This window comes from Ochotona princeps, chromosome 6 (assembly GCF_030435755.1).
Source record: "Ochotona princeps isolate mOchPri1 chromosome 6, mOchPri1.hap1, whole genome shotgun sequence".
Classification (NCBI taxonomy): domain Eukaryota; kingdom Metazoa; phylum Chordata; class Mammalia; order Lagomorpha; family Ochotonidae; genus Ochotona; species Ochotona princeps.
This window is the reverse complement of record NC_080837.1, coordinates 56,998,002-57,286,359: the sequence shown is the minus strand read 5'-3', so window position 1 is coordinate 57,286,359 and position 288,358 is coordinate 56,998,002. Positions and strand designations below refer to the sequence as shown.

At 41.0% G+C, this 288,358-nt stretch overlaps 3 protein-coding genes and 1 non-coding gene across 11 annotated transcripts; 2 read left to right on the top strand and 2 right to left on the bottom strand.

The window, feature by feature from the left end:
• Positions 1-11,076: 11,076 nt before the first annotated feature.
• Positions 11,077-50,800, bottom strand: BRMS1L (BRMS1 like transcriptional repressor). The gene is made up of 10 exons (XM_058666351.1): positions 50,341-50,800; positions 45,521-45,611; positions 40,664-40,791; positions 38,323-38,402; positions 22,751-22,847; positions 21,434-21,517; positions 20,144-20,208; positions 19,410-19,449; positions 15,285-15,411; positions 11,077-12,629 (listed from the first exon to the last, which is right to left on the bottom strand). Exons 1-10 carry the CDS (start codon positions 50,480-50,482, stop codon positions 12,512-12,514), a joined length of 972 nt encoding a protein of 323 aa, XP_058522334.1. The 5' UTR covers positions 50,483-50,800; the 3' UTR covers positions 11,077-12,511.
• Positions 50,801-69,467: 18,667 nt separating this feature from the next.
• Positions 69,468-283,674, top strand: RALGAPA1 (Ral GTPase activating protein catalytic subunit alpha 1). 8 transcript variants are annotated; one of them, XM_036495469.2, is made up of 42 exons: positions 69,468-70,008; positions 98,210-98,320; positions 99,059-99,108; positions 103,368-103,425; positions 107,754-107,797; positions 108,270-108,447; positions 111,411-111,526; positions 113,487-113,625; positions 115,329-115,537; positions 117,818-118,057; positions 126,771-126,965; positions 131,982-132,119; positions 133,550-133,698; positions 136,903-137,032; positions 139,853-140,090; positions 141,056-141,217; positions 148,040-148,180; positions 157,464-157,631; positions 160,733-160,857; positions 162,106-162,322; positions 163,271-163,447; positions 166,369-166,521; positions 168,980-169,173; positions 169,420-169,518; positions 170,049-170,204; positions 171,443-171,571; positions 181,686-181,811; positions 185,911-185,969; positions 190,214-190,322; positions 191,549-191,659; positions 198,899-198,967; positions 203,257-203,391; positions 204,098-204,281; positions 213,377-214,238; positions 215,732-215,803; positions 223,683-223,806; positions 232,912-233,067; positions 249,794-249,952; positions 251,085-251,212; positions 273,284-273,408; positions 273,972-274,002; positions 282,367-282,504. In XM_036495469.2, the coding sequence occupies exons 1-41, from the start codon at positions 69,903-69,905 to the stop codon at positions 273,977-273,979; spliced, it is 6,249 nt and encodes a 2,082-aa protein (XP_036351362.2). In that variant the 5' UTR covers positions 69,468-69,902; the 3' UTR covers positions 273,980-274,002; positions 282,367-282,504. The 8 variants fall into 8 exon arrangements, with proteins under 8 accessions (XP_036351362.2, XP_058522333.1, XP_004584824.2 ...); XM_036495465.2 differs by having other exon boundaries at positions 69,481-70,008; positions 157,464-158,996; XM_058666350.1 differs by lacking the exon at positions 273,972-274,002 and having other exon boundaries at positions 282,367-283,674.
• On the top strand, positions 111,606-111,735 carry LOC118759355 (small nucleolar RNA SNORA70). The gene has a single exon (XR_004996147.2). It is a non-coding gene; the product is annotated as a small nucleolar RNA SNORA70 (small nucleolar RNA).
• A 1,824-nt stretch (positions 283,675-285,498) lies between the features above and the next one.
• Positions 285,499-287,345, bottom strand: INSM2 (INSM transcriptional repressor 2). The gene has a single exon (XM_004584761.2). The coding sequence runs from the start codon at positions 287,225-287,227 to the stop codon at positions 285,539-285,541; it is 1,689 nt and encodes a 562-aa protein (XP_004584818.2). The 5' UTR covers positions 287,228-287,345; the 3' UTR covers positions 285,499-285,538.
• Between the last annotated feature and the right edge of the window lie 1,013 nt (positions 287,346-288,358).

Below are 288,358 nucleotides of genomic sequence, written 5' to 3'. Positions count from 1 at the left end.
TTTATTCATGATACAGATTTTTCTTTTTTATTCATGATACAGTTCCATAGGCTCAGGGATTTTCCTCATCTCAGGACTCATCTCTCCTGTATTATAACATCAGCCCTTCAACAACAGTCACAAGTCCATCATTCTGCTATTATGTGTATCATGACATTGTAGGTACAGACAATGGTGGAAAGTCCAGCCTCCTAGTGACAAGACAAATTTAACAGTTTTATTGGGAGTCCATCTTTTATTTGGGAGTAGATACGAATACTCAATGTATTTTCACTTCTCAGTATGCTAGTCTCCACTATACAGTTCCTCTAGATGTGTACATGTATATACATGTTTACCTGGATATCTATTAATCTCATATTTTCATGAAGGTTACCTTATATCAGAGAGAACATGATACTGATCTTTTGGGGATTGGTTTATTTCACTAAGCATAATGGTCTCTAGTTGGTATCATTTTGTTGCAAATGATAGAATTTCATTCTTCTTTATGGCTATAAAGTATTCCATAGAGTAGATGTACCACAGTTCCTTTATCTAGTTCTCTTTTGATGGGCATCTGGGTTATTTTCATGTCTTCACTACTGTAAATTATATGGCTATAAATACAGCATTACAGGTCATTTTCTCATATGCAGATTTCATGTCCTTTGGATACATTCCCAGAAGCAGGATAGCTGAGCCATATGGAAGCTCAATTTTCAGTTGTCTTAGTATTCTCCATTTATGACTTCCACAGTGGTTGTACTAGCCTACACTCCCACCAACAGTGAAGTAGGGTACCTTTCTTGCCGCATCTACGCCAGCAAGTGTTAGTAGAGTTCTGGATGGAGGCCAATGTCGCTGGAGTTAGTTGGAATATCAATGTGGTTTTTATTTTTATTTTCCTGACAGCTAAGGAGCTTGAGCATTTTTTCATATGTCTATCAGCCATTTGAATTTGTTCTTTTGAAAAATGTCTGTTCACTTCCTTCGCCCATTTCTTCACAGGATTCTTTGTTTTGCTGTCACCGAGTTTCTGAAATTCTTTGTATATCCTGGATATTAGTCCCCTATCTGTTGTGTAGTGTGCAAAGATCTTCGTTCCATTGGTTGCTTTTTCACTTTGTTGAATGCTTCCTTTGCTGTACAGAAGCTTCTTGGTTTGATGTCCCATTCGTTCATCTTTACCAATGCCTATATCTTGCAGAGTACCTCCTACCACATCCATTCTTTCAAAAATAAAGGATAGTGTTGTAGTGTAGCAAGTAAAGCCAACCATCTTTGACCAGAATCCCATATGGGCAGTGGTTCACATCCCAGCTGTTTCACTTTTGGCCCAGTTCCAAGTTAATGATCTGAGAAACATAGTAGAAGTTGACCCAAGTGTTTGGGCCCTAGTCACCTGTATGGGAGACCCAGATGAGGCACCGAGCTGCCACTTTGCTCAACCATGGCCACTATGCCCACTTGGGAAGTAAGATGAAAGACTTCTCTATTTCTCTTTCCCTACACCCCCTCCCTCTCTGTGTATAACTCTGATTGTAAAATAAATGACTAAATCTTTTTTTAAAAATAAAAAAAAATTTGGCTGAATGGCTATCTCTTGGGAGAGAAGCAGAGGGATAAAATGAAGAATAAGATAAAAGTAGATATAGGTTATTGGTAATTTTCTAGTTCTTGAACTAGATAACAATATCTTAAAATTTATTATGATTAATAAAAGAAAGTGGATCATGCATATACCGATAATATGTTAGCACACCCAGAATCCAAGATTTTAATCAGTCCAATTTAATGCAGCTGAACCCCATCCTTTATAAAGAGGTAAAACATTAACAGGCCCAACAACGTAATATATACGTGTATAGATTATGTTTCTATGTCCCAGTTCTACATAAAACTTGTGATCTAAAAAGCATATGTGAAAACTTCAGTATTTTTTAATCTGTTTTTATAATTTTTATTTTCTGTTTAAGTACTTTAAGACTAGATATGTCTCTTTATATATACTTTATAAAGTGTATACATGTCAAACTCTAGTTTGACACATGTGTGAATGGCAGACGGCTTGTGCACTTACTCTCCTACCAGAAAGTTGGAAGCACTCCCCTCCGTCACCCCAAAGATGGGCCACGTTCAGGCTGTTTCTTCTCTCCATTTCTTCCATTTGAAGGTCACCTCCTCACTGATCAAATTAGGCTGCTTTCAAACAGTCCACATCGGGCCTCGCCCACATTTCCAGGGTACAAGTGCAGACGGTGGTGATGCTGTTGAAAAGGGCTGAGAGAAAACTTGCTCACAGCCCCGCTTACACTGCATCCTATAGAATCAACACCACTCTCCTGGACTGTGGCTCACGGGGGCAGAGGCTGCTGTTGCTGTTTTTTGTAGACGACCGTATCTTTTTCCAGATATGTTGGGTGTTGTAAATTAAGACCGAAAATCTTGAAAAATTGAGAAGTATTCGAAATATCCTTTCTCTTAGGAAAATGGTTTGAAGACCGGCTGCACAGCTGGGCCAACAACGAAGTGGAATTTGAACATATAAGACCCCAAAATGCCCTCTGCTGGCAGCCGATGATAACTACCACTAGTCTGTAATTAAAAAAAATAACATCCCCAATGGTTTTTAAGCTGGTGGTTAGAAATAGAATTACATAATTACTAATATATGTTCTACATGTAAAACAGACCTCAAATCCTTGAAAATGAAAATAACTGTTACAAAGAATCTATAGTCAAAAGGCATTCTTACTATGCAGATTTCAAGTATTACACACAAAATTACATACCATTTAAAAACGAAATGAACTAGTCACTGACACGTTGGAAACTCATTTTCACTGGCAAGTGTATTGCTGGAATACACACAGATCATAGGCCTATGCTTCTAACTTTATGCTTTTTCCTCGTCAAAAGCAGACCTATAACTGTCCTCTATAGCCATTATGCAAAATATGACTGCCCAAGAAAAATAGCCACAGAACAGAATGTATTCTCTGGACTTATTTGAAGTAACTTTGCTTTTGTTGTGGCGAATAAAATAGCTTCTATTCCATGAAACTCTACTTAAACATAACAAAATAAATGGTGCATAAAATAACCTCTTAAAATTCAGCTCACTCTAATCGTTTCTAAACTGCATGTTACTCCTGTGTCAGTCATATGGCAATATTTAAAGTATCAGCGTCATTTGTCATAACAAAATCAACAACTTTGATCTGTTTATTTACACATTGACATGTCCAGCTACTACATATTAATATTTGATTTTTTCTAGAAAGATGATGGAAATTCTGTGTTTCCTCCTTTTCAAAGCTCTAATACAAGTTGAACACCTGTAATTGGTAAAAATCCAAAATGCCAGATCCTCACCAACCCAGCACATTTGGATCACCAGTGGGATATACACCTGGAAAATTTCACGGCATAAACTTCTACTTCATACAAAAACTATTAGGGATGTTGTATAACATTACCTTCAGGCTGTACATATAAGGTGTCTGTCACATAAGTGAATTTTGATTTTGACTTGGGCCTCATCCGCATAGTATCTCATTTTATTGTAAAAATATTTCAGGAAACAAACAAAAACAGCCCAAAATCTGGAACACTTCTTGTGTTTCAACACTGAAACAACACTTGCATTTCAGACAAGGAGCACTCAGCTTGCACTCTTGCGCCCATTGAGTGGGGTCGCGAGAGCCTCCGTGTCACTGTGGAGACCATTCAAAGGGCCAATGAAACAATCCCGTGCTAGGTTTTCATACAAAAGGTCTATACAATAATTATGATTAATTACTATGCTCTCCGTAAATTCTCTACATTTAATGATTAGGGTAAAAGCCTAGACATTTTATTAATTATAAGTAATAAAAACAGAACCCTACAAACCTGGCAAATAATTTTAAGAATCAAAACAGGAAAGTGGCAGGGTGGATGGGAGGCTGGCACGATGGCTCAATTGGCTAATGCCCCTGAAAGCACCAGGATCCCATAGGGGACCAAATTTGTGTCCCAGCCACTCCACTTCCCATTCAGCTCCCTTCCTGTAACCTAGGAAAGCAGTAGAGGATGGCCCAAAGCCATGGGGACCCTGCACCCACATGGGAGACCTGGAGGAGGCCTCTGGCTCCTGGTTTCAGATCAGCTCAGCTCCAGCTGCTGAAGCCATTTGTGGAGTGGACAAGTAGATGGAAGATCTTTCTGTCTCTCCTTTTCTCTGTAAATCTGTCTTTAAATAAAAATAAATAAATATTTTTTAAAAATCAGGAAAATGTGGGGCAAAAGCCCACAATGTGTTTATTGATGGCACCAACACAAATAAACTACATATATTTCTGCCACATCCCCTCAATGCACTTTGATCTGTATTAAAGTCCAATGTTTCCTTTTGTTTAACTACAGTAATTCTAAAACATATAATCAGCTGCAATGTTCCTAAGTCTTTTAAGTCGTTAGTAAACAGTTACAACTTCCCAGTTAGTAAACAGCAATAAAAATATAATCCTTGCTTAACACTTTATTTTGTCGTCACTATCTCTTAATTAGTATACAGTCAGATTAAATAACAACTGCAATCTTACACGATTTTGAGGAATCAAAAGGAAAAGCCTGCATTGGAAGCTTAGTGCCTTAAGTCTTGTAGGAATTTACTGCCACCTGCAGGCTTGAATCAAAATGCGTTAGGATTCCAGTGTGCATTTCCAGGAGTGTCACTGGTTAATGGGGTAGAAATATTAATATTATTTCCTGTTTGGGGAAGTAAAGCATTGTCTCATTTATATTACAGTACAAATGTCCCTCAAAAAATGTCTTTCATCTTTTTGTCTTTATGTATGATTTTTTATTTTTTTTAAGATTCATTGATTTTAATCAAAAAGGCAGATTTCCAGAGAGGAGAAACACAGAGAAAGATGTTCCATCTCTGGTTCACTCTCCAAGTGGCCACAACAGCCAGAGCTGAGCTGATCTGGAGCCAGGAGCCAGAGGCTTCTTCCAGGTCTCCCACATGAGTGCAGGGTCCCAAGGACTTGGGCCGTCCTCCATTGCTTTCCCAGGCCACAAGCAAGCAGCTGGATGGGAAATAGAGAGGCCGGGACACAAACACGTGCCCATATGGGATGCTGGCACTTGGGGGATTTGCCAGTTACACTGTTGCAGCAGCCCTGTCTTTATGATTCTGTCCATAAGGTACAACTGAAAACTAAAATCTAAGTGTGTTTTTTTTTTCAGTCAGTATAACCATACACTGGAAACGTCCCAAACAACATCCAGAATACACTTCTCTTTAGAATAAATCTATTCAGAAAAAATTTATTATTGACTTACTTGTTCTATGTGAAAGAAAGAAAAGGGCAGAGAGATTGCCCACCTTCTGGTTCACTCCCCCAATTGCCAACAACAGCTAGAGAAGAGACAGCCTGAAGCCAGGAAACCGGGAAACCGGGAACTCAGGCAGGACCTCCCACACAGCAGCAGGAAGCCAAGGACCAGGACGATCCCTGCCACCTCCCAGGGTGTGTACCTGCAGGCAGGCAGGCAGGTGAAGTCAAGTGTAGAGCCCGGACTCGAACCCAGATACTCCAATACAGAACAGAGACCTCACGCAGGTCTAAACTACTGAACCCAACACCTCCCCCACCAAACCGTTGGAAATATTACATGTGTCAATATCCTCCAACTAAAGACAGGAGGACCACCCTGCAGATGAAGTAAGCTGGGTGTCTCTGACATCACAGTGAGGGAGCAACACCTGCTGGGTGTGGGAAAGCACCTCCGGGGGGTCAGAGTTTGTATTAGGAGACTTTGGAGTGGGGTTGAAGGAAGGAAGCTTTGTTCTGGAAGGCCAGCAGTTAAGGAATGGAGGCCCAGTCGTGACTGGCTAGCTTAGTCTTATCTATGAAGCAGAAGAGATGAACCGAGGCTAAAGTGCCAAGGGCAAAAAAGCAGGCCTCGGCACCAGCCTGGAGCCAGAGTGCAGAGCACTTCTCCGGTTGGCCCACTGACCTTGCTTTTGTTTGGACAAGATCACAGGGTCCCAGGGCAGGATCTTTCTGTTTGCTCAGAGCATCACAGTCACAGGGTAGCTCTGCTGAGGCTACTGTGGGACAGGACACCGAGGCCTAGTTGGGAGGGCCAGGCTGCTGCTGAGGGGTCAGGAACAGCTTTTTCTTTCTCACAGATGCATTTGCAACTAAATGATAGCCTTATATTTCTTAGAATTGTGGTGAAATTATAAATTTTTGTTATGAATTCCAAGAAAGAAGCTCAGGATTTAGTGTCCTGCCAGCAGGCCCCAAGGCCACCGGGGGTGAGGCAACAGTGCTCTTTGGCCGTGAGAGCCACCGGGGACACGCTGGTGAAGAAAGTCCGTTTAATTCAGCCCAAATTCCAGGTTTATAAACGTCTAGGGTAAGGGGGAGTTTTCAGGTAGTTGACCTTCCAATCACATCAGAGGTGTACAGGGTTGGAAGTTACACCTGAGACCAGGGCAGATAAGCCCTCGGTCACGCCCACCAGGTAGCAGGCAGAGAACCAGGGGCAATTTCCCACAAAGGAAATCAACAAAAACAGGAAGTCTACTGATCACTATAAATGTTACAAGAATCTAAGACCCAGGGCTTGGCACTGCAGCAAAGCTGCCTGGAGCTCAGGCATCCCATAGGCTGTCAGTTCATTTTCTGGCTGCTCCACTTCCAATTCAACTCTGCTAATGGCCTGGAAAAAGCTGAGGAAGATGGCCAAAGCATTTGGACTATTAGGTCCAAAAGACCCCCAAACCACAGACAGACAAGTTCCACATGCAACAATGCAATAGCAAAGAAACTTTATTGCTCGCTCGAGCTAGGGTCTGAGTCTCATCCAACGCAGTGGAATCTTGACAAGGACCCTGCTTGTCTCTTGCGAACCATTTTTATCCCCTCTCAGTCACGTACAACACGTCTCCAGCAAGCTGTGCAGTACTTATCTTGGTCACGTATAACTTGTACTGGTGTAGGCCACATTCCTGTGCAGCCCGTACCAGATCAGACCACATTCCATTTGTGGATGTGTAGATGCCCCCTGATTGGCCCATCTCCATCACTCTGAGGAAAATAAAACTTTGAAGTGAAATTCAGGCCTATTCCCGGACCTTAGGCCTACCATGGCATCAGTCCTGTTCTTTATGCAGCAAAACTAAGCAACGAATACAGAAGCCAAATATAGCGGTTATGCTAACGATTAAGAAACTCCCTTATCACTACTTAGCACCCATGTATTCTTACTATTATTTGCTTGACTTATCTTACATTTAAACACTACTTTACTATTTATCTTTGATAACCTTTCAGCACTACTGTTGCTAAGAATAAGTCCCCAACACTCGGCCCACATCCCAACCCTACACTACAGGGCCCTGCCACCGTATGGTGGAGGACCCAGATGAAGTTCCTGGCTCCTGGCTTTAGCCTGGCCCAGCCCTGGCTACTGCGGCCATCTTGGGGGTGAACCAGCCAGTGGAAGTTGTCTGTCTCTCTGTTGTTCCCTCTTTCAAATGACTCTTAAAAAACAAGGAGGAGGCAGCACCATGGCTCAACAGGCTAATCCTCCACCTGTGCTGCCAGCATCCCATAACTGTGCCATCTGCTATACTTCCCATCCATCTCCCTGCTTGTGACCTGGGAAAGCAGAAGAGTGAAGAACCTAGGTGTTTTCTGCTTTTCTGATTTCTGCCTTACTTGCTTGGCTGGGGGCTGTGGACTCCAGGCCTGGCAGCCTACGTGACAGCCGGCAGGGCACCTAGCAGGTCATGTAAGCAGAGCACTCCTCAGTCCAGGTCCCTCGTGTTAGATAAGACCCACTGCCCTATAGCCTATCAGTTTGTACTTGTTGAAAGTTGCTTGCTTCAGTCAGTCTAGATTATCCTAAAATCTGCCAAGATCAGCAAAATTATACTTCAACACAACAAATGGCTAAATACTAAAATGAAATAGACACGAGACAGCTGAATGGTACCTTATAGCCATTTTAAGGTATATAGCAGCCGGTCCCATATATAAACTAAAATTGAAATGTCAATGAGCTAATCATAGGTTGTGGTTAGGAGTTGCTTTTTTTTTTTTTTTTTTTTTTAACATACTGGTTACTCAAAACCATTTCAATTCCATAATATTGCAAATTGCTGTTGATGTTATATTGGGACTCTTAATTGACTGTGGTGATATTCTACCAGCTCTAACTTTGGACCAGAAATGGTCTCCCCAAGAAACTGTTCAACCCATCTGGACAATAAGTAGCTGGACTCTATGCTTAGTATATGTTTGCAAGGAAAGAATCTTGATTGAATTTGAACTGTAATACTGCACCAAGGTGGAGGAATCCACCAGGGGGGAGGGGAGGGGAAGGGGGGGGACTCCCAGAGCCTATGAAACTGTCACATAATGCAAAATAATTATTAAAAAAATATATATATATAAAATAATAAAAAAAGAAATAATCTGTGAAATGGCCGAACAGCTAGCTTAAAAAGAGAAACCTCAAATCTACCCAAAGTGTAATACTAATGAAACAAAAATATACTTATCATCTTATTACATAGCAGTAAAAATCTCTGTCAAATATGTTTGATTTTAACTTATTTGATCTGTTCAATGTAAGAAGTTTGATTTGACATCTACATATCTAACCCAGAATGATAAATAAGATGGAAAAGCAAAAAAAAAAAAAAAGAAAGTTGCTTGCTTCAAACCCACCAATAGAAGCCTGCCAACTTGCTCTTTTTGAAAGTTAACAAACTGACCAATCATGACTGTGTAATTATATGGAATTGGCCTGAAATGTATAAGAAACCTGTGCTGTTCAACCTTGCTCTTTTTTCTGCCCTGCTGTTCCTGCTGCAGCCTCAGCTGCAGCTGCCCCTCCCCCACCCAGCCCTACTGGGCTGGGAGACCTAGGTTAACCTGAAGAAACCACCCTTTATGCGTTAGCACCTACTTCAGACTTGATTTTCTGGGGAATCTCAAAATCCAGCACAACAAAAGGACGTCCAAAAGCCCTGGGACCCTGTGTCCACGTGGGAGACCCTGAAGAAGCTCCTGGCTCCTGGATTTGAATCGGCTCAGCTCTGGCCATTGTAGTCATTTGAGGAATGAACCAGCACACGGAAACATCTTTCTGTCTCTTCTTTTCTCTGTAAACCCTATCTGCCTTTCCAATAAAAATAAATCAATCTTTAAAAACAAAAAAGAATATAAAAGCAGCTCAAAATAATTTAGAGAAAGGGATAATTATTAGAAGACCTGCGTAGTATAAATAAGACTGGAGTGTAGGTGATATGAAATTAAGTGCCATGAAATTGCAGTCTCTCCATCCCTTCAGCTCGCTCCATGGGCATGATTTATACATGCCTATAATTCCTAAACTTAACAGCCTCGGTTTGAATGCAAAAGGAAGAAGACTATGTCCATAGTTTCAGTTTGAAAGATTCCCCAGAAGTCTGAGTCATATGCCCACCCAGCACAGTCAGCAGGAACCAAAGAATGGCGGAGCATTCAAGAAACAGATGTTTTCATTAGGACCATGCAGTCAGATCAAAACGGTTTTGTGTAAAAAGTAGATTAGAGTGGTCGGTAGGCAACAGAATTGGAGTCCTCCAGGAGGTTAAGGGAGGAAAAAAATCAGTTCTGGTCTTTAGAAATCTAAAAACTGCTATACAGAGAAAAGACAAGCCCAGTCGAGGCAGTCCAATCACCGCAATAGATTACATGAGACTTCAACTAGGGCAGCCCCAGTGGGAGCCCAGAGGGCGATGTCCCGAAATGTTCCCAAGTTAGGGTCTACAGGACTGAATGACAGAGAGGTGAATGTCAAAACAGCACACAGCTTTTCCATAGAACTGATCAGGTATTAAGTATTGCTCTAAGCACCTGACATACATTGATTTGTTCTCCTTTACTTATTAAAGAAAAAAAAAAAGATTTGCTTATATTTTTATTGTAAAGTCAGATTTATAGAGAGAAAAAGAGACAAGAGAGAAAGATCTCCCTGTCCACTGGTTCACTCCCCAAACGGCCACAATGGCTGGAGCTGAGTTGAACCGATCTGAAGCCAGGAGCCAAGAGCTCTTCCAGGTCTCTCATGCAGATGCAGGGTCCTGAGGCTGTGGGCCATCCTCGACTGCTTTCCCAGGCCACAAACAGGGAGCTGGATGGGAAGTGAGACAGCCAGGATTAGAACCAGCACCCATATGGTATTCCAGAGCATGCAAGGTGAGGATTTTAGCCACTAGGCTACCACACTGGATCCCGTTACCTTTTTTAAAGGTAATGGAAAGGCAGATCACAATTACAGACAGAAGAGTCAAAAAGATCATCCATCCAAAAGTAAAAAAAAAAAAAAAGAGCGAACTGAGAACTGTAATAAAAACAATCTCTGGAACTGACTCAGAAGTTGGCCATAAACAGTAGCAGAAGCAGCTGCCACATCCCAATTTTTCTAAATTAAACCTATGACAGGACATCTGAAGCAATATGCCAGTAGCAAAATATGTTTTGTGGTGCTTTAATCCAAGTGAGGCATGCTTTTTGAAACCTTAACAGCATTGTATTATGCTTGTTTATTTGTGAAATAAGAATAACTTGAGTCTGGAGCACCTGAATATACAACAGAAGCTGGATGATGGATGGCTCAGAGAAGCATAAACGCAAGTCAAGCACTTATTAATAGAGGTAGTAGGTTACATCTATTAATGTAACGTGGCTCAAATTCTTTTCAGAAATGCACGGATTACAGAGAATAAAAGAGGGTCCAGCATTGTGGCATTGTGACTCATTGGATTAAGCCCTGTTAGCAATACCAGTAACCCAGCTCCTTTACCTATCCAGCTTCCTGCTAACACCACACAGGCAGCAGCCCAAGTACCTATGGGAGGCCTTGAGGGAGTACCTGGCTCCAGGCTTCAGCCTGGTCCAAATTGGCTGTTGCAGCTATTTGCGCGAATGAATCAGCATATAGAAAATCTCCTTCTGTTTCTGTCTTCCAAACAAAAAGACTCTTTAAAAATTAAAGAATGAAAGAACTGAGCACACATCAGTAATTCAAGACACTACAAAGGACATTTCAACACATCTTTTTATTATATACTAAATTTAAAAATACAAATCTTATTAAAAATGCTTATCAAACATTGTATACATAAGTACTGTCAAAGACTATTGAGTTATGACATTCTGTACATTTGCTAAGGTCGACTAGAAAGAGAACGAAGTAGCATAACTTAGCTGATGTTGCATTTCAGCAGTCAAATGTTTTAAAATTTGGCAACCGGGAAGTAGTGATCTTCACCCGAGGTTTGCAGAGGTAAACGGTAAGAAAACAAACGGAATCGTGCAGCTTTTCCTGCGCTAAGTGTTCACAGGCAGATTTCTCCCTCGACCTCTTGAGTCTCACTGTAATGGGAATTAAAGTGCACAAGGCCACCAGGAATACTTGGCTTGCTTGCACCCTGAACATATGCTACAGCCCACAGCGTTGCTGTAATCAGGGTCTCGATGCTTCGTGCGGTTCCTGAGGCTCTGGAAGTTAATGTTGAATGTGGCTAGGGGACGGGAGGACATTTTCCAAATTGCACCGAAGGGCCTTAATGTATAGAAACACCAGGGATAAAAAAATAATAAAGTTGGAAACAGATTCAAGGAGACTACCTCTGTCTATGTGACCATAGGAATCAAATCAGGTAAGGACCATTCTTCACCTCTGGAAAACACTTCCTAAAAATCTGTTTCCAAAAAATCAGACATGTACAGCAAGCACCACAATACTGTCAGTTAATGTCCACTTACACACTGCATCATAAATACCAGGTATAAAGACCTGCCCTCTACAGGGTCACAGGAAACACAGGTCAAAGTATGTTATCACGTGACACTGACTTTACTAATGAAGTACAACTTGTAAAAAGCAGGTAACAACCACACACTCAAGGAAGAGGAAAAGGAAAGCCTCTATGCTACAAAAGTGCTCCTTTTAGCTCTCAAACCCAAGAGTTCCATTTTGGGTAAAACAAGATTGTAACGTAAGGCCATCAGTTCTAAATAAGCTGATGATCCCATATGTACATACTCACATATATATGTTTCAATCTCAATTGTGATTCAACACTAATCTACTAATACAAAACATTTATAGGAATCATTTTATCACCTATTTACAAAGAATGACAAAGAAATGGAAAAAATCTGAACACAGAATATCATAGTGCACTAAAGATGACATATTTATATAACCTTTAAAAAAAGAATTTAGAAAGAAATCCCTACCTATACTGTTCATGGGACCTAAGAGCAAACAAATGCAATGATCATGATTAACCTTTTTTACTATTTCTTCTAAAAACATCGATATGCGGTCTACTTAAAGTACTGCCTACAAATGCAAATTCTGTCTTGGTACAATGAGAATGTGAAGTTACTGAATAGTTTTTTACTCCCATGGCACATCACACTTTGTAACACTAATAAGGTAGGTTTAGCTAACACTTACATCATGATTATGAATGCTTAATTGAATATTTTCCTTTCTGTAGCTGTGAAATGTAAAGCTTAGATTTGCTTCCATCAGGCCTCTTAAACCAAACTTCATCATGGTTAATTGTTGTAATTATGGCACTAAAAAGAAAAAAAAAAAACGAATGAATTAATTACACTATGATTCATCTCATTTATTTTTGTTTTTTTGTTTATTTTTACTTTTGTTAAAAATCAAAAAGACCCTTGTTTATCAGAAATATAGGAAGGCTATGAACAATAACTTAATGCAAAGATAACCAATTCATCCATACAAATTTTAAAGCAATCACAGACCATTATGACTACAATAGTATAACATTTACAGCATTAGAAATTTGCCACTCTCGGGATACAGACACATATAGGGTTTTTTTTTTCCTTTTTTAATTTTAACTCCCACACATAAAGGAGAACAGGCAGTATTTGTCTTTGTATCTGCTTTATTTCACTCAACTTGCTGTCCTGCAGTTGCATCCATTTTATCACCTCTCTGTAGATTACCAGCTCAAAACGCAAAATCGCTGGTCTGCAACAATAGGTGCTAGTGGAGGGTTGCCATTTACTACTGCCTACTGGTAGTCTGCACTACTGCCATCAAAAACATGATGCTCACCAACACACAGCAGGAAACCTCCTTGCTTAACAGCATTGGTAAAACCTATTCTCTGTGAGAACTCCAGTCACACACAGTGCATAGTGAGTTTTCTGTGAGGGTCAGACTGGGAGCACAGCAGGTGCCCCGCAAGATTGTAATGGGACCTCTGACCTTTCTCTTGCCTGATGACACCCACTGTGCTGCAAAGCACTGCACTGCACACGGGTCTGTGGTGATGGTGTAGGCAAACCCGCGACGCTGCCAGCTGCCGGCAAGCTCAGCACGTACAAGCTTTGGTGTGGCACACGCCCTCAGTAATACACACCATGTTAACAATCTACCCTAACAGCACTTCAAAAGGTTATTGAAACACAGAATTCAAGGGTAAGTTGGACGTCAGAAAGTTTGAAATCTATGCATGGTCTTTTCACAACACACATTTGCCATGAACTTTTTAAAGATCGCTCACACACACAAATTGACAAATTCGGGGGAGCAGGATTTGCAAGGCACCAGCTAAAGCCACTGCTTGGATCACCCTCATTCCACATCAAAGTGTAAGTTCAAATCCTTGCTTCCAACTGATCTTCCTGCTAACGTGCCTGGGAAGGCTACAGAAGATGGTGCAAGTCCTGGGGGTCCTGGGCCCCAACATAAGAGATTTGATGACATTCCTGGTTCCCGGCTTTGACCTGACACAGATCCAGCTACTGTGGACACTTGGGGAGCGAACCAAGAAAGAGATGGAAAACCTCTTCCTCTCTCTCTGCTTCTTTGTCACTGCCTTTCAAATAAATAAGTAAATCTTCAAAAATGTACCAAAATAAGCTTATTTTTTCATTCTATTTCCATAAGCCTTTTGAAATCTCCTTGCTTTTACTAATTTACATCTTTTATTAGTATATTTCAGTGAATCCCTTTTGGTTACTGTGAAACAGGAGGCCATGCTACGCTGATAGCAGCCTCCTTCATCCTACCTTGGATGTGTCTCCTGCGCACAAGAGGCCACATCAAGTGTCTGCCTTAGACCTCACAGATCTGTGTAAGTATACTCTAAGATGCTTGCCCAATGATCATGCCTAAGGACACATTTCTCAGAACACATTGCCACTGTTAAACATGTAATTGGCCGAAACGCACTGTTCCAATTCTATCCCCACCCCACTGCGGCACTTTGAAATCCTTACTTACGTGGTGTTACACCCTCAACCTTGGCCTTAGCTACAGGAAATCTCTGCAACACTCATCCCCAATTCCCAGTGTCACACCACTGACTGTACTTACAGTGGTTCTTTTGGACATGACTAATCTTGACATAGAAATTTTCCTAAAAAATAAATTTATGGGGTTTTGTTGTTCACACTATATCATCTTTCTTAATCACTATGCTAGTAAACATATCCAAAACAATAAAATAAGGAGAATAATTTAGGACTATTATACCTATCTGTGAGTGTCTATGACAACAGTTATTATGCACAATGTTCCTGAATGCAACTATAATTCAATGGAAAGCCTCGTAGTTAGAAAATGAGTGTTCAAGACTAAACTCTGAAAAAGGGTATTTTCTAACTCTAGGAGAGTATTCAGAATTAAATACGCTAGTGAGGAAATGAAAGCAGTGATTAACATAAATACTTTCAAAAGGCCACCTTGGATAAAATTTTCAATGCTATATAAATACATGTGTAAACTTCATGTAAGCCTAGAAGAATTACTGACACTTTTAAAAGGCAATGCTCAATATTCAAGTTTTTCCTTAATTACTATACGGCTTTCATTAATTTTTATATTACTTACCTACCTTAATTGATATAAATTCTTTTTATCCAAAATGTCACCATGAACATTCCAAAGGCCAAGGGTTCATTCATGACAGAATGGTTTTAGGTCACTATTTTGGGATCATTATAATTTCTCTATGGTAAGAATTAATCAAAAGGACTATTTAGCTAGCTATATTTTTCCAACATTCCCAGTGCATTCATGCATTTGATATGAAGTCTGGTGCAATCACATTAGTACCTGAGTACACACATGTTGTAATCAAATCGTGTGTTGACTGGAAAAGGGACTCCCAGGCAATGTGTTGCACCATGGAGGTAATGAGCCCCATGAACTGCATGACGTAAACTCTTAACATGACAGCGGCTTCTTACCTGGTAGGACATTCATCTTTTTTATCAATACATATGGTCTGTCCGCGTATATACCATTCGCCATCATAATACAGTCTTCCGTCTTCAGATCTGGCACTGTGCAGATGCTTCTCAAGCTTCACAGGAGCTAAGGGGTCAGGTCAGACACCGTTACAATACTACCACACCATCAGAGAGCAAAAGGCTCGCAATCGTAAGATTGAATAAAACCCAGGCACATGTGTGAAAGACATGTCTTAGAGAAACTAATACCCAATAAAAACAAAGCAATATGATGTCTCACATTCTTCATATAATTCATTATTCCTAAAAAAAAAACCTACTAAACAACGAGCAAGAAATCACCTATTCACAAAATGACTGCCAGAGCGGGGAAACAGGTGCATTATCAACTACTAGGGCCAATTTTAAGTTTATGCCAAATGCCATTCACCACAGTTCCAATTGAAAACGATGCTTTTCGTGTTCTGTCCTCTGCAATCACTTGACACTTTCAAAGATGCAGAGCTTACTACATATACCGAGAACTCCCCAGGCTTTTAATTCCAAAAGTACACTGTAGAAATTCCATTTTCAATCCCAGCAATGGTTTTATAAGAGTCAAATAAACTCATGCTGGGGAAAGAAAAAATGACCTTAATAGAAACAGACTGTCAAAGGCATATCACAACCCTGAAACCTCTGCATCCCTCAAATGTCACCTGCTCTGGGAAGTCTTCCCCAGCCACTGCAGCTCTGGCTCAGTGGACCATCAGCACCACTTCACGCTTCCTGGAGCAAGCATGAGAACCTGTAACTGCCTCATCAGTAGTGACTGATGGATACATGATCCTGCCTTCGGCACTCCCCAGGAGACCACCTCTTTTCACCATCATATTTAGCACATGTATGTAGAAGGAGACATCATGTCTGAGCACTTCATAAACACACAGAACTATGCTGGGGGCTGGGAACAAACAAACAAAAAAAAGAACTGCAAAAAAGCCTGTGTGTGGGGCTGGTATCGGGCTGTCCCCTGTAATACCTACACATCACATGGGCACCAGTTCAAGTTCCAATTGCTCCGTTTCCAACACAGCTCCTTCTAATGTGCCAGGGAAAAGCAGCAGAAGGTGGTCCAAGTGCTTGGGCTCTGTCACCCACATGGGAGACCTGGAAGAAGCTCCTGGCTCCAAGCTTTAGCCTGGTCTGACCTGGGCCATAGTGGCCATCTGGGGAGTGAATTAGCAGATGGAAGAGCTCTCTGTTTCAACCACTCTGTCTATAAGTCTTTCAAAATAAGTATTTAAAAAAAAAGTTTTCGTGGTACTTACAGTCCAGTCAGGAGACAAGCAAGTAAATAATAAAATTAAAAAAGTACAAAAAGTGCTATGAAGAAAGCAAACAAGTTGCAATTTCTAACAATAACTGTAGTGTGGGGAAGACCTGCTATAACCGAGTAGTGAGACTCTCAAAGGAATTCATAACCTAAAAGTTGTTTCCCTGCAGGGTGAATTCCCAAGGACTATCCTCAGGACAATAGACTTCTATAGTCTTCAAGGAATCCTTGAGTGAAAGGATGGAAATGATCTTATCTTTTCCAGATAAACTATTGGCATGTGACTAGAAATTCCCTCTCTTAATATCTAGAATATGTTATTTAAAAAAATAACTCAACATATTATTAAAAAAAAAAAAACGTAGTTTTGCTAGAATGATGGGAAACCTAGCTTCTTCATCTTTACAGACATTAGCAAAGCCCATTCATGGTCAAAGAAGACTGATACCAGTGTCCGTCACAATTTCAGCAGTGATCAGAGTTTAAAAAAATACAATCAAGACAGCCGTGGTGGGTTTGCTGAAGAACACCACTGGCCTTGTGAAACTGGCTGCACGGCACAGTTTACAGGAGAGGCCAACAATACTCTACACAAAGCTTCTTCATGGTCTTGAACGCCTGCTTAAAAGTGCAACATACAGAGGACACTACAGAGCAGGTTACAGATGAGAAGCTGAGCATGGTCAGAGTGGAATCAGACATTAAAAATAGGAAGCCCAACTTCCGAGCGGCCAAACAGAAAATGAGACTCTTCAGGCCAAACATGAACTAAGTCTGGTGAGAAAAATGACACAGCCAAAGCCTTGGGAGCCGTCAGAGCAAGACCCTCCTTTCAACCCGGAGCACTGGCTGAGATAGCCACCATTACGTTATTTTGCTAGACTGATGGGAAACTGACGTAAACTAAATGTTCCATTATATTCAAGAAACATAGTCTAGAAAACGGAAACAGGACGTATTTGGGAGAATGACTGAAATTAGTCATTATGTTGACAGTCTCGTAAACCACTTTTGAGTTGTAGAGCATTTATTACTCTACAACATAGTATTTCAAAGATGATACTTCCTCCAACAGAGACTTTGTGGGGCAGTGGTTGGATTCAAAAGTTAGTTAGAAAAATTCCCATAAGGCCATGTAGAGGCCATAAACAAATGACGAAGTATCTTTAGTAGAATCGTTAATACATCCTTTACTTTTGTTGCTGCTACTGTTATTCAGAAAAGTTTGGAGGAAAGCTACTTAGCTATTATATAAACAAATCTACAAGTCAATGTTGAAAGTAGTAATAGTAAACACATTTAGTTGTGAGAGAACAGCAAAAATAATGTTGATATGATTTTACAATGCTGTTAATCTGTTTGGCTATGATCTGGTGTTCATAAAGCAAAACAGAATAATTATATTGACTACCACATTCATAAATAATGTTTTACTTTACACTCGAATTATTCCATTTACTGTTTCATAGTCTCTCCTTTTTCTTAAAAGATTTATTTACTTTTATTGCAAAGTCAAATATACAGAGGATGAGAGACAGAGAGGATGATCTTCCATCCAATGATTTCACTTAGCAACTGACCGCAACAGCCAGAGCCGTGCCAATACAAAGCCAGGAGCCAGGAGCTCCTTTCTGGGTCTTCCACGTGGGTGCAGGATCCCAAGACTTTGGGCTGTCCTTGATTGCTTTCCCAGGCCACAAGCAGGGAGCTGGACAGTAAGCAGGGCTACCGGGATTAGAACTGGCACCCATATGAGATCCTGGCACATGCAAGGCGAGGACTTTAGCCACTAGGCTACCGCGCCAGGCCCTCACTCTCTTAATTTTATCATATTGTTGGTACTCTATTGTCTTCCATAGATCTTATCTGCCATCTAATTAGGATTTATTACACTGTTGAAGAAATTAATTTGCTACTTAAATGTTTTTTATTGTACCCAGATAGTTAGGGAAAATTCTCCTATTTTCATTTCACAGTTGGCTTTCTGGCCTATAGCCTTTAATTTTACTGCTCGACTCAACAACATCAGAATAGAGTTACAATTTCTTTTTAAAAAGGGATACTAAGTGAGTTTCTGGAGATTGCCTGGCATACAAACAAGCTTATATTCAAAATATCTTAGTCATATGCTATAATTTCAAAATGAAATCACAAAATAGTTTTCACTACACTTTTTATATGAATGCAGCTAGATCTCAAACAAAAGATAAATGCTACTTAAGCTGGCAAGCTTATTGTTAAAATTATCTTTCATCTGTCCCTACCTCATTCCTCTCCCCCCATCACTTTTTAAATATCTTGTTAATTTAACTTGCCTGTGCATTGTTGTACATTGTGCTGTTTTGTAACAAAACAGCTTTTCAGAATGAGAAAAAAATCAAGAAAGTGTAACTTGCTGTCAAATTTACTAAGATCAACTGGAATATGTAAATCTTGGTAATGGGTGAATTCAGAAAATATGCAGCCTGAAGAAACTGTGCATAATTTCAGCAGGTTCACAACTGCCAGGAGCCCAGCTAGGAATTCCAAATATCACCCCTAAAGAATTACCGGGCCCAAAAAATTCAATGAAGACTGAATATTGAATTTCTGACCTGATACAGCTAATAACAGTATAGCTGAACACCAAAAGAAGAAATATTCTATATCCAGAAGTTTTAAAACTTTCACACAAAAGTCATCAGAGGAATTCCTGCTCATTTCAGGCAGAGTGAATGAGGATGAAAGGGAACCCCTCACAGGGAACTCCTGAGGATGCAGACAACTGATTAGCCCTACATGGCAAGTGCTCCTCAACCCAGACTCACGTTCTGTTTTCACTCTGTGTGGACCCAGCGTAGCCATTGCCTTCAGAGAGAGAGTGGGAGAAAGATAAAAATAAACTGAGTTTTGACTGAAAATATATTTTGGTACTCATTTAAGAAATATAACACTACTAATTAGCACAAATACTAAAACAGTAAAATCTAACGACCAGCTGCTTCAACAAATTTTTACAGTCTAAGGCCAAATGGAATGTAATAAAAAAGAACTATTTCTCCTGGAAGTATTCTCAGCATCTGAAATAACACTCTCTCAACTAGGAAGCTTATAAAAATGGAAAAATCGAATAAGGAAAATGAGTCTCAACTCTCAACCAAGCACAAAAAGCTTGTAATTCTCAAATGTGACAAAATACAAGAAACACTGAGATTAAATGCTCATTTTTGTTCTTGCAACAAATATCCATCCAGTGCTTTCCATGACCTAGCACTAAGCTAAGGATTAGGCACAAAATGGTGGTATTATTTGGGGCAAAATGAACAAACATTTTTCTGTAATCATGCATACATTAAGAAAATACAGACCACTGGCATGTCCCTAGTTCATGAAATTCATTACAGACTGCTGTTATCTGTAATAGTATTAACTGTCTTAGAGAAAATGTAAAAGCAAAGTATATTCAGCAAGTACCAAGTTTTGACATACCAGTGAAAATCTATACTTTTAAAAGTAGAAAACAGACATGTATATACATTTGTGCACTGCTTTCTCCTCATACCTTCCTGATTGTTGTCCAGTCTTCCAGAATGTCAAGATCTTGTAGCATATACACTATATATGGGCGTTGAAAGGTCAAGGTCAATTTAGCTGCAAAGATATCACACTCTGAATCATATTTCCAACATTTATTTTTTCAGAGAAGGAAATCAGGGTTTAGCAAGATAATCCTTTGGTATATTGAATTCTGATTCCAAATGATTATTCATATCAGAATAAATATCATATGTATGTGTGTGTGTGTGTGTGTGTGTACACTTATAAGGTCATAACCACATTCCCTTGAGTCTATGAAATCCTTAACTGTACTTGGTTTCTAAGGTGGAGAGGAAAAGACAAAGACAAGGGGAACATTCCATAAGAAATGCTGAGATTGAATACAATTTCAGAAATACTAAAATGTTTTTAAAAGTACACAGGAGGGCCTGGCATGGTAGTCTAGCAGCTAAAGTTCTTACCATGCACACGCTGGGATCCCACACGGGCGCCAATTCTAATCCCGGCAGCTCCACTTCCCATCCAGCTCCCTGCTTGTGGCCTGGGAAAGCAGTCGAGGACGGTCCAAAGCTTTGGGATCCTGCATCCGTGTAGGAAACCTGGAAGAGGCTCCAGGCTCCAGGATCCTGGCTTCAGATTGGCACGGCTCTGGCCGTTGCACTCACTTGGGGAGTGAATCAATGGACGGAAGATCTTTCTCTCTCTCTCTTCCTCTCTGTATATCTGACTTTCCAATAAAAATAAAATTAAAATCTTTAAAATAAAATAAAAGTTCACATGAGAACTTTTTAAGTCATCATACAGTCATTTAACTTCTAACACCTTATAACTATGAAAATGCATATAGACACAGGTATACTTCGTTTTTTCTTGAGAGAGACAAAAGGAGAGAGCTTCCATCCACTGGTTCTCTTCCCCCAAGCATCTGAGACGGCCAGGGCTGCGACCTGAGCTCAGCCCACGGGTCCAGCACTTGAGCCCTCCCCTGTTGCCTCCCAAGGCTCACACTAGGAGGAAGCTGGAGTCAGGACAGAGCTGGACATCAAACCAAGGTATCTTCACTGCCAGCGGAGAGCCACACCAGTGCTCAAACTTGAGATCAAGAGTAAATTTCCTCTCCTCCCTCATCATTCTTCAAGTAAATGATTTCTTCTGCCCTCAATCCATTTAGTAACTCGTCTTCTACTTTTTGTTTTTTAAGTCAAAATGTACTAATAAAAGCTGCCAAAGTACGCACACTGCGGAAACATATGGCAAGGGAGAAAAACACAGCAGAGCGCCTGGCAAAGGATATCCGAAACAACAACGGGCTTCTTCTTGTCGGGACTAAACGGGTCCTTCCTCTTCTTTCTTGACTGCAGCTCATCATTCCACAGCTCTGGCAGACAAATAAAAATTAAGCATTACATTTATGGTGACAAAAGAGGAAAAGAGACTATAAACTATAATACCATAGTGGCTACCTATTCAAGTATGAAACTACACAATTTCACTGATGGTGTTGCATATATACAGTACATATGTATATATACAAGACTAACACTTTGTGAGCAGCTGTATACAGTACTTACAAATTTTTCTCTGCTTTTTAAATCATAAATCAATGTAGCACATGCTGATAACTGATGGGCACATGTCAGACACTTTGTAAAGTATGTGTTACATGCACTGTCTCCCCTAATTCTCATCTTTATCTTGAAGGTAGACGTTCTGACTACTTCTTCTTGTTGACAAGGAGGCCAGCTCAGAAAAGCTCAGCAACTCTCCCTGGTTACCCAGTAACCAGGACAGGGACCCCGGCATCAAGCCTCAGCTCATCTGATTCCACCACACCCCTCTACGCCAAGGAAATGAAATTATAAAAGATAAAATTAAACAGATGCAAGAACCTCAGGTAACCTAGTAAGCCTTATGGTGGATGCAGAAAACCTCTCCATCATAACCCTGGAAAAAAGCAAATTACACATTGCACTGACCTACTTTATGCATCCCTATCACTTGTGTTCACTGTCCTAGGCCTGAGCCCAAGGGAAAGGCTTTATTCTCTCCCACGCGCGCCTTGCAAGGCTCAGCAGGAACAAAGTACCCCGCTGCTGTCTGCTCACACTATCCATCAGTCCTGCCACACTTCTGTCTCTGCTCATGAGCTCCCGGTGTTTGTCTTCTAAAGCTTGAGCTCAAGCCAAGCAGTCTCACATCAAGTTTTTTGGCAGCCTCTCCTTCTTCCCTGTTCGGACAATACCTAACATCGGCGTCGGAAGACCAGGATATCATGGAGTACTGCGGACTGATCAACCCTCAACCAAAAATCCAAAATCCCAAACTTTTCTTTTGAGTGCTAACAAGACGATGCAAGCAGAAAATTCCATCCTCATCTCATGTGACTTGGTCAAAGTCACAACACAGGCAAACCAGAAATACTGTACGAAGTTACTGCAGGCTACATAGAAGTTGTATATGAAACATAAATGGATTTTATGTTTAGACTCTCAAAGTTATCTCCAAAATATATGTAAATATTCCCAAGCATTCCCAATAAGAGATGCTCATGCTGTGGAGTACATCAAGAGCTTGGTGTCACTCACACGTGCCAAATCCACCACGGCCCTACCTGAGGTGATGTCAATACTGTGCCTGTCCTCTTCCAGCCTTCGTATCTTCTCCTCCAGCTCACTCTGGACTGTATCATATAACAACAGCTTCTCACTCTGCAGGGAAAAAAAAATCATGTCTAGGTAGAAACAAGAGTAAACTAAGAGGACCATGTAACTTACTCTCAAAGCACTGTGACATTAAGTTCAACTTAAAACTCTTAAAGAAACAAAGCTAGAAAACATAGAGCAAAATATACATTTCACTGCACGCAATTACATTTTGCTTAAAAACATTTAAATTTATATGTGACAATGAGATAAATATATACTTAATAGAAACTCACAGAAAATTTCCCTGACTACTTTTTAATATAACCAGGTGCTACCTGTCACTGTAATGAAGAACATGTATTGTTATGTATATAATTTTACCATATTTTACCATTAAAATAACTAGGTCTTTATTCCTAATACAATCTTAGTGTCATATTAACATAACCCAGCATTATCAAAAGAAGACTCAAGCATAAGTTTTAGAATCACTGAAAGCAATTATAGTAAAAATTATATTGCAAACTAGATATATTCAAATTTACCAAAAACCATAAATGACTTACTAAAAAAAAAAAAACAGTTTCATTGGCAGATCAGACTAACAACCCAGATCGACTAATTCTACATTGTTATTCTTAATTATATATTTTTTCAACTTATCAATTTATTTTTATTTGAAAGGCAAAGTTGCATGGAGAGAAAGACAGAAATCTCCCATCACTGGTTCACTCCCCAAATGGCTGCAATGGCCAGAGCTGAGCTGATCTGAAGCCAGGAGCCAGGAGCTGCTTCTGGGTCAGCCACATGAGTCCAGAGTCCTAAGGCTTTGGGTCATCCTCTGTTGCTTTCCCAAACCACAGGCAAGCCATCCAGCAGGGAGCTAGATAGGAAATGGAGCAGCCAGGACTCGAACCGGCACCCATACAGCATGCTAATGCCACTGAGAGAAGCTCAGCTTAAACCAAGGTAACAGATCATTTTTATTTATGTTACACTGCAATCCTTATTTTGAAAGCCATAATGTGTATGTAAAATACAAAGTGCATAGTTTCTTTATATAAAAAGCCTAAGATACACCCCAAACCCACCTAACAACATGCTTAGCTCTAGCAAGGACTTGGGGCTGTTGGGACAGCACTGCATATCACCATTCACTGTGCACACAGCCCACAAAGGCAGCACTCCCAGCATCAACCATGAAGTCCACTCCCTGGGTCGTATACCTGAAGGTTCTTGTCCGCTGCACAGGGAGCAGACAGCTTTGTCACTCTGAGCAAATAAGACCTGAAGCAAAAGCAAAGCTGAAGACAACGACAACTCAAGGTCACACGCAAACTTATCTCACTGTTCAGCTCTCTCTGCTGGCTTCCTTGGATTCAGCCCGGCTCGTGATAAAGTCGTGTATAATGCTCCAATCTTATCAACACTTTGCTACAACAACTGAGAACTATCACACAGCAGAGGAGAGGAGAGCAGAGGTCCCCTCCACAGATACCGTGCTGCGTCAGTTACACACAGAACTAGGTGATAAAGCTTTTGCTTTTAAGAATACAAAAGCTTACCTGGCAGATTCTTTCATTTCTATCCAAAATCTGCCCTCCATCAAACGGAAATTCTACAAAAAATAGGTATTCTAGTTAAGAAAATAAACAAAAGCCATGAGAGTACAAGATGTTTCCAGCACTGAATGTCTGTTTCTAAAGACAGTAAAAGTGCACTTCACAGTACACAGAAGTGGGGCCCAGCACCACAGCCTAGGGGCTAAAGTCCTCGCTTGCATCTGCCAGGATTCCATATGAGCGCTGGTTTATGTCCCAGCTGTTCCACTTCCCATCCAGCTCCCTGCTTGTGGACTGGGAAAGCAGTGGAGGATGACCCAAAGCCTTGGGCCCCTGCACCCGTGAGGGAGACCTGAAAGAAGTTCCTGGTTCCTGGTTTCTGGCTTCAATTGGCTCAGCTCCGACAGTTGCAGTCACTTGGGGAGTGAACCTGCAGGTGGAAGATCTTTCTCTCTACATCCCCTTCTCTCTGTAAATCTGCCTTTCCAACAAAGATAAATCTTAAAAAAAAAAAAAAAGTACACAGAAGCGCTTGAAGCTGTTCCCATTCTTACTTCCCTCCCCATTTTTAGAAGGTTCTCTCCCTGTATGCCAACCTCCAAGATCCATCAGAGGGCTCTCCTGAGCAGAAGGGAAGAACTAAAAGCAGCCGGAGAGGCCGGAGCAGTAGCACAGCAAGCTAATACTCCACCTTCCAACACCAATCCCCCTGTGGGTGCCTGTTCGTGTTCTGACTGCTCCACTTCCGGTCCAGCTCTCTTCTTTTGGCCTGTACTCAGGTGGGAGACCCAAGAAAACCTCCTGGCTCCCAGTATCAGACCAACTCAGCTCTAGCCACTGTGGCCTTTGGGGGAATGAACCAACAGACAGGGGATCCTCTCTCTGTGTCAAATCTGCCCAGAAGAGAGAGAGAGAGAAAGGGAGAGAGAGAGAGAGAACACAGCTAGATGGAAAAGAAAGGGGTACCCAAACTCTCTATCTTGGCGCCTGAGTTTAACAGGTAACTTAGTTACGTACACACAGTACTTGTAAGCAGGCATTTCACTATTGTATAACATCCACACCAATGCTGACTGCGCCTGTTCACTAAGCCCTTTCCCGGGCTGCCACTTAGGCTGTTTCATATCTCAGACGCCCAGGAAAGTGGCTCCAAGGTTCCAGTGCAGATCTCACACTGATCTGTGCTCCCAGGGTAGGCATGGTGGTATAGTGGTTAAGGCGCTGCCTCTGATACCAGCATCTCATCTGGGCAATGTTTCATGTCCCGGCTACTCTAGTTACACTCCAGCTTTCTACTAACGTGTGCCTGGGAAAGCACTGGAACATGACCCAAGTCCTTGGGCCCCTGCACCCATGTGGGAGACCCAGATGAAGCCCTTGGGTGCTGGCCTCGGGCTGGTCTAGTCCTGGCTGTTGCAGTCAACATCTATGGAGTCAATCAGCGGACACAAGATCTCTTTGATTCTTACCTCTCTCTCTGTAACACTGGCCTTTCAAATGAATAAATAAATCTAAAAAAAAAAAAAGTTTTCCTTGATACCTCCCTGAGCTAGGTACCTCACAATTTCCAGCCTGATTCAGGCCTGGAGTCCTGGGAGATTTCGAAACACTAGCATTACCAAAGTGTGACACAGACTAAAAAGCTATGTTTTTTTCTTTTTGGAATGTACTGCACTGGAAAGCATACATAATAGGATTTTAAAACATAGAAACACAACCTAGTTATGTGGAAATGACTAAGACGACTCTTCAAATCATCAGGGAACTTAGATACTAAATAACAGAAAAAGGAGTTTAACTATATCCTGAGGATAAAATAAATCCTAACTACAGGCTTTATACTACACATAAAAATACATGCATCAGAACTGACAGAAAAAAATATGAGGAGTTTTTCAGAACACTCCAGAAGTCCCTGGGACTGTTTATGACTAACTTTAAAATCAGTAGCTGCTTTGACCTTTACTGGACAGAAGTTTAAATCCTCACAGGGATGGAAACTGATCAGCAGTCTCATGCCTACTGTGACTTCCCGTGAGTTCATTACATTTGGTAACATGCTTTTTATTTTGCTGAACAGTCAAACCGTGTGAAAAATCAACAAAGTTATTCACATTTGCCATAGCAAAAAAAAAAAAAAAATAGAATTAGGAGGCATCAGGGGTCTGTTGGAGTCTGAGAAGAACAGATAAACACAGAGAAAAAGTAAGAACAAATGAAGCAATTATCCATTCCAAGGTTAGAAAAAATATACAAGAAGGGAGGCGTAAGCACAATCCAACCCTTGGCTCAGTGAACAGTATTTGTAACCAAGAAAACAAAAATAAAACTTGCAGAGGAAAACTCCTATGGCATTTTTGGGTTTCATCATAGGAACCAATAGATATTATCTAAAACTGATCAATTATTGAGAAATATGAGTTTAAATTCCAGAAGTAGTAGCATAAGATTTAGATAACAGTGCCTGGCATGCAGACTTTAGAAGTGGGATAAGGAAATTTTTTTTTTAAAGATTTATTCATTTTATTACAGCCAGATATACACAGAGGAGGAGAGACAGAGAGGAAGATCTTCCATCCGAGGATTCACTCCCCAAGTGAGCCACAATGGGCCGGTGCGCGCCAATCCGAAGCCGGGAACCTGGAACCTCTTCCAGGTCTCCCACGCGGGTGCAGGGTCCCAATGCATTGGGCCGTCCTCGACTGCTTTCCCAGGCCACAAGCAGGGAGCTGGATGGGAAGTGGAGCTGCCAGGATTAGAACCGGCGCCCATATGGGATCCCGGGTCTTTCAAAGCGAGGACTTTAGCCGCTAGGCCACGCCGCCAGGCCTGGGATAAGGAATTTTTAAGACTAATTTATTTGAAAGGCAGAGTTACAGAGATACAGAGATAAAGAGAAAGAGATCTTCCACTCAGATTCGTTCTCCTAGTAGCCTCAAGAGCTAAAAAGCCAGGAGGGGAGCCAAAGCCGGGAGGGGAGCCCGGGGCCAGGGGCCAGGACCAGGGGCCGGAGGCCGGAGGGGAGCCAGGGGCCGGGGGCCAGGGGCCGGAGGGGAGCCAGGGGCCGGGGGCCAGGGGCCAGGGGCCGGAGGGGAGCCAAGGGCCGGGGGCCAGGGGCCGGAGGGGAGCCCGGGGCCAGGGGCCCGGGGCCAGGGGCCAGGGGCCAGGACCAGGGGCCGGAGGGGAGCCAGGAGCCAGGGGCCAGGGGACCAGGCTAATCCTCTGCCAGATGGATGCAGTTCATGCCCAGGCTGTTCCACTTCCCGTCCAGCTTCCTGTTTACAACCTGGGATAACAGCAGGGGGTGGCCCTGGTGCTAGCGCCCCCTGAACTAAGGGGGACCTAGAAGAAGCTCCTCACTCCTGGCATCGATCAGCTCAGCTCTGGACACTGCAGCCAGTTGGGGAGTGAACCAGTAGATGAAAGATTTCTCTTTCTCTCTCTCTGTCTCTCCTTCTATCTGGAACCATTCCTTTCAAATAAAAATAAAAAAATCCTGAAAAAAAAAATCTCACTTGTATACAAAGAACTCAAATTTCTCATCAAAATATTAGAAAATTGACTGTGGCAATGCAAAAATGAACCATTCCAGGAGTTATATATAAATATATATATAATGTATATAAATATATATATTTATATTATGTACACATATATACATGAATGACACAAGCTACTGTGTTAATATACCAAAAACCAAAAATTGTGACTAATTTAGTAGATAGACAGAAATTTTATAAAACCTAATAACTACTCATGCAAAAATTCTTAGAAAACAAAAAATAAAAGGAAATTTCCTTAACCTGATATATTTTCTAAAATACAAAACATATTTAATGAAAAAGTATCAAAAGCATTCCTTATGATAAAAAACATGAAAATGATATTTTTTCGCTGCTTTGATGTCATGTTGTAATAGAAATCCTATCAGTGCTGTTAAGTAAAAGAATTAAAGGAAGATCAAGAGAACCAAGATGGCCAAATGAGGTAACAACATGTTTAAACAGAGAAACATCAGCCAGAGTGAAGCAGAGAGGACACACTCCAGGAAACAGAGCGGACAGACCGGCGGCAGAGGGGCACTTGGAGGCTGACAGACACAGGAAAGCAGCGGACACAACAGTGTGCTGTTGCAGTAACCAGATACCCAGTGGCATTCAGCCATCAGCAATTTGAACTGTCAGAACTCTGTCAGCCACAGGGTGAGAAGGGGAATTAATTCACCGGGAGCTTAAGAGGTGAACCCAGACAAAGAACTGCCCATCCTGCAGGTTTGTTTGATTTTACCAGGAGCAGAGACACAGCAGCAGATCCTATCTGGCACTGTGGGAACAGAGTAGTTTTCAGGGCCCAGACCACCCCTTAAAGCCGAATCTGGGGCCATTTTGTGTGGGAAGTCAAAGGCTATGGGACAAAACTGCACATGCACTGAGCTAGGAGTGAACTCATTTCTGCCTCAATTAACTGCAATAACGTAGCATCCTACATGTTTCATCCAAAATAGGTCCGGGTAGCCCTCAGACCTGACAGCCAGATCAAGTACTCTAGCAGTGGCATATCAGGTACCACTTTGTATGGTGTGCCAAAGGCTTTGCGACTGCAGAGACAACAGTGAGCTGCGCATGTGCTGAGCTCAGGGAGAATTCACTGAGATCAGTGCACTGCACTTCTCCATAAGGAAAATAATACAGACTTTGGCATCGTAAATAGGTCCGTATGGCCCTCAGACCTAATGACAAACAGATTCTGGCAAGATCAGCACCACCAACAACCTAGCTATTTAGGACACTTGGTGTCTCCCTAATCCTGGGAACTGCTCAAACCTGAAGAGGGGTTGTACAGACAACAGTACAGCCACAAGCACGGTACCACAGGAGGTGGAGAGTGGTAAGCAACAAGCTTGGGCTAGAGACGGAGGAGAAGTCTAACATAAGAGCCCAGACCTGGAACTTGCTGGGCTGAAGACAAAGATTCATATACCAACTGCAATAAATAAAATAAAATTATAGACCTGTGGGTAACACAGCTTAGAAAACTGCCGTAAGGAGTAGGATCCGCTAACCAGAAGTAAAATGACCAAGAGCAAAAAAAGAGACAGAGGCACAATGAATATTACTGAAGACTCCCCTACAAAGGAGTAAAAGCCTTAGGCAACCTCAGAGTTCACTGAGGAAGACACTGAGAAAATGGGGGACACAGAATTCAGAAAACTCATCTTAAAGCTTCTTATCAACAATGAGAAGCACATACACCTGTTTAAGGAACTTAAGGAATATGTCACACATGAAATAGTAACACTGAAACAAAATCAAGCTGGATTACTGGCAATGAAGGACACAACAGAGCAAATTAAAAATTCAATGGAAAGTCTCCATAATAGAAAGAAGGAAACAAAAGAAAGAATCTCAGAATTAGAAGATATTTTTTGTCACAATGGTGAAACAATCAAAAAACTGGAACCACAGCTAGGTCAAGCTAAAAACAGTATTCAAGAATTAAAAAGACACTATTTTTTTTAAAGATTTATTTTATTTTAATTCAAAGTCAAATATACAGAGAGGAGGACAGACAGAAAGGAAGATCTTCCATCCGTTGATGCACTCCCCAAGTGACCACAACAGCCAGTGCTACGCCAATCCAAAGCAAGGAGCCAGAAATTTCTTCCGGGTCTCCCACGTGGGTGCAGAGTCCCAAGGCTTTGGGCCTTCCTCGACTGCTTTCCCAGGCTACAAGCAGGGAGCTTGATGGGAAGTGGGGCTGCTGAGATTAGAACCAATGCCCATATGGGATCCCAGCACATTCATGGCAAGGACTTTAGCCACTATGCCACCTCGCCGGGCCCCAAAAAGATACTATTATTAAAAGGCCAAATATAAGTTATAGGAGTTCCAGAAGGTACAGAAAGAAAAGCTGATTTAAAAATGTATTTAACAAAATAATAAAGCAAAAGTTTCCTGATCTGGAGAAAGAATTGGGAAACAATATCCATGAGGGGCACAGAACTCCCAACAGGCCTGACCAAAAGCAATCTTCACTAAGACACATGATAATCAAGTTCTCTTTAATCAAACATGTGAAAAAGATCCTTAAATGTGCATGTGAAAAAAACTCAATTGACATATAAAGAAATGGCAATTAAATTCACAGAAGGCCTCTCACAGGAAACTCTACAGGTCAGAAGAGAATGGAGCAATATATTCCAGATTTTAAAAGCAAAACAATTGTTGGCCCAGAATAATGTACCCAACAAAGCTTCCCTTACATGAAAATAAAATAAAATTCTTCCACAGTAAAGAAAAGTTAAAAGAATATGCCTCTTCCAAATCAGCCCTACAAAGGATACTTAAAGATGTTCTCTTGACAGAGAAGAGTTATAGCGTCCACAAACCAAAGGCAAATGTGAAGAACATCCCAGTAAAATAACAACGGAACACTAAATTAATTAACAACCCATTGCTGAAATAACAGGACCAAATTATCACCTGTTTATACTAATTCTGAATGTAAATAGCTAAAACTCATCAATCAAGTTTCATAGATTAGTAGACTGGATTAAAAAAACAAAACCGAGGAGTGGCATGGTAGCCTAGCAGCTAAAGTCCTCACTTTGAACACGCCAGGGTGCCATATGGACGCCAGTTCTAATCCCAGCAGCCCCGCTTCCCATCCAGCTCCCTGCTTGTGGCCTGGGAAAGCAGTCAAGGACGGCCCAAAGCCTTGGGACCCTGCACCTGTGTGGGAGACCTGGAGGAAGTTCCCGACTCCTGGCTTCGGGTCGGCGCAGCACTGGTTGTAGCAGTCATTTGGGTAGTGAACCAATGGATGGAAAATCTTCCTCTCTGTCTCTCCTCCTCTCTGTATAGCTGACTTTCCAATAAAAATAAATAAATCTTAAAAAAAAAAGAAAATGATGCTACTGTATGATCTATGATCAGTGAGGAGTTTAACGAGGAAGAAAGTGTTTTGAAGATATGAAACTAAAAGACATCAAAATTAATGAGAAATAGTTTCTGCTGATCATTGTTGGTGATATGTGTCTCCTTTGGGCAACAGGTAGATGTTTTTTGTTTTCTGAAGATTTATTTATTTTTATTGCAGAGTCAGCTATGAAGAGAGGAGGACAGACAAAAAGGAAGATCTTCTGTTTGATGATTCACTCCCCAAGTGACCACAATGGCCAGTGATGTGCCAAACCAAAGCCAGGAGCCAGAAACTTCTTCTGGGTCTCCCACCTGGGTGCAGGGTCCCAAGGCTTTGGGCTGTCCTTGACTGCTTTCCCAGGCCACAAGCAGGGAGCTGAATGGAAGTGGAGCTGTCGGGATTAGAACTGGTGCCCATATGGGATCCTGGTGCATGCAAGGTGAGGACTTTAGCCATTACACCACCACACCAGGCCCAACAGAATCATTTTCTTCAGGAAAGTTCTTGATTTTTTTTACTTCTTCAGCGACACATTTGTCATTCAGTAGCATGTTATTTAACTTCATAGAGTTTTTCATTTCTTTTTTTCTTCCTGTTGTTGAATTTGTTTTGTGGCTTTTTGTTTAAGAGAATGTATAGTAACTGTGTAATGGAGACTAACATATCCAAATGTGAGGATACACTGCAGTACGCATCTCTACTTCCAGACAAAAGATGGACTCCCAATGGAACTGTTAACTATATCTCGACAATAGGATGCTGGACTCTGCCACTGTCCATGCCCACAATGATGTACTTACATCTGTTTAAGAAGAACTATATAGGAGAACTCAACTGGGGTGGGTGAAGGGATTTGGGGAGGGAGTAAGGGAAATGATCATAATATAAATTATAATAATGATAATGATAAAATTATAATATAAAATATAATATGATACTATTATAATAGCAATGATAAAATAATATTTATATGATAATAATAATTTTTAAAATTTTTGCCAACAAAATAAAAAGGAAGATCAAAACAGAGGAAGTAAATTCTTGGGGATGAAACAATGGCTCAATTGGCTAACCCCCTGTCTGCAAGCATCAGCATCCCATAAGGGCACCAGTTCATGTCCCAACTGTTCCACTTCCCATCCAGCTCCCTCTTTGTGGCCTAGGAAAGCAGAAGAGGTCAGCCCAAAGCACTGGGACCTTGCACCTGAGTGGGAGACCCAGAAGAAGCTCCTGGCTTCAAATAGGCTCAGCTCCAACAGTTGTGGTCATTCGGGGAGTGAACCAACGAATGAAATATCTTTCTGTCTCTGCTCCTCTCTATAAACCTGCCTTTCCAATAAAAATAAATAAATCTTCAAAAAAAAAAAAAACCCAACAAATTCTCATTTTTCACAAATGATATGGTTTCTATGTGGAAAATCAAAGACAACCAATCTGTACACAAATTATTAGAATTAAGTAAAGAGTTATATAAGTCTACCAGACATAACATCAACATACGAAGTTACTTTTCTACACAGTAGCACAAAAAGTTTTTATTTTAAGACTGTGGGTAGGCGATGCCAGGCTGGGCGGAAGTACCACTGATACACACAAGCTCTGGGGCTGGGAATGTGCCTTGTAGGAGAATGCTAAGAACTCCCGAGATGGGCTGCAGCTCCCACTGGTGAACTTGAAAGTCATAGATGGGAGCAGTAAGGCTGCAGCATCCGCCAGTATGCCTGTGGGCTGGGTTAGGGAGCAGGCCAGTCTGGGCTAGGCCCCAGCACCTGTGGATGCTCATGAGAGCCAGAATGGGCATGGACAGGCCAAACTAGGCTTCGGCACATGCCAGTTCACATGAGAACCAGGTCAGGTGGTGGGCCAGGCTGGGGCCTAGGCTTTATAAGACACACAAAATTCAATTATAAGTACTTCAGCAGTTTAAAAGTAAACCTTAAACTTTAAAGAAAAACACATATTTTCTTGAAATAAGAAAGACAAAGAAAGCGCAAATCATAAGGACCACAAATCCAGCTACTTTAAAAATAGTAAAACTTGGGTCCAGCACAGTAGTCTAGTGGCTAAATCTTAGCCTTACTTGCATTAGGATTTCATATGGGCATCAGTTCATGTACCAGCTGCCCCTCCATTCAGCTCCCTGCTTGTGGCCTGGGAAAGCAGTCAAGGACAGCCCAAAGCCTTGAGACCCTGCACCCAGGTGGGAGACCCAGAAGAAGCTCCTGGCTCCTGGCTTCAGATTAGCTCAGCTCCAGCTGTTGCAGCCACTTGGGGAGTGAACCAGTGGATGGAAGATTTTTCTCTCTGTCTCTCCACTCTGTAAATCTGACTTCCCAATAAAAATAAACAAATCTTTAAAATAAGATAATAATGGAGTTTGACCTTGGTGGCTGAGGGGTAAGAGCAGCCCTCCTTAGCGGTGGCGACTTGCTTGCAGAGAGTACCCAAGCCAGGTCGGGCCCAAGGCCCAAGACTCGACCCATGGGCACCGTCGCGACACATGGTGAGAGTCCTAGGCTTTAGGCGGCCAGTGCTCACATTTGTCGACAGGTTCTGCCTGCTGGCTGCTCAGCGGCAAGCTCTAGGGTTTTCAGGGTATGTAGTTGCTGCCTAGGGACATCCATGGATAAGGCCAATGTGAGTGCAGGTGAGGGATTAACCCTGTGTGACTTCCAGTGACAGGGTCACAGAACTTGCTGGCAAGCGTGGGGACTGAGACCTGATTGCTAGGAGCAGAGAGTCCATAAGATCTATTTGGGCCAGACTGATTTACCAGTCCAATGGGAGTCCTGAGATGGGCTGTTAGCATAGAGCATCACTGACTGGTACACACTAGTCTACATGAAAGCTATGGCTGGGGGTCTGTCTGGCAGGGCTATGTACCAGTACCTGACTGAGTGGTGGTACAGGAAACGGGTCACACTTGGCAGGGTCAAAACACTAACCAGCACATGAGAGAATCAGGTCCGGGTGTATATACTGTGGGGGATGTGTGGACCCAACCCTGTGGAAATACAAGTCCTGCTGGTTAGCTCAGAATTGAGGTGATGACGGGCTGAACTAGGTGTGACCAAGGAACCAGCCATCACTCACAGGTAAAGGAAGCAACAACAATCTGGGCAGGTCAAGGCAGCACCACCCAAATGTGCATCCAAAAATAGGATGTGGGGTGGGTTGAGCTGCAACTGGAAGGGAGCAGACTGGGCAGGGCCGAGCAAACCTTAACTCACACGGAAGAAGAAAAGTCAGGATGGAGCACAGGTCATGCTGAGCTAGGCTCTTACACTGACTGGTATGCATGAGCCAGGGATACTAGGACACAGCATCGAAGGCAAAGGCTGAGACAGGTGAGGTGCTAAGCCAACTGGGTCACAGCAACCACTGGCATGTGTGTAATCTAGGGCTGAGAATAGACCTATTTGGGGAACTATGAGAGTACACCCTTGCTGGGTTGGGGTTCCCACTGGTGAGTGCAGGGGCCGGAGTGGAGGCTACGTTCTGGTCTAGATATGGCTGCAGTATCCCTGGCACAAGTGTGAACTGGGACTGTCCACACCTAGCCAGGCTAGACTCCAGCACCATCTGGTGCTCTAGAGAACCAGGGTAGATGTAAGAAGGACTAGGCTAGACCTCTGCCCCTACTGTGTGAGCAGTGTCTGAGTATGGACAAGCCTTGGCTGGGCTGAAACATCCAATAGTAAGAACCGGAATGGGTTGAAGGCCAGTCAGGAAAGGCCACTGTTACTGCCAGAACAGGAGGTGGACTAACTAGGGCTGGCTCATGGACCCACCAGTATGCACAAGATCTGGCATTGGGAGAGATTCTGATGGAGGAGCTTGGGAAACTCCTCTGTCAGGACACAGTCCCTGCAGGTGACCATAAGAACCACGATAGGGAGCAACCCAGATCAGACCAGACCAGAGAACAATACCCACCGGCATATATTTGGCATAGGTTGGGGGCAGACCAGGCTGAACCAGTTCATATCACCCCCTGGTGAATCTGAGCACCAGAACAGAATGTGGGTCAGGCCAGGTTCAGTCGCAGCACATACCACTGCACATTCTGGCTGGGATTGGGTGCCTGCTGGGCTGGACTAGGCTGTAACCCTAACCAGCATCAGCTGGAACTGGGGGTGGGCCAGGCCAGGCTACAACACCCACTGGCAAATGCCAAGGTGAGGTGGGCCATACCAGACTTGGCCGCAACGCCCAACCAGTACAAGTGAGAACCAGGGAGGGAGGGGGCAAAGCCGGCAGGGGGAATGTGGAGGGGTCCCCTTTGCACAGCCACCCCCACTGGACAGCCTGAGTTGGGATGGGGGCAGACCAGACTAGGCAGGGCTACAACACCTGTGGGCCTCATGTGAGCTAGATCAGAGAAAAGCCAGGCTGGGCTGACTGTCCTGACTGGTGTAAGCAAAAATTAGAGTGGGTGAGGATTGGTTGGGCTTTGCTGCAGCATCAGCTGGCAGAAGCTGGCACTGGGTACTAATTCTGTCAAGTTAAACCCCAGAACCACCTGGAGAGTGCATAATCCAGGAGTGGGAGTGGCCTAGTAGGGAAAGAGAGGGCACCTCCCCTGTTGGGTTACCACTCCCACTGGAGCACATGAAAACCAGGACCGGGCAGGGGTGGTTAGACAGAAAGGTACCCACCAGCATTGTGTGTGAGCTGGATAGGACAGGTTGGGTTAAACTAGGCTTCAATGCCCATTGACATGTATCAGAGCTAAATGGGATGTGGGGCAGACTGAACAAGTCAGCTGAACATACTGACAAGCATGGGAACCAGGGAAGGGGCAGACCTGGTGGGGGTTATGGGGAGTCGCCCCAACCAGGCTGCAGCTCCCACTGGTTTGCCCGAGGGCCAAGTATGAACAGGGCAGAATCGAGCTGGACTGAAACACCCACTGGTTCATGCAGAAGACAGGGCTGGAAACAGAACCAACCGAGCAACTGCAACCACCAGCATTTGTATAAGCTGACTGGGGCAACGGACTGTGCTGGACCCTGTACTAGCAAGCACACACAAGAATCAGGTCTGGGATAACCTCAGACGAAGTTTCTTCGGGGATCCCTCCAACTGAACTGCTGATCTCAGAACCCCAACCATAAAGAGACTATGTCAGCCAGTGGATTCTGAAGAGATTTCATTGTACTTGGAACAGCAAGATTGGCAGCATTCCAGAACTGTTGAACTATCAAAACTGCATGAGCAGGACCTCAGAACATGCCCCACATCAGGGACCTGGGATGGGTAGGAGGCTGAGTGGGGCTTTTCCCTTTATCTCTCCCCTTTCCCTGGAAACAGAAAAATAATAATAATAATAAGAAGAAGAAGAAGAAGAATGTGGAAACAATGGTCTTACCCACTTTCCTGTAGTCCTTGACCCTTTGTGCCCTAATCAACTATGTAAAAATTATTAAAATAAAAGTATTTTTTAAAAAGAGAATAATAATAATAATAATAAAAGTTGGGGCTGGCATTTGGCCAAGGAGTTAAGACAGTGCTTGGAATACTCACAGCCCACGGTACCTGGGTTCAAGTCCCAGCTCTGCTCTCAATTCCAACTTCACATCACAACACTCTCTCAGAGGCAGCACAGGCGACGGCAGCTCAAGTGGTTGGATCCCTGTCACCCACCTGAGGGGCCTGGCTCAGGTTCCCAGCTCCCGCCTGTGGCAGGCTCAGCTCTAGACCCTGGGCTTCTGGGAGGTAAACCAGCAGACAGGGGCATGCATTTGTTCTCCACGGCCCACTTTCAAAATTTAGCAAAAAGTAAAAGTTGTGTGCATTAAGTAATCAAAAATTGTGAAAACATCCATACCTAGGTAAAAAATAGCTGAAAAGCATATAACCAGTGAAACGTCTGTACTCAGAACACATACAAAGAATCTCTGCAGCCAATGAGGAAAAGATAAAGAGCCTAACATGAAAGCAAAAGATGAAAACAAGCACTTCTTTGGAAAGAATATCCAAGTGGCTAGTAAACACTAGCTATAGCCAAGCACCATCACTTTTACACTACCCCTTTTTAGTATTTGTGTAATAAATGAAATGGGCAAGAGCCGGGGCTGGCTGTGGGCGTGGCAGCTTGCCTGGAAGGTCTCTCCATCCGGGCCAATGCACCTGCCTAACCGTTTGAGAACCGAGACTGGGAACAATCTGAATCAGGTGGCTGCACGAGAACGGGGCTCAAGGCAAACCAGGAAGCGGGGTCTGGCCAGGAGGAGGCCTCCTGAGTCCCATAAGCGCCTTAGACCGACAGGATCCTCCATCTCAGAGAACATGCCACAGAGGAGTGGTCTGGCCTTGGAGCACGTGTTGCCTGACTGAGCCACTGCTGACTGCCATGCAAGGATGAAGAACATACCCACTCGCACAAGACAAGGCAGCCTGCTCCTCTAATCCAAAGCAACACCTCAAGTACCTCTTCAAAGGATGGAAAGAGAAGTCCAACGACATTTCTGGCTAAGCTCTAGAGCAAGCACCAAAGTCCTCAAATTCAAAAAATAATCAATGGAAATCATACAGAGTGTTCCCTCTTAGTCGCACCAGCCTATTTACAACGTTGTCTTGGTTTTCTGAAAAGCAGCTCATTTTTAAATGACACTCAAACAGAACATATAGAAAATGATACCCATCTATTTCTATAAGTCAAGAATTCTAACTCAACATATGCAGAGACAGGGATCATTTTCATCTCCTAACAGTCTAACTGCACCACTGCATATTCCATTTTTTAAGTCTAAACTTCCAAGCGATTCTAACTACACTAATATATTCAGAGGTGCCAGATGGCGTAATCATTCCAAACTCTTTCAAAGCAACAACTACAACATTCCTAAAGTTATATCAGCTCTTTTCCATGGTCTTTTTTTGTGTGTCCTATCTGCAAACAGTTTCCAGTACCATTGTATTATTATTTGTTTGTGCTTTGGTTAAAACACAAACATAAGCAATGAGCTAAAGTTATCACTTTATTTTGCTTTACCTATTTTAGCAAGAGCTTGGGGATCAAACAGCTTGAAGTTTAAGTGAAAAAACAGTACCTCACAATGCTGGCGAGAAGCTTGAATTTCACATTCATATTTGTTCTTTACTGATTCTAAGCAGAGCTCTCTATAGATTCCTGCAACCAAACACAGTGATTCCAATTAGGGGAGCAATAAGTTGCTTCCAAACCATTTCCCTGAAGGAACTGTGTCCTCACCATGTGAGAAATGCTAATTCCATCTTCACAAATTAACAACAACAAAGGTGCATTTAAAATACATTTCAAAGAAAAACAGAAGTTTAAGAACTACTAAGAAACATTACTAATTTTTGTTTGCTCTTCATTCCTGTTACCAAAAACAATTCCAAATGTTTGAAAGGCAACGATGCAATGAAAGCAAAATTCTTTTCCTATGAAAAACAATCTCGGGCCTGGCGGCGTGGCCTAGCGGCTAAAGTCCTCGCCTTGAAAGCCCCGGGATCCCATATGGGTGCCGGTTCTAATCCCGGCAGCTCCACTTCTCATCCAGCTCCCTGCTTGTGGCCTGGGAAAGCAGTTGAGGACGGCCCAATGCATTGGGACCCTGCACCCGCGTGGGAGACCCGGAAGAGGTTCCTGGTTCCCAGCATCGGATCGGCGCGCACCGGCCCGTTGCGGCTCACTTGGGGAGTGAATCATCGAATGGAAGATCTTCCTCTCTGTCTCTCCTCCTCTCTGTATATCCGACTTTGTAATAAAAATAAATCTTTAGGGCCCGGCGGCGTAGCCTAGCGGCTAAAGTCCTCGCCTTGAACGCCCCGGGATCCCATATGGGCGCTGGTTCTAATCCCGGAAGCTCCACTTCCCATCTAGCTCCCTGCTTGTGGCCTGGGAAAGCAGTTGAGGACGGCCCAATGCATTGGGACTCTGCACCCGCGCGGGAGACCTGGAAGAGGTTCCAGGTTCCCGGCATCGGATCGGCGCGCACCGGCTCGTTGTGGCTCACTTGGGGAGTGAAACATCGGATGGAAGATCTTCCTCTCTGTCTCTCCTCCTCTATGTATATCCGGCTTTCCAATAATAATAAAATCTTTAAAAAAAAAAATCTTTAAAAAAGAAAAACAATCTCTCAGCTTTCCCATCATAAAAATAGACAATAAACTTGGGTTTCATCAACCATCTATACCCAGGTGACAGTAAGATACTACATTTCACCAAAACCACTCTTTTCAAATGACTTTTTATTTTCAGAGTCCAAAGCTGCCAACAGAAGTAAATGTACCAAGGTATCTAGGATAATCTGCACAGAGCTTTACCTTCAACAACAGCATTGAACTTCAACATAACAAGGTAATAGTATAAAACCGGCAGCATGGCAAGGCAACATGCCACCACAAAATGGCAAGAAGAGTTCTAGAGGTGTATGCTAAACTCTATGCCATAATCGGCCTAGAAATTTAATTATCTCTTTGCACAGAAAAAGTGGTGGAGATATCCAGAACTATGCCTTAGCAATGCATTCATACACTATTCTTTGCAAAATCAAAAAGTGAGAGGTCAAATTTTGAAGAAAAAAAAAAGTCATTGATTTGGGTGATAGTTCCTACCATTCATTTAATCTAAAAGAACATTAAAGTAAATCAGGGACACTCTTAAGAGTGTAAGTCAGCATGCAAAGAGAGCAGGTTAGGTACCAGAAAGAACTTGTCAGCAGTGCTTAGGTGTTACTTACCTAAACCATAAGAATCAAAAAAGAAAAGCAATCAGCATTTCCACCAATTAAAGTTCAGATTTTAGCTTAATCACAGAAAATCTTCAGTCATCTTCACATATATATATGATTAAGAATGTTTGGACACAACAGGGAGGCTAGATCCCAGTTAATAAACAGAAAATTGAAGTTTATCCATACAAATAGTACTTCTTCATTTATGCACAGTCATAAATGAATAATCAAATATAAAAACAAATAAGTACCAAATTAATTTTCTAGCTTGAGGGTTAATACTGTGTGCTGTAATTTCCTGACCAAACATTTTAAGGTTTCCATTGCTTTTTCGAAAACATCTTACTATTCTTACAAAGAAAAATGCCAATTAAACCATAACTTACTAATAGGGAATTAAACCTGGATGGAACATTATCGTAGTAGAAGTAACATGGTTTCCAATTGTTTCACCATGAGTGGAAGTACCTAAAAACACTGTGAGTAACTTTAGAGTTGTTATTCTGTTAATCCTGCAGAGAAGCAAAGAAAAGCAAAAGGCAATAAATGGGAACTGATGGTGAAATTGCAGAATCTATGTGAATAGACTCCTGTAATTCCATCCATTACAAGCACTGACTTGACAAACACCTTTTAAAGCTACTCAAGAGTTTACATTCTACTGTATGGAAAAGATGTTTCACTTTCCTACCTGCTACCTTTGTACGAATTTGCATATTTTCTTGTAGAGTTGCCAGTGGTTCCAAATACTCTGGTGCTTTCCCAGCTATGACTTCTTGTAGTTTTGCATCCACCTGACTTAATCGCTCTTTATAAAGTCTTAACAAAGCAAAAATGAATGTTAATTTAAAAATTCCAACAAAGGCCAACAATATGCCATTTTCATGTTATTTATTCCTCATATCATAATAGTCTAGTAAACTATCAAATGTATTTTTGCTTTGATCTTACATAAAATCACAAAATAGATATCTACCCTTTTTATCAGTATCTCATAAATGGTTTATTTGTAATACTAAATACACAGCTGAAATAACTACTTTATGGCACTCTCAATTTTTGTTTTTTAACTGTAGAACAACGAATCAACTTTAGAAGAAAAGGTCATTTAAACATTGAGATTAAAAGGAAACCATTTGTAATTGTTTAGATATGGACTTGTTGGTTGTCAAAACAACTGATTCTGTGACTTTTTTCTATTCTTCTTATAAAGGAATTCATATGACAAAATTCAGCCTACTGAATGTTTTGAAGAACAAAGAGGAAGCTGAGCGCTTACAGTAAAGCCAACGGCTCCAGAACCTGCAGCCCGGCTAAGCCAGTTCATTCTGACTGCAAATGAAGAGGCAGTGACCAAATGAGCTCATCAACCGAGAAGGAAACGAGAAACTGAGAGTTACTCTATCACTCCTACTTACTTACAAGTCCACTGATAAGTCCTTTCTGTCAATAGAGTACCATGGTTTGACTACAAAAGACAGAATTAATCAGAAAACCCTGTGTTTATTTTTGACCATCATCTTGCAGAGCTATCTCTTTCTAGTACAACAATTATATTGTATATTTATGAAAAGATATTTCTAATCCTGGTTTTTCTGGCATTTTAAGGGTGTCCCAAGAAGTTCAAACCAAATTAACAATTTTAAACGCTCCTATAAATTGTCAGAAGTGTGATTCGGAGTAGCTTCCAAAAGCAACCACTGCTTATGCTTGCAGAGGTTAGTATAACTAGCATCAGGCTTCCAAAAACATTACGGCAACTACCTTTCATACTAAATGTTGCTCTTCTCTCTTGCAAATACCCACTAACGCAATTAAGAAAGTCAATACAAATAAATGATTACTGTAATTAGCATACAAGATTTGATGATTTAGGGAGCAAAGCAGGTTTAAGCATTAATGCAATAAATATTTTTATTGTAGGAAAAAGGGGTAAAATTATCTGAATTAACTGCCAAAGGAATACAATATCTAGGCTGAGTTAGATATTTTTTAATTCAAGATAAAATTTATAAACAAATACATGAAGTCAGAAAAGCACATTACTTGCTCACTTTATTATAACTTTAAGAAAAAATACTAGACTACATACAGGAGAACAATGTCTGAAAAACATCAAATATTTACAAAGATACTGAAAAGGTATCCTGAATTTACAAATTAGTATCTTGAATGAAAACGAGGTATGAATTAAGTTTTCAATAATTAACCTTTTAAAAGAATAGATTCTTCAAATTCAATTTAATTTTTGTAATCCTGCAATTCAAGTACAAATTCAAAGGCAAGGATCATGAGTGCCCCACAGCAATCACCATGCTATTTATAGTGTAGCTGCTCAATTAACGAGTGGTGCATGCTGAATATTCAAATGAATGGAAATCTGAACAGTAGAATCCCTCCACCTTTGGAAGGGGGTGGAAGAACTCACCTTCCACCACTAGAAACTGCAGCTGGTGGCTTTTCTGTCTTAGGAAGGGAGTGCTACTGGGCCCTGTGGTGCTAAACAAGGAGAACCAGGACAACCGTTACCACTACTTTAGTCTCACCTCTTCTAAAGAGGGTTTGAGACAGTTTCCCAGAGATGCAGAGTACAACAGAAAATGACAACACGGCGACTGGAAGAGAGGGAAATTTTAAACCCCTGGTACAAAGATGAATATTTTAAACCTATATCTAGAAATCAGTTCCTTGAGAAAGCACCTTACTGAATAACAGTCACGAATCCACCTTGTGTTTTTGTGAGTTGGAAGAAGCCGGGCAGAGCTGGCTGACCATGGCAGCGAGCCAGGACAACAAACAACACAGGCAGTGGGGCAGCCCGACACAGCCTGAGGCCCAAGGACCAGCCAGCCAGTCACAGCGCCCCCACACCATAGAGTCAAGTAGGTAAATCTTAATTAACTATCTACATATTTATTAAGTGTATTTATTCACACCTGACGTGCTAAAATACAAAACTTGCTATATGCCACCTCTCTTTCAAAATGATCCTAAATGAACTGTGCATACTGTGCAAACAGTGGGTCCTGTGAGGGGACCACACTAATTTTAATTTGAAATTCTAAATCTTTAGAATAAGAAAACTACACCACGTTTTCCAAAGGTAAAATTTAAACTTTGGATTATTTTTCATTGCTTATATGTAGGTACTTCAAAGAGTTCATGGAAACATGGACCTAAAAGTCCATTTCTGGGCCCAGCACAATGGCCTAGCAGCTAAAGACCTAGCCTTGCATGTGCCAGGATCCCATAGGGACGCCAGTTCTACTCCCAGCGGCCCTGCTTTCCATCCAGCTCCCTGCTTGTGGCCTGGGAAAACTGTCGAGGAAGGCCCAAAAGCCTTGGGACCCTGCACCTGCATGGGAGACTTGGCGGTGGCCCCAGGCTTCTGGCTTCAGACTGGTACAGTTCCAGCCGTTGTGGTCACTTGAGGAGTGAATCATCAGACAGAATATCTCCCTCTCTGTCTCTCCTCCTGTCTGAATATCTGACTTTGTAATAAAAATTAAACCTGTAAAAAAAAGTTCATTTCTGAGAAAAATAATTGATATTCACGCAGTTTTCTCATATTACAAATTCATATAATTCATATTATGAAATCCCATAAACTCTGCCCAACCCATAAATTTAAAAAAATGTTTTCACTGAAAGAAATTTATCTTTTTAATTCCATTTTCTTTTATTTACTTCTCTCTCTTTTTTTTTTTTTTTTTTTTTTTTGAGAGGCAGAGAGAGAAATAGGCAGGCAGGCAAACTGATGGACGGAGAACTCCCATCTCCCACATGCCTGCAATGGCCCAAACCAGGCCGCAGCTGAGAACTCCACCCATGCCTCCCCCGTAGAGCAGCAGGGACCCATGGGCACAAGCCGTCACCTCTGCCTCCCAGGGCAAGCACTAGCAGGAAGCTGGCACCCAGAACGCAGCCAGTTCTCAATCCGAGACAGTCCAAACCAACTGTGAAACTCCCACTCCTCCATGGAGTTCTGAAGTGCCCTTGCTAATCTGTTGAGCTAGCATGAAACATATTGGGACGTTAACATGTAATATCAATAAAAGTTAAGACAAGTAATGGCATAAATAGCCAGAGTCATGTGGTGGGAATTCAAAATACAGCAAATCAAGCTTCAGGCATTATCTTGGTCTGCCTAGGATTATAGAACAATAAACAGCAAAATGATGAGCCATGTATAGAGTTTTTACAAGCCTGCCTTGAGTAAGATGTCTATAGCTCCAGAAGCTTCTCTTTGGTCTACAATCCCTAATACCCACCTATGCTTCATGATCATGCCACTAAGTCCCAAAGTGAAAATGCTCCTGTAAGAGGTTGTTTCTTACGTGGCAGTTAAATTTATCTACATTTTCTCACGTCATTGGAATTCATTCTCGCATTACCATCTCCCATTAAATTGCCGGCATTTTAGGAGGAGACAAAACCAGGATCCAATAGGCACTTAGCTGACGCCAGGAGAATAGGTAAGTATTATGTAGACTGTCCATTAGGCCTCATGTTAAATGCTAAGGACGCTATTATTATTATTCTAATACTCAGTCAAGAAAGCCTGGCCTCTTTCTATTCCTCCAGAGTAATGAGCCTTCGTGGAAGCAACACAATAGCTTTAGGAGGCAAGAAGTTTGGCTTACAGGTCACTTCTGATCAACTATGGGCAAATCCATTAACCTCCCCAGGGATCAATTTGCTCACAGGTAAAATGGAGATAAAATTGTCTTCCAACCTGGCAGAACTGCTGCAATAATCAAAATAAATAATATACAAGAAAATATGTAGGGCCTGGGTGGTAGTCTACTGGCTAGAGTATTCGTCTTGCACATGCCAGGATATCATTTGGACGCAGGTTCGTATCCTGGCAGCTCTACTTCCCATCCAGCTCCCTGCTTGTGGCCTGGGAAAGCAGTCAAGGATGACCCAAAGCCTTGGGACCCTGCACCCGTGTGGGAGACCCAGAAGAAACTCCTGGCTCCTGGCTTCACATCACCTCAGCTCCAGCCATTGCAGTCACTTGGGGTGTGAACCAGCAGATGGAAGATGTGTCTCCTTCTCTCTGTGAATCTGCCCTTCCAATAAAAATAAATAATTCTAAAAAAAGTTAAAATCCTGGAACTATTTTTTAAAAAAACACACACATGTCATGCCGTAATATTAGGTACGTAACAAACAAACAAAATTACTCTGCCAGAAAGAATCTCTGGGAAATAGTCTCTTACTTGCAAATTTCAAAAATATATCTTCGTCCAATTATTTAAGAAAAGAATAAATAAAGTATATAAAAAGGAAGGGTGCAGTAATCTGAGGAAAGCACCTTAGTTTATGAAGTCTTTTTCTGTCTTGCCCTCCCAGCAGGCCCATCTCCCAATCGTGCGTTTAGGGATGGAGTCTTCAGCACACAGGAAGAGCTGAGGCCTCCTGTGTCGGGCAGCCCCGCACCACGCACAGGGAACATGGGAGCCTGCGTGTGACCGCTCTCACGCCACTGCTCACGGGACGCACCGACAGTCCGTGACCACAACCTCGTGGAGTCACTACTTACTGATCTTTGAGATCGGTAAACTGTTTTTCAAGGTTGGACATTTCATCTAAACACTCCATTCTTCTTCTTTCACAGTCTTCATCATCCATTTCTATGAATAAAAAGAGAAATATCCAGGATAAAATTAATTGTAAGTTTCAAAAACATCTGAGTGTGAATTCAAATGGAGAAAAACCTAGCCTCAGTCTGCCAAGGAAATAAATATTTCACCAAAACAATTCCACTATAGAATTAACCTGATATGCAGATAAAACTATAGCTATCTTTTGGACTTTCTAAGCTTGGGTTGATTAATGAAGTTCTAGCTTATTATTTTATAGATACAGCTTATCAATGGCCTTCTGAAATGTTGTAAATTTGTATAATCAACCCGCTTTAGGTTTGCTTTCCATCAATTCACCAGACGTTAACATCAAAATGTGCCCTTTAACAGTGAATAAAGGACTTGGGCCCAGCACAGTAGCCTAGTAGCCAAAGTCCTCACTTTGAACACGCCAGGATCCCATATGGGCGCCGGTTCTAATCCCAGCAGCTCCACTTCCCATCCAGCTCCCTGCCTGCACCCTTGAAAAGCAGTGGAGCACGGGCCAAAGCCTTGGGACCCTGCACCCATGTAGGAGACCTGGAAGAGGCTCCTGGCTCCAGGTTTCAGATCAGCTCAGCTCCGGCCATTATGGCCACTTGGGGAGTGAATCATCAGATGAAAGATCTTCCTCTCTGTCTCCTTATCTCTGTACATTGAAATAAAAAAATAAATAATTCCAATTGAAATAAATAAATCTTTAAAAAAAAAAAAAAAGTGAATACAACCCCAAACCATTTCTGGAACTGCTGCAGGGCTGCCTACACGCCCAGCCTACCAGACACTCCCGTCACTCCATGCCCCGCGCCCCAGCGGCTCCCTCTCCCCAGCTCACTGCTGGGCTCAGAGAACCAGGCAGACAAGGGGCAAACTTCCTGAGCAAAGCGCCATGAACGACTGGCTCTCCTCCATTCCACAGCCTCTGTTTTTGCATCACAAATATTCAACACATCGATTAAACTGAAGGACAAAATGATCCACATCGTGGTCTCCATCCAAAAGGCCAAATAAGAGAAACACTTAAGGTGCATGTACCTATTTTCATATAGCAAAGAAGTACATGATTCATCTTTGAAATGCTTCCAGAAGACAGTAAAATAAAAATTGTAGTTCTTACTAGCTTATTCCTTGGCTATTTAAAACTTGCTTTACTGACATGACTCACTCTCTAAGTTCTCTGGATAGCAGAGGTTTTTCTGTAGCCTCAGGAGCTGTTCATTATCAAGGTTTCAGAAGAATAACACTTTGGAAGGTTAACATGCGTTACATATGGCAAGACACGACTGGGCCAACATGGTGGCTTAGTATGCCAAGCCTCTTCCTGCTGCACGAGCCTGGTGCCCCAGGTGGAACACCAGTTCGAGTTTTGGCTGCTCCACTTCTGATCAGGCTAATAGCTTGGGAAAGCAGTAAAAGACTGCCCAAGGTCCTGGGCCCCTGCATCTATGTGGGAGACCTGAAACTCCTGGCATTACATCAGTGCGGCTCCAGCCACTGTGGCTCCTTGGAGAGCCAACCAGCAGACAGACCTCTCCTTCTGTCTTTCCTTCTCGCTCCGTTACTCTAGCTTTCCAATTTAAGGGAAAAAAAATATTGCATAATACAACTGAAAAATGTAGCAATAACCAATCTATTTGCACTTAAAATTCCAACTAGTGGTTCAAATTATTAGTTTAGGACTTTTTAAAAATTATTATTGGAAAGGAAGATGTGTAGAGAAAAGGAAAGAGAGAAAGATCTTCCATCGGCTGGTTCAGTTCCCAAATGGCTGCAAGAGCCGGAACTGAGCTAATCCGAGCCCAGGAGCGTCTTACACGTTTCCCATGTGGGCACCGGGTCATCTTTGAGTCATCTTCCACTGCTTTCTCAGGCTCTGAGTAAGGAGATAGATGAGAAATTCAGCAATCAAGATACAAACCGGCACCCAGATACGATGCTGGCACTTAATCGGGGAGGATTAGCCAAATAAGCCATTGTGCAGAGCACAATTAACCGTTTTCACATGTATTATTCCCTGAGCCGAGATAAAAAATAACAAATCACAAGTCAACATAAAATTACATGGTGGGAGGGGGTGGCGGCATGTTGCCCTCCACCTCCAAGCACCAGCATCCCATATGGGCACCAATTCATGTCCCGGCTGTCCCACTTACCATCCAGCCCCTGAATGTGGCCTGGGAAAGCAGCAGAGGAGAGCCCAAAGCCTTGAGACCCTGCACCCAGGTGGGAGACCCAGAAGAAGCTCCTGGCTCCTGGCTTTGGATCAGCTCAATCCCAGCGTTGCAGTCATTTGGGAAGTGAACCAGCAGATGGAGGATCTTTGCCTCTCTGTAAATCTGCCTTCCCAACGAAAATAGGAAAGAAAATAGAGAAACAAAAGAAAGAAAAGAAAAAGCTATGGGGAGAGAGTATTAACAAACAGAGGCAATTTTTTTTTTTTTTTTTGAGATCTCAGCTCCCACTAAAACATCCTGGTTGAGGATGAAATGCTTGGCAGATCTAGGAAGCAGATGAGCACACAGTCCAGATCTCCTAGCTCTCTGTTCCCACTTCCAGGGGCCCACCTACTCCCAAGGCACAGGACCTTCAAATGATCCCTCCCACCCCTGGGGCGTCCCAGGACCACATTCCGGTTAGCTCAGAAGGCCTGGGGGCAGGACGAAAGTCCCTAGGTGGCGCCAAAAGTTCCCGCCCAGAATAACTGCAGCGGACTCATTCAAACGGAGCCAACCAATCAGAAGACAACACATACCTCTCCCTCAGGCCCCATCAGCCCCTCTACTTAAGCAGTACGCCTCAGTCCCGGAGACTTTCACGGCCCACCCCGTTGTGGACCTGTGACCCCCGCCCCAGAGCAGACCCCAAAAAAACCTGGTTTTATCATCATTCTGGTCTCGGTGGTCTCGGTTGTCCCGCTGTTTGGTGCGGTTTTGTTCTAACAATTCCCAGCTGCCAGCCGGGCGTTCCTGCTTCAATACACAGGTTTTACTCAAAAAGCAACATGTCGAAGATTCCCTACCTTTTATCTTCATCTCGAAATGCTTACCGATGCCATCACCCTTCTCTGGGTTTCCTCTCAGCTTCCAGCTGAACCTGCGTTCCCCAACCCTGTTTCGTGTCTCCTAGCAAACCGGCCCAGCCTCGCCTGCCTTTCCAGCTCATCCACCTCCCAAAGTGGCTCTCTCCTTCCCGTGTAAGCATGCGTGTCAACCTTTGCCCTTTTTCCGCCATTGCTTCCTCAGCCTGGAGCTCTTCTGAACACTCCAAATTCTACTCATTCTTCAGGAGCATTAGGGTAATTCCTACCTCCCCCCACTAACCTTACTGGCCAGTCAGTTCCTAAGATTTCGTCTCCTTTTGAACCCCTGTTGCAGTTCAGTTAAGCATTTACTTAGCGACTTCATCAAGTAGTAATAACTCGGTTCTTGGGTCAAGTTTTTTTTTTTTTAAGATTTACTTTTTTATTATTATTATGGGAAAGGAAGCTTTACAGAAAGAAGAGATAAGATACTCCATCCACTGGTTCACTCCCTAAGAGGTCGCAACTGCAGGAGCTGCGCTGATCCAAAGCCAGGAGCCAGGAGCCTCTTCCGGGTCTCCAATGGAGGTGTAGGGCCCCAAGCTTTGGGCTGTCCTTGACTGCTTTCCCAGGCCACAGCAGGGAGCTGGATGGGAAGTGGGGCAGCCAGGATACGAACCAGCGCCCTTATGGAGTTCGCAGGGCCCAAGACAGACACGATTATTTATTTGTACCTCATAATGAACATAAAGCCGCTAAGTACGTATTTGGGGGTGGGCGATTTAGTGATTGGAACTTCCACCCTTCCAGAGATTCGCTTTGAAAAGGGAAGCCTGAAACCTATCTGAAGAGCAATGACAGACAGCTGTCGAACTGTCATCCCCTCTCCTTTATGCACCAAAAATCAGGCCCAGACAAAGAAGGCAGGGTCGTCCCCATAACACGGAGTGAAGGAAAAGAACTCAGGTGACCTTTTGAACAGCGGTTCCGGAAAGTTCGCAGAATTTACTTGCGATGTTTATCTGCCCTCTCCCCTCTCCTCCCAGTCTTAAGCGGTACCACTAACCACCACGACCACCATCCCAAATTCTGAAATAGCCCACCAAAGTTAGGAAAAGTGGGAGGGGAAAAAAGATGAGCCGAATTGCCATGCTGCCTCCTCCCTGGAAACCCAGCGAATGGATAAGCATATGCAGACCCCAAATCATCCTGACGCCGTCCCTTTCCAGGGAAATCCAAAGGGATTCTGCAAACGGGACAGCCCCGCCCCCAAGTCAGTCCCCCGAAAGGACACTTTGCTAAGAAGGGCTGACGGACAGGCCGACTCGTTCTACGCGGCCAAGAAAGACTGAGCGGCGTCCTGGGCCGCCGCGACCCTCCCACGCAGAGCAGCGGGACTTGCAAAGGCGAGAGGGAGGAGAGGGTCTCCCAGACGGGCTGCAGCCGCGGGGCACCGGCGGGAGGTGTCGGGGCGGCTCCCCCCGGCCGAGGCACCGGGCCCGAGCGTCGGAGCCCGCCGGGACCCGCGCCGGGCAGGCAGCGCCAGGCGGCCGGGCGCTCGGGGCGGCAGCCCGGGGCTCGCGGCCAGTCTCCGCCCTCTTTCTCGCGTCCCCGCCCCGCTCGCCCAGCACGACGCGGCTGCCCGGCTTGCGGAGCTCCGCGGCCTGCGGCGCGCCGGGCCGGCGGACTCGGGCTCCCGGAGTCTCCCGGGTCGCGCACCTGAGCTGTCGCCATCCTCCGAGACTGACGAGCTCTCGGTGTCCTCGTCCTCGGAGCTACTCCCTTCGTTCTCGGCGTAGTCCACCTCCATCTCATCGTGATGGTTCGTCTCCTTCTTATCCCCCCGGGAATGCACCGGCATTTTCAAGCCGCGCCGTCGCTTCCCACTCCCGGCGCCCACCCCGGCCACCGCCGCCTCGATGAAGGGAGCGCCGAACGCCCGGAGCCACCCGGCGGCCGAGCTAGCTCCGAACCCCCTCGGCTCCTCCCCGCCCCCGGCCCGGGCCTCACAGCCTAACCCGCAGGCTCCGCGCTGGGAGCCCTCCCATTGGCGGAGGCCGGCTTCAGCAAGGGGGCGGGGCTTGCCCCGCTGGGGCGCGGTTGGCTACCGCTAATGACGGCGCGGCCTCCCAGTGCTTGTCGGGGGTTGTAGTCCCGGAGGCTCAGACCTGCGAGGTGGGGAAGCTACCAGCTTCCCAGCCCCGATAGTCCGGATCCTTCCTGCTTTCTGGACTTCAAATCCCACAAGGCACGGACGCTGGCACCTTGGGCCGCGATTGATCAAACTAACCCGAAACAGTGCGGATTTGAGCTACATGGGTGCTTTTCCCGCCAAGTGTTTGTCTGACCACCCTGGCCGGCTAGCATGTAACCTTCAGACGTGAAAAGGTTTTTTGCCTGGAAAAGTCTTTGCCTTGTTCTTGAAACGTTTGCCATCAAAAAGTGACAAGTTGTACCTTGGCATTTGCAATTTGGTCTTTTTCCAAATTTATTTATTTATTACCAAATGTGTTGGAAAATGCCACAAATTTTGATATCGCTCTCCAATGAAAAGTATATTTGTGACCTAATGTGATATTATTTATCCCAAGCATAGAGTATAAACGCAAGGAAGACTGAGTATCCAGTCATAACTCAAATTAACTGATTGTGCTTTTTCTGCACTAGACGTCCTTAGTAAACTCGCTCTACGGCTTACATGGAATTTAGTTCCCAGTTCAGTAGCGCTAAGGCAGGTGCCAATAGCATCTTCCATTTACAGAGAAGGAAATTTCATTTACAGGCAAAACTTAAAACTATATTTTATCAATCATAAAGAAAGGGCTTCTTGGGCCCAGCGTTGGCCTAGCAGTTAAAGTCCTCGCCTTGAACATGCCAGGATGCCATATGGGCACCGACTGCTAATCCCGGCTGCTCCACTTCCCATCCAGCTCCCTGCCTGTGGCCTGGGAAAGCAGTTGAGGACAGCCCAAAACCTTGGGACCCTGCACCTATGTAGGAGACTCAAGAAGAGCTCCTGGCTCCTGGCTTCGGATCAGTGCAGCACTGGCGGTTGGGGAATGAATCATCGGACGGAAGCTATTTCTCTCTGTCTCTCCTCCTCTCTATATATACATCTGACTTTGCAATAAAAATAAATAAATCGGGCCCGGCGGTGTGGCCTAGCAGCTAAAGTCCTCGCCCTGAACGTGCCAGGATCCTGTATGGGCACCAGTTCTAATCCCAGCAGCTCCACTTCCCATCCAGCTCCCTGCTTGTGGCCTGGGAAAGCAGTCAAGGATGACCCAAAACTTTGGGACCCTACATCCACGTGGGAGACCCGGAAGAGGTTCCAGGTTCCCAGCCTTGGATTGCCGCAGTACTGGCCGTTGTGCTCACTTGGGGAGTGAATCATCGGACGGAAGATCTTCCTCTCTGTCTCTCCTCTCTGACTTTGTAATAAAAATAAATAAATATTTAAATAAATAAATAAATAAATCTTAAACAAAAGGGGGGCTTCTTGCTAAAGTGGCAATTTCCTATGGAAAGATATTTCATGCACCATTTTTTTTTTAGTTGTATTTATTTTATTTGAGAAGGAAAGGGTTGGGTAGAGAGGAATTTCCCATTAGCTGGATCACTCTGCAAATGCGTGTGACAGTGTGATAACCGAGGCAGGGCTAGGCTAAATCAGGAACCAAGAACTCAGCCGAGCAGGATCCCCGCTGCCTCCCAAGGTACACACCGGCAGAAAGCTGGGTTGGGAAGCAGCTGGGACAAGAACCCAGGGCCTGCAAGGCAGCAGGCAGGCATGCAGCACAGCCGCTCAGGCACTAGTCCAAATGCCGGCCACCAAAGCAAGGTATAGAGACGTCAGAAGGAAGACAGGAAGGGTGTCCCAACAGAGCAGCATTCAACTCACATTTTTTTATTTTACTTATTTTTATCAGAAAGGCAGATATACAGAGAAAAGGAGAGACAGAGAGGAAGATCTTCCGTCTGACGGTTCACCCCCCAAGCTTCCGCAATGGCTGGAGCTGAGCCAATCTGAAACCAGGAGCCAGGAGATTCTTCCAGGTCTCCCACGCGGGTGCAGGGTTCCAAGGCTTTGGGTCATCCTCGACTGCCTTCCCAGGCCACAAGCAGGGAGCTGGAAGGGAAGTGGGGTCGCTGGGATTAGAACTGGTGCCCAAATGGGATTCCAATATGTTCAAGACGAGGACTTTAGCCCCTAGGCTATCGCACCTCAACTCGCAATTTAGTGACAGAGCAAACCAAATGAGGGACTCTGTGTAGGATTCCTTATATTCAGTTGTTCAGCACCCAAGCTGCTTCCCACTTATATCCATTTTATCTCTTCTGCCTCCCTCTCCCTCCATTCCTTTTGTTGTTTAAAGTCAACTTTCTTTGCAACACCCGTCATCACCACCATTCATTAGTGGGTTCCTTTAAGATACTGTTGTGCGTGGTTTTTTGTTTTTACAGCGTTGTTCTTGTTCATATCCCAGGTTTGGAAGGTGGCTTAGTAAAGCCCCTCACCTATTGGATGATGAGGGCCTGTGTGTAAATTCAAAGGGAAACAGGGCTCAAGCAAGCCGAGATAGAAAGCTTGAGTCAGTGGACTCCGGGGGCAGCTGCCTTTTAGCTGCCTTTTTCTGTACTCAAGATCTTAAATCTTGGCCGCTCACAGGATCTTATACCTTCCTATTTTCAAGCAACATGTGGGAAATAGCATGGTTTTAAAACATTATCTCAAGTGAACAGTTTGTTTCATTTTGGTTTTTGTTACTTAGACTGCAGATTAAACAAAAACAGCTGCGGGTAAAATTCCTGGCCTCTGGTCATCTTTGATGTGTTCCATGGCTTGCCGAGTGCGTTCTAAAAGTAACAATGGCTTCGATGGCTGGTTGTTCTTTCTGTAAGCACAATTATGTGCTTTAAAAAAATAACAATAAAGATTTAATTCCACTGCCCATTAACTTTGGAATGTTTGCTTATTTTAGCTGAGTGAGAAGGAGCTCCTATTCACTAGGTCACTCCAGGGAGAGAGAGAGAGACATGGGGAGGCGGGGAGAGACATTTCGCTCGGAAAGTCCAGGAGCCAGGGTGCCAATCCAGGTCGCAGTGAAGGATGCCAGGGACCTAGTGGCTTGAACCCAGGTTCTGCGTTCGCGGGGAATCCGAAGCAAAAGCAGAACTCCCACCCGGACACTCCAACCAAACCTCCAATACATAGATTTTCTCTATACATAGATTTTTTTTTCCTACTCTCTGTTATTCTGCCTTTCAAATTAATCAATAAATCTTTCTTTAAATGTGTAGGGAAAGTAAAGAGACCCATTGGGGAGAAGTTAATAAAGCTAGGAAAAAACCCTTTTAAAATTTTATTTTATTTTAACTTCTTTTTAAATTATTCTCATCATTCTATGACAGAGTGCCATAGGCCTTGGGATTTCCCTTGCCCCCACCCCAAGTCCCCTCCCCCCCACCAAATTCCCCTATATTATTACTATAGCATAGCTATGCATAAACAGTCACATGTTCATCATTGCAGGCATGTACTTTGATGGAGAAAAGAAAAATATGCAGAAAATGATGAGGTTTCCTCAGTCAAGACCATTAAAGGTATAATAAGATGCCTTCCATTTATGGGGAATTAAAAAAAGATTTTTTTTTTTTTGAGGCAGAAAGAATTTCCATCTGCTGGTTCCCACCCCTGATGCTTGATACGGCCTGTGTTAGTGTCAGGCCAAAGCTGGGAGCCTGGAGCTCAGTCCACATCTTCCACCTGGGGGACAGAGATCCAGGGCTTGAGCATCCCCGCTGCCCACCCCCCCCCCCCCCGGGCCACAGCAGCAGGAGACGACAGTCACACCTGTTCAGGGTACGGATGCTACATACTCCAGCGTGGGATGCAGACACCTTAGCTACACGGCCAAGCACCTGTCCCATATGTCGCGTTTTACATTTTACCTAGCTGGGATCTAAGTCTCCCTGTTTTCCAGATCCATTCACGTTTGCAATTTAATGGAGAGTGCACTAGAATTCATTTGTCATCAGCAAAATGTGTATTGTCTCTGTTTCTGACCCTTCCATTTCTTTTTTTTTTTTTAGATTTATTTTTTATTGCAAAGTCAGATATACAGAGAGGAGGAGAGGCAAAAAGGAAGATCTTCCATCTGATGTTTCACTCCCCAAGTGAGCTCAGTGGCCAGAGCTGAGTCAGTACGAAGCCAGGAGCCTGGAGCCTCTTCCAGGTCTTCTACGTGGGTGCAGGGTCCCAAGGATCTGGGCCGTACTCGACTGCATTCCCAGATCACAGGTAGGGAGCTGGATGGGAAGTGGAGCTGCCAGGATTAGAACTGGTGCCCATATGGGATCCCAGTGCATTCAAGGCGAGGACTTTAGCTACTAGGCCACCATGCCGGGCCTGACCCTTCAGTTTCCTTCATATTCTGAAGGAAATATGCTTTTCTCTTAGCACCCTGATTCTTTTGTGCTCAGGAGTCAGGTCACGTAGTAAGGCTGCTCCTTGTTTGCTTTGTTCCTTGTAGGCCATCCTTCCTTGCCTCCTCCCCCGAGTCCCCCAGGGGATCCCACTACTGTGGCTGTGATCTCTGTCCCCCAGGGACACATAGCCATCCACTGCACAAAGATTTTAACTCCGAGCTTAGTGTCTATTGTAATTCTTAACTTTTTTTTTTTAAGATTTTGTTTATTTGTATTGCAAAGTCATATTTACAGAGAGAAAGATCTTCCATACACTGGTTCACTCCCCAAGTTGGGTGCACAGCCAGAGCTGAGCCAATCCAAAGCCAGGAGCCAGGTGCCAGGAACTTCCCCCAGGTCTCCCACGTGGGTGCAGGGTCCCAAGGCTTTGGGCCGTCCTCAACTGCTTTCCCAGGCCACAAGCAGGGAGCTGGAAGGGCTATGGAGCAGCTGGGGTACAAACTGGCACCCGTATGGGATTCTGGTGCATGCAAGGCAAGGACTTTAGTCATTCGGCTACCGTGCCAGGTTTTGTTGTTGTTGTTGTTGCTGCTGCTATTTAAGGTTTATTTGTTTATTTGAAAATCAGAATTACAGAGTTACAGGAAGGATGGAGAGCAATTGGCCTTAAATCTACTGGTTTTCTCCCTAGATGGACATAAAGACCGGAATTGGGCCAGGTAGGAGCCAGAAGCTAAGAGCTTCACTCAAGTTCCCCACATGGCTGGCTGGGGCCCCAACTCTTGGGCCATCTTCCACGGCTTTCCCAGACTCATTAGCATCGAGCTGAACAAAAAAATGGAGTAGACAGGATGTGAACAGGTGCCCATATGGGATGCTGGCATTGAAGGCAGCAACTCTACAAGCTATGCCACAGGGCCAGCTCCAATTCTTTGTCATTTTAATACAGGATCCCATACCACTCCATGTCCCACTGGGTTTGCTCTGGGAAAAAGCAAGCATAAAATAATTTTGGCATCCCCCTTCTAGTGTGCCTCCCACATCTCTCCTAAGGTATGCTCTTTTCTGTTTACTGAACATTTTGTGGGTTTCTGAAAAATATTTATACATTCAGTTAAAGAGCATAGTTACAGAGAGAGAAAGACACAGAGAGATCATTAATCCACTGGTTCACTCCTCAGATGACTGCAACACTTGCACCTGTGCCAGTCCAAAGACAGGAGTCAGGCGCTTCTCCCATGTCGTCCACATGGGTGCAGGGGCCTGAGCATTTGAGCCATCTTGGCTTGTTTCCCTGGCACATTAGTAGGGAAATGGATTGGAAGTGGAGCAATTGGGACATGACCAGGTGTGCAGACACTACAGGCAGTGGCTTAGTCTCCTGTGTCACAGCATCAGTGACAGCAATAGTGAAACAATAGAAAAGTGTCCAGAATGTTACACAATTCACATGGCACTTCTAATACCGAGTCTTAGGATTTTACCACATTTGCTCTAGACCGTTTCCATCCCCATTCTCTCCTTTCTTTCCAAAGTGACCATTGTCCTGACTGATGCGTTTGATTCCCATACGTGACATATACTCCTTTGTATAGGAAGGGGTCCACAAATATAGCATCATTTCTTGTGTTTGAAGATTCCGTGTTGAAAATGGTCTCAAATACCACAATCAGGATTTAATGTAAGTTTTCCTTTTGGTGTTCTGATATTTAGTCATGTTGATGCAGGTACCTCTGCTCTAGTTACTTTGATCTTTTCTAACTTTTCCATGACTAAATAAATGTCAAGGAATCGATATCACAGCTGTACATTCCATTGTTAGTGGTTATGTCAATTGCGTCCAATTATTTTGCTATTAAATGATGATTGTACTTGTTATTATTTCTACTTTCCATGTGTTGATATCTTTAGCTAATGGAATGTTAAATCTTTGAAAATAAATGACACAGAAAAATAGTTGTTCCAATAAACACCATTGTATATATTTTTAGGCAGATGTCTGGTCAGTGGTCTCCAAAGTGAGAAATGGGTAAGGAAAGAAATATCAAAACTTTCATTTATAAAATTTCCAGTATCTGGGAGAGTATTGAGGCATAGAGTGTTAATTGTTGCTTCAGATGTCCACAGCTTGTATTAGGATGCCTGGTCAGCTACTCTACTTCCAACCCAGCTTCTCGCCAGAACACACCCTGAGAAGCAGCTCAAGTGTGGGGGTCTCTGCCAGCCCTAGGGGAGATCTAGACGGGGTTCCTGGCTTCAGCCCAGCCCAGCCTTGGCTGTTGTCAGCTTTTGGAGAACAAACCAGCAGGTGCACGACACACTCATTCTCATTCTCTCTCTCCACTTCTCCCTTCTCCTCCTTTCAATAAGTAAACCTTGTAAAAAACGTTTCCTTTGTTTCCTGTTTATTTGAATAAACTCCCTACCTAGAAGCAGTCTCGTTCCTATTCCCTCACTTCTACGCCTGTGTTTGTTGGTTGGTTTTTTGGTTTTTGGATTTTTTTTCCCTGTGTTTGTTTTTGACCAGCAGATCCTCTCAGAAGCCAGCGAACAATTCCGAGCTCCACCACAAGGAGGAGCTGAGACATCAGCTGCACCAGCCACAACCTAGTCACTGTGGATCCATCCAGCAGGGATGCCCGCAGTTTGGAAAATGCAGAAAATGGAAGAGGCGCTTTGGAAAACGCAGAAAATGGAAGAGGCGCCGATCAACAGTTTAGGGCAAACATCGAAGTCAACTAAAAGAATTTCAAGAATTAACATTGACAATTAAATGAGACTATGATTTGAGTGAACAACAAAATGACTAAAGGTGCTGGAAAGAGCCTGCTTGCTAGCTCAGGACATGTCCCATTAATTCTCTACTCAGCTTAGCAGAAATCAATCAACATGTTCATATTTCCATTACCATGCTTATGTTATTATGACTCCAATTATCACATGCTTTTTTCTGTAATCAACATCTCGGTTTTTTAACGGGAAATTCCTCTTCTCTGCTCCCCCCTCCCCACTAAAGGTAAATATGATCTATAAAGCTTTTCTTAACATCTGTTTTGTCCGTCTTCAGAGAATGTCTGGTTTCTGGGATGGGCAGTCTCTGGCGTGGCCTCCCTAGGATATCCCCTCTTTTTGACATAATAGCCCTGTGTCCTCTGTCCAAGAACCACCTGTGCTCTCTTGAGCCATCATGGTTCAGATGGGCCAAGCAGAATGTTGTGCTTCAGGATGGATGTGTGAGCCAGTCTATGTCAGACCCTATGCTATTTGCAACAGATTAGTTGGTCAATGAAGGAGACGAGGCTAGGGCTTTATGGTACAGCAGGTGAGCCGGTGCCTTGAGACAGCAGCAGCCTGTATCAGAGGATCACGCCCACTGACTTTTTGCCCAGTGTCCAGGTTATCCGGAGAAAACTCCTAAAATACGCCCCCTTTCCAGTATCTATGTAAACATTTTAAACTGGTCTTCTACAAGCCAAGAGAATCTACTGATTCCTAAAAATCAGGCTGTCTTCTGTTAAACCAGATACTAAGGAAATTTTCAAAAACACTGGAGCAACACTCTTCTCACTAAATGCTTTTTTCTTTAGAAAGATTTATTTTTTATTACGAAGTCAGATATATGGAGAGGAGGAGAGACAGAGGGGAAGATCTTCCATCCACTGGTTCACTCCCCAAGTGAGCTCAATGCCCAGTGCTGTGCCAATCCGAAGCCAGGAGCCAGGAACCTCCTCCAGGTCTCCCACGCAGGTGCAGGGTCCCAAGGCTTTGGGCCTTTATCAACTGCTTTCCCAAGCCACAAGCAGGGAGCTGGATGGGAAGTGGAGCAGCCGGGATTCAAACCGGCACCCATATGGGATCCAAGTTCAAGGCGAGAACTTTGACCACTAGACCACGGCACTGGGCCCTAAATATTTATGTTTTAAAAAATTGGATACTTTTTGGGAAAGATTTACTTTCTTTTATTGGAAACGCAGATTTACGGAGAAAAGGAGAGACCAAGATCCTTCATCCACTAGTTCACTTCCCAAATGAGCACAATGGCTACAGCCAAGCCAATCTAAAGCCAGGAACCAGGAGTTTCTTCCAGGTCTCCCACTTCTGTGCAGGGTCCCAAGGCACTGGGCCATCCTCCACTGCTTTCCCAGGCCACAAATAAGGAGCTGGATGGGAATTGGAGCAGCTGGAACATGAATAGCGCCCTTATAGGATCCTGCACGTGCAAGGTGGTTTGCCCAATTGAGCTATTGTGCCGGGCCCAGATACTTTTATTTTTGACAAATATGTCCATAACTACATTTTCCAAAAAGCGCGAATATAATGGTTTATCACTGTTGTTTTATTTATTTAATTAAGTATTTATTTCTTTTTATTGGAAAGGCAGATTTTTTAAGATTTATTTTATTTTTTGTTGCAAAGTCAGATATATGGTGAGGAGGAAAGGCAGAGAGGAAGATCTTCTGTCCAATGGTTCACTCCCCAAGTGGCCACAATGCCCAGAGCTGAGCCAATCTGAAACCAGGAACCAGGAGCTTCTTCTGGGTCTCCCACCCTGGTGCAGGATCCCAGGGCTTTGGGCCGTCCTTGACTGCTTTCCCAGGCCACAAGCAGGGAGCTGGATGGAAAGTGGAGCTGCCGGGATTAGAACCAATACCCATATGGAATCCTGGCACGTGTAAAGCGAGGACTTCAGCCACAAGGGTTCTCTGCAATGCCCTGGAACAGAATTTCTATGTGTGCCACCTACACTGAGTTTTCCTTGTTTATAAATAGTTTGAAGTATTTGTTCTTCATTAGCAGAATCTACAACAATATGTTGTTATTAATTAAACAGCATAATTTATGGAATTTCCTTAGTTTTTACCTATTCAATAGGTGTTAATTTTGAAGTTTAAATGATGTAACAGATACACAAATAGGAAAAGCATTCATGGATCAAAGTTTATTAGAAATCCAGGAAAGCCTCATTTCACACCAACTTTCAAAAATGCAGTACTATCAAAGTCCATTTGTTTAGCTTTAACAATATGTAACATCGTGCCACACCCACTGCATTCGCCTTTTGCTACTCCGGGATCCCATCTCAAAAGCCATGCTGCGTTTAACCATCATCTCTCTGCACGCTTCTCTTGTCTTTAGTGGGTTTTGACTTCTATTGGTTTTACTGACCTTGAAATTAAACAAACAAGTAAACAAAAAATAGTCCGGAGCTGCTGTCAGCCTTCCATCTGGCTTTGCTCTACGCCGGATCCACCTCACTGCTGATGTCTCCGAGAAAGCAGCAGAGGGTGGCTCAAGTCCCTGGGACCCTGTCACCAGTGTAGGAGATCCACAAGAAGCTCCCGACTCCTTACTTTGGGCTATTCCAGCTCTGGTGTTTATGGCCATTTGAGGCGTAAAGCAGCCGATGGAAGCTTGCTCTCTCTCTCACTCTCACTCAATTTCTCTTCCTCTCTAACCCTGCCTTTCAAGTAAATAAATACATCCTTAGCCTTTTTATTTTTAAGTTATTGCCATTTTATATGAGAGAGAGTATGAGAAAAGTGCTGTGATTTGTCTAACACGTGTTTCTCCGTATTGGTCTGGGATCATAACTCGAGGGCAGGAAAACCACAGAGGTGAAATGCCCTTTTCATGACATTGTAATAAGGGTACACAGAGTCCCATGACTTATCACTGCTGATGTTAACCTTGGTCACCTGACTGATTCCTTGGAAAAACACCTCTAAGAAGTCAGAGCATTTTCTCCATCTCCTTGAAAATAAGGAATCATTGTATGTTGTTTGAAATTTTATTTTCACACAGGAGATTTATTTTTTTCTCTACTTATTTATGTATTCAATTAGTCCTTGACCAGCTTGTTCTCATGAATACTCAGTTTGGGTTATAATCTAATTCTACTTCAGTTCTTTGCAGTTCACGCTGTGTTGGCAAAGTTCACTGGGAACCCTTTTGGTTGACACACGATTCTGATGACATGTGTGTGTGTGTGCACTTAACACTGCCTTCTGTAAGCAACAAACGCTCTAAGCACATCTTGCTTGTCTCCTAGCCCCATCCCAGAATCAACTATTGTTCCAAAGATCCTCTATTTCTCTTATTGGAAAAATGATACATTCAAAATCCAAGGTCCAGGGACCAATGCCATGGTGTAGTAGGTTAAATATCCATCTGCTGTCCCAGCATTCCACATGGGTATCTGTTGGAGTCCTGACACCAGTTTGAGCTCCACTTCCAGTCCAACTTCCTGCTAATGTGCCTGGGAGAGCAGTGCAAGGTAGTCCAAATTGTTGGGTCCCCGCACCCATGCTGAAAACCCGGAAGAAGCTCCAGGCTCCCAGCTTCGTACTGGCCCAGTTCTGGCCTTTGCAGCTAATTGGTAAGTGAGCCAAGTAGATGGAAGATCTCTCTCTCTCTGTAAATCTGCCTTTTGAATAAAAATAAATATTTTAAAAAAAGAAAAAAATTAAGCCCAAAACCCAAGTGCCAATTGTGCTTGCTGTTACTTAAGCAGGCTATCATTACTCTCTGAGCAGTCAGTTGACAGAACTAAGGAAATACCTGGGTGTTTACTAATCATCTGCACTCACCAACCTACAGACACCTCTGTGAGCAACCATCCACATCTATTTTGGGGGAAATATGAGTTCGTGCCAATGCGACATCTCTAACACTAACCCATTATCAGATGGACCATTCTCCCTTCCTCCTCTTGCTTTTCTGTAATTGCCCATGCCAACAATAAAAAGCGTGGCTCCACCACAGGCTGGCCACCGAGTTAATCATTCAATTCCCATGTAAATGTATAACAGCATCAGAATCATTAACCCACACTGCTGAGAAAAGTCCTTTATCAACTAGAGTACCGTGTGCATGAATATTTTCCTGTGATTTACAGATTCCGCTCATCTCCAGTTGAATACATTCCCCCCAACCTTTTTCAGCGAGGTCATTCCACACATTATAATAAAACCAGATTGTTTCATCACATTCTGTGTAGAAACCCAGGATCCTTCAACCTCCTAAATGACTTCGGTGAATTTGCACACATTAGGAGTCACCGTTGATGCTACCAAGTTCTTTGACTATTGACAAAGGCATAGGGTCATGTGTCTACAATCACAACATCTGATGGAGCAGTTTCATCATCCTAAAGAACCTGTACCTAATCAACCATCTCTTCTTCTCCTAAGCACCTAGAAACTAGTGATCTTTTCACTGTCATTGTTACAATGGCCTTTCCCACAATGTCATATAATTAGAATTCTGCTGCATTACTTTTCTGGACTTCTTCCTTACACTTAGCAATGTGAATATAAGATTCAACCATACTTTTCTGTTGACTGAATTGCTCATCTATTTTTTTTTAAGATTTTATTTATTTTTATTACAAAGTCAGATATACAGAGAGAGACAGAGAAGATCTTCCGTCCGATGATTCACTCCCCAAGTGAGCGCAACAGACAGTGCTGTGCCAATCCGAAGCCGGGAATCTGGAACCTCCTCCGGGTCTCCCACATGGGTGCAGGGTCCCAAAGTTTTGGTCCATCCTATCCTGCTTTTCCAGGCCACAAGCAGGGAGCTGGACGGGAAGTGGAGCTGCCGGGATTAGAACCGGCGTCCATATGGGATCCCAGCGCGTTCAGGGCGAGGACTTTAGCCTCTAGGCCATGGTACCGGGCCCGCTCATTTATTTTTATTGCTGTATAATATTCCATTGTATGGGTGTACCATAGTTTGTATATATTCACCTATTTGAAAAAATAGCTTGGTTGTTTCCAGTTTGTGGAGTTAGCCACTAAAAGCTACCATAACTTTATGTTCAGATTTTTGTAAGGACATGTTTTCAGATTATTTGGGTAATTGCCTTGGAGCACGGTTGCTGGATCATATACTAACACTGTGTTTAGGTTTACAATGAATTGCTAGATTGTCTTCATAAGCGAGTTGTCCCACTAACATTCCAGTAGTCAAGAATAATCATTTTGAAAGAATAACAGTACACACAGAACTCAATAAATTTTGTTGTGCCTCTCAAAAAAAAAAAAAGAAAGAAAGAAAGAAAGAAAGAAAAATGGTCCCATGGCCCTGCATTTGTGTCAGCATTTAATATTGTCAGTATTTTGGATTTCAGCCATTCTAATAAATGTGTGATACTAGTTTCACTGTTTCTTTTTTTAAGCTGATTTATTTCTTTAATTTGAAAGGCTAAGAGAGACAGAGGCTCCTCCAACCCCCCACCCCGGAATTGGGCCAGACCAAAACCAGCAGAGTTCAGAGCTCCATCCAGGACTCTCATTTGAGCTCCCCGCTGAGCTGTCAGCTGCAGACTGCCAGGGTGTGTATGTGTCAGCAGCAGGTGAACTTGGGAGTAGAGGCTGGGCTCTCACACAGACCGTCTGAAGTGGGAGGTGGACTTCCCCACCACGCCCAGGGCCTCCTCTACCTCATGGTCCAGAACACAAACTGGGGGCACTCATTTAGGTGGCAGCAAGTTAAGCTCTGAAACAGAAAGTCTGATTTAAAACTCTCAAAAGATCATAAATGAGAACACTGAATTTCTACCCTAATATCACAAAAACCATGGAACCGAACTTTTTTTGATTTTGATCAATGAGAGAACTGATAATGAGAAGAATGAGAGCTTAAATCTCCTAATTCATGTATTTTCTACTACATCATAAAACTTCCTCCAAATAGTTAAAACCTTTGAGGATACCAACCTGCACATCATCCATGTGGAAACTGAAAACCCTTTCTGTAAACATTTACAAGTAAATTACAGCATTATTGTTGGAACTCACTACACTAAAGAATTATATTTTAACGTAATGTTGGCAACTGTATTGTATCTCCCTCCTTTGCTGATCTTGCTATGTCCTTGCTAATCCGTATTGCACTTTGTCTTGGAGAAGACTATTGTGAGAACACTGGAGAAAACAAGCTTTGCAAACAAGCATGAAAATGTCAATTTAGAGCATTTAGAACGTCACTGATTTTTGCCAGCGACTGCAGATGACTATCAATGCAATAGATTATCTTGGATTTTTCTTACCACACGAAAAAGTGACAACGTATCTGTTTATGTGGGGGTGCAGCTAGGGGAAAAGGAATTTTTTTTTTTTAAAGAACATAGGAATTCTCACAGAAAAGGAACACATGGATGACTTTGCAGAAAACCCCACAGGGAAGGTGCTAGGACACAGCAGACGAAGTGTCTGCCTGGGATACGTTCTTGCTACATTATGGTGCTTGGGTGCAGGTCCAGTTCTGCTCCAGTTCTGATCCAGCTTCCTGCTGATGTGCCTGGGTGGCAGCAGAGGACGACCCAGGTAGTTGGGGTCCTGGCGTCCGTGAGGTAGACCTGGATGGAACTTCCTGCTCTCCTGATGTTGGTCTAGCACCATCCTAGCTGTTGCAGACATTTGGGAAGTAAACCAGAAGATGGAAAAATCTGTCCTTCTGTGTGTTTCACTCTCCTGGCCTTTCACATAATTACAAATGTATGCTGCTCTGCTCAAATGTATTTTTTTTTTAAAAGATTTATTCATTTTGTTACAGCCAGATATACACAGAGGAGGAGAGACAGAGAGGAAGATCTTCCATCCGATGATTCACTCCCCAAGTGAGCCGCAACGGGCCGATGCGCGCTGATCCGAAGCCGGGAACCTGGAACCTCTTCCAGGTCTCCCACGCGGGTGCAGTGTCCCAATGCATTGGGCCGTCCTCAACTGCTTTCCCAGGCCACAAGCAGGGAGCTGGATGGGAAGTGGAGCTGCCGGGATTAGAACCCGGCGACCATATGGGATCCCAGGGCTTTCAAGGCGAGGACTTTAGACGCTAGGCCACGCCGCCGGGTCAAATGTATTTTTTATGCCAATTTGCCTGCGGCAAAGCAAACAAACAAACCAGCACTAGAATATAGCAAATAGAATAAAAATATGGAAAATGTGGGAAATGTTTCGTCATAAATTTAGGGCAGAATGAATTGCTTCAAATTTATCTGTCTGCTAGAGTCCCTGGTGACTACAGCTTATGCATATATTCATGATCAAACTATGGAAATGTTTAATAAAGATCACTTCCCTTTTTCTTGTCCTTTTTTCCCAGTTTTTAGCATTTTCACTCTTGCCTCAACTGTCCATAACATCCTGACATTTTAGAACCTAAAAAGCAATTGAACCTTCGCAGTTGAAATAGTTAACATAAAAGAGAAAAAATTACTACACCTGAAAACCTAAGGTAGTCAATAGAACATATTTCTTAAGGAGTCAGAGTTCAGAATGTAAGAAACTTGCTTTTCTGAGATTCTCAGTAACTATTTACTGAGTGCCTAGGGTTGGTTCACTTGTTCTTTCCAATACATATGTATGGCATGCCTACTGCATGCCCCGTACTCCTAGGAGAGGGGCAAGACTCACAGACAGATGGCAGACCAAAACAGGGAGGCAAAGGGGAGAAGGGAGAACACATGCTTAGAGCCTTGGAGGGGAGATGGGCATCTAGTCTGAGGAAGACGGAGCTCGGAATGACTGCAGCGTAGAGTGTGGGGTGCTGGGGAGGAAAAGGGAACTGCAGGCCCTTAGAAGAGGACTGTGTTTCAGGAAGTACTTTTTTTCCTTTTAAAATTCCAATCCCAACTCAACTTAGTGTCGTATTTTAAATGTGGAAGTCAGGGCTTTCTATTGTAAGTAATTGAAACCCAGCTCAAACTGCCTTAAGCAAAGTAAAGGTTTGATCGGTTTATGGAATAGAAAAGATAATGGGACTTCAGGGAGACTGAAATCCCAATACTCTAACAATGTGAGCAAGGCCTACTTCATATCTAACTCATCCCATCAGGGATGGATTTCAAAGGAAACGGGGTGTGGAAAAGGCAGGTGCACCGTTGTTAAGGTCACCGTGCTGGAGGAGCTCATTACCTTCTACTTTTCCATCTGTACCTCAGTGAGTTCAGAATGGTCAAAAAGCCAAGTTGGCTCTTCCTTTGTCTTCTTAACAGACTTAAAGAAGCCAATCATAATTACACTGAAATACCTGTAAGACACAGTCAATTTTGGACACAAGTCTAGTTCCTTGACAGTGTGCCAGTGTGGGATTTATTCCTTGACTAGGAAGTGCTGGTCAAACTCTTATTGAAACACACATCCTTGACAGAGTGTGCATCCATGAATCACATCAAAATACAACAACAATAAAGATGTATTGACTTATTTGTGCTATTTTCTTCATTAACATATATTCAATACCAATTCCCAGATTTGGCCATTTATATATCCTGGGCATTCAAGGCAAGGACTCTAGCAGCTAGGCCACTGCGCTGGGCCCATTTTTATATTTTTCAATTCTTAAAATGTATCTAAACATAAATGGATGATGGTCAAATCATATTATTGTGGGAGATGACTACCATTTTTTGCATGCGTGGTTAGAAAATGGCATGACCTTGAACCTGAGCAAAGATTGTGACCATGGGGCCCAGCACAGTGGCCTAATGGCTAAAGTCCTCACCTTGAACGCACCAGGATCCCATATGGGCACGGGTTCTAATTCCGGTGGTCTTGCATCCCATCCAGCTCCCTGCTTGTGGCCTGGGAAAGCAGTTCAGGATGGCCCAAAGATTGACACTCCTGGCTCCTGGCTTCAGATTGGCTCAGCTCCAGCCATTATGGCCGCTTGGGGAGTGAATCAACGGACAGAAGATCTTCTCTATCTCTCCTCTCTGTATATCTGCCTTTCCAATAAAAATAAATACATCTTAAAAAAGAAATATTTATAAATTAGAATCATCAGGAATTGTAACTCACTGAATATTAGATAAGAAGCAACCCTAAAATAATTTTAGATTGAAAAACAGCTGATTTTGATAATATCAACTAAGATGTTTGATAAAGGAGGAAAACGAGGGAGTAGAAGGACAAAGTTAACAAGTTCTGTTTTGTAAGACCAAATTTGAGTAACTTCTAGAATCCCAGAAGAGAGTCCAATTAGAGAAGACACCTAGGTTACAGGCAGCACCCAGTAGTCTCAAATCAGCAAATAAATCATAGAATCATGGAATCAAATGACTGTTCTACTATAAAAGTAAGATGTAATGTAAAAACAATAATTTTAAGTCAGCAGAAATTTATTCTGTTATGGTAGGTTATAATCACAATTTCTTTAGAAAAATCATTTTCATGGAGTTTTTGTCTATGGTCATACCTCATTTATTTTGTGCCTTTATAACTGGTGTATAAGATTTAAATTTTTTTTGTGGGCCAGGCGGCGTGGCCTAGCGTCTAAAGTCCTCGCCTTGAAAGCCCTGGGATCCCATATGGCCGCCGGTTCTAATCCTGGCAGCTCCACTTCCCATCCAGCTCCCTGCTTGTGGCCTGGGAAAGCAGGAGAGGACGGCCCAATGCATTGGGACCCTGCACCCGCGTGGGAGACCTGGAAGAGGTTCCTGGTTCCCGGCTTCGGATCAGCGCGCATTGGCCCGTTGCGGCTCACTTGGGGAGTGAATCATCGGACGGAAGATCTTCCTCTCTGTCTCTCCTCCTCTGTGTATATCTGGCTGTAATAAAATGAATAAATCTTTAAAAAATTTTTTTTTCTTTTTGTAAAAGCAATGTATGATTTGTAGGGAAAAATAAATAAAATATGAAGAAAATAAAAATCACCAGTAATTACACGTGTAATAACAATTTTGGAATATCCCCCTCCCGTTTTTTCTATCTTATACATGTAAATTCTTATAATTTCGATTGTTTTCAGTTTTGTGTCACGTCAATATTTTTACATATTTTCTCATATCTGAATTTTTTTAGAATAGGATTCTAGAGGGCCCTGCATGATAGCCTAGTGGTTAAATCCTCACCTTGCATGCCGGGATCACATTTGGGCACTGGATCTTGTCCTGGCTGCTCATCTTCTCACCCAGCTTTCTGCTTATGGCCTGGGAAAGCATTGGAAGATGGCCCAAAGTCTTGGGACTCTGCACCCATGCGGAAGACCAGAAGCTCCTGGCTTCAAATTGGCTCAACTCTGGCCAGTGCGGCCACTCGGGGGAGTCAACCAGTGGATGGAAGATCTTTCTGTGTGTCTCTCCTCTCTGCAAATCTGCCTTTCCAACAAAAATAAATAAATAAATCTTAAAAAAAAATAGAATACTAAAAATGTAAATAGTGAGTCAAAGTATATAAACTTTTTAAGAATTCATTTGTTTTCACTTTATATGAAAGGTAAAGAGAGATCTTCCATTTATCTACTGGTTCAGTCTCCAAATGCATTGAAGAGCTAGGCTGGGCCAGCTGGAACCTGGAAGCTGGAGGTGGATCGCCTCCACCGATGGGTGGCAGGGCACTTAGCCAGGTGCTCCTGAGGATGCTGCTGGAATTGCGAGTGGAATGACTTCAAAGCCAGGGACGCTCCTACAGGATATGGCTGTCCAGAGCTGTATCTAACAGTGCCACATACTTGCCCACAAAATGTGTCTTGCTCTATAATGCCAAATTGTATTTTTTTGAAGGCTTGTACTAATTAATGCTTTTTGCCAGCAGGCTACAGGGAGATCTTTTGTTATACTCACCTGAGTAAATTACTAACTGAAAGTCACACATGACAAATTTAACCGATAAAACATTATATTGTTGCAAAACAAGTTGAATGAAAGAAGACACATTATCAGAGTGTGCAAAGCATTTTATATAAAACACTGGAAATGCAAATTCAAGTGTGATCAACAACAGATCAGTAGTCCCATGGGGAGCAGAAGGGGGCCAGTGGGTGGGAGGGCTTTATAAGGAGAACAGAGAAATACAACTCTGACACACACCCCCAATAATATTTATTTCCTGTTTTGAAAAATTGGCAATTTTCTCTTGGATTTCTCTTTATGTCTTAAAAAATCATCACTTGAGCTCTCTAGATTTCTTTTTCCTAAAATTTCTTGCTCCGTTACAACGCTTCGGGAAGGGCTGGGTTTGGGGGGACAAGAGGATGAATACAACTCTAAACGACAGTAAATTGGCCATCATCGCTTTTCAAACGAAAATCTTCTAAGCAAAATTTACAATAAGAAATGAGTGGATGTTACAATAACCCAGGCCTTTGGAATTAACATCAGATATAACCAGCACACCTGCTTGGTTTTCGAGCTTTTGAAGTTACTACACCCTATTCAACACTGGAGTGAAAGCACCCTTTCAACCACACTCCAGGCAGTGTGGCAAAGAAGCACTTGGCTCACGATGGAGCGCGCAGTCGCCACCGTCCCTGGCTCTCTCCGGCTCCTCCTCTGGCTGCTGACACAGGAAACCAAACTGCAAAGTGCCACGGATGAGCTCACGCTGGCGTGACGTCAAGAGCCTTGACGTCAGAAGGCGGTTGCCACGGGGACCGATCGCCACCGACGGCAGAGTCGTGAAACCCCATCACCCGCACTCCTCTCCTGGGTTTCGGCCTCTGCAGGGTCTAAGCTGCTACAGAAGCTTTAACCTTAAGGGGGCCTCAGGGAGAGCGCGGAGCCGTGTGTGCTGCCGCCGCCGAGAGCTCCACCTCCGAGGCTCTGGGTCCGGGGGCTCCGGCCTGTGGCGGCGGGCGGCGGCGGCGGCGGAGGAGGGCGGCCGGCCCGGGTCTCCCTCGTTCCGTGCAGGGCCCGGAGAGGGGATCCGCCATATTGGAGCCGGAGCCGAAGGTGCCTTGGACCGCGGCGGCGCGAGGCGGCTGGAGGAGGCGGCCCCGGCCTCCTCCGAGGAGGAGTCGGCTCTGCCGGGGCCCGCGAGGCTGGGGAGTGAATGAGCCGCTCGGGCTAGCCGCTTCCCCGCCCACTCTCTGCACTCGGTGCCGCGGGAGTCGGCCGTGGCGGCGGCAGGATGTTCTCCAAGAAGCCGCACGGGGACGTGAAGAAGTCCACCCAGAAGGTGCTGGACACCAAGAAGGACGCGCTGACCCGCCTCAAGCACCTGCGCATCGTCATCGGTGAGGGGCGCGGGTGGCGGCGCCGAGGCCTGGCTTGCCCGGCCTTCCCTCCCCGGGCACCCGTGGGGACTCTGCCGCGGGAACCTGGCGCGGAGCGGGCGTGGTGGGCGAAGCTTCGCCTCGCGTCCTGGGCGCGGGAGGGCCGAGTATTCGGGGAAGGGAAAGCTTGGCCGCTTCCCACTACCCCAGGATATCCGATTTTGACTTGAGAGGCTCAACTCATGTTTGATTAAAACTACCCTAAAAACTTGGGTGTTAAAGAACTTTGGCTAGACTTCGTGTTGTGGTTTCATGCTGTTGTTGATAGGTTGTGTTTGCCAGGTGACTTTACTGCAGTCTCCACCCAAGTGGAAAGAAAGAAAAAAAAAACCCCAAATTGTCTCTCACACCACGTAAACCTTAATTTCTGAAGTTTCTTGGCAGGTGAGGGCGAGGAGGAAGCAGTTACACCTCTTTGGGAAGTGGGTGGTTCCCCAAAGCTTGTGGGGAAGAGCCCCGCCCTCCGAGGCGTCTTGTTCATCCTGGCTGTCATTTAGAGAACTATTATTAGTTGTGGAAAACAAGGTAGTTTATGACTTCCTTTGCTCCTGGGGAGTAGTGTGCTATTCTTTGTGTGTTGGATGAAATCTCTTCTCTCCTGCCCTCAGCGCTGCGGCCACAAGGTGCTGTGAGTTGTAGCGATCCTGTACATGAATCTTCGAGATTCATGATCCTTTCGTGGGCGGGTGAAGGTGGTTGTATTCCTTAAGGCCCAGCACCTGTGTGTTTTCAGTAGCAACGTTTGAGACGTAAAGGAAAATGGGTTTGCTTGTGCTGATTGGGTTAGAACCTACCTGCCTGAACCTGGCTCAGGGTTCGTCTTTTGCAGCTGTCTGATTCTTAATGAAAATTTGTTTTGGAAAGTGATATTCGTGCAGTTTTCCAAGTCCCTTGTGTACATTGCTCCTCTGTTGTTTACCGTGACGACCAAAAATACCAAGCATTGGTGTGAAGCTTCACTCCTTGCAAGTTGCTTTCGCATAAATGGTCATACAGAACCGTTGCAATGACTTGAGCGATATAGGACTCCGTGGGTGTTGCTGTGTGTTTCTTTGTTTTTCTAACAAATGAGAAAGCTGAAGTTTGGGAATGTTAGGGGGTCACGCAACTAGTAGCCCTGTAGCAAGCTGAGTCAGAACTGGAGTCCGGATTTTGTGTTTTCAATTTACTTATTTTCTACTCTTTCTGCATTTGTGACACCTGAGTTTCATCACAAATAACCTTTGCCTGTGGGATGCTAATAAGTAAATCCAGCTCTCAGGGAATAAAAAGAAGCCTAGTTTTCAAGAAAATATGAATTTCTAATTATAGTAGAGATTGTGGTCTTTTTCTTTTTATTCTGCTTAAGAGTTAAGTCATTGAAGGAGGGATTTGGCTGACAGTGGGACCTAGAAAGTGTGACTGAAGGAGATATATCACAGATAAAGGCGCTCCGAAATGGAACACTAAGTGGAACTTGATCTGTAATTTGAGGCAAAATGTAGGTTGGGGAATGGCAGAGCTATAAAGTTGAGTTCAAACAGAGGATTGAGATTTCCTAAATTAACTGCCATAATTCTTAGGGAATTCATCTATAGTTATAGAATGTTTAAAGGAATGCTTTGTATATATCTCTTTGGCATAGAACTTTTGGTATGTAGGAGTCATGGTTATACTAAGAGGTAACAGGTGTCAGGTATTTTGTTAGTCCTAATTTCCTCAGTTGGAAAGCAACAGTTAAAAAGAAAAAAAAAATACTGTCTTTTTAGTCATGTGCGGACTGTTTTTTAATTTAGCATTGTGTGTGTGTGTGTGTGTGTGCGTGTGTGTTAAACGTTTGATTAAGCCTTGAGAACTTCAGGTGCTGAGAGCACCGCGCTGAGCGTGGAGGAGCTCGATACTGACAAAAGCCTTTTAGTGTTAGGACACCTGTTCGGTAGGAACGCTGTGCCCTGCCCAACAGGCGACAGTTGGTGAAGTCTGGAGATAGAACCAGGGAGAAAGGCTGCTGGCATCTAGTGGCAGCAAGGATGTTGCTGGTTAGTTGGCAGTGTCTTTCCCAATGATGTTCCAGCTGTAAATGTTAATGACTCTGAGGTTCAGGAGCAGGCGTGTGGCACAACAGTTGAGTTGCCACTTGGGGTGCCTGCATCCGGTACTCCAGTGCCTGCTTCAGTCCTGGCGCCTCTGTTTCCCTTCCAGCTGCTTGCTCACGTACACCCTGGCAAAGAAGGCCAATGGCTCAAGGGCGTGGGTCCTGGGGGACTTGGTTTGGATGTTAGTCTCTTAGTTCAGCTTGGCCCAACTCTGCAGGATGGGGACATTGTGGGATTGAGCTAGCGGATGCAATATCTCTCTCCTCTCTCCATTGTTTCCCTCTGTGTCTCCTTGAAAAGAAATACATTAAAAAAACAAAACAAAACAAAAACAAACCCTGAGACTTAGAAGTCTTTTCAAAACATAAAACGTGAAGCTTTAATTGTTACGTTAAATTGAATGAAATATATTTTTAAGTATTAAATTTGAGAGGGAGAAACAGAAATGGACAGAGTGCGCCCGTGTCCTCAGTAGTTTGTGTGGTCTTCCATGTGGTTGACTTGAACCCTCACTGCTGCCTCCCAGGGACCACCTCAGCAGGAAGCTGGAACCCCGTGTTGCAAGTATCACACTGCTAGGCCAAGTGTTCTCTATTTTTAAAAGATTACGGTTATTTTGCTTTTAACTTCTAAGAAAATGAATGGGAGAGGGCAGAATGCAAAAAAGAAAAAAGTGTCTTAGAAGTTTCTCCATCAGGTGTTTTAAGAGCCACTTGAAATCTATTTTGGAAGTAGGTATGGTTTAAACTAAGTCAGACTCAGTAAGGAAACTACTTTGTTTTCAAAGTAATTGGATATGGCTAGTTACATGGGAGTTTGGTTTTTGTTTGTTCACACTTGAACTATATGGGACCAAACCAACTGTCATTGAGTTGGTATTTACAGGAGAAGTCACTGTATTAAATTTTATGAGAACCTGATCATAATTTAAATATCTATTATAAACATTTCTCTAGTTTGTATTTCTACTGAAGAACAATTCCTATTAAGTTTATAGAGTCTCATTCTGAAGTATGATGGCTTAAATCTGTTGATTTAAACATTACTGCATTACAGATTACAGTAATACAGATTGCTGTTTTTTTTTTTTTTTTTTTATTTTTGGGAGCTAGAAGTCAGTTCTTTTTTTAAAGAAAAAAAGGCCTTTACTAATTTCTAAACTTTTATACCCCACAACATTTTCCAACAAGTAATGACAGTAAATTAGCATATGTAAAATAGCTAACATCAGGCTTACATATAGTGAATATTGACTGAATGTTAGTTTGCTTCTTCCTCTTTAAAATGGCAAGCTGACTTTGTTTAAAATTAAAATGATAGGGTTTGACACTGTGGCTGAGCTGGTTAATCCTCCACCTGCAAGTGCCAGACCCCCATGTGGGAGCTGGTATGTCCTGGCTGCTTCACTTCCCACCTAGCTCCCTGTTGTGGTCCAAGAAATAAATGGAGGATGGCCCAAGTCCTTGGCTTCCCTGCAACTCTCCATTGGAGGCTGGGAAAAAGCTCCTGGCTTCTGGCTTCAGATTGGGTCAGCTCTAGCTGTTGGGGCCATTTGGAGAGTGAACTAGCAGATGGAAGATCTTTATCTGACTCTTCTTTCTATGTATCTGCCTTTTAAATAAAAATAAACTTTAAAAAATAAAGATAAATGCTGATAAAGCTAAGAGTGTTATTTTCTGACAGCTTTACTGGGATCCAGCCGACAGGCAGTAATGGCACATACTTGCAGTCTCTAGCAGCTTTTCACCTGTGCCTCAGGAGACCACCAGAGCGATCAAACGCAGTACGGCGTGCCAGATCACAAAGCTAGCCGCTCAGGAGTGGCTGAGCCACACCCGGGTCCTCGAGTCCTTGTGCAACCCCTTCCTCCTTCCTGCCTTGCTCAGTAACCACTGCTGTGCTGACTCTACTTCTCTTTGCATTTTTCAGGTTTTACATAAATTGATTTATATGCTATGTAAATAGAATTATTTAGTAACATATATATTAATATTATTGGCTTCTTTTATCAAGTCTAATTTTGAAATTAATCCATCTTGTGGTACAATGTGTCAGTAGCTCAGTGCTGAATAGTACTTACCTATGGTTAAACACTACCATAGTTGGTTCATCCATTCACCTGATCTGGATAGAGCAGTTACAAATAAAGCTGTCATGAACTGTACTTGTTCTATAGACAACACATTTCTTTTTTTCTAGGATCAATATCTGCTAGTGGGATGTCTGGATCATATAATCATATAGCAGTTGTATGTTTAACTTTTTAGGAAACTTGTGAACTTATTTTTTTATAGTCCCGCCAGTCCTCCACTTAGGCACCCTTCTGTGTGGTCAGTCCGCTTCATATTGGCAACTAGGATGAGTGTGGACTTCAATTAGCAGTTCCCTGGTGTATAGTAACATTGAATATGTATTCACGGACCTGCATGCCATTGTATAACTTTATGACTATTTCTGTTCAAATCTTTTATTTAGTTTTTAATAAGGTTAACTTATATAATTCAAATATGAAGTTTGTTTTTTAAAGTTATTTTTTATTGGAAAGTCAAATGTATAGAGTAGGAGTGACAGAAAGATCCTCTATCCACTGGCTAACTCTCTAAATGGGCTACAGTGGCTGGAACTGAGCCCATCCAAAGCCAGGAGCCCGGAGCTTCTTCCCAGTCTCCCAAATGAGTGCAGGATCCCAAGGCTTTGGGCCACCCTCAGGCCATAAGCAGGGAGCTGGATGGGAAGTGGAGCAGCTAGGGCACAAACTGGAACCTGTATGGGATCCTGGCACCAGTTGGCTGAGGATTAGTTAGTTGAGCCATTGTGTCCGCCCTTGAAGGTTCTTTATATACTCTGTGAGCGGCAGGAGCCCAGTATGACGTTCTTAAATGGTTGCAGTTCCCGGGGTTGGGTCAAGCTGAAACCTGGAGCTTCCTCCAGGTCTTCCACGTGGGTTGCAGGGGTGCAAGCATTGGTCCATCTTCTGCTGCTTTTCTTAGGTTATTAACAGGGAGCTGGATTGGAAGTGGAGGAGCTGGGACTTGAATTGGCAGCCATATGGTGTGTCAGGGCTTGATGTGGTGGCTTTACTCACTGTGCACATGCTGGTCCCAAGATTTTTTAAGTAGATACTTTCCTATGTGGTTCCATTTCAAGTATGTCTTCATTACTTTTCACAGGTTTGTTTCTATCCAGTGTAAGTGATTTTACTTGAAAAACTTTTTTTCTAAAGGGTGTGTTTTTTTAAAAGATTTATTTTATTATTTTTATTGGAAAGATTCACAGAGAGAAAGAGAAAGATCTTCCATTCACTCGTTTAATCCCCAAGTGGCCACAGTGGTTGGAGCTAAGCAGATCCGAAGCCAGGAGCTTCTTTCGGGTCTCCCACGTTGGGGCATCTCCCACTGCTTTGCCCAGCCACGTCCGAAGGGAGCTGAGTCAGTAGCAGAGGAATCAGGACAGAAACCAGTGCTCATGTGGGATGCTGGTGTCACAAAGAGCGGCTTTGGCCTCTGATGATGGTTTCTTTTTGTTTGTTTGTTTGAAAGGCAGAGAGGGAGAAAGAGGGGAGAGAGAAAGAATTGGGGAAGCGAGAGAGGGAGGAATGGGTCTTCCATCCGCTGGTTAACACCCCCAAATGCCTGCAGTAACCAGAAGTGGGTCAGACAAGAGCCAGGAGTCTGAAACTTCATCCAGACTTCCCGTGCAGGTGGCAGGGACTCATGTCCTCGAATGGTCATTTGCCCCCTCCCAGGGTACATGTTAAAAGCAGCTGTTTGGGCCTGGTGCTGTGGCCTAGTGGCTTAGGTCCTTGTCTTGAACATGCTGGTATCCCATGTGGGCGCAGGTTCTAATCCCAGCGGCCCTGCTTTCCATCCAGCTCCCTGCTTGTGGCCTGGGAAATCAGTCAAGGTCGGCTCAGGACCTTGGGACCCTGTATCCACATGGGAGACCGGAGGAAGTTCCTGGCTTGTGGCTTCGGATCAGCCCAGGTCCAGCCATTGCGGTGACTTGGGGAGTCAATCATTGGACGAAGATCTTCCTCTCTGTCTCTCCTCCTTTCTTTATATCTGACTTTGCAATAAAAATGAATCTTTAAAAAAAAAAGCAGCAGCTTTTTTTAGAAATAGATAGGACTCAAACTGGGTGCTCTGATACGGGATGGAGGCATCCCAAGCAGCAGGTTTACGTGTTGCACCACAGATGGATGATTGATTCTACATGCTTTTGTCTGGGAAAAAAAAAAACAAAACCTTGTTTTTGCCCCCCCCCTTTTTAAAAAAAATTGTTCATTTGAAAAGCAGAATTAGGGAGAGGGAAAAACAGAGCTATCTTCCATTCACTGGTTTACTCCCCAAATGGTGGCAGTGGCTAGGGTTGGGCCAGGCCAAAATCAGGACCCAGAAGCTTTATCTGAGTCTCTCATGTGAGTGCAGGGGCGCAAGGACTTGGGCCATCTTCTCTTGCTTTTCTAGGTACATTTTCAGGGAATTAGAGTGTAAGCGGAGCATCTGGTACATGAACCAGGGTCCATTTGGGATGCTGGCATCCCAAGTGATGGTTTAACTGCTGTGCCACAGTGCTGGTCCCTGTTTTGTCTTTGAAAAACTAAAGGTAAATTACTGAACAATTTTTTTGTTCTTTTTTTTCTGAGATTTATTTATTTTTATTAGAAAGGCAGGTATACAGAGAGGAGGAGAGACAGAGAGGAAGATCTTCTGTTTGCTGGTTTACTCCCCAAGCAGCCGCAATGGCTAGAGCTGAGCCAATCCGAAGCCAGGAGCCTCTTACAGGTCTCCCACATGGGTGAAGGGTCCCAAAACTTTGGGCAATTCTTGACTTCTTTCCCAGGCCACAGGCAATGACCTGGATGGGAATGGGACCACCGGGATTAGAACCCACGCCCACATGGGATCCCTGCGTGTTCAAGGTGAGGACTTTAACTACTACAGTATTGTGCCAGGCCCTTTTTTGTTCTTTAAAAAAATTTTTTTCCGTTGACTTTTTAAAAAATATGTATGTATTTATTTTTTATTGGAAAGGCAGATCAGATTTACAGAGAAAAATCTTTCATCTGTTGGTTCACTTTCCAAGTAGTCGCAACTGCTAGAGCTGAACCAATCTAAAGCAAGGAGCCAGGAGCTGCTTCTGGGTCTCCCACATGGCTGCAGGGTCCCAAGGCTTTGGGCCATCCTCTACTGCTTTCCTGTGCCATAAACAGGGTCCTGGATGAGAAGAGGAGCAGCTGGGACATGAGCCAGCACCTAAATGGGATCTCTGCAATGCAATTGGAGGCTTAGCCATTTATAGCACGGAGCAGGCACACTAGCAGGAAGCTTGACTGAAAAAAGAGTAGCCCGCACTCAAACCAAGTGTTTGGGTGTGTGATACAGATATCCCAAGCACCAGCTTAACGCACCGTGCTACTGTGCCTGTCCCTACAGAATGAATTTGTTATTTTAAATTGTTTAGCAGAAAAAGTATGATTGTTTATCCCCAATGTGAATACTCATGTTTTCACAAAGATCAACTTGAACTGTCTTTAATCAGAAAGAGAAGAAAACCTAGTTGTTTAGTAGGTATTAAGTGGTAACATAGGAGACCAGAAAAATAGATGCTGGTTAAATAGGTAAGTTAAAAGTATATGGATTAATTTGTAGCAGATTTGGATGAAAAAATGAGGAATGTGTGACTATAATTTACTTTTGGAAAGAAACTAATAATACATTTTAAAAAAATTCTGGTTTTCCACTCTGAATTTGTGTAGGTGTATAGATTTATCCCCCCCCCCCCGCTTTTTCCCCTCCTGCTGTTTTTTCCTATATTATTACAGTAGTACAGGTTACAAGGTTAACTTTCTGACATTTGAATGTGTCATGACATGATAAGTTCAGGTAAAGGTAGAAATCCTAGTATTATATTTTAGAGGTATATTTGAAGGTCTCATTGGGAATCTCTCGTTCAGAAGCACAGACACATACATACTGCCTAGTATCTTTGCTTCCCAGCTGCTAGTCTCCCTTGTGCAGTTCATGTATATTAATATGTATGTATTTGTTTGCGTGTACATACATATTATACTTTACATATTTGTTCTTACATCAGAGGGAACATAAATATTTGTGTTTTTGATTCTGGTTTACTTCACTAAGCATAATGGCTTCCAGTGGGGGCCATTTTGTTGCAAATGGCAAGATTTCCTTCCTCTGTATGTCTGGGTATTCTATCGAGGATATGTACCACATTTTCCTTTATCTACTGTTGATGTTGTTTGGGTTGGTTCCATGTCTTCAGTATTGCGAATTGTGCTGCTATAAATAAATATGGGGTTGTAGGTCACTCCCCCAAATGAAGAGTTCATTTCCTGTGGATCTATTTTCAGGCGTGGGAGGGCTGGGCTGCATGATAGATTGGTCACTCTCCATACTGACTTCCAAAGTGGTCGTACTGGTTTACATTCCCATCAACAGTGGATCAGGGCACCTTTCCCCCTACATTTTCACCAATAACTGCTGTAAAGAGTTGGCTTTGGAATAAGTATTCTTATATATGACATTAGATCCTCTTAATATGTATATATTCCCTTATAGTTTCTAATTTGACTTTTTTGTTTGAAAAATTAATTTAGTTCTATAAACCACTTTGTATTTATGCAGCTTCTTGCCATAAACAGTGTTACTGGTTAATCTATCCAGTAGAACAAGAAGCTGTTACCTGTCTTTGCATCAGAACTCCATTGTTTAAAGGACTTCATTGAACCTAAAGGATTTTGTTCCTTAGAGGACTGAATAAAATGTAGAATAACACAGTGATCAACAACAACTGACGAGGCATTCTTTCAAGAAAAGAAACTATCCGATTCCAGAGATGAGCCGATTATAGCCATAAGGCATCAAATTTGCTTCTTAGTTTTCCTAGCATCTCAAGTGAGAAAAGAAACAAGTATTTGGCAATTTGGAAAAAGTGTTTCTATTTTGGTTAAGACATTTTTATTTGTGATTCTAAATTCGGGAACAGTTTGTGGTTTAAAATTTCAAAATTGTGTTAAATTTATGTAATGTCTCTTTAAAAAGAGACATTTGTTTGTTGATTTATTTGTTGAAAGGTGGCGTTCTGAAAAGAGGCATAGACAGGCACACAGAGACGGACAAATAGCAGAATCACACACTGATTCAGTCTCCAAATGGCACAATAGCCAGAGCTGGGTCAAACAAGCCAGGAGCTTCATCCTGGTCTCCTACTTGAGCCATCTGCTTTCTTTCCCAGGCACATTAGCAGGGAGCTGCATCTAACACGGAGCAGAGGGGACTCGAACCTGCGCCCCTATGGGATGCCAGCAGACCCATGGCCATCAGCTTTATCCTCTATGCCACAACTCTGGTTCCTACTGTCTCTTGCTGAAGGATCCAAGTTATAGAAAAAGAACTTGGAGAAAATTGGAAACAAACAAAAAATGATACATTTTTCTTTTTCTGTAAATGGCATCACTATCTTCCAGGTTACTAATCTGAATCTTTCATCTTTGATAGTGTAGTTCGGTATTTGAAATGATTATGGGCACTTTGTATCTCCTCCCCAGCCATGTTTCTTTTCTAACTTTCTGATATTAGATTTTACTCATTTTTCCTCTGTTCTTATCATTGTTTCCTTAGTTACAGCTTTGTTTCTTGCTTGTTCTTTTGCAGTAGCTTCCCAGTTTCTCTCCATGTCAGGGTTGTTTCTCCTCTTGGATCTAACTGGTTCTATCCCAGTCTTTCCATAGCACCTTGTAGGTTTCCCGGAACTACTCTGATGCCTTCATGGTTTCCCATTGGCTATAGGATGAAGTTAGAAATCCATAGCTGGCATGCAAGCTAATGTCTTATCTGACCCCAGCCTCTTCCCAATAAGTGGTGGTGTTGGAGCCCATAGAAAACAAAGTATTATCATAGTATTTAACTGTAATAAAGCCTCTGAAGATATTTATCATGAAGCTTTATTTATAGATGACACTGTTGTAAATGTATACCTTTTTAAAACGATAATATGTAAGACATTATTTTCTGTAAAAGTGAAGGATTTATGTTTTATATTCCTACCTTCTGAAAACAGATTGCCTTGTTTCATGTTATATTCCAAGGTGCCTGAAGAAATTAGCATTTCTATTATAATATTGCTACTGTTATGCTTCAGTGTTACTGTTGTACAGGTTGCTCCATCACCGTGTTCTGAGTTCATCACTGTTTTTCAACCTGCTGATTTCTCCATTAAGCCTGACGGACTTGGATACATGCCTTGTCTTCCTCTTTGTTTCCTGCCATCATCTTAAGAAACTTTAATAGATAATGAAATAGCTCTTCTAACTTCTTATGTTCATTCTGCTTGATATTCCTAACTTCAGTAGTTGCACTGCTGTACTGTCATTCCAATTAAGGAACTAGCCTTTAAAAATGAATTTGTGTGGCAGAGAGGGAGGGAGGGAGGGAGGACAGAGAAGTGCTCCTGTCTGCTGGTTCACTCTCAAACGTTCATGTGGCCTGCAATCTGGGAATGCGATCCAAGCTTCCCACAGCTGGAGCTGGAACCTAATTACTTGAGCTCTCAGTGCCGTAATCATAGCAAGCTGGGCTGGAGTCCGGAGCGCCTTAACCGGCAGCCTGGCAGTTGCTCTTATGTAGACTTTTGTTACGTAATCAAATCCTTGCTTCAGTGTTAGTGTTTTCCATTGTGGTTTTTTTTTTTTTTTTTGAATTTTAATTTTTTGATGCTTACATAGTTGATTAAGGTAGAAAGGGTTGAGGATTAGGGGAAAGTGGGTGAGACCATTGTTTCCATGTTTTCTTTTTCTTCCTGTATCTAGAGGATGGCATGGGGGAGGTAAAGGGAGAAGCTGCACTCAGCCTCCCAACCACTTCACTTCAGTACCCTGGGATGGGGAATGGCCACCCGAGGTCATCCTGGGCTCCCCAGTGTGGAGCATGCGCCAAGGGTTCTGTGGTTTCAGTTCTTCTGATATGCTGTTGATCTCACTGATCCAAGGATGAGGAAATCTTTCCAAGGTCTGTTGGCTGACACCGCCTTAGAGTTTCCATTCCCGCAGATATTTGCTGTCAGTGCTTGGCTGGGGTAGTTGACCAATTTGTTCTGTTTTCCTTCCTCTGCTATGCTCCCAGATGCCTTCTGCAGGCTCCAGTGGACTGCCATATCCTCCATGTGCATCTGGTCATGCCATCCACTGCTCCATCTAAGCTACTGAGGAGGCCCAGTTCTGACACATGTACTCATGGTCAAACACAGATCCTATCACTCTCTCCATTGTTGAAGTTAGGGTTAGGGTTCTGAGTTCAGTGGTTCAGTTGGCGGGGGGGGTGTTCCCCAAAGAAGCCTCCTCTGAAGTGATCCCAGGCCTGACTCTTGTTTGTGCTTGCTAGAATGGGGTCTAGTTCTACCCATCACCCACATCAGTCTATTCACACACTGGTAGTTGCAATTTCTGGATCAGTTCTGTCTCCAGCCTGGCCTCTTATGTAAATCAGTAGATGCTGTGGCCCAGCTCAACCCTGCCCACTGCTCACTGGATCCTCATCATGTATATCATTTGGAACTGTAGCCTGGTAGGAACGACCCACAATAACCCCCACCAGGCCCACCCCCAGCCCTGGTTCCTGTGCTTGCCAGCATGTGCAGCCGGCTGGTCCTGTTTGTCCTACATCCCATTCAGCTCTTGTACACATCAGTTGGCACTGAATCCTAGCTCGACCCAACTGACCCCACTGTCTAGCTCACACTCGTGTCATCACGTGCCACCGCCTCTTTCCCCAGGCCTGCCCCCAGCTGTGACTCTCATGCTCACCAGAGGGAGTTGCAGCCCATCAGAGAGGTGTCCACAGTCTCCCTACTGTTCCCACTACAGCCTTGCTTGACAGGACTTGCCCCTAGTCCCAACATTTGTTGGCTGATGCTGCAACAAAGCACAACCATCCTGCATTTACTCTGGCTCATGCCTACACCAGTGGATATAGTCAGTTAGCCCAACATGCGTCTACCCCTTACCCGGTTCACATGCTGGCCAACAGGTATGTTAGCCCTGCTTGGCCCTGTTTGCTCCCAGTTCCAGTACTAGTACTCACCAATGGGAGCAGTGCCCCAGCAGGAGAGCCTTCAGCCTTTGTACCAGGCTCGTACCACCACCTGGGTCTCACATGTGCTAGTAGGTCTTTTGTCCAGACTGACTTCGTCCACCTCCTGTCCTGGCAGGAACAATGGCCTTGCCCTTCTGGCCCGCACCCCTTCTGGTTCTTACTGTTGAGTGCTACAGCCCAACCATACCTGGTCCACATGAGACACGGCTCTTGCTGCAGTTCAGCAGGTACCGATACCTAGCCCAGCTGTCCTGCACTCACTCTGGCTCTTACAAGCACTAGTGGGTGCTGAAGTCTAGCCAGTCTGGCACACACCAGACCCAGTCCACACCCATGCTGAGGGACACTGCAGCCATGTCCAGCCCAGATCATCGCCCCCATTCCGGCTCTCGTGCTCACCAGAGGGAACCACAACCCAGCTGGGGCTTCCCCTTAGTGTCCCAACCAGGCCTGTTCCCAGCAACAGATCTTGCGCCTGCCAGTGGTTGCTCTGACCCAGCATGGCGTAGCCCATCCTCCATCTTAGCCTTTGCCATTGAATGCTGCAGCCTGTTCTATTCTGTTCCTTGCTCCTCCCTCCCCGCCCTGTCCTAGCTCTGGCTGGCAGGTGCTACAGCTTATCTTTGTCCAGTCTGCTCCCATCCCTGGCACATGCAGACCAATGGGTGTGATAGCCTGGTCTTGTATGACCCACACTCCAGCCTGGCTTCTGCACATGCCAGTGGGAGCCCTGCCAGGTAGATCCCCAGCCCTAGCTTTAATGTGCGCTGGCAAGTGGTGGTTGGTGGTGATCCATGCGTAAATAACTCAGTTTAGGTCTCCAGTGTGGGTTGGTGCATCAGTTTGACCCATGAAGATCCTCCAGCATCCCCCCTCCAAAGCCCTCGATCTCAGTACCCCCACTTACCTGCAAGTACAGTGGCCATCTTCCCTCCCACACATCTCCTTTTTTTTTTATTGATTACATTGCATTACATGACACAGTTTTATAGCACTGGGATTCCCCACCACCCCTCCCCAACCCCCCCATGGTGGATTCCTCCACTTTATTGCATTACCACCGTTCAAATTCAGTTGAGATTCTTTCATTGCAAGCATCTACCGAGTGTGAAGTCCAGTATCTTATTGTCCAGATAAGCTCAACGGTTTCTTGGGGAGACCATCTCTGGTCTGAAGGTAGAGCCGGTAGAGTATCATCCCGTTCAATTAAAAGCCCTGACATTACATCAGTAACAATTTATAATGTTATGGAATTAATTGACATGGTATTGAGTAACCAATATGTTAAAAGAGAAAAAAAAAAGAATGCAAGTTCTGAACCACATGCTGTGATTTCTACATTGACATTTCAATTATTAGTTTATATACAACTGGGTTCTGTACACCTTAAAATGGCTACAGATTGCTATTCAGCTGTCTCATGTCTATTTTAATTTTAGTATTTAGCAGTTTATAGCGTTGAAGCATGATTTTGCTGCACCTGGCTGTTTTTCGGGTAGTCTAACTCTATAACTCTAACAAGACATATGTCAACAGTTTAGGTGAGCATGTTTAGGAGGGGTGTGCAGAGAAATCTTCAATACCCCAGTGAGGAATAACTAATCTTTGTGTCCCACCCGGTGAGTTATAAGTGCATCCCTGCTGACCGTTTCCTGTCTGTTTCTAAGCTTTCCTTGTTGTTCTCTATCTATTCTGGTTTTTTTGTTTGTTTGTTTGTTTTGAGGGGTTTCTGGAGCGATCCTGATGGTCATTATGAGAGAGGGTGGGGACCCAAAGTCGGAACCAGGCAAGGACCAGAGAAAGCTCCTCTTCCTAGTCCTGAAGGAAGTTTACTGTTCTTCTGTTTCTGCGGACCGCTCAGTGCTCCTGGTTGTCATTCTGATGACCTTGGATCCTGCAAGGCAGGATTTGGGCTTCTTCCATCCCATGTGGTAGATCCAAATGGGGGTGGGTGACCTCAGAGTTCTTGGCTTCTGAAGGCACTCCATTTCCCCGCCCACACATCTCCTTATCCCCATTCCCTGATCAATCCACGGACCACTTACATTTGGAAATCCCCAGGCTCTCTCTCTCGTCTGGATATGAGCCCCCCGGTCTCCTTACGCCCCACCAGGACCATCCTGAAACCAGGGTTTCAGGAGTGTGCTGCCAGGCCGTGTCCGCAGCAGCAGCCAGGTGGTTGCTCTCTAGGGTCACCCAGGACTTCCAGTGTTCTAAAGCTGTGTTTTCTGTGGATAACATGCCCTTGATTCTAAGTACTTCAGCAGCATTTGCTTATGATTTCCGCTCACAGTTTTAGCCTGTCCGTCCTACTACACTCTAGAGTAGCATGACCCTACTTGTCCCACTGACTCTGCAGACTCTCTCAGTGTCCTAGCAACATGTCCCCTCCCCTGCATCACCGTCTTTAGCTCTTCCTTTATCCCTGATGTTTTATACTCAGCAGTATGTTGGTGTTACAAAATATTATTTTCTATTATATAGTTTTATAGATACACAGATCCCTCCCTCCTCTTCTGCTTCCTCCTTCCCTGTTCTCCCCTCCCACCATTTTCCCCTATAGTATCACAATAGTACAGTCAAATGTTTAATGTTCTGCTATTTAAGTGCTTCGTGGCATTGTAGGTATAGGCAGAGGTAGAACCTCTAGTATTGCACTGCCAGTTGGGTATATTTAGCTGTTTCATCGAGAGTCTTCCTCTTATTTGGGAGTAGAGATGGGTACTGCAGTGCATCTTCACTTCCCGGTGTGCTAGTCTCCCTCGTACAGTTCATCTATGAAAGTGTGTGTGTGTGTGTGTGTGTGTGTGTGTATGGTTGCAGGTTGCTTTCTCATTTGTGGGTTTCATTTCTTTTCAATATATTCCCACGAATGGGATGACTGCAATAGCCCCGGACTGAAGCAAGGAGCTTAATGCTCCTTTTAGGTCTCCCACCTGGATGGAAGGGGCACAGGCACTTGGGCCATCTTCCACTGCCGTCTCTGATATAAAGGCAGGAAGCTAGATCTAAGTGGAACAGCTAGAACCTGTTCAAATATGGGATGCTGCCATTGCAAAGCGGTGGCTTAACACACTATGCCAGCTCCAGTGTCATTGTTCTTGGCTGTGTAACTAAGGGGTACAGTCTTTATTGAAGAAAAGTATAAAAAGTTTATTCACAACATTAGAGTACATAAATGAGTGGCTAGCAAGATTATCAGTTCTACTGATGTCAGTCATCTATAAATTTAATCTGTGGATACTGATCACTGCAATTGAATTTTAAAAATCCCAATATTACTCATGAAATTTGAGGTTATTTTCAAATTCATATGGAAAAGCTAAAGGCCAAAACAGCCATGAGATTTATGTTAGTTTCCTGTGGTTTCTGTCAACAAATTGCAGCCACATATTTGAGGGTTTGAAATACCTAATATTTATGTGTGCACAAATCTGAAGAGCAGGATCTTAAGTCGGGCTCACTGGGCCAGAGCCTTGGAGGTGGCAAAGTGCTCCTTCCCCGGAGGCGGTGGGGAGAAGCCAGGCCTGCCAGGCACTGACCGTCACCTGCGCCTCGCTGTGGACCTCAAGGGCTACGTCCTCCAGTCTCTTACCTCTGCCTACTTCTGAGTCAGTTTGTGGAGCTAAATGGTGGGGGTGAGGCCAGGGTCACTGAAAGCTCCTGTGTTTCTGGGTTTGTTAGTTAGAATGTAAGTTTTTTTTTTTTTTTTTTTTTTTTACCTTCCAACAATGGGATTCTCTGATCTTTTTTTTTTTTTTTCTTAAAAAGAAAAATTGAATAGGAAATCCTGAATGATCCTGATGATGGCTTAGTTTCTGTACTGGAGTCTTAATCTCTAATCTTTTTTTAAAAAAAATTATTTATGTTATTTTTTAGAAGCAGAGCAACAGAGAGAGAAGTCTCCCATCTGATGTTCACTTCCCAGTTCCAGGTCTGGGTCAGTTTGAAGAGCCAGGAACTCCTCCAGGGTCTCCCACAGGGGTGGCAGGAACCTGACTACTTAGTCCATTTCCTCTTGCATTCCCAGATACATTAGCAGGGAGCTGGACCAAAAAGTTAAGTAGCTGGAACTCGAATTGGCACTCCTGTTTTGCTAGCACCACAATCCTGGCCCCTGATGTCTTAAATTATTATTTTAATAAATTATAAAGATAAACATTAGAAAAGAAAAGAATTGATTAAATGAAATAAAATTACTGTTGGTATTTTTTTTAAGCTAAATGCCGGGAAATTTCTAAGCAACTAATTTTCTTTCCCACCCCACCCAAACCTAAAATAGAATATCTAGGTTAAGAGTATGTCTGTCTTACCAAAAATTTGTTGTCATTGTCTGAATTCTTTTAATCAGTAGTTTCAAGGTTCCCAGTCACTTTCCCCTTTCCATCAATTGTTCTTTGGGCTTTCCAAAGGCAGTGGGTTGTTAGCGTGAGTCATATGTAAATGCGCCATTTTTTAAAGTAAATTTTAAGAAAATAGTTATTGATCTGAGTTTGTATTCTTTCTTTTCTTCTTTTTAAATTGGAAAATGATGGATCTTAGGAACCGTTTGAACCTACCTCTCGTTCTTTGCGATGTTTTGGTTAACTACAAAGGAATAAAGGAGTTGGTGACACAGAAAAAAGCATCAAATTGGAAACCTGTCATGAATATAGAAGAGTCCTTGCTAAATCATTCACATTAAAAAATGCAAATGTACAGCAGTAGTTCTGGAACTGAGATTCTTTCCATACTCCCAGTTTTTGTCATTTCAAGTTGTTTGTTTAATGACTACCAAGGTGATTTCTCCCAGTCTTTTTCTTTGTTCTGTGTAACTACTGAACTGTATAAGTGGTCAGCTAGTGATTGGATGGGGAATTCCAAGCCCTGGGTCAGCAAGCATGACAGCCAAAGCGAGAGTGTTGTGTGATTTGTGGGATACCTTCAGCACCGAACCGGTTTACAGTTCTTCCTTCTGCCTGTGTGGAGTCTCAGCATCAGGTAGGGGTGAGCGCTGACAGCTGCTTCCAGTTTCTCTTGGCTTGCTCACAGCCATTGGTCTGTGTGTGACTTTTTTTTTTTTTTTTTGAAGATTTATTTTTTTAATTGCAAAGTCAGATATACAGAGAGGAGGAGAAACAGAGAAGATCTTCCATCCAGTGATTCACTCCCCAAGTGACCACAACGGTTGGTGCTGTGCCGATCCGAAGCCAGGAGCCAGGAGCCTGTTCTCCTACACAGGTGCAGGGTCCCAAGGCTTTGGACCTACCTTGACTGCTTTCCCAGGCCACAGGCAGGGAGCTGGATGGGAAGTGGAGCTGCCAGGGTTAGAACCAGCGCTCATATGGGATCCTGGCGCATTCAGAGTGAGGATTTTAGCCTCTAGGCCACCGCTGGACCTGTGTATGACTTTCTGCATTAGCAGAAATATATCAGGAGATTTCAAGTCCACAACTGATACCTCACTCTCCAGCTTCTTTTAAGCAGTTTTGTTTGTTTTATTTTGGATTAGCTTGTCTTTTGTTTTTGTCTCCTCAGTAGGCAACTTTGATTTTAAACTATTTCCACCCATTGTTTTAGACCAGTGGTCCCTGGGGTAAAGGCTGTTGTACTAGATGATCTTTGCAAGTGCAGGTCTTCCTGGATGCAGTTAGGTAAGTCAGTAGCAGTCCTCAGAATAGGGCACTGGAGCTTGTTTCTGCGTTAGCAGATAGGTTTGTGAGATTTTTTTTTTTTTACCTGTATTCATTTACTTAAAGGTGACTTGATGGGGAGCTGGGCAGAGGGAGAAGGGGCGGGAGAAAGATCTTCCATGTGCTGGTGCATTCCCCAGATGGCCACAGCAGTTAGGGCCAGGCCTAGCTGAATCTAGGGGTATGGGCCTTTATGTACTGCCTCTAACGTATGTCACAGGGAGCTGGATGGAAGGAAGTAGTACCTGGCCTGAGCCAGCTGCTCTCTGTGGGTTGTGATGTCACAGTTGGTAGCTTAGTCTGCTGTATAGCAATCCCCTCTCTCGCTGTTGCTTTTTGCGGCTACTATAGACCTAGGCAGAGGAAAATGGAAATAGGTTTAGTTAAAATGCTATAAAGCTGACCTCTTTCTGAGGTTGATCCATTTTTCTTAAGCAAATGTCCCTGATTGTTACAAGCTTTTAGTTAATTTCCATATTTGTGAGAAAGTTAGCGTTGACTGTGTCTTTGTTTAGTTGCTTTTATAGAGATATTCTGAGGTCAGTATTATACCAACGCACTAATGTTAACTGCTATTATCTGTTGTTGCACTATCAACATTCAGATGTCCTTTTCTTTTTCTTTTTTTTTTTTTTAAAGATTTATTCATTTTATTACAGCCAGATATACACAGAGGAGGAGAGACAGGAAGATCTTCCGTCCGATGATTCACTCCCCAAGTGAGCCGCAACGGGCCGGTGCCAGGAACCTGGAACCTCTTCCGGGTCTCTCACGCGGGTGCAGGGTCCCAATGCATTGGGCTGTCCTCGACTGCTTTCCCAGGCCACAAGCAGGGAGCTGAATGGGAAGTGGTGCAGTTGCTGGGATTAGAACTGGCACCCATATGGGATCCCGGGGTGTTCAAGGCGAGGATTTTAGCCACTACACTATCGTGCCGAGCCCAACTGGGTTCATTTCTATAGAAAATTCAGGTTGAAATACTTGTGAAAAATCTAATTGGATAGGTGGTTGCCTGCATCTCAATGAACAGCATGGACTGATGGCAGTAGGCTTGAGGTATTAATATAGACATAAAGTTATATTGGATGAAGGAGGGAGGACGTACTTCTGCCAAGCACCATTGCTTAGTGGTTGGTCTAAAGAAAGAGGAGCTTGTGATAGGGATGGAAAAAAAAAAAAAGGAGAAAGAAGTGTTTACCACTCATCCTCTTGATTTGAGCATGATGATTTTTTAATAGGACATTGTTTTACTAGCATTATAGTCTTGATTTTTTTTTCTTCAGCATTCAGTGTTCCAGTTCAGTCCTAAACTCTTGTTACCGTAGTCATATCATTGTCCTAAGAAGTAGCATATAATAAAATTTAGAGTATTTTATACTTAAGACCTACCTGATTGTATTCATTGCTGCTTGATTAATTTTTTAAAAATAAGCTACGAAGTAAATCTGGGCATGTTTTAAAATTTTTTAAATTTTATTTTAATATTACAAAAGGGAGAGGATTGCAGACCTATTGTGGGCCTCCTGTTGGGATGGAGTGGGTGATGGGGAGAGGGGTGACATCCGTGATTGAGTTTTCTCCCTGATGGTATTACCTGGATGGTCTTGGTTGTTGACCTTTGTTACACCAATGCTGGCAATGCCCTCGTCGCCACGTACCCCGAGCCGAGCGGAGGGACTAGGGTTACAAAAAAGACAACGCAGTGAGACAACACAAGACAACACGCAGTACACAGAGTGCCGATTGCGAAGAAATGATTGATCGATTGATTTTTATTGAAACTCCAGGCTTTCTTTTATACTCTGCCTAGCTCCTCCCAGTGTTTATCCAATCCTCTAGTGGCCATCCTAAATCCCTTGAGTTCCTCCCAGTGTCTATCCAGTCCTCAAGTGGCCACCCTAAATCCCTTGAGTTCCTCCCAGTGTCTATCCAGTCCTCAAGTGGCCACCCTAAATCCCTTGAGTTCCTCCCAGTGTTCATCCAATCCCTTGGCAGATAATTTGACAAATAGGAAGCAGGAACTTGCGGTTAAGCCAGTGGCTAGATGTATCAGGCCAAACTTGCTCATCCTGTTACCCTCTGAGAAACAAGCTAAGCTGTGGAGTTAATCCTTGGGAGACCGGGGCCTGCACACCAAAGGTGAACAACTCTTCCTAAGGCCTGTTGGCTGTCCTTGTTTTCAATGTGCTCACCGACCTGGGTGCTTGTTGTCGAGCTTGGCCTGAAGTGTCATTCAAACTGTCCTTTCCGGGCTCGGCAGCGTGGCCTAGTGGCTAAGGTCCTCGCCTTGATCCCATATGGCCGCTGGTTCTAATCCTGGCAGCTCCACTTCCTCTCTATCTCTCCTCCTCTCAGTATATCTGACTTTGAAATAAAAATAAAATAAATCTTTAAAAAAAAAAAAACAAACAAAAAAAAACCTGTCCTTTCCATTTTTTGAAAAGATATTCAGTCTTCTTTGCCTTAAATGAACTGGCTGTCTTGAATTTCGAGGTCACCTGAATATGCTCTCCATTCTTGCCTGAGGGCCAGCCACTGAGGTGACCCAGTCCTGCAAGTTTTGCTCTGCTGTTGGACAACATAGCTAGATGATTTTCCCTGAGATCAGGGATTAAATGCAGTGGTCTAGTTGGGCAGCCTCTTAAAGAACCTCACTTGGGAGATCCTCACACTTACTTTCCTGTGTGCCAGTGGGTGCAGCTGCCTGGTCAGTCACGCCCCCAGCCCTGGCTTTCACATGAACTGGCGGGTGCTGCAGCCTAGCTCAGCCTCACCCAGCACAGCCAACTAGCTGACCTAGCTTTCATGTGCCCTGGTTGGTGTTGCAGCCTCGTTGTGATCCTGAAGAATCCCTTCCTGGCCTGACTCAGCCCCAGTTTTTGCACATGCTGGCAGGTGCTGTGGCCTCGCCTGACCCAACCCAGTCCCAGCCCTAGTTCTTCTGTGCATGGGCAGATGCTGTGGCTTAGTTGGGGGTGACCCTTTGGAACCCCTACTATGCTCACTCCCAGCCTCGGTTCTCATATGTGCTGGCTGGTGCTGTAGCCTAGTTGGAGCGCCCCTGAAAAACTCCTTCCAGACCTGCACCCAAACATAGCTTTCATGAGCACCAATGGGTACTGTGAGTTAGCCTGGCCCGGTCCACCCCAAACCTGGCTCTCTTGCACATGGGCAATTGTTTTGGCTTGACTCAGTGAGACCCTCCAGATTTCTTCTGATTGGCCCCATCTCAGCTTTCTGAATTACCTGTGGGAGCAGTGGTTTCATCAGTGGAAGGAACCCCCAAGAAATCATTTTATATATGTCAAACAAGCCTTTAGTGGCCCCCATTCCAGTCTGTCCCCAGTCCCCTGTTACCTTCCCCACAGCTCTTAAAAAAAAAAAAAGAAGACGACAATGATGCTGGCACACTAGTATAGTTAACATGGAGTTGGCATTAACTAGGTCCAGAATGGCAGCCAGCTGTTGGCTGCTTTTCTCTGAGCAGTTTAACACTTGTCTAGGTACAGGGCAACCTGAACAATTACCAGTAGCTGGTGGTAAGTTTTTGTCTTTTTTTTCTGGTGAAATTTTTTTAAATCCATTTGAAAGAGTTAGAGAAGGACTCCCCCCCCCCCCCCCCCGCATTCTTCATCTGCCTGTTCATACCCCAGATATGTGCAGTGGCCATGGCAGGGCCAAGCCAGAACCAGAAGCTTCATTCAGGTGTCTCATATGAGGGGCAGGGGAAGGAGAGGTGAGTGAGTAGAGGGTAGGAGTCGAAACACTTGCCTTTCCTAAACTGTTACCAGGGAGTTGGATCAGGATTTGGCCATCTTCTGCTGTGCTTCAGGTGCTTTGGCAGGAAGCTGGATCAGGAGCAGAGCAGCCTAGACTGAACCAGTGCTCATACAGGACACAAGTGTGACAGGAGGTCCCAACCCGCTATGTCCCACAGCCTGACCTGAGTCATTGTTTAGATCTCAGAAACTTCAGACTGAAACTGTAATAAAATGTTTCCTTGGTTCCTTTAAAGAAATGATAGTTTAAAATAGTTTTTTAAAGGAGCCCCTCCTTCACCATGTACTGGCATGGAGAGCTAATTCTCTGTATGTTGTGCCAGCATCCCATGTGGGTACTCATTCCTATTCTGGTTACTCTACTTTTGATTGAGCTCCCTGCTGATGTCCTTGACAGGGAAGGAGGGAAGGCTGACTCAAGTCCTTGGGCCCTGCACTCATGTGGGAAAGCTGGAAAACGCCCGTGGCAGCCATTTAGGGAGTGAACCAGCATATGGAAGATCTTTCTTTCAAATAAAATAAATTAAAAAAAATCTGTTTCTGAAAAGGAAAGTTAGCTTGCAGATATTTTACATAAAATATCTTTAAAAAGATTAATGTTTTTATTGGAAAGGCAGATCAGATTTACAGAGAGGAGGAGAGGCGCAGAGAGAAAAATCTTCTCTTCACTGGTTTATTCCCCAAATGGCTAACAAAGGCTTGGAGCTGAGATGGATAGGAGCCAGGAGCCAGGCGCTTCCAGGTCTCCCATGCGGGTGCAGGATCCCAGGACTTTGGACCATCCTCCTCTGCTTTCCCAGACGATAGGCAGGGAGCTGGATGGGAAGTGGAGCAAGTGGGACACGATCTGGTATCCATATAGAATTCCGGGACTTGCAATGTGAGGATTTAGCCATTGAGGCATCATGCCAGGCCCAAATATTTTTCCTCAAGATTGAGTTACTCATTTGAAAAAATTAGATTTATAGAGAGGTAGAGAGAAACAGAGAGAGCGAGACGGAGAGAGACCTCATTTGGGATACTAGCACTGCAGGCTGTGATGGTTTATCTGCTATACCACAGCACTGGCCCGCAGCAGAAATATTTAAGAGAACAGGGAGAATTTTAGAATACTTAAAACTTTTTATTGGACCTGGCATGGTAGCTTAGTGGCTAAAGTCCTTGCTTTGCGTGTGCCAGGATCCCGTAAGGGCGCTGGTTCGTGTCCTGGCTGTTTCACTTCCCATCCAGCTCCCTGCTTGTGGCCTGGAAAAGCAGGATAGGACGGCCCAAAGCCTTGGGACCCTGCACCCAGGTAGAAGACCTGGAAGAAGCTCCAGGCTCCTGGCATCAGATCTACTCAGCTCCAGACATTGCGGCCACTTGGGGAGTGAACTAGAGGACAGAAGAAATTAGATCAAGATTCCACGTCTCTCTCCTTCTCTCTGTAAATCTGACTTTCCAATAAAAATAAATAAATCTTTTAAAAAACAAAATAAAACACTAAAGCACCATCAGTTCAGCCTCATTAAAGGTTATGAGTGAAGTTAGGCACACTTGCTGCTCTTAATGCACATGCATTATTTGTAGGATATAATACTAGTTCATATGACAAAATTTGGACTTGTTGACCAGAAGTCTCAAAGGCATCCCCAGAGGAACAGGATGGATTAGAGGGAACTTTTTACAAAGGATGGGACATAGTGTTGAAATTAATAGATTGGGCCCGGCGGCGTGGCCTAGCGGCTAAAGTCCTCGCCTTGAAAGCCCCGGGATCCCATATGGGCGCCGGTTCTAATCCCGGCAGCTCCACTTCCCATCCAGCTCCCTGCTTGTGGCCTGGGAAAGCAGGAGAGGACGGCCCAAAGCTTTGCACCCGCGTGGGAGACCCGGAAGAGGTTCCTGGTTCCCGGCTTCGGATCGGCGCGTACCGGCCCGTTGCAGCTCACTTGTGGAGTGAAACATCGGATGGAAGATCTTCCTCTCTGTCTCTCCTCCTCTCTGTATATCCGGCTTTCCAATAATAATAAAATCTTAAAAAAAAAAAAAAGAAATTACTTTCTGGACTTTCTTTTTTTTTTTTTTTTTTTTTTTTAAAAGATTTATTCATTTTACCACAGTCAGATATACACAGAGGAGAGACAGAGAGGAAGATCTTCCGTCCGATGACTCACTCCCCAAGTGAGCCGCAACGGGCTGGTGCGCGCCGATCCGAAGCCAGGAACCTGGAACCTAGAACCTCTTCCAAGTTTCCCACGTGGGTGCAGTGTCCCAAAGCCTTGGGCCGTCCTCGACTGCTCTCCCAGGCCACAAGCAGGGAGCTGGATGGGAAGTGGAGCTGCCGGGATTAGAACCGGCGCCCATATGGGATCCCAGGGCGTTCAAGGCGAGGACTTTAGCCGCTAGGCCACGCCGCTGGGCCCACTTTCTGGACTTTCTTGCTTTTGCTTTGCAATTTTCTTTGTTGATTTGGAGAAAGAGATTTAAAAAAAATGATTGATTTTATTTATCAAAGACAGTTACAGGGAGAGAGGGGAAGAGGTCTTCGTCTATCCACTGGTTCACTTCCCAAATGACCACAAGAGCTGAGCTAGACCAGGCCTAAGTCAGTAGCCGGCAGCTTCGTGTGGGTGTCACCCATGGGTGCAGGGGTCTAAGTACTAGGGCCATTTTCCACAGCCTTCCCAGGCTCATTAGGAGGGAGTTGGATTGGAAATGGAGCAGCGCAAAGGAGTTGTTGGCAATGCAGGTAGTGGCCTAAGGTGTTACATCACAGTGGGAGCTCAGAGAATTGTTTTTAAACGAGTCTCCTTGCATTTTATCCATTATCTATGTTTCTTCCTTAACCATATGAAATCTCTGAATTGGTAATCCAAAATATTTTAAGATTTTATATTTGCTAACAAGCTAATTGTGAATAAAGAGTGAAAAACAAATTAGCTTTTTTGATCCAGTATTTATTTTTCGAATTCACTTCACTAGGTGTGTTGTTTCCAGGCCTTGCTACTTTGCCATGTGGGAAGGAAATGACCAGAATAGCTTGGCTCCTGTGCCACAAAGCCTTGATTCATGTTTGCTTTTGTATTTTAGTTTTTGTTTTGCCTTGTTATATTTTCTTTTTTTTTTCTCCTGTGACTTTAGTTCTAGTTGAAACATTAATTTCAGGAAATTCAGATAGTTACTGCAGTGTGTTATCCTGATTTCCTAGTTCTTTGAGTTACTCTGTTGAAAAAATATAACACATTTCCTTTTACCTCATGTTCATATTTGATAGTCTAAAGAAAATGCTAACATACAATTTATTAAAAAATTTTTTTAATTTTATTGTAATATTTATTACAAATGTGAGAGGTCACAGGTCCATGCGGGCCTCCTGTTAGATTGGAGAGGGTCTGGTGGTGGGGGAAAGTGGGTGAGGCAAATGTTTTCATCTTCTGTCCTGTGCCTACGGCAGGGGTGGGTAAGGTGGGATGGGGAGGAAGTACGGGGAGAAAGAAGGTGCACTGCTCCTTGCTGTCAGACCACAGAGGCGGTCGTTTGATGTTGCCTTAGATAAATGAATAATGTTTCCCTAAACCCTCTGGAAGCTGAGTGTCACACGTTGAGAGCGTGGATCCTGGATGCGGATGCCTGGTGCTTAAATCCTCACTCTTGCTGCTTAGCAGCTAGGCTACTTAGACTTGCTATGCCTACGTTACTTCCTCAGTAAAATAGGGATATTATATTGCTGTGAGAATTATAGGAATTTTTTTTTTAAAATAAAGTACAGATCCATCTACTTTGTTGCCCGATTACAATTTTGTCTTCTCTGTGGAAAGTACACAGATAGTTACAGTCAGGTGTGGAATCTTGATCTAATCTCACAGTTCCAGTAGCAGTGTTAGTGTGCTTTGTAGTCATTCCCAAGGTAAACACATGCAAGGTATAAAATGAGCAAAATTAAAACACTTTATATGAAGTCATTTCAGTACATACTGCATACTCTGCCCTGTGCTAGGTCTGGGGGGTGCTGAGGGACACACCTTTTCTCTTCTGAAGAATTGCACATGTTCAGGAAAAAAGCATTTGAAAAATTGTTATTTCCATAAAGGAGAAGCAAACTGTTGTGGTGACTTCTTTTTTTAAATTATTTTATTTTGATAATCTTTTCGTAGTTGATTAGGGCACCAATGGTCAAGTGCTACAGGAAAGTTGGTATGACCATTGTCTCCACATTATTATTTTTTGTGGTGACTTCTTCATGGCTGCAGAACTTCCTGAGGCAGGCTGCCTTGTAAAGCAGAGGTGCGGGCCCGGCACAGTGGCCTAGTGGCTAAAGTCCTCGCCTTGAACGCGCCGGGATCCCATATGGGCACCGGTTCTAATCCCAGCAGCTCCACTTCCCATCCAGCTCCCTGCTTGTGGTCTGGGAAAGCAGTTGAGGACGGCCCAATGCATTGGGGCACTGCACCCGCGTGGGAGACCTGGAAGAGGTTCCTGGTTCCCGGCTTCGGATCGGTGCGCACTGGCCCGTTGCGGCTCACTTGTGGAGTGAATCATCGGACGGAAGATCTTCCTCTCTGTCTCTCCTCCTCTCGGTATATCTGACTTTGTAATAAAAATAAATCTTTAAAAAAAAAGATAAAGCAGAGGGGCTTGTTTTAGATCATGGAGCTAGCGATTCACTGGCCCAGATTCAGCAGGCCCCCATTCATGGTGAGGATGAGTTTTTAAACATATTTTTCATTTGTTTAATTTGAAATGACATTTGTAAGAGACAAAAATGAGAGCTTAGAGAGAAAGCAAGCAAGCTCTTCTTAGCTGGCTCACTTTTCCAGTGCCCAGGACAGCTCTGGCTGGCCAGCTAGTCTGTGTCTCCTGAGTGGTGGCAGGAGCCCAACTACTGGAATTATCTGCTGCCTCCCAGGGTGTGGACTGCCATGGGAGACTGGGACTGGGACCAGGACCGGAGCCTGCACTAAAAGCCAGGCATTTAGGTGTGGGATGTAGACATTTCAAGCAGTGTGTTGCTTTCCCAAACATCTGCCTTTGATAGTGGCACAGAACAAGAAATGGCAAGAGACCAGAACTATACATAACTGTCTGTCATCTTTGTGGTCTCTTATGGGGCTCAGTCACCGGTGCTGTAGCCTTCCAACCTAACCCAATCTGATTGCTTTGTGAAGATCCCACCTATAAACGCCAGGATTACATTTAAGTTTCTAACAAACTGGGGCCATTAATATAAGACTTTGGGTACCAAATGCCTGAGTTTGGAAGAATATGTATTCAAACCATAACATTGACAATTCTAGGAAATTATGAGGCGAAACACTCATCTTTTCCTTTTGGGAAGATTCAGCAAGAGAAATAGTCTAGGAAAATACCGTTGGTGAGATGTCACTTAATAGTTACAAGTGGCCATGGGGAAATACATGAAGTTGAAAGGGCTATCTATACTATTAGTATTTTTCTTTATTTTGAAATCTTCCATTGAGCTTTGGAGCATTGTAATATGTTTAACTTTATTTTTCTAACATTTAGATTAAAAAATATTTGTTTTCAGTTGCTTTATGCATTTATTATTAGTGTAAGTGATGTGCTTTTTGTAGACAAAGTGGAATAGTAGAAAGCATGTAAGTGCAGGTGTTCTAACTTTTCTGGCAAACAAGCCAGCTAACAATAGAACCAGTCATGTTTACTAAGGGCATCCACTAATATTTACATATATATTTGCATAGGCTTCTTGCTTTAAAACAATCGCTTAATTTTCTTTCATGATGTTTTATAATGTGTCTCAAACTTCTTGAAATTTTGTTATTCTTAGAATGTTCTCAGTGATTTCTGCAAATTCTTGTGCCTTATGATTTCCTCATTCCACCTTTGTTTATGCCTAGAATGCCCTTCTCATTCAACCCTCAGCTTCAGGTCCTGTGTCCTTCCTGCACAGTGGTCTTTGCAAATATTATGTCCTCTGAAGGTTTGCTTTTTTCCTTGCCTTTGAGACTTGAAGCTTATTTTGTGTTACCAATCTACCATGTGCTTGTCTCTTAGCACCTACAACTTGGTTCTACTTACTGTACATGTGGTCAGATGTTTAGTTTGCATGCCCTGTACTGTACTGATAATTTCTTTAGAGCAGGACTGTCAGTGTTACAGCTTTGTAATTCTTACATACCTACTTAAAATTGTTGTCTCATAGCTGTAACAGAATGAATGTGTGTCAGGCATCATACATTTTTATTTTTAGAAACACTGATTTTAAACTGTTTTGGGAATATGTTAGGAAAATAGGTTTTAATGCTGTTACTGGTATGGCTATTGATTGAATAATCTCTGAGACTTTGTTCTGTTTCTAGAAACAAGACTATCTTGACTAGTTTTTTCAAAGCTGAAATCTGTAAAGAAATACAGATACATGAATGCATATTTGAAATATTTAATAGAATTGAAAGAACAGTTTTTTTTTAACTTTTACTTGAATGAAACTTTGTACTATGAATGTTTGCTAAACAGAAGTTAACGTTTACGTGAATAATCTAAAAACTGTTTTTGTTATTTTACAGAGAATGCAGAATCTATTGATCTTAAGCAGTTTTTTGACCAACATTTTTCACATATATACTATGTGTTCTTTGAAAATTTTGTGACCATTGAAGCTAGTCTTAAACAGAAAGGTAAGATGTTCCCAGTTGTTATCTTTAACTTAAAGAGACTCAGGGACATTACATTTTAATATGAATGCATTTTTGTCAGCCTTTTAAAGTTTTTTACTTACTGATTTTCATGTTTGAAAGGGAAGGGCTAGGCCAGACATATGTCAGAAACCTGGGACGCAGTCCAGGTCTTTGACATGTGTGCTAGGGGCAGGAAGCTGGAGTGGAAGTGAAGACCTGGGATTCAAACCAGACACTCTGATGATGTAGGATATCCTGAAAAATGATAGTTACTTAACCACTGTGCGAAGTACCTGTCGTTGTCAAATAACTTTTTGATATCCATGTCTGTTTCAAGTGTGGAGACATGTATTTGAAAGACAATTGTTGGGTTAGCATTACTGTTCTTTTTTCTTTGTGCCAAGGATCGAAAGGTTTCCTTTCTTGGGGATCAGTTTTGTATTCTCAGCCTGCTTTCTTCTAACTTAAGGGCGTGGGTCAGATTTGAGCACTCACTCTGATGTTTCCATTTGTAGAACTCATTTGTAGTTCACAGTGTATTATGATTTAATTTCAGACACAAATGTGTGAAACCTGATTGTACTTACTCGGAAAGGGAAAGGGAAAGAACTCTTGTGTAGTGACTAGAACATGGTTTTAAACATTTTTAAAAGATTGCTAGAAAATTTCAGTGTTTAAGATATTTCAAGCTTATTAAATGATCATTAACAGTGATGAAACATGTTTGAAATATTTTAGGTCACAAGTCTCAAAGGGAAGAATTGGATGCTATACTTTTCATTTTTGAGGCAAGTACTGTGAATCTCGTTTTTCTTTGTTCTTTGAGTATACAGAGAAATATAATGAATTTTAAAGTATATAATGATCAGTGAATTTGCTGACCTTTAAACCAACTAAATCATCTTTGAACCTGTATTCTATATTTTTTGAAATGAATTGTACATATATTTAGATACAGATAGAATTGTGTTTCATACATTTGGCTCTATAAAAGTAGCATATTAATATGCTTGCAAGTATGAGCAGTTTAAGTTGTAGGCAGTTAGCATAAATAACAGCTGTGTATGCTGAGGATTTATCAATTCCGCTTTAATCACTTTTCTGCTATGCAATAGTTTTAAATGTTTTAATCATTGTTATTTTACTTTGGGTTGGGATGAGGAAAACTAAAAAGAGAAGGAAGCGTAGCTTGAGGGTTTAGGAACCAAATTTGATTCTATGCTAAAATTTGTGTTTTATTTTTAGCAAAATTATAAAAGTTAATACCCTCTCATCTTCCTAATTGTTCTAAGTTTTTAAATTTATTTTCATTTTTATTTGAAAGACAAATAAATTTTGCATCCTCTGATAAACTCCCCATAAGTCCTCAACAGCCAGGGCTGGATCAGGTGGAGACAACCCCAGAACTCAGTCTGGTCTCCCCCAATAGTGTCGGGTGCCTAAGGATGTGAGCCATCTGCTGCCCAACAGGATGCATGTCAGCTGGAAGCAGATGCGCTGCTGTGTGGTGTGGGCATCCCCAGCCTTGACTTAAAGTACTGTCCTAAATCCCCCTTTACAAATAACTCCTTGTTCCTATTCTTTCTAAATAAATGGTCATAGATGTATTCTGGTATTTACAGAGCATTTAGAGACCTTCAGAAAGTCTAGACTAGACCTTGTGAAAGAGTGAGAATCAGTTTTTAAAGAATGAGTATTCTAACTGCTACTTATTGAAGATAATTTCTAGTTTCAGGTTTTAAGTATTTTGACATCGTCCAGAAATGTTTGATCGATCCAGTTGATATCTCAACTGTCAATTTAGTCATTAAAAATTAAAAATGATTAAAAATACTGTTTTTACGTTTATTGACTCTAGTTGCTGGGGTTATTCTGCAGTTCATTTTTATTAGGATTTCTGAAGAATTTGCTTTTATTTACTCATCCCTCCTGAGTGCTTGAATGACCTGTTGATAAAGGCAGTATTGAAATACTGGTATTTTGAGAAAGCATGAAGGCATTTATGGAGAAGGCAGGTGATGACTCCTGGAAAGTGCTTCACCCAGGTGATCAGCCATGCCTACGTTACATTCAGGAAACAAATGACGGATCTGTCCCAAGAAGCTCTTCAGTGTCCTCCTATTAAAAATAGTGCCTATATCGTTAAATGTGATATGTCTGTATTAATTGTTTTTTATTCATTTAACTCAAATCTGTTTTGAATGGATTACTAGATTTTCTTGGAAAAATTGTGAGGTTATGCTTGTATCTTTTGAAAAATTTAAGTAGAACACAAAAATTATGTAATCTTTGTATCAATATATTTAGATTTATGTATCATTTCTGTCTTTATAAACTGAAGAAGAATTCATAGTGATTTCCTCTTTCTGAAATAAAAAAACATGATTAATGTTAATATGGGGCAAGATTAATTTTTGTATAAAAGGCAGATAATTTCTTGTTCGTTTTTTAACCACATAAGGAAGATATAATGGGATAAAGTTGATATATAATGTAATAGTCGTAAGTTGGGAATGCCTTGAGTAGTTTACAGGCTTGCCTTTTCTATTTCTCTATAATTTCATCTCTTTCCACACTTAAATATAAGTATATGGTTGTTGGCTGGCTGTGGGGGATGTGGAGGGAGAGATGAGGAAGGCTAGGCATCTTCTGTGAGACCTGTGTTTATCTGTAAGAACGTTATCATTTCTTCATCATTTCCCTCTGTGGAGTAGACTGAAGATCATATCAAAGGGAAGATGTATAAAACATGCATATTACTCTTGAGTCATAATAGCACGAAGGTACAGATTTGGAAAGTGGGCATGTTGAGATCGGAATCTCTACTTTTCTAATGTCTAAGCTTTACATTTTTTATTTTTAAGATTTATTTATTTGTAAGAGTGACAGGGAGGAGTGGAGGGAGAGAAAGAAAAAGAAATTTTGAATCTCTTCGCTGATTCTCTAAAAGACCACGATGGAGAAGATTGGGCCAGGCCTGAGCCAAGAGCCTAGATCTCCATCTAGGACTCCAACATGGCTGACAGGGGCCAAAACATGTGGGTCATCCTCCCAGGCACGTTACCAGAGGGCTGGATTGGAAGCTGAGCCAGCCAAGCCTTGAATCAGTCCACTTGTATGGGATCCTGGCCTCACAGACAGCAGCTTAACTCGCTGCACTACAACACCGGCCCCAGGTTGTGGCTTCCTAATGGGAGCACACCAGTGGATCCATTCCTCGTTTACGGAATGCCATTAGTAAACTTCTGTTTGGAATGATTGCAAGAATTACCGAGATGGAACTGTATGAAGTGTGTTTAATGTTTGGCTCCTTTGAGCATTCAGTCAATAGCTAAACAACTGTGATAAGACCAGATGTAGTAATAAACACAGCTGTCTTTCCTCAAGTGAATGAGAACTGGGGGAGTAGCTGAGTGGTAAAGTAGCTGTTAACATACTAGGGCTCCTAAATTTTCGAAGTTTGGTTTCACAGGTGTATCTGTAATAACGTCTGGGATCTCTTGGATTTATGTGATCTTAACTATGTGGAAATATTTGATGAAATTTTCATGAAATCAAAATGTTTGTCCTAGTTTTAGCAAAACAATAGAATCTCTCAGAAAAAAAAATCACCAATATCTGAAGGAATTGAAAACTGATGAGTGATATTTAAAATTGATATTTAAAGTGATATTTAAAAACTTTTGAGTGATATTTAAAATGAAGAAATTCTAGGATCATTAAATAAGTGTTTTGAGGGACTAATCAGAAATGTTTAAATTCTGTTATTATAAATGATAAATTTTATTAATTTACTGCTCCCAAATTTTGTCAGAATTGGTGCTTTGGGGACAAGATTTTCAAATTTCATTTTTAAGTTTTATTTCATTTTTTATTGGAAAGGCAGATAGATGTACAAGGAGAAGGAGAGACAGAAAGAAAGATCTTCTGTTCACTGGTTCACTCCTTAAGTGGCTGCAACAGCTAGAGCTGTGCTGATCTGAAGCCAGGAGCCAGGAACTTCCTCCAGGTCTCCCATGTGGGTGCAGGGTCCCAATCCCTTGGGCCATCCTCTCCTGTTTTCCCAGGCCGTAAGCAGGGAGCTGGATGGGAAGTGGAGCAGCAGGAATATGAACCGGCACTCAAATGGGATCCCAGTGCATGTAAAGGCAAGGATTTAGCCACTAGGTTATCGCGCCTGGTCCCAGATTTTCAAATATATATTTTTAAAAGATTTATTTGGGCCCGGCGGCGTGGCCTAGTGGCTAAAGTCCTTGCCTTGAAAGCCCCGGGATCCCATATGGGCGCCGGTTCTAATCCCAGCAGCTCCACTTCCCATCCAGCTCCCTGCTTGTGGCCTGGGAAAGCAGTTGAGGACGGCCCAAAGCCTTGGGACCCTGCACCTGTGTGGGAGACCTGGAAGAGGTTCCAGGTTCCCGGCTTCGGATCGGCGCGTACCGGCCTGTTGCGGCTCACTTGGGGAGTGAAACATCGGATGGAAGATCTTCCTCTCTGTCTCTCCTCCTCTCTGTATATCCGGCTTTCCAATAATAATAAAATCTTTAAAAAAAAAAAGATTTATTTATTTTTATTGCAAAGGCAGGTATACAAAGAGGAGGAAAGACAGAGAGGAAGATCTTCTGTCTGTTGATTTACTCCCCAAGTGGCCGCAATGGCTGGTGCTGCACTAGTATGAAACCAGGAGCCAGAAGCCTTTCTGGGTCTCCCATGTGGATGCACGATCCCAAGGCTTTGGTCTGTTCTTAACTGATTCCCAGGCCACAAGCAGGGAGCTGAATAGGAAGCAGGGCTGCCTGGAGTAGAACCGGCGTCCATATGGGGTCCTGGTGCATGCAAGGTGAGGACTTTAGCCGCTAACCTACCAGATTTTCAAATATTGATCAGTGTGCCAGTACTATCAGATAAGCTCACAGGCTATTTTGTATTGGTAAACTATCTTTTACAAAACTATTAAGGACTTACGAGCTTTCTTAAGCTGTTCATATTTCTTAAGATATGGACTCATTACTTTTCATTCATGTCTTGTTTTATTCGTGTTGATTTTTAGAAAATATTACAACTTCTTCCAGAAAGAATTCATCAACGATGGCAGTTTCATAGTATTGGTAAGTAATTTAAATATTTATTTGACATTTGAAATAAGCAATAATGCATTAAAATGTTCTTTAATGGATTGGCAGTTAGTTGAGGTTTATGCATAGATTATGCTTTAGTACAAGTCAAAAATTTAGGAACAGATTTTCTGGAAATATATGATAAAAATATAGATGAAGTGATTCTGGTCAAGATGGTATTGTAAGTTGTTTAGCTCTCTTTCCTTTCTTATTCTGAATCTGTTAGCAGTGATGATTATAAAACTATGAAAAAAAAATCAAGACCAGCATCAGAAACGGAAAAGAAATAGTGAAATAGTGTGTGCGAGTAACAGCAGCAAAGGCCTTCTCATTGGATAGCAAGCAGCATGCACTGGCAGTTTAATCCATTTTAAAAAAAAAAGGGTTGGAGAGACGGGGGTACCGTTAAGCTTCCTGCTGGAAGAACCCAAACGAGGCCTACTGGCTGATGAAATGAGGTTGAAAAGAAGAAAAACACACACAAAACAAGAACCAAAAGCCTGCTGCAGATTACTGTTTGGAGGGCAAGTAGATAGGAGGCCACTGACTTTGTGTTATCAGGAACTAAGCCACAGTGCGAGCTGGCTTGGGGTCTAGTTCTGCAACAGTCACAGCATCCTGCGGGCTGGTGAGCTCTCATTGTCACAGCTGTTTATCCCCGTTCACATTCAGTCCGCAGGTGAGTGCTTCCTGGCTTCGGTTCAGTGTTCCTTGATGTCAGTGTTGATTGAGAGTGATTCGCATGCTCCTTTATCACAGACCTTACGCTCATTCCTAAAAGTGATTTTGTTTCTCTTAGACAATCATATTTATTTACTCCTCGCATTTCTAATCAGTTTTAGCAAATGAAATCTCTGAGCGTTTGAAACCATATAGGCTACTACAGTTAGCAGTTCTATTAATGAAAGGAATTCTGTACAGATAGGAATGATACTGATTTGATGGCTGTAAAAGACAAAATCCTGAATAATAAAGTTTTTTAGAATGCCAGACAAAGGGAAAGAGATTTTTCCATCTGCTGGATCATTCCCCAATGGCTGTAATGATTGGGGCTGGTCCAGGTCAGAGGCAGGAGCCCAGTGCCTCCTTGGGGTCTCCCACGTGGGTGGCAGAGGCTCACATCCTTGTGTCTGAGTCTGCCCTCGGAGGTGTTAGTGCAGATCTGATCAGCAGAGCAGGTGGGATTCAGACTGGCCCTCTGAAGCGGCATGCTGATTAAACATGCTGTGCCACAACACAAGCCCCCCCCCTCCCCGAATTACTTTTTTATTCAAGGGTAGACAAAAAGCAATGTTCCCCTTAATATTCAAAGCATTCTTAGAACATCATGTAGTTGGAAACTAAGTCAGTTTTTAAAATAGGCAAAATATTTGAATTAGTGTTACACCGGAGTGTTTATAAATTGCTAATGAGCACGTAAATCAGGTGCTGAACGGAGGAGTGAAATTCTGTTTTGTATTTCATAACGATACATTGTCCTTGGGACTGGAATTGTGTGGCCAGCAGTACCACTGCCTGTGACACTGGCCTCCTGTATGTCTACTGAGTCAGGTCACGGCTGCTCCACTGCCAATCCAGCTCCCTGCTGATGGCATGAGAAAGCAGCGGAAGATGGCACTTGAGCTTAGGCTGCTGCCACCTATGTCAGAGCCAGATGAAGCTCCTGGCTCCTGCTTGTGGCTTGGCCCAGCCCTGACCATTGTGGCCACTTGAGTAGTGAACCAGCAGATAGAAGATCTTTTGAAGAAATTCTGAGATATCTAAATTTCAGATATTTATTGTGTTTCCCAAGGAATGTGGCCTTTTATTTCCAGAGGACTTGAGGCTGCCCAATTGTCATGCGTAATAATTTTTAAGGAAATTATTTACTTGAAAGAGTTACAGAGAGAAAGAGGGAGAGACAGAGAGAGGTCTTCCATCCTCTCTGATTCACTCCCTTAGTGGTTACAATGGTCAGAGCTAGACTGCAGTAAAAATAAATAAATCTTAAAATATATATATATTTTGTTTTTATTAGAAAGCCAGATATACAGAGAGGAGGAAAGACAGAGAGGAAGATCTTCTGTCTGCTGCTTTACTCCTCAAGTGACCACAGCAGCCAGAGTTGAGTTGAGCCCATCTGAAGCCAGGAGCCAAGAGTTCTTCCAGGTCTCCTACATGGGTGCAGGGTCCCAAAGCTTTGGGCCGTCCTCAACTGCTTTTCCAGGCCACAAGCAGGGAGCTGGATGGGAAGCGGGGCTGCTGGGATTAGAACCGGCGCCTGTATGGGATCCCAGACTTACAAGGTGAGGACTTTAGCCACTAGGCTATTGTACTGGGCCCATTTTAAAAAAGATTTTATTTTATTTTTTTGGAAGAGATGATACTGTTTTTAAAATAACTAGTTTGAGAAAAGGAATATGTGGTAATTTTTGTTAAAGAGAACACTCTTTAGGATCTTTTTATCTTTGTTCTGTGTATTAAGGAAAATGAATCACTCTAGTGGGTTTTTAAAATCTTTTTATAGTTACTGTATTTACCTTAAAAAATTGTTTGAAAGAATGAGAGACAGAGAGATTGTTCATCTATCCAGTATTCACTCCCCAGATGGTTCTAACAGCCAGGACTGGATCAGTGTGAAGCCGGGATCTTCTTCTGGAACATTCACATGGATACAGGGACCCAAGGACTTGTGCTATCCTCTGCTGCTTTTACAGACCATAAGCAGAGAGCTGGATTCGAAGTGGAGCAGCTGGGACTCAAACCAATGCTCATATGAGACACTGGCACTCCTAAGGGAGGGTTAATGTGCTATACCACTGTGCTGGCTCTCTAATTGCTTTTTAAAAATAGCTTTATTAGTGTCTGAAGTTGTAGCACACTAGATCCTTTCATACCTGTGATGCTGTTCTCCCATGTGAGCATTGGCTCAATCCTGCTGCTTTATTCCAACCAAGGTCCCTGATAGTGTGTCTGAGAAAGCAGCTGATGAAGACCTCAGTACTCGGGGGCCCTTCCACCCATGTGGGAGACCTGGATGGAATCCGAGGCTCCTAGCTTCAGTCTTGTTCAGCTGTAGTTCTTGCAGCTATCTGGGGAGTGAGTTAGTTGATGGAAGGTCTCTGTTTCCGTCTTTTTCCGTAACTTTTTGAAATAATTGAGTAAATTTAAAAAAGGAAAAAGTTCAATGTAAGGAAGAGACATAAATTGTTACATATTCATACTATGGAATAACATAGAGCCATTTTAATGAATCAGCTAGAGTTAAATAAATCAGTATAAATTTCAGACACTAAAGTTAAATATGAAAAGCAGTTTGTAAATTATTTATGTGACATCATGTATGTAAGGCGTACTTAATTTGACAAACAGAAAGACAGAGCGAGCGCCCATCCTCATGTTCCCTCTCCAGATGCCTGTGGGGGCTGTGGGCAGGGCTGACACTGGAAACCAGGCACTCTGTCCAGGGTTCCCATGTTGGGGACAGAGACCCAGTTCCTTGACCAATCACCTGTCACTTTCCAGGATGCACATTAGCGCAGAACTGGAGCGAGGAAAAAGTAGTATGTGATGTAGGACTCCCAAGTGATGTCTCAACTGCTGGGCCAAATAACTGCCTCTGTGTCAAGTTTTAACAATGTAAACCAGTTCTGTATCTTAAGATAGATTTGCAAACATATAGAATACTCAAATAAAATGCTTTTGAAATGATTAATACCAAAATAAAAGGAAGAGCACAGTTAGAAATAATGTAAATAAAGGAAAATTCTAAATTGTACAACATGGAACAGTTTAGATTTGTTCGGACTGGCACCTCTGAATGTTTGGATTTTATTTTCAGTGTTTTGCTGTGTGTTCCAAATGTTCCATAAGTTAGAAAAATATAATGAATTTGAAAAGGAACCAGTGTACAGTACCCTGGAAATATTTCTTAGGAGATAATAGATTGGTGGATAGTAAATAAAAATATAAATAAGTTACCCAAGTGAAGATTTTCTGTAGTGGATTTTATTTGTGTTAGTGGATAAGTATTAATTTCAGTTGTATTCTTCATATAAAATAAGAGCTGCACAATAAATTGTCCTGTTAAATGCCACTTGGGGCCTATGTTTTGTCAGTAAAGTGAATTATGTTTAATTATTTTGAACCATGTCTTGAAGGTGACTTTTTTATATGCCTCTCTAGTCTCAAGAATGGCCAGAGAGATATCAGGGTCACCAAGAGTAATTTAGAGGTTGCCAAGGACTTGTTCAAAAGTGTTTTCAAGTCTGACCGAGAACTCTGACACTTAGAAATAAAAAAAAAAAAAGTGAATATTTCTAATCATGTCTTCTTTTCAGGACTGATCTTGAAGAAACTTCTTCACACAGGAAACTCCTTAAAGGTATACTATATTTACTTCCTGTAACTTCAGAAACAGCAAGATATACATCAACTTTTTCCTATATATTGTCAAATTGTCTTCAGTATTAATTGGCAATATGGCAACATTTTCACTACATGTGAAAATTTCTCTTACATTGACCGTGGCCATTGAAAAATTATTGTATTATGTGAGTGCTTTCATTTGTTTACCGAAAATCCTTGTTCTGTAAAGTCTTTGGAACAAGAAAATAGTCATTCAACAGACTACTGCTCATCTTATTGGAACCGCTCACGGATGTATAAAACAGGAGGGGATAGGTACTTAAATGTTGGCCTTATTTCATTTTATGTGTCTTAATCATACTCCAGTAAATGAGATGCTCAACCTGAAAACTTCCTGCTGCATGTAGGTTAGATGAGGTCACAGATTACTGGTTCTTTTGGTGTATAGAAGTGTAAAGCGGTAAGTCTGTTTTTCATTTTTATTTCAGATTAGGCGGGAAGGTGTTCGTCTGTTCTTGTTATGGTTGCAAGCTCTTCAGAATAACTGCAGCAAGGAACAGCTCTGGATGTTCTCGTGCTTAATTCCCGGGTTTTTAGCACCACAGTCTGAACACGGACCTCGAACTTTAGATAATCTCATTAATCCTCCACTCAATCTTCAAGAAAGTAAGAGTCATGGGATGCTACTCACCACTGTGTGTTTGCTCTGTGAAAGTTCTTTTTAGAGTGTCTATATTGTCTATATTGAATAATTAAAAGCAATATTTAAAAATGTTGGTTTTATTATTCTTCATATAGGGCAAGGACAACCAATCAAGAGAACTATGGAAAAGATAGTTTGTCACAGTTCCCAAGAGGAAGGAGCATGTCATGACATGGGAGACAGGTGTGATGTAGGCACGTACCGGTGTTAGTCAAAAGGCACAGGGCACAGAGAAAAATGTGGCCCCAAAATTTAAAATGGCTCACACAGGAAGGAACAGGCAAGCCAGGATAAGCAAGTTGAGGATTACTCCGTTTGAACCGCTGCAGGGCACTCTGTGGCATGCAGGTTGTCCCCGGTGCTGTAGGTGCTGGCCCTGGGTGATAGGACGGGTGCTCGTGACTCCCAGCGTGGAGGTGGAGGGTTGAGTGCTGTTTCCCAGGCTGCTCCCAGGCTGTCTCCAGCCCTGTGCAGAACAGTGTCTGCAGAGTCTGTGCGGGCCTGGATGTGTCAACACTGGGAGCCTGTACCTAACATAGACCAGTTTTATACTTTGTTTTCTATTTGTTATGCTTCACCATGGATCTTGGAATTAATTTGGATGCACGTTGAGGTTTAAGTGTGTCTTATTGTATACAGTAGATGATTGTAAAGAAATATATAAATTTAACTATAAAGTGCCCCAATATTTTGATTTGTAAATTTAATTTAGACATTTAGAAATACTGTTTAATATCTGTTTTGATTCTTTAGTGAATCTTTGTGCTAGTTACTTTAAATACTTCTGTTTATTTCTTTTACTTTTTAAGTTCTGTGTTAGTGCTGATATTTGTGGAATTTAATTTTTCTTTTTGTTTTACACACACATACACACACATGTTTTCCTTTTCTTTCACTAGTGAACATTTGTCATGAACAGTGCTGTGTGGGGATCTTCCGAAAGCTCATGGGAACTGTGTAATATGAGAAAACTATGCATTGATTTCAGTGGTTTTTGCAACAGGATAAACTTTATCTTTGAATTGCATTTTCCCACATTTTGAAATACTTTTTTTAGGCAACTAGAGCAACCAAATCAAAATAATACCAACTGTGTGACTTAAACAATGAAAGCTTATTTTCTTACGTTTCTAGAGAAATAAAGATGCATGTTGCAACGGGTTTGATATTTGATGATGCCCTCTCTTTCACATGTAGATGTACCTTTCAAATAGATAAAAATATAAGTAAATTTTTTAAGAGATGCAAATATCTTTCCTGCATGGGTTCACTCCCAGAGTTCCTGCAACAGCAAAGACGGGAGCCTGGAGCTCAGTCCAGGCTCCACGTGGAGGGCAGAGACACAGGAGCGTGAAGCGTCACCAGCGCTTCCTGGGGTTGTGCATCGGCAGGACACTGATGCTAGAAGTGGAGCCAGGGCTTGCACCCAGGCACTGATCAAGGATGTAGGCATCTCGGGCAGCATCTGAACTGCTGTTCTTAACTCTTGCCCAAGATGGGGTCATTTTGCTACGTTTTCACCTGCCCTTTTCTCTGTGCATTTGGGTGCATGTGTGTGTGCCCAGAAAGCAGGCAAGCCCTTTGGTATCTCTTCCTCTTCTTGTATAAGGACACCAGGCAAGCCAGGATAAGCAAGTTGAGGATTACTCTGTTTGAATCGCTGCAGGGCACTCTGTGGCATGCAGGTTGTCCCCGGTGCTGTAGGTGCTGGCCCTGGGTGATAGGACGGGTGCTCGTGACTCCCAGCGTGGAGGTGGAGGGATGAGAATAAAAGATTTGTATTTTATTTTCTACAAAGCATATAAGTGTGGATTACCTGTGTATTCTTTAGTGCATGATGAAAGTTCTTAGGGAAGGATGCCATGAGTTTTAATGGGATTTTAATAGCTTCATTTATTAAGTATATTGTTCTTTGGGGATTGAGTATTCCAGGAAATCTCGAGTACATGTGGTAAAGGTTGTGTGTTTCAAGTATAACTTTTCATGAAGTGTTAGGAATAATATACTATGCATCTTGTCACTGCTCAAATCTGCCACTGTTATGAAATTTCTTAGTTGGTTCATGCTTATTGAGAAATATATTTAAATATTTATATTTGTTAAACCAATGTTTTTCCTAAAAACATGTATTTCCTAAAAACATGTTTTAGGAAATAGTCAAAAGAATTCAACTAGCTTTAGATTAATTTTCTTGGATTTATTATAATGAATGTTCCTGAATTTCTGAAAATTAAAAAAATACAGATTTGTTTTCATAACCATAATCAAATTAACTTTTGAGACTATGGATTCTCATTAGTGTTTCTCATCATTTGATTAATTGTGCAATGAATTTTTAAAAAAGATGTATTTGTTTGAATAGCAGAGTTACAGAGAAAGAGGGAGAGACAGATTTTTGTTCTGTTGGCTTGTGCTCTAAATGGCTACGGTAGTTAGGGCTGGGCCAGGCTAAAGCCAGGGCTTAGCAGCTTCACCCTGGTCTCTCACATGAGTGACAGGAACCTATGGCACTTGGGCCATTTTCTCCCGCTTTCCCAGGCACATTAGCAGGGAACTGGATTTAAGTGGAGCAACTGGGACATGAACCAGCACCCATCTGGTATGCCAGTGTCAAAGGCAGCTGCCCCACTTAATGTGAACCTGAGATTAACACTAAAACTGCTCTAGTGAGCTATTATGTACCCTTAATTACTGCATGTATGTTCATCCCTATTTCAAAATCTCTGAATCAGGTGTTCCCAAAACATCTGATTATTCATGTTTCTGGTTGTGGTGGACTGTCAAGAATGATCTCAGATTCAGATTTCCAATATTAGAAAGTTTCAAGCAGCTTTTGTTGCCTCTATGTTTTGTAATTAGCTGTTTGTTATGTAATTGTGTTATTAACTTTATTTTGTAATTATATTATTCTTTTGTCTTTGAATAGCCCAAGTCACAATAGAGGAAATCACTCCTCTTGTCCCACCACAGTCTGGGGATAAAGGACAAGAAGATCTCACTAGCTATTTTCTTGAAGCACTTTTAAAGTATATAGTAATTCAGGTATGTGTTGCTTTCTTTGATGTCTTCTCCCTTATCCTTTTCCTAATCCTTGGATTTGTAATCAGCAGCTGTAGTATTTCAGTATTGTTTTATACCAGCTGCTTGCTTCCTGGGGGCCTAGTGTGCAATGGCTGCCAACAGCAGCCTTCTTGATGGTGTATGCAACCTGTTGCTTGTACAGGTTGCCCTAAGGGACCTTGGAGACAGCCCTTTACAGTGGACATTCCTGCCTCTGACTTCATGGTGTTCCTAATCTAGGCTGTAGACAGGTATGCGGGGTGCTTTTGGAAAGCCTCAGACACAGTAGCCAGGGTTCACATCAGCCAAATCATCATGTTCTACCTCACCAACTGCAAAGCAAGGAGCATGTGGTTGAGGCCCTGTGCAGGGCCAAATTTAAGTTCATGTTTGCCAGAAAATCCACATCCCTAAGAAGTGGGACTTTATCAAGTTCAATATGATTGGATTTGAAGGTGTGATGGCTGAGAAGCCGCTCATCCTGGGCAGCTGTGGGGTCAGACACATCCCCACCAGTGGTCCCTTGGATGAGTGGCAAGCTCTATACCCATGTGCGCCTCTGTTGTTCTGTGCTCGTTAACCTCATCAATAATAAATTCCAATTGCTACTGAAAAAAATTATTGATGTAAAGGGATTTTATGTATTTCATAGCTAGTAGAGACAACCATGTTTCCCTCCTTCCCTCTTAAGAATTGGTCTGCCAAGATGTAAGTGGGCTGCAGCATAAGGAAAGGGAGGGAAATATAATTTATGCTCCAATTTGTTCGTTTTGAATTTGCAAGTGCATGCGTTTTGTATAAGTTAGATATGAAATACGCATTCTGTAAAAGGCATCTAGTTTGAGTCCTGATTTCTTATCAAATATCATTGGTGAATTACTTAGCCATCCTGAGTTTCTGTTTGCTCATTTGTAAAGTAAGGATAAAAGTAATACCTATCCCAGTTTGGTGGATAAAGGTTAAGCACTGCTTGGTGCACATAGTACCAGTTCTGTAGTGGATAGTCATTGCTGTTTCGTTATTGTCACTACTTCTTTTCTTAAAACATGCTTTTGTACTTCATGCAGATTTTTTGAGTTACATTGCTCTGGGTTATTGGGTACAGTTACTAACAGTTTTGATACATGCATACACCCGTGACAGCCTTACCACAGCCAAGATAATGAACGTGTCCATCACCTTGAACGTTTCCTTGGCTCTTTCTGTATTCCATCTTTTTCTGTCTCATTTATGTGAGTGCCCCAAATTTCCTTCTAGTATCACTGCTTTCTTTCCATACTTATACCCTTCTTGTCTGTCACTGAGAGAACTGGCCGAAATGATTCTCAGACTATTATTTAATCAGTCCTTCAGGTGGATGAGCAGTGTCTCATTACCACCTTTACCCTGCAGAAATAGATTTGCCTTCACTGGGTTGAACGCACCACCCAGTCCAGGACTTTGCCAGCCTCCTGCTTAGATATCTGCATTACACTGCTGGGGTTCTGTTACTAACCCTGCTCTCTCACTTCCGGTCTGTTAGCCCCCTCGCTTCATGACCACCCCTTTCATGCCTTTCAGGCTTTGAGTCGTTGGCCTATGTCCTCCCCTTGTCACTTCCTTCGTGGACACCCTGCTTCCTGTGCTCAGCCTCTGCTTACCTGCACCTGTCTGCTACTGTTGCTCACACATGCACATATTCTGTATGCCTTTAGTTATTCAGAAAGAGAAAGAGATGCTAATCTTTGTTGTTAGAGCTGAGTGTTTACTTGATTTTCATTTTTTTCCAGAGGATCTTTGATTTTTTAAATATTTTAATGTGTTTGTATAGTAAATAAAATTTTTTTGCTGTTGTCACATATGATCTTCTTAGTGTAACATTTGAGTGTATTTAGAAGCTTGTTTATAGTATCATGGTATTAAAAAGGTTTTCTAATGATTCTGCTTATTTTTAAATTTTTAGGTGAAAAGTTTAGAATGGAAGAACAAAGAAAACCAAGAAAGAGGATTTTCGTTTTTGTTTTCACATTTTAAAAAATATTACTTACCTTATATTTTCCCAAACATCTGTAAGGAAAACAGTTTATATCATCCTGTACTTGGTAGGTAGTGTTTGGCATTTTCTAATAGACCACACTTAATAGTAAAATAGCTGTGATTGTGAAGTTAGCATTTATTTCTTGCAGAAAACTTGTCACATTTAATATGTGTATTCACTGGTAAAGATACTATACTTAAATTAATTTTGAGAGTGAATTAATAGACAAGATTCACTGAAAATTAGGTACTTTTAAAGCACCTACTGTCAGGATCTCCTCTTTTGGGAATTACTACCAGAAATGGCTGTGATTGTAAATTAAACTGAATTCCATGCTTGATTTAATGCTTACTCTATTTTAAGATTTTGTTTTTAATGATTAAAAACTTTTTTTTAAAAGATTTATTTATGTTTATTACAAAGTCAGATGTACAGAGAGGAGGAGAGACAGAGAGGAAGATCTCCCGTCCGATGATTCACTCCCCAAGTGACCGCAATGGTCAGTCTGTGCCGATCCAGTGCCGGGAACCAGGATCTTCATCCGGGTCTCCCACGCAGGTGCAGGGTCCCAAAGGCTTGGGCTGTCCTCAACTGCTTTTCCCAGGCCACAAGTAGGGAGCTGGATGGGAAGCAAGGCCGCCGGGATTAGAACCGGCGCCCATATGGAATCCCGGGGCTTTCAAGGCAAGGACTTTAGCCGCTGGGCCCTAAAACTTTTTTAAAGTAGTTGAGAGAGACACAAAGAGTCAGCTCCGCTCTGCTGATGGCTCCACAGATGTCCTCATCCCAGGCTGGTCAGGTTGAAGCTCAAAGGCAGGAACTCACTACAGATGTGCATAGAAGGCCTGAACCAAGTTACCTAGTCATTGCAGCTGCCTTTCGGGTTCCATGTTAGCAAAAACCTGGAATTGAGAACTAGGAATTTAACCCAAGGGTTTTGATATGTTACGTGGGCATATATCAAGAGTATATGCCAAAGATACATCACTCACAAGGCAGACTTTTTTTTTCTTTTAGATTAAAGGCATTAGTAATGTGTGAACAGGAATTTATATTTCATGAGAGGTTGCTAATGCCAGGTTTGAACTACCAGCAAGTTCAGACGAAACTTCAAACTTTGTTTGACCTCAGGATACTTGTTTCGGGTGAATTGAAACTTCTAGGAGTTTCTTTGTACTTAGATAGAATTCGTTGAACCTTTTAATATTTTGTGAAGAAGACATGTTACCATATATTAATCTAGTATGTATGATTCATTCTTCTGGGCTCTGTACGAACAGCTAGCACAATGTAAAATGTAATTTTTGTACTAAAGCTACTTCTAAAATCATAGTAGCATCATATTTTTTTCAGGTGTTTAAAAATGTAGATTTGTGGGCCCGGCACAGTGGCCTAGTGGCTAAAGTCCTCGCCTTGAATGCCCCGGGATCCCATATGGGCGCTGGTTCTAATCCCGGCAGCTCCACTTCCCATCCAGCTCCCTGCTTGTGGCCTGGGAAAGCAGTTGAGGACGGCCCAGTGCATTGGGACATTGCACCCGCGTGGGAGACCTGGAAGAGGTTCCAGGTTCCTGGCATCGGATTGGCACGCACCAGCCCGTTGCGGCTCACTTGGGGAGTGAATCATCGGACGGAAGATCTTCCTCTCTCTCTCCTCCTCTCTGTATATCTGACTTTGTAATAAAAAAATAAATCTTTAAATATAAAAAAATGTAGATTTGTTTAAGCATAATTCTTATTTTCGATTGTTTTCCTTTTATTTTAATAGATATCCCACAAATGAGACCAAAGCCACATTATGTCATGATAAAGAAGGATGCTGAAACCAATGAAGCCATCTATTGTACAAAGGAACCTTTTATCAAGGCTCGTGTTATTGTCATTCGTTGGCTGGTTTCTTTCTGGCTAGAGCCAAAGCCACATTCAGGACCTCATATTCCTGGGATGGAAGGTGAAGTCTTGCCAAAGAATATTCAGGTAATACACAATTAGGCTTGTGAAAGTTAAAACTTACTTCATAAATCCAGTCTACTAGTTTTAAGAGTCTCATATTCTACCAACTGAGCTAGCCGGGCACCCAGTCTGTTAAAACTAGTCTAAAACTAGTCTACTAGTTTCAATTATTTTATGTATAAAGCATATTTGAAACAAATATTAGTACTATTTTATTTGTGTTCAGGCATTGTATAAATCTAAAATTTAGCCATTACTATAAATTTAATTGCTCAATAAAAAATAAAATGGGATTAAAAAAGTAAGAAAGTAGTTTAGTTACATATCGGTTTCAGCTTCCAACTTGTTTCTTTTTATCGTACGCTAGTGCCCATGTCCACAGGAGATATATTCCAAAAACCCCACTGGATGGATACTGAAAAGCTCAGACAGCGTTGAACACTTTGTAAATACTATATTTTTTCTTATATGTGTGCAGCCAGTAGAAAAGTTTAATTTATAATCTTGGCATAATAAGAGCTAAATAACAATACATAAAATCAAACATGTAGTAACACTGTTTATTGCTATGATCTTCCATTTGTTATTTTTAAACTGCATTTGGTAACTCAAGTTGAGGAAAGTCAGACCACATGTAAGGAGACGCTATTGGACACTCTTGGACGCTATTTGCAGAAAGAAGGAGAGATAGAAAGATGTTCCATTCACTGGTTTATTCCCCAACTAGCCATAACAGCCGGGACTGAGCCAATCTGAAGACAGGAGCCAGGAGCTTCTTCCAGGTCTCCCACGCAGGTGCAAGGCCCAAGGCTTTGGGCTGTCCTCGGTTGCTTTCCCAGGCCACAAGCAGAGAACTGCATGGGAAGCAGGGATGCCAGAATTAAAACTAGCGCCTATATGGGATCCCTGGTGCATGCAAGGCAAGAACTTAAACCACTAGACTATCGTGCTCGGCCTAAAAACTACTATTTATTATTACTGTATTATTATTATTATTATTATTATTATTATTATTATTATTATTATTATTGTTTTAATTTGAGAAGTAATGAGAGTGATAGATCCTTTATGTGCTGGTTCACTCACCACATGCCTGCAGCATCTGGGCTGGGCCAGGGTGAATCTAGGAACCAGGACCTCAGTGTGAGTCTCCCACATGGCTGCAGGGACCTACCTCCTTGAGCTGCTTGAAGATGTGCACTACCAGGAAATAGCAGTGCGCCGGATAAGGGAAGTACATGTCCCAGCCAGCCACTAAACTGTAAGACAGATTGTCTGCCCCCTATGTATAAATTTTCAGAAAAACTACAATAATTAAGGAGGAGCCCTTTTTAATTTCTCAGCATTCAGAGTGCAGATTTAAACTCCTGTGACCCTGTTCCTGCCCTATTCTCCACAAAGGCACCAAGTCTAGACGTGATAGAAAAAACATCTATACAGGGGCTGGTACTGGGGAGTAGCAAGTTAATTCTCCACCTGTGGTGCTGGTGTTCCATATGGATGCCTGACCCATAGAGATGTCAGTTCATATTTGCTCCATTCTGATACAGCTCCCTGGTTTATGACTTAGGAAAGCAGTGGAGGATGGCTCAAGTTCTTGGGCCCCTTCAGCCACCTGAAAATAAAATAAATACTTAAAAAAAAGGATTAGATACAAAGTCTACTATTCGTTCATAGTTATAGTCACCCCTCAGTAGCCATTCGGGATTGATTCCAGAACCCTCAGGAGGTAACAGATCCACAAATGCTCAAGTCCCTTATCTAAAATGGTGTAGTATTTGTATGTAACCTATACACGTGGTCTTGGAGACTTTAAACATCTCTATATTATTATAATACTTACTGCAGTATAAATATTTGTTGGGTTGTTTAGGAAAGTATGAAAGCCCGTGTATATTCAGTACACTTGGAGATTGTGTTCAAATTTTTTATCTGTTGATAATACATGGATGTAGAACCCAGGAATGTGGAAGGCCAGCTGTGTAAGGTATTATTCCTCAAGATCTGAACTGCCACTGCTTACTAAGTTCGTTTTTCACCCAACTTTTTTTAATCTGCAAATATACTAAGAAACAAATCTGTAAGGGAGTAGACTATTAGGTATTGCACATTTTAGGGTATCAGATGCTGAGTTACTTACATTGTCTCTTAATTATTTGGAATGCATCCTGAGTGAAATTCTAGGCCTGAATTTTAAACAGAAGTTATGTGTAGAAGGCTTTGTTTCTGCCAAACTTTTCTGTTAAAATACGAAATATCGAGTTAAACAATTACAGGATTCTTTTCACTTTGTTTTGATTTCAGAGAGCAGCTGCTAGTTTGGTATCCAGAGAAGAAAATAAAAATGATAATGCCGACAGAGCAGACAGAAGCGCGGAACCAGAGCAGTCTCACTCCAATACCAGCACACTCACCGAGCGGGAGCCGAGCTCATCCAGCCTGTGTAGCATCGATGAAGAGCATCTCACGGATATTGAAATCGTTCGCAGAGTTTTTTCTTCTAAAAGAAGTAATGTGAACTTTGTCACAGAGATATTTCGTCAGGTAAAAATATCTCTTGGTATTTTTAGTTTGTAATGAAGACTATAGCTCTTCATATACCAATTTTTAGATACTTAAAACGTATGGGGGTGTTTTTTAAAGTTCCTATTTAGTTTTAAAAACTTATATCTGATTGTTTAGTATTTTCTGTTCATATATTTTAGCTATTTTCTTATTCTTCCTCCTAGTCCTTTTGTTATCAAATTTTTTTTAAAGTTACTCACTTTTTTTTTAATTGGAAAATCAGATATACAGAGAGGAGGAGAGACAGAGAGGAAGATCTTCCATCCGATGATTCACTCCTCAAGTGAGTGCAATGGCTGGTGCTATGCTAATCCAAAACCAGGATCCAGGAACCTCTTCCAGGTCTCCCATGCGGGTGCAGAGAACCAGGGCTTTGGGCCATCCTTGACTGCTTTCCCAGCCACAAGCAGAGAGCTGGATGGGAAGTGGGGTGCTGGGATTAGAACCGGTGCTCATATGGGAACCCGGCACGTTCAAGACTAGGGCTTTGCCTCTAGACCACGCTGCCGGGCCCTGGAAAGTTGCTCACTTTTTAGATTGCAACTCTTATTAATTATGGTAGAATTACTTTTGTCTTCTCTATTGTTAGTAAAGTGCCACTTGTGAATATGCAAGTGATACTTCCATTGCTTTTAAATTACCTTTCTAGGCTCAGTTTTTTCCTCTAGGGAAGTTTAAGATTAAAGTTGCTTATGACAAATACTACTCTGGGTAAAAGTTAAAAAGAGAAAAAGAAAATAAGCTATTTCACATATAGCCAGTAATTACTAAGTGTGCATTTCAAATGCAGATGTGCTGTAAAAATAGATGTAATAAAAGTTAGCCCTTTGAGTTGAGTAGCAGAGGTGCTTAGCAGGGAAACATTGAATTTGTTAAGATGAAGGCAAATCATCCAAATGTCGGGCAAGTAAATGCGTAGCAGAGAAATATTTTTTGAACAAAGTGAAGGAAATTGATTGAACACAAGATAAACCTGCTAGCAGGCAGTGAGATTTTTGTGGATTCTTATTGAGAAAGTTGGTCTGGTTGGCCTGTATATGTGTAAATAAGTGAACACCTGTGAACTAATCATGGGAATGGCATTGAGGTAGGTACTTTGCAGAGAGGAAGTTCATGGAGCGCTCGGTGGTCAGCAGTGGAGACATTTCAGCAACACCTGTGTCACCCGTTCCTCCAGCTCCTGCAGGGTTAACACCACGTGTGGTTTTTCCTCTCCTTTCAAGGCACCCGTCTGAAGTGGTAATCCTTACTGCCATTAGAAGAATGGCAGTGACCAATCTGATGGTGTAAAGTTTAGATGGGAGGTCCTTGAAGTGTGACAGTCAAGGCCCTCCCAGAATTTATTTGTATTGTTATTTTCTTAGTTTTCATTTAATTTTTACCTTTTGTTATTTAAAAAAAATTTTTTAGTTACTTGAAAGTGTTAGAGCTGGAGATGGACATGAAAAAACAGAGGGATGGCCCGGCGCGATAGCAAAGTGATTTAAGTGCTTGCCTTGCACGTGCCGGGATCCCATATGGCTGCTGGTTCTAATCCCAGCATCCCCACTTCCCATCCAGCTCCCTGCTTGTGGCCTGGGAAAGCAGACAAGGACGGCCCAACACCTTGGGACCCTGCAACCATGTAGGAGACCCGGAAGAACTCCTGGTTCCTGGCTTTAGATTGGCTCAGCTCTGGCCGTTGCGGAGTGATCACTTGCGGAGTGATCACTTGGGGAGTGATCCACTGGACACTCTCTCCTCCTCTCTGTATATCTGGCTTTCCACTAAAAATAAATAAATTTAAAAAAAGAGAAAAGAGAGAGGATACAGAAAGAGAATGTGAGAAATATCTTCCGCCTTCTGTTTGTTTCCCCAAATAGTCATAACCTCCAGGTCTAGGTTCTGCCCAAGCCAAAGAGGTAGGAACTCGTGCTGCTCTCCCGTTTGGGTGCAGGGGCCCAGACATTTTGCAGCTTTCCAGGTTCATTAGCAGATATACTGAATGTGAAGCAGAATAGCCTAGAACTGTAACCAGCACTGTGGTGTATAACGCTAGTGTCTCAAACAGCAGCTGAACACATTTGGCACTCCACTTCTCTATCCCCTTTCCCCTTCCTTGGTGGTTGTTACAGGCATTTTGCCGTGCATACTTTACTTTCCAACATCCAAAGTAATTTTTATTCTCTTTCTAACCAATACAGGGACCAAAGAACTCTCTTCTACTAATGTTGTTCCCCAACTTACGTATTAATAGTAAAAATTTAGGTTTTTAAAAAATGTTTTTGTTTTAACTCCAGTGTTACTGTACTCTTTATTCATTATTGATCATTAAACAATTTTCATTTTCAGGCCTGGCATTGATGGCCCAGTGGCTAAATTCTTGCCTTGCATGTGCCGGGATTTCATAGGGGTGCCAGTTGGTGTACCAGCTGCTCCATTTCCCATCCAGCTTTCTGCTTGTGGCCTGGGAAAGCATTAGAGAATGGCCCGGAGCCTTGGGACCCTGCTTCTGTGTGGGAGTCCCAGAAGAAGCTCCTGGCTGCTGGCTTCAGATCAGCTCAGCTCTGACTAGTGCAACCATCTTGGCAATGAGCCAACAGACGGAATATCGTTCTGTCTTTTTCCTTCTCTCTATTTAACTTTATAACTTTATTTAACTTTTATTTTTTTCAAATTTTATTATATGTATATAACTTTATTTAAATATATAATTATATTTAACTTCTCTCTATTTTACTATTATAACTTTCCAATAAAAATTTTTAAGTAAAATTTTTAAGTGTAGAATACAGTATTATTTCCATGCTGTTCATTATGTTTTTACTCATGTGTCAGATACTAGATAATTGGACCTTTGGCCTTTTCATCATCAGTTTTCCATTTTTCCTTACTGCCCAGCCCCTTTTAACTTGCAGTCTGTTTCTGCTTATGTGAGCTGACTCTTGAGAATACAGCAGTTATATCCTGCGGTAGTCTTTCTGTGCCTAGCTGTTTCACCAGTGTGTTGTCTGCCAGATTCATCCTATTGTCACACATGGGAGGATATTTTCTTTACGCTTTCTTTTTCAGCTGACACTTAGTCTTTCTAAATTTTGGCAACTGTAAATATTGAGGCAGCATAGATACCTCTTTGAGAAGCTGAATTCATTTCCTTTAGATATTTCCTTTGGGTATTAGCAACAAACAAGAGTTCATGTTTCAATACCTTGCCATCACTTGAGATTTTTGTCTTTTTTATAACAACCATACTACCAGATGTGAGGTGATATCTCATTGTAGTTTGTTTTGCATTTCTTTGATGCTTAATGACTGAGCTTTTTTTCTTTTTCATAAGCTTGTTAGCTGGTTGTGACATTTGCCAAATATTAAATTCGGTTATTTGTAGTGTTTTGTGTTGTTTTTGCTGTTGAGTTTTTTTTTAAATTATTTTTTAATAATCTTACTTAGTTGATTAGGGTACAAAGGATCAAGGGCTACAGGGTGAAAGTGGGTAATACCATTGTTTCCACACTAATACTATCATTTTTTTCCCTGTATCTGGGGTCAGGGGAGAAACAAAGGAAAAAGCCCCACCCACCCTCCCACCCATTCCAGATGCCCAATGTGAGGCGCACTCTGCTCAAGCAGTTTTGATAGTTCAACAGTTCTGGAATGCTGCCAATCTCGCCGTTCCGATCACAATGAAACCTATTCAGAGTCCACTGGCTGACATAGTCTCTTTATGGTTGGGGTTCTGAGATCAGCAGTTCAGTTGGAGGGATCTCCAAAGAAACTTCATTTGAGATGATCCCAGGCCTGATTCTTGTGTGAGTTTGCCTGTACAGGGTCTTAAACCGTCCGTTGCCCCAGTCAGCTTATGCACATGCTGGTTGTTGCTATTGCTGGGTCCGTTCTGTTTCCAGCCCTGTCTTCCTCATGAACCAACGGGTGTTGTAGTCCAGCTCGATCCTACCCACTTCATACTTGGTCCTCATGCAAACCAGTGGGAGCTACAGCCTGGTTGGGACGACTCCCCATAACCCCCACCAGGTCTGCCCCCTACCCTGGTTCCCTTGCTTGCCAATATGTACCGCAGACTTGTTCAGTCTGTCCTACATCCCATTTAGCTCTCGTACATGTCAATGGGCATTGAGGCCTAGTTCAACCCAACCAACCTACTATTCAGCCCACACACTTACTGGCAGGTGCCTTTCTTTTTTTATTATTATTATTATTATTATTATTGGAAAGCTGGATATACAGAGAGGAGGAGAGACAGGAAGATCTTCCATCCGATGTTTCACTCCCCAAGTGAGCCGCAACGGTCGGTGCTGCGCCGATCCGAAGCCAGGAACCTGGAACCTCTTCCGGGTCTCCCACGCGGGTGCAGTGTCCCAATGCATTGGGCCGTCCTCGACTGCTTTCCCAGGCTACAAGCAGGGAGCTGGATGGGAAGTGGAGCTGCCGGGATTAGAACCAGCGCCCATATGGGATCCCGGGGCTTTCAAGGCGAGGCCTTTTGCCGCTAGGCCATGCCGTCGAGGTGCCTTTCTGTGTAGACACCCCTGCCCAGTCCTGGTTTTCGTGCTGTCCAGTGAAAGTGGTAACCCCAAGGGAGATGCCCACTATCTCCCTACTAGGCCACTCCCTGATTATGCACTCTCCAGGTGGTTCTGGCTTGACAGAATTAGTTCCCAGTGCCAGCCTCTGCCAGCTGATGCTGCGGCTAAGCCCAACCAACCCTCACCCACTCTAATTTTTGCTTGCATCAGTCAGGACAGTCAGTCAGCCCACCATGGCCCTTCCCTTATCTAGCTCACATGAGGCCCACAGTTGTTATAGCCCTGCCTAGTCTGATTTGCCCCCATCCTGACTCACGCTTTCCAATGGGAGTAGTTGTCCAGCGGGGAGCCAACATTCCCCTGTTGGCTCTGCTTCCTCTCCCCGGTTTTCACATGTGCTGTTTGGGCGCTGCAACCACATCTGGTACGGCTCATCTCACCTTGGCGTTCCTTAATGTGCGCTGGTATTTGTCACAACCGAACCTGGCCCGACCCACACTCTGTTCTGGTGGTTGGATTCGCCAGCGGGTGATGTGAACGGGTTCAGCCTGGTCTGCCCTCAACCCATGCCAAATGTATGCCAGTGGGATAATTTTCATAGCCTGTTCTGGGCTGTTTCCTATTGTACTTCTTGCGCTTACCTGCAGAGACTGTGTCCTGATAGAGAATATCTCATTGTAGTTTGGTTTGCATTTATCTGATGCTTAATGACTGAGCCTTTATTTTTATAAGCTTGTTAGCTGTTTGTAACATTTACCAAATATTGAATTAGGTTATTTGTAGTGTTTTGTGTTGTTTTTGCTGTTGAGTTTTTTGCAAAGTCTATATATTTGGGGATGTTAACCTCCTAAAAAATACGCGCTTTTTTTGATATATTCTATTTTTCAAGTTTCTCTTTTGCTCTGTAAATTGTTTCCTTTCCTAACCAGAAGCCTTTTAGTTTGATGTAATTCCACATCTGTTTTTGCTTTTGTTGCCTGTGTTTTGGTGTCACATCCCAAAAAGAGTCATTGCCCAGACATTAAAAAGCTTTTCCCACATGTTCCCTCCTGCGTCCCTCACCCCTCCAGTAGTAGTTTTGTAGTTTCAGTGCTCATGTTGAAGCCTTTGGTCAGTTTTGATTTGATTTTTGCATGTGACGTGAAATAAGGGTCAGTTTCATTCTTCTGCATCTGATTATGCAGCTTTCCTTTTGTATTCTTGACCACTGTTGAATATCAATTGATAGTGGGGTTACAAATGAAATCCAGAGTATTTTGAGGCTGGTGATACGGTAGGTAGAAATTGTAAGATGTGTAAACTGCTACCTGCCATGCAGGCATCCCATATGGATGCTGGTTCAAGTCCAAGTGCCTTCTCATATGATCAGGTACCCCATTAATGTGCCTGGAAAGCAATGACAGATGGCCTAAGTCCTTGGGCCCGAACCTGTGTGGGAGACCTGGAAGTATATCCTGGCTCTGGACCAGCGCAGCCTTGGCTGCAGTGAGCATGTGGGGAGTGAACCAATGGATGGACAATCTCTCTCTGTCTCTCTAGCTTTGCCTTTCAAATAAATAAATGAGTATTTTTACAAAAATAAAAAATCTTTTGTTTTAGTTTTTGGATGTCTAGATTGGATAATTTTTGCTGTGAAAATTAATATTTCTGTGAGGAAAATATTTGTTGAAAAGTTGACAATCCAGAAAATGCGTAAGAAGAGACTACGTTGAGATATTTGTTCTGATTCCTCATTTCGATAATATGTAAAATAAAGTAGGAAACATTTAAATTTTTTCTTTATATGCCTAGAATAACTAACCTGCCCTGTTATATTTGATTGTTTTTACTCTGTAGAGTTAAATTTGATTTATATTTTCATTTGACATCTTTATCAAAATGTACATTAACAGTAAATCTTATTTTTAATTTCTTTATGAATTTATTTTGATGTTTACATGGTTGTGAAGGTTATATATCCATATGAATTGCTGATTAGTGTGGGAAGGGTTAAGGTATGGGAAAGTACGTGAGACAATTGTTTCCAATTGGAGAGGGCTCATCCTAGCAGCCTAACTTCATCAGTATATGCAGATGGGGGAATGCCCTCTTGATATCATCTTAGGGTCCCTGATTGGAGTCTGTTCCCATGGTATTGCTTAAGTGGTTTTGATAGTTCTGAGATGTTATTGATTTTGTTACACCAAGGATGAGGAAATCCTTCAAAGGTCCATTGGCTGACATAGTCTGCTGTATAGTCTCTATTGACCCAGATAACTTGGCTGTCAAACCTTGGGCAAAAGAGTTGTCCAATTTGTTCTGCCATGGTACTAAGTGTCCTCTTTAGGCTGCAGTGAGCTGTCATGTCTCCCATGTGTGTCTGAGCTTGCCATCTTCTGCATAACTTTGGGAACCAGTAACACCCAGTTCTGATTATGTGCACTCCACGGATGGACCGCAGTCCCTGTGGTTTACCTTGTGGTAGAAATTTTGAATCTAATGGTCTAGTTCAGGGTGTCCCCAAAGAAACCTCATCATAAGTAACCCAGGCCTGACTCCCATGTATGCCAGCTAGTATGGAGTCTAACTCAGTCCATCCCTTACATCAGCCTACACATAACACTGGTGGTTGTTGTCACCTGGTCAGTTCTGTCCCTGGTCCCATCTCTTAAGCAAACCAACAGATGCTGTGGCTCAGCCCAGCCCTGCCCATCACACACTCAGTCCTCACACACACCACCAAGAACTGCAACCTATTTGGAGTGACCCCTGCTCCCAGCCCTGGTCCCTGCGTATGCCAGTATGTGCAACAGACTGATCCAGTCAGTTCATCGTCCTATTTGGTGCTTCACACATAAATGGATGATGCAGCCTAGCTCAATCCAACTAGCCCCACTATCCATCCCACACTTACGCCAGTGGGTACTTCTGCTTGTTCAGCCAGGCCCACCGCCAGCCATGGTTCACCAGAGGAAGCTGCAACCTAGCAGAGAAATGTCCATAGGCTTGCTGCAAGTCCTGCTCCCAGGCCTGAATCTTGTACTTTGCAGGTGGTTCTGCAGTCTAGCCTGACAGGACTTACCTCCATTCCCAGCACTTGCCAGTTTATGCAATGACAAAGCCTAAACATCCTGTACTTACTCTGGCTCATGCATGCACAGTGGATGTGGATGCTTATCCTAGCCCGGCTCTTCTGTCTAATGCAGCTCACGTGTAGTGCAATAGATTTTGTAAACCTACCCAGTCTGGTCTGCCCCAAGTCCCAGCTCTCACACTCACCAGTGGGAGCAGTGGCCCAGCAGGGAAGCCCCTGCAGCTTCCGTCCTGGCTCACCCCCCTGGGGTGTTACATGAGCTGGTTACATATGCTGGTGGGTGTTGTGGCCCAGTCTTGCGTATCTCACTTCACTTCAGCATTCGCTGGCAGGTGCTGCATCCTGGCTCAACCTCGCCTGTCCCTGGTTCCAGCTAATGCTGGCATGTGCTGCAACCTAGCTCACTCAATCCAGCCCAGCCCAGCCACAACTGTAAATCTTTAGAATCAGTATGATACAATGTTACTTTTTAATTTAAGGTTACATTTGCACTGAGCTTTGTGAGAAAATAATTATGTCATGAAAAAAGGATCCTGTTCTGAGATTTTGTGTTGTGGCTTTTCATTTAAGGGGATGTATAGTTATTGTGTAATGGAGATCATCATATCCAGATGTGAGGATACAATGTAGTATGCATCTCTACTTCAAGACAAAGATGGACTCCCAACGAAACTGTTTACTATATCTTGACAATAGGATGCTGGACTCTCTGCCCTTGTCCATGCCCACAATGATGGACATGTGACTGTGCATGAAGAACTATACTATAGTAATGATATAGGGGAACTCAGCGAAGAGGGGGCGGGAGAGATTTGGGGAGAGGGTAAGGGAACTCCCAGGGCCTATGGAACTGTATCATAAAATGATAATAATAAAAAGTAAAATTTTTAAAAAGATATCACAAATAAAACATTTTTGTTCTTTCCGTTAGCTGTTCATCATAGGATTTTTGTGTGTTTACAAGAGATTTGTAGTCAAAAGGCTTTTTGCAATAATGAATTGATTAAAATAGTGTTTGTATCTCAGTAATAATAAGTGTATTGTGGTTTTCAGCAAAGGAAAACAATGTCATTATTTTTCTTCCCTTTTTTGTTAGGCATTTTTATTACCCATCTGTGAAGCAGCTGCTATGAGGAAGGTGGTTAAGGTATATCAAGAATGGATTCAGCAGGAGGAAAAGCCTTTGTTCATGCAGGAGCCTGAAGAAATTGTAATGACTTCTTCAGATTTACCTTGTATTAACAGTGTTACTGACCATGAGATTCCAGTGGAAGGAGAAAAACGAGAAGAGGTAAAAGTGTACGACTGACACATTTTAGTGTACGTTGAACAGGTTAAAGTTTGCAATACTGTAATGATATGTTAGCATAACTATACTTAGTCAATAGGTAGAAAGATCTTTTAGTATATACTACAATTTTGGCAATATAGTAGTAGTTACTTAAGTACCCTGAAAGTTTTGTGATGTCAGTTTTTAAATATTAATATTGTGATGTTACACTAGCTGTTTAAGTCATTGTCTATATCAAATAGATGCTGTTACAAAGATGTGCTATTTCAAATTGTGCTACATAAAAAGATGGATGTTATTATACAAAGTTCATAGGATAATTACCAAGCTACAACTCTCCGTTTTCTGGAAGTGCAGTGCTGTCTCAATCTAGAAGCGCTTGCTCAGCACAGACCAGAGTTTGCTGTCATTTTCCCTGGGATGCTTTGCAGCTATAGATGTGAAACATCCTGACCTGGTAATATTAAGTGGTCTGTGATAAGAAAGATGAGAAATGAAAGAGATAACATTTGTGTCCCCAATTTCATTTCATTCTTAAGTCTATGTGAAGTTTGGTTTTTTTTTGGTTAATGAAACTTTTTCATAGGTCTAATTCTGTAAGATGCAGAAATATAGGTGGAGTGCAAAAAGTAATGTTTGTCTAGTTTGCCTTTTCATGAAAACTTTTTTTAAAGATTTATTTTTTATTTTCATTACAAAGTCAGATATACAGAAAGGAGGAGAGACAGAGAAGAAGATCCTCCATCCAATGATTCACTCCCCAAGTGAGTGCAATGGCCAGTGCTGCACCGAACCGAAGCCAGGAGTAGGAACTTCTTTCCGGGTCTCCCACACAGGTGGAGGGTCCCAAGGCATTGGGCCGTCCTTGACTGCTTTCCCAGGCCACAAGCAGGGAGCTGGATGGAAAGTGGAGTTGCCGGGATTAGAACCGGCGCCCATATGGGATCCCGGTGTGTTCAAGGCGAGGACTTAAGCCACTGGGCCACTGCGCCGGGCCCTTCATGAAAACTTTGATAAAAATATTTATCTTACTCTGGGTAGAAATGATTGTAAAATCCATTTACCCTGGCTTCCTGTATTTAATCAAGTTATTAAGGTCTGAGTGTATAGGTAGAGTCTACAGGAATTATACTCAGAGCATTCCTGCTTCTAAGAAAAGGATAAATGCAACTAGAAGAGATATTTTAAGTTGATACAACCAACTATTTTAAGAATCTTTATTTTCAATCAAATATCAATTTTTTATTATCTTAGGAAAAACCCTATCAAAAGATATGTTTTCTTTAGTGCTTATAGTCATGTTATTCCTGTGTGTATTGAGCCTAAGTTGCATATTTACTATTCTTATCGAATAAAGAGAGGGAGAAATAACGGTTGGGTTAGTGATAAAAATGTGTTGTAAAGGTGTCTTCTGTTGATTCTTAGATATTGCTCCAAGTTTTGCATTAGAAATGGGATTTCTGAAACGGTCAATCTCTTTCTGTGATAGTGTAAACCAGAAAACAAAAGGTGGAATTACTCATTGGTTTATATTTGTAATAAATTCAGTATAAAATTCATTTAAGTTTAAGTATTGGCATTAGGAATGTTGTAAAGGGCCAGTGCAGTGTCTCAGTGGCTAAATCCTGACCTTGCATATGGGTGCTAGTTTGTGTCCTGGCTGCTCCACTTCCCTTCCAGCTCCCTGTTTATGACCTGGGAAAGCAGTCAGGACGACCCAGGACCTTGGGATCCTGCACCTGGAAGGGAGATCTGGAAGAATGTTCTGGTCCTGGGTTTGGATCGGCTCAGCTCTGGTCTTTGGAACCATTTGGGGAGTGAACCTGTGGATGGAAGATATTTGTCTCCCTTCCCTTCTCTCCTGAAATCTGATCTACCTTTCCAATAAAAATAAATATTTTTTAAAAGGAATGTTGTAAAATATAATTAGGTTATAAATTCAAATATGTATAAGTAGGTCTTTTAATGCATACATTATCTGTATATTTTAAAAGCTTGAAAATGCAAGATGGGGGCATCAGCGCATGCTTGTCTGTGTCGTTATAGGAGGCTTAGTGATCCCTGGTCGATCCCACGAAATCACAGTGGTTTCTTGATGTGTGTGACAACAAAACACTCTGAGAAATTTCAGAGTACTTTCTTTCTTTTTCTTTTTTTTAAGATTTATTTTATTTTTATTGGAAAGTCAGATATACAGAGAGGAGGAGGGACAGAAAGATCTTTTATCTGCTGATTCACTCCCCAAGTGGCCACAATGGCTGGGGCTGATCCAATCTGAAGCCAGGAGCCAGGAGCCTCTTCCAGGTCTCCTACATGGTTGCAGGGTCCCAAGGCTTTGGGCCATCCTCGACTGCTCTCCCAGATCACAGGCAAGGAGCTGAATGGAAAGTGGGGCAGCCGGGATTAGAACCGGCGACCATATGGGATCTCTGCGTGTTCAAGGCGATGAGGACTTTAGCTGCTAGGCTGCCAGGCCCAGAGTTGCTTTCTAAAGCATTGTATTCCCCACATCTGGAACCAGTGTTGGAGGGATAATCATTAAAAAAACACTTTTTTTTTCCAGTTTAAGGTTTAGCATGAAGACAAACATGCAGAATTTTTAAAAGCACTGTTCCTGGTAGGATCCTAGAGAATGAAGGATATGGGGGAAAATACCTAACTCTCCCGGTAGAAATAAGGACATGTTTCACCAAGTGGGTAAAATAATACAAAGAAAGAGTCTACAAGTCGAGAAAGAGCATCTACAAAGGATGAGAAACCTTTATGTTATTTTCTTTTCATTGGCTCAGAATAAGTGGGAGAGAGTATATTTTATTTATTTTATATTACAGAGATGCCATTATGTATCTTTTTTTTTCCAATGTGTTTATGTATTTGAAAGGCAGACTTAGAGAGGGAGACAACTTCCATTCACTGGTTCACTCCCTAAATGACCGAACAGTCACAGCTACACTGGCCAAATCCAGGAGCTGCTGCCAGATGTCCCACATGGGGTCAGGGGCCCAAGGCCTTGGGGTATCTTTCACTGCTTTCCCAGACACATTAACAGGAAGCTGGATCAGATGTGAAGTAATTGGCGCTTTAACTGGTGTCCATATAGGATGTTAGCACTGCAGGCTGTGATTTAAGTCAATATAACACAGTGTTTCCCAAGGAGGAAAATTTTCTTTTTATAAATTTTATTTTTTTTAATGATTACATGGTTGATCAGGGTGGGAAGGATCAAGGTTTAGAGAAAATTGGGTGAATTCATTGCTTCCAAATTTGCTATTTTTTCTTGTTCCTGGGGGAAGGAAATAAAGGGGGAAACCACTCGTGACTTTCCACACATCCCAGTACCCAGGGATGAGGAACGGCCACCTCATATCAACCCAGAGTCTCAATGTGTACATACTACAAGGGTTCTGTCCAAGTGGTTTGGATAGTTCAGAAATGCTGCCGATTTCACCAATCCAAGGATGATGTCACCCTCCCAATGTTCATTGGCTCCATTCACCAAGATTTTTTGCTGTCATCGTTTGTTTGGCGTAGTTGTCCAGTTAGTTCTGTTTTTCTGCTATGGTACCAAATGTGCTGCCTTATTCTCCTTTTACAACAGGGCCTGTGTTGACTGCTCTATCATTAAGTAGGACATGTTATTACATGTGTGTCCAAGTACCTGGGCCAGGTGTCCCAAGCATCACCAGATCCCCTACCCCTGGGGCTCACGAACCTAACATCCACCTAGTAGGTGGGCCACAGGGCTGGGACAGGAGACCCAAGCCCTGATGGATCCCCCACCCCCGGTGTTCACAAAACCAACACCCACCTAGAATGTGGGCCCTAGGATCTAGGCCAAGTGACCCAAACCCTACTGGTTTCCTTGTCTCTGGGGCTCAGGAACCCATCCCGTACCACACAGGTGGGCCCCATGATCTGAGCCAAGCTATCTGAACACTGTCAGATCCCCCTCCCTGGGACTCACGTACCCGTCACCCATTTGGCCCAGACTGACATGACTCACCTCACCTTAGCATCCACAGTTTTGTTGCACAGCCTGGCCTAGTCTAGTCCAGTTCCTGCTGGTGGGTGCTGCAGCCTGTCCCATTCCAGCCTGATTGCTGTCCCAGTCCTAAAGTGAACTGGCTGATGTTACGGCCTAATCTGGCTCCTCCTGCCTCCTGCCCTGGTTCTGAGATCTGCCAGTGGGTGTGATGTGCTGGCCCAGACTGGTCTGTCCCCAGACCTGCCTCACATGTATGCCTGCAGGTACTGTAACTTGGCATGGTCTGGGCTGCTCCTTGCCTTGCTTGTTGCACTCACCTGCAGGGGCTGAGTCCCAGTGAAGGAATTAAGGAGGGAAAAATTTAAAAAAGAAATGTACCAAATGAAATATTTGTTTGAATGGTTTTAACTTCTGAGAGCTTCCAAGTTTGTAAGACCTTGTAACAGCTAATATTTAAGCAAAAAGCTATAGTCCTACTGGTTTAATGTATTCATATTAGAATGAGGGAGATTTTGCTATTTTTTTAATTGATTTATTTTTATTGGAAAGGCAGATATACAGAGAGAAGGAGAGACAGAGAGAAACATCTTGAATCTGCTGGTTCACTTCCCAAGTGGGAGTTGGGTGGGAAGTGAAGCAGCTGGGATACGAACTAGCGCCCATATGCGATCCTAGCACATGCAAGGCGAGGACTTTAGCCACTAGGCTACTGTGCTATGTACAAGATTTTGTTGTTATGTAGGATAACTACAAACACATAGTTAGAAGATCTCTCTCCCTCTGGTTCTCAATTTGTCTTTTAATTAAATTAAAAAATTTTTAAATCTCTGGTTGATAGTCATGAGTGTTTTTTTAAATCTTTGTATTTTTGTCAGAACAGTTTTTCCAGTATTTGTTGCTTCTGTAATGAAGCAGGATATCATCTATTTGGAAAGAAACCTATATAGCAGTAGGACCTAACAGTTGCGTTCATCTTTCCAGTTTACTGACCTGTTGTACCATTCTTACTAATGAAAGATATTTCTCTTCAGGAAAATGGGACCAGTATTGCTGATCATGTTCGAAATTCCAACTGGGCAAACAATGGCTCCTACCCGGATGCCCTTCCTAATGCCCCGGAGGAAGCCACGGAAGAAAACATACGAGCTGGTACCCAGGCAGTTTTGCAGGTGGCTCACTTTGTTTTTTAAAAGTAGTAACATTTCTGATATATAGTTATTTAGATGTACCCAGTTCACTATCCACATTGTCATTATCCATATTCATTTCTTCCTTAAAGTCCCCACCAAAAATATGTTAATGAACTTTTTATATTACTGTTCTAGAATATTTCTCAGTGTATATAAATTGTGTCCTGATGCGGAATTTCCAGTTTCTCACTTCCAGATAGTACTACAGTGAGGTTTTTATTTATACTTGTATTTTTGTGCTTGGCTTAAGTTTCCCTAGGGTATATACCAAAAATAGAATTGCTTAGTTGTAGGATTTGTACATTATTAGATTTGCTTTACTGTTGTTGCCAAATTGTTCTCTAACATGTCTATTGTGATTTTAAAGTCCCTGGCCTAGAATTTGTTAGTCTCATTTCCTCATCTCCTCCCCATTTGCTAGTAATACCAAAGTTTAATTTTTTGCTACTCTTAAATGTGAAGTATTTTCATTTGTAAAAAAAAATGTGCTTTCTTGTTTGCATTTGCTTTACCTGCTTTACAATGGAGTATTTGAACATCCTTGCTCATCTGTGGTTTGCCTATTCATGGGCTTTTTCCATTGGTCTATTGTTGCATGTTTGTCTTGTTCTTAGTTATCTTTGAGATTTGATTATATTCACTCTTTCTAAAAGGAAATTATTGTGATTAAAACTATGTGTGAACCTTGTGTTATTAAAGCAGTTGTATGCTTTCCAGTCCTAAACCTGTGTGGTTTGTCAGGAGTACTATACAAAATCCATCATTCTTTCTACTGACTGCTTCTCAGATTGGGTTCTTGAACTGTTTTTCCCATATTTCATTGGCCTACTAAAGGTCCCTGGGAATAATTTCTTAAAAGTTTTTTTGGTTTATTCTTGTACTTGGCTTATTTTCTTTGGATGCCCTCTATAGTAATTGTATATTATCTAGACAAGCATACAAATAATTCAATTGAAAGAGTACATTAGAGGGTCAGATGTTGGGCCTTTGGGTAAGCTGCTCTTTGGAATGGAATGTCTGGATTCCAGCTGGAACTGTGTTCTGGATTGCAGCTCCCTGCTAATTCCTACCAGACAGGGAGTTGGGTCCCTGCCATTCATGCCAAGATGCACATTGAGTTCTCTCAGCTGAATGCCTTTGGCCTGGCTCAGCCCTGACTGTTGCAGGAGTTTGGGGAGTGAACCAGGAGATGGTTCACTGTCTGACTCTCCTATAAGGTTGAGAAAGAATTTTTTCAAAAGAAAGTTTAAATTGCAGATATCATTGCTAGGGGCAGAACATTAGAGTTAGCTCATAATGCTCTTAGGTTTGTTTCTGGTCCCCACGTGCTCAGTACATAAGTGTGTTTTGAATGAGAAATTTGTCACTGAAATTCTGTTTTGAATAGTTCATGATTTTTCCCCCCATAGGTTTTCATTATAAATTCATCAAACATATTTCTCCTTGAACCTGCAAATGATATAAAAAATCTTTTGGATGAACACACAGATATGTGTAAACGTATTCTTAACATTTACCGGCACATGGTTGTACAGGTGTCAATGGACAAAAAAACCTGGTAAAAAAAATTTTTTTTATTCTTTATATGTGTGGGTTTTAAAAAATTGTGTATGCATTATGGTAATTTTTGGAGAAACAATGTCTATATGAACAGAAATTGTTAACAATTATATAGTGGTGCCCATTAATGAATGAATATTTTATATAGTAATTATTGTGACAGTTGATTTCACTTTATCTCCTACATCTTTGTTCAGATTTCCACAAAATTCTTTGGATTATCTTTCTAAAGTGAGCATAAACTCTCACCACCTCCAAGGGATATATACGTGCAAATGATTTTATGCATATATGAATGAATGGATGGATGAATGAATGAATGAATATATGGCCAACTGAATGTGAGAGTGAATGCCTGATTCCTTATACTAGAGATCAAAGCTATGTTAGCTAGACTACCTGTCAAATCTGTGCTTTGCTTTTTCTTTCTTCAGATTTTCCTCTCCCTTGCAGGATCCTGCTTTCTGGAATGATCCGATTGCTCTTTCCTTTCTGAACTTGTCTGTAGTTCCTGCCTTCTTTTCCCGTGGTTACCAGAACTATCCTTTAGACTCAGTCTTGCTTCTAATTGTTCCTATAGTTTTGCCTCACTTGCTTTCATTCTGTATTTATACCTTTGTCTTGTTGAAATTGTATTCATCCCTTAACTATTTATGAGTGTAAATGTCTGTTTTACCCACTCAGAAGCACTGTAAGGTATATGTGTGTTCACATTTTCATTTCCTAATATATTGGATCATATATTGCAGATACTCCATAAGTATTTACTTAATTAAATGGTAAAATAGTCCATTTGGAAAGATGGAAGAGAAGTTCTGCAATTAAAAAAAAAATGATACAAAGGTGTTATAAAATTCGAGCAAAGAAAAGCTTAAAAAGAAAAAGGTTATCCAAAAGGTCACTCTAGACACATTGGTGGTTGTTTGAACATCTGGCTCACCACACATCAACTCAGTTATGCAGTATTACATATCTTACGTCCCTAATCCAAAAAACTCCAGAACTGAACACTTTGAATACTGACATGATGCCATAAGTAGAAAATTCCACACCTGATCTCATGTGACAGATTGCAGTCAAAATGCAAGTACTTGAAAAAATTATGTAAAATTACCTTCAGACCATGTGTATAAGGTGTAGGGTGTCTATGAAACATAAATGGATTTCAAGTTTTGTCTTGAGTCTCATCCATAGTACAGATCATTATGTATATGCAGGTATTTCAAATTCTGGGCAAAGATCCAAAATCTGAAACATTTCTTGTCTCTAGCAGTTTAGATAAAGGATACCAAGTTTCTGTATTCTGTATGTACTGTAATGTTTAACTAGTCCCTATTAATGAACATGCCTTGCATATATATTAATTCTCTTCCTTGGAATTGTTTTTAATGCTTGAAGTACTTGGTCAAAGCATATGCTTAATCTATATTTTGCTGTATATAAAAATGGCTTTATTTTGAAAGAATAATAGTATTAGAATTATGTGTGTGAGTAGTTACCATTATCATTTGAATACCTTTGTTTCATAACTTTCTAAGCATTTTATATAAATTTTCATGAATCTTGCAGTATCCCTTGAGATTGATAACATTCCCATTTTATATGTGGTAGTTCCTGGGACAAAAAAAACAGCCTGTTCAAATACCTCGTAATTATCAGAGATTTGAACAGTGGTCTTTCTGCCTTTGCTAACTGTCCTCACTGTACACTTCTTTTGCTAATTTTTTGGGGGGTTTTTCCTTATATGCTTTGACAATGATGAGCAAGATTATAATGACAGACTTCTATATGTGGTACACAGTTTTGAAGTTTTTTCTTAATTGTTTATGTTCCCTCAAAATAACAGTATTTTGGAAGATTATTTGCATAGTTAAATTGGATTTCCAAGATTTTATTGGAGCCCCTACTATGGTATTACAAAGCAAATTAATTGGTATTTAAGTGAATTATGGTTTAGTCACAGAGCAGATAGAATTTATATGGGGAATCTAAGTCTTTTTGAAAATATGGTTGACTTCAAATAGGTTTTCATTTCATTTAGGTGAGCTAGAAGCCCATGTTTATAAAGGTAACCTTTAATTTGTATTCAGTGAGTTAACAGATGCACTTATTTTCCAAAAATTGGAGAATCTTTAGTTGAATGATAGTTTTATATTCGATTTTGTCATCATTTCACAGAAAAGCCATGATGTGTGGATGTGAGATCTGTTGCTGTCTGTGCCACATGTCTTGTGGTGACTCTGGTGTAATCCTGCATACTTAACGGGCTTTTTAAACTGGCCAAAAGAGAGTTGGCTATGGTAGATCCTTGGGCTGCTGCCAGCTAGTTGGATACTCAGCTGAAATTCTCTTGTCAGCCTTTTGTTTTTCCTGTGTGGTTCAGTCAATTTCTGGATATCAGGCACAAATAAAATAGTTTTGTGGTTTTAATTGTAAGCCCTTGGGAGAAAGAGGTAAGGTAAGGATATTAGAATTTACTTGACTTCACTTTTTTTTTTTTCATTTTTAAAATTTATTTTTGACAATCTTTACATAGTTAATTAGGGCAAAAAGGTTCAAGGGCTACAGGAAAGTGGGTGAGACCATTATTTCCACATTGTTTTTTTTCCTGTATTGACTTCACTTATAAAACACAGAAGAAAAAAATTTAAATGGCAAAAATAAAAAAGATATAAAGGAGCAATAGAATTATGCCCTTGGTTAGTTATCAGGCTCTTTGTGATCTGTTGATATTAAAATATCTGGCAGCTTTTGAAATTGAGCCTGATATGTGTCGATTTTTTATCTCTGTTTTGTGAGGATGGGCTAGGTGGGTGAGTATCCAGACAGAGCTCTGCTGTAGAGGAGTGTTCTTCCAACGACTCTGGGTCACTGCTTGGTTGGTGAGTGGGAGGGAGGTTGGCAGCCATCTCCAGACTGGCTCCCTCATTAGCTGTTGTGTAGATTTTTATGCAGAAATGTAGTTTGGCTGAAAATGTTTTTAAAATAGCTGATCTAGATGTTTGCAGTGACATTTTTAAAAAGTTGTAATAATGAAAGGATTCTATAAGTTTGAAGTTGTCTTTCAAAGATGTTTAAGGAATGAGGTATTTCAAAGGTAACAAGGTAACACATTTATAATAATTATGAATTTGAAAGTTAACCATTAACCAAAAGGAAATACATCCAAAAAGAAAACATTAATCAATCTTTTTACTTTAAGGGAACAGATGCTGCTTGTATTGCTCAGAGTCACGGAGTCTGTACTGAAGATGCCATCACAAGCTTTTCTGCAGTTCCAGGGGAAAAAAAATATGAACTTGGCAGGTCGACTTGCAGGACCACTTTTCCAGGCAATAAAAATAAATAGATGGATAGATATGTTTGGTTTTATTTATTTATTTTTTCACAATTCATTGAACCTTGAAATTCTTACCTGGGGAAAAAAGCTTTAACAAATCATTTTGTATGGAAGAATCTTTTGTAAAAAGATTTAATTTAAAATTTAATCATGTAAGTAGGTTACTTACCATACATACAAATGCCCAGCCCTGGTATAAGAATGGATAAATTATTATGAAAAAGGTGTTTTAATAGACTGATATTTCTTGTACATCATGGGACATATTTATGGCTTCATAAACTGGCAAAAGTGCATCAGGAGTACTAGCCTTGTTGTTATCTTTGAATTCCCAAATCTCTTATATTGTTAGGAAAGAAAACTTTTTCATAGTAATGAATAAGTAATAAATAATCAAGGTTTATTTTTATTATGTCTTCCTATAATCCTTGCATCTTAATTTAAACTATCAGTGGTAATTAATTATACAGGAATTCTATGTTATTGTTTTCCAACCTGGGGATAAAGTGCTAACTTTAAATATTTGAGGTATCTACAAATTTATGACATATACATATTATAAAAAACTCACACATGAACTTTTTTGCATAAAAATATATCATTTCATTTTCTGCAGACGTTTTGAATAATATATTATTTGAAAGGCAGAGTTACAGAGAGAGGAGGAATAGACAGAAAAATCTTTAATCTGCTGGCTCACTCCCCAAATGACCACAGTGGTCAGAGCTGAGCTGATCTAAACCCAGGATCCAGAAGCTTCATCTGGGTTTCCCACGTGGGTGCAGTGGCAGATGGACTTAAGCCAAACTTTACTGCTTTCATAGGTCATAAACAGGGAGCTGGATTGGAAGTGGAGCAGCTGGGGCCCAAATCAGGACCCGTGTGGGATGCATAGCATACTATGTTATGGTGCTGACCCCAACCTACAGACTTTTTGAAGTAATCATGTATTATAGATTCCTTGAAAAGTTGAAAGCAAAAATAATAGTTTAATGTGTCACATTCAATGCAAGTAAATGGATAAGATGATTTTTCTTTTTTCAAGATTTATTTAATTTTTATTGAAAAGTCAGATATACAGAGAGAAGAGACAGAAGATAATCGGTGTGATTCACTCCCATAGCAGCTGCAGTGGCCAGAGCTGCACTGATCCAAAGCCAGGAGCCCAGATCCTCCTCCAGGTTTCCCATGTGGACAGAGGGTCCCAAGGCTTTGGGCTGTCTTTGACTACTTTCCCAGGCCACAGTCAGGGAGCTGGATGGGAAGCGGAGCTGCCGGGATTAAACCCGCGCCCATATGGGATCCCAGTGCATATGAGGAGAGGACTTTAACTGCTAGGATACTGTGCCGGGCCCGGGATAAGATTTTTTTTGTTTGTTTGTTAATTTGAAAGACAAAGAGATGCATGTTCCAATTGCTCAGCCATTCCTCAGATGTCCCAGACAGCCAGGATTGGGTCTGGCAACAGCCAGAAATTGGCAACCTCATCTGTGTATTTTCCACATAGGTGGACGAGACTCCACTACTTGAGCCATCACTCACTGCTTCCCAGGTTACATATTAGCAAGAGGCAGGATGGAGAACCACCAAGTCCACACTGGAACCCAGCACTGCATCATGGGGTATATGCAAAGTGCCTGTCCCCCCCTGCATCTCCATTGTGGTACCCAGTGGTGGGAAGCTCATAAGAAAATAAACTTTTAGTTTGTTACATGAAATAATAATGTTCTTTTGTGTTCTGAACATTTAAAGATAGAGTGAGAATTTAGTTACTGTTGATACAGTCTGCTGATTTTTTAATCTTTGCATTTCATATCTAAATTTATCTGAAACAGTTTATAGAGTCAAGGTTTTGAAAAATCTTCTATTTTGTTTGTTGTTTCATCAACAGACTAGGACATTATTAGTATAAATCCACCAAATCTCAGGGAGTATTGGCTGGTCAGTAGTCTGACCTTTCACGAGTTGTTTTTCCAATTCTACAGTTGATTTTTACCAAATGCTTTTTAACTTTTGGTGCCTTTAATCTTCAATTTAGATATGATCTTTATGGTTTTTCAAGTTTTTGGGAGGCAGGTGGTTGGTGGACCTGGGTAAAGACTGTTCTCATATGTTGGTTCACTCCCCAGATGGCCTCAGCCGTTGGGGCTGGACTGGGGCTGGAGCTGAGAGCTGCAACCCAGCCCAGGTCTCACACAGGAGAGGCAGGAGCCCAGCCACTTGAGCTGTGCCTGCCAGGGTCTGTGTTGACTGAAAATTGGAATTAGGAGTTCGAACTGAGGATCCCACCTGGGGCACTCTCATGTGGGACACTGCTTCTTCATTGCTAGGGCAAACACCTGCTCTCTCCTTTACATACAATTTTTTTTAAACACATTAAATATATCCCTATCTCTTTTTTTTAGTAAAAATTCCAAATTATTTAGTAAATAATTTCTATCTTTGGAAATGTAAGGTTTTGGTTTTTTTCATTACTTTGATTACTAAACAGTTTCAACACTAAGTATGAAGGGTCTTGTTTCTTTTTAGACTATTTAACATGAATGCAGTATGAAGGATAAGCTAACTTCAGGGAGATTTTTCAGTTTGCCTTGTTGGAATGTTGGGGGCTGATAGTTGTTGAGATGAAACGTGTAGTTGACATTCCTGATTATATGAATTACTTGTAGAAGTATTACCCAAATAGAAAGAGTTGATGTTATTTAATTGAAAATTCTTGTTTTTAGGTAATGTTGTTTTTAAAATGGATTCTCTGATTTTGAAGTTAGACACTAAGCACATATCACTGCTGTTTCTGATTGTTTCTTTATAGACTCTCATAGTTGCCTGGATCAAAGCCAATCTAAATGTGTATATCTCCAGAGAGCTTTGGGATGACTTACTGTCGGTTCTGTCGTCGTTGACCTACTGGGAAGAGCTGGCCACCGAGTGGTCACTGACTATGGAGACATTAACCAAAGTTTTAGCTAGGAATTTATATAGTTTGGATCTCAGTGATTTACCATTGGATAAACTCAGTGAACAAAAACAAAAAAAGCACAAAGGGAAAGGTAAGAGTGGTTCACGGAGGTGCTCCATGTAAACTTGTTTGAGTAATTGAGTTGGAGAAAACCCAGCCAGTGCGCAGGCTGAGACTGTTGATGATGTCCGTTGGCATGATTCCATCCTGTACTTACCCTGGATGTTTAGCATTTTCAGCAGTGAAACAGCCAAGTGCCTTGTCATTTTTCTTTAAATCAATAGTATTTTGATAAGAGACAGGTGAATTCTGAACATGCCTAGTTAAGGTTAAGTACCTATTTGAGAATATAGAATATTGAATATTTCATTTTAGAATAATAAACCCAATGGAATTTTGTAAAATGCTGTTCTTTTTTTTCTACACCAGTTTTTGTGATTTCATGTAATTTTCTTAAAAAGTCTGTAGTAAAGATTGAAAAATTCTTTTGAAAGCATTTCTTACTTTGAACTGAAAGCATACATTCCGTATATGTGAATTATCTACATGCTGTTCCAAGAGAATGAAGCAATTGCATGGTTGTTATTTATATGTATGTTTATAATCTTTTGTTTGTTAGCATTTTATATTCTTAGTTGATTATGTTTAAATCACATTGCATGCTTAGTCTTTTCTCCATGATAATGTGTGTTCAGACCACTTTTTGCTGGATGAATTGTTTCCTAAGTGGGTGTTTTGTTAGGTAGAAAGTTTGCAATCATCACTGGATTGTTTTTAGTTAACTTGTTTACTGGTTCTTGTCCATATGTTCATTCCTGTTACAAGCAAGGGAGTGGCATTGAATTTATAATAGTTTATTATTGATATATAATTTAAGATTTTTGCATGAGGCTTATCTAATGAAACTCAGAAATGCAGTATGTAACATAGTATTTTGTCTTGTTACTTTATATTTAATTATAATTAAACTTTAAGACTTCTGCATAGTAGTATCCATCATTTGAAAATGTTGCTGATCAGGTGATAGTAATTGAAATTGAAAATCTGCCTTTCTAGGAGTTGGACATGAATTTCAGAAAGTTTCCGTTGACAAGTCATTTTCTAGAGGATGGAGTCGTGATCAGCCCGGCCAAGCCCCGATGAGACAGAGGAGTGCGACCACCACTGGCTCCCCAGGAACCGAGAAGGCAAGAAGTGTAGTGCGGCAGAAGACCGTAGGTATGTACTCCGGGGAGGGCAGTGCGCTCAGGCCTGCTAACAGTGCAACTGAAGGCGTAGTTTGTCTGGCAGTTGATTTTTCTTATAAAAGTTTTTTTCAGTAGTACTCAGAACCCAATGACATACTGTGTTACCCTTTTTTGCTGTTAAAATATATTTTACATTATTGTTTTTACATAGTTCTACTATATATACCCCGTAGTTTAAAATGTTAATTCTGTAGAACTTACTTTCTAGATTTACAGATTTATTTCTCTAGATGTTACAGCTTTACTTTCTAGAACTCAAGGTTTGTCAGGTATGGTTTCTACTAAATGCTTTTACTTAGATACAGAGAGCAGCTGACTTTCAGTGCTCCAATTATGTGGTTGGATAAACTTCCTAACGGAGAGGTCCTGCTGGACTAGTACGCAATTGAGGCCAACGTGGAGCTTCTTGCTTGATTCCCTGTTGTTTTTAACGAATATGGATAAAATTTTTTGTGAGTTTGGAAATGGCAATTCTGGGAAGAATTTCTGAGTGTAGCATACACAGCATACTTTGGGTCTAGCTACCATCCTACTGTGTGCCCGCTCAGGTTATGGCTTGGACTGACTTACAGAAGGAGCACTGCCATGGGAAGCGAACATGGCTTAGTCCTTGTCTCCTCCCGTTTTCTCTTTCATCTCTGGTTAGCTGGATAATCTTAGACAAGCAAACAATGCTAGACTTGAAGCACTTTATCTTATAGTCATGTCTTTAGAATTGTCTTAAAATCACATGAGCATAGAACTCCATTAGTCGTATATGCCAGAGTAGAAGAATAAGAAAAGCTAAAAGGCAAAATCACATGATGGATTAGAATTAATATACTTAGGAATCTTGGTGAAGATTTAATTTGGAGAATCCTATAGAAAATATTGACCATATTTTTTCTTTTAATGTCACATTTGCAAAGGATGTTTATTTATTTAGAAGGAATTTTTCCTTTTAATGTGTTTTACTTTATTTGAATCAGCAATTTTTAGTACCTTAATTTTTTGTCTCAATACAGAAGTCATCAGTGCTTAATGTGGAAAATAAGATCTAAGGAAACTACAGACCTATTAGAGGTAGTCATTGCTAACGTGTCCTTTCTCTTTCTAGTCTTTTAAATAGCATGAATGAGTAAAATATTAATCTCAGCCAGATTACTTCCCAAAACAATATTATTTGCTTACTAAATGAGAGGTAAAGCAGTAAGTATTTTGTTAAGAAAGATACCTGCATAAAATGGAAAAATCTTAAAAGAAGCAAAAAAATAATTCTACTTTGAACATACATTTTGTTAAATTAAAAAAAATTTTATATTTGATCTTAGCCAAAAGGCTGAGAAGCAATTTTGTTTTTTTTAAAGATTTATTTATTTTTATTGGACAGTCAGATATACAGAGAGAAGAGACAGAGAGGAAGATCTACCATCCGATGATTCACTCCCCAAGTGACTGCAACAGCCAGAGCTGAGCTGATTTGAAGCCAAGAGCCAGGAGCCTCTTCCCAGTCTCCCACACAGGTGCAGGGTCCCAAGACTTTGGGTTTTCCTTGACTGCTTTCCCAGGACTCAAGCAGCGACCTGGATGGGATTAGAACTGGTGCCCATATGGGATCCTGGTGGTGCAAGGCGAAGACTTTAGCTGCTAGATTATCACGCCGGGCCCTTGTTAAATGTTAAAAATTAGTCTTTTTGTGTCCATAATGAATGTTCTTGGTTAAAAATTCAGACTATGGGAATATACTCATTGTAGTAAATCTTAGTTTGGCCAATCCTGCCCCTCCTAGTCTACCTCACTGTAGACAGCCACTATTAGATTATATTAACACTATATTAAGTGTTAATTTATGCAATATATATGTTGGCACATAGCATAGTATACACACTGCTGTGAAGCCTGGCTTTTTCACATTCACATGAGAGAAATTTAAGTGCTTACGTGGAGGCATGTAATAGGAGACATAATAAACAGAACAACCAGTAAATATTCCAACAAGAAGTATTTAATTTAGGAAGAAGAGTAAAGCAGGATAAAGGATTAAAGAATGATAGGGGTTGAGAAAATAAGACTGTTTGGGTTAGGCTAGTAATGAAAGGCCTCTTGTGTGATCTAACAGAGATCTGAATACAGTGAGAGACTGGCCAAGGCAGTAGTTACACAGAGTGCCTTAGAGGCGGAAGGAGAAGGGTAACAGGCATGGAGCCAGAGTGTGTGCAGATGTTGAAGGACATGTGGGAAGGCAGTGTGACTCAAGTACAATAAGGAAGGAAGGAGTGTTAAGAGGTGAAACCAAAGCATAAAATTATGCAAAAGATTTTAAATGTTAAAAATGTTCAACTTCCTAGATCATATTTTATGTGTGAGAATGCCAAAATTTAAATTCTGTCCTGAAATTGTGCATATATCTTAAAATTTTGTTCTATTAAAAATAGTATAACATATATTTTGTGCATATATGCAAGTATATCAGTAGATTAAATCTGCAGGCTATTCAATTGTAAAGATGTCAAATTTATTTGTCCTTACATTCAAAATCAAGAACTCTGTTTCTTCTAGATTCTGGTAAGAAGTATTGAAACATTTTGCTCTACAGTAGCATGATTTGAAAAAAAAATTTTAATATTTTATTTTTTATTGGAAAGGCAGATATACAGAGAGAAGAGACAAAGATCTTCCGTCCACTGGTTGTTCATTCCCCGAGTGGCTACAATGGCCAGAGCTGAACCGATCCAAAGCCAAAAACCAGGAGCTTCCTGCAGGTCTCCCACATGGTGGAAGGTCTCGGCCCATCCTTGCTGCTTTCCCAAGCCACAAGCAGGGAGCTGGAGGGGAAGTGGAGCAGCTAAGACAGGAACCAGTGCACAAATGGGATTCCAGTGTTTACAAGGGGATGATTAACCAGTTCAGCCATTGCACCAGGCCCATGATTTGAAAAATCATATTTTTTTCCCTTAATATGAAACTGAGTAACTTAAAGGCCACTTGGGGCCTTTTAATTGGTTGAACCATCAAAAACTCATCATCCATAATGTGATAGTCAAAAACATGTGTGCAGAAGGTTGGAGCTGTGGCTTTTGTTTGCTGGGCCTGGCACTGCAGTACTGCAGATTAAACTGCTGCTTATAAAGCTGGCATCCCGTGTCAGAGCTTGAGCTTGAGTCCTAGATGCTCTGCTTCAAATCCAGCTTCTTACTGATGCTCCTGGGAAGGCAGTGGAAAGTGACCCGAATGCTGGAACCCTTTCCACCAATGTGGAAGACCAGGATGGAGTTCCTGACTCCTGGCTTTGAGCTGGCACAACCCTCAAATTGGGATTGCGTAAGGAGTTGACAAGCAGATTTCTTTCTGTCACTCTGCCTCTCAAACAAATCGTTTTAAAAATGAAGCTTTAGGGCCCGGCACAGTGGCCTAGTGGCTAAAGTCCTGGCCTTGAACACACCGGGATCCCATATGGGCACCGGTTCTGATCCCAGCAGCTCCACTTCCCATCCAGCTCCCTGCTTGTGGCCTGGGAAAGCAGACGAGGACGGCCCAAAGATTTGGGACCCTGAACCCATGTGGGAGACCTGGAAGAAGTTCCTGCTCCTGGCTTCGGATCGGCACAGCACCGGCCGTTGCGGCTCACTTGGGGAGTGAATCATCGGACGGAAGATCTTCCTCTCTGTCTCTCCTCCTCTCTGTTTATCTGACTTTGTAATAAAATGAATAAATCTTTTAAAAAAAGAATGAAGCTTTAGGCCCTGACTAAATGACTAAATCTTTACCTTGCAAGTGTCACAACCCTGTATGGATGCTGGTGTAGCTCCACTTTCCCTCCAGCTGCCTGCTTGTGACCCAAAGCTTTGGGACCCTGCATCGGTGTGGAAGACCCGGAAGAAGCTCCAGGCACCTGTCTCAGGATTGGCTCAGCTCCAGCCATTGTGGCAATTTGGGGAGTCAATCATCGGATGGAAAATTTTTTTCTGTCCCTGCTTCTCTCCCTTAATTGATCTGCCATCCCAATTAAAATAAATTTTTTAAACGAAGCTTTATTTACTTAAAAATTGCAAGCCAATAATTATGGAAAGAATGAAGGGATTAGAAAAATCTTTTACAAGGATTATCAGTAAATGCTAAAATGAAGTCAAATACTGATTGGGAGCAGGATATTAGCTTATTGTCACACAACATCTGACAAAATATTTGTAATTGCAAGGGTAAAAATATCTTTATAGTGGAGGAATAGGTCATAACTAAATCAGGCCCATGCCTCCTTCATTTTACAGTATAGATGTGAGATAGAAGAACAGGTTAGTGAGTTGGTGAGGAAAACATTGAGGATGGAGACTCAGCTGGCGCTCCTAGTTTGGCATGGATGAACCTTGGCTCATGCAGACTTGCGGGGCTTGAGTCAGTGGTGCGAAGGATCTCACTCCGCCCCTCACTCTTGCCCCCGCTCCCTGCTCTGCGAGTCTGTCACTCTGTTTTTCAAATAAATAAGACTTTAAAAGTCATCTCTAATTATATCTAAATTTTACTTTCTGTGTAAGCAGCCTATTTTCTTGTCTATGCATTTGTATCTTTGCTCTAAATGAGATATTTTAAAATCTATTTTGAAAAGATTTTTGATTTTTTTATTAGAAAGGCAGGTATACAGAGAGGAGGGGAGAAAAAATGATCGTTTGTCCGCTGATTCACTCCCCAAGTGGCCACAAGGCTGGAGCTGAGCCGATCCAAAGCCAGGAGCCATGTGCTTCATCTGGGTGTCCTACACTGGTGAACGGTCCCAACACCCCAGGCCGTCCTCATCTGCTTTTGCAGGCCACAAGCAGGGAGATGGAGGGGAAGTAGAGCAGCTGGGAGCTGAACTGGCACCCACATGGGATCCTGCTACATGCAAGATGAGGACTTTAGCTACTAGGCAACCGCACCAGGCCCTCTAACCAAGTTTTAATGAGTGATTATCTCATAGTCAGCATAATTTTTGTTATTTCAAATTGAATTATGTGATTGTCACTCATTTTCTCAAACAGGACAAGAATCCAGCATTAACACTCTAATAGGGCCAGATTTTTTTATTTTGACTGTGAGTTCACTTGGAAATGCATTTGAATATGTTATATGATATGCTATACCTTGAAGGCCAAATGTTGCCATCATTTTTAAGGTGTTGTGAGTTTTAAAGAGTCCTTTATTTTGCAACATTCATACGTTTTTGAAAAATCTGAGGTTTTTCCAGTTATAAGAAATAAAGCGCAATATTTTTTGACTGCTGTTTTTGTTTTTCTCCTACATATCTTCGCAACCTAAAACTTCTGTTTTTCAGTTTATTATGCTGAACTACCATGCAAGTATAGATATTCATTAAAAGTTGAATGAGTTCATATAGTGGCAGAAAGTAGGAAAGATAATAGGATGTACTTGCGCATTTAGAAAGTAACCCAAGGCTGACATAAGACACAATCCACTAAAAAGAGCTATTTTTTAGGAAAAGCAGGGATTTCTTATTTTGGTATATTTCTTACAAGGTCAGAAAAGCTCAGGTGAGATGAATTTTCATGTGTGATGCTATCTGTTATGAAGAGAGGAAGTCAAGATATTAGCAATACACCAAACCATGTGTTGATGAAAGGACATTTAATTTTGGTGAGTATTGTAAAATTCTGTGTGGGAGCTAAATGAGAGGACGTTAGACGTATATTGCCACCAGGTCTTTTCTAGGCTGAGGAAGTCCAGCATCAGGGGTGTGAAACTGATGTCAACATTGAAAGTGGTTTTGGTATTGTTTTTTTTATCATCATCTCTGTGATATTATGCAGCATTGTTTCAGTCCACTATTGTTGTAATACATTGAACTTTAATTAATAGTGCTTAAAGTTAAATCTCTCTCAATGGCTTGATTGCTAATTTATTTTTAAGTAATTTATTTTTAAATCTCTCTCAGTGGCTTGATTGCTAATTTATTTTTAAGTAAACTAAAATTAGTCTTCAGTTTTATGAACCGGTGATAACTTTTTAGGGAATTACAAAATGTGGCTACAAGTTAAATTTTTAGAAAGTAACCCAGCTAGAAGTGTTTTTTTAATCTTTAAAAGTAGTCCTTTAAGTTTCTATATGTTTATGATTTGAATAAACCTACAGTTGCCTATTTTTCTCAAGAATTTGGCTCTTTAATGCTGATTACAAAATTCCTTCTATTTTCTGCTTAAAGTTTTAAATTACATCATTTCACTTTAATAGACTGGTTTGACTGAGCATTTCTCTCTTGCCAGGAACAAATATTAATCAAGATGCTAAATCCTTTTGATTATGAATTATGTAAGATTAAAAAAAAACCTGTGAGTGACTTGGAATCTTTATTTGGGGATGAGTACAAAAGTAGGAATGGTTTGTTCAGCTTCTTTGAGAAGAATGGCTAAGAATTACCTAGAAAAATGCTCACCTATGGTACCAGATTTCTTGGAACTAATAATATTGAGTTCTTTTTAGTATTTCTATTGAATGAATTTCTCAATTCTTGATTTTGAGAAGATAGTGCTAATTAAAGTGTCTAGAATTTTTTTTAATGCTCTTCCATTGTGGTTGCTCATAATAAAAGCATTTTCCTGCTTTACACCAAAATGTTGCATTCAAAATGTTCTGCGTGTTCTCTGATTTCTTTTTTTGTTTTTACAGCTTGCCAGTATTTGCCGTGCTGAAATGTTTTAATTTAAAATTTCCTTCCTTTGTATCTTTTAGTTTTCTCTGTTGCTGCTTTTTCTGTGACACAAGCCTTTCATTATAGTCACTCTTCTTTTTTCCTTCCCCACTTCTTTCTTGTCCTTTTTTGAAGCCATGAGAAGCCGATCCATTGGTGAATGTGCTCTGCCATCGGCCTATATACGCAGTGCTAAAAGTGCGCCTGTTCTGATCCATACTTCCAAACCCTTCTTGCCTGATATTGTTCTCACTCCCCTTTCTGATGAGCTTTCAGGTAGTGCCACCTCTGCTAATTTCTGCACCCCCTTTTTCACTTTTTAATCCTCTGCTTTCAAATGTTGCTTAATCAAATAAACTCTTCAAAGTTAATTTCTTTGGGGGAGGTGTGGGGAACTTGGGACGTGATTGAGAAATCAACCTTTTGAGTTATTTGAACTTTAATGCTATCCTTGCAATTCATTATGGAAGTGCTAAGTTTAGTGCTGTGCCAATGTCCGATATTTATAGTTGTAAATGGCCAATTTTCTTACTATGTTTGAATTTTTATTCCAGGTGGTTAATCAAAGTAATGTGTTTTCACGTATTTATGTCATAGATGTCTTAGAAGAGATGAATTGGAAAAGAATTAGAGCCTATGTTTAATTTCCCATGGTTTGGCTAATAACACTTGGTAAATCTTGAACTATTTGCTTATTCTTGATCATCTGTAATAATAGAACTAAGTAACGGCAGTGGGTCATTGTAATCTGAAAGGTACCTATGAATGAATGTTCGTGTTTATATTTGTTATGACAGTATGTGGGAATGTGTTTTTTTATGCATAATGATCAAAGAAGGAGTTAGCTTTTCCATTTTCTTAATTTTTAAAAAAATTTTTGATTACACCATTACAGTTGCAATTACTTAAATGGTATACTTTAATACATGGGCAATTATACAATGTGTACTTAAAAAAAAAAAGGAATCAGTTCAGTCAGCCTCTTCAGCTCCCCCTTCATCATAACGTGTGGAGCCTTCCAAGTTGCTATCTCCTGACCAGTAGTAAATGGGAGTATATTGTGAGCTGCACTTCTCACGCCCCTGCATTGTGTATCGAATACTCAGATTTGTTCTTTCTATATAACTGTATTTTGATATCCATTACACAGCCTTCCTCTACCTCCCCTCCACCATACCCTTCCAAGTCTGAGATAATCACTCTTCTACATTTTGACTTTTTTTCCTTTTTAACTTAATATTTGTATTTATTTTTTTTCTCTAGTTTATATTTAGTTTTATGATCAAATTCCATAGGCTCTGCGATTTTCTTACACTCTGCCCAAATTCCCTCCCCCAACTGATTTCCCCCATATTATTACGATAGTACAGTCTTTCATAAGCAGTTGTAAGTTCATCTTTCTGCTATTTAAGTGTATCCTGACATTGCGGGTACAAAAATATAAAAACCTGTGAGTTGCAACAAAAAAAAAATTGAAAGACCTATTGATCTTAGAATTTGGGTGAAGGTTACCTTATATCAGAGAGAATAGATGATATTTGTCCTTTTGGGATTGACTTTTTCTCTAAGCATAATGGTCTCTAGTTGGGCCATTTGGTTGCAAATTGTAGAATTTCATTCTTTTTAGTGGCTGAGTAGTGTTCCGTGGAATAGATGTACCACAGTTTCTTTATACACTTTTCTACTGACGCTGTGAAGAAATGGGTCAAGGAAATGAACATTTTTCAAAAGAAAAAATTCAAATGTCTAACAGATGAAAAGATGCACAGGCTCCGTAGCTGTCAGGGAGATACAAATGAAAACCACATTGAGGTACCACCTAACTCCATGAGGTTGGCCTACAGCTGGAACTCTACTGACAACACCTGCTGGTGTGGATGTGGGGAGAGCGGTCCCCTCCTTCATTGCTGATGGGAGTGTAAGCTAGTGCAACCACTATGGAAGTCAGAATGGAGAGTGCTTAGAGAACTGCAAATAAACCTGCTGTATGACCCAGCTACCCAAAGGAAGTGAAAACTGCATATGAGAAGGGGATCTGTAATCTTACATTTACAGCAGGACCCATGTATTTTTAAACCATTCTGTGAAGCTTCAAATTCCAAATATCCTCAGAAACACTTCAGCTTTCACTTCTTCCTCAGGTCCTTGATCCCCCGTATTGGAAAGCTTTTTTTTTTTTTTTTTTTAAAGATTTATTTTACTTTTTTTATTGGAAAGGCAGATATACAGAGAGGAGGAGAGACAGAGAGGAAGATCTTTCGTCTGTTGATTCACTCCCCAAGTGAGCGCAATGGCTGGAACTGTGCTGAGCTGGAGCCAGGAGCCAGGAGCTTCTTCTGGGTCTCCCACATTGGTGCAGGATTCCAAGACTTTGGGCTGTCCTTGCCTACTTTCCCAGGCCACAAGCAGGGAGTTGGATGAGAAGTGGTGCCTCTGGGATTACATCCAGCATCCACATGGGTTCCCAGCGTGTACAAGGCGAGGACTTTAGCCTCTAGGCCACTGTGTTGGGCCCGGAAGTTTTCTTTTTATTCTGGGTTTGATTAAAACAATAAAATGCACAGATCCTGATTCAGGCCAGTGCATCTTAAGACTCACACATCCCTAACCATCACCCCAAATGAAATGTAGAGCATTTTCATTATCTCGAAAGTTCCCTAATGATTCTTTCAGTTGGTCACTACCAACTCCATCACTACCCCAAACACTTTTTAATTGCCTTCACCATAGGTTAATTTTGTTTCCATTTCCCCACAAACATTTTACACTTAAAATTATATTGCTTTTCAGTCAGAGGCAAACTGTTCAGTACAGTTAGTCATGCATAATGTGCTGGTTCAGAATTTGTATGTTCTTAGCTATTTTCCTGGCATTCTTTGTAGAGGTGTTTCCCTGACATTTTCCCAATGATTGGCGGGTGGCTTGTTGCTGTTTTGTTTCTTTAAATCTATTTCCATGCTCACCTGTTCCCAGTAGGCTGAAGGAACTATGAGGGAAGGCGCTTGCTTTGTCTTTCTCACCATACCTAATTCCTTGAGAAACAAAACAATGAACAAAGGAATATGCCAGAGTTATATTTATGTGGATGCAGAAACATCTGTGTACATTTTGTGTAGATGTTATTTGGATTTAAACATGACAAATATTTAAAAGAAATACAGTTTTATGTATTACTCTCTTCATTTTCCACACTTGGGTAAGATACCTTCAAAGGGAATTAAAAAGGAATGTGACTGTATAAAACGAAAAATATTTATTATTTTATGCATCTGCCTTCTGTGAGCATGCTTAAATGAACTAAAAATATTTCCTGTATTTGTAAGATCAGGAGCTGCAAGTTTCGAATAACTTATTTGCCGAAAATAAATCAGAAGTAAAAACAGTAGAACCATTCATGGACAGTCACTCCATTTTTTTTTAAAGATTTATTCATTTTATTACAGCCAGATATACACAGAGGAGGAGAGACAGAGAGGAAGATCTTCCATCCGATGATTCACTCCCCAAGTGAGCCGCACGGGCCAGTGTGCGCCGATCCGAAGCCGGGAACCAGGAACCTCTTCCAGGTCTCCCATGCGGGTGCAGAGTCCCAATGCATTGGGCCGTCCTTGACTGCTTTCCCAGGCCACAGGCAGGGAGCTGGATGGGAAGTGGAGCTGCCGGGATTAGAACCGGCGCCCATATGGGATCCCGGGGCTCTCAAGGCGAGGACTAGCTGCTAGGCCACTGTGCTGGGCCCAGTCACTCCATTTTTTATTTAAAAGTAGAATTTGTCAGAATAATATTTGCCTGGAACTCCTGAATAATGTAGTGGTGAATTAAACTCCTTTTAATTTCTTTTAAAAAAAAAAGTCCTACTAAAATCTCCAACAGTGGATTATCAGTTTTGTAATTCTCTCTCCAGCCTCCTTTTTCTCCTTGATCCTTCTCGAATGCCCGTTCTGCCTGTGTTAATTCTGAGTGTGAGGATGTGTGGTATAACTTGATGTACAGATAACAGACTAAACTGGTTGAGTAGCTGAATGTCCTTAAATGTTTTCTAACCTCTGAGGACCAATTCAAGAACATTGATAATGCCCCCCCCCCCTTTTTAAGCCTAGGTCGTGCCTGAGCTTTTGATACAGCATGCTGGGATTTACACAAATATCTAACCACTTTTAACAGCTCTGCTTGTGTTTGTCTGTGGGTAAATACATTTTTCCCAGCCCCTCTCGAGTCAGCCTTTGGGAGTTACTGTGTTAGATTGTACTTTGCAGAAAGGTTGGTAACTCAGTCTTTGTGTTCTTTGCAGATGGGTTAAAGAGACGCTAGGAAGTTTAAGCCCTGTTCTTAGGCACTTTAGCTTTAGTGTCAGAAGAGCCTAAGTGTGATGGGCGCCTGACTTTCCCAACATGTCTACAGCAGTATCTTGTTTATTGTTTTCTAATCAAGTACTTGGATTTCTCTAAAATTAATCTTACAGACCCACTTTTAAGTACTTTACAAAACTGACAGTTAACTTGGTGTTTCTGTGCTGTTACAGTCTAGTCCATCCAGGCCCCAGTACATAGGCTACTAATGCTTGGAGGATGAGCAGTCCCGTTTTCTTACTAACAGTGCTGTATTAGTTGAATTGCACTCCATAGAAACCAAAATGTTTTGGTCTTTGTACTTGTGAGAAAGATGATAGTGTCCCTCTAGCCTTCTTCATAAATTCTGCCTCATTAGGAGAATTTTCTATCTCTACTCCAGCAGGTCTGTCCTTCTGTGTAGACAGTTTTTTTTCCTTGGCATCATAATATGCAATTGAACAGTCATCTGTTGCAGCTTTTCTATCCTTCATCTGACTATAGCATAATTCCAAATCAGTTATTTTTAGACTGATAATGTGTGTAAAACTTTTATAAGTATATCAAGAAAACTTGAACCTGAAATAATAGTATTATATAACATGTTCATAAACAAACATGGTGATTTTTCTTACGTTAAAACTATGTTGGCCATTTGTGTCCAGAGTTTAAACATGGGGAAACAATGTTGGAAGCATAGAGGAGTGGGAATCAAGTGTGGTTTTAGGGGCTAAACTTACGGGTTCCGAATCACTTACCGAAGTTAGTTTGTTGTTTTTCACTCATTTCATATGATACCAGATGACATAAATAATGCTTGAGAAGATGTAGAATTTGTACTAGCCTCTCTTAATAATGAAATTTCAAACACAAATGTTCTTGTCTTTACATTGTTATTCCCTTTACGTAATTAGAAAATATTTGAGTTTCAAAACATCATCAGTTTCTGTGTAAAATAATGTAAATGTGCTTTAGAATCAGTAGCCATAAAAGCACTGTAGTTCATATTTGTATGTGATCAAGAAAAATATCTAATTTTGGTAAAAATTAGTTTCAGAGAGCATTAAAATTTTGTAGTGAAATAGTATTCTAAATTCAGTAGGTTTTCTCTTGAGAAATTAGCTTAATTTTTACCAAGTAGCAGGATTCAACTTCACGTAACAAGCATGCTTTCTATCTGCCCTTATTTATTTATATTTTAGAAAATATTATAATGTTTTAATGTATTGGTTGTTTATTAAGCGCATACTGTGTTACAAATACCCCTCAAAACCCTGAGGATATTTGATGAATAAGACAAAAATGATCAAGAAACTTAAATTCTAAGCAAGAGAACTTATTCCTTAGATGTTACAAATTAATATACTTAAATGCACAGCTTTTGAAACTTTTAAAGAAATCTTTGATTTGAAATAGAATGTTAAGAGGAAAAAAAACCTGTGTTTAAAATCTAGAAATACTGTCAATGCTAAGCATTATTAAATAAACCTGGAAGTAAAATGTGACATTATTATAACCTGTAGACGCTACAGGGAGGTTTTCCTCTGTGTGCAGAAGCCTTCCTTTTTGTTGCTGGTGGAAAGATTTTTGTGTGTGTGAAATCTTTTTTTATATATATATATACAGAATACAGGAAAGTTTCTGTAAAGTCTAAAACATTACAATTACAATGTGCATTGGTACTAGTTGTGGGGGTGGGAAGAGAGGAGGGAGCCAGGGGTTGGAGGAAGAGGAGAGAACATGAAAAGGAGACAAAACAGATTTACGACAAAACATTTTTGCTACAATAGACAATTTGAAAATGCTCTACCACATGTAGTACTGTACAGTTTTTAAAATCATTGAAAAATGTCATCACTAGATGTATTTACACAAAATCCAAATACACTTTGGTGGAAAAATTTTTTTTACTTTTCTTCATTAGTGAATTTTAACACTTAAGATGAAAATAATCGAAAGCCTTTTATTCTAAAAAATTGAGACATAAAAACAACATAATTTTAAAGGGAATTCTTTTCCTCTGTATAATTTGCTCATATTTTATTTTGCTGTATTTTTATTTGTAAGATAAATCCACATGCTGCTTTACTGTTTTTCAAATTTATTTCCATTTTATTTGGAAGGCAGCAAGAGACCGAAAGGTTGCTTACACTGGTTCATGCCTCCAGCTCCTGCAACAGCCTAAATGTCTGCAACAGTATTTCTTTATAATCCAATTAATTTTGCCAACTCCTAAATTTTATGATATTAACAAGTTGTTGCAAAATATAAAGATGTGTGAGATATATAACACATTCAAGAGATTATGATTATTGTTAAAATTAGCATCGACATTTTGATAAAGCAAGTTAAACAGCTACTTGGATTGTTGGCATGCCATATCAGAGCTCCCAGCTCTTCTGCTTCAGTCTTCCTACCAGTTAAAGGGACCTGGGGAGGCACTGTGAGTTTTCCCCAGTGCTTGGTTCCTTCATACCCCCGGGGAGACCCAGATGGAGTTCCTGCTCTTGCTGGCCTAGGCTGGCCCAGCCTCAGCCATTTCTGCAGTTCTTAGAGTGAACCAGCAGATGGAATAGTTCTTCTTTTTCTTTGTCACTCTGCCTTTCAAATAAAATTAGCTTGAGTGGGAAAGAAAAAACATTAAGAGTACAGAGTAATGTGCTTTCAAATCACTGTTCTGGAGCAAGTTATTTAAACAGTTGATACCATAGAGATAGTAACATCTACCTAATGAAGCTTTGGGAGAGTTAAAAGAGTTAAAATATATAATATGTTCAGAATAATACTAAGGATGTTGAAGATACCAAATGTAGTTTAGCCCTTATTTAGCTTTTTTGTCCTCTGTGAAACTCGGGTATATTTTCTTTGCCAAAGTCAAGTGTTATCATTGTTAAACAATCAGCAATTACTTATTTCTTTGATTTTCTGGAATTAGTTTGCTCATGTACCCTTGTAAGATTTATGTTTAAATTCAAACTATGTAAGTACTTGTTTGAATTCAGCAACACTGTATTATTGTTCCCATAAAATATCTAATTACGCTTTCAAAAGCTCTTGACCTTTTAACATTTCGTTAAAGTTTTAGATACTCATATATATAAATAACAAAATTTTAGGGAAGAAACAAAAGGGCTGTAGTAGTGCTTGCCTTTTCTCATAAGAAAAGTTAGGACTAGGTTTAGGAAAAAATTCCTAAAAGTAACTGCACTGTAATTTTTCCGGATTTCTTTATTATGAAAGCATTGCAAAATATTGAAAAAAGGAGACAAATGTTAAAACTAACCGCCTTTTTTTTCTGAAGTTCATATATTTGCTAGTCTTGTGGAATTTTAATGTTTTGATTTCTTCATTTGAGCATTCATGAAATGATATCCCAATTATAAATATTTAAGATTTTTGATAAAACAGTTTCATAGTCTTTATCTTTTTTTGCTGAACCTTTTGGAATATTGTATGGTATGAAACTCAGGAGTTTGAATGAGTGTTGAATGTTTGAAAACCCTTCAAACAGATATTATCAGGGAGATAGAACAAGCCAAAATGTATCCATCAAGAGTCAAGCATGATCAGTTCAGTACTGCAATAACATATTTTGGGAGTGCACATTTATGAAGTTTGTTAGGAAATATTTTGCTTTTCCTTTAGAAAAACACCTAAGCAGAATGCTCCCTGAAGAATGCCAGTATTAATTTTTAAAGTACTCTGTTCCCCTCAGCTAATGACAACAATCTTTATTTGGATTCCATCTGACACTATGGACTTGACCTTTACTGAGAGCCTATACGTAGGTCTTCAGGATTCTTTCAGAATTTTGGCATAATGCAATCCTTTGTTGAAAGTTAGATCAATTTGGAGCAAATAAAAAGGAGATAATAATGTAATAGGCAAACGATTTCCTGCTCTCGCCATAGTGGGATGCTTTGACCGTCCCCATTTTAGAAATGGGGAGCTTGCTCTCCAAAGTCTACAGTAAGAAAACGTAGGTTTTACACCTTGTATCAAGGTTCCTCGGTGTTCCTGGGATAGCCACTGCTTTAGTCTGGATCTAAATTATCTTATTTTGTTCAGACACAGTTTTGTTACTTTCACCTTTTGCATTAATCACATGCCTAATAAGTAGCCATAGCTCCTCTTTTGACTATGTCCCCTTTTTTCAATATATTTTGTTGGCATCTGAAAACAAATGAATTCCTATGTAATTAAAAGCCACGAAGGACTCAGACATCGTATTTTTCTTCAAAAATTCCTCTGAGAATTTGTATAAATTTGAACAGCCAAATGGTATTTAATCTTGCGATTTTTAGTTTCATGCATGTGTTTCAGGATTCCCCATGGCCTTAGTGTTTAAGGCAATGAGGACTGTGCAGGGACTTGGAACACTAGGCTGAGTTCTCATGATTGTGAGTGTAACCTTGAGGAAGTCACCTGACCTGTGGGGCGGCAGTTTCCTCATCTGTAAGAGGGCTCAGATAGATAACCTCGGATCCACGTGGACTCCCAAAGCTCAGATTCTTAAAGAGGGGAAAGAACTTGTAGGTTAGGTTTTTAGAGTGTGATGGTTGCTTAATGAAAAAGGGCCACTGATAGATAGGTAAGATTTCTTTTTAGCAATTTAAATGGTGTTTCGTCAAAAATGGAAAAGTATAATTAGTATTTTTATAATGTACTGAATTTGATGCAATGATAAAAGTTAAAACAGCTTAGTAGAACAGTTTCCTGACAGATGTTTAGGAAGAGAGCGAAGATGTTCATTAGTGAAGTGTGATTGAGAGGGATGATTGGGAGAGAAGCTCGGGATGAAAGCAGGGGGATTTATGAGACTCTAGAAATCTACAGTTAATGTTTGGATGAAGTTTATTAAGATCTATTTTGTCTGCTTAGGGTTTAGGAAAAATGGAAAGGTTGAATTGCTTGATTTAATTGGCACAGCTCTATCTTTAACCGCACTTCCAAATGTTTCATTATCTCATTGTTTTCTCTGCATGTTAACATTAAAAATGTGTTTTGGTAGTTTTCTAATTCATTGACACTACACGCTCTATTGGCTTGTACCCATCATTCTATTTAAAAGAACAGATTTATATTTTTAATTGGTTTTCCTTCATTGAGCTTATAAAAATTCTGTTTTTTTTTTGTTTTTAAATGTAAGACATATGCTTAGGCTGTGCTTGGAATGAGTGCCTCTGGGTCTTCGTGTGGTTCCTACTCGGTGTCATTGTTCTCTCTTACAGACATCGATGATGCTCAGATACTTCCCCGCCCCACCAGAGTCAGGCATTTTTCACAAAGCGAAGAAACTGGCAGTGAAGTTTTTGGGGCCTTGAGTGAGGAGCCGCCATTGCCTCGAAGCAGCAGCACTTCCGACATCTTGGAACCATTCACTGTTGAGCGAGCCAAAGGTGCAGTTCCTGTCGTAGACAGTTCATCCCGTCACGCACCAAGCTTGCAGAGTTCCACAGAGGCTTCTTCAATAACTAGATCCACTGAAAGCCACCTCACTGACACCCACAGTAGAGAGTCTTCTCTGGAAGTTGGTGATAGCATATATGATCATCTTTGTCATTTGATAGGGCCGGTAGAACTTGCAGATTCAGCCCTTGAACAAATCCAGTACATTGACCTTGAAGGAGATGACGATCTTCTTTCCTCTCTGAAAGAATATTTTAAGGAAAATCATGATAAACATGAGCTAGGTAGCGACGCACCTTCTCAGGAAGTGGTTATTGCAGCAAGTCGGGATGAACGCTCATCCTTAGATAAGCTGGAATATGTAGATCAGGAAATTAAATCAGAAAATGTCACCTCTTTCGCTGGGACTCCAGAAAACATGCAGTTTCAAAAAGAACCAAGCTCAGCTGTCTTCATGAGTAATATTGCACCTAATCAGTCAGACAGTTTTGGGAAAACACAAACTTCGGAAACATCTAAGCAAGTGAGCATTGATAAGCAGTCATCGGAGTCTAGCTCTGAGAGCCCCTGTGACAAAGAGAAAAGGAAATACCTGCTTAGACAGGCAGCCACAGAATTAGATGCCTGCGTAGACATAACAGTAGTTGAGAAGCTTAAGGGTGTGCAAATTAATGAAAAAATCACTGTCCCCCATGTTATGCATGCCAAGAAAACTACACTAAAAGCACCTGTTAACCGCAGAATGCCTCATGTGTCCAGCACTAGCAAGCTTTCTCCAACTAAAAGGAGCTTGTCTGAAACAGTAACCCACAGGGCCAAAATCATGAAAATTGCTACTAAAAAGCGAAATAGCGTCCATGTTACTTTTAGGCCATCTACTGAGTCAGTTCAGTTTTACAATCCGCTGGAGAACAAAGAGGCTCCATGGAAGATGAGACTCCGGAAGCTCGGTGGCTTCAGCAGTAGTAGCAGTAGCAGTACCAGCAACATCCCTGCCAGTTCGAATGTTGGCTCAGATCTAGTAAGACCTGGCGTGTACCGGCCTCTAGATACACCTAGCACGGCATCAGTGAGTAGTAAGGCCATGAGGGAATCCCCAGAGGTTCTCACCACTGTATTGCAAAGAGAAGACGTTGCCAGCGGTCAGCCAGGTAGTCGCAGCACCCTTAGGCCATCAAGTCATGAGGCAGGACTACCGCAGGGCTCCCTGGGTGGCGTTTATAAAACTGTTGTCCATGCTCTTTCGAAGCCGAAGGCAAATGTTTCCCCACAGAGGCAGAACAGAATGCCACCAGAGGCGCCACTGAGGGATCTGTACAGTCATGTAATGGGCTATTTTGGAAGGAAGGCTGCAGGTGAGCACTAACAGTGTGCAGAGCGCAAAAGGAGAAAGGCAGCACCAGTCTGGCTTGATGCAGCTGAAGCAAGCTATGAGCAATCAAAAAGCTTTGGGATGGTCACTGCTTTCTCTCTGTTTGGTTATGCATGCGCCTTTCCCCAGCTGTATTTTTCCCCAGCATAAAATGTTTATTTAAGTTACTAATTTCCCTTCCAAGGCCTATCGTTAAACCTCTTTGCTGCTGAACAGTAGAATAGGAAAGAGGAAGGACTAAGAACATCTTAATGACCTTCCCAAGGCTACCAAAGTCAGATATTTTTCTGAATCTCTAGCACGTGATTCCTGCGACTGAGTCGGCTGAGGAGTGGTTACGCTTTGTCCCTCACCCCAGTGTTTGTTATGTCTAGAAGGACATCAGATTTAAAAATACGTAATTAAGTTTATCTTTAGTGCCAATAAATCTAGTCTTATGTTTTTTTCTCATAGAAAATTACTTTGACATCAAGCACAAAAGAAAGTCACATTCTAGAACCAGCGCAAACACTGTAACTGCTGTTGAAGCAGAAATCACATTTTAAATTTTGAAATAGATTCAGTCACTTTTAAACCATTTCCAAGCATGACGTAGGCTCTTTTGGTTTTGCATTCAAGTCTGTAGAATGCCGGTTATGTCCTTGAACACTTAACTATTTCCTCTTATCTGAGATTTCAGATATGCGTAAAGGTTTCATGATAGTCAATCATAGTTTAAATATGGAACCTCTGTGAACAGAGTGCAGAAACAAAGAGTATGGTGACCATTTTATCTTAATTCAAAGTTAAAATAACTTTATGGACTTAGAAAATTAACTTTCAGCAGTAAGGTAGGTTTTTATTTTATTTTAACGTGGTTTTGTTAGCATGATTAACAATGCTATATAATGCATCTTGCATTGAGCCATTAATGCCACTTGAGGGCAGTATTTGACAGCGCAGCAAAGCCTGGCGGGTGATATAAAGATAATGGTATTTCACAGTGAACCTCTGACCAGTATATTTTTCTTAGCCTGAAATGCTTTGTAGTTTATTAGAAATATAAGCAGTCCTGATTTTCTTACTACAGAGAAATCAACTTTTGAACAGCATAGTCCTGACATAGACAGCATCTTTTTTCCTGTTAATTCTTCAAGTTTAAAATTTTTGTGTTAATGTAAATTCTGATGTCATAAAAAAATTGAAATGATTATTTTGGATTTTTTAAAATTAAAGACTGTGAAGATTTTCTTCAAGCTCTAAAATTAGATTTTATGGTATAAATCATGTATTAATATAAAAATTCTTATCCAAATTTTGAGGTACTTATGGCCTACTGAGTTTTGCATAGATTCAAGGGATATAGTCCTTGATTGCATTCTTTGAGTAAAAATTGGAATTGTAAATTCTTCAGGCTCTCAATTTTAGCATAGAGGCAGGAAGAAAGATAAATATACCAGTTTCTTTATAGGCAATATTAACCTAACTTCCAACTCATGCTTATCTGTAAGCTTTCTTGCTGTATAAGGTTATACTGAAGATTGACTAACATCTGCTTAGTTATATAAAGTAAATATCAATGTACTAATTCTTAAATCTAAAAAGGGAAATTATAAAGTGCATGTTTGGCAAATAATTAATATGGCATAAGGTATTTTGTTGGGGGTGTTTTGTTTATTCAAGTGTAGAAAATGCAGTTAAGTTTTTCCTCACTATATATAGTTATTTATTTACTTTTAGTCAATAAAGAGGACGTGAGCCCCAAACTGCCTCCTCTTAATAGTGATATTGGCAGCAGCAGTGCTAATGTTCCTGATCTGATGGATGAGTTTATAGCAGAACGACTCCGAAGTGGTAATGCCTCGGTAAGTTTTACTGTTTCATTCATTTAGTTTGAATAGAAAGAGGGAGAGAAACTAAAAGATACATATATGTATGTGTGCCATGGATAGTGGAACATTTTTATTCAAAGCGGTCTTTCCCCCAAATTTAACAGTTTGTGTGAGTAAATCAAGATGTAAATGGAAAAGGCTACACCCGGGTGAGATTGGAATGCCCGTATGCTCCCATGCAGGCGTGTGAGACACTGCTTTGCTAGCCAAACTCTTCTCTCGTGCGTTGCCCTGGCACCGTCACCAGCTCTCGGCAGGAGAAACACCAGCAGAAGTCTTACTACTCATGCCTCGTAGTTCTAACAGCACAAGTTACCTTCCAGAGATCTTTAAAGGGCTTGAAAGTTACTTTGATCTTGAATGTTAGGATCATGGCAAAATGAGACTAGACTTTTTTTTATCACTAGAAATGTTTAGTTGTTAGAAACGGATTCCTAAAATTGGATTTGAAAAAAAAAAAGATTTATGTGAAAGGCAGAGTTGGAGGGAAGGAGAAAGGGCTGGGTGGAGATAGGGGAGGGAGAGAGAGAGACAGAGATAAGAGAGGGAGGAAGGGGGAGAGGGAGAGGGAGGATGGAGCGTGTGCAGGTTCCTCCATCTCCTGGCTCATTGCCCAAATGGCTGCAGTCGCTGGCGGGTTTGGCCAAGCCAAATCAGAAAAGACACTTCATCCAAGTCTGCGGTGCGGCTGCTTGAGCCCTTTTCTGTTTTCCCAGGCCCTTTAGCAGCGAGCTGGATTAAAGTGGAGCAGCCAGGACTTGAACCGGCGCTCCTGTGGAATGCCAATGTTACCAGCTGAAGCTTAACTCATTATGGCACAATGCCAAACCCAAAAGTGCAATTTTTAAATTAAGCTTGTTTCTTGAGTGGGTGAAAGTTGTTTTAGAGTCATTATAGAGGCGTGTCGTTGCCATGGTTCCTGCCTCTCTCCCTGTCTCTGTTTGCTGCTGCTGTCCTGATGTTTTGACCTGCATTTACTGCCTGGTTCTCAGGCCCAGCACCATCTGATATTTGGGTCTTTGCTTTTAGTTCAGGTTCCAGTCACGTTTAGTGACCTAGGGTGTTCAATGAGTGAATTTTATCCTTTCTACTTCAGGCCCCAAATCTCAGCATTTCTCTCCATGGTTATCTTAGAAATTAAATGTCTCACATGTCTAAGGAGAATGAAAAACAAGTGAGGTTTTTTTTTTTTTAATGGTAAAGTGTTTCTTGAATTTTTAGATCATGACGAGAAGAGGAAGTAGTCCTGGTAGCCTTGAAATTCCCAAAGACCTCCCGGATATTCTCAACAAGCAGAACCAGCCGCGCCCGGTGGACGACCCCGGCGTGCCCTCCGAGTGGACCTCACCCGCCAGCGCAGGGAGCAGCGACCTGATCAGCTCCGACAGTCACTCGGATTCCTTCAGCGCCTTCCAGTATGATGGCCGGAAGTTTGACAGCAAGTATCTTTCTGTCTGAGTCCTGTGTTCTGTTCATTGCTTCCCTTTGGAGCATCTTCACCAATGTCACTCTAACTATGATTCCCCATATTCTTATTTTACCTCTCGGTGAAATTCCTAAGGTGATTTTAAACAGTCATCTTAGGCTATTGGCAAAACTAAAAGCATCTGAAAAACAGAGAAACAGTGGACTCTCAGACAGTGTAAAAAGAAAAATAATTTAGGATGAATTTGTTATTCAGATGCAGCCTAGCTGTGGTGATGGGGTGCCACTGTTGCACAGGCTCACATTTGGGGTACCGACCAGATCTGTGGAATGCGATAGAGCCAGGGCCTTTCTGAGTAGCGGCCTTGTGATGTGGCTTTGTGCTGTGTTGCCATCACATAGCTGTTCCACTGTGATTCTGTTTCATCCTTGGCAGTCAGTAGAGAACACCAAAATTAAAAAAAAAAAAAGCCAAGATGTTGGGAACCAAGTTTGTAAGAAGCTGGGGGAGATGTTTTGTGGAACTACGTGTTTCTTCCCATTATGAATTGTACAGTACTGTAATCTCAGACTGGCATGTGATTTAAAATAAAGATGTTTTTTACCATAAATATGTCATCTTACCATATATTCCTCTACTGGAGATTATATAATATTTGAAAAGAGGTAAGTATGTTTGTCATCAGCAAGCAGAAAATGGATAAGAGTTACGATGACAAATCATACGTGTCTTAATTGATGTTAATAATAAGTTAATGCTAATAATAAGTTATAGGAATCTATGTTTTTATTTGTAATCTTCATTGTGTTAGCCTGATACTTGGCTTGAGTGATACTTAGATATAATCCATTTAGGGAAGATATTGGCATTTGATGATTTTGCTGATTTAGTTGTGCCTGTATTGCACGTATGTCTGTTTTGTGATTGAGAGTCAAATGCTAGCATTTCTTCTCCCTCCAGATTTTGGCTTCGGAGCCGACGCTGGGATTGCATCCTCCACTGATGTGGATTCAGGTTCTGGCCATCCTCAGAGTGCTGAGGAGCAGGAAGTGGCCAGTCTAACCACGCTTCACATAGATTCTGAAACAAACAGCCTTAACCAGCAAGCGTTCTCGGCTGAAGTGGCAACTGTTACTGGTAAAGTTATCTAATGGAATGTATTCCTTCAGTGTCTTTTTAACATGTTCCAGAGAACCTAAGTATAATTTTAAGTATTATCGCTATGTTTTTTGCTTCCCATTTTTATCATATAGCTGAAGGGAAAATAAAATTGAACAGTTTTTTGAGTCTACGTCCATGGGCATAAGCCTCAGTGGAGTCTGTAAACTCAATAGTATGTGCAGAATTCTGCATGTAGGTGCAGTAAAGTATTTTCCACAGTCACCTTTTTTAATAACCAGAAAAACCATTTTAAGTACTAAAAAATTATAGCTGTAGCATTTTAAATTTATTGTTTGTTACTGTATTTGAAAGGCAAGGAGACAGAGGGAGGTCTTTGATGAGCTGATTTGCTCCCCGATTGACCCAACATGGCAGGTTGGGCCAGGCCAAAGCCAGGTGCCCAGAAGTGACTACACGTCTCCCGTCACTTGCACCAGCACCTGTTGCCTTCCAGGGTGTGCATTAGCACGAAGGTAGAATGAGGAGCTGAGCCAGGGCTCAGTCCCAGCTGCTTCCACCGTGGGATGTGGCCATCCCAGGGGCCCCGTAATTGCTGCCCCAAACAAGCTCCCACACTGTATCTTCATCGTCATTTAGATATCCTGGGTTTTTGTAGTCCTTAATAAAGCATATTATTTTTTTATTAATTGTTTTAATAAAGCGTATTATTTTACAAAATAAAAGCCCTACTGTTTATAAAAGGCCTATTAGGCAATATGCTAATATTCTGCATTCTACAATCAGTTAAGCCCAACCATGAATACAACAGATGGAGTTCGGGAAGCTGTCAGTTATGTTTGTTTATTGCAAGGTTAGTGCAGTGACTAGAATGAGCCTGAGAAGTTAGTGGATCCTAGATCTGGATGATCTGCTACATGAGCTAGGCTGTGGTTTCAGCTGTAGTTTCTGCCTACCTGAGACTTTGAGAGGTTGTTATCCATTCCTACTTCAATATCAGTTGGGTAATTCTGGTGTCCTGTGTTTGACTGGAACATACACGACCAGAGCAGTGATCTCGGCCTCTTGGAATTAAGCATGTTTTGTCAGCCAGTCCAGATGAATGAAATTAAATTGGGGAAATACTAGATAGCAAGAGCCCATTGTTGTATTTTCATTTCCTGCCTTCTACTTCCCAAGCAGTAGGAGTTTTAGCCTGACCCTCAGGGAACAGGGTCTGAATGAAGGGCAGAGGCCAGTTGGGTTAGGTCAGCAGACCATCATCACAGGGCTTAAATTGCTTAGAGGCAGGCATTGTGGTATGGCAGTCCAGATGCTGCCCGGGCACCTGCAGTGCGACCTCCTGCCACCCATAGGGGACGCACAGGAAGAATCCTGGTCTCCTGGCTTCAGCCGGGACAGCCGCTGGTCTTGCAGCCATGTGAGGGAGTAAGGCAGCTGATGGAAGGTGTGTCTGCCTGCCTCTGGTCCCCACCTGCTCTCCCCTCCTCTCTCTTTTTTTACTGCTGTTCTACCTTTCAATAAAAATAAGTAAAACCTTATCAAAAGCCAAATTACTCAGATAAGGATTAAAGAAGATTCTTATTTTATAATGAACAATGTTTACTGCAGTTCTTTGAGAAAGTGTAAATGAAAAAGTGCTCAACATTGCTAGTGATCAAAGAATGCAAATGAAAACATAATGAGATACCACTACACATATCAAACACCTGGAGTTAAAAACACCGAGTGTAAAAAGTGTTGAGAGTGGTATGGAACCATTGGAAATTTCATGCTGTGTGTTGTTGCTAGAAGTGGAAAAGACTGCAACCGCTATGGAGACACAGTATTTTTTCAAGTTAGACACACACTTACCATATGACTGTTTCTAGATGTTTCCCTTCGATAGTTACCTGTACAAGTTCATGGCGATAACTAAAACTGGAGAATAACCTAAATGTCCATGAACTGATGAGTAAACATTGTCGAACGTATGATTAATTGAAAATATAAGAGGCTTATATTCTATAGTGGAATGAAAAAAATGTCTTGATGGAAGGGAGAGAAGTAAGGAAGTTGCAAGATATGAAAACTATGTTAAGAAGTTTGGCCTTATGCTAAAGCCAAGGAGGAACCATTGAAGGATTTTAACGGATTGGTGGGATTAATTTAGATTAAAACAAAAATAGGTGTAAAAACAACTGTTTTATTTGAAAGGCGGAGTTACAGAGAAGGAAGGAGATACAGAGAGATCTTCCATCCACTGATTTTGTTTCCCAAATGGATGCAATGGCCAGGGCTGTGGTGTGCCAAAACCAGGAACCTGGAGTGTCTGTGTGGGTGCAGAGGCCCAAGCACCCAGTATCTTCTGCTGTTTTCCTGGGTAGATTAGCAGGGAGCTGAAACAGAAGTGGAACAGCTGGGACTCAAACCAGTAATCATTTGGGGATTTCAACATCGCAGGAGGCATCTTAACCTATTACACCACATGCTGACCCCAGTTAGATTTTTAGATCTCTTTGCTGCCTTATGTAGCGTGAATTGGGAAGAATGACCAAGGAGAGGGATCCACTGTCAGCTGAAGGCTTGGGTCCACTTGAAGCCAAGCTAGCAGTCACAGTGGCACCGGAGCAACCAGGAGAGAATTCCCTGAGGTCTGTAGTAAGAAAGATAGCATAGCAGAGCTTGTGTTGTTGGACCAGGAATTGGGAGTGAGACTCCTGTCCCCGACTTCTGCTGTGCCACAGTGTGTCAAGTTCTAACTCCAGGCTAGTGCTGTGATACGCCTGCGTTGAGGCTAGGTACACAGTTTATCCAATACTTCAGTGACCTCATTTGCCAATTAGGAATCTGTGTCTTTGGTTGTTTCTTTTACTCTCTGGTTTGTGAGGATTTAGCATTACACCCTAGGTAAGGTCTAAAGAGGCTGCAATGTTAACTTTCTGGAATTGTGTTCGCAGGTTCAGAGAGTGCCTCGCCAGTGCCCTCGGCCCTGGGGTCCCGGTCGCAGACGCCTTCTCCCTCGGCCCTGCACGTGGATCCCCTGGAGCAGAAGGACTTGCAGCTTGACGAGAAGCTCCACCACTCGGTCTTGCAGACGCCGGATGACCTAGGCAATGTTTGGAAATCGGCTCTGGGCTATGATTCGAGGCATTAGTATCAGGAAATCTTAAATAAGGCATCTTAAGTTTGATTATATATATATGATGCCCATGAATCTAGACTTTCATAGATCTTTTGGAAATGTGTTGCTCTAACATTTTTTTTCTTGCTCAAAGAAATTTATACCCTAATTTTGACTTGTTTTGTAATAGTTGGTCACAGTCTTTGAGTTAGTACTTGTTTTATTTTTGTGTTATAATGTTACGGATACGCTGCTTGTTCCTAAAACAAGAGCTAACCAGTACATGCGATGATTAGTTCTAATCTTTATGCATTTGGGAGAGTGCACCTGCTAGGCAGTTGACTCCCAAATGCCCAGCATTGAGTAGAGCTGGGCATAGCCAAAGCTCTAAGGCAGGAATTCAGTTCTGTTCCGCCCTGCAGGTTTCAGGAGCTCAGTCGTGTGAGGCAGGATGTCTGCCTCCTAGGGGCTGCACTGGCAGGAAGCTGCAGTCTGGAGTGAGAACCAGAGCCAGGCAGCAGGCCCCCAGCTCATAGCTACAGCATGTAGGCGCCTTGACTGCTAGACAGTGCGTGCTTGGCACTGGCATTCTTTATTTTTTTTCGTTTTAATAGAGTTATTTCAAAGTTAGAGGTACAGAGAGAGGAAAAGCTTGAGATTTTCCCATGTGCTGTTCACTCCCCAAATGGCCACAGTGGCTGGGATTAAAGCACACCTGAGCCAGGAGCTTCTTCTGGACTCTCATGTGGGTGGCAAAGACCCAAACACTGGGGCCACTTCCACTGCTTTTGCTAGCCCATTATCAGGGAGCTGGAGTGGAACAGCCAGAATGGGAACTGGAGCCCATGTAGTATGCCAGTATTACAGATTGCAGATTAACATGCTATGCCACAGCGCTGATCCTGCTAGCCCTGGCATCGTTTTTTGTTTGGTTGGTTTTTCTTTTTGTTTTTTTCAGGATTCATTTATTTTTATTTGAAATGCAACTTTACAGAGAAAGAAGCAGAGACAGAGAAAGCCTTATCCCTGTGGGAAGCCAGCACTACAGGCGGAGGTGTAACACCCTATGCCACAGCACTGGTCCCAGCATTATCATTTTTGATAATTCTTCAGCTGTTATCCCTGAAGAACCTGCTGACTCGGGACAAAAATAGTAGCATTATTACTGGTTAAGCAACTTTCAGTTTTTCTAATGATTTTGATTCTGCAAGGGTATTAGCAAATATAAGTAAAATGTAAATGATTTAAATGAAGTTTTTCTATTTTTACGTAAATATTAAAAAGTGAATTACAAAATTTAGAAGCTACATTTTAAGAAAAATTATTTACTCTGAATCCTGTATGCTGTAACAAGCACCAGAAAGACGTTTTGTAGATATGCCAGCGACTTCAGTCAGATATAGTTGATGAGATAACTACAGTGAATAATACGAAAAGCTTGTTTTATTTAGTACTGCAGCGCCTTTACTCTCCGACCAAAGGAAAAACTCTCCAACTCTAATGGCAGGGCTTTTAAAGTGGGGCTATTCTTTGACGTGGAATTACCTTGCAATCACGTATCCCTAATATTCTGTTATCCCTAATATTTTTGGGTTATTTCTGACCTTTTTTTTCCCCCTGCATTTGGCCCATGGTTTAAAAAAAGAGAAGTTAAGATTTATTGTATTTTGCTTTAAGGAGTTAAGAGGAAAAGGAAAAGACAGAGTCTTCCATCTGCTGATTCACTCTAGAAATGTCCACCATGACCATAACTGGGGCCTTTTTTGAGCCTGGGAATCGGAAGTGCTTCTGGGGCTCCCATACGGGTACAGGAACCTAAGAACTTGGGCCATTCTCTACCGCTTCCCAGGCCGTTGGCAGGGAGCTGCAACAGAAGCAGAGCAGCTTAGTCTAGAACTGGCACCAATAAGGGTTGATGGCTCCTTAGGCAGAGAGTTAGCCTGTTATGTCACCACATTGGCTCCTTTGCCATAATTTTTTAATTACAATTTTCCCCTAACATTTGGATGCAATTTCAAAGAAAAAAGCTACAAAGGTAGAAAAATGAACAACCATAAATTCTTGACAAATTCACCAGTTCATCTTTTGCCACTTTACTTGAGTCTGGAAATATACAAGTATCCATAAGTGCACAAAAATTCTTTCTTGTATCCTTTTTGTTTTTGAGAATTTAAGAGTGAATTTTAAGTACCAGACCTTCCATACCTAAATACTTCAGACTGTGTGTCCTACGATAAGGTGAATGTAAGTAATTATTGCCCTAGTGAAGAATTAGGTAGTCAGAGACCTTGACCTTATCGGAGGGTATTGACACTAATGTACACTGGCATTTCTTCTGTTGACTCTTGTAGATATTTTAAATTATTTAAGTTGGTTCTTGGATTTTTTGCTGTGTGTTAATTTTCTGAAAAATTACTTGACACTGTCATATTTTTTTTTCCCTATAGAAATCAGTGAATTTCCATCTGAATGTTGCAGTGTGATGGCTGGGGGGACACTCACCGGATGGCATGCTGATGTTGCTACTGTAATGTGGAGAAGAATGCTAGGCATTTTGGGCGATGTCAATTCTATCATGGATCCTGAAATACACGCTCAAGTGTTTGATTACCTCTGTGAACTGTGGCAAAATCTGGCCAAGGTAAAGAAAAAACAAAAAAAGATATTAACGAATAAGGACAGAAAAAAAAAACCAGTAGTAAGAGATAGAAGAGTCTATGTGTTTGACACATGTACTCCGATGGACTGGTGGAAAGCACAGTGAAGTCATCTGAATGTAGTTCATTCTCTAGTTAATGGTAGAAACTGGGTTTCAACTTTAGGTTGAAGCAAACAGGGAGAGCAAACAGTTTTCACAGGTTTGTTACCTTTCATTTGCCGATCACAGATCAGAGATAACCTCGGCATCTCCACCGATAACCTCACCTCCCCTTCTCCACCGGTTCTGATTCCTCCACTGAGGATTCTTACACCTTGGCTCTTCAAGGTAAGCTTCCAATGTAAGGTGTTTCTAGTTAGCATTTTTTAATTTAGCAAACAAGTCTAAAACATTTGATAGAAATTTCAGGAGTTATATAGGCTCTCAGAGCACTTACAATTTTTCGCTAGTATTCTTAAGTTACTAGGCATTTCGTAGAGACGAAAGAGAGAACATGGCAAAATTGTTAACACAAGACGCATCATGTTTGCTTATGAAATGAAACAATAGGTATAAAATTTCTTTATATGTAAGTGAAATATAGGCTTAAATTTATATCACAAAATAATGCACTGTGCCTTTAGAGATTTAATACCTTTGCAACAGTTGGAGCATTTTCTTAAGTGAAACAATTTGTGCTTATTCAGATCTACATTCTGTTGGTTGGTAAAAAGTTTCAGTAGTCCTGAGTTTTGGTTTCTTACAGAAAGTGGATCAGGGTAGAAATGCATGAAAACAAACATAATGCTTGCTGTATTGTTTAAGTGTTTACTGAACAGTGCTTGGTTTTTGAGTATTAAAACTGATCTCAATTTTAGGCAACCATGTTGACTGATAAATACAAGCAAGGTAAGCTACATGCTTACAAACTTATTTGTAATACAATGAAAAGAAGACAAGATGTGTCTCCAAATAGAGATTTTCTAACACATTTCTACAATATAATGCACTGTGGGTTACTTCATATTGATCAGGTAAGTGGATATACTTCGAAAAGCTTGTTTTATCGGTTTATCTTTACTTCTTGATATACTTAACCCTTCATTATGAAGGTGTAGTGATAAAACTGTCCCCTTTATTTGGCTTTGTTTTCATGTCCTTTTTTGTTATGCAACATAGTTGAAAAGCAAGCTCCTGAAATCATAAGTTGATTTGACTGTTCCTCTCACTTTAAACCAATGATTGTGTTTTTGGAAGTAATTAAATCCATTGCTTCAGCTGACACCATCTTTCTTTTAGTGTCCCACTGTGCTCCTTCTGAGGCATTTTGTAAGTGTTGCTTGATGATACGTTAGGCCTGTGGATTTGCGTCTCGTCCTGGTGTGTCCAGAGGTTCATTTCAGTGTGAAACTCCACACGTCACCTTTTCTTACTACCATTGATTGGGTTGACATAGTGACACTGGCTTGGCATGTTTGATCATTTACAGTCATTGAAAAAATCATAGCACTTAATTAGAACATTACTTTATGTGTTCTTGACCTTGGCTATAAAATTTAAAATGTAGCAAATAAATGAATATATATATATGTCCTAAATGTTATAGATTTCACTTGCAGGTCATTTTAGAGTATATTAAATTGATATTAAAAATGATAAGTATATCTAAAAATGAAAAAATATTGTTGCACTTGTTTGAAGCTAATTTAGTGTTCTGGCTTATGAACACATCAAATAAGCCGACAGCCCTCATTACTAGAAAAAGAAAGCCTCTGTTTCAGATAAGCCAGATTGAGAAATGTAACCAAAGAGAAAGTGAGTGAAAAACCAAGCCATGAATAATCTCTCCAAGGAACCTGTGTTCAGACTTCTGAGGCTAAATACAATTTAGTTTATCTGATAGAATCTTTCCATTATCATGCAGCAGATCACATGGATTCAGAGATGTTATCACTGGAAACAGACACGTGGGAAGAGAAACTACTAGGCAGTCCACTTTTAAAATTGGTGGCCTTAAATTTTTAGCCCTCTGAAGTGTGAAAAACACGCTTGTTACTTACGGAAAACAGATGAGTTTTAAGATTACTTCCTTTGACAAAGTATAATACTAAGCATGGATTATTTGGGAAAATGAAAATTAGTGTTGCCAATCAGTCAATGTATAGTAATTACCTTTGTTATTTCATATATTGCCTACTTTAAGAATATTGATTAGCTGATGGCCAAGATTACATGTCTGATATTCTGTCTTACCCCCTCTCTCATTTCCAAGGATATTGTCAATACAATCATCAAGCATTGCTCACCTCAGTTTTTTTCACTTGGCTTGCCTGGTGCCACAATGCTTATTATGGATTTTATTGTAGCGGCTGGTAGAGTGGCTTCGTCAGCTTTCCTCAATGTAAGTGTTAGTTTCTTTTTCTGCATAATAAAAAAAAAGCTTCTTTTAAGCAGGTATCCACAAAGCGACAGAGGAAGAGCTATTGCTAATAAAATATAACAAATTGATGGTCAAGGAAATTTAGTTTAATTAAAATTGATTCTCTCACATTAAAAGGCATGAAGAAAAAAAAGCATTAGAAATGTCTAAAATTAGTTGACATATGGATTCAGGAGCTATGAAAGTGGATTACATCTGAGAAGCAAACAATTTGTTGTGTTTTGTTTTTACCTGCTTAAAGGGCACCAGTGACAGAGACAGATCCTTCACCTGCTGGTTCACTCCATAGATGCCCGCAGTAGCCAGAGCTGGACCAGGACAGAGCTCAGGACCCCATCCGGGTCTCCCACATGAATAACAGGGGTCCAAGCCCTTGAAGCTGTCGTCTGCTCCAGGCGCCTTCCTGCCACCCACCCCCGCAAGATGAGTCAGCAGGAAGCTGGATTGGAAGTAGAGTAGCCAGGATTTGAACTGGCACTCTAATATTTAATGTAGATAATGTCATAACATGCTGTGCCACATCACCTACCCCAAAGCAGATCTTCTAAGAGAGGAAATCTTACACAGAGGAAGGAAGGCAGGCAAGGAAAAAGCAATGAACTTGGTAGCAAAAGGGAATATAGAGTAATCATTACATAATGTGAAAATATTTCAAATCCTCATTTTGTATTCTTTGAGCATATTTAGTTGTTTTTTAATTTTTAAAAAGGAAGAAAAAAAGTAATGAGGTAATCCAGAAATGTGTCCTGGGAGTAAAGTCAAAGCTAAAACCATGTGTGGAGATTTTTTTTCTGTAGTCTGTAGAACTGTAGGACAACGCCAAGGAAATCCTTATAGATGGAATAGGTTCCAATGTAGTTGGCAGAGGTGAGCTGCAGACGCAGTAGCTGTGTTCACAATGTTACCACATTTTATCTTGACAACGGAAAGGGCATAACCATTGCAGAATTCAGAGCAAAGAGTGACATAATCAAGTCTCTGTTTTGGAAAGACCACTCTGGAGCAAAGTTTGAAAGAGAAATAACTAACGTCTACTGGAAAAAACTAAGGGCATTTGAGAGAGAATATTTCTTGTGTAGCATATAACTTATGAATCAAGTTAGCATAGAATATTTCTCTTATAAACTGTAAATAGCCAACAATGAGTGAGAAGTTCTGTTTGAAGCATTGTAAGGTGCATGTTAGACACTGTCCAAACAATTGCCTTTATCAGTCAAGGGGTATGTGGGGCCGGAAATTACAAAGCTGAGAAGCATTGCCTTACAGAAGTTCTTTAAAACTACGTAACTGGCTTAGATGTTGCTACTAAGAAGAAATATGCGAATAAAGAAAAGAAAAGAAAAGCCTGTGTTTACAGATAGTTTTCTAACTCCATTTCTCTGAGAACAGTGAATGTGTCTTATTCATCTTATCTTCAAGGAGTAGCATAGTCCCACACTTAGTAGGTGTTTTATTTGTTTGAATTTTTGTTCTTTACAAGGCAGACAGAAAGACCTAGAAAAGACAAATCTTGTATCTGCTGGTTTACTCTTCAAATGCCTGCAGCAGCCTGGGATGGGGCCAACCAAAAACAGGGGCCAAAAGCTCAGTCATGGTCGGCCGCAAGGACACCAGGGACCCAGGACAGCATTAACATTAGTATATTATCAGGAAGCCAGAATCAGGACATGGAGCCAGACTCAAACACAGGCACTCTAGTGTGGGCTGCTTGGCCACATGCCCCTCTCAGATGCTTATTGCTTGAATGTAAGGCATCCAAAGCCTAGTCTGTCTTCAGCTTTGTGCTGAGTTCTTCATGATTATTAAATGTCATTCCTTTTATGTGCAGTGTTCCCTTTAGTGTAATACAAAGAAAGATGGAATAAATTAGGTATATTTTATCCTCAAGGAGCATATCATTTACAGGCTAGCAGGTGGGGACTAGGGATAGAAAAGTTGCACAACTATAGAATGTAGAGCATTAACTAGGCGCCACTGAAAGAGGAAGTATATTATCATAGTGATTGAAAGTGTGGAAGCTCAGAGCCAACCTGAGTTCAGATCTCCGACCTGCCGCTAACCAAGTGTGAGCTTTTTTTTTTTTCTCATCCACTCTTTTTTTTTAGATTTTGTTCTTATTATTATCATTTTATGATACAGTTCCATAGGCTCTTGTTATTTCCCTTATCCCCTCCCCAATTCCCTCCCCCTACCTAGTTCCTGTATATCATTACTAAAATATAGCTCTTCATACACAGTAATATGTCCATCATTGTGGGCATGGACAATGGCAGAGAGTCCAGCATCGTATTGTCAAGATATAGTGAACAGTTTCATTGTAAGTCCATCTTTGTCTGGAAGTAGAAATGCATACTACATTGTAACCTCACATCTGGATGTTAGTCTCCATTTCACAGCTACTGTACATCCCCTTAAATAAAAAGTCACAATATAAAATCAACAATAGAAAGAAAAATAGAAATTTACAATGCCATGAAGTTAAATGACATGTTACTAGATATGACAGTCTCCATTACACAGCTACTATATATCCCCTTAAATAAAAAGCCACAAACCAAAAGCAACATCAGGGAGAAAAAAGAAATTAACATAATTAAATAAATTAAATAACATAATTAAATAAAATAACATGCTACTAAATGAGTAACGTGTAGCAGAAGAAATGAAAATCAAGAACCTTCGTGCAGAAAATGATGCCACTGTATGATCTATGAGTCATTGAATGATTTAATCAGAAGAAAGTGTTTTAAAGAGATGAAACTAACAGAAGACAACAAAACAGTTTCCACTGATTTTTGTTGTTGAAGTGTGTCTCCTCCAGACAATAAGCAGATGGGTTTTGGTTTTTTTTTTTTTAATTATTTATTATTTTTACTTCATTAATTACATTGTATTATGTGACACAGTTACATAGGTACTTGAGTTCTCCCCACCCCTCCCCAAACCCTCCCACCATGGTGGATTCCTCCACCTTGTTGCATAACCACAGCTCAAGTTCAGTTGAGATTCCCCCATTGCAAGCGTATACCAAACATAGAGTCCAGCATCTTATTGTCCCGTCAAGTTCAACGGCTTCTTAGGTATACCCTCTCTGGTCTGAAGACAGAGCCAGCAGAGTATCATCCCAGTCAATTGAAAGCTCCAACATACCATCAGCAAAAATTTACATCATTATGGAATTAATTGACATAGTAATGAGTAACCAATATGTTAAAAGTAAATGCGAGTTCCCAGCCACCTTCTGTGACCACCTCACCTACACTTCAATTTTAGTTTATACACAACATATAACATTCAAAACATAACATGTTATACATAACATCATATCTTAAATTAAGGCAAACATGTGGTATTTAACCTTTTGGGATTGGCTCATTTCCCTTAGCATTATGGTTTCCAGTTTGGCCCATTTGGCCACAAAGAACTGCATTTTGTTTTTTTTAATAGCTGAGTAGTATTCCATGGAGTAGATGAACCATAGCTTTCTTATCCAATCCTCTGTTGATGGGCATTTTGGCTGCTTCCATGTTTTTGCAATTACTGATTGTGCTGCTATGAGCATAGGAGTGCATGTTGGTTTCTCATAAAACAAGTGTTCTGGATATATTCCTAGGAGTGCTATTGCTGGATCATACGGTATGTTGATTTTGAATTGTTTGAATGTTCTCCATACTGATTTCCATAGAGGCTGTACCAGCCTGCAGCCCCACCAGCAGTGGAGTAGGGTTCCCTTTTCCCCGCAACCTCGCGAACAAGTGTTGTTGGTCCTTTTATTCATGTGGGCCAGTCTTACTGGCGTTAGGTGGTACCTCATTGATGTTTTAATTTGGATTTCCCTTATTGCCAGGGAACTTGAGCATTTTTTCATGTTTATTTGCCATTTGGGTTTGTTCCTTTGTGAAGTGTTTGCCCATTTCCCGTGCCCATTTCTTGAGTGGCTTGTTTGTTTTGACATTTTGGTTGTGTTTTTTAATCCAGTCTTTTAATCTATGACGTTTGATTGAGCTTAAGTCATTTACATTCAGAGTTTAATATGTATGGATGGTTCTTTAGTCCTGTCATTTTAGGAATGGGTTGTTCATTAGATTAGTCTTCTGTTGTCATTTTACTGGGATGTTCTTCCCATTTGCCTTTGGTTTTGGTAGGTGCTATTCCTCTTCTCTGTCAAGAGAACATCTTGAAGCATCATTTGTAGGGCAGGTTTGGAAGAGGCAAATTCTTTCAACTTTTCTTTGCTGTGAAAGAATTTTATTTCATTTTCAAAGGCAAAGAAAGCTTTGCTGGATATGTTACCTAGGCCAACAATTTTTTTCTTTTAGAATTTGGAATATGTCACTCCATTCTCTTCTTGCCTGTAGAATTTCCTGTGAGAGATCTCCTGTGAGTTTAACTGGCATTCCTTTATATGTCAGTTGATTTTTTTCACATGCACATTTAAGGATCTTTTCCTTATGTTCAATTGAAGAGAGCTTGATGATCATGTGTCGTGGTGAAGATCGCTTTTGATCAAGCCTGTTGGGAGTTCTGTGACCCTCCTGGATCTTGTTTCGCAGTTCTTCCTCTAGATAAGGGAAATTTTCCTTTATGATTTCATTAAATGCAGTTGCAAACTCAGCTTCTCTTTCTGCACCTTCTGGGACTCCCATAACTCTTAGACTTGGCCTCTTAATAGTGTCTTTCAATTGTTGAATACTTTTTTTGGCCTTATCCAGCTCTGCTTCCAGCTTTTTGTTTGCTTCCCCTTGATGACAGGAAATATCTTCCAATTTTGAGATTCTTTCTTCTGCTTGCTTCATTCTATTTTGGAGACTCTCCATTGTACTTTTTTTTTTATTTTGTTATAAAGATTTATTTATTTTATTACAAAGTCAGATATACAGAGAGGAGGAGAGACAGAGAGGAAGATCTTCTGTCCGATGATTCACTCCCCAAGTGAGCCACAACGGCTGGTGCGCGCCGATCTGAAGCCAGGAACGTGGAACCTCTTCTGGGTCTCCCACGCGGGTGCAGGGTCCCAAAGCATTGGGCCGTCCTCGACTGCTTTCCCAGGCCACAAGCAGGGAGCTGGATGGGAAGTGGAGCTGCCAGGACTAGAACTGGCCCCCATATGGGATCCTGTGGCGTTGAAGGCGAGGACTTTAGCCGCTAGGCCACGCTGCTGGGCCCTCCATTGTACTTTTAATTTGCGCTACTGTGTTCTTAATTTTTGATATATCAGTCTTGATTTGCTTTATTGCTTCCTTAAATTCTTTGAACTCTTGTATGTGCTTCTCATTGTTGATCAGAAGCTGTTAAAATGAGTCTTATGAATTCTGTATGCCCCATTTTTTCGATGTCTTCCTGAGTTAACTCTTAGGTTGGCATAGGGTTTTGCTTCTTTGCAGGGGAGTTTTCGGTAATATTCATTGTGCCTTTGTCTCTTCTTTTGCTCTTGATCATTGTACTTCTGGTTAGCAGAGTCTTCTCCTTGGGGTAGGTTTCTAAGCTGTGTAACCCACAGGTCTACAATGCGATTTTACTTGTTGCAGTTGGTACACAACTTTTTGCTTACAGCCACTTGTGGCACAACCTCCAGTGAGTTCCAGGTCTGGGTTCTTATGTTAGATTTCCACTGTGGTCTCCACAGCCCCATCTCCTGGCTCACCACTCCTCCTCCTCCTGTGATACCATGCTGAAGCTGCACTGTTATCTCTACAACCTTTCTCCCACTTCCGTTTAGAGCAGGTCCCTGGATTAGAGAGATACCAGGTGTCCTATATAGTTAGGTTGTTGGTGGTGCTGATCTTGTCGGAACCCTTGGGATGTTAGGTTTGGGTGCCACAAGGACCTATTTTGACCGGTATGATGCCACAGCTGATATTATTTTCCTGCAGGACCAGTGTAATCCACGGAACTCAGTTCTCGCGAGCTCAGCACATGCGCAGTTCACTGTTGTCCCTGCAGTCCTAAAACTATTGCCACAGTGTACAAAATGGCACCTGATGTATCACTACTAGAGTTCTTGATCTGCTGGCCATCAGATCTGAGGTCTACCCAGACCTGTCTTGGGTGGAACCTGTAGAATGCCGCATTGCTGCAGTTCACTGAGTCAAAAGTGAGTTCACTCCCAGCTCAGCGCATGCTCAGTCCTTTCCCTTGCCTTTGTCTCCTTACGCAAAATGGTGCCCAGTTCAGCTCTGGGGGGCTGACTGGGCTGTGAAATTCACCCTGTTCTCGCACTGTCCATCTGGGATCTGCTGCTCTGTCTCTGCTCCTGGTCAAATCAAATGGACCAGCAGGATGCACAGTTGTTTGTCTGGGTTTACCTCCCAAGCTCCCAGTGAAAGTCCCTTCCCACCTGGTTGCTGGTGGAATTTCAGCTGCTGTGGAGTTCAGACTGCTGTTAGCTGAATGCTGCTGGAGTATCAGTCACTGCAACACCACACCGTTGTGTCCGCTGCTTTCCTGTGTCTGTCAGTCTCCAGGTACCCCTCTGCTGTTGTTCTGGCCTTTCCTATTTCCTGAAATATGTCCTCTCTGCTTCATCCTGATTAAATGTTTTTCCGTCCATTTAAACATGTCCTTACCCTATTCCGCCATCTTGATTCTGATCCCTAGTGTGATCTTGGGCAAGTTACCTTTTTCTCAGTTTCTCAATTTCTGTATCTATGGTAACATTAGGACTTTATACACTATAATAAATATATAGTATAAGAACTTCTTCAAGAATTTGATGATTCATAGAAAACAGAAAGCTTATTTGTTTTAGGAAATCATGTCAGATTCATTAGAAAAATATTTAGACTAAAAGATTATGTGTAGGTCTGAAAGATTAGTAGTAAGATTGGAGATCATGGGGGCTTAATGAAAGTGAGTAAAATATGTAGAGAGAATGATATATAATTTGTTTAGAGACTAGTTAATCCACAAGAACATCTTGTTTAGAAAGAACAGGAAAACACTGAAAAAAAAAAAGATGTATTTGTTTATTTGGAAGATGGAGAGGGAGAAAGATCTTACATCTGCTGGTTTACTCCCCAGTTAACTACAGTGACTGGGGCTGTACCATGCTGAATCCAGGAGCCTTGAACTCCAGCCAATGCTTCTCACATGGGTGGTAAGGCCCAAACACTAAGACCATCTGCGGCAGCCTTCCCAGGAGCAGTAGCAGGGAGCTAGAGCTGAAGTGGAACAGCCACGACTTCAACGTGTGCTCATGTGGAATGCCGACACTGCAGCAGCAACTTAATGTGAGGCACCACAAGTCTTAGTTCCCAAAAAGTATCTTAAAGGTCCTTGAAACCCAAAATGTGGTTTGCACACCAGAAAGATTTGCCACCAGTTGGTCTTTAACTAGCAATGCAGAATCCCAGACCTACTGAGTCAGTACCTGAGTTCTTAACTACGTTCCAAATAGTTGATAATGTCAGTAAAGATTGAGAAGCACTGCTTTAGGTTATATTTTGAAGTGTCTAGAATAGATGAAAATATTATTTAAACCATCACAGTTTTTTAGAGATGATGCAATATGTTTTGATAATACTAGGTATATTAGTATAGGAGTAAATTAAATGGAGGACAAATAAAAAATGGTGAACAAATTACAAGGTTATTATATTATTACATGTACATAGTATCAGTCTCATGGACATGGCAAAATTTGATAGAACTCAGAGGACATCATTAGATCAACTAAAGTCACTTTCTATTAATATGCTGAGTAAACTGCCCTGTTCAGTGGGCCAAGTTCTTCAGGATGACTAGTCATCTCATTTTCTGCAGGTGCGCTCAAAGTTTTGCTCTACTATCCTAAGGCATCCTTTTGTCTGACTAATTGACTTCACTTCCATGTATCGAGAAAGATATTAGCTGGGTAACATCTTGGAAATTTCAGAAAATAGTTACTTTTTGTGTTGTCTGATCCATCTATAAGAACAGAACATTTAACTGAAAGGGGCTGTAGAGAAAACCATATCATTTCAGAAGTTAAGCCTGATACATCACCGTAAGGTTACAGTAATCCCTTCATCTGATGATGTTGCTGAAATAAAGTCCAAATCTTGTTCTTCATGTTCCCATTTTAGATCTAGTGCATAAAGTTCCTTCTGTTAATATTTTCCTTCCTTAGGCAGATTATACAGTAATAGACTTGCTTTTGCCTTTAATTACAGTCACATTCCAGATCTTGTCCCTATGGGTTTCTTATACATCATTGATCTTGACAGAAAAAATTGCCAGTGTTTTAAAATAATGTATATTTTTATTTGAAAGGCAGAGAAACAAGAGGCATGGGTAGTTAGAGAGCCCTTATGTGCTAATGCACTCCCCAAGTGCGCAGGTTGAGGGGTTCCAGGAACTCAGTTGATCTACTATAAGGATGGTGGGGACGCAACTACTGGGCAGTCACCTGCTGCCTCCCAGGTGAACAAGCAGGAGCTTGGAATTGGGGTAGAACTGGGGACTCAAGTCTAGACACAGGGATGTGAGATCGTGGAAATCCAAGCAATACCTGAACGACCACCCCAAATGCCCATGCCTATCAGTTAAATTTTTATGGAGAGCCTGGTGTGGTAGCCTAGTGGCTAAAGTCCTTGCCTTGAATGCTGGGATCCCATATGGGCGCCAGTTCTAATCCTGGCAGCTCCACTTTCCTTCTAGCTCCCTGCTTGTGGTCTGGGAAAGCCATTGAGGACAGCCCAAAACCTTGGGACCCTGCACCCATGTTGGAAACCCGGAAGAGGCTCCAGGCTCCTGGCTTCGGAATGGTTCAGCTCCAGCCATTGTGGCTGCTTGGGGAATGAATCATTGGATGGAAGATTTTCCTCTCCATTTCTCCTCCTCTTTGTATATCTGACTCTCAAAAAAGAATCTTTTAAAAAAATTTTTTATGCAATATCTTTTTATTAAAAACTACTCTAAACTGTTACTTTATGTTATTTGAAAGACAGAGTGTGAAAGCTCCCATCAGCTGGTTCCTCTCCGAAGAATGGGAGAGATGAGGCAGCAAGGCAATTTGGGTGTCCCCATGTAGGATGGGCACACCGTCAGTGCTGCCTCCCAAGAGCATGCATGATGAGGAAACTAGAGAAGGAGCTTGGCTGGATACCCGAGAGATAGATGCCTGGGCCATCCTAGGATGGGCTGTGGAGGAGGTCTTAACCACTAGACCAAACACCTGCTCCTTATAGGGTAGTTTCTTAATTGAGGTGATGTTTGCAAGCTTGTTCTGCTTCTTTATACTGCTATTTTGTATCTGTACATCTATTGTTTTTCACTCTAGAAATGAGTTGTTGAAATTGACATAATAGACTATTACTACATTTCCTCTAGGAATAACACTTAGTAAGATGAAATGTGGAGACTGGTTCCTGATTTATGTAACTAGAAGTACTAAATTTCTCCTGGGTTGAGTTTTGCATTCTGTTAAGTATTATGAGACATTTGTAGGTATTTCAGTAAACAAAGCAGTATTAGGTAGATGTTGATTTTTAGGGGGAATACAAGGAGACAGACTAGAAGAAACATTCAGTGCTGCTGTGTTATAAGTGATTTAATAAAGACAGAGAAAAACAATGAAAAGCTCCTTTCGTCTGCAGCCTAGACATAGATTATGCTGTTGAGTATACTGAATATATTGAACTAGACTGCTGCCCAGTTTGAAGATACAGTTAATATTTTCATCCTTACTTTATTCATCCTTAGGTACTAAGGACTATAACCCATGACATTCAGTCATCAACTTATTAGAACAGTATGTCACAGTATGTGAGTTACCTTTAAAGCTACTGTGTGTTTCCTTATATTTAGGGTAACTTTGTGCTGGCTGCTCAGCTGTATTCCCGTTTCCAGTGTAATGACTGTGGCTCAGTTCTGCTCATTAGCCATTTTTGAGGAAAGGTATACAGTTTGACCGTTGTCTGTTGAATAGTAATACTTCACATGGAAAAGCGTAGATGGAAACTTACGTCTTCCTGTGCCCCTTTTTCTTTTTGGATTTTGTTTTATACTCTCCCTGTGTTATGGCATTGGGTAATAACGTAAAATGTATTTCATATAGTTAAACGTATTTTAAAGACTTTTCAAATCTGATGCCTAGGCACCAAGAGTGGAAGCACAAGTTCTTCTGGGATCTTTGGTTTGCTTTCCCAACTTATATTGTGAACTGCCTGCCCTGCATCCCAACATTCCTGATATTGCTGTGTCTCAGTTCACAGATGTTAAGGTAAGACATCAGATGTTGAAGTTCTAACTTCTAGCATTGAAGTGATTTGATAACGATAAAATACATGTTAGAAATTTTTTTTTTTTTTTTTTTTCCGAAATACACTTAGCAGCTAAAGAAAATCCCAGCCAGGCTTCTGGATACCAAAGCTGGAACGTCTGTGGGAGGATAGCCTGTTCTGTGCTGAGACCCACTTTGTTACCTTTGTCTTGTTGTTACACCAACTGATGTGTCACTACTTGGGATTTATTCATCTGCTTGCTGACGCCTTTTAAGCCCCACATACTATGACTTCCGGAATTGAAAGGCCGTGCTGACTGTGCAGATTGGACTGTCTTTCTCTGCCAGTTCTCAGGGAGGAGGATGAAACAAGGCAATAGAAAATCCTGTTCTGTGGGAAGCTAGGGAGCGGGCTGAGGGAGCTGGAAAAGGCTTGAACGGTACACGCTACAAAATCAACAGCAGCCTGCAGTTACCGTGGAGCTTAGATATACTTTTCAATTTGCCAGTCTGTGCCCCAAATGCCCACAGTGTTGCGGCGGTGAAATGCAGATGTCGCTCATGGGTGGCAGGAGCTGAAGGGCTTGCAGCGTCACTGGGGCAGTTAGCCGGAGTCAGGAAGCTGCTTCTGCAGAATGGGACTTGTGCTCCAGATGACATCTTGTCTGCCACCTCTGCTCAGATATTAAACACCCTCCAAAAAAGGAAAACGTCATGTCCAGTTAGGAGCAGATATGCTAAATCACCCTTGTTTGTAAGCCTTTTCAACATTTTCAGTCAAAGTGGTGGTGCAAACTGTCTCTGTTCTTAGCAAGGTCAGTCTGCTGCTTGAAGTCATGGTCAGCCATTTTAGTCCTCGGGACCCAGTACTACTTAGACCATTGTAGACAGGAGTGATGTGAAAAGTGCTCCTCATTAGGATCAATGCAATAAGTGCCTTGGGCCCAGAAGTTTGCCTGGTCTTGAGTAACTGCATGGGTCAGTCGAGGCATATGGCTGAAAGAATGCCTGTGTTCCCAAAGTCCAACAGTTTAGTAGTCTGAGAAGTTGTGCCTGTAACAGTAATTAACCCAAATCAACCCCTGGAATTAGAAGAGCTGAGAAAGTGAAAAATATATATATATATATCATATATACATATGATTTATTGATTTTTGTTAGAAAGGCAGATATACAGAGAGGAGGAGAAATGGAGAGGAAGATCTTCATCCATTGATTCACTCCCCAAGCAACCACAATAGCTGGAGCTGAGCCATTCTGAAGCCAAGAGCCAGGAGCCTCTTCTGGGTCTCCCACATGGGTGCAGGGTCCCAAGGCTCTGGGCTGTCATCAACTGCTTTCCCAGACCACAAGCAGGGGGGAAGTAGGGCTGCCAGGATTAGAACCGGCGCCCATATGGGATCCCAGCATGTGCAAAGCGATGGTTGAACCACTAGGTTGTCGCGGTGGGCCCAAAAGTGAAATTATAACTCCTCAGGAGTCACGCTGATGGGTTTTTTTAATGTGTTTTCTCTGAAAGACTTTGAAGGCCAGTTTATGACTGAGATGTTGCCTCCCTTCATGGCATTCAGATTTTTTTTTTGTAGTATTAATCATGCTGGTAATTACTTGTTTAATGACTTACTTTGTTTTAGACAAATAAACACAAAAGATCCTATTTTGCTGCTGTATCTTTTTTTTTTTTTTTAAGATTTTTTTTTTTTTTCGAGAGGCAGAGTAACAGAAGGAGATACAGAAAGATCTTCCTTTGCTGGTTCACTGCTCAAAAGGCCGCAATGGCCGGAGCTGAGCTGATCCAAAGCCAGAAGCCTCTCTGAGTCTCCCACCAGGAGCAGGGCCATCCTTTACTGCTTTCCCAGGCCACAAGCAGGAAACAGCTGGGACCTGAAGCAGTGCCCGAATGTGGTGCTGGCACTGGCAGGTAGAAGATGAGCCAATTCAGCCCCACGCTGACCCCAAGATATAGCTGGTTACATATGAAATCCTTGAGGCTAACATTTCCATGTACTTGTTAGTTGCCGGCCATTGGACTGGGAGCTGAGATTTCAAAGACAGTAACTCGTAAGGAGCTTAACTTTTTTCATCACCAATTGCTTTTGTTTTTGTAAAGATTTATTTTGTTATTGTTTGTTTAAAAGGCAGAGTTACAGAGGGAGAGACAAATATCTTCCATACAGTTTAATAGACACCATGGCTTGGGCTGGCCAGGTTGAAGCCAGGAGCCTGGAGCTCCACCCCAGTTTCCTGCCTAAGTGGCAGAGACCCCAACGCTCTGCCAGGATCATTAACAGAGAGGTGAATTGGAAATGGAAGCAGCAGGCAGCTTTATCTACTGTGCTACATATCAGACCCAGCCAGTTGCATTTCAGTTGCTTATTAATGAATGTAAATTGAAATTCATGCATAGTTTTTTTTTTTTTTTAATTATTTATTATTTAACTTCAGTAATTACATTGTATTATGTGACACAGTTACATAGATACTTGGGTTCTCCCCACCCCTCCCCAAACCCTCCCACCATGGTGGATTCCTCCACCTTATTGCATAACCACAGCTCAAGTTCAGTTGAGATTTCCCCATTGCAAACGTATACCAAACATAGAGTCCAGCATCTTATTGTCCCGTCAAGTTCAACGGTTTCTTAGGTATACCCTCTCTGGTCTGAAGACAGAGCCAGCAGAGCATCATCCCAGTCAATTGAAAGCTCCAACATACCATCAGCAAAAATTTACATCATTATGGAATTAATTGACATAGTAATGAGTAACCAATATGTTAAAAGTAAATGCGGGTTCCCAGCCACCTTCTGTGACCACCTCACCTATACTTCAATTTTAGTTTATACACAACATATAACATTCAAAACATAACATGTTATACATAACATCATATCATATCATGCATAGTTTTTTTATAATAAAAATTTTTAAGACTTGTGTGTGCCATGTTTTCTTTATCCATTATTCACATACTGATTTCCTTTTACACTTGATCTTGGCCAAAAGGCCAAGATGCATGCTGATTTCCTTTTGCTATGCCCCTGGAGATGGGATTACTTTGGGTGACACACACATTTCAACAGTATTGCTTCTTCCAATCCAGACGTCGTTACCTGCTTGTTGAAATGTATTCCTAAGAACTTGTTTTTGATGCTATTGCTAAGTAGGGCTGCCTTTTTTTTTTTTTTTTTTTTTTGAGACAATTCAGTCCTTCCCTTCTAATCATGATATACCCCTCTTTAAAAAAAAAGGTCTTTCTAATTGTGCTTTCTGTGACTTCCAGTACTGTGGTGCAGTGCATAGAATTGACAAGGGTGTCTAGCTTTTTTACCGTGCAGTGCAGTGATGTCAGCTGTGACTCGTTGTGGACTCTCCTTTGAGATACTGGTTTCCTTTCCTGCTTGATTTGTTGAGAATTTCTGTAAGAAAGAATGCTGTGATTTGCCCAGTGTTTTTTCTTCATCTGTGAATATGAATATAAGATTTTTATCCTTCATGCAGTCCATGGAGACATATTTAACCATGCTTTGTATCGTAGGAATAAATCTTACTTGATCCTGGTTAATTATCCCTTTATATGCTCTTGAAATTGATTTCCGGATATTTTATTGAAGATTTTTGCACTTGTGTTCATCAGATACATTGACTCATATTTTTTCCCTCATATTGCCTCAGTTTGGTATCAGAGTGATGTAGACCTCATCAAATGATTAGAGTTCTTTCTCCCCTGTTATTTGGAAGAACTGGGGAAGGATTTTGTTGAAACTTAATTTGGTAGAATTTACCAACAAATTCATCTGGTTCTTTCCAAGATGCTTATAACTTTGAATTACTTATCCTGTGCTGCTCATCTGTCTTACAGCGGCAGAAGAGTGACTTATCACTTCCAATCATGAAAGAGTCTTTTCTAAACATGTGCTTTTGATTATAAATTTCATTGATTTTTTTTTTCTATGAACTATTTCTATCAGTAATAGAAAAAGTATATACATTAGGACAAAGTGTTCTACTTAATTTCTGTATCTGGCACCATTGAATGTTTTTTGAATGAACAAGTGATGTGTTAGCTGACGCTATCAACTATTCTTCCTTTATTTTAGGAACTTACAGTCAAAACTGTATTAAGCTCAGCAAGAGATGAGCCATCTGGTCCTGCACGGTAAGTAGCTACTCCTAGAAATACCATAAGTATTCTGTTACTGAGAATGTTAATTTAGGAATTGACTGAATCATTATAGCAGTCTAGATTGTTTCAGACATGTAAAAGCCACTCTGAACCATAAACTTAAATTGTTTGAGTGATTAAGTACTAACCTATTTTTTTCTTTTTTTTTTTTTAAAGATTTATTCAGTTTATTACAAAGTCAGATATACAGAGAGGAGGAGAGACAGAGAGGAAGATCTTCCGTCCGATGATTCACTCCCCAAGTGAGCCACAACGGGCCGGTGCGTGCTGATCCGAAGCCGGGAACCAGGAACCTCTTCCGGGTCTCCCACGCGGGTGCAGGGTCCCAAAGCATTGGGCCGTCCTCGACTGCTTTCCCAGGCCAGAAACAGGGAGCTGGATGGGAAGTGGAGCTGCCTGGATTAGAACCAGCGCCCATATGGGATTCCGGGCGTTGAAGGCGAGGACTTTAGCCGCTAGGCCACGCTGCTGGGCCCATAACCTTATATTTTTTTCATTGTTTAAATAGTAACCTACATTCATTAAAGAAAAAAAAAATCCTGGTTGCTCTTTTAACTATCTGGAGTTATTTTAATTTTATTGAAGCACATTTTGCTTTTACTTCAGATTATGTTCATTTTAAAAACTTCTTTTATAAGATTTATTTTTATTGGAAAGGCAGATTGGCAGAGATGAAGGAGAGACTGAACGATCTGTCGTCTGGTTCACTCCCCAAGTGGCCTTGGCGGTTAGAGCTGAGCTGATCCGAAGCCAGGAGCCAAGACTTTCTTCTAGCTCTTCGACTTGGGTGCAGGGTTCCAAGGCTTTGGGCCGTCCTCTGCAGCTTTCCCAGGCTACTGGCAGAGAGCTGGACGGAAGGATGAGCAGCCAGGACGTGAACAGGTGCCCACATGGAATCCCAGCACAGGCAAGGCGAGGATTTAGTTACTAGGCTACCATGCCAAGCCTAGGTTATGTTTGTTATCGTCTCTGTGACATACCTGGGAGTAGTAGATAGCCAGTGAATGTTTATTAATTTGAATTAAAATATTTTTACTATACATAGTGATCCATCTCTAAGGAAGTATATTGTAGTATTGATAAATATATAATAAGGCTTTTAGTAGAATGTAAGTTATGAGATCTTTAGATTTTGTCTCTAATAATTTCTGAAGGGTTTGAAAGTGATAATTTCTCTGTTTTACCAGACAGTTCCAAAAAAGAAAAAAAATTGAGATTTAAGAGTTTGCAGAAGTACTCTGTATCTTTCTCTTCCAAGAACTCATCGGGTTGTATTTCATGTTGGTAATGCTTAGTCTGTCACAGTCCTCAATCTGCGACTTCCATCTCTGCACAGCTTCCTGTTTTCCGGTCTGTCATGCATTTTTTTGGCTCAAGGTTTAAAAAACACATAGATCATGCATTTGACCATTTGGATTCTAACTTAAACATTCCTGTTTTTGGCAAGTAAAAATCGTGTACATGAACTCCTTTGTTAAATGGGATCTCCAGTTTTTAATTGTGTGTTTACCTCACTTAATAGTCAAAACATATTCTGAGATTTTTTTCCTTTAAATCTTAATTAAGTTTTAAAGTATTTTCTTTGGATGTAGTTTCTTTTCATCCTCAAAACAATTCTGAAAGATGGATTGGATCACCCTGTTCTTCCAATTTTGTGAGCCAAAGATTGTTGCCCAGAACAGTAACATTTGTGAAGACCAAGGTTATATTTTACATACTAACATTCTGCTAAGTGCTGTATGTTTTTATCCCAAGTTTTGCAATAACTATGAGGTAGGTTTTTTGTTAGTTTTACAGATACGAAAATGGGTCCCCCAAAATGTAAACAACCTGTCCTACCACCGATTTTTGATAGTCATGATATATATTCTAGCATTCTGATACACAGCTGTGCAGAGGTAGACCTGGGAATCGTCAACACAGAAAATTACATTCACTGGAGAAACCCCAGATATAAACATTACCTGATTTTCCTATACCATTTATTAAGATTTATTTTATTTATGTGAAAGGCACAGTTAACAGAGAGAGATGCATAGACACACAGAAAGAGAACTCCTATCCATTGGATCATTTGCCATGTGACCGGATGGCCAGAGCTAGATTAGGCTAAAGCCAAAAGCCAGGAACTCTGTCCCAATTTCTCATTGGGTCATTTTTTGTTCTCTCCACAGTCACATTAGCAGGAAACTGGTTAGGAGCTGGAGCAGCTAGGACTTGAACCAGTGCTCCAAGTGGAATGCTGGCATCACACACAAAAGCTAAACTTGCTGTGCGACAATGCTGACAACTTTACTATACTTTTAAGAAATCTTTTTTTTAAATATTTTTATTTTGATTTATGTGGTACAATTTTATATAGGCTGGGATTCTCGCACAAACTCCCACCCCCATCAGATTTTTCCCATTTTGTTACAATAGTGTAGTCCTTCCTAAGGAATCATAATTCTATCAGTCTCTTATTTAAGTGTACCCCGACATTGTTGGTACAGACAATGTCAGACAGTCCAGCATCCCATTGTCTATACATGATCAACAGTTTCATTGGGAATCCATCTTTTGTCTGGATGCAGGGATGCATGTTCCATTGTACCCCCACATCTGTATATGATAGACCCCAATACTACATCACTATACATTACCATAAGTGAAAAGTCATGAAACAAGGTCAACAAATGGGATGAGTTAGAGCAGCCACAGCCACAACAATAACAACATCAACAGCAAATTAGAGCACCATGAAAAAAAAAAAAAACGAAAACGTGTCACTGAGTAACCAACACATGAGTGACAAAAAGGAAAAAAATTTATTTTGGGCTGAATGTAGCAGACAAAATTAACACTTCTGATGCCGTTATCCCATAGGGATGCTAGTTGCTTTTTTTTTTTTTGTCCCAACTACTCCAGTTGGAACCCTTTTCCCTGTTAATGGTCTGGAAAATGAAGCAGAAGATGACCCAAGAACTTGGTTCCTGCAACCATGAGAGAGATCTGGATGAGACTCCTGGATCCAGTAACTCCCTGGTTATTTAGGTCTATTTATGTAACCTATGATTTATGGGCAACTGTGAAGAAGAAATAAAGCATTAAACTTCATTTACAAGACCTTCTGGTAGTTTTGATAGTAACAATTTAGTATCATTAACACTCTGAATCAAAAGAACGAATTTATTGTTTTTGGCCTGTTCAAAAAGAAAGATATTTCTGGTTTCATTTGTTCTGAAATTTAGTGTACTATGAATTCAAGTTAAGAATATATCATTGCCAGGAAAATGGTTTAACTGGCTAATCCTCTACCTTCAAGTGCCAGCATTCCACATGGCCAGTTTGTGTTCCGGTTGCTGCACTTCCCAGGCAGTTCCCTATTGTGGCCTGGGAAAGCATTAGAGGATGGCTCAAAGCCTTGGGACACTGCACCCACGTGACCCAGAGGAAGCTTCTAGCTTCTGTCTTCAGGTCAGCGCAGCTCTGGCCTCTGCAGCCACTTAAGGAGTGAACCAGAGGACAGAAGACCTGATTATCCATGTCTCTGTAGTTCTGCTTTTCTAGTGAAAATAGATTGATCTTTGAAAAAAAAATTAAAAAGAATTTCATATTAGGACTTGCCATATATACCAGGATATTAGGAGTTGACTGTTTTTATACTTAGAACTGTTGAATATTTGATTGGAATTTTGTGAAGTCAGTGGTACAAGGGAAATGAATCTTCACAAGGCAACAGAGGACAGAACAGAAAATCTGCAGGTTCTACTGTATCAGGATTATACAAATTGTATTAATTTGGCATTTACAACTTGCTTTTGAAAGAATTTATAGCTATATTAAATTTAAAAAGTACAACAATTTTTCACTAATTCTATTAGCTTCTTGTCTTTTACTTAAATTCTTTTGCTGTTGCCAGCCAATAAAATTACACTCTGCTTTATTGAATTGCCGATGTATTTACTTGTATTTGCTAGAAAGATGCTGTGTATCATCCCAGTCTGTGGTCTTGGTAGATTATAATGAAATTTGGCTTAGTGTTTGGGGAATGTACTTTCCACTTTTCTTCCTTAGTCAGCAAGTAAATATGTATAGTAATAACTTTGTAATTCACTTAATACATACCATGTTTATCCTGTGTCATTTGATCATGGATCTTTGTTGTGGTAGTGGTTGGATTTCATCTAACAGTTCATCCACTTTTATTTTATTTGTGTCGTTGGTGTTTTTTGCAGATGTGTAGCCCTTTGCAGTTTAGGTATTTGGATTTGTGAAGAACTAGTCCATGAGTCTCATCATCCTCAAATTAAGGAAGCTCTGAATGTAATTTGTGTTTCCCTAAAGGTAAAGAAAATTTAGTGAAATACACTAAAATAGTCTTGAATACACAACGTTTTTCTCTAAATATTAGTTTTATCTTGTCCTTAGGGAATGAAAGAGTTAATAAATGTTTGATTACTTATTTTATTATTACTTTGATTATAATTCTTAAGTCTGGTACCATTCTTAAATTTGGGGTATTTTTTCCATGACCTCTATTATCTAAAATTTTATTTATTTGACTTTGTCCCTAGGATACATGTGGATAATTTTTAAAAAGGAAATGATGTACATTTTTTTTGCATGCTTGGTTTTTTTAACTAGTATTTTTGTCATGTTTCTATTTCATGGATTCTTCAGATGTTCAGCTTTTAGGTTTATCATTCAAGTTAAATATGTGTCTCTTTTGTGTCCAAAAAAGCATTTGCTCAGAAATAGTAGTCTTAATTATTTTGAGAATTTGAATAAATGGATATTTTTATTCATGATAAAATGATCTTTTATCTTAAGATTTGTTTGCTCAGAGCAATAATACATCATAAAATATTTTTGAATATTTACTTTAAAATATATCTAATCATATACTGTTTTAGGCACGTTGCTTGGCAAAGTTTGTCAAAAGTTTAAAAGTGTAACTACTAAAGAGATTAAAATGGAATTGCTGAAAGAGAATAGTGATAGAATGTAAAAGGCAGGAGTAGTGATGGAGTTCAGGAAAGCAGCGTTTACTTTGACCTTGTTCTCAGGGAAGACTTGGGAAAGGTGACAGGTTTTCTTATGACTTGGAAAGGAGGTAAAGTCGAGACATGGAACGGAAAACAACAAGTGTGACTTTATGCCTTTGGGGACCCATCTGAGAGTTGCAGAGCATGTCACGGTCAGAGCAGTACATTAGAAGGTTGACTCGGGTATTATGAATAGTGCACTGCAGGGGGGGAAAACTGGTAAATTTATTGGAATAAAGGCTGTTGGAGATAACATATGAGACTTTAATAAGGGACAGTCAGACATTATTAAAAAATGTGTTTGTGTCTTGGAAAAGTGTGATTTTTTTTTTTAATTTGGAAACTTGTAGATTTATTTTCCTTACACTTTAATAAACACTCATAAATGTAGGATGCCAAAAAGAAACATGTGAATTTCAAATGTTTTAGAAGACAGTACCTTAAAGAATAAGGTACTGGCTACTATACTGTACCTTTTTTTTTCTCTTTGATTTTTGTAATAATGTTTTCTTGTTATCATTGCAGTTTACTAATAAAACAGTAGCCCATGTTGCTTGTAATATGCTTCATATGCTGGTTCACTATGTACCTAGACTTCAGATTTACCAGCCTGATTCTCCCTTGAAGATTATTCAAGTAAGCAATTTTTTATTCTATATTATGACTTTATGAATGATTCTTAATTTTATATTTCAAATCTGGTGGTTTGATGGCCTGCGTAGTCCCATTTCTTGTCAAATCAAAGTTCATGACATTTGTGTTTATGTTGCAAGATTGCATTCTCTGGGGCAAAGTGAAGATAGTATATTTTTGAAGGAAAAAAATGTTACATGCACATTTGATGCATATATACACACAATATATATGTATATTTACACACATAACACTATATATATGTGTGTGTATATGTATATATGTGTGTGTGTGTGTATTTCCCAAAATTAGGACAGTACTCCTTTCTGTTTAGGCAAAGATTTATGATTTTTTTTCCATTCTTATTCAATATCCTTTACTTCCTTTAATGCCTAACGTGTTTTAGCTCCTCAGTTTTCCTCACTTGAGATATTGCAAGATCCCTGTAACAGTTATTCCCATCTATGTGGTCTTTTTCTTCAAGGATCATTCACATGACTCTTAACCATGTCGTTTACCTCCCCCCTCAAACAAAACAAAAACAAAACCATGATTTTCCTCCGACTTTGGAATGTAGGCAGCCTGTTGAGCCGAGACATCGAGGCTGCACATGCGGCCCCAGCTTTCTTTGTAGAATCACATACACACACACACATTCCTCTGCAGCGCTAACTTTTCTTTTCTTTTTTTTTTTTTAAAGATTTTTTTTTTTTAAATTTTTATTACAAAGTCAGATATACAGAGAGGAGGAGAGACAGAGAGGAAGATCTTCCATCCGATGATTCACTCCCCAAGTGAGCCACAACGGGTCGGTGCGCGCCGATCCGCCGATCCGAAGCCGGGAACCCGGAACCTCTTCCAGGTCTCCCACGCGGGTGCAGTGTCCCAATGCATTGGGCCGTCCTCGACTGCTTTCCCAGGCCACAAGGAGGGAGCTGGATGGAAAGTGGAGCTGCCGGGATTAGAACCGGCGCCCATATGGGATCCCGGGGCTTTCAAGGAGAGGACTTTAGCCGCTAGGCCACGCCGGCGGGCCCTGCAGCGCTAACTTTTCAAGGCAACTGAGTCTGTTTCGGTCACTGAAACATATCCTTTGCTCTCTGCATCCTATTTAAAAAGCTTGACTTCTCTCTAACCCCTTCATCTTTCATTAATTGTTTTAAACACTGTCTCTCCCAAAAGTAAAAATCTCCGTGCTTTCCCCCATCAGAATTTGTCTTTATATCCTTATGACATTTTTAAGAAAAAAATTGAACGTTTTTCAAGTACCTACCATGTGCCACTCTCTGTAACAGTCACCTTATCATAGAATCTCTCACTTGATTCTTAAAAAGTTTTTGAAGGTAAGTTATGCCCTTCCCCACCCAACTGAGAATCAAAAGTCTGGGCTACTCGCACTTCATCATGTTTTCTGTCTCTATTGTAGCATTAAATATGGTACATATAGTGCTGGTGAATAAAGCTCTTTTCTCTATAAAGTATATTATACAGAGTAGATTTTTTTTAAAGAGTTATTTCTTTTTATTACAAAGTCAGATATACAGAGAGGAACATCTTCCATCTGCTGATTCACTCCCCTAAGCGGCTTCAACAGCTGGAGCTGAGCCAATCCGAAGCCAGGAGCCTGGAGTTTGTTCTGGGTCTCTTACATGTGTGCAGAGTCCCAAAGCTCTGGGCCATCGTAACCTGCTTTCCCAGGCCACAGGCAGGGAACTGGATGAGAAGGGTTCTGCCGGGATTAGAACTGGTGCCCATATGGGATCCTGGCATGTGCAAGGCAATGACTTTAACTGCTAGGCTACTGCATCAGGCCCAAATTTTTCTACTTAATAAACCAAAGCAATCATTTATAAAAAGACAGTAGCAAAAAAATAGAAGTACAATAAATTTATACCTATGGGCCTAGCACCATAATCTAGTGACTAGTGACTTGCCTTGCACATGCCGGAATCCTTCCTATATGGACACCAGTTCATATCTCAGCATCCCTGCTTCCCATCCAGCTCCCTGCTTGTGGCCTGGAAAGTCGGGAGGATGGCCCAAAGCTTTACACATGGGAGACCTGGAAGAGGCTCCTGACTCCTGTCTTCAGATCAGGTCAGCTCTGGTCATTGCGTCCACATGGGGAGTGAATCACTGGACAGGAGATCGTCCTCTCCGTCTCTTTTCCTCTGTGTATATCTGACTTTCCAATAAAAATAAAATTTTTAAAAATTTATGCATGCAGATAACTTAGCATGCAGATAAAAAACTGAATGAAGCCAAGTGATTGTATGTATTTTAATGAATATAATATTTTTTCTTCTTGAACAAAAGAGCATATTTATTTAAAATGTTTATTCTACTTTACTGGAAGGGCAGAGTATCAGAGAGCAGGAGAAACACACACACACCCCCTTGATCTTCCCTCTGCTGGTTCACTCCCTAAATGGCCACCACAGCAGGGGGCAGGACCAGGCTTAAAGCAGGAGCCTGGAATTTCTTCAGGTACTGAACTGTCTTCTGCTGCTTTTCCCAGGCACATCAGCAGGGAGCTGGGTGGGAAGCATAGCAGAAGGACTCAAACTGAGGTTCTGATATAGGATGCTGGAATGGCAGAGCATTCTTCCCCCCCTCCCCCCTCCCCCGAGCATTTTTTAAGTTATTTTTCCTTAAGCCTGGGCAACTTTCATGAAGGAAATACTCTGCAAGTATCTGTTGAGTTGCATAGAGTAATATGGCTAAGACGGTTTGGAGGTTAGTCATACATGAGTTTAACTGGCCCTGGCTGTGTGGTTTAACAATTTTTCAGCTGTGAGGAAGTTGCTTGACCCACCCACTTTACTCTTTTGTTTTACATGTATTTTTGGAATAAAAATATCCTTCGCAGGGCCAGTATCGTGATGCAGTGGGCTAAGCCACCACCTGCGGTGTCAGCATCCCTCATTAGCTCCAGTTGGAGTCCTGGGTGCTTAAGTTCTGATCCAGCTCCCTGCTCATGTGCCTGGCAAAGCACTGGAGGATGGACCAAAGCCTTTGGACCCTGCACCTATGTGGTAGACCCAGAGGAAGCTCCTGGCTCTTGGCTTCAGATTGGCTTAGCTCTGGTCATAGTGGCCACTTGGAGAGTGAATCAATGGAAGGAAGATCTTCCTGTCTCTCCTTGTCTCTGTATATCTGACTTTCCTAAATAAATATATAAATCTTTTTTAAAAATTACTGTGAAGATCAAATAAGAAATATAGGCATTTAGTGCTTTCTGGGATATAAATATTTAAAATTGGCCACAGCTAATAGCATTTTTTTTTTAGATTTATTTATTTTTATTACAAAATCAGATATACAGAGAGGAGGAGAGGCAGAGAGGAAGATCTTCCGTCTGATGATTCACTCCCCAAGTGAGCCGCAACAGCTGGTGTGTGCCGATCCGAAGCCGGAAACCTGGAACCTCTTCCAGGTCTCCCACACGGGTGCAGGGTCCCAGTGCATTGGGCCATCCTCGACTTCTTTCGCAGGCCACAAGCAGGGAGCTGGATGGGAAGTGGAGCTGCTGGGATTAGAACCGGTGCCCATATGGGATCCTGGGGCGTTCAAGGCGAGGACTTTAGCCGCTAGGCCACGGTGTAGGGGCCCAGCTAATAGCAATTTTATGTGGGACCTAAAAACTGGATGTCAGTGTGAACATGCATATGTATTTAGTATTAAAAGTGGAAATTTTAAAACTTTTGAAAATGTTTACACTTTAAGATTGGATTGTTTTTTTCTGAAAAGTGACGTTCTTTTTAAGTAAGCAAAATGTTTTCATCTGAAAGCCTACAAATTCTTACCCTTTTTTCTTTATAAATGTCTCTATATATACACCTATATATAAATGTAATTAGGAAGCATTCAGAGTTTATTTCCCACCTACTGCTTATTGAACAAGTATAATCCCCACATGGTGGAACATTTCACTAATAATTACCTACTTAAAATATTCGGCATGAAAGCCCTATTACCAATATTAGCAGGTGCAGCTAATATACTAGATTATGTTAGCTATTAAAGTCTTTTCTTCTGTATTAAAAAGTGTATTTTTGAGGGCCCGGCGGCATGGCCTAGCGGCTAAAGACCTTGCCTTGAACGCCCCGGGATCCCATATGGGCGCCAGTTGTAATCCCGGCAGCTCCACTTCCCATCCAGCTCCCTGCCTGTGGCCTGGGAAAAGCAGTCAAGGACGGCCCAAAGCCTTGGGACCCTGCACCCACGTGGGAGACCTGGAAGAGGTTCCTGGTCCCTGGCCTTCGGATCGGCACACACCGGCCGTTGCGGCTCACTTGGGGAGTGAATCATCAGACGGAAGATCTTCCTCTCTGTCTCTCCTCCTCTCTGTATATCTGACTTTGTAATAAAATAAAAAATAAATCTTAAAAAAAAGTGTATTTTTGAAATTTTCTTTTTCTCTCCAAGATATGCACAATCTTTGTTATCTTTTAATCCCATTTTTCACAAGTACTTTCATACCTAGACATATGTAATCATCATTTAACCACCAACTCAAGGTAATTAGCATATTCATCTCCTTAAATATTTATGATTCTTATGTGGTAACAACATTGAGATTCCTCTTCTTTTTAAGTGTACATTTTGTTTAACTAGGTGTAGTTGCCAGACTGCAGTGGAACACGGGGATCAGTGTTGCTGTGTCAATTGAACACCCTCCCTGTGCCTTGCCTTCTTCCTATCCCTCCAATGTATTGTGAACCACAATTTTACTTTCAGCACATGATATTAGACTTTTAAATTTCACGTATGAATGAGATTTTTTTAATTTATTTGTTTATGAGATTTTATTTTTGTTTTTCTAATTTCACTTAATATAATTCCTACAGGCTCATTCATATTACAAATGACAGAATTGCATCTTTTTATGGATGTATAATTTTGCACCCTGTATGTGTATATATGTCATTTACATATTTTTTCCATTTATGCACGGAGGGACATTTATGTTGTTTTTATAAGTTTGGGATAAAAATAGTCATTTTATTAAAAGTACTGCTGTAAACATGGAAGTGATGATGTCTTTTTAACACGGTGCTTTTATTTCTATTGGCTACATACCCAAAAGTAGGATTGCGGAAATATACAGTAGTTCTATTTTTAATTTTTTTGTAGAACCCGCAAACTGTTTTCCATAATGATTGTACTAATTTATATTCCTATTCATAATTTATAGAAATTTTACTTTTTTAAGCTTGTTTCAATATAGTTTATACGTATTATTCTTTTTTATGGTTTTCTTCCTTTTATCTTATTTACAGTTTTTTTTTTTTACAGAGAGAAGGAGAGAGAGAAAGAGAAATCTTCCATCTGCTGTTAGCTCTCCAAATGGCTGCAGCAGCTCGAGCCGAGCTGATCCAAAGCCAGGAGCCATGAACTTCTTCAGGTCTCCCACATGGGTGGAAGGGTCCAAGGAATTGCACTGTCCTTGGCTGCCATAAGCAGAGAGCTGGATCCAAAGTGGAACAGCCAGGAGTAGAACTGGTTCCCATTTGGATGCCAGGGCTACAGGATGGAGGATTAACCTTATGCACCAACACACCAGCCCTTCTTTTATTTTTATTAGCTAAGGAAATTTCATGCATATCACAATATAGATACTCTTCCTGCTTATGATCCCACCCCATTCCTCCTTCCTTACTATTATTTTAAATTTTTTTTACAATGACATGCTTTTATGTCCCCTTAATCACAGGCTGTTCAATGTTCCATTAGGTAAAGAATTCACTAATTAGGGGCTGGCACCATGGCATAGTAGGCTGCACCTCAGCCTGCAGCACCAGCAACCCATATGGGTCCTGATTCTGTCCCAGCTACTCCACTTCCAGCTAGCTCCCTCTTTAAGGCCTGGGAAAGCAGTGGAGAATGGGTGAAATCCTTAGGCCCTTGCACGCGTGTGGGAGACCTAGAGGAAGCCCCTGGCTCTTGACTTCTGGTCAGCCCAGCTGCGCCTATTGCAGCTATTAGGAGGGTGAACTAGTGGATGGAAGATCTCCTCCTCTCTCTCACCTTCTCTATACATCTGCTTTTCAATTCAAATAAGAGTGCAATAAATCTTAAACAAGAAAGGAATTTAGCCAATAAGAAGTAGAAAAAGGTCTGAAAATGTAATATTTCTTTTTCCCTCCCCTTTTCATTTAAACCTTTCTTCTTCTCCATTGTCCTCTGCCTCTGCACTACTCTCCCTTTCTCCTTCACTTTTGAGATAACATATGTTTAGTTTGCATTCAGAGGACTGTCCACTAAACAAAGAATTCAGCAAGTACAAAGTGAAAAGACCATAATATTTAGTGGACAAATATACTTCCCCAAATTTCTCACATTTGTTTTTTTTATAGTTACCATCTGATTGAACCAAAGTCTTCCTTAATTGTAGTTTGGATTTGGTGACTAGTGATACTGAGCTTTTTCCCATATTTCTGTTAACCATTTTTACATCTTTTCAGAGATGTATGTTTAAGCCCGGCTTTTCATAGCCTTTAGTAAAAATTTACAAGGTAGTAGAGGAAATTGGAAATAAAATGACAAAAAGTTAAAATTTATGCCAAGTGCATTTTTAAGAAGCACATATATAATTGAATGAAGTTAGTAATTTCCCAAGTAGATAGCGGTTTCTATAAATATTTTGCCCTTTTTATGTCTTCTAAATTTAATATTCCTTATATCACATTTATTCATATAATCTTCAGTATATAATAGGTATTTTAAATTTAAAAGCAGCATAGCTTTTTCTGTTTTAATGGTACATATTTACATATACAATTTAAGTATCCAGTATGCTGCATATCAGCATTGTTTCAGATATTGGGGTCTGGTTTTGGAATACTCACACAGACTTGATGGACTGAACACTTGTAATACAAAATGCAGAAATCCAAATTGCTCTGAAATCTGAAACTTGATGGAATGTGTATTCTAATTTTTCTATAATGAACGTAATTATCTTCATATTTCTGTATACTGCTCCCCCCCCTATGAAGTGGATTAGGGAAATATCCATTTTTAGTTGACAGAATTATGTGTGCAAGTAGTTGTGGCTCTGTATGATGAAGATGACGCAAACTTAAAAAGTTTATGCGTTAAAAATTACTGTGAATGTAGTTGAAATAAATTTTCACCAAGGGTTTTATTACTGTAGCATAGCAATTACATTTTAAGGTGCATCATCAATTTTGCATATTTTGAGCTCTTACCTTTATTTACTTACTTTTTCACTTACAGATCCTAATAGCCACCATCACCCATCTATTGCCAAGTACTGAAGCCTCATCTTATGAAATGGACAAGAGGGTAATTTTGATTATGTTTGATGTTTAATATGTGATTATCCAGTTGATTCTGGGAGCATATTTACATGGTGAAAGTCCATGAACCTTGTAATCAAAATCTGTGCTAGTATGAAATTACACCCTTCCATTAAATATAATTAAATTTTATTTCAGTTCAGATTTAAGGTCATTTGATAATCTTTGAATGTCAAAGTTGCCAGAAATCATGAAGAACATTCTGTCCATCTATAATTATCTGACATTCTGCTGAATTATGGTATTATCTATTCCTGGTAATTAACTCTGAGGAATCCTCTCCCTTGAAGGCAAAGATGATATGAAAGTACAGATGTTTCCAGTAAGCAAAGGATATATAATATAGACATATACCTCTTTGGAGAGAAAATTGCCTTTGCCATCCAAAAAGTTCTTTGAGGTGGCATTTATCTCAGTACATTTGTTATGAGGTTCCTTTAATTATTTCATATAGTGTATATTTTAGTTCTAGGGTTTCTTCTTGAGATCTTTTTACAGTTTTTATCTTTTTCCTAAAATTTTGCATTTCCTCACCAGTGCTAAAATTCTGTTAAAGATTAACACATTGTAATTAGTCTTCATTTGCTAAATGTAATATCTAGCTATCACTACGTCTTTTTTTGTTGAATTATTTAATTTAGTTTCATATCAAACATTATATGTGATGTGTTGAAGATACCATAGATTTGGGCTGCTCAACATGGTAGCTAAAATTGCCTATGGCTCTAATTTTAAATTCAACTAAGGGCCTGGTGTGGTAGGCTAGTGCATTAAGTCCTCACTTTGCATGTGCCAGGATCCCATATGGGCACTGGTTTTTAATCCCAGCAGCCCTGCTTCACATTCAGCTCCCTGCTTGTGGCTTGGGAAAGCAGGAGAGGATGGCTCAAAGCTTTGGGCCCCTGCTTCACGTGTAGGAGACCTGGAGGAAGCTCCAGGCTCCTGGCTTTGGATTGGCACAGCTCTGGCCGTTGTGGCCACTTGTGGAGGGAATCAACAGATGGAAGATAATCCTCTCCCTCTCTTCTGTGAATATCTGACTTTGCAATAAAAATAACTATATCTTAAATAAATTCAACCAAATGTTTACATTAAAAATTAAGTCTCACATTTGCACATTTCATGTACTCAGTACCACAACTAGCATAGCATGAATAGGGTTGGAGAGGGGGCAATGTGCAGCTCAGAAAAGAAGAAAATAGATACAGATAAAGACAATGAAAGTGGGCAACCAGAGAGAAGCCCCCTTCTCTCCGAAGAAGGTCGACTTAGAAGGCTCACTGCCCAAATCTTTTCTTGAACTCTTGGGGGGGCGGGTGTCAAATTGCTGGAGTTGATGCTGTACAACTGTTGATCACTACATCCCATATAGATATAACTAGCTAGGGCTTGATGATTTTGAAGCAACAATGTGATTCATATACACAAGTCAGTGGGTGACTATGTCGAGGATATCCTAAAGCACACAGTTCTGTAACCTTGAACCAGTGCCTCACTGTAGACCCTCGCCCACAGACCTCGACTTGAGTCTTGGGCCTTTGCCCACTTACAGACCATTGCCTGGAACATTTGACCTCTGTCTCTGGCACCAACAATCTCTGAACCTCAGATTCCAGACACAGTCTGTCCTGGTCTTCTGTATCAAGTCAGGCTGTGACTTTTTACCAGCTGCCTGTGACACTCAGTAACTACATGAGCAGATGTAAACCATCCCCAACACTGTATAGAAAGTACTGTCAGACAAGGTTGCTATAAGTTCTGTTAATTTCCTCTGAAGATTACACTGTTACTTTGCCTTGTCACATTTCAATCTTAACTTCTATTCCCTAGGACTTGATCCTGATACCTCTTATTCATATTGTGTTAAAATTTCACATGCATTTTATTTAGTGCTTATGTTCTGTCCGTTAACTTCCAGAAGTCTGATGTCACCATTACATATATGAACCTGGTCCCAGTATTCTCTGGGTGATGTACATAGCTTTTACATTTTCCTTTCCGAATTAATCCTGCTGTTTTCTATATCATTGAGTCCATGAGTTCACCTCAGAATGATTTTTTTCTTTGTATTTTTTGTAAATCTCATCTGGACAGATGATGTAACTCTTGCTAAATGCTTCATCTTTAAGGAATGAATCTAAATCTAAGCAAGAAATTAATGTATGTTTCACGTGTGCATTTTACATGTAACTTAAAAATAATCTGGTATGAGGATATTTCAAATATTCTTGGAAGAAATAAAATCAAAGCATAAATGTATTTTGGTGCAAGAAAAGATTTGAAATCTGTAGGACCAAAGACAACTAAGTCACTCAAATTCACAAAGTTTACCATCAGCAGGACCTTGAACAAAAATCGACAGTTACTGAAGTTCAGTTTCTTTTTATGTAGAAGTATCAAATAAGAACTTTGATTTGACTTTTAAACTGGATTTTTTTTTCTAACCCAATTTTACACTTATAGAAAAATAGGAAATTTGTAAGAAAGGGACAAAAATTCATTATTTGCTACATTTGTTTTGTCTCTGAATGTGTGAATACTCAGAAAACACTTTAATGTGTTTGCCTACAGTCAGGCAATTCTGTTAAATAGCCACACTACAGTTAACTAACATTAGGAAATTAAGATTAGCATTATATAATCTAAGTGTCTTATTCATATTTTACTCAAAAATGCTTTTTATGGCAAAAGGAAATCCTTACACATTGCATTCTGTCATAATATCTGTTCTTGTCAGTTTATATTCTGAAAAGGATCCTTAATGTTTCCATATTTCTTTGTTTTTGACATTTTTACAAAATACAGTCTAAAAAAGTCACAATGTTCCATTGTGATTATAGTACTACATTTCTTCATTATTGTACTTAAATATTCTTTCTATTAAAGATTTATTTATTTGAAAGGTTGAGTTACAGATAGAGACAGGGAGAAATCAATAGATCTTCCATCTGCTGGTTCACTTTGCAAATGTGAGCCAAGTGGGATTGCCAGAACTCGAACCAGCATTCATGGAGATGTTGATGTTGCATATGGCCCCAGTTTAAATATTCTTGACAGGAATACCTTAGAAGAATTTTTTTTGTTTGTTTGTTTGTTTTTGTTTTATTTTTTTTTTCTGTTTTTTTTTTCTTTAATATTCATTTATTCATTAATTACATTGCATTACATGACTGGGATTCCCCCCCCTTCACCCCAAACCCTTCCCCCATCATGAATTCCTTCACCTTGATGCATAACCACAGCTCAAGTTCCGTTGAGATTCCCTAATTAAAAGTTTACACCATACAGAGTCCAGCATCCCACTTGTCCAGTTCAAGTTCAACGGCCTCCATAGAAGAATTTTGTATACCTGTGCATACATTATGTCGGGTAGCACAGATGCCAACCTGTCCTTGTGCATTCATTAGATAGCTTTCTCGTGTGAAGGAAAGGCTTTTCTCTTCTGTCATCTCCATTATATTTCATATGGGTTCAGGATTCTCAGTTTATGCAATGTGATGTCCTCTTCAATGTCTTCTCATGATTTATCCTGATGTTCAGAGTGTTTTAAATTTATCCAGTACAGACCTGTTCAGAGGGGCTTCCTTTCGCCAAATCTCTTTTATTCTGTGGGTCTTTTCTTGGCTTTTGTTACCACCAGTTTGTTCTGATTCGTATTTTCTCTGCCTGAAGATTTGAATTAGCCCTTTCCCAAATGAACCCTGGTCCCACTGAGTGGGAAATGGTGTTCAGAAATCAGCATCCACATCTGAAAACTGGGTGTGTGTGTTACTGCTTTCAGTTTTAAGGCTACTTCGTATTTTAGATCAAAATATTCTTCTTATAGCATTTAATAGTTTAAAAGTGTTCAGTGAGATGATTTGCATTGTAAAATGAGGAATAGTTTTTAAAAATGAGTAAGATGTTAAATTAGAAAAGCAATGTAGAAGATAATCTATTTTTGTGCAATTAATAAGTTAAATTAATACGTGGGTTTTTTTAAGCTCCGTGTTTGAGAATAATTTTAACATTCATGATTTTACTATGCTTAAAATTTCATTATACTTTCCTGGAGGTGTGAAGGAGAAACCTGCAAAATGTTCCTATGTCATTATCTTAGGATCTTTTAGGTCTAGGGGAATAGTAATAATGGAACTCAGGGATGATTGTTCCTAAAGCAAATTTTGGAAACCTCAGAATAAGAAGGTGAGTTATTTAGTATTAAGAATCTCTTACAAAGCTGCCTTTAAACGATTTTCTTTTTTTTTCTTTTTTTTTTTTTTTTTGCTGTTGCAGTTGGTGGTGTCCTTACTTCTGTGCCTTCTGGACTGGATCATGGCCTTACCCCTAAAGGCGCTGCTCCAGCCAGTCCATGTAGCAGGAACAGAAAATGACAAAACGGAGAAATCGGTCCTCAACTGCATTTATAAGGTATGTTTCTTTGCTTCAGTGTTTTTTTTTTTTAAGCATTGGTTTTTAAAACCTTAAGAAATAGCATTTCTTGGTATAACATTTTCATTGTTTTAGAACTAGATGTTTTTTCTAAGAGTCTGGATTCAGTTGACAGTACATAAAGGTAATTTAAAAGTACTTCCTACAAGACACTGTTGTTTAATTGCAAAATGTTGGAAGTGTTAATCTTTGCTGACTAAATTATTCATTTAATTTTACACTTTTGTTTTTGAAGATTTACTTTACAGAATTACAGAAAAAAGAGAGAGAGAGACAGAAAGAACTTCCAGTCTGTTGGTTCACTCCCTGACTATCCACCTTGGTCACAGGGACTGGAAGTTAATTCTCAGTGCTCCAGATGGGTACAGGGCCCAAGCAGGGCATCCCCCCCACTGCTTGCCCAGGCCATTAGCAGGTAGCTGGGTCAGAGGCAGAGCAGCCAGAACATGAACCAACACCTACATGGGATGGAGAATCAGCTTGCCCTGCCACCCTGCTGGCCCCAGGTTTATATGTTTTTAAAGAGAGATTAACTTTTTACTTTACTCTGAGATAAGAGTTTTCAAATATCCAAAAATTTTGCCAAGTTCTCTTCTTACCTGTGGACTCTGTTTTCCTCCTTTCACTTTTGCTTATTTTCATGTAAATGTGAAGTTTGGTATTTCCTTTTCTGCTTGGATTCCAGGTCTTACATGGGTGTGTCTATGGAGCTCAGTGTTTCAGCAATCCCAGGTATTTTCCCATAAGCCTGTCTGACTTGGCCTCTGTGGACTATGATCCTTTCATGCATTTGGAGAGTCTGAAAGAGCCTGAACCGCTACACTCTCCTGACTCAGAGCGGTCTTCTAAACTCCAGCCAGTCACAGAAGGTAAGAGGAATTCTGTTCTGGACAATAATACTGCTTGCGTTCTTGGTAGGGATGAATTACTGGAGCTGAAGGATTTTTGTTGTTGTTGTTGATTTGGTTGCCATATATATTCTAGCAGAAGTTCATTTTCAGTGTAAGAAATATCTTTTAGGTGCAATTATTAATACTGTATAGTATTCCTTTGTACTCTGGCAAGATTATTCTTAGAAGTTGTTTTTGATATTATACACATCATAGGATTTATATAGAATGAAAGAACTTGGGAATTTGACAGACTTGATATTGAATTTTGGCTCTTACTTGTTGAATAACTGCTTTCTTATTTGCTGGATGAGAATAATAAGGTGAGTTCCTTTGTAGGATTGTTTGAATACTAACATGTGAAGCTGTTTGCACAGTTCTTTTAGGAAAGTGAACTCAGTAACATTTATTTTTAAACCACACTATCTCTACATCAGGGAATTCATTCCCTGATATATGAGAATAATATAAACACATAACCTGTGAGTATAAAAAGAGAAGTACATAGCTTACAGAATATGGCTCAAAGGAACATTGTAATTATTGAAGAGTTTTCAGAATTGGAATACATGATACAATTAGTAGCAAAAGCCTTTGTGCTGGTATTTTGTAGGAGTCAGCAAAATTATGTCTCATGCTGGAAGCCTGTTTCTGCATATTGGACTATGTGTGTATTCAATTATGCATCATTATGGCTACACTGTAAGTGTTGAATTGCAACAAATATCACATGGCCCACAGTAAAGGAAATATTTCCTAGTTGACCGTTTATCGAATAAGTTCTCTGACCGTTGCTATTTTAAATTGATTTGGGCAGTTTAGCCAAAAGCAATGATCTTGAGACTGTTGCAGTATGCCCAGGAATAGTTGCTGAGGCTCTTAACTAAACTTTTCATTTTGGTTTTTTTTTTTCAAATTTAATTTTACTTAAAGAATATTGCTAAAGAAAAGTAGTAGGAATATGAAAGAAACATGATTTTGAAAACTATTTAAACAGTGAAATGTAGACTTTTGTGAAGAGTAAGAAAAAGGGGGGATCCAGGGCTTGGCGGCGTGGCCTAGTGGCTAAGGTCCTCGCCTTGATCCCATATGGCCGCTGGTTCTAATCCCGGCAGCTCCACTTCCTCTCTGTCTCTCCTCCTCTCAGTATATCTGACTTTGTAATGAAAATAAAATAAATCTTTAAAAAAAAAAAAAAGAATTCAAATGATCACCTTTCATTCCGGTTGGAAACATGTGTTCAAAAGTCATTTTAAAAAAAAGTGGGGGGGGGGGATCCAGATTTCTGATAGGCTACCTTCAGACTTGGAGATGGGCTTGATTTTCCCTCACCTAGAACAAGAATATGAGAGGGAAAAAAACTGATTTGGACAGAAGAATGAGGAAAGCTGTGTGGAAGGCAGCCATGCTGGAGACCTAGAGCTTACACTTTCTAGCTTCTGTCTGGCCCAGACCAGGCTGATGTTTGCATTTGGAAGCAGCTGGGAACATACTCTTCTCCCACTGCACAACCCCAGGCGTGTCCGTTTCCGTCTCTTTGCCTTCCAAATAAACAACAACAAAATCCAAAGTTTTTTTTTTCTTGATAAGCATTTTCCATGGACTTTAAGAAGTTCTGTCTTGGACAAGTGAGAGCAGTTACTCATACAAAAAGAAAGATCCTGCAGCACAATAAGGCACAATCATGTGTATGGTAATTGATGCAGCAACTTAAAATTGTTTCGATGTGACAAGATAAAATTACTAAGTGTTATTTCACTAAAAATAAAGGTATGTGAAACAGTTTTGTGCTCTGCATTTCTTTTTTTTAAAGATTTAATTATTTTTATTGCAAAGTCAGATATACAGAGAGGAGGAGAGACAGAGAGGAAAATCTTCCATCCAGTGGTTCACTCCCCAAGTGACCGCAACAGCCGGTGCTGCGCTGATCTGAAGCCAGGAGCCAGGAGCTCTTCCGGGTCTCCCACACGGGTGCAGGGTCCCAATGCATTGGGCCGTCCTCGACTTCTTTCCCAGGCCACAAGCAGGGAGCTGGGTGGGAAGTGGAGCTGCTGGGATTAGAACCGGCACCCATATGGGATCCCGGGGCGTTTCAAGGCGAGGACTTTAGCCGCTAGGCCACACCGCCGGGCCCATTCTTTGCATTTCTAAAGCGATAAAATGAAAATTCCAAATCAATACTGTATAAAGTATTTCTTTACAATAAATAGTTTGCTCACATAAAAAGGAAATTTTAATATATGACATACAAAACATTCTATACACTATCAATCTCTTTAAAAAATAAGGATATAAACAAATGAGCTTAATGTTGATGCCTAATGCTGTCTGTAATGTTCTCTAAATGTAGTAAGTTGTTCCCTTTGGACTTCCTTAAAGATATTAAGAACCAGATAAATGCAGTATCTTTCATAAATAGCCATAAGATAACAGCAGGTGATTCTCTGGTTTGTAGTGATTACGTGCTGTGGGCTTTTTTTTTTGTTGTTTAATGTGGCAAAATGACTGATCATTGTGCTCTTGTCTAAGACATGCTTCATCACCTTCAAGTACTTTTTTGGGCAAAGAATTCTAAACATAGAGTGTCCCTAATAAGCTCAGTATTAGATTGAACGAAGCTGATTTGAGAACTATTGGCAGGAGTAGCTATAATTATTAAATTTACTAAAGAATAAGGCAAGGTAGGAAGTTGGCTCTTTGTCAAATGGCAGTAGTCTTATTAGCAAAAACTGATCATTTGCAGGGTCAGAGTGAAAGGCTCTAAAAGATTCATTCTGTCTTAATTATAGCTTTACCTATGCATATTATGCAAAGCTAATATTTAAAGCATTTGCCAAAATTAACTTCCTCTGCATGTTCTATTACAGTGCAGAGAATTGCAGCAGCTTTTTATGTCCTGCTGCTTTTGTATGCGATAATAATCTGTAATTATGGATTTGCTCCAAATGCTGTAGGGTTTGTTTAATCTGACAATTTGAAAAGACAACCTTGAATAGACTTATTTAAATGAATACTAGTTACACAAAGACATAGAAGCATCAATATCTTCATTTTGTGTTTTCTTACAAGGCTGGTTATCTTAGAATTTTATTTTGAATGTCTAAATTAGAGAATATCATGTCTTTATGTCTTAGTAGGTAAGTATACGAGCGAGAGACATGTTCTGTATTTTATAGCTCAAAAGTAAATCTGATTGCCCAGTTAATGCATATGCGTATAGCCTGGATTTAGGGAAGACAAGTTACTTTTTTACATATGAAATCTAAATTTTACTCGTTAAGTAATTTTAATAAGTACTTAAAATTTTTTAATAATTAGGATAAATTATTAAAAGTTTTTTTTTAAGTTTGTTATTTTATTTGAGAGGCTGAGAGAAACATCAAGCCAGAGTTTTCAACTGCCAGTTCATTGCCAGATACTCAGACCAGCCTGAGTTGCATTGGGCTGGGCTGCAGTTAGGAGGCAGGAACTCGGTTCAGATTTTCTGTATTCATGACAGGAGCTAAGCTACTGGGGCCATCCTCACAGTCTGTCCCAGGGTGCTCAGGGTACTAGACTCAGGAGTCCAAGCTGGGAGTCAAACCCAGGCATTCTCATGTGGGATGCGCTTGTTCCAGCTGGTGTCTCACCTGCTCTAACACCCAGGAACAAACTCTTTGAAACTACATTCCCACTGTCTCTTCCTTTGGGGAAGGAATATATAGGATGAACTAGTACCTGGGCTTGAGTACCTGTTTTTCAGGAAAAACAAGGAATTTATTCATAGCTGAGCTTGAAAAAAAAAAACATGTTGTTTGTGATATTTTCAAAACTGAATGATTTTGGGCCCGGCGGCGTGGCCTAGCGGCTAAACTCCTCGCCGTGAAAGCCCCGGGATCCCATATGGGCGCCAGTTCTAATCCCGGCAGCTCCACTTCCCATCCAGCTCCCTGCTTGTGGCCTGGGAAAGCAGTCGAGGACGGCCCAATGCATTGGGACACTGCACCCGTGTGGGAGACCCGGAAGAGGTTCCAGGTTCCCGGCTTCGGATCAGCATGCATCGGCCCGTTGCAGCTCACTTGGGGAGTGAATCATTGGACGGAAGATCTTCCTCTCTGTCTCTCCTCCTCTGTGTATATCTGGCTGTAATAAAATGAATAAATCTTTTAAAAAAAAACTGAATGATTTAGATTGTGTGCAGCACTTTTAAATTCACATTTACAAGTAAGTCTTTTTTTTTTTTTTTTAAGATTTATTTATTTTTATCAGAAAGGCAGATTTACATAGAGGAGGAAAGAGAGGAAGATCTTCCACCCGCTGGTTCACTCCCCAAGTGGCCACAGTGGTCAGGGCTGAGTTGCTTTTGGCTCTTGGTTTCAGATCATCTTCTAGGTCTCCCACATAGGTGCAGGATCCCAAGGCTTTGTCCATCCTCAACTGCTTTTCCAGACCACAAGCTGGGAGCTGGATGGGAAATGAAGATTGATGGGAAGTAGAGCAGCTGAGACACGAACTAGAGCCCATATGGGATGCCGGTGCTGTAAGGCAGAGCATTAGCCCATTGAGCGCTACCTGTTATTTTTTAAAGAAAAAAAAATGGTATTTAAGTTTTATGTGATTTATCCATGATCACAGAGTATGGAAAAACAGGGATTCTTCTCTTTTCGCTGATTATGTCTATTGAATTTACAGTTTCCTTTATTCAGAGTTAAACTTTCCATTTTCTTCAAATATTTACTCCTTAGAATGCATCACCTCTTTATCACACAAAGGGAAGAAAAGAAGAATAAAAAATAGAAAAAATGTTTCCTATCAAAACTTTCTTGCACTGCCAGCATCCCATATCAGAGCATCAGCTTTGAGTTCTGACTGTTGTTCTTCCAATCCAGCCTCCCTCCTGGGAAGGTGGCAGGAGATGGCCTAAGTGCTTGGGCCTCTGCCAACCCCGTGGGAGTCCCAGATGGAGTTCTGGTCTCCTGGCTTGGGCTAGAGAGGCTATTGTGGCTGTGACCCAGTAGATGGAAGATCTCTGTCTCTGTGTCTCACTCTATATAATTCTACATTTTAAGTAGATAAATGAAAATCTTTTTTAAAAATTGAAAAAACTCGGGCCCGGCGGCATGGCCTAGCGGCTAAAGTCCTCGCCTTGGAAGCCCCAGGATCCCATATGGGCGCTGGTTCTAGTCCCGACAGCTCCACTTCCCATCCAGCTCCCTGCTTGTGGCCTGGGAAAGCAGTCGAGGACAGCCCAATGCATTGGGACACTGCACCCGTGTGGGAGACCCGGAGGAGGTTCCAGGTTCCCAGCCTTGGATCGGCGCACACCAGCCCGTTGCGGCTCACTTGGGGAGTGAAACATCGGATGGAGGATGTTCCTCTCTCTCTCCTCCTCTGTGTATATCTGGCTGTAATAAAATGAATAAATCTTTAAAAAAAATTGAAAAAACTCTTATACTTGGTGTATGTTTGCAAAGAAAGAATCCTGACTGAATTTGACCTGTAATACTGCAACAAAGTGGAGGAATCCACCATGGGGGAAGGGCACAGGGAGGGGTTGGGGAATCCCAGAGCCTATGAAGCTGTGTCACATAGTGCAACGTAATTAATAAAAAAAAAAATTGAAAAGCTCAATGTAATTTCAACTGTCTAAATAAACAGATACACATATTTATATGTATGTGGACGTACAGTTGAAGTGAATGATAATGGAAGATTAAGATTTTGATGCTACTGGTAATTTGAAACCAACTAAAAACCCAAAGAAAGTTGCTCCTTTTTGGAGCTGGAGAAGATGTTTTTGGTGTTAGGAGCATGGAGCTGGTCGGCTGCTCACTGGCTGTGTATGCTCAGTGGTGTTCTGAATCCTGAGAACTATAGCCCCAAAAAGACAACACTGTTCTAGCTTACTTTTTTTTATGATCATAACAGGCACTGTACAAGCTACTCTACTTTTTCTGTCAAAACTTAGGTTTATTGATGCAGAATTTTTTCTCTCAAATATTGTTATTACTTTTATTATTATTTTATGATACAGTTCCATAGGCCTTAGGATTTTCCTTACCCTCACTCCAAGTCTTCTTCCCCCCACTGATTTCCACTTTAGTATTATTATAGTGTAGTTCTTCATAAACGGTCATATGTCCATCATTGTGGGCATGGAGGATGGCAGAGAGTCCAGCATCCTATTGTCAAGATATAGTTAACAGTATCATTGCGAGTCCAGCTTTGATCGGGAAGTAGAGATAGCCACCATATTGTATCCTCACATTTGGATATGATAGTCTCCATTACACAGTTACCATAGATTCCCTTAAGTGAAAAGCACAATACAAAATCAACAGTAGGAAGGAAAATAGAAATCTGTAGAACCATGAAGTTGTCAAGAAGTTTTGATAGTTCAACAGTCCTGAATTGCTGGCTATCCCGCCACTCCAATCACGATGAAATCTTTCCAGAATCCACTGGCTGCTGTGGTCCACCTTAGAGTTTCCATCTGTGATAGAGAATTTTTAAAAAGATATGCCCAGCGCAGTGGCATGGCTGACCAATATTCTGCCTGCAGCACTGGCAACTCATATTGGTGCCAGTTCATGTCTCAGCTGCTCCACTTCTGATCCAGCGCCCTACTTCTGGTGTGGTAAAGTGGTCAAGTGTGGTGCAAGTGCTAAGACCCCTGTACCCACTTGGGAGACACAGAAGAGGCTCCTGGCTTCTGGCTTCAGATTGACTCAGCTCCAGCTGTTGTGGCGCTTTGGGGAATTAGCCAGCGGGTAATAGAAGACCTCCCTCGATCTCCCCTCTCTCTGTGGAGGTCTGCCTTTCAAATAAAAACAACTTTTTAATAAGATTTATTTTATTGATTTGAAAAGCAGAGTTACTGAGAGAGGGAGAAACAGAACAAGAAAACATCTTCTATCCCAGGTTTACTCCCCAAATGGCCACAGTGGCTAGGGTTGACCCTGGCTGAAGCCAGTTGCCCAAGGGTTTGGTCCATCTGTTGCTGCTTTCTCTGGTGCATCCGCAGGAAGCTGGATTGGAAGTAGGGCAGCCAGGACTCTAAATGGTGCTCACATGGGATGCTGGTGCTACAGCTATACCACAATGCTGGCCCCAAGGTCATTCTTAAATTGAGAGCCAGGCTCCAGTGTTTCCTACTGATTGTCTTTTCAGAGAAAATAAACAATACTTGTGCAAGGTCACTTTGTGACTGGTGGAATAATACAGAAACATGGCTACTTCAAAATTATGTCTGAAACTAAATGAACACGAGAGTACCGTAACCCCTTGTGAGCAAAGGCAAGTCGTTGTATGTGCACACCCACATATAAACATAACTAAGCACCCTCTTCTGACATGATTTCTTTGCCAATAACAAGTCCTGTTTTACTACTTTGGGAAAAGGGAAGAAGATAACCCCCAATCAGCAGTTCATATTTCTGGTGTCCACATCGTGGTTGCTGAGAATCAAACTGGCAGTCTCTAACTCCTAGCTTTAACAAGTTGTTGTCTCTCTCATCTGTTCTCTACTTTATTTTTCTGCCCTCTGCTTTTTATTTGTTCATATCCTGATAGCTTGCCTTTCTAGACCTAGAACAATGAATTCTTTGCGATTTTCGCTTTTTACTGACTTTGTAAATTTTCTTGTTCTTTAAATTTTCTCTGAGAAGTAGGGGCTGGGGGTCGGGGGGAAGAAGGTGGCGGGAGAGGGAGAGAGAAATCTTGCATGCACTCGTGCACTCTCCTGATGGGCACACTGTCAAGACTGAGCCAAGTCGGAGCTGAGAACTCAATCTAGTTCTCCCACCTGGGAGACTGCTGCCTCTGGGCATGCGTGTTGGCAGGAAGCTGGATCAGCAGCAGAGCTGGGGCCAGAACTCAGGAGTACTTACGGGTGGCTTCACTACCATGTCAGTTCAGTGGTTCATACCAATATGCTTTCTTGACTGTTTACTCTCCTAATGTGCTGAAGGGTGGAAAATGTTTCTTGCTGCTACAGTAGACCATCTTGACCTGGAAAATACAAGGAGACCCATCCTTTAAAGTAACTTTTACTTGGCGAATACTACTTATACTGCCTTGCTATTGAAATTGGTTCTGACTCTTTAAGATTCACTAGAATACCACTTTTCTTGTTAACATTTTCATATCCTCTAGTAAAAGCCAGAATCAAATGACATTTAAAGTGTACTGCAAAGTATGTTTCTGAATCAAGCATCTTTCTTGACATCAAAGACTTTCTTAGTTGGATCAGTTACACTGAGTTTTTAACCTGTGTGATTTCAAGTGATTTATTAGACTTTTTAAAATGTTTTTAATTTGAGAGGCATAGGAGCAGAGATTGACAGAAGCCAGCTTCTGTTTGCTGGTTCACTTCCAAGATGCCAGCAATGGCAGGTCTAGGTGAGGCTGCAGCCAGGAGCCAGGGACTCAATCCAGTTCTCCTGTGTGGCTGTTAGGAACTTGGTTACTTAGCCATCTCGTGCTGCCTCCCAAAGAGGAAGCTGGAATTGGGAGTAGAGTCAACAGTTGAATCCACTCACTCTGTCCTGGAATGCAGGCAACCCAATTAATGTCTTCATGGCTAGTCCTGGCACTGTCTCTGATTCAATATGACTTTGACCCTTAAGAAGTGATTTTTATAAATTATGAATTGATTAGTAAAATATTCCCTATAAAGACTTCCTTAATAAAACAACAAGTTTTCTTCCCTCTGTGCCTTAATTTTTTTTATTAATTATTTTGCATTGTGTGACAGTTTCATAGGCTCTGGGAATCCCCCACCCCACCTCCTCTCCTCCCCCCTGGTGGATTCCTCCACCTTGATGCAGTATTACAGTTCAAATTCAATCAAGATTCTTTCCTTGCAAACATATACCAAGCATAGAGTCCAGCTACTTATTGTCCAGATGGGTTGAACAGTTTCTTGGGGAGACCATTATGCCTTAATTTTTGAGCTATACATTGGAAATGTTAATATTTCCTCAAATATTTGTAATTTTCATAGTATTATGAAGACTCTGTGTTGTCTGATGCTTCAGTGTTGTAAGACTTCTTAGTGGTATTTTCACTCATTTGTATGTTTTTTTATTTTTCAGTGAAAACCCAGATGCAGCAAGGGTTAATCTCCATAGCTGCCCGCACTGTTATTACGCATCTTGTGAATCACTTGGGCCATTATCCAATGAGTGGTGGTCCTGCTATGTTAACAAGTCAGGTGTGTGAAAATCATGACAATCATTACAGTGAAAGTACTGAACTTTCCCCGGAACTTTTTGAAAGTCCAAATATCCAATTCTTTGTGTTAAACAATACGACTTTGGTGTCCTGTATCCAAATCAGATCGGAGGAGAGTATGCCTGGAGGGGGTTTGTCTGCTGGCCTTGCATCAGCCAACTCTAATGTCAGAATCATAGTACGTGATCTCTCTGGAAAGTATTCATGGGATTCTGCCATACTGTATGGTCCCCCTCCTGTGAGTGGCTTCTCAGAACCAGTCTCTTTTATACTTTCATTGTCTCACCAAGAGAAGCCTGAAGAGCCTGCTGCAGCCAACGAATGCTTGGAAGATACAGCAGTAAAAGATGACCTGTCCCTCCAGTATAAACGGCTTAGAGAGACTGTCCCAACCTGGGACACCATCAGAGATGAAGAAGACGTTCTGGATGAGCTGCTGCAGTATTTGGGTGTTACCAGTCCTGAATGCTTACAGAGAACTGGAATCTCACTTAATATCCCTGCTCCACAACCCGTGTGCATTTCTGAAAAACAGGAAAATGATGTAATTAATGCTATTCTTAAGCAATATACAGAGGAAAAAGAATTTGTTGAGAAGCACTTCAATGACTTAAACATGAAAGCTGTTGAACAAGATGAACCAACACCTCAGAAACCTCAGTCAGCGTTTTATTACTGCCGATTGCTTCTTAGTATATTGGGCATGAATTCCTGGGACAAACGGTAAGAACAAGGGAGAAGTTTTTCCTTTTTTTTTTTTTTTTTTAATATTTGTCTTACCCAATTAATTTTCTATTTTTATCTCTGGTAAATTTTAATGTACCAATTAGTTCTTTAACCAGTAGGCAAAAAATTTTTTGAGGCTAATTTATCCATTAGATTATTAGCATTTTTCAGGATGAATATTAGAAGTGTCTAAAATACTAATTGTACTCATGATCGGGAAAAAATTTTATTTCTCCCACTTTCATATCAGCCCAACTACTTTTAGACTAATCACATTATACGTATTTATGACTTGAATCAGAGAAGTTTGATCAGGATCAGATCAAGAAAGAAATCTATTGTTCACTATTTTTTTCTGATGTATATCATAATACCTTGTAAAAACTAAGAGAAATACATGAAGTATTCAAATAGGTAAGAGTTAAATGCAAACAGCATTGGAGCTAGAGGGCATACAAATCACTTAGAGGATTTTCTCCTATGAACTTCGTTCTGTAGTCTAAATTAAGAATAGTTGCCACCTCACATAGTTGTGAGAATTAAGTAATGTGCATAGAACACATAATACTGGACTCCAGTGTACCTTATACATGAAAAAAATTGAGTCTTTAACTTCTGTGTAGGAGAGGAGAAGCGGAAGTATTATTTTATGGTGGGCAGGGAAGCTCTGGCACCATTAAACCAATCCTAAAATAGTTCAAATGCATGGGGAGCATTGAAATGGAGTTCTGCTGACTTGCTTAGTGTTTATGTTCTTAGTTGATTTAAACTTTTCCCTTTATTAGAAGGGAAAACTTTTCCCTTTATTAGAAGGGAATATCTTCTGCTTATGGGAAAGCCATGTTACATCAGGAATATAATTTCCCTTCTCGTATGTTCAAACACAAGGTAATTGCTAATCAATTACGAGTTAAGTGCCTTCTACTGTTTCTCTGTACTGTTGTTCTGATATGTTGTCTTTGAGAAAAAGTCAAAACATTCATATCAGCAACAAAATTTATGCATTCCTAGCACCCACAGAAGATAGTTGATACATTTACGTACTGTTTCTCAGTGGAAATTAGCATACCTATGATATGGAACAAGGAAGAAAGCCAATTCCATCTGAATTGCCCATTCAGTAATAATTTCAGTTTTGTAGATAGTTCGTTTCTCAAGTGGTGCAACTTTACCACCTATTTTTGTGAAACTCTTGAGAAGGAACCTTCAAGGCTTTTATCCGTTCCTCCGCGTGGAAGCTTGGGAAGCTCACATCTGCAAGGCAGGATCAAAGAATCCAACAGAATCTACCAGCACAAGGCTGAGAGTGCCCAGTAGAAACAATGACATATATTCTTTACATTTTTTTAGGGTCTGTTCTGCTTTGTGTTAAAAGTGTGAAAAGGCAAGAAAAGTTTTAAAGTTGCATGAGTAGAATGGAAAGTATTTCCGGGACTGTCATATCATTCACTGCAAAGGTGATGAAAATGTTTATGAATCTCTCTGTTTAGGAGGAGCTTTCATCTCCTGAAGAAAAATGAAAAACTGCTTAGAGAACTTAGGAACTTGGATTCAAGGCAGTGGTAAGTTGTTGGCAAACCCTCCCATCTGTAACCTAGCAACTCTCAGTTGTTTCTTTCCGTTGAATGATACTATGAATAATGCTGTGTTCCTGATTTATAACGTTCTGAGAAGAAACTCAGCAACTTTTAGAATAAGAACTTAAAGAAAAAGTTTGGATTGCCTTAAGGTGTGTGATATCTTTGAATTGCTTACACCATTTTCATACAGTTCATAATTACCTTTCAACCACAGGAAACTAACTGAACTCAGAAAATCCTTTAGTTTTTCTCACACAAGTTGCAAGCAGTAACTGCAGCTCTGATTAAATCCAGTGGTTCTGATGGATTGGAAAGCTGCTTGGAAGCGAACCTCCAGTTGTTGCATCATAATTGTCCAGCATGCATAGCAAAGGAGATGAGATAGGCCTGTCTTTCCTCTAACACCTGTACGCCTGTACTTCCCCTCACCTTTAGAATGCCTGTCCTTGTTTCTCACTGTCACACTACCTTTCAAAATAAGTGAATGCATCTTTTAAAAAATTCAGTTTCTGTGTTGAGCCACCTTCTCTTGCTCATCTTAAGTTGCAGAGAAGTGGGGTTTTTCCCTAGATCTTCTTGTGTTTTCACCTCCACTGCCTGCTTTAAGATCTTCAAAAAATTATTCTTTATCTTGTTTTCCTGCTTAGTCATCTGACCGTACATCTTTGTTGTTTACATTAAAACACAGCAGAAACATGAATTTGCCTGTTATTATCCTTTAAAATTTTCCCCTCTCATGCCTCTTAGTATCAAATTTATGGATAAATATAATATTCTCCGCTTGGTTAGAGTTCCTAACTGGTTGGTTCGTGGTATTTTTTTTTTACTGTAGGAATTTTTTTTAATTTTTGAATTTTGTGGTACAATTATGTAGGGTTTGGGATTTCCCCCACCCCACTGCCAAGTTCCTAACCCCCAACTGATTTTCCCTGTATCGTTACAATAGTATAGTCCTTCGTAACAAGTTATAACTCCATCAGTCTGTTGTTTAAGTGTGTTCTGACATGACTGGTACAGACCATGTCAGACAGTCCAGCATCCCACTGTCTAGATATGTCCAACAGTTTCATTAGGAGTCCATCTTTGATTTGAAAGTAGAATAACTTTTTTATAATTTTTTGCTTATTACGAAAAATACAAAACAGAAAAATAATCCATAATTTACAACATCATTGCTGATGTGTTTATTTTGAGTCTCTGTTGATGGATATGATCTTTTTAGACCTAGAATCATAGGAGTATATGTTTTGTTTTTGCTTGGAGCTTCTTTATTCTATTTGTTCATACCAAATATGCTAGCTTATCATGAACTCTGATCTCCTCACCGTGCTGTGTGACAATAGAGACGTATTCCTTCCCTCCAACTCTGATTTGGTATTCATTATCCAAACTACTTCTAACCCTCTGGATCTCCAGCAGTCACCATTGTGTGTTCAAACTGAGTGTTGTTGTTGTTTTAAGCTTTCACATAGGAGGGGTTTATGTCATATTTATCTTTCCAAAAGGATTTCATTCTGTTAATGGCTGAATAATATTCCACTGCGTGTATTTACCACATTTTCTTTATCCATCGGTCTGATGATAATCACCTTGGCTAACTCTGTGTCTTAGTTGGTTTGAACAGAACCACAGTAAACGTGGAGTAGATATATCTTTGATACAATGACTTGGGGCCTTTTGGATTTATACCTAGCAGTGGTATTGCTGGGTCATATGGTCATCCTATTTATTTTTTTTTTTTTACAAAATTTTTATTCTGGTTTCCATAGCAGTTGCACTAATTCATGTTCCCACCAGCAGGGATCCCAGTTCACTTTCTCAGGTCCTCACCAGCATTAGTTACTCTTTAGAGAATGGATAACTCTTTTCTTAGGCAATACCTCTTTAATTTATATGTATTTATTACTACTGAAGTTAACATTTTTATACAATTATATGGAATTTTAATCTGTATTTGCATCTTTTTACTATTTTCTATGTAGAATTTTTTTTTCTTAATTACATGAAAGCTTTGTGTAAGGATTAACTATAAGAGTATTTCAAAACATTCCTGGAGAACTCAAAAGATGAGGGAGTGTTGGTGTAAGAGATTTTGTAATCAATGCTTTGTGTTTTGTTTTTTTGTGACTTTTGTTTTTTTGTGACTTATTCATTTGAGAAGTAGAATTGGAGCGAAAGATCTTCTACTCATTGGTTCACTCCCCAAATGTCCTCATTGGCTGGAGCTGGGCCGATTCAAAGTCAGGAGCCTGGAGCATCTTCCCATTCTCTCACACGGATTCCGAGGCTCAAGCACTTGGGCCCTTCTCTGCTGCCTTGCCAGCTGGGAGCTGGAGCAGAAGTGGAGCAAACCAGCACGCTTGTGGAATGACAGCACAGTAGGCAGCTGCTTAATGTGCTGTGCATCGATGCCAGCTCCTTTGTGTGTTCGTAATATGCCTTTTCTTGGAATGATTTGAAGTATTTTCATACATATGCGAGTTTTCCTGCTTAGTTACTTACCTTTCAGTTTTCAAAAGTGTCAGCTTATATAAAATGTAAAATCCTATTTCCCAATTTTGTTTTAATTTCCATAATTGTTGTACTTAATTCTGTCTTGAAATCAGTTAAACACTGTGTTGTATTTCTTTTAGATCTTTATTTAGTTGAGGAGATAATTTATTCTTTATTCCTTACCAAATATGGTTTGATTTATGGAATGAATACCAGAAATAGCTTGAATGTTGGGAAATAGTCTTTATTTTTTGATATGTTGAGTAATCCATACCTCTCCCAGTGATTTGGTTTTTCCTTTATTGCTTTATCAGATGTTAAGCTGTTTGCTTCAAAACTGTCTCTGTTGTTGATCCTATCACTTATGAAAATACTACCTTGCTTAACTTATTATACCTTTATATTTTAGTATCTGCTAGGTCCAGTCTTCTTCCTGTCCCCTATTCATTCATACGTTCATGCTTTTTTTCCTTTCAACAGTCTCACTTGGTTATTCTTTCAGATACACATTACAGTTACCCCATTTCCCCCTCTGGCCAGGGATAGGAGTGGTGGAGGGATCCTATTAGTTTATAATTGAATTTTCAATAAAAATCTCATATTGCTTGACAGGTGTGGTGTCGCAGGTTAAGCCCCTGCCTGTGAAGCTGACATTTGGTGTGGGCACTGGTTCAAGTTCCAGCTGCTGTAGTTCGTTGCAGCTCCCTGCTAATGGCCTGGGGGAAAGACGCAGCAGATGGCCCGAGCGCCTGAGCTTCTGCCTGGCGCAGCCCTGGCCACTGTAGCCATTTGGAGAATGAACCAGCAGATGGAAGCTCTTTCTCTGTCTCCCTCTCTAATTCTTGACTTTCAAATAAATAAATAAATCTTTTTGAAAGGCTTATCTTATATTTGTTTAAAAGGCAGAGTTACAGAGAGAGAAAGAGAGAGAGAGATGGTCCCTATCTGCTGGGTCACTTCCCGGCTGGCTGCAGCTACCAGAGCTGGCTCGATCAGAAGCCAGGATCTTCCCCCAGGGTCTCCGCACATGAGTGCAGGTAACAAGGGCCTGAGTCATATTCTGCTGCCTTCCCAGGCCATAAGCAGGGAGGTAGACTGAAATGGAGCAGCCAAGAAATGAACTGACACTCATATGGAATGCTGGTGCTGCCAATTGGGGCATAGTCTACTATGCCACAGCACCAGACCCCAAATAAATCTTTAAAAACCTGAAGTTCTTTCAGTCCTTACAGCTTCTTTTTTTTTTTTTTTTTAAAGATTTTATTATTATTGGAAAGCCGGATATACAGAGAGGAGGAGAGACAGAGAGGAAGATCTTCCATCCAATGTTTCACTCCCCAAGTGAGCCGCAACGGGCCGGTGCGCGCTGATCCAATGCCGGGAACCAGGAACCTCTTCCAGGTCTCCCACGCGGGTGCAGGGTCCCAATGCATTGGGCGTCCTCAACTGCTTTCCCAGGCCACAAGCAGGGAGCTGGATGGGAAGTGGAGCTGCTGGGATAGGAACCGGCGCCCATATGGGATCCCGGGGCTTTCAAGGCGAGGACTTTAGCCGCTAGGCCATGCCGCCGGGCCCTCTTACAGCTTCTTTATCTAATTTATTACACCTAAATTTAATGTAATAGACATTTTAAAATTAAAGTAGCTTTAGGTTTACCAAAACAAAAACTGACTTACGTTAATATATCCTAAGCACACCTGTCATCATCTAAAAATTAAATTCAGTTTAGTAGGTATAGAGTGATATCTTTGTGTGACTTTAGAAAGAGTTATTTGTTGAAGAGGCAGAAGGAGAGAAGGTGGAGTTTGATTCCTCAAATGGCTGCAACAGCTGTGGTGGGGCCAGGCCTAAGTCAGGAGCCTGGGCCCTGCGACTCAAGTAGGAGAACTGACTTAATTTTAAGAGTGTATGTTACTAGTATGTAGAAATGCAATCGGTTATTGTATACTAATGTTACATCCAGCAATTGTGATGAACACATTTCCTAGTTGTGATAGCTGTTCACTGGATTCCTTAGGGGTTTCTAAGATAAAAAAAACTATCTCAGGGCCTGGTGCAGTAGCCTGGTGACTACTAGCCCTCACCTTGCATGCACCAGGATCCCATATGGGCACCAATTCATGTTCCAGCTGTTTCACTTCCCATCCAGCTCCCTGCTTGTGGCCTGGGAAAGCAGTGGAGGACGGCCCAAAGCCTTGGGGCCCTGCACCAGCATGGGAGACCTGGACGAAGTTCATGGGTCCTGGCTTCGGATCAGCCTCTGACCATTGTGGCCACTTGGGGAGTGAACTAGCAGATGGAAGATTTTTCTTTGTTTCTGCTTCTCTCCATAAATCTGACTTTGTAATAAAAATGAATAAATCTTAAAAAAATTATCTTTTTGCCCGCCTGCGTAGTGGCATAATGGGCTAATCCTCTGCCTTCACATTTCATGTTGGCACCAGTTTTTGTCCCTGCTGTTCCACTTCCTGATCCAGCCCTGCTTATGACCTGGGACAGCAACAGAGAATGGCTCAAGTCTTTGGGCCTCTGCATCCACGAGGGAGACCTGGAATAACCTCCTGGCTCTAGGCTTCAGATTGGCTCAGCTTCAGGCCTAGCAGCCATTTGGGGAGTGACCCCGTGAATAGAAGGTCTCTTCCCTCGCTGTATCTCCTTCTCTCTGTACATCTATCTTTCCAATAAAAATAAAAATAAATCTTTTTTTTAAGGTATCACGTCCATAAATGACATGTAAATAGGGAAAGTTTTAATTACTTTGTTTTGTCTTTTTAAGTTAAAAAAAAATAGAAGTATATTGGTGAGTTATTGGTTGCTTGGCAATTTATTTTGTAGTGGCTTAGCGCCCCCATAGTGTGTAGCCCTCCAGTCTGTTGCTCTGGTTTTTTGTTTATTTTTTATGTTTCCGTTTTTTTTTTTTCGTAGCTTACCACCCAGGCAGCTTTCCTGGGTTGGCATTAGCTGCTTACTGATCAGAGTTGGAGCTTTGGCCCTTAGCCAGCTAGCTTTTCCATGTGCACGGTTGCTGCAGGTACAGGTCTTGCAGGCTGCTGTCCCGGCTCAGCGCAGTTACAGTCTTTTGTATCGTGTTCACCCAGACACTGAAGGTTTCATGGTTTACTCTGTTCCCAAAAGAACTCAGCCTCTGGCATACATGCGGGCTGCCAGGCTACCAGAATGCCAGGATGTGATCTTCCTAGGATTGACCCTGTGTTCAAGTCGAGAAGTGTTTGTCAGTGGGGCCTGACCTTCCGTTCCTGGCTCTGGCTTTGCTTTCACTTCTGCCGCCTGTTTGTCTCCTGGCTCCCGCTTGGGTGTGGCCCACTGCATGCGCACAGGCCCCTTGACCTCCGGACAACTGGGATCCCAGAAGAGCTTTTCTCGGCTGTCTCTTTTGCTGGCGACATTAAGCTTCTGCTGTGTGGTTGTTTGGCCTGTGGCACATACTGCCAACTCCTGATGGCTTCCTGGCAGGCTCTGTTCCAGATCACCCACCAGCAGAACTATGGCTGAGTTCTCTGTCCTCATGCCCTGCCCTTGGCACCTGAGCTGAGTCGGGACCAACTATCCTTTTTTTTTTTTTTTTTTTTTATAAAAATTGTTTTCTCTCTTTTTGGAGATTTATTTTTATTTGCAAGACAAAGTTACAGAGAGGAGAGACTTCCATCCACTGGTTCACTCCCCAAGTGACTGAAATGCTAAACTGGGCTAGACCAAAGTGAGGAGCCCAGAGCTTCCGCTGGGTCCCCCCACGTGGGTATGGGGCCCCAACAATCTGAGCATTCCTCTTCTGCTTTTCCAAGTCACGAATAGGGAGCTGAATCAAGTGGAGCAGCCAGGACTGGAACTGGTGTCCCTGTGGGATGCTGGCACTGCCAGTGGAGGCTTAGCCTACTTTACCACTGTGCCAACCTCAGGAGAAGCTTTTCCTAGGGGTAACAGCCTCACTTTACAAGTGGGTTTGGCAGAGTGGGGATGGGGGATTGTTGACATTCCCTAGGTTTCTCTGCTTGCTGCTCCTGACAGAATCTCCACCTCTGGTGAGTCCCTCCAGCCTCTGGAGCTTCTGTCTCTAGAATGTGGGGGGCTGGATGAAGGAGAGAATACCTGGCCCTCTCCGCCACAGCATTCTAGAGTGGACCCGCTGGGACATGGGGCTGAGGCAGGATGAAGTACCCCAGTGACCTGCTTCCAGGGGGCAACCCTTCCCCCAGACTGAGAGCCAGAAAGGGCAGGAAAGCCTCCATCACACAGGCCTACAAAGCTTGTATTGCACAGAGTTAAGAGAACAGTGGAAGGGACCCGGTCTGACTCACATAGCAGAAACTCTGTTCTTACTGGAATTCAGTAGGTTCTCTTGAAGGCATGTCTGCCATTTGCTGTAGTCCTTAAGGACAGTAAGAGGCTTTATGTTCAGAATGGGCAAGGCACCATTTTCAGTAGGGAGAGGGGAACACCTGGATCCTTGGTGTGTGATTCTCAAAATCTTCTACCCACATTGTATTTTATTGCTTGCACTAGATTATCCTAATGATAAATCGGTTACTCTGAAATTTACCTGTGTGTTCACCACCTAAAGTAAAACACGGGCATTCTTGAAAACCCCTAAAAGATTGCTGACATTGCAATGCACAGACATGACTTGAAAAGTATGGTGAGGTTCAACTTTTAAAATTATTTTAATGCTTCTTTCTTACTCTTGCTTGTGGTTGGCTGCTTTGTTGTAATTCCTACATGCTAAAGTACTGAAAACCTCACTTTTAATGGTAAAGTTTGTCAAGCTGTGTTTCCTTAAGTGACCCCAGACCAAATGTAGCATGTTCTTGTAAGTTTTGAGACCACACGTCTAAGAAGAATTTGCTTTAATGAACACTTGTCAGTTCCAAGAGCAATGAAAGTCAGTGCTAAGGACTTGGCCATTGCTCCCTGCACTTGTGTGTTGGTGGGTGTGTTTCATCCTCAGTATTTGAAGCACTTGAAAGATGGGCTTTGTTTCTCCCTCAGCTCCATTCTCCTGTTTAGTTCTTAAAACACGGTCCGTCCCTCTCTAGGACTGGGCCACAATGCGCCCTAGCAACCCGTCAGCTGCTTCATGCATTCACACCCATGTGTCCTTCCCGATAATCCTGTGGCCATCGAGCACATCTTTCTTACTGTCACATAACTTAGTGTTTACTCTCTCCTCCAACTTCTCTTCTAGTCAGGAATAGCCTTGCCTTTTTTTCATAATAACTATTTTGTAACTTTCATTATTTTTAAATTGTACTTTTGTCTCCTTTAGACTTAAGATCTTTTTATCTGTTTCTGGCCACATGCTTTGTACACAGAATCTGCTAATGAAGGAATGTTGTTAATCTTTGTTTTGCAGCAGAGAGACACACAAGATTGCAGTATTTTATGTTGCTGAAGGACAGGAAGACAAACACTCCATCCTCACCAACACAGGAGGAAGTCAAGCATATGAAGATTTTGTAGCTGGTCTTGGTTGGGAGGTACTGTTCTTAAATTATACCACACATTTTATCTGTATTTGGAATCAGAGTTATCTTTTGAGTTTATTTTAAAAGCATTATTTTAGAAGAAATAGCAACTTAACAATGAGTTTATTACTATTTGTGCTTTTTATCTCCGTAAACACATCGACAACAGGGGATTTGAAAGGTAAGATGTTGACTGTTTTATGAGACAGTTTATGGTCAGAGCGTCCAGCTGGCATGTTCAGCAGTGGCAGACTGTCCTCTTGGCAGTGACCACTTGTGATCTTGAAGCTAACACCGCAACCTGCAGGAAGGCTTCCCAGAGCACGTAGACAGGTGCAGTCTTGAGGAAATGAGTTCCCAGATCCACAAGTTTACTAAAACAAATGCTAGAAAAACCAGCTACAGTTCTCCTGCCTCTACTTCTTGCTCTATTTTGTAGATAAAGAGCATGCTAATGTACCACAAATCATATATTGAACCAGATGGATTTGGAAGCAGCAAAAAAAACAGTTCAAGTATGCATGTCCCCTAATAGAGTCTCTAACAGCAGAATAAGAAATACTAAAAGGTGTTTATTTTATGTCATCCTGGCAACCAGCATATGTTAGGCTTCCTGTATCATAACTGTCTTAGAATTTTAATTCAGAAGTTAAATGTTTGTCATCGGAGTTTATAGCAATATATTTATTTGAACTGAAAAATGAAATGTCAGATATGTTCTACCAAGACAATTTGATATGGCTGATGATTTGTCATTAGTAGTAAAAATTATATATATATATAAAGTTATTCTAACTTACAGCTCCAAGTATTTGACAAATCTTTATTTACTTACTTAGACTTTATTATTTGAAGGAAAGTGTTACTGAGAGAGGTGTCCATCTGCTGGTTCACTCCCCAAATGGCAGCGATGGCTTTGCTGTGCCAGGCCTAAGCCAGGAGGCTGGAGCGTCTGAATGCTTGCCACATCTGCCGCTGCTTTCCCAGCCACATAAGCGGGGAACTAGATGAGAAGCAAAGCAGCTGGGGCCTAAGCCAGTGCCCATATGGTGTGCCAGTGTCACAGCTGATGGCTTATCAGGCTGGTCCTGATGAAAATACATTTCAAGCACGTATATAATATACAACACTATCCTTTGCAGCTGTTTAAACTTAGGGTTTTACAAATTTATTAGTTATCAGTTTAACACATAATTTCTCTAAATTCTTGTAGAAATTATGAAAATTATTTAAGATAACTGTTCTAGGCTGTGAGCTGTAGAAATCAGATAACGTTATCACATCTTTTTTCACATGATTTTTTTAGTGCTGGTACCTTTTATATACAGTGTCTGTATGCAGACCTTTAGTGTACCACACAGCCAACAGTTAATTCAATCAATTAAACTCTCTAGGCTTCTATGCTTATTGTGTAGAAAGTAGCATGCTTTTTGAGCCAATCAAAATATAAAAAGTACAATTGTCTAAATGAAAATATTTAAAAACATCATGAATAGATTTTGTTTCTTTTTTTGTTTTGTTTTTGATGATTTTTACACATTTGATTAGGGTGCAAAGGGTCAAGGGCTGGAGGAAAGTGGGTGAGATCCTTATTTCCACATTCTCTTTTTTTCCTTTTTGTATCTGGGATAAGAGGGGAGATTAGGAGAGAAGCCGCACTCAGCCTCCCAGCCACCTCCATATCCCAGGATGGGGGACAGCCAACTCGATGCCATCCCAGTGTCCCCAGTGTGGGGCATGCTCCAAGGGTCCTGCTGAAGAGGTTTTGATAGTTCAGCAGTTCTGAATTGCTGCCCATCTTGCCACTGCAAACACAATGAAATGTCTCCAAGATTTTGTTTCTATAGCTCACTTACTTGCTAGATAGCGAGCTAACGAGCTCTGCCATAAAAATATTAGTAGAAGTGAGACAGAAAAAATACTTAGGATGACTCATAGTTCTTCATTTCAAAATGTACTACTACAAAGCAGTGCTGATCAGTAATGTGCTAGCACATAGACATGTGGTGTCAGTGAGGTAGAATCAAGAATCCAGACATGAACCTGCACATCTCTGTTCTGTTGGTTTTTGATGAGGGTATCAAGTGAAAAAAGAATAATCTCAGCAAATGATGCTGAGTCAACTGAAGGGTAAAAAAAAGAAAAAATTACTTTCCTCATTCCATATATAAAAATTAACTCAAACTGGATCATAAGACCTAAAATTACTACAAAAGTTTTTCATGAAAGAAAATATAGGGGTTGAATTTAATGACCTACAATTTGGGAAATGTTTCTTGGCTATAACACCAAAAGCGTGAACAACAGAAGTAAAACTAAAATAATTAGACTATCAGAATTAAAACTTGTGCTTCAAAGAATACCATCAACTACCTGAAAAGACAACCCACAGCATTAGGTAAGATAATTTCGAATCATATATCTGCTAAAGAACTTAAATCTGGAATATACAAAGTTCATGCATACCAGCAGATAGAGGAGCAATCAATTTAAAAATTACCAGAAGACCTGAATACACATCCCTCTCCCCGCCAAAAAAAAACAGAAATATACAGCTGACTAATAATAATGAAGGCTTTTCATCGTCAGCTATTGGGGAAGTACAAACTCACCATTATTCATATAGTTAGAAAGCCAGATAATGACAATTTTAGGATAAAATCTGGAGCCGTCTGAACCCTCCTATGCTGCCTGCACCACGCGAAGGCATCTGGAAATTCATTAGTTCATCAAACAGTTCAAGATAGAATTGCTATGTAACTATATAGTTCCACTCCTATGATAAACCTAAGAGAAACAAAAGATATATAAACATACAGAGATACTCTGTGTATGAGTGCGTATGACAGCATTATTCAGGATAGAACATGGTGGAAACAGCCATAGTGGCCAGCAGCCGATGAGTGGATACATAAACTGTGGAACATCAAACGGTGGAGTATTATGCAACCATAAAAAGGAAATGAAGAACTAACTCTACCACATGAATTTTTGAAAACATGCTAAATGAAGGGAATCGGTCACGAAGACCATGAAGTATGGCCCATCTGTATGTACTGCCCACAGTAGTTCTAGTTATAGATACAGCAGATAGGTGCATCGTTGCTTGGGGTTGGTTCATGGGGGAATGAAGGAAGAGTGGGGTGATACCTAAAGGGTACAGAGATTCTTTTGGGAGTGACAAACATGCTCTAAAAGTAGCTGTGTGGATGACTGCTTACTGCACTTGATTGCACTTACTGGTGCAAAGGATAGCTTCCGCTTGAAGAGAAGTCAAATATGTATAATTTCACTATTCCACAAGTTGAGTACAACAAAAACCCTAGAGATTTAAATATAAAACAGACCCCAGAAGACTTAGAAAGGTGCAGAGAAAGCAAGCCACCTAGGGACTTAAGTGTGAGGAGCAACATGGCGATGTGTTTTCTGGTGGGATTTTTGGAGGTTTGGTTTTTTGTTTGTTTGTTTTGCTTTGTTACTTTGTTTTGTTTTTTTTTTTTGTTTTTGTTTTTGTTTAAAGAAAGCAGCAACCTAGAATCACGAATAGTTGAAGATCAAAAAAAAAAAAAAGATCCAATTCTTTGTGGACAAAAAACCAGGGAAGCAGTGTGTCAGAAGGACAGACTTTTTTTTAATGACAACTGCTGTTCTCTAGCTAAACACGCAGAAAGCCCTTTGACCCCACTGTCACTCTTAACAGTGGAGGATGTACAGTGTGACCTTCACAAGGTGGCCCCCTACCAGGGTAGTATCAGATAAAGGCCAAATGGAACACCAAACTTTGATTTCTGCTAGCTGGTAGGCGTTCCCCATTCCACACTGCACACACCACATCGCACACTCCACACCCCACACTGCACACTCCACATCCCACACTGCACACCACATACCACACACCCCATACCACGCATGCCATACCCCACACCGCACACCACACAGCCCACACTGCATGCTCCACACCACACACTTCACACTGCACACCTACACCCCACACCCCACAACCAACACTTCATACCACACACCCCACACTGCACACAGCACCAGTTACCTCATACCCCATACCCTAGGGCCAGTGAGACCACAGGAGAGACCTGAAACTGCATCTGCAGCCAAAGTAACTGTCCCCACTCTCCAGTGAGGTAGTGTCAAAGGCAGTCTGCTGGAGAATGGGACCTTTTGCCAACACAGCAGTGATGAGGCGCCACTACCACTGTGTCAGGGGCACCATGTGAGGAGCCAAATGCTCATCTCTACTAAGCAGTGATGAAGTGTGGTCAATGGAGGTTTGTTGGGGAACCAAACTTCTTCTTCCCTAGGCAGTAATTAGGCAGCATCTTCTTTCAGTCCCTTCCTTTTTGTGCCAGGTCATTATCACAGGACACCATGCTAAAACAATCAGTAGATACCTGTATCAAGATGACAAAGAGTTTCAGACAACCATGATGAAAATGCTGCAGTGAGCAACTAGGAACACAGACAAATGGAAGACAGGCTGTCTCCACAAAGAGTTAGGAGGCATAGGGAACAACCAAGTGAACGTTTGAGAAGTGGAAATAATTAGTTGAGAGTAGACGCTTGTAAGTGGGCAGTGAGGATAGGGTACTGCAGAAGATTCAGCAAGTTAGTCGTGAACTCAGTAGAATTGAACTGACTAGCAGACAGTGGACTGGAAAACAATGAAGAAAGCATCAGGAACTCAGGGACCGGAAGACCTAGCATTCCTAGGTAGAGTCCCAGAAGGAAAGGAGAAATAGGCTAGGTCTGAGAGAACAGAAAAATTTGAGGGAACAGTGGCTAAAAATTTATCAAATTTGGTAAGTGATGAAGTTTCAATTTAAGAAACTGTATGAAACCTAAACAGGACAAACCACAAGAAATTTGTACTAACACATATTAAAAAATTTTACTATTTAACTACATTTTTTTCACTGATACATGAAACATAGCAATGGGGTACCATGTGATGATTCCATACATATACATGCATACAAATGTGTATTTTTGTATTACCTAGTCAGGACAAACGTATTTAATTCAGACATTTATAATTTCTTGTGAAAATATTCTAAACACTTCCAGCCTTGGAATTTTTTTTTTTTAAGAAAATTAAATGTTATTTTCTATAGTCACCCTGATGTACAATAGAATGCCAGAACATATTCCTTTGCCACTGTGACTGGGTTGCCTTTGCTGTCCCTGACCTCTGGTAACTACTGTGACACCGCTAGCAACCATGAGCTGAACTTGCTTAGATGCCATGTACCAGTTGAGGTCATACAGTCATGTAGTTCTTCTCTTTCTGTGATTGGGTTCTCTCACTTCATATACACACTTCATAATTTAATTTCTGGAAACTGAAGACAAAAAAGCAAGACTTAAAATTCTCCAGAGAAAAAAGTATCCCTTCTCTGCCTGTAGAGGGAAAGCAATTAGAATGGATAGCAGATTTTCCTTCAGAAATGGGTTAGCATTGGGGGCAGAAGTAGCATAATATTTTCAAGTAATAAAAGAGGTATCAACCTGAAATCCAGTGACAGTGAAAACATCCTTCAGGGATATACTTGAAAACAGTCTCAGATGAAGGAAAACAGAGAGAACTTGTTACCAGCAGGTTTGCCTTAACAGAACCGCTGAGGAAATTCTGTAGAAAGGAAATGATAAAAAAAAAAAAAAAAGAATTCTTAAATATCAGGAAGAGAGAGCATGGCGAGGGAAAATTATGTATAAATACATTGGACTTTATCCTTTTGAGTTTTCTTAACTGCGTTTAACAACTGAAGCAACACTATGTCCTATGTTCCTAAATATATGAAGAGGAAATATTTAAGACAATTACAAATATGGAAGATAAAGGTACATAGGTAGGATAGGAGTATTAGTCCATTTGCTCTTGCTATACCAAACACTGTGACTGGGTGATGCTGGCAGAAAAAAAAAAAAAAAGTGTTTTTGATTAGTTCACAATTCTGTAGCTGACAGTCCAAAAGGCATGAGAGCTGGTCTGCTGAGGGTGCCACCTTCTGGCTGCATCCTCTCATGACAGCATCATGGCCTGAGTGTGTAAGAGAAATCGCATAGCAAAACAGGCCACAGAAAGGAGGGGCTGTTAATGGCCTCAAGAAGGCCTGAACTCTTAAACTTCTCACCACCTGTTAACAGTACCACACTGAGGACCAAATACTACATGTGAACCCTTGGAGATGCATTCAAAGCTTATCCACACCACAACTGACCAGATCTGTACATCTTCATCAAACAAGCCTCGATAACTAGACCTGGACTTCAGTTCAAAACAAGCTTTGACAGTTTTTAAAAATGTTTTTGCTTGAGAGTAGACAGATGTAGAGGGGGAGTTTCCATGTGGTGTTTGACCCCCCAGATGCCTATGGATGTTCAGGGCTGTGCTGGAGCCCAGGCAGCAAACCACATGTGTGACAAGAACTTAATTTCTTGAACCATCATTACCACTTACCATAATCAGAAGCTAGAGTCAGGAGCCAAGGCCAGATAGCAGACTCAGGTACTTAAATATGTGAGTGGAAGTGTTTTAACCACTGGGCTAAAAACAAATTAAAAAGGATTATAATCATGTGATATTTGTTCCAAACACAGTGTGATCAAACTTGAAGTCATTAACAAAGAGATAAATAGGATAACCTCCAAATACTGGGAAATGTTACATACTTTGATTCCATTTGTGTAACATGGAATAGCAGTTAGAGGGTACATGACAGCGAGGGATGGCCCCTGGTGAAGGAGTGGGTGTGGCTCAGAGCAGGCCCTGATCGTCTGTCCTGTAACTGTAAATTGCATCAATACCGCTGAGTGGCTGTGATACAGTTTTGTAATCAAAGATTCTGGTAAAGAGTGCCTGAGATTTTAAACATCACTTTGTGTCTTCATGTAAATCTGTGATTATTTCCACATAATTGATAGAGATCAGCAAATGCTATAAAAGAATTTTCTGCTATAATCAGAGTCGAAAGAGAATTGACTTGAAAATAAGTAACTCTTTTACCAAAACAAAAATATCCGTACTGACCTACCATTTTGTCACCCATCAGCTTAGCCAAGGTCACAGTCATTGTATGAAAAGGGATGAGGAGAACAGGCATTCGCATGTACTGTATTATTTGGGTTTTTTGTGGGGAGAGGGAGTTTGAGTGACAACTTATTTGAAAAACAAGGTCAGAGGGAAGAAGGAAGTGCCTGCAACAGCTAAGCCTGAGCCAAGCCCGAACAAAGGCCCGCAAACTCTACCTCGGTCTCACATGGTCTATATTCATCATCTCACATTTTAACAAAATGAATATGCTTACAAACAATAGTCTAGATTAACTGTTGGTTGATAAAATGCAACATATTTTGTTCCCAATCTCGTCTGGTTCAGCCATGATTTTCCACCTTGAGGTAACCCTAGGCAGGAAACGAACTCAAACCTCTTCGCAGAAGCATCTTAACCACTAGCCAGATGTCCACGCATTTATTGTTGGTGCCATTGAGGGCAGTCTGGTGTGGTGTTTCAGCATCAGAAGTGTACATGTGCTTAATGTTTCACTTTTAACAGAATGCTCGCAAATGAATCATGATATATAATCAGTATTATTCACTGAAGCATTAACTGTAAAATAGCAAAAAAAGAAAACAACTTAGATAGTCAAGCCAGGGACCAGTTACATTAGTACCTATGTAAAATAGGTTTGTGTGAGGTCATGGAAACAAAATGCTGAAAGCTCTTTACATACTGAAGAGTATTTTTTAGTACAAGAAGCAAGGTGTGGAATACTGTATCAGCATGCACCTGTACAGGAATTCTATATATACAGAGGATAATTTTGGAAGAATACTTAAGTTTCTGGGAGGGTAACTGAGTACCCACAAATGAAAGACAAGGAATGAACAGTTTTGTTATACTCACACCTTTTTTACTTTTGACATTTTAATTATATGAGAGTATTACTGATTCAAAGAAATAACTTTCAGAAACTGGAGAGAGGCAGTCTTATGTATTGTCATAAAAATTAACATTTATGTGTTTAGGCACCAGTAACTGAAACTGTATTTTTGCAGTATTCAGTTTATATGGTACAGGAATTCATTTTGATATTCTCTGTTTTATTGTAATTCAGATTTTGTTTAAAAGCCTATGTGTAAGTGATTTTCTGTGTGAAGATACACATTTGGTTTTTAATTTTTCTTTTGTATATTTTTTCTAGATTTCTTCAGTTAACACAAATGCCTGGTTTCTATGTATTATACAAATCCAGCAAATACTACCCAGTGCAATGCCCCGATATTATAGTTTATTTGTTATGAGGATGTAGAAATTTTTTGAAGACTTTATTTGGAGGGCAGATTGCAGAGAAGAGAGAATCTTCGGCTTCATTTCCCAAACAGCCACACCAGCCAGGGCTGGGCCAGGCTGAGGCCAGAGCCTGGCACTCCAGCTGAATCTCCCACATGGACGGCAGGGACATTCTCCCGACACATCAACAGGGAGCTGAGTCATTTGCAGCAGCTGGGGTTCAACCAGTGTTCGTATGGGAAGCCAGAGGTGCAGGCTGTAGCTTACCTTGCTGCGCTATAATATCAGTCCCATGAAAGGAGAAACATTAAAAAAAAAACACAGATTAATTTGTAGCATGCTAAATGTAATTAAAATGTAGTTAAATTCTGCATTTTAAAAATTCTGGACTGTGATGGATATAAAGGAAGCCAGTTTTCCTGGATGAGTGTGACATACTTTGTTTATTCATTTTACCAAAATCTTGCTGCTGTTTTGGCTTTCCTCCAAATCATTTCCAGGTTTGATTTTTGCTGTCTCCTTTTGTAGTGAGCCCCCTACTACAGCCTTTATCACTTACTGTTAGCAACCAGTAGCCTAACCAAAGATGCATCATTCGTAGCCATTGATTCTTTCCTAGTTAATGCTTAAGAATTAGGGATCCTCAGATACTTCCAGTACTAGTACAAACAATAGTAAGTCTAGATTAACTGTTGCTTGATAAAATGCAAAATATTTTGTTCACAAATGTTTTTGTCAGGTGAAAAGTTTGGGTCCTGATGCTGGACATGTGCTTAGTTGATTAATTGGACGTGGCTCTCTGTTGCCTCTAGGTAAATCTTACAAACCATTGTGGCTTTATGGGAGGACTGCAGAAAAACAAAAGCACTGGGTTGACCACCCCCTACTTTGCTACCTCTACAGTAGAAGTCATATTTCATGTGTCAACAAGAATGCCCTCTGATTCTGATGACTCTCTGACCAAAAAAGTGAGTACTCAACAGGAGTGGGGTAACACTTTAGAATTAAAATCCAATAATTAAGAAAATTCATGCATTAAGTAAGTAAACAGTTTAACTGAGCAAGCAATATTTTAAGTATTTTTCTTTACCCTTCACCCAATGCCATCTTCAAAAATAATATTTGCACAGTAAACCATAATTTCTTTTTTTTTCCCCCTTCTATTTTATTTTGAATTTTATGGTACAATTCCATAGTGCTCTGGGATTTCCCCTACCCGCTCCCCAAATTCCCTCCTCCAAGTAAACCATAATTTCCTTGAAGAACAATGGCGTGACTAAAGGTGATCGTTTTTCTTTTATATAAAAAATTTCACTGTTTATATTTGAAGTTTACATTATGGTCTTGCGAAATACGGAGTCAAATAATGACTGCAGTGAAGCAAAGGAACGCATTCATCATCTCACGTGATTTTCTGTAACAAAATGGCTCAATCCCAGACACCATAAAGATGTTATTAACTGCAGTCCTTATGATGCTGTCGTGTGTTTTGATCTCTACACTTGTTCAACATTTTTGTTGTAGGAATTTTTTATATAGGCTAGGTATTAATCATCTATCAGATACTGGTGTAGTTTCTTCTATCTTACAGATTTTCTTTTCACCAAACTGAAACTGTCCTATGTTGCACTAAAGTCTTCATTTTGATGGTATTCAATTTTTCTTCTGTTGCTTCTGCTTTGGGGATTAATCTAAGAAATCATTGGCAAATACGATGTCATGAGACTTTTACCTAGGATTTTTTTTTTAAGATTACTTATTTTTCTTGCAATGTCAGTATACAGAGAGGAGGAAGGACAGGAAGATCTTCTGTTCAATGATTCATTCCCCAAGTGACCGCAACGGCTGGAACTGAGCTGATCGGAAGCTAGGCGCTTCTTCAGGGTCTCCCACATGGGTGCAGGTTCCCAAGACTTTGGGCTGTCCTCGACTGCTTTCAGACCACAATCAGGGAGCTGGATGAGAAGTGGGACTGTCAGGATTAGAACTGGTTCCCATATGGGATCCCAGCATGTTCAAAACAAGGACTTTAACCACTAGGCCACAACCTAGGATTTTTAACGCTGGGCCCAACCTAGGATTTTTCTTTTCTTTTCTTTTCTTTTTTTTTCTTTTTTTTTTTTTTGTTAAAGCAGACTTAGAGAGAAGGAGAGACCAAGAATCTTCCATCTGCTGGCTCACTTCCCAGTGGCTGCAATGGCCACAGCTGAGCTTGACATCAGGAGCCTAGAGCTTCTACTGGGTCTCCCATGTGGGTACAGGGTTCCGAGAACTCATGGCTTTGTTGTTTTTGCTGCTTTCCCAGGCCATAAGCAGGGAGTTGCATTGGAAGAGGAGCAGATAGGATACAAACTGGTGCCCATACAGGATGCCAGAACTACAAAGTGGATGATTAGTCTACTGAGTCACAATGCCAGGCCCTTCCCTTGATTTTTTTTCTAAAACTATGGTTTTAGCTTTGACATTTATATTCTGGTTTCTTTATGATTCATTTTTTATATGGCGTTGATAATTTATGATTCTGCTTGTTTTTTGTTACGTCATAGCAGTATGAATGGTTTTTGTTTGTTATGTGTTTATCCTGCAACTTTGCTGAAGACATATATATTGGGTCTAGTATTTTTAGAATCTTAGGATGCTCTGTACATAAGACCATATTTTGGAAATATTTCTGTGTGCTTTTTGATGTTTGGTGGAATATGGGCTTGGAATTTACTACCCTGCCATCTTGCTGATTCACACACGCAGAAACAGTTTTGGTTTTAACCCTGAATTTACAGGGTAGAAAAGTTACTAGTATTTTGCCCAATTATTTAATAAAGAGAAAGAACTGAGACAGTCACATGATGTAACATTTCAAACAGTTAAGGGGCAGAAATGTAACTTCAAAAAAAGCAAACATATTCATGGTTTGTAAAGGTTTTCTTTTAAGGACTTACTTTTATTTAATTAGCAGGTTTATTGAGAGAAGGTGAGACTAAGAGAGACTTCCACTGGTTCACTCACCAAATGATCACAATGGCCAGAGCTGAACCAATCCAAAGCCAGGAGCCAGGAATTTTTTCTGGGTCCCTCACGTAGGTGCAGGTGCCCCAGAACTTGAGTCACTCTCTGCTACTTTCTTAGGCACATGAGCTGAGAACTGGATCAGAAGTGGATGCCAGCACTGCATGCTGAGGGTTAGCTTGCTGTGCCACTCAGCTGGCCCTAATTTCTTAAGTTTTTATACTGTTAACATAAATGCTTGTTTTAGTTGCTGAAATAATTATACCTGGTTTATTATTGGAGAAAGTTACCTAGGCTAGATTTGTATTTTTACTCATATAAAGTGTTTTAAGGGCTTTTTCTTTTAATGAGAAAATTTCCCAAAAAGTTCAAAAGTTTTAAAATGTTTAGAACCCTACGATATCAAAGAGAAACTGTCAAAATTGTAAATATGTACTGAAGCAATTATCAGTTTAAAAGACATGGATTTCCTGTCTTATCAGGTAGTAAATCAGTTGAAGTATGTTTACTCTTTTTAAGGTTTTTTTTTTTTTTAAAGATGTATTGATTTATTTGAAAAACAGAGTTACAGAGAGAGATCTCTGCCGTGCTCCGGCCCACTCCCCAGTTGGCTTCCATGGACAGGATGAAACAGGTCAAAGCCATGAGTTTCTTCTGGCTGTCCTGTGGGTGCAGGGGCCCAAGGGCTTGGACCAGAACAAGGAGCTGGATTAGAAGTGGAGAAGCCAGGTCATGAACTGGCATCCATATGGGAGGGATACCAGCAGCATAGGCAGTAGCTGAACTCACTAGGCCACAGCACCAGCCCCTGAGTAAGTCTGCTACTCATGGCGGACTGTCTTGGAGGACATTCTACTCAATTCTGTATGAGGGAATAATATAATCATCTAATGTTGCCTTAGACTTTTTTCTGCTATTCTCCTAGAAGAAATAACAACACCTTTTATATCCAGCAGCAAAGGAATATTTATCCAATATCATAATTGAGTATTAATAGTTTAAATGTTCTCATAAAAAATAAGCTTTAATTTTTCTCCATTATATGGATTACATATATTTATTACATTAATGGATTAAATTAATATCTCTCCATATATGGATTTTCCCCTTTTTCTGGTTTCTCTTATTACCCTAATTTTGCTTCTCAGAGCCCTGCTATGATAGATTTTTCTAATGAACACTTTTTACCACTTTCTTTTAAACAGGTTTAATGTTTAAACTCAATTTTAAAGGTTTAAACTTAATCATAGAAGCTGGTTGTCTTGTATCAGTTCTTAATAAAAAATCATTTTCTGTATTGGTATTTTTCTCCCGAATTTAATAAATTCCACATTAGTTGTAATAAGTTGAGGCCTAGAACCTGTGTCCTACTGCAAATGAACAATGGGATGTCATTAGGTTGTCCCCCCGACCTGGGTATATATATCTTCAGGTGTGTTAATCCATTCAGCAGACACATTAATGAGCGCTGCTTGAAGTGTAATATTGGAGGAAGTAAGGATTGTTGACCTCAACGTGGAGTTTAATACCTCTAATTAAATTAGGTAGTCGACAGTCAGTATAAAGAAATAGCCATGCCTCTGGCAAGCTGGAATTATTTATGATTGTAGTTCTGTTTTAAACTTTGGGGTGGGGGGAAATAATTTATTTCTATTTTAAAGAAACGAATTTTATTTCCGACTGTTTATCATGTGGTATTTTGAAAGTTATTTTTAAGCCATTCTGTTTCTCAGAAGGATGTCCTGGGACCTATTCAAGGACAGCATTTCTCTATCTTGTAAAGAGAGGCTTTTGCAGAATTTAAGACATTAACAGAATTCTTACAACATAAACTACACTTTCTGAACAAGCACTACAGCTAGTAAAGTCTCTCATTGTACAACTAAATCATCTACTTTATAAATTCTCTCTCCCTGAGGAAGACTGATAGAAAATGGTTGAAAATAATTTCCACTTAACTGGGTGCATTCACCCCCAACAGGGAGAAGTGCTGCCGGCGTTGGGCTAAAGTGTGTTCACACCAGCCGCTCTCATTTCCTGTCTCCTTGTTCTGGCCACTCTCTCATCCTCTGCTCTGGGGCCGCTCAATCGTCCTGTTAGAAGTTTAGAAGATCAAGTTGAGATCATTATAACATACTTCATTGGATTCTCTGTTCTAGCTTCCATTATGTGGACCCCCAAAAGAGGGGAAAAAAACACTTTATTTAAGTCAGTTTCCTTTGAAATAACTATTAGTGTGATGGGTAGTGTTTCTTTTTCTGCCTTAAAATTTCCTGGCAATAGTTTCACGAGTGAGTGATCCTTATAGACTGCCTGGTCCAATTTTGATTTTCAGTGTAATTTTAGAGCGAACTGAAACTAAAATAATAAAAAGGAGCAGGCACATGGTACAACGATGAAGTCAGCACCTGGGACATCCATATCCCATACTGGAGTAGCTGGTTAAGTGCCAGTCACTCAGCTTCCGGTCCAGCTTCCTGCTGATGGGCACCCTTGGAGTTGGTGGGGATGGCTTGTGTAACCAAATCCCTGCCATCCATATGGGGGACCTGGCTGGAGTTCTGGGCTTTTAACTTTGCAGGCAATGAGGAGCAAACTAACAAATGGAAGATTAATTCTCTTTCTCTATGAAAATTTAAATACTTAAAGGCAAGTTTATTTTTACAACTTGCATGGCACTGACATTGTGACAGAGTGGGTTAAGCTGTGACCCCATAAGGGCACCTATTTGAGTCCTGACTACTGAACGTCCCATCCAGCACTCTGCTGATGTGCCTGGGGAAGCAGTGGAAAGTGACCCAGCTGCTGGGGCCCTGTCACCCACGTGGGAGACCAGGGTGGGCTTCCTGGTTCCTGGCTTTTACCTGAACCAGTCCCAGCTAACTTAGTCATTTAGGGAGTGAACCAACAGAGATCTGTCTGTATCTCCTGTCACTCTGCATTTCAAATAAATAAATCTTTGGTTAATTATTATAGCTAATAACTGCCACAAAGAGTGGCCATTGTGGTGCAGCACACTAAGCCTCTACTTGACCCCTCCCCCCATATTCTGAGTGCCTGGGTTTGAGTCCGCACACCGCTTCCCATCCATTTTCCTGTGATATCCACCCTAGCAGGCAGTGAATTGTAGTTTGACTGCTTGGATCTCTGCCACACATGTAGGAGTCCTAGAGGGAATTCCCAGTTCCCAGTTATTGGCTGGTCCAGCCCTGGCAGTTGTAGACACTTGAGGAATGAACCAGTAGATAGAAGACATCTCTCTCTCTCTCTCTCTCTCTCTCTCTCTCTCTCTCTCTCTCTCTCTCTCTCTCTCTCTCTCCTCTGCCTTTCAAATAACTGTTGTGAGATTACACTCATGTTTAATATCCAAATATAACAGTAAGCCTTATACATGACAATTCTGTTTTAATACCCCATACTCTACTCTTTTTTCTTTTAAAGATTTATTTATTTTATTACAAAGTGAGATATACAGAGAGGAGAAGAGACAGAGAGGAAGATCTTCCCTCCGATGATTCACTCCCCAAGTGAGCACAACGGCCGGTGCTATGCCGACCCGAAGCCAGGATCCAGGAACTTCTTCCAGGTCTCCCACGTGGATGCAGGGTCCCAAGACTTTGGACTGTTCTTGACTGCTTTCCCAGGCCACAAGCAGGCAGCTGGATGGGAAGTGGAGCTGCCAGGATTAGAACCGGCGCCCATAGGGATCCCGGTGTGTTCAAGGAGAGGACTTTAGCCGCTAGGCCATGCCGCTGGGCCCCCCATACTCTACTCTTAACTCCAACCACAGTATTCCTGATGACAAAAATAAAGGGTATTCTTTATTTTATTAATGAAAATTTTTTATGAAAAATTTATGGATTTTTTTGTCTAAAGGTTTGTTTATTTTTTATTGGAAAGATATGTCAGATTTACATAAAGAAGGAGAGAACAGAAAAAGATCTTTCATCCACTGATCCACTTCCCAAATGGCTGGAGCTGAGCCAATCCAAAGCCAAGAGCCAGGAGATTGTTCTAGATCTCCCACTTGGATGCAGGGTCCCAAGGCCATCCTCTACTTTTTTTCCCAGACCACAAGCAGGAAGCTGGATGGGAAATGGAGCAGCCAGGACACAAACCAGCACCCATATGGGAATTTAATGCTTACAAGAGGAGGATTAGCCAACTGAGCCATCATGCCAGGCCCAGAAATGTAAATTTGTTCAGCGTATTTGTCCTCAATACTGTGAGAGATCAATGTCCTTTCTCAATTCTAAATCTTTGTTCTAGCCTTCAGTAGCCTACATGATTTGACTACCTGTCAGCCTGCCTCTGACATCTGTCATTTTCCTTTTCAGTTATCAGTGGTCTGGCTTCATTGGTTGTCATGCTAACCTTTCAACGTATCAAGCTCATTGCCATCTCGGGTTGTATGTACCTCATATTCTCTCAGTTTGAGATGTTTTTATCCACATCATCAGGTGTCCTCCTTCTCATTCTCTAGCCTCATTTGCATGTGTCAACTTCTCAGAGCTTTCCAAAGCATTCTAGCTGAAGAAGCACCTCTCCACTCAGGAACACCAGCATGTGAGCCTGGTTTATTCTCTTGATAGCACATACTGCCATATAAAGCTATCCCATTCACTTACTGTTCTAAATGCTTATTTTTATTTGAAAGGCAGATTTACACAGGGAAGGAGAGACAGAGGGATATCTCATCCGCTGGTTCATGGATGGCTGCAACACCTGGAATTGGGCCAGTCTGAAGCCAGGAGCCAGGAACTTCCTCCAGGTCATCCAAATGGGAGCAACAAGGGCCCAGACACCTGGGTCATCCTCCACTGATTTCCCAGGCATGTGAGCAGGAACTGGATCAGAAGCAGAGCAGCTGATACTCCAACTAGTGCCCATATGGGATGCTGGCACTTCAGGCAGAGAATTCACCTGCTCTGCCACAGTTACAGCCCCATATTCACTTATTTTTATATGTTTTTCTGTCTCTTCCCTCTGGAACAGGGGTAGGAAACATCCATTCCTTAGGCAATATAAAACCTGTATTTTCATTGGTTTTGGCCCTCCTAAGGCAACTGCAAGTGGAAGTAAAAATTTAGTAGATCTAGTTGAAAATTTTAGTATGACCTGCAAATGATGTCAGAAATATCCAAGTGGCCTTGGGCAGAAACAAAGGTTCCCCATCCCTGCTATGCAAAATCAAGGCCATGAGAACCAAGAACTTTGTCACTGTCTGATTTATTACCATATTTCCAGCACTTGAATCAGGCCTATTGGTGTTTAGTTGAATGAATTACCATAGTTACCATAGACACTTTAATCATTATCAAAATGACTGACTTAAATAAGTGCCATAAATGTTAATAGAACTTTATATTTATGCTGCATATCATGTAGTGATACAAAAAAGATCTGCCAGGATGAATATGATTATCTTAATAACAGGTGGTAATTATTTAATGCTTACTTAATGCTCATGCATTGTATCAGATGCTATGCTTTTGCAATCTCGAACAGATGAGAGAGTAAATTCATGTAAGTAGATGACTATTAAATTCACATCAAAAATAGCATATGTGTCAGCATTTGTGAGTACCTGGAAGATGGGTGAAGCAATGTAGTAATAATATTAACTATTTTTAAGGATTTAATTAATTTTAACTCTAAAGAATTTCAGGGAAAGAAGAAGAGATTGAGAGATCTTCCTCTGCTGATTTATTCCCTACTGGCTACAATAGCCAGTGCTGAACCAGTGCGAAGTTGGGAGCCAGGAGCATCCTCCAGGTGTCCCACATGGATGAAAGAGCTCAAGGCCTGCTCCTCTGGTCACCAGTTCGTGTCCTAGCTGCTCTACTTCCCACCCAGCTCCCTGCTTGTGACCTGGGAAAGCAGTAGAGGACAGCCCAAAGTGGGACTCTGTACTCTTGTGGGGGACCCGGATAAACTCCTGGCTCCTAACTCCGTATCAGCTCAGCTCTGGCCATTGTGACCATTTGGAGAGTGAACCAACAGATGGAAGATTTTCCTGACTGTCTCTCCACTCCGTAAATCTGATGTGCCTTTCCAATAAATATAAATAAATCGGACATTTTTTAAAATCTTTGTATTTTTAGTTATTCGTTTATTTTTTTATTTGGTTATTTTATCATTTCCTCCATTGGGCTAAGAACTTTGAGAGCTCACTGCAGTTTTTCCTCAGCATTGCATTTGCAAAATCTAGCACTGAACATTCATTTAGTCCTTAATTAAGATTTACTTGTGGAGCCTGGCACTGTGGCTTAGCGGCTAAAGTCCTCGTCTTGAAAACTCCAGGATCCTGTATGGGCACAGGTTCTAATCCCTGCAGCCCCGCTTCCCATCCAGCTCCCTGCTTGTGGCCTGGGAAAGCAGTCGAGGACAGCCCAAAGCCTTGGGACCCTGCATCCACATGGGAGACCTGGAGGAGGTTCCTGGATCCTGGCTTCGGATCAGCGCAGCACCGGCCGTTGCGGCTCATTTGGGGAGTGAATCATCAGAGGGAAGATCTTCCTCTCTGTCTCTCCTCCTCTCTGTGTATCTGACTTTGTAATAAGAATAAATAAATATTTTTTAAAAAAAGATTTACTTGTGGAGAATCAAGATGGCGGAATAGGGTAAGGACACATTTATACAGACGGAAAAACATTTAACCAGGATGAAGCAGAGAGGACATATTTCAGGAAATAGGAAAGGACAGAACAACAGCAGAGGGGTACCTGCAGACTGACAGACACAGGAAAGCAGCGGACACAACAGTGTGGTGTGGCAGAGACTGATACTCCAGCACGGCCATCTGAACTCCACAACAGCCGGAACTCCACCAGCAACCAGGTGGGAAGGGACTTTCACCGGGAGCTCGGGTGGTGAACCCAGACAAAGAACTGTCCGTTCTGCTGGTCCGTTTGATTTGACCAGGAGCAGAGACAGAGCAGCAGATCTCAGACGGGCAGTGCGAGAACAGAGTGGATTTCACAGTCCAGTCAGCCCCCTAGAGCTGAATTGGGCGCCATTTTGCGTAAGGAGGAAAGGGCTAGGGAGAGGACTGAGCATGCACTGAGCTGGGAGTGAGCTCATTTCTGTCTAAGTGAACTGCAACGACGTGGCATTCTACGGGTTCCACTCAAGACAGGTCTGTGATAGCCCTCAGATCTGACAGCCAGCAAATCAAGAACCTTAGTGGTTGTACGGCAGGCGCCATTTTGGGCACTGTGGCAATAGCTTTGGGACTGCAGGGGACAACAGTGAACTGCACATGTGCTGATCTCGCGAGAACTTGCTGAGGTCCGAGATTGCACTGGTCCCGCAGGAAAATAATACTGACTGTGTCATCGTACGGGTCAAAATAGGTCCATGTGGCACCCAGACCTAATGTCCAACAAGTTCTGACAAGATCAGCGCCACCAACAACCTAATTATATAGTACACCTGGTGTCTCTCTAATCCTGGGACCTGCTCCAACCGAAAGTGGGAGAAAGGTTGCAGAGACAACGGTGCAGCCTCACCACGGTATCCAGGAGGTAGTGAGTGGTGAGCCAGGAGCTGGGGCTGTGGAGACCACAGTGGAAATCTGACATAAGAACCCAGACCTGGAACTCACTGGAGGTTGTGCCACAAGTGGCTGTAAGCAAAAAGTTGTGTACCAACTGCAACAAGTAAAATCACATTGTAGCCCTGTGGGTGACACAGCTTAGAAACCTACCCCAAGGAGAAGACTCTGCTAACCAGAAGTACACTGATCAAAAGAAGAGACAAAGGCACAATGAATATTGCCGAAAACTCTCCTGCAAGGGAGCAAAACCCTATGCCAATCTCAGAGTTAACTGAGGAACACATCGAGAAAATGGGGCACACAGAATCCATAAGACTCATTTTAAAGCTTCTGATCAACAATGAGAAGCTTATGCAAGAGTTCAAAGAATTTAAGGAAGCAATAAAGCAAATCAAGGCTGGTATATCAGAAATTAAGAACACAGTAGAGCAAATTAAGAGTACAGTGGAGAGTCTCCAAAATAGAATGAAGCAAGCAGAAGAAAGAATCTCAGAATTGGAAGGTATTTCCTGTCACCAGGGGGAAGCAAACAAAAAGCTGGAAGCAGAGCTGGATCAGGCCAAAAAAAATATTCAAGAATTGAAAGACACTATTAAGAGGCCAAATCTAAGAGTTACGGGAGTCCCAGAAGGTGCAGAAAGAGAAGCTGAGTTTGCAAATGTATTTAATGAAATAATAAAGGAAAATTTCCCTAATCTAAAGGAAGAATTGGGAAACAAGTTCCAGGAGGTGCACAGAACTCCCAACAGGCTTGACCAAAAGCAATCTTCACGACATATGATCATCAAGCTCTCTTCAGTTGAACATAAGGAAAAGATCCTTAAATGTGCATGTGAAAAAAATCAATTGACATATAAAGGAAAGCCAATTAAGCTTACAGGAGATCTCTCACAGGAAATTCTACAGGCAAGAAGAGAATGGAGTAATATATTCCAGATTCTAAAAGAAAAAAATTTTCGGCCCAGGATAATATATCCAGCAAAGCTTTCTTTTGTCTTTGAAAATGAAATAAACTTCTTCCACAGTAAAGAAAAGCTAAAAGAATTTGCCTCTTCCAAACCTGCCCTACAAATGATACTTCAAGATGTTCTCTTGACAGAGAAGAGGAATAGCACCTACCAAAACCAAAGGCAAACGGGAAGAACATCCCAGTAAAATGACAACAGAAGACTGAACCAATGAACAACCCATTCCTGAAATGACAGGACCAGCGTGACACCCATGTATATTAAACCCTGAATGTAAATGGCTTAAGCTTAATCAAACATCATAGAGTGGTACACTTGATTAAAAAACAAAACCCATCTGCTTATTGTCTGGAGGAGACACACTTCAACAAAGATTAGCAGAATCTATATCACATGGGTTTTGTTATTCTCTGTTAGTTTCATCTCTTCAAAACACTTTCTTCTGGTTAAATCATTCAATGACTCGTATATCATACGGTAGCATCATTTTCTTCAAGAAGATTCTTGATTTTCATTTCTTCAGCTACACATTAGTCATTTAATAGCATGTTATTTAACTTCTTGGTGTTGTTAATTTCTTTTTTCTCCCTGATGTTGATTTTGTTTTGTGGCTCTTCACTTAAGGGGATGTACAGTAATTGTGTAATGGAGACTGTCATATCTAGTAACATGCTATTTAACTTCAGGCATTGTAAACTTCTATTTGTTGATTTTGTATCATGACTTTTTATTTAAGGGGATGTACAGTAGTTGTGTAATGGAGACTGTCATATCTAGTAACATGTCATTTAACTTCATGGCATTGTAAATTTCCTCTTTTCTTTCTATTGTTGATTTTGAAACATGAAAAAAAAAAGATTTACTTGTGAATGAAAGTAGATAGATCGGTAGGCAGGAAGAAGGGGAAGTAGAGGACCTATTTATAACTCATGGATTAGTCTAGGAACAGAGGCTGGCTAGCATCTGATCTCAGACAACCGTAGAGGAACTAGGAAGAAAAGTACAAGAAAGGGATGTTATAATCCTTTTGAAAGACCGAGCAGCTTTTTAGAGCTGTAGTAAGGGGAACAGAAGGCTTAGAGAACTCCCAGGTATTGAACCTGAGAGATTGAAATTAGGTGTTAGGTGCTTTTAGCAGATTTTATCAAAGACTGTGATTACTTGACATGAATTCTAGCTCTGGGCCCAGATAGATGGTATTTTGTGGCCCTAAGGAAATCTAGAATTGATTCTTGGAATCACTGTTGATAATTATAAAGAATGAGAGCACTGCCATAAAATAGACATCTCAGTTCATCTTAGCCTCTGTAAGAAAATATCATCGATAGGATGGCTTATTGAAAGAACAGAAGTTTATTTCTCACAGTGGTAGAGGCGGACAAGATCAAGTGTCTAGTGAGGGACCACTTCCTAGTTCCCAAGTAACCATCTTCCAGCCGCCACCTCAGTGCTGAAAAGGGCACGAGAACTCTCCAAGGTCTCAGCCGTTACAAAAGTGCCCTCACAATTTAATTAACTCCCATAGTTCCCCCATCTCTAATGCCATCACAGTGGGGGGTTAGGATTTCTACATGAAAATGTTAGGAGGGACATAAACATTCTGCATGGTAGTGAACCGACATTTTCACAGAAGATTACAAGAGGCCAAACCATAAGAAGGGCCAAGCTTCATGAGCTCCATGTCAGGGCTGGCGAACAGGATTATTAAACAGATGGTTTGTGAACACTTAAGATAATGAAATAGTGATTTCTAGGCACTGCTGTGAGTTTACCATAACAAATCACATCAAAATAACCTAATTTGTTTTAATAGGATTACTAGATCAGGGAGGCCCACAGACCATATAAAGCATTTAACTAAGTCATTTGTTCTAGACAAGTTGAAGAAATGTGATCTTAATAGTTCAGTAAGTGCGTTCATGACAGATTGCATAATAATCTTCTGAGCACATAATTTTTTTTATAAAAGGACAGTATAGGAGTGGATAAATTACGGGTTCTGGAACCAACCTGTGGCTGTACCACTTTCCAACTGAGTGGCCTTAAGCAAATTACTTCATACTTCTAAGCTTCAATTCCTCATCTGTAATTATAGGAGTAACAGTAAGGACACTTCCCTTGCATCAGTTCAATGTAAGATTTTTTTTATTTTTATTTTTAACTGACATGTAAAATTAAATGTATTTTTGGAGTGCCAGGTGATGTTTCAATGTATGTATATATGGTGCAGTGTCCCAGTAGGCTAAACATATGGATCTCATCAACCTTTGCATATTGCTTTATGTTTTTTTTCTCTTTGCACATTGCTTTATGATGAAAATGTTCAAACTTTTAGTTTTTTTTACAGAAACATGCAGTACATTATCATTACTTAGAGTCATCCTACTAAGCAATATAGCACAAGAACTTCTGAGTCCAATTTAAAGCTTAATATCCGTTAAACAGTGTTTTCTCGTCCCTTCTTCTACTTTCACTGCCCTCTAGTCATTACAAAATTTACTATTGGAAATCAACTTTTGACAATCCTACATATGAATGCAGTCAATCGTGCCTCTCTTCCTGTGCTTGACTTACTAATTGTAACCAGTCACGGTGTTGAAAATGACAGCATTGTACTCTTCTGCAGCTGAATGATCCCGCTGTGTGTATGTGCCACCTCTTTTCCTCCCCTTGTCCGTTGATGCCGCCACGTGCAGATGTGAAAATCCAGGGGGCTCCAGCAAAATTGTGAACACAAAGTCAGCAAAGTTGCAGACACAAAGTCACCATATGATCATCAGTAGTATTGTTACACACCAAAAACAAGGAAGTTTTAAAAGTTACATTTTATAGAGAGAAGAGAGACAGAAAGATCTTTCGTCCACTGGTTCACTCCCCAAATGGCTGCAACAGCCAGAGCTGAGCCAGGCTTCCAGGTCTCCCATGTAGATACAGGGTCCCAAACATTGGGCCATATTCTACTGTTCTCCCAGGTCACAAGTAGGGAGCTGGATAAGAAGTGGAACAGCCAGGACACAAAGCAACACCCGTATACGATCCCGGCGCTTGAAGGAGGATTAGCCAATTGAGCCATTTCACCAGTCTTAAAATTCCCATTTCTAATAGTTATAAAATAAAAAACCTTGGGATGAATCTAAACACAAAGGTCACCATTTTCTACATTAAAAACTACAAAACACTAATGCAAGAAATTGAACAGAACATGAAGAAATGGAAGAACACCCCATGTTTATCGTATAGTGACCTGATGGTTGTGTGTGGCTCTTTAGAAATGAGATAAAGGAGTAGGCATTTTAACTTAAATTAAAATACAAGTTAGGATTCCCACATCCCACCCCAATCAGAGTCCCTGAGCTTAGCCCCTGGCTGTTCCTCCTGGTTCCAGCTCATTCAGATCCTTGGTGGCAGTGGTGACGGCCATAGCCCTCGGGTTCCCCCACTGGCAGGACACTAGGCAGCAGTGCCAAGCATCCAAGGAGTGAACTGGCAGTAAGCTGTCTCTGTGTCTGTCTCTCCCTCTCCTCTTCTCCCCCTACCTAGCAAAATAAATTATTTCATTAATTTAAAATAAAAATTGAAATGGGCTGAAATGTCACAGGCCTAGGAGTATCCCAGCAGAGGCATGATAAGTGCAGTGAGTTTTTCTCTTGGGGAGGAAATTATAAAATTAAGGTCTCAACTAGTATAACATTTTATCACATATTAGGGACCTCAGATCTCCATAAATAAATAATGATCATCTTCTACATTCATAAGACATAAGGAATAAAATTAGTGTGAAAAATATTTATGTCCAGCAATTATTACATAAATACATAAAGTATTTATGCTTACAACTTACTACCAACTCACACTAAAAATGTGTTCTTCTAGTATTCTTTCAAAAATTCCCAAGGCTTGTAATAGCGATTAGCAGTTTCTCATTTTGTGTCTAATAATTATACGGCAGGTTTGTGAGATATAAAGACATGCCTCATCATGACAGCCTAATATAATTAGTTGTTTAGCATTTCAATAGAGATGATAAGGGTTTTTCACAAAGCTTTTCCCTTAAAATGTTTGAACATGTTTAGGATGACTTTGTTAGACACATGATTCTGGGCCAAAAATCTTATAGCGTCTTGACAAAAATGCGATGTTCTTTTCCATTAAACTTCTTTAACAGACTTTTAATCCTGTATGGAAGATACTTGAAGTCAAGCTTTGGCTATGAGATAAAAAGTAAAGTTGCCCTTTTCTCTCAGTTCTTCAGATAAGTGGACACTAGAAATTATAGATAGTTTTGGCAAGAGTTCAAGGGTTAATGTAGCAGATAAATAAAAGGAATTTTCTGTAAATTGAGACCTGCATTATTTCAGTTGTCTTGTCTTTCCTAACCTAACTCATTTAATTCTAAAAAGTAAATACTTAAATTCTTTCTGACAGTGCGCTCAGCTTTTACTATCGTTTATGACTTCAATTATGCTTGATATCACTTAGAACAATCTGCCATTTGGAAATCTCAGTATAGCCTGGAGCTTAGTATTAGATCTGGCTGCTATTGTAACATGTACAGCATATGACATTAATGTATCAAAATTAGATTGGATCATCCCTCCTGGTTAAATTTATTTCACATTTCTTTTGTATTCAGTTAACATAAACCTATTAGGGAAGCTGACACATGGGGATGGCTGTATAGGAAGGATATTTTTAAAGTATTTTGATTAAAAAATGAAATTATAGAGCCATGGCTTTTCTGAGTTGTATAATCTTTTCTGCTTTTTCAAAATGTCACAAGGCCCAGGTCTCCCGTGAGTGCAGTTGTGTGTATAAATGTGTGTGTGTGGGTGTTTACATTTAGACAGGTATGAACAGTTGCTTTGGGTTAAGAGGTGAAAGAATTTAACTTCTTTGTTTAAAACATACATGAAGTGTTCTTCCTACCCTTTGATCTGTAAGCCACAATAAAGGGCATATTTCACAAATACGCATCACCTTTGTATTTGATCACTGTATAAATATGGATGGCACACATCACTGCTTTTCACTTCTAAACTTGCTCATCTGCATTGGTTAAAATTACCTGAACATAATGGGAAGCCCTTGAGAGATACTCACCCAAGTAGACTCAAAGATTGACAGTGATAGAATCAATAACTTTAATATAACAAAATTTAATAATAAAATTTGTGATTATAACTTAGGGCTGGTGGACATTAAGTTGATTTTTCTACGTTGTTAGAAATCAACTTTTGGAGACTTCGCTGTCTTAGATTTTTTTTTTTTTTAAGATTTTTTTTTTATTGGAAAGGCAGATTTACAGAGAGGAGGAGATACAGATCTTTTATCTGCTGGTTCAACTCCCCAGAGGGCCACAATGGCTAGAGCTGATCCAAAGCCAGGTGCCAGGAGCTTCTTCTGGGTCCCCAATGTGGGTGCGGGGTCCCACGACTTTGGGCCATCCTCAGCTGCTTTCCCAGGCCAGAGGCAGGGAGCTGGATTGGAAATGGAGCAGCCGGGTGCCCGTATGGGATGCTGATGCTTGCCAGGAGACCAGCTGAGCCATCACACCTGCTCCTCTCTTCGAATTTGAACCTATAATGTTAACTCTCTGATAGAACAACTTTAAGTACCACAAATATTTAATAACATCTTGAGAGTATAACAAATCAAAAAATATGTTTGAAGGAATTTTTAAGTTTTGTGGATAAAACCTGAAAGAAATTTATAAAACTGAACAACTTTCTCATACTTGGTAGGCAATATCTAATTTATTAATCATCTCTGTCTTCTCTCTCCTAGTTGCCTTCTTCAGGCCACTTAACCACTCATTATCACTTCCAGACAGTGCTCAGGAAAAAAAGATTTAACTCAAATATGTCATTCTTTTAAAACAGATTTTTGAAGGGTTGGTATAGTGGAGGATTGAGTATTTGCCAGTTAAATAGTATTTGGGCTGAATGTGAATGTTTCCTGAATCTAAATATTGTTTCATGGACTATGGAAAAGTGTAATAGACTGTTCTATCAAGTGTGTGGGTCACATGTGAAAATGATAAAATGAAATGCTTTAAAAATTGCCTTACCTTTTTGCCTTTTTATACTATATTGTCACTAGCTGTGGGACTGTATTTTATAGAGCTGTTCCTAAGCACTACATGTGATTTTCTCGGTTTTCCAGTTGAGACATTTAGGAAATGACGAAGTACACATTGTTTGGTCAGAGCATACTAGAGACTACAGACGAGGAATCATTCCTACAGAGTTTGGTGATGTCCTTATTGTAATATATCCAATGAAAAATCACATGTTCAGTATCCAGATCATGAAAAAACCAGAGGTAAGAACTCCATGTCTTCCATTTCAGTGGTAGATTGTGACTTCCACATGGGCTTATGAGTTTCTTCCTATCTTATGGAAGAGAAATTGGACTAAGCCAGCAAGTTGTGAAATTGGCTGTGGGAAGGAAGGGTTGGAAATACAACACACTCTGTGGATTGTCTAAGCTTGGTTCAGAAGAAGCCAACACAAGGCAAATAGCAAGAAACTGGATTCAAATGGATAGTTAGTTATGCCAGAGTAAGAATTCCTTTGTGCTAAGGTCACAGAAAGACATACCTCTTATTAACAGAATTGCTGTAATGTCTTAGACAATTAAAACAAAAAGTAAGAAGTAATCTTTCCCTTTGGAACAGGAACATATGATTACTAAAATTTTTGTTGATGAACCTTGCAATTATTATATGATTTAGTTTTGCTGACAAATGAGAATGCTATGAATTTTTTTAACCCAATTCATTTTTGTTACCTTTGCTACTGTTGAATGTCTTTACATATAACACTGGGTTGAAGCACATAAGAGCAGAAATATTTTACTTCAAGATAATTAAGTTTTGTAATATGTTAGTATGTTCCTTTGTCTTTTTATCTAAATCAGAGATCATCAAAGTATGAGCCACAGCCTGATTTTCTACATTCCACAATCTAAGAATGTGTTTTTAAATTTTCAAAGGATTCTTCTTTAAAAATCTGATGCGCAACAGAGACAATGTAAGACAATAAAGCCTAAAATATCGACACAGTTCCCAAAGTTCCTACAACCGCCAACATACTGGCCATACTCAAATAGAACAGCTTTTGAAATTGTCAGTTTTCTGACAGAAAGAACAATAATTGTAATATCTTTCTAATAAAACACTATTGTTTTAGGTTTTATAGTAGAGTTAGTATCACCCAAAAATAATGAAAAAGCAACTTGGTAATGGAGGAAAGGGAATTTACTTCCATTGTTGTATTGTTTTATGTTATTTAAACTACAAAATCTTGAAAATTGGCAGGATATATACATCACATAGTTACAGAAAACATAGTTCTCAAGAATGGATTCCTATGGACCTTTGACATTTACTGTTATTGTTTGCAACTAAATGGCCCAATTTGAATATAAATTTAAATTCTAATTTCTCAATCAGGTTCCCTTCTTTGGTCCACTTTTTGATGGTGCTATTGTGAATGGAAAGGTTCTACCCATTATGGTTCGAGCAACAGCCATAAATGCAAGCCGAGCTCTGAAGTCACTGATCCCATTGTATCAGAACTTGTATCCTTTTTAAAACATTGGTTTTTACTCTAATGAAGGCCTGCTTTCCAAGGTAAGTGTTTCTTTGTTACTATGATCTTTGAGTGTCTGTCAAGATACACAAATGGTGGAACTCCTCCCCAGTGTTTGACTAGTTATAGCATTCGATTGATGTGTCTTCTCTTAGGTACTTTTCATCAACACCGATTTCTTAATTAGAATCCCATTATGACCAGACACTGTACTACTCTGAAGTTATGGAAATAACCAGTCATTGCAAATAATTTAGTCTAGTTGAGAAAACTTTTTCGATATGTGCTGCAGGAGTAGTACATGATCGTATTCCAGGAGTAGAGTAACGGATGACCTTGCACATAGCAGAAAGACACATTATAGCATTCAGAAATATGTCTGAGAAATGTGAGGATCCAACCAATCTTAAACTAAAAATAGTTTACCATTTGGATAAGGTTAAGAGTTTTCCCAGCAGAGAAAACATTAAAAGAGACCAGAAGGCATGAGAGGGCACGGGAAGCTTAAGCTCGTAGCTTCTGGAGCCTGAGGGCCTTGCCTCACCTTCCTTAGCTTGTGTTGTCTTGAGCACACAATTTAACCAGAGCTTCTAGTTCTTCATCTGCAAAAGGAGAATGATGATCATATCTGGCTCATGAGGTCCTGGGAAATATACACGACTTTATGTGAGATTATTTTCTAAGTCACTCACCTGAGTAGACTGTTGTTGGTTTTTGGTTTTAAGATTTAGTTATTTTCAGGCCCGGCGCGATAGCATAGTGGATAAAGTCCTCGCCTTGCATGCGCCGGGATCCCATATGGGCCCCGGCTAATCTCGGCAGCTCCGCTTCCCATCCACCTCTCTGCTTGTGGCCTGAGAAAGCAGTCGAGGATGGCCCAAAGCCTTGGGACACTGCACCCGCGTGGGAGACCTGGAGGAGGTTCCTGGCTCCTCGCTTTGGATCGGCACAGCACCGGCCATTGCTGCTCACTTGGGGAGTGAACCATTGGACGGAAGATCTTCCTCTCTGTCTCTCCTCCTCTCTGTATATCTGCCTTACCTTTCTTTTTTTTTTTTTTAAGATTTATTTATTTTCATTGAAAAGACAGATTTACAGAGGGGAGAGACATATCTTCCATCCTCTGATTCATTCCCCAAATGGCCACAGCAGCCAAAAGCTGAGCTAATCTGAAGCCAGGAGCCAAGAATTTCTTACAAGTCTCCCAAGTAGGTGCAGGGTCCCATGGCTTTGGGCCATCCTCTACTGCTTTCCCAGGCTATTAGCAGGGAGCTGGATAGGAATTGGAACAGCAGGAAGCTAACCAGCATCCATATGGGATACTGGTGCTTGAAGGCAGACGCTTAGTCAGTTGAGCCATTGCACCAGCCCACAATGAAATGAATTAAAGACTGTTCTGAAGCAGTAACCAGGAACTATTCAACAAGACCCTTCTGAATTTCTGTGAACCCCGTTGAGCTCCCGAACAAATCAGGGCACATTGCTTTTGCTGATGAGACCCTGAATCTTGAAAGTCATTTCACTCCCATGGGCATCAGCAGGTGGAAGCTGACTCAGGACACTGTTCCCACGGTTCAGCAGCACGTGCCCTTTAAGGAGCCCAAGCTCACTCCCTCTGGCAGATCCTTCCCTTTAAGGAGCCCAAGCTCACTCCCTCTGGCAGATCCTTCCCTTTAAGGAGCCCAAGCTCACTCCCTCTGGCAGATCCTTCCCTTTAAGGAGCCCAAGCTCACTCCCTGTGGCAGATCCTTCCCTTTAAGGAGCCCAACCTCACTCCCTCTGGCAGATCCTTCCCTTTAAGGAGCCCAAGCTCACTCCCTGTGGCAGATCCTTCCCCTCGGAAGAAGGCGAGATAGCTCTGGGCAGGTTCTCCTTTTGCTAATTCACTTCTTCTAAATTTGAATTCTTCTTATTTTCATCTCATATTTTCATTAAAGTTTTTAATTTTAATCTATTTCTTGGAGTACACTTTACAGTTTAATGTCTTTTGAATACCTGTAGAAAGATGTATGATATCTGGGATATGTGGATTATTAGCAGTGAAATCACTTTATCCCCACTGGCAGCCTCCCTGAGGGTGTGTACTTCCTGGACTGTGCCTGTTTTCATAGTCGGCCTCATCCTCATCTTCATTCTGAGACGTAGTGGCCTCCACTGTTTCAGTTAAGGCATAGTTGAAAGTGGAACGTGGAGGAGGGTGTGGAAGAGTTGGCAGTTGTCGGTGGAAAGATATACCTTAAGTCTTTTTGAAATGTGGTAGGTAGTTTAAATTAGATGCTAATGCAAAATCTTCTTTTGCCTCATACCAATTTTTTGAGTAAATATAAACTTTCTGATCTGAGGTAAAAATCAAGTCTAATGTAAATACCTCAACAAATAGTTAACAGAAAATCAGAGTTTTGGAGGTATTGTTTCTTCTATAACCAAGTTCATGTTCTTCTATTTCACATGATGTTTAATATAGAAGTATGAAGGCTGAGCGTACAGTGAGAATACATTGGTTATTAACTTGAACTCTGTCTCATGATCTGAATAAAGCCATAGAATCATCCACTCTCACTCTCTTTACCTGTGACTATAGATATAATATCCATCTCAGAATTGTTAAGATTAAATACACAGTGAAATTAGATGCCCTTAAATTTACTATTCAAAAAAAATCTGGATGTACTTAATAAATAAGTTTTTTTTTATTGTGTAATGATTATTTCTGTTACATATAAAGATTACAAACAGCATAAAACAATTGTACCCAACCCCAGGAAATTGCTTAGTTGGGTTTTCACAAGGGTACTTGCAGCAGATCCTGGAAAATGGAATTAAAATGTTTATTTCTGTGCAAAGCATTTTTAATGTTTTTATAGCTTCTAATAATGTGAACTTTCCATGGACTTTTTTGGAGACCCCCTATTGTGCACAAATTTTAAAGGTTCTTGCACTAAAATAAACTTCCATGTTAATTTTTGTTTTGACAAACTTTCTGAAGTATATTTACATGCTTAATAAGCAGAGGTTAATTTATTGGGTTCAGTAATCAGACTTCATGATATTTTCAAAAGTTAATTGTGTCGAGGCATAAACTACACTGAAAATATCCTAGGTTACAAATCATTTCAGGTGAAAATAATAAACATGCACACTTTATAAATAACAAATCTGAACTGTATCTGCCCGCGAAATGAATTCTGGAAAACTAAGAGTAAAAACAATCAGATTGATCAAGCAAATTTTTTTAACTTTGGCATTTGCATTTAGAAACTGTAAATTGTTTCCTCGTGCTTTAAGTATGATTAGCTCTTTATATGTGCAGGTTTTGCATTCACAGATTCAAATAACTGTAGCCTGAAAATGTTCAAGAGAAAATGTCCATTCTGTGCATGTGTGTTCTTATTTCTTGTCATAATTCCCTAAACAATGCAGTTCACTGTTCACATTTACCTATTTTAGGTGTTATAGGTAATCTAGCAAGGACTGGAAAGACGTGCCTAGGTTATATGCAAACACAGCACCAGTATATGTAAGGGACTTGAGTATCTGCAGTCTTCTGGCACCTGTGGGCATTCCTGGGACCAGTCAGTCCCTGACTGTATCCCCAAAGTGAGATGTTACATAACAGACATCCCTGGCCTTTCTCTCCTGATCTGAAAAATGTATAACCATCTGCCACATTATTGAGAGAAAATTACTTTATATAGCTAGATTGATGTCTAAATTTAGAGTTTAGGTGATAAAATACTTTTGTATTTTAAGATACAAATATAAATATAACATCTATCTTGATTTTATGTAAACAATCTCAAAATATACATTAAATTTTAAATGAATATTTTTAGCAAATCAAGTTTTCATTACAGGAAAAGCATGCCTTCTAGAACATATCAGTAAACTTAACAGAAATTGAGGTAGAAGTAAGCTTTTTTAAACCACCAGAGTTGTTAATTTAATCCTCAAGAGTAAGGGGTTAAAAAATGTAATAAACTCAATTGTATTTGGATAATTGTACGATTTTGTGAGTTATTTTATGCTCAAAGTACCCACCAAGATTCCACAGCATAAATTGTGCTATTTATGATCATTAAATACAGTTTAAATTTTATCCTAGGAACATCTTCTGTAACTATGAGTCTAATGTTGTTCACTAAATGAGGACAATATTGATTGTCATATGCTGCTCTGATCGATCTTGCTGGCAGCCAGAATTACAGTAATCTGTCAGTATTGATGACTGTCTTTCAGGCTTTGAAACCTCTCCTTCACTTCACTTGTTTTTTCTTGCATTACTTGTATTTCAAAAGCATTTTCCTGCAACCTCTGATATTGTCAGCTGGGTGCGCTTTTTTTTTTTTTTTTTTTTTTTGGCTGCCTCTAGAGCTCAATTTGTTGGTTTGCTCATACAATTAGAATTGAACTGCAGAACTGGGGAGGCCAGCGAGGCCAATTCTGGGTGACCATTAGACCAGCAAGGTATTTCGGGTTGCCTCTTAGCCTTTATCAGTGACCTGTTCAAAGAATGCTGCTTTTGGTTTTGGTTTTTGCTGTGGAATAGTACTTGCACAGCATTCATTTCATGACCTGATCCATCGTGATTCTGTTCCTTAAGTCAAAAAATTTTAAATGATAAATTTTTTAACCCTAAATGTGTTTTAGTTCTGGCTTCTGAATGTAAAAATTTCAGATATGTTATCATGTAGTCACTGTTTGGTTTTTAATGTGAAATATATGTAGAAAAAGTGAGAAGTAACAGAATGTTGTATTTGTCATAGTTCTTAGAGAAACAGACCCAGTAGGAAGTGCATAGTGTCTTAGTGTGAGACTTGGTTCCAGGACCTCTGGTGGACACCCCTGTATAGACTAATGTAACATTTGCATATGGCCTTTATCTATCCTCACAGCACTTTAAATCATGTCTAAAATATTTATAATGCCTAATAATCTATAAATGCTATTTAAGTAGTTACTACACTGTATTGTTTAGGGAGTCAGCACAACAAAAATGTTAATTATGTTTTTCCAACTTTTTCAACCCATATGCTTGCGTGTGTATGCATACACATATTTGTGAGAGGGTAGACAGAGAGAAAGATCTTCTGTGCACTAATTCACTCCCCAAGGGGCCACAGTGGGCCATCAGTAAGTATGGGCTATCCTTTATTAGGTTTGTAAAGAGAAGGGAGTGAAAGTGTCTAACAGCACGGTGGTAAGGATTGAACGAATGATCGAAGTGTACATTTTTGACATCTATAGGCAGGTTTTCACCCTCCAGTCTTTTCCTTCTCACTGGTTTGGGCGAGCATCCTGCTCCCTAGTTCCACCTTCCTTTGCCCTCATCCCAAGCACACTGTTGCCCAGGACTCTTGGTATGTGTCCAGCTGGAGCTGTGTGCATCTTAGCCCTAAATGCACTTTTCTCTCAGGCTCTGTATTTTTACCTCCACCTGTACTTTTTCCTAGCTAAAATACTCATTTTTTTCATTACTGAAACAAAATAATGCCTTGTTTAAAAAACCAATTTGGGGGTTAAGTGTTTTAAAAATCACGTGTAAGTGAGTATAAGATGCCACGTCTCTTATCAGAGAACCTGGATTCAATTTCTGGCCCCCTTTCTGGTCCCAGTTCCTGCACATGCACAGCATGGGAAACAGTGGGTGATGGGCCAGGTATTTGAGTGCCTGCCATCCAGTGGGATTACCTGCATATTAAGTTTTTAGACAAAGAAGTCTGGCTTTGCCCTGGCCTAGCCGTTGTATGCATTTCAAGAATGAACCAACAGGTTGAAGATACCTTTCTTACTGTATCAAAAAACTGAAAAGTAAATAGTTTTGTTAAAAATTCTCTCACAAGCAAAATTACTCATACTGCCCCAAAATGTTTTAATACAAAACTTACCATTTATGTACATTTAGATATTACTATCTACTTAGCCTCCTTGTTTCAGTAATTTCTAGTACAGTGCCAACCATAACGTAGTAAGCTGGTAATTTAGTATTATAAAATAAGAGTGGATGGATTCTTAACTATTCATTTTTTCTACCAATTTTCATTTCTCAACATGCTCTAACAGTTCAGTCATATTTTTTGTTACTTATGTTGCATTTATTTGTTTTAATTTGTTTGAGAAAGAGACAGTTTCCATCCTTTGATTCACTCCCCCAACTGCTCTTGACACCCAGGGCCAAAGCCAAGAACAAAGAACTCAGTCTGCTATTCCCACCTGGATGGCAGGTTTCCAATTGCTTGAGCCATCACTCTTGCCTCCTGTTGTCCACATTAGCTAGAAGCTGGGCCTTCTTTGCTGTGCCAAAACATCCCTTTGGCCTGCCATCCATGTCACCTGTGTGTACAGTCATGGCCTCGCAGTGGCCCTAGATGGTGCAGCCATTCTGCAAGGGCTCTTCAGTATCCTGTACTGCTTCAGCTGTAACTGGTTCAACTGTTCTTTTCAAAGAATGACAGTGTAGACTTGCTGCTGTTACTGGGTTCTTTGGAGGAGCTTTTTTTTTTTAAACAATCATTACAGGAATTTCTTTGTTACAGACTTTAAAAAAATGTTAACTTTGGTCTAGTAAATCTAACTGAATCCTTTCAAAAATCTATAAAAGCAATAAATTTAAATACCTCTGATATGTAATAAATTATGATAAAGATTAATCTGTATTTAAATTGATGTCTGAAAATAGCATTGTCTTAATGTTCTCTGCAAGCAACCTTTTTTTTTTTTAAATGATGTATTTATTTTTATTGGAAAGGCAGATCAGATTTATGAGGCAACGAGAGACAGATCTTCCATCTGTTGGTTCACTCTCCAAATGGCCGCAATGGCCAGAGCTAGACTGATTTCAAAGCCAAGACCCAGGAGTGTCTTATGGGTCTCCCGTGGAGGTGCAGGGTCCCAAGGTTTTGGGTCATCCTCCACTGCTTTCCCAGGCCACAAACAGAGATAAATAGGAAGTGGAGCAGGACGTGAACTGACACGCGTATGGGATCCCGGATCTTGCAGGGTGAGAGTTTAGAAATGGAGCCATCATGCCAGGCCCAAAGCAATCTTTTTTTTTTTTGAGATTTATTTGTTTGAAAGCCAGTTACTCCCCTAATGCCCCAGTGCTGGAGCTGAGCTGGTCTGAAGCTAGGAGCCAGGAACTTATTCCAGGTCTCCTATGTGGGTGCAACAATCCAGTGATTTGGGCCATCGTTTACTGCTTTCCTAGGCACATTAGCAGCAAGCTGGACTGGAAATAGAGCAGCTGGGACTCAAACCAGTTTTATAGTGTAATATTACTAATGATAATATTTGTAGTGTAATAATTTATGCAATATACGTCTTTAAATACAAACAGCGATTTTTAAGACATTTAAAATTTGTAAATTTTAATGGACGGGGATGCCGGCACTGCAAGAGGAGGCTTAACGTACTTTGCCATAGAGCCAGCTCATGACAGCCTTTTTTTTTTTTTTAAGTTTTACTAATATGGACCAATGCTAATTTTTTTCATATATTTGTAAGAGCTCACAAAAGTGGCCTTATTGCCTTGTCAATTCCTAGTCCTTTATCAGTTTCAATTCTTACACATATTTTAGTATGTTTGTCACTGATGACAAACATTAGCAAAAGTGCTAAGCCACTTGGTATCATTCATTTATTCACCAAATATTTATTTGTTGATGTCTTCCGTATTGAAATCACTGCAAGAAAAATATAAAGACTGAGTAAAGACTGAATCACTGCTTTCGAGGCGTTTGCAGTCTGATGCCAGACAGAGAGACCTGTGAATGGATGAATGAAATACACTGGTGAGGGTCCAGCAGCAGTGATCCACAGGGCAGGAGACGGGACTGTGAGGGAAACTCAGAATAGCTTTCCCCAGAAAGCATGTTCTGTTCCTTTTTTCAGAAATGTGTGGGGCAAGGATCAGAGAAGAGCTTTCAGGGACAGAATGGAGCAGGAAGACATGATATGGACAAGAAACTCAGGACCTCAGCTCCCGGTGAGAAAAGGCAAAGGGAGGAGTACTGGCAGCTGATGAGTAGGTCTGAACCAGATAATGCAGTCAGGCAGAAAGCACGCTGGTGTTAGCTTGGTTTTCTAATGTTCCTGACTGCATTGTAAGAACACTTAAAAATGTTTATGGAAAATAGAATTTTTAAAAAATTTTTGGTGCATGAAGACTTTGAGATTGTACATGTGAGGGATCTTCACAATTTGATACAGAATGCATGTTGTGAATAAACTGGACGTATTTCATATTTCTTGCACTAAACTAAATGTTTCTTTTAATTGCATTTTTTCATGAACATGAAGTAGCTAGTTTCCGTGGTGAAAATTCCTTGTGTTTATATGCTTTCAACCTATGGAATAACATAGCAGAAAAGTTACCAGAAAGTCTGAATTTTGTTTAATGGTTGAGCAACGTCTGATAGAATCATGGTACTCTTCATTCGTCACAGTTCTTCGTGTTTTTCCTGTGAAATACTTTTCTGCGTTGTGTTTTCATGCAGTACCATCAAAGGAAATACAAGGTACTTCAGTAAGTCTGTGGAAAAAAGAAAAGGATGAGTTTATTTTGGTGCAGTCGTTTCCTAATATGCATATGCACAGATTTGAAAAACTTCTTTACACCAGAATAACTCTTATTTTACCTTGGTGCTTTTATCCTATTCTTACAGTAGCATGTCAAATCCAGTGTGACAGTGTCATCCACATATGCCAGTCTACACAGTTGGGTTATCTCACAGTGGGCCAGAAGGGAGACAGGGAAAACTTCATCAGGGCCTGGGCAGACTGTTGCATAAAACAAACTTTCTCTTCTCTTGATCATCTGTATTCCCTTCTCACGTGGCTAGAACAGAGATGTTCTTGTTTTTTCTGTAGCAGAACCCTGTGTTATTATGTCGTGATAATGGTAAACTGGTGTACTCACATTATTATTCACCACACCCACTGCAAATATTACAAATTGTATCTTAGTCTGTGTTTATAAAAACCACCATAGATTCAGATGCCATTTGGGGATTTCAGAGAGCAAAGAATAAAAAATGTGAAGCAGAAATTAGTGCTTAAACTAGTCTGACGTAGGAATTGAAGTGCTTTTAATCTATTTTCATCTTACGAAACAAAGGTTTTTGATGAGTGAATTTTTAATAACTCAATGAAATTAAAATTAAGCAATGGGTCAGAAGTCTCCCTATTTTCTTTTAACTGCTTTTCCTCTCAAACACTAGAATACAGCCTATTTAAATCTTAACTTTGGCTTGCCAAACCACTGTTACCGTCCATCTGTTCATGCCAATTGTAAAGGAGGTTTGGTTTTTAGTGAAGCTTTGCATTTCACATAAGGTATGTGAAGTGAAATTTCACAAGGGACATGACGGATCCTGATTCCTAGTGATAAACCTTTGGGGCCATCAGGGTTGGCATATGGCTCGGGATGATATGAAGGCTTGGGTTCCCTGGCTTCACTTCTTTGGCGTGAAGCTGATAAAACCTGGCTCTTGAGTATTATTTCACTGGACACCAATCATGGGCAGCAGGAACTGCCCATTTAACTCTCTGTGGGAAGGAAGCCCAGAGAGCATTCACAATGGTACCATTGTCAAGTTGCAAACTGCTCAGAACAGCTTGACAGCACTAGGGAGGAGGGGAAGAGGTTGCTTTACTAATTGCTGCTCAGAAAAGAGAAAGAACGAAAATAGCTGTTGTAGAATTGATGTTTCTACTTTAACTTACTCTCTTGATAAGACTGTTGACTTTTATTTGACACATCTCCATTATCAAAAAGAAAGCAAATGAGTATGTTTAAGCAACCACCTGTAGTAATTTCTTGTTATGCCATTATCTGTTTTCAGTCCAGATTATAGTAGAGCAGAATCCTGTTTTGTGGTTTTTTTATGTTTAAATTTTTTCAATCATCATAACAATTTTATATGACAAATAGATTAAAATCTCTGCAATACACATGTAAGTTTATAAATGTGGTTAAGTTCCCTTACGCTTTACTGTTTCAGAATAACTGCGTTTGAATACTTACAAGCTGTATTAATATGTAAATACAAATTAACTTTCTGCATAATAGTTGCACATGCTAAACAATCCATTAAAGGCAGATGAATCAGTTGATCATAAGGTTAAATATTGGAGTAATGATTTAAAAGAGTAACTGGGAACTTTTACTGATGCATGATGCCTCATTAAATTCTGTGCAGCTTGTGTATCTTGAAAGGTAAGAGCTGCTTCCTTTTCTTATGAAATACCGTGTGCCCTAACATTTGCATAAACACTCCTTGGTCCTTCCATTTTGTTGTCTTATCAACAGTCAGTCTGATGCACAGAAACCTTGTTTACCTAAGGGAAAATCAAGCTGGTTTTCAGCCACCAAGGAGTCTGACTCACCACGTTTCCATAGATTTTTTTCAACTAAACTTGACTCAATTATAGTGTAATATCATAATTTATGCAACATGTCTGTAAATAGGATCAGAGACTTTTAAGAAATTTAAAATCTAAATTTTTTTAATGGAATGCTCTCGTTAGATTTGGGGAAATCAAATGCATGTTTGGTAAAATTAGTAAGTCTGTAAAATTCTCTGGTGTTCTATCTCCTCAGGTTCCCTTCAGTGATCTTAGTAAATGGGTACCAGTGTAGTATTTCAAAAACAGTAATTCATTGAATGCCCGTTCTTCCTTTTACTGCAGAATAGATTATATTTAAGTCAAGATTAATGGATAGATTTTGATGTTCAAGTCCAGTGTCTAAGCCTGCCGTTCCCTGGGGGCATATAGTGCATTAGTTTAAGCCAATATACTGCTGATCGTGGATCCTATGACACTGTCCTAAATGACAGTTTGCTGTACTTTGTTACTGCTTACTATGATAATAAAATCACTTTTTTATATTCCTGATAATTATAGCATTTAAACAAAATCATAATTAAATTAGTGCACATTTAGGTAGAGATAACACTTAAGTAATTGCACACTGTAAAATTTCACTTATTTGGTTGTTTTTTTCCTTTTTCTAATCTGGCAGGGTCCATGTTTAGAATGTAGTTCAAAATGTCTTGAAATTTTTGTTCCCAAAAGGGACACCATAAGCCAGTTACGTTTCTAGTGTTTTTTAAACTCTTACTTTAATACTAGTGATTTTCAGTGTTCTGTATGAAAGTGACAGTATTTTCATAAGGATTATCAAAAATAAGAGTAAAAATTTTAATTTTTTTTATTAAATTAGAAATCTATATTAGTTTTCCCTTCAATGTGTTGTTTGATGCTACTTTCATGGACATAGAGTCTGTCTATCTGTGTGTGTGTGTGTGTGTGTGTAAGTGAAAGTGCTTTTTGGAAGCCACTACTGAGTATTAGATTATTAAATCGGGAAATACTTTCAGAGCCTTTCAGGTTTAAATTTTAAGTCTATTTATTGAAGATTAATCTTTTCAAATATATTTATATGAAATCTGGTAGGATTGGACTTACTACCAATTTTTTAATGTTGTCTTTAGTAATTTACTGATTTATGAGCCATTATATATTGTCCAAATTTTATTCAACTCCAGCTTTCAATAATAGGGCTATCCTCACACTGGCTTAGCACCTGTTATGGATTTTGAGTCATCTGGCAGCCCATGGGACTTAGATAAAGAAGTACCAGGTGTCCTGCCTGTCTCCTAATTGAGATGCAGTGAAAACAATATAGACTTGGCAATATGGTTAAAAGGATGGATTAAAGCCCAGCTTTGTCTGCTCTGACAAATCACAGCTTTTCCTTCATGGTGTAGAAGGTATCAACATACTAAAGAATTTCATTAAGGTAAGGCTTATAAAAAAATAAACAATCTGCCATAACCTGTTGCAGACTTTTGAAAGAATTTCTGTTAATAAGGTATAGGTAAACAACATTAACACCAAGATTCGTGATATCTGTTTAGGGGAATGATATTTTCAATGCATATGAGCGAGGCTGCATGTCTCTTTACAGAGTTATAATAGGGAAAAAATGGAGTATCCCTCCCCTCTGCCATAGTTTTTAAAGATACTTCAATGCTAAATGCCAAATGTAGTTTTGCTTTTTATTTTAGAACATACAATAATTTTAATAGCAAAATAGTATTTTCCTATACTAATATATAAATAAGCATCTTTAAGAAACCACAGCCTTGGAATGTCAGCTAGTATTCATTGTCTGGCTGTCTTTGAAATAACTAATTTGCCTGATGCTTTTATCTTTCCTGCACATAACACCCATCACAGAAACTGGCTGTAGAAAGAACACTGGACTGTTAAAGGCAGATAGGCCTGGCACTTTGGCATAGTGAGTAAAGCCTCTGCTTGTAGCACCAGCATCCCCTTTGGGCACCAGTTCATGCTCCTGCTGCTCCACTTCTGACCTGGTTCCCTGGTAACATGCCTAGGAAAGGCAGCAGAAGATGGCCCAAGTGCTTGGTACCCTGCACTCACGTAGAAGACCAGAAAATAACTCCTGGCTTCAACTCAGTTGGAGAGTGACCCAGTGGATGAAAAATCTGTCTCTCCTCTCTGTAACTCTGCCTTTCAAATAAAAATAAACCTTTACCCCCCCCAAAACTAAGAATTAAAAAGACTGAGGTTCTAGCTTACCTCTGCCCATCAGCAGCTTTGCTTTCTTTGTTTTTAGGATTTATCTGAAGTGGAGAGACAGATGGAGATAGAGATCTCCTATCCACTGGTTCACTCCCTGAATGGCAGGAACAGGCAGAGGTGAGCCATGTTAGAGCCAGAAGCCTGGAATTCCATCCAGGCCTCCCATGCAGATGGTGGGACACCAGCACCTGGATTATCCTCTGCTGCTTTCCCAGGTATACTAACAGGGAGCTGATTAAAATGCAGTAGCCAGTGACTTCAACCAGAGCTCTGGAATACAGGCAGAGAAGGTGGCAGCTTAGCCCACTGGGCTACGATGCTGGCCCCAACAGCTTTGCTTTAGAGCAAACTGTTCATCCTTGCATGGGGGCCATTGCTTATCTCTGTATCATTCCAGTTTTAGTGTATGTGCTGCCAGAGCAAGCACTATAGAGCAAACCGTACTGTCTGATTAGGTAAATCTGATAGCTGAATAAACTTTTTACTTTTTCCTGAAAGTAATGTTAGACTTACTCATCAAATTTTCCTAAATATTCTCAGTAAATAAAGCTTTGTCTTGGAATAATCCATCAAAATAATTTTAAAGCCTATATATGGTTCCTGATAATGGTTTCAGCTTTACAGTTGTATTGAAGTGATAACATGCTCAGAATGGGATTTAATTTTAACTGTAATTTATGAGCCACAGTGTGACAGTCTGATGCACATATACAGTGCGTGCTGCTGAGATCAGAGGAACCAACATTTCCCCTTCTTTGACATTTCTTTGAAGCCCTGGAGCTCACCTCTTCTATTTGGTCATAAAGTAAGTAGTAGGTTATTGTAAACTATTTTCACCCAGCTATACCATGTAACACCAGAAACTTAGGGTCTGATATGGTTCCTTTTTTTAAACTCTGTGCCCACCCTTCTGCCTTCCCCATAGCAATCACCAATATGTGTTCACATCAAAGTTTTTTCACTTTCACATGTAAAGGAAAATGTGCTTTCTGAGTCTGGTTTATTAAACCTAATGTCTTCCAGTTAACATCCCTTTTTATGTATTTATTTTTATATGGAAAACAGAGTTAACAGAAGGAGAGACAGAGATAGTCCAACCGCTCATTCACTCCCCAAATGGCTGCCACAGCCAGAGCTGGGCTGGACCAAGGCCAGTCTCCCACACAGGTGTGGGGGCCCGAGGGAGCAACCTGCTTGTGGGATATAAACCCGTGCCCACGTGGGATTCCAGCACCATAAGCAGAGTCCACCTATCGTAGTCTAGCACCAGACCAGTTACATCCTTTATATGACTTAGTTGTGCATATATTTATATATATTTATATAATGTTTGATAACAGATACCTTGTTTAATTGTGTCATTTGGGCTATTGTAAATAGTGCTGCAGTGAATGTTAGAGCAGTTATCCCTGGTGTGATTTCTTAAGGATAAATACACAGATAATCCCATTTGTCTAGTTGTGGGATTGCTGAATACTGTGGCAGTTCCAGTTCTTCCAACTTTTTAAGGAATCTCTGCTGTTTTCTGTACTGGCTGTGCTAATTTATATTCCAACCAACCACGTGTAAGAGTCTTTTTTTCCACATCTTCACCAACATTTATTGTTTCCATCTTTTGGTAAAAGTCATTCTGACAGAGACCAGGTGATACCTCACTGTGGTTTTAATTTGCATTTCCCTGATGGATGATGATGTTCATATTTTCATATTTGTTGACCATTTGTATATTTTCTTTTGAGAAATATCTGTTCAGGTTCTTTGTCCGTAGCTTATCTAGTGTGGATGTTTTTAGTTTTCCGAGTTCTGTGTATCTTCTGGAGAATCCTTTGTCAGATACATAACTTGCAAATAGTTTTTCTCATTCTTTTGGATGTCTCTTCACTCTTGTGTCCTTTGCTACCCAGAAGCTTCTAAAACTTTGATATAATTCCATCTGTCTAATATTAATTTTGATCCTTGAACTTTGGGAGGGGGTCTTACCCCAAAGTATTGTTTGCCTCCACCATTGATTTGAAGTGTTTCTCCCCATATTTTCTTCTAGCAGATTCAAAGTTTGGGGTCTTAAATTTGGCCTTTGATCCATCCTGACTAGATTTTTTTCAATATGGTGAAAGGTAGGAATATATATTCATTTTTCTACATATGTTTATTTAGTTTTGCCAGCACCATTTATTGAAAAGACTTCTTTAGCCAGTGTATGTTCTGGGTAGCTGAAAAATAAATCAAGTAGCTGTATGTATGTGGATTAATACTGGATTCTCTATTCTGTTGATGTGTACATTGGCTTTTTATGCTAGTAGCATGTTTTTCAAGTTTATTTATTTGAAAGGCAAAGTTACAGAGGGATCTTCCATCTGCTGGTTCAGCCAAGCCAAATCTAAGAACCCGGATCTTATTCTAGGTCTCCCATGTAGGTGGCAGGGGCCAGAGAGCTTGAACCATCTTCACGTTGCTTTCCCAGGCACATTAGCAAGGAGCTGGAGGGAATTCCAATCAGTACCATATGGGATGCTAGTATTACAGTCGGTGGTTTTACCTGCTGGGCCACAATGTCAACCCCACCTGCTGCTGTGATTAACTAACAGCTTTGAAGTCAGGTATTACAGTACTTGTAGCTAGCCACCCCACCCTTCCTCAGGATCACTTGGCTAGTCCCGATCTTTCAGGGTTATTTTCTCTAATTCTGAAAGAGTGTTATTGGTATTTTGATGAAGATTGCATTGAATCTATAGATTGCTTTAAACAATTTTGGAAATTTTAGCACTATTCTTCAAACAATGAACATGGGATATTTTCCATGGTTTCATATGTCCTTGGTTTTCATCACAGCTTTATAATTTGCACTGTGTAACAGCTTTTGCATCTTTGGTTGAATTTTTCACTAGGGACTAAGGTGGTGACACAGCAGGTTAGTCCACTGTTTGAGACACCTGTGTCCCACATGTAAGTATGGGTGATCCTATACCATGCAGCCGAGGTTGACCCAAGGCCTTGGGCCCCTGCCACCCCAGGGAGAGACCCGGATGTTCCTGACTTAGTTTCAGCCTGCCCAGCCTGATGATCATAGGTGTTTGGAAAGTGAACCAGCAAGTTGGAAAATGTATGGGGCTCCATCTCCTGTCTTTCAAGTAAATAAAAATGAATAAGCACTTTCAAAAATTTATTCCTAAATATTTTATTGTACTTCAAATTGTGATCCTTTCTGATCAAAATTATCCAGAGCTAATGATGAGTTCCTCTGTGGCAGCTAGGCAGCAGGAGTGACCCACACAGCTCCTACTCGGGCATGCGCTCAGCGTACTATCATCCTAACACATTCAGTAGGTTATGTGTAGGAAATGCATTTTTATTTCATATTTTCAGTTCATAGATTTTTGGGAACTTAAATACAGATGCCCCTTGACCTAGGATGAGAGAGTTTTCAGGCATTCTTCAAGGATATTATTACCTTTGAATACCTTGTGATATACAAAGCAGTCTTGCACAATTAACTAAATTACCCTGTATTTTACTTTGTCCATAAAAATTCTGTCTTCCTTTTTCTTAAGTGACCAATTGCTTGAACAAGTAAATGTTCAAAATTGTTTCATATCACTGTAGAATTGTTTTTTAAAATATATTTATTTGAAAAGCAGTTTTACAGAGACAGAGAAACAGATCAACCCTCCTCTGGTTTACTCTGGCCGCATAACCTAACCCCTGCTATAAAATTGTTTATGAAAAAAAAATTTTTTTTCATAAAGTCACAACCAGGCATAGCACGTAAAACTAACACCTTCAATGCCATTTGTACTTGTTTAAGTCCCAGCTGCTCACTGCTGATGTCCTGGAAAAAGCCACAGGAAATGGCCCCCAGATAAAGCACCTGGCTTCAGCCTGGTCCAGCATAGGTTGCCGTGGCCGTTTGGGGAGTGAACTAGCAAAAAGATGTCTCTCTCCCTTTAAGAGACAGTATTTGAAATTAAGAATTAAAGTCACAACCAATGAGGAAAGAATCTTACTCCAAAGCTGAATACTCATGAATGAATTGTAATCACATTCAACATGAATAGTGTTAATAGTTTAAATAATCATAGTTTCAAACTGGTTAGTTGTCTTTCAGTGTTACACCTTACATATTTCTGTATTGTGCTTTCTGCACTTTTTTTGACCATTTCAAAGATGAGCTAAGTAAAGAGGCAGAGTGTAAGGCAGCCAGAAAGTGCCATCTGGAGGGAGTGCCACCTCCTGGCCCTGGGTGACCGTCACAGTGCTTCCCCCCCCCCCCCCCCGGGCTCGGCTCAGCAGAGATCTTTACTCCTCTCAATACTGACTGTTTTTAAGAGAAGTTTCTGTCCCAGATGCTTGCAAAGGCAGATTTTGGTAACCAATATTACTGCCTCACATTTGAGATTAGAACCCAGTGATTCTGATTAATTATTTCAATTTTAATTGTTTTGTAAGCTATATAATAGTGGGATGACGTTAATTTCTTTATCTTCAGCACCTAACAGATTATAATCTACAAGCTTTGTTAAACTAGAACAGTCAGCCCCAAACCTGCTGCACTTAATACTCAAAGTTATAAACTATTTAAGTTACAACTCCAGATACAACCAAGTAACTCCCTTTTTTGTAATGTTGCCAGTAAGCAACATTTGCTGTTGGAATCCTCGTTACAATTACTGTTCTTGGAAATTTTTAAACAGAGAAAGCAGATGAAGTTTGTAACAGTTAAAAACCACAAAGAAGCCACAGAAATATGACTATAGGCAACTGCACACTAAATGAGGAGTTGTGTAGTAGGCCTTAAATCCCTGGGACGATGCTGTTGAACATAGACACAAACACTTGTTACCTTTATGTTAAAAGGAACCACTTTTTTCTTGTTTATGAGCAAAACATTAAAACTGAATTTAAGATAATAAGCAGTGATACAAACATTTGATATTATTTACAGTAACATTTCCTAATTTTTGTGACAAGTATGCATTTGTTTTTATGTATAGCATATATGTACACACAAAGATAACAAGTTTGTATATACTAGAGCACTTAAATGCTTATGGAAAATGAAATTAAAGGATATGAAAGTTATTAAGTCTATAATATTTTTACAACGTATTTTCATGAGTATTTTTAGAACCCTTGTATGCATGGATTCCAAAATTTTGTGTCAGTATATTTATCCTTTGATGCCATTTCCCATGAAATGTTTAAAGCACCCTAATGTCAGAAGTAACATGTGAACTAGATGTTTCCACGCCTACCTTGCATGCCATGGAATCAGAAATCACACAAGTGAAAGCTTTCTCTCTTCTAATAGCAAAAACAGCATTACAAGCTTATGGAAATTATTGTAGAGAATAAAGGGTTATGCTCTATTAAAACTAAATTTACCTTTATCTGTTCTCCATAGATACCAAGTTCAAACTGCTTCCCCTTTTCTCCTTTTTGTTTTTTCCCCATAATTTCCTCACATCAGAAAGGAGGAAGAGCTCCTTTGTACAAAACAAAAACATAAAAGATCATCCATGTTCTCAGAGTTCTTGGACATGACTATAGGTATATTTGTTCAACTAACATTGAAAATTGCCACCCTAGAGACAGCACCTGCTATTTACAAAGACTTGAGTCAAAGGTCAGCATAAACTATTTGCAGCACAGATGTAGGGTCACTTTGGGGTTGCCCTGTATTTGTATCCCTTATCTTCAACACCCCCTGTGAAGTAAGTTGGAGCAGGTGGTGGTCTCCCCATCTATCATATGAGGATGCTTCAAAAAGTTCACATTCATAATTTTTCGTAACATTTTACATGAGCTTTTTCATAGAACTCGCATATGCATGCAATTTTTTAATTACATCAAAATAACCGGAAACCATTTTTCATGATGTTTTGATCCTCCATGATACCAGTAAGCCGTGTGATACAGTTAACTTGTGCTTGTCTTCACCATCCAGCTGAAACTGAACTCCAGTTTCTGAACATCTGATCCTGAAAGGTAGTTAAAATGTATAATGTTAATGAGATATAGATTAAACTGCTTACATTAAGCAAAATGTTTCCTTTCTTTCTTTGTTTTTAGAATAGTTCTATTCCTTCTCCATTTTCGGCTTTTGCAGAAAGTAGGAATGAGGATTAGTGAATAATAACCTTGCCATGATTGCAGCACCTGTGTGATTTTTGATTGGCTAGTTCTCTATTAAAGATTTCTACCAGCTGAAAGTCTCCCTTATCAAATGGTTTTTAATTTTGACTTGGGTTGTTTCACAACAGAAACCTTGAGTCAGCCTAACCTTGTACGTTAAACTTCTGATCTGAAATTTTTTTTGTTTACTTTCATCTTTCTATTATCTTACCCATTTCAGGTTTTTTTTTTAATTTCCATGCCAATGGCAGCAAGCACTCAGAGTAGGAGTGTAGCTTGAATTGTCCTGTTGTTGCTAGCCATCAAGTTTGTGTATGCTGCTCCATTTATAGGCACTAATAAGTCTTCCCTAGAGAGCTCCTTTAAGAAGTGTCTAACCTGTTAAAAGGAGATACAGGAATTAAGTGCTCTGGATTCTGGTTACAATTGCAGATGCTAACAGCACTGTTGTGAACTTTATCATCTCAAGCATAGAATACACCCTGTTGTGCACTCAGAAGTACAGTGTAAGTAGTTCAAGTCAATTATCTATTGTTTATATTTGTCTTCCAAAGTACATCAGATTAGGTTGCTTTAATGTTATTTGACTTGATTGCATCAAATTTGGAAAATTATAAAGAACAGTTAGCTTTTGAAAGATGAATTATCTTAACTATAATTTTTTTTACCGAATTAAGCATTTTCTGAAGATAATCTGCCCAAAAGTAAACTTCAGATTTTAACTTGCCCTATTTAATATGTGATAAGGAAAGTAGTTTTACTTCAATTTAGCTATTAATAGTTTTTCTCTCTGCTACCTGGACTTTAAAAAAATTGTTCTAGAAAGCATTGTTTTTACTAATGGAGATTGATAATTTTATTAACTGGATCATGTGTGTGTGCAAAATTTATATTCTGTCTGGAAAAATGTAGTTTTATGCAACTGTGAATTTAGGGTATCTTCAGCGTTACAGATGTCCTCTCCTATAGTGAAGGAGAATCTCCCTCCAGAGTCTGTCTGCTCTACATAATCATTTTCTAGTTTGCTAAGTTTAGTATACTGGAGCTGTGCTTTCATATTCACATGTGCTTTCTGCCTAATTTTTGTATAAACTCAATAAAATAAACTAAGATATTCATTTACAGACCTTCCAGAAGTAGAGCATTTTAAAAGCAGGTAGGTGTCTCCACCCTACTTTTCATGAAGCATTTTCGCCATTCAGGCGGACTTTTAAAAACAGCTTGTTTTGATAGCAGACTGTTCTCCTGTGTGCCTGCAGCCTTTGCTTCCTGGCAGCACCTTTGGTGCGAAAAGAGAGTGATCAATTGGGAGACTATCAGTGCCAGCATGCATAGAGTGATAAGTTAACACACCACTGGGAATTTCTAGGGCCCACCAAGATACTTCACTTCTAATGTGCTAACAAGCTCATTTTTCTACCTCTTGCCTCTTCAGTTATTTTTTTTTTCTCAGAAGAGCTTAGAAGTTGAGTGCATCAGGCATAATGAAAAGCTCTGTAGGAGGGAGAAGCAATAACCCCATTTTTCCCTTTTCAGCCAAATAGAAAATTAGTTTCTGGTAATACACAAAGGCCAGTATTTTTTGTACAAGGGGCACTGCTGTGAATCAAAGGACTCTATTAACTGCAGAAAATTCGGCAGCTGTGAATCTCCCCCAATGAAAAAAGTACTTTCCAACAAGTTGTGAGATATGTGGTATTATTTAGATTGAACCATCAGTTTCATCCTCTCCCATTTATAACCATATACCCTCTTTAAAGTGTGCTGTATTAGTGTTCCATGTGAGGACTCAAAGATGTCTGTGTTATTTTCCCATAAAATCCCTACCACCCATCATTTTCATATAGCCCTGACACTAACCATTTCAGAAATAAAATTCTTTTGAAGCTCAGCCCAGGGTATGGAATTGACAATAATGAATTTCAAGGAGGTGGAGTTTAGGTTATTTCAATATTTGATGCATCCTGTAAATGATAATACAACAAGAGTGTGAAAATCTTTCACCCTGTAATGGTTTGCATAAAGTCAAGTAAATAATCAACATCTAGAGCCTTCTCTTTTACACTCTGTCCTCATAATCAACTTCAGTATCTCTTAAAGTCTGTCATTTAAAGTATTTTGCATGGTCTTGGCTATAGACTTGGCTTATAATTTCTAAAGCTGCATTTGTAAAAAACTTTGAGGTGGAAATGTTACAATAGATTTTGGGAGGGGGAAGAAGAACCAATATGCAAATTTTTGTTATCCTGGTTGAAATGTCATATTCACTTTATTATCATTGTTTAAATGTCAGCATAGCACACTGAGTACAGCAGGAAAACTTTTCAAAGTTGGGAAGAAAGGTTAACTGATTTCTCAGTTCAGGAACTGTACGACATGAAGTCAGCATGTGAGTTTTTCCTGATAATTGTATGTTGCTGCCTGCTGCTCTACTTTTTGACAGCCATTTCCATAGTTGCTTTCGTGAACAACAGAAATATTCTCTCTCTTTCTCGCCCTCTCTGTGCTAACGGCACAATCAGACCTGCTGAAACAGGAAGCCTGGAGTGGGTTGTTCAAAAGCAGCAACACTCCAAGGTACTGGTTGCTTGTCAATAGTATCAGAGGAGAAAATGTGCTGAAAGGGAGGTTGCAGTATTCCCTGTCAATGTCAGTGCCCTGTCGATGCTTTTGTCAGACAGTGTTTAGGAGTCCCGTGGACTCTTAGCAAATATTCCGGCTTGTTTCAGTGTTATAATTGACAAGGTATTTTTTCCTGACGTACAGATTCAGCTATGCATTTATCTTAGCTGCATGGAGTTATTCAAGGATTAGAGCAACAGCAGTCTTCCATTCAAAAGGAGAATGATTATTGTAAAAATGCAGGGATTTTAGAAAAGGGAAGAAGATATGCAGGAATTTTGCACAGTAAGTCTGTACAAATGAAAAACACAGAATTTAGGGCATAGTATTTTCAAACCTAGGCAATAAACCAATCTGCAGATGGAAACTGATGAACAAGATGAGCATGGGTTGACCTGATAGCAGTCGAATCCTTTCTGAAGTAAACTGTTAACTTCCTTCCGCCCAGCAATTTAGTATTAACATGATTATTGTCTAATACATGTCTTCCTATTAATCTGTCACTTATCGAAAAAAGAAAACTTACCTTGAAAACGGTATTTATTGTATGTTTTAAAAATCCATTGTTTTAGCAAAAAAAAAGCTCATAATTATATTTATTAAGAAGTAATGGGTTAGCAATCATAGTTTTGTAGTTTTTTTGGATGGGTTCTGGTTTTTTCTAATACATTTAAGATAATCCTTAACCAAGGGAAACCAGCTATGAGGAGAGAGCCCGGTACCTGCAAACAATTGTTCAGCACCATGTAGAGCCAACGACGTTTGAGGATTTCGCAGCGCAGGTTTTTTCTCCAGCTCCCTACCACCATTTGCCATCCGATGCTGGTAAGAGTAAAAGCAAGGATTAGTTACTTGTTGTTGGAACCTGAAATGCAATACCCTTTTGTTCTTAAAATGTGCTTGAATAAAATCCTAATCACTGAAATATTTTTTGTCACTACTTGAATTTGGCCTGTAAACTTGGCCTGTAAATTTGACCTTATTTACCTAAATACATCTCCTTAAAAAGTCAATAATACTCATAAAAGTACATGCACTGCATTGTATCTGAGTTAATGGTTCCCCAGCCCTACATCTCATGGGGTCATTATGAATATAGCCACAAAAAAAAAAAAAAGAAAAAGTTGAGCATGGAAACCCAGTTGGAGAGAATCAAGTCTTATAGCCAAGAGTATCATCTTGGCATCTCTGATTTTACTAGTGAAGCTAAAAGAACTTATAATTTACTATATTTCTAATTATATAAAGATTTTTAAGAGGGTACTGCATTTTTATAGTAAGCTAATTTTGAAGAAATCAGTAAAATAATAAATGACTCGTGGCCTTCCTATTCTGTAATATCTTGCACTCCTTATGATTGTTTCATTTATTTTATTTTCCCTCTTTAGATCATTAAATATCAGTTCTGTTTATCTGAAGGTAAGACAAAGTATCAACCAAAACACCCTCCGTTCTTCTTCCATTTCCTTTTGTCAAAATCAGCAAGCTCTAAGCTTGAAACTCAAACAATAAGCGACTTAACACTGCCCTGGTTCATACTAAACATATCAAATTGTCACTAAATTTTTTCCAGATTTATACTAACTAACCCAGGTCTGCATGGAACACTAACATGGTTTGGGGATAAAATAACTAATAATAGAACCCTTCGGTTGAAATTAGTTATACCTTTATCATATTGAATTTCTTGTTTTCTCAGCATGAAAAAGAAGTACTACTGAACTAAAGTTGATGTCTTTGTATTTTGTAGTGTTGCATTGCTCTTGATATCTTAATTCATCAAGTGGTTCTCTCCTGTGCCTTACACTACTAGGCACCTGCAATATAAAGATGACTATCGTAATGCTCAGGAAGAGCAGGAAAGAACTTAAAGTCCATTGCAGTAAGCCTTCACGTGTCTTCATATTAAGACTTTTTTTATATGAAATAAGTTTAAAAGACCCACCACTCCTTTTTTAACCTAATTTGAAAAAAGAAATTTTACCAAATTGTTGAGGTTTAGTTAATAAAATTTCCCTTTCCTGTCATTAAACTGCCATTAGAAAAATAATTTTACCAGAAAACTGAAATCCCTTTTAATTAATAGATGAGTAGCGAAGAGAAAAACATCAGACTAGAAACCTGTAGACTCTTTAAAAAACTGGTAAAATCTATGAAACTTGCTTTAATGGATTGATACTATGTAAAATTACTTAGGTTGACATGAAAAGTAAATATCACAATCTTTTTGATAAATACCAAATATGAGTTAACACTTCTGTGTATCACATAGCTAAGTCATAAATTTCACAAGGATAATAAGGGACTATATTGGAACAAACTTTTAAGTGTGTAAAAGCGGCTCAGTTGTCACAGTGCAGCTCTTTGCCAGCTGGAGTCCTTCCTAATTGTCATCTTGATGTCCTCCTCACACTTTACATGGTATCCTATCCTTGGAGCCAGGCACAGCCTATGGGGAACAGGCAGCAGCCAGGCCAGGCGCTGTCGGCCACACTTCTGATATGTCTTACTGATTTTTTTTCTACAGGTTGCTTGACATTAACATCATTTTTTTAATGGTAATGAAATGTGAATTCTAACAAAAACCTGAAACCATGCTGCAGAGTTTCCCAGTTGATTTTCAAAAAGTGACACGGCTGTTAGGAACTGTAAGAGGGACACACTCTCATTTTCAAGGGTGTTTTTACTTGTAAACAACCATCAGTATTTCTGAATACATCTCTGTACAGGATTTTTTTCAGACATTACTAGTTATGAACTTTATCAACATGATTCTCATTTTAACAAATAATGAAATATTTACTTCCATAATAGCAAAGATGTTACTGCATCTGAAGTATAATTTTGTTTTCTTCTAAATTCTCTCAAAGCTTGATTTTTCCTAACAATTCCATACTTATAAAACCACATAATGGGAGCTCGTTTCTGACTTCCGGTTCGCAAACATGGCATGAGAGAGAGAATCAAGGTTTTTAGGTTCATTTTTTTCTTTTTAATATAGTGATAAAATGTTTCACTACATTAGCGAATGGGACTTAAAATTGCAGTTGAGAATCAACTTTATAAAATACTAATCAATAATAACAGCAAGAATCAGAGATTAAGCTTCAAAGAAATGCTATATAGAAGACAATATTTAACTATTCAGGGAAATAATATAGAAAAATACTGTGTTTCAAACTTTAGTTTAAGATTAACTAAAACACACTTTCTGGTTAACAATAATATGCCAAATATGATAAGTCCAAAACAACTTTTTTCCGATAACTTTTAGTATTATTTAAAGTTAAGATGTTGATATATCCTAAGTTGATCTATAAATTTTGCAACTGTATTTTCTCAAAATGTACTGTCTGTGGCAGTAGACGAGTACTCCAGGGAAATCATTGTTTTCCCTAAGGTCATTGAGAGAAATATCATGATGTCACATTTTGTTGATCTTCTATAATTACATTAAAATATTATTAGATTTTTCTTGTCCTTTATATAAAAAAATTACAGGAAAAAAAATCCCTTTATCTCTGTCAGGCATGTGTGTGGAACATATCAAAAGTTTAACAGTGACTTTCTTTTTTAACTTGTTTATATTTTCAAATACCTTTTCTCTAACACTGAACTTTAAAGGAAGTAGTTCAAAAATAAACCCATCTTTCCCTAATGGTATGTCTACTTTCCATCATTGTCCTTTTTTTTTTTTAATTGAAAATTCTAGAATGCCAGCACAAAACAGGATCTCATTAACTGGTTTCTCTTTCTCAATTTCAGCATCGGGAGCCTGTTGTGTGGTAGATCTAGACTTGCTTCTAATGTATTTGTTCTGATAGAACTAGCAGATAACGTCCTTGAGGTTGTTTTCTACATAATAATAGATTTTAGTTCTCTTACAATTAAAAGATCGATCGACATTTGATTGTTTTCACACATGTTTCTATACAAACCTATCACTTTTTATAATTGTTTAAAATTTTTTCTCAGCTTACCTAATATCCTAATCAAAGGGATAATATAACATTCAAAAATGATTTTTATGCCCACAGAAGCAGAGATAATCTACAGAGGGTGATTATGAAGGCCTAGGAGAGAATCTTCTTCCTCCTTCAATCTTAGAGTTTTGTGAACCGCAAAACCAATCTTGCCGTTTGTAGCTAGGGAAGGAATTTAGGATGGTCAGTTCTGTCTTTTTGCTTCTTTGAGTAGGATGCATAATAACTTAAGACATAGAGCTTTAAAAAAAAAAAAAAAGGTCTACCCAAATCAATGTCTATTTTTTTTCTAATTTTTAAACATTACTCCCCCTCCCATTCTTTAAAATGACCTGAAAGAAAATATTTTAGCCTCTCAAAAGGCAGGCTTTTTTGAGAGAAGATTTATTTCTTTGAAAGAGCAACAGAGAAAAAGCTTCCATGCTGATGCACTCCCCAAGTGGCACCCCCAAATGCCAAGGCTAAGCTATATGAGCCTCCCACTGGGTGGCAAGGATCCAGGCACTCGTGTAGTCTCTCACTGCCTTCCCAGGTATATTAGCAGGAAGCACAGCAGACCAGACACAAACGAACATTCTGGTACGTGACACCTGCATCCAAAGTCATGGCTTCACCTACCACACCGCAGCACCAGCCTCAGCAGTTATTTTACACATTTCCTAAAAAGGACTTACAGATGCTAACAGGAAAAACCAAGCTTGAAACTGCAAACACATTCTGTAATTTGGCTTATGTGTTATTAGCCAATAGGCAAATAATACTAGTCTTAGGTAATATCTCCACAGCTTTTGTGACAGTGATTCCTAAGTTCAGTTTTCACATAGAGCATTTTCAGATGTGAACGTTTATAATGTAAATGATTAAGTAATTGAGCACTCACTGCGTGCTGGGCACCGTGCTATCTACTGAATAGCCATTCTGTTAATTAGTCCCTGGGTACTTCCCTGAGAAGCATGGAAAAGTTAGGGTCACCTGATAAAGCTAGCATTCAGTCTGCGTCTATTGAAGTTCAGAGTACATGATGTTAGCTATTAAAATTGCCCATTTAGTCTAAATATTCTCATCCCCTCGCTGATAGAATGAGAACTGGGAAAAGGAGAGCACTCAACCTGTCATATCTACAAATTGTTGAGGACTCCTAAGACTCCAGTTTTGCCACCCTTTGAAAAATCACTTTTAGACCTTTAAGGTTGCCAAGAGGAGAGGTATGAGCTTTGGAATCAGAGAGAGAGATTTAAATACTAGGTCTGCAATTTATTATCCACATGAACGCAAATTAATCTATCTCTATACTTGATTTCACGTTTGTAAGGAAGAGGTAGAACATTACAAACTTGGACCAATTGTTTCTCGTCTGCAATAGTTGGTTCTTGAATGTCGTGACTATTATAACCTACCAGGTGAGATACCTGTCAGTTATCAGAGTACCCAGACCTGCTCTCCAGGCCCGCCCCTGGCTCCAGCTTCCTGCAGATGCAGAGTTGCTGCTTCAAGTAATGGGTTCCTGCCACTCAGGGGGAACTTGGGTTGAGGTTCCAGCTCTAGTGCAAGCATTTGGGGAGTGAACCCGTGTATGTTTTCTCTTAAAAATTTTTTTTAAAGATTTATTTAGTTTTATTGGAAAGGCAAATTGACAAAGAAAGATCTTCCATCCACTGGTCACTCCCAAATGGCCACAATGGCTAGAGCTGAACTGATCCAAAGCCAGGATCTTCTTCCAGGTCTCCCACACAGGTACAGGGTCCCAAGGCTCTGGGCCATCCTCCACTGCTTTCCCAGGGCACAAGCAGGGAGCTGGATGGGCAATGGAGCAGGCAGGCGCACACAAAGGGGGCTCTTATTGAGCCATTGTGCTGGCCTCTCAGTTTCTTTTAAACTCTAATCTTACTCTTCTGTCTCCTATTCTAATTCCAAGTCTGTTAGTTTTTATTCTTCTCTATTTGGTATTTTTATTATGTAATTGCATTTATTGTGTATCCACCATGTGCCAGGAGCTTTACATATGTACTCATTGGTCCTCAAAACAACTTCATAAGATAATTGTCTGCATTTTACACATTAGAAGCTGTGACAGGTTACTTTGCTCGAGTTTGAACAGTTAATAAGGATGGGAGTTTGGCACAGCAGATGAATTGTCACATGAGAGGCCTGCATCCCGTGTCTGGGTGCCCTGGGCACCCTCCTGGAGTCCCGGCCACTCACAAGGGATGCCTAGATGCAGTTCTGGCTCCCAACTTCACTCTGGTTGTTGCCGGCATTTAGAGAAGTCAACCAACAGATGAAAGTTGAATTGCTCAAGCTTTCTCCCTGTCTCTTTTGCTGTCTCTGCATTTAAAAGTAAAAATTTGAGATTTCTTCAGGATTTCTGTATTGTTACTGGAAAGGTAGATTTACAGAGAAGGAAAGACAGATCTTCCATCTGCTAGTTCACTCCCCAAGTATCTGCAACAGCCAGAGCTGATCCGATCCGATCAGAAGCCAGGAGCTTCTTCCACATCTCCCACATGGGTACAGGGTCCTAAGGCTTGGGACCATCTACTGCTTTCCTGGGCCACAAACAGGTTGCTGGATGGGAAGTGGAGCAGCCAGAACACAAACCAGTTCCCCTATGGGTACTCAATGCATGCAAGGCGAGGATTTAGCTACTGAGCTATTGTGCTAAGCCTAAAAATTACTTTTCAGATCTAAAGAAAACCAGCTAGTAAAGTGATATACTTGACATTTAATCTGGGACTATACCCACATTCTTCTTAATATTCAGGTACTGGACGTGGGCATTGTGGCACAGGTAAAACACACTTACCAATCCTACATCCCCTAACAGAGTGCTAGTTCAAGTCCTGACTGTTCCACTTCTGATCCACCTTGCTGATACAATCTGCCTAAGGACTTGGGCCCCGCCTCCTAGAGTGAAGACCAGAATGGAATTCCTGGTTCATGGCTTCAGCCCAGCCCAGTACAGCCCAGTATACATAAGGGCCATTTGAGAAGTGAACCAGCAGAAGGAAGATCTCTTCTCTGATATTGTCTGTGCTACTCTTAAATAAATCTTTTAAAGAATAAACTCACATATCGCATTTTAGTTCAGTAACTTGACCACTTTTAAACTGGTCTTTCTTGTTACTGACCAAACCATAGCTGACAATCCATTGCATTCCCCTTTCAATCAATAGATTCCCAAAGTTATAGTCATCATGTTATTTATCATAATAGTTAATGATAATTGTGCAATATATGGATCACTATTATCATCAAGATATAATCACTGTTAGCGCTGTAGGAGTTACTAATCCCTGCATCAAACACAAACACGGGATCCCTTTGGAAACTTTGCCCTTTCAGATATAATAGTGCAAATAAATCAGCATTCTTTATGATCCAGGTAGCATAAGACAGTAGGATATAAAATGAAAATTAGGTACCACTGCATTCTTCACATGTAAACTGAGGCATATGCACTGTAAATTACTTGTGGAATGTGAGAATGTCGCATACGTAGCACAAGTACAATTTGCCAGAACTTGAGGACGTATGGATAACTATACACCACAAACACTAGGCATGAGTGGGAGGAGGTTTACCTAAACATGAGGAACACAAGGAGGAATTGCTGGTTTTGAGGAAAATATGCTTTGATTTGGGTAAACTCTTAGTGTTTTCCACTCCAGCTTCCTATACTGGTAGACATATGCTCCATCTGTACTGTCCAACATGGCAGTCACTAATCACATGGACCTGAGCACTTGAAGTGTGGCTATAGACGGAGGAACTGAATTTTTATTTGGTTTCAGTTAAAGTTTATTAATTTAAATTTAATGGGGCAGTAGCTACCGTATTGAGCAGTTCAGTGCTAGAGCTTTTATTACCAAGCGGTTAGGATAATATGCTACCAATACAGTTAATTGAATCTCTCATAGACACTTTCTCTTCTTTTTTCCTTTTTAACTTGTGTTGTCAGTTGGTAAGTATAGCATCTGTACACAAAGCAAAACCTTGTCATTGTCAAGCACCACCATCCTAACTGCATGCTCAACTCTGCTCTGTATCACCATCCTGACGACACTGCTCTCCGCTCCGTGGTTGACATCTGTAACTTTCTGCATTGTCTCTCTCGTGTCTGTTACCTGTCTTGTGTTTTTGTTTTCTCACTTCTGCTTGATACTCCATCCTCCATTCACAACAAAGAAAGAAACGCAGTGATAGTTCTCTTCCTCCCAAAACCTCCGCTAGAGAGCATTGGCCATCTCAAGGTAAACAGCCCCGGGAAGGCCGCCTGTGCCTGGGGGGAACGCCTCACCTAGAAAGCATGACTGCTGCTCTTCCACCTTCCTCTGCCATCCAGCCACAGTGCTGCCCTGTAAGCGCCACAGATTCCTAGCCTGTCCACTGCCCAGTGTGGACACACGATAAACCAGTTCAGATGTTCAGGAAGAATAAAGTTCTACAGAAATGACTTGCTCCTCAAGTTTTGAAGGGCTGTCCCATTTCGATTAGCATGAGGAAGATACTTGAAGAAAAGGACAGCTGACCTAGATTATGAATTCACAAAGTTTTTTCCTTAGTGGTATATATCTTAAGCGTAACATTTGGCCTTAATCACTTAACACATCAGTGGGAGCTGTACTCCTTATGGAACATTTTTGGTTTTCATTTAAGTAGTTTTACTTTAAGCGCAAAGGTTTATACTAGATGGAGATGCTAACATAATTATTTCTGAGATAGAAGTGTTACTTAGGGGCTGTACTGGATAACAAATCAAAAGTTCCCCTTACAAAGTAAGGGTTTCTATAAATTTAAGCCTGCAACATGGCTGGTGTTTTGCTTGTTTGCAACACAAAACTTTTATGTGCCCACAAGCTAGAAAACCTGGATGAAAGTACACCAAGGTACATGAAAGTTTGGCAAAAAAAAAAAAAAAAGAAATGCAGGTTTTTATACCAAAATTACTGATGATCCTGCAACATATAGCATTTGTTTCTAGGTTATTTCTCATGTAATGCCTTATGCATTTATCTAGAAAATACCTGAGAACTTAACATGTCCAAGATCCTGTAGTTTTGTTTTGTTATAAAGAATCACAATTCATAGAAATAAAACAGAGGTGAAAAACTGCTTTGTGACACAAAGATTTTTCCTTATTTTAACGTTTTGCTGCTTCTAAAATCTTACATTACTTGCTATGCCTGAGTGGTGTAATTGCCCAAGTTTCTCTCTTCTAAATTAAGAAATTTACAGAGCAAGTTTGTCCTTTTCCTCTGACCTGCAGATGAGAGCGCTCATCTCGCCCTCGCCCTGGAATGTATTCGTCTTCATCATAAAGCCATAGTTGAGCACCCAGGGTGTGTTTTGGCCTCATGGTCCTAACTTCCTTTTTGCAGTCTTTGGTTCCAGGACTGGAGCTGCTTTTTCCCACACTGGAGTAGTAAAGCTCCTTTTGGTTGTGCCCTGAGCCCTAGAGACAGGGCCTAGCCCTTCCCTCCTGCTCCCTGAGCTCCCCACTGCATGCTAGTGGTGCCCAGATCCCATTGTTTCTGGACTAAAGGTTTTGCTTCCCATCGCATTTGCCAGGGTTCCCAGCCCTGAGATTGTGCCACGCTTTCTTGCTATCATGAGGCCCCGAGCCACCCGAACAGTGGACTATAGTGGTGGGCTGTTGTAGGAGGCAGGTTTGAGGCTGGCTTTTTTCCTCCAAAGACCTTCCTGAGACTTGCGAGCCTTGGCACAGGTCAGTAGCGGAAAGGTCACTTGCTGTGGGCTGAGAGGATGGGTGCTGCACTAACGCCCTTGCTGTCTCCCACAGGCTCCTACTCAGAGATTCTACCCAGTGAAGCTGCCACAGCCACGCAGGTAGATGGGGCTGACCTGGCCTCGCCAATGTCTCCTCGAACTAGCAAGAGCCGCATGTCCATGAAGCTGCGTCGTTCCTCTGGCTCAGCCAATAAATCCTAAGGAGCCGAGCAGGCCCCGGCGAGCAGCCGCAGCCACCTTAGCGCGAACACAGTGTTAAGCCTGTCTCGGGCCTTTGTGTCGGCCAGAGCATGCATGTTCCTTTGTGTACATTTGAGAAAACACTGGATTTAAATAATTTGTAACTTAATATTTTACATTTGGGTTATTTATTCAGTTTGTTTCCCCCCACACTCCAAGCTGCCCTACTTTGAGGGTGAGCAGAATTTTATTCTACACTCTTTACTTGCCTAGCTAATTATGTCTAAATAGTTTTGCCTTTAATTTCATGATTAACAGTCAAAATATAATTGGACGAATAGTATATTTATTGTGTCCCATTGCAACTTTATGACTCACATATTTTTTTTTACAAATGTAAGATTTTAAGTTTAAGCATCTGTAAAGTTATAGCAAAAGTTACAAATCTGTTAATACACAGGATGTGTACAGATTATTTATGTTTGAGATTAAAAGTTTCAAAATAAATGACCTTATAGCATCTCGAATTCCACCAAAATCATTTTAGCAGTAACTCTTTCCTCCCAAGGCAGTGTCTCCTTTGCTGGCTGGGCAGCTGGTGTCGTGACACCCCATTGACACAGAATCACCGTGCTGAATTTTGATTCAGCTGATGTTTGGCTTTCTAAGTGCTATCATTGTGAGATGCCATTTCTCTTTTGAGATTCTGGCTCTTCGTTCTGGGCTGCTCAGCCCTGGTGTTTCTGTATTCTCTCTTAAGTACCAAAAAGAAGGGGGAGGGAGGGAAGAAGGGAAAAAAAAAAAAAAAACACTTTCTGGATGTTAAGTATGTTGCTCAAATTATGTGTATTATTTCTAAAAAGAAAAAGGAGCACAATCCAGGGGTGTGAGTTATATCTAATTTGTGAAAACTGAACTTGCAGGTGCAAGTCTTCCACATTCCACCCTCCAGAAGTGATTTCCTGTAGTGGATACGTTGCTCACATTTTGTTTTGAATGAGCATCTCCCAAGGAAACGTATGTAGCATGACCTGGGTACTAACTGCATGTGTAAATACATCATACAGGCAAGCCATAACATATAAATTATGTATTATCACTCATGTAGTATCTACAGATTTGTAACAGTGGGGGGAAAGATGACATGGTATTTAATAATACAATAAAAATATTCTTACCACTTCCTGTCCATGAGTATTGATTTGTCTTCTCTACTTCACATATTTCCAGATTTACTAAGTAGGGTCTTCTGATCAGCAAGGAAATTTAAGCCATAAACGGAAGCTATCTTATCTAATCACAGAAAAATGTTAAACTGCCTTTATTTATTCATTTATTTTTGCTCAATTCCCTGTAAAAGACACACGCCATTTTACCTGAGATCCTACCATACTTGTTTAAAATGTACCTTTCAGAGTTCCTGTGCACTTAATTTTATATTAGGAATAAAAACTAAAATTTCTATGAAATCTTCTGTAGAAGCAAAGGGATAAGGACTCTTCTTGAGAAAAAGATGAAACAAAAATTTTCCACAGCCAAGGTGAAGATGTAGCAAAGTAACTGCTTACATGCGTCCCAGGCTCACTCTTAAAATATACACATATGTGTGCATATATTTATACATGGTTGGCATGTTTAAAAATGAAGTTAAAAGCAAATTAACACCAAATTTGTTTCAACTTCAAGCTAACATCTTCATTAGTTTTTTTTTGTTTGTTTGCTTTTTTAAGAAAACGTGTTTGCTGCTGCTGTTGGGGAAACTATAATTTTAGGATAGATGCCTTGCCCAACTGTTCAGCCACCCTTGTGGAGTACTTGCCATTGCATATCTGTTCTGGTTGCAAAATTTCCTGTCTTTGTATTCATCTAAATGGGTCAGTAAGCTGTAAGACCACTGGCTTCTGGGGAGATAAGAAATTTGGCTTAGAGAACGGGATTCTTAAGACAAACACGACAAAGCACAGTTCATGAATGTTTATTTGGCGGCGAACATCTTACAGCTACGAGTTGTCAGGCAATGTTCAGCCAGTGTCCCACATGGCGACTGAAGCATGTTTACAGAATGTACACTGAGAATGGTTTACAGACACTTCAAAACCAAGTTGCCTCTGAAAGGAAAATGAATATCGAATAAATTGCCATTCACTTCCACAGTGGGTTATAGGAATAACAGCTTCCTTCAGCTGAACAGTTGTGTAAATAATACAGCATGAGATTCACAACAGAAGCATTAAACAGTTGGGGTGAAACCTTATGGAACAAACTCAAGGAAAAAATTCTGCACTTCAAAAAGCTATTTAAAGGAAGGCTCTAAGTAATTCATCCTGAATACTGCACACAAAATAGCTGGACAAGAATCTGCAGTGCCCCCAGCCCCATCCAGAAAAGGAGCACCCTCCCCACTGTCAAACACTGAAGAATGGACTAGGACAGAAACTTGGGAAAATGGAATGTTACCAGGAGATTCTCATACCCCCCAAAACAGCACACATACTCCTGTTCCCTGCCCATGGACACACATCTTGGATCTAGTCCCCCTATAAGTTTGGCACCAATCACACAACTTAATTCACAGAATATACAGTGCAGAATATCTGACCCTATTGAGACAGAAACTATACAGGTGCCTGTGATGGCGACAAAAAGGGGGACGGGAGAATGATGGCTGCTACTTTTGGTAGCCAGAACCATTTGTAGACACTGAGACACGAACGCACGCAGTGTGGCTTTCCGCAGATATTACAAATCATAGAGTGTGTCGGGACTCCCGAGCCTGGGATGAGGAGGGAAGGAGGGAAATCCCATTGCAGTGGGGTGGACTTAAAGCTGACAGTCTGTGTGTGAATGTTTACTCCTTATACATACCTGCTCTAGAGACTGATTTCACATGTTGCTGGCCGCCCCTCCGGCAGAACACTGACTACTGGGAGTGTTAGAGGAAGCCAGGAAGGAGAGCGAACTTCCAAGTAGAAGGAAGCCCGACAGAAATAACCAAGGTATGTTCTTCTCCAAAGCCAACTTCACCATTCGCGCCTTCCCAGGCCTCAACAGCCGGGCCGCAGTGGCATCTGCAACAGCAATACTTGCCGACTTTCGGACGGGTGGCACTTGTTGATGTGCCGGGTCAGCCCCGGGGAGCTAAAAAAAGTGGACGGGCAGTGCTTACACGAGAAAATCTGCTGCGGGCTCACGTCCGGTGCCCCGCCTGGGCCCGGCACTTCAGGAGGAGCCCCAGCCAGAGCTGGCAGGAGCAGCTCCTCGCGGACGGCGTGCCAGAGCCGGTGCTTCTCTCGGATATCCGCGGACGGGAAGTGAGCCCCGCATAATGGGCAGGCAAAGGCAAGCGGGCCGCCACGTTCCGAGCTGAAGCCCGGAGCGAGGGTGCGAGCAGAGGCCGCCTCGTGAGTGCCCAAATGCTTCCGCAGATAGGCTTGGCGACGGAACTTTTTGTGGCAATAGGGGCACACGAAGACCTCAGAGCCGCTACCAGCGCTAGCACCGCCCGGCCCGAGCACCCGGCGCCCCAGCCCCCGCTCGGGGTAGGCGATCTGGGGCAGCGGCAGCTCCGGCTGCGTCAGCAGCTGCAGCCCCTGGCGCGGGGCGCTGTCCAGGTGCTGATCCAGCGCAGAGCTGTCCCCGGCCCGCGGGTGCTGATCCACTGTCCGCTCCGCCTGGCTGTTCTCCTTCCCCTCCGCCAGGAAAGACGCGGCCACCCCGGAGACGGGGGACAACGAGGACGAAGACGGCGGTGGCGGTGGCGGCAGCGGCTTTCCGTCGTTGGCAGAGACAGTGGCGTTTGCCACCCCGGGACGTGGCTTGTGCCAGCGGCGATGGGAGGCGAGGTTGGCGGGGCAGCTGAAGACCTTATCGCACTCGGGGCAGCGGTACTCGACGCGTACGATGCGGGAGCAGCGGTGCTGGGCCAGCGCAAAGGGGTCCGCGTACTGCTCCTTGCACAGCTGACAGATGAACTCCCCCAGTGGCGTGCGGTTGCCCCCCAAGCCCCGGGGTGGCGCGCCGGGTTCCTCCTCCTTGATCTTCAGGCCCAGGACAGGGGATGTGGTCACCTCGTCAGCGAAGCTCAACTTCCTCATGGCCTTTGGCTTCTTGATTCCCGCAGCCATGGGTCCAGACGCGCAGCTCAGAGGTCCCTTGGCACGGCGCTTCAGGCCAGGCAGGGTGGCCACGACAGGCGCGGGCGCGGGCTCGGGCTGGAGTGCGGGCTCCGGGAATGGGACCCGCAGTGGCAGCAGGAACGGGTCCCCCGGGGTCGGGGCGGCTGCAGGCGCCACCGAGCAGGAGAAAGCAGCCACTGCTGTGGTGCCCCCGGGGAAGGACTCCGCGGAGACGGGCGAGCTAAGGCAGCGATCCAGGAACGCCCGGCGCAGTTCCGTGCTTGCCGGCTTCGCTGGGCTGGGACTGGGCCCAGCACCCTCCCTGCCATCGCCCCTCCACTCCGGGCCTCCCTGTCCACCCGCCTCGGGGCTCACCCCACCCGCCCGACAGGGCGACCCTGACAGCTCCCAGGCTGCCTCCGTCGGCCTCTTTTCCGGCTGCTCCTCCCGGGCGCGGGGCGCCTCCCTCTCCGCAATGGGCCGAGTGGCGCAAGGGGCGTCCCCGGGAAAGGCCGGCACCCCCTGGGGCCCGGGCAGAGGGAAGCCTCGCTCTGCCAGGCGCAGCCGGTAAGAGCCACCAGTCCGTTTAGTTCGCTTCACCAGGAAGCCCCTTGGCATGGTGGGGTCCGCAGCGCTGGGGGACCAGGAGGAGTGGGGGCACTCAGGGGCTGAATGCCGGCAGACTCAGGAGCCACATGGGCGGTCATGCCCGCACCGTCTTTATAGCTGAGACGTGCCTTGGGGGTGGGAGGGGGCCTGAGGGGCCGCCCCTTCCAATCCCAAGTGGGAGCGGGCACAGAGGCGGGGCTCCCGGACCCGCCTGGGGAGGAGGTGCACCTGCCCCACCCCGCAGCAACTCCAGGCAAAGACGCTAGAAGGTGAGATCCGGAACACCGCGCTCCCTCCAGCTCCCAAACCTGGGCTCTGCCAAGGGGAAGCTAGAAAGACGACCCCTGAGCATCAGGAGGGAGCGGGTCACACACTCTGCTGGTGCCGAGCGGATGAGAAGCTGCAGGCCGGCTAGCCCCACCGCGTCGAGCCTACACTTGATGGCAGGAGCCCGTCTGCCAGGCAGTATCGATCGGCGCCGTGCGCCTGTGATACTATGAGAATCCATCTGCCCAGAAGGGCTCTCAGCGCTGGCCGTGCGTGCTGGCGGCTGCCCAGATCCAGAACACAGCACGGTTCAGGCCCCGGGGCCTCCAAGCTGACAAGTATCCCCCCTCCTTTGGAGCCCCACCATGCACCCAAGTGCCGGGAGGGGAAATGATCCAATTTCCACTGTTCTCATCTAAAGTGGCTTCTCCGCTCACACTTCCTCCCACTCGAGCACCCAGAGGCATGACCTCATGCCTCCCTGAGCCGCTTAGCATGGAGAAGCTCCAGAGAGAACTGCAGTGAAACCCGCACCGCACGTGCCACCCGCACGCAGCCCGGCCACCGAGGGACCAGAAATCGACTCCCCAGCTTTGCCTCCCCCTCCCCCACCCCCAGCAACAAAATGGAGAGGTGTGTGGCGCTTAGGGTGAAATGAGAGGCTGATGAGACAACGTGACGGCTAAACGGGTCCAAGCGCATGATCTGGCTAAGTTTAAGGAGAAGGAAGCGGAGGAAAAAGCAGTGCATCCAAGCCTCCTGCCCTCGGTAGGTTAGAGCAAGACACCCAGGGAGGCCGCGTTTCCCAAGCGAGCGCAGCATCGTGGAGCTGGTTGTCAACGAAACACATTGCGTTCCTAACAGCAATGTTTT

What these genes read in the sequence shown, in the direction of transcription:
- BRMS1L (XM_058666351.1), bottom strand. Translation starts at nt 50,482, where the DNA reads ATGCCGGTGCATTCCCGGGGGGATAAGAAGGAGACGAACCATCACGAT. An exon ending in ACACAGAGTGAAAACAGAAC is followed by an intron (nt 15,412 to 19,409) that starts GTGAGTCTGGGT and finishes CTGACCCCTTAG; the next exon opens with CTCCTGTGAAGCTTGAGAAG. An exon ending in AAAGATGAATGTCCTACCAG is followed by an intron (nt 12,630 to 15,284) that starts GTAAGAAGCCGC and finishes TTTTCTTTTTAG; the next exon opens with TGCCATAATTACAACAATTA.
- RALGAPA1 (XM_036495464.2), top strand. Translation starts at nt 69,903, where the DNA reads ATGTTCTCCAAGAAGCCGCACGGGGACGTGAAGAAGTCCACCCAGAAG. An exon ending in CTATACTTTTCATTTTTGAG is followed by an intron (nt 99,109 to 103,367) that starts GCAAGTACTGTG and finishes GTTGATTTTTAG; the next exon opens with AAAATATTACAACTTCTTCC. An exon ending in TCAATGGACAAAAAAACCTG is followed by an intron (nt 133,699 to 136,902) that starts GTAAAAAAAATT and finishes TTTTACTTTAAG; the next exon opens with GGAACAGATGCTGCTTGTAT.
- INSM2 (XM_004584761.2), bottom strand. Translation starts at nt 287,227, where the DNA reads ATGCCAAGGGGCTTCCTGGTGAAGCGAACTAAACGGACTGGTGGCTCT.